This window comes from Brassica napus, chromosome A1, assembly GCF_020379485.1.
Source record: "Brassica napus cultivar Da-Ae chromosome A1, Da-Ae, whole genome shotgun sequence".
NCBI classification, from domain to species: Eukaryota; Viridiplantae; Streptophyta; class Magnoliopsida; order Brassicales; family Brassicaceae; genus Brassica; species Brassica napus.
In genome coordinates this window covers 6,552,937-6,772,489 of record NC_063434.1, presented here as the reverse complement: position 1 = coordinate 6,772,489, position 219,553 = coordinate 6,552,937, and the positions used below count along the sequence as shown (strand labels likewise).

The 219,553-nt window shown below is 34.7% G+C and overlaps 37 protein-coding genes, 1 long non-coding RNA gene and 2 pseudogenes across 48 annotated transcripts; 23 read left to right on the top strand and 17 right to left on the bottom strand.

The window, feature by feature from the left end:
• Positions 1 to 5,608: 5,608 nt before the first annotated feature.
• On the top strand, positions 5,609 to 11,395 carry LOC111198962 (annotated as a pseudogene).
• A 2,378-nt stretch (positions 11,396 to 13,773) lies between these two features.
• LOC106375969 (potassium channel AKT2/3) lies at positions 13,774 to 17,842 on the top strand. Of its 3 annotated transcripts, none has more exons than XM_013816002.3 (11): positions 13,774 to 13,918; positions 14,048 to 14,272; positions 14,498 to 14,716; positions 14,968 to 15,126; positions 15,216 to 15,273; positions 15,356 to 15,667; positions 15,933 to 16,172; positions 16,249 to 16,764; positions 16,846 to 16,921; positions 17,005 to 17,454; positions 17,546 to 17,842. In XM_013816002.3, the coding sequence occupies exons 2-11, from the start codon at positions 14,058 to 14,060 to the stop codon at positions 17,668 to 17,670; spliced, it is 2,370 nt and encodes a 789-aa protein (XP_013671456.2). In that variant the 5' UTR covers positions 13,774 to 13,918; positions 14,048 to 14,057; the 3' UTR covers positions 17,671 to 17,842. The 3 variants fall into 3 exon arrangements, with proteins under 3 accessions (XP_013671456.2, XP_048596630.1, XP_048596628.1); XM_048740673.1 differs by having other exon boundaries at positions 13,883 to 13,923; XM_048740671.1 differs by lacking the exon at positions 13,774 to 13,918 and having other exon boundaries at positions 14,002 to 14,272.
• A 5,431-nt stretch (positions 17,843 to 23,273) lies between these two features.
• Positions 23,274 to 24,633, top strand: LOC106375970 (annotated as a pseudogene).
• Positions 24,634 to 25,488: 855 nt separating this feature from the next.
• LOC111208172 (putative F-box protein At4g22170) lies at positions 25,489 to 27,580 on the bottom strand. Its single transcript, XM_022706946.2, has one exon. The coding sequence runs from the start codon at positions 26,844 to 26,846 to the stop codon at positions 25,665 to 25,667; it is 1,182 nt and encodes a 393-aa protein (XP_022562667.2). The 5' UTR covers positions 26,847 to 27,580; the 3' UTR covers positions 25,489 to 25,664.
• Positions 27,581 to 28,038: 458 nt separating this feature from the next.
• On the bottom strand, positions 28,039 to 33,728 carry LOC106363059 (putative cysteine-rich receptor-like protein kinase 20). The gene is made up of 7 exons (XM_048735495.1): positions 32,928 to 33,728; positions 32,691 to 32,825; positions 32,468 to 32,589; positions 28,993 to 29,203; positions 28,672 to 28,909; positions 28,438 to 28,591; positions 28,039 to 28,356 (listed from the first exon to the last, which is right to left on the bottom strand). The coding sequence occupies exons 1-7, from the start codon at positions 33,685 to 33,687 to the stop codon at positions 28,039 to 28,041; spliced, it is 1,938 nt and encodes a 645-aa protein (XP_048591452.1). The 5' UTR covers positions 33,688 to 33,728.
• A 2,776-nt stretch (positions 33,729 to 36,504) lies between these two features.
• Positions 36,505 to 37,761, bottom strand: LOC106364517 (putative F-box protein At4g22180). Its single transcript, XM_013804069.3, has one exon. The coding sequence runs from the start codon at positions 37,675 to 37,677 to the stop codon at positions 36,544 to 36,546; it is 1,134 nt and encodes a 377-aa protein (XP_013659523.2). The 5' UTR covers positions 37,678 to 37,761; the 3' UTR covers positions 36,505 to 36,543.
• Positions 37,762 to 40,585: 2,824 nt separating this feature from the next.
• On the bottom strand, positions 40,586 to 46,395 carry LOC106374444 (uncharacterized protein At4g22160-like). Of its 2 annotated transcripts, none has more exons than XM_013814467.3 (3): positions 45,909 to 46,395; positions 40,996 to 41,023; positions 40,586 to 40,901 (listed from the first exon to the last, which is right to left on the bottom strand). In XM_013814467.3, the coding sequence occupies exons 1-3, from the start codon at positions 46,291 to 46,293 to the stop codon at positions 40,835 to 40,837; spliced, it is 480 nt and encodes a 159-aa protein (XP_013669921.2). In that variant the 5' UTR covers positions 46,294 to 46,395; the 3' UTR covers positions 40,586 to 40,834. The 2 variants fall into 2 exon arrangements, with proteins under 2 accessions (XP_013669921.2, XP_048596610.1); XM_048740653.1 differs by having other exon boundaries at positions 40,996 to 41,017; positions 45,903 to 46,386.
• Positions 46,396 to 46,651: 256 nt separating this feature from the next.
• Positions 46,652 to 48,153, top strand: LOC106366981 (plant UBX domain-containing protein 3). The gene is made up of 4 exons (XM_013806658.3): positions 46,652 to 46,908; positions 47,076 to 47,361; positions 47,448 to 47,543; positions 47,633 to 48,153. The coding sequence occupies exons 1-4, from the start codon at positions 46,760 to 46,762 to the stop codon at positions 48,008 to 48,010; spliced, it is 909 nt and encodes a 302-aa protein (XP_013662112.2). The 5' UTR covers positions 46,652 to 46,759; the 3' UTR covers positions 48,011 to 48,153.
• Positions 48,154 to 49,662: 1,509 nt separating this feature from the next.
• LOC106366983 (chromatin remodeling protein EBS-like) lies at positions 49,663 to 52,188 on the top strand. Its single transcript, XM_013806660.3, has 5 exons — positions 49,663 to 49,980; positions 50,552 to 50,894; positions 50,987 to 51,055; positions 51,183 to 51,321; positions 51,809 to 52,188. Exons 1-5 carry the CDS (start codon positions 49,884 to 49,886, stop codon positions 51,833 to 51,835), a joined length of 675 nt encoding a protein of 224 aa, XP_013662114.1. The 5' UTR covers positions 49,663 to 49,883; the 3' UTR covers positions 51,836 to 52,188.
• Positions 52,189 to 52,252: 64 nt separating this feature from the next.
• LOC106366982 (protein STRUBBELIG-RECEPTOR FAMILY 8) lies at positions 52,253 to 56,466 on the bottom strand. Its single transcript, XM_013806659.3, has 13 exons — positions 56,104 to 56,466; positions 55,658 to 55,790; positions 55,480 to 55,551; positions 55,331 to 55,396; positions 55,178 to 55,249; positions 55,029 to 55,100; positions 54,877 to 54,948; positions 54,726 to 54,791; positions 54,243 to 54,308; positions 53,331 to 54,155; positions 52,987 to 53,262; positions 52,756 to 52,912; positions 52,253 to 52,671 (listed from the first exon to the last, which is right to left on the bottom strand). Exons 1-13 carry the CDS (start codon positions 56,192 to 56,194, stop codon positions 52,519 to 52,521), a joined length of 2,121 nt encoding a protein of 706 aa, XP_013662113.2. The 5' UTR covers positions 56,195 to 56,466; the 3' UTR covers positions 52,253 to 52,518.
• Positions 56,467 to 65,433: 8,967 nt separating this feature from the next.
• On the top strand, positions 65,434 to 68,940 carry LOC106366987 (calcium permeable stress-gated cation channel 1). Its single transcript, XM_013806664.3, has 8 exons — positions 65,434 to 65,684; positions 65,838 to 66,179; positions 66,266 to 66,424; positions 66,515 to 66,650; positions 66,723 to 66,824; positions 66,905 to 67,024; positions 67,093 to 67,514; positions 67,591 to 68,940. The coding sequence occupies exons 2-8, from the start codon at positions 65,866 to 65,868 to the stop codon at positions 68,642 to 68,644; spliced, it is 2,307 nt and encodes a 768-aa protein (XP_013662118.2). The 5' UTR covers positions 65,434 to 65,684; positions 65,838 to 65,865; the 3' UTR covers positions 68,645 to 68,940.
• A 3,539-nt stretch (positions 68,941 to 72,479) lies between these two features.
• Positions 72,480 to 73,581, bottom strand: LOC125578268. The gene is made up of 3 exons (XR_007316361.1): positions 72,960 to 73,581; positions 72,676 to 72,758; positions 72,480 to 72,511 (listed from the first exon to the last, which is right to left on the bottom strand). It is a non-coding gene; the product is annotated as an uncharacterized LOC125578268 (long non-coding RNA).
• Positions 73,582 to 75,537: 1,956 nt separating this feature from the next.
• On the top strand, positions 75,538 to 78,592 carry LOC106373131 (putative defensin-like protein 234). Its single transcript, XM_048740632.1, has 5 exons — positions 75,538 to 75,691; positions 75,824 to 75,919; positions 76,044 to 76,202; positions 76,299 to 77,342; positions 77,531 to 78,592. The coding sequence occupies exons 4-5, from the start codon at positions 77,276 to 77,278 to the stop codon at positions 77,725 to 77,727; spliced, it is 264 nt and encodes an 87-aa protein (XP_048596589.1). The 5' UTR covers positions 75,538 to 75,691; positions 75,824 to 75,919; positions 76,044 to 76,202; positions 76,299 to 77,275; the 3' UTR covers positions 77,728 to 78,592.
• A 1,129-nt stretch (positions 78,593 to 79,721) lies between these two features.
• On the top strand, positions 79,722 to 83,604 carry LOC106375976 (probable pectate lyase 16). Its single transcript, XM_013816008.3, has 4 exons — positions 79,722 to 80,650; positions 80,751 to 80,854; positions 80,955 to 81,093; positions 82,756 to 83,604. Exons 1-4 carry the CDS (start codon positions 79,934 to 79,936, stop codon positions 82,975 to 82,977), a joined length of 1,182 nt encoding a protein of 393 aa, XP_013671462.1. The 5' UTR covers positions 79,722 to 79,933; the 3' UTR covers positions 82,978 to 83,604.
• A 2,411-nt stretch (positions 83,605 to 86,015) lies between these two features.
• On the top strand, positions 86,016 to 89,543 carry LOC106375978 (probable WRKY transcription factor 31). The gene is made up of 7 exons (XM_048740618.1): positions 86,016 to 86,077; positions 86,194 to 86,560; positions 86,820 to 86,918; positions 87,170 to 87,331; positions 87,785 to 88,177; positions 88,511 to 88,624; positions 88,726 to 89,543. Exons 2-7 carry the CDS (start codon positions 86,327 to 86,329, stop codon positions 89,338 to 89,340), a joined length of 1,617 nt encoding a protein of 538 aa, XP_048596575.1. The 5' UTR covers positions 86,016 to 86,077; positions 86,194 to 86,326; the 3' UTR covers positions 89,341 to 89,543.
• A 1,995-nt stretch (positions 89,544 to 91,538) lies between these two features.
• Positions 91,539 to 93,454, bottom strand: LOC106373134 (glycine-rich cell wall structural protein 1-like). The gene has a single exon (XM_013813350.2). It carries the CDS (start codon positions 93,345 to 93,347, stop codon positions 91,704 to 91,706), a length of 1,644 nt encoding a protein of 547 aa, XP_013668804.2. The 5' UTR covers positions 93,348 to 93,454; the 3' UTR covers positions 91,539 to 91,703.
• A 7,096-nt stretch (positions 93,455 to 100,550) lies between these two features.
• LOC106429293 (L-ascorbate oxidase homolog) lies at positions 100,551 to 104,434 on the bottom strand. The gene is made up of 6 exons (XM_048740615.1): positions 104,181 to 104,434; positions 103,984 to 104,093; positions 102,762 to 103,032; positions 101,890 to 102,338; positions 101,420 to 101,788; positions 100,551 to 101,129 (listed from the first exon to the last, which is right to left on the bottom strand). Exons 1-6 carry the CDS (start codon positions 104,313 to 104,315, stop codon positions 100,838 to 100,840), a joined length of 1,626 nt encoding a protein of 541 aa, XP_048596572.1. The 5' UTR covers positions 104,316 to 104,434; the 3' UTR covers positions 100,551 to 100,837.
• A 6,635-nt stretch (positions 104,435 to 111,069) lies between these two features.
• LOC125576118 lies at positions 111,070 to 111,664 on the top strand. The gene is made up of 2 exons (XM_048735491.1): positions 111,070 to 111,081; positions 111,140 to 111,664. The coding sequence occupies exons 1-2, from the start codon at positions 111,070 to 111,072 to the stop codon at positions 111,662 to 111,664; spliced, it is 537 nt and encodes a 178-aa protein (XP_048591448.1).
• A 1,306-nt stretch (positions 111,665 to 112,970) lies between these two features.
• On the top strand, positions 112,971 to 114,270 carry BNAA01G11860D. Of its 2 annotated transcripts, none has more exons than XM_013787490.3 (2): positions 112,971 to 113,137; positions 113,587 to 114,270. In XM_013787490.3, exon 2 carries the CDS (start codon positions 113,597 to 113,599, stop codon positions 113,987 to 113,989), a length of 393 nt encoding a protein of 130 aa, XP_013642944.1. In that variant the 5' UTR covers positions 112,971 to 113,137; positions 113,587 to 113,596; the 3' UTR covers positions 113,990 to 114,270. The 2 variants fall into 2 exon arrangements, with proteins under 2 accessions (XP_013642944.1, XP_013642945.1); XM_013787491.3 differs by having other exon boundaries at positions 112,997 to 113,137; positions 113,592 to 114,270.
• Positions 114,271 to 116,190: 1,920 nt separating this feature from the next.
• LOC106347879 (5'-adenylylsulfate reductase 3, chloroplastic) lies at positions 116,191 to 118,060 on the top strand. 2 transcript variants are annotated; one of them, XM_048740597.1, is made up of 3 exons: positions 116,191 to 116,391; positions 116,469 to 116,636; positions 116,714 to 118,060. In XM_048740597.1, the coding sequence occupies exons 1-3, from the start codon at positions 116,313 to 116,315 to the stop codon at positions 117,877 to 117,879; spliced, it is 1,413 nt and encodes a 470-aa protein (XP_048596554.1). In that variant the 5' UTR covers positions 116,191 to 116,312; the 3' UTR covers positions 117,880 to 118,060. The 2 variants fall into 2 exon arrangements, with proteins under 2 accessions (XP_048596554.1, XP_013642946.2); XM_013787492.3 differs by having other exon boundaries at positions 116,209 to 116,391; positions 116,475 to 116,636.
• A 61-nt stretch (positions 118,061 to 118,121) lies between these two features.
• Positions 118,122 to 119,309, bottom strand: LOC106347880 (autophagy-related protein 8a). Its single transcript, XM_013787493.3, has 6 exons — positions 119,165 to 119,309; positions 119,002 to 119,055; positions 118,782 to 118,837; positions 118,656 to 118,708; positions 118,453 to 118,571; positions 118,122 to 118,370 (listed from the first exon to the last, which is right to left on the bottom strand). Exons 2-6 carry the CDS (start codon positions 119,036 to 119,038, stop codon positions 118,267 to 118,269), a joined length of 369 nt encoding a protein of 122 aa, XP_013642947.1. The 5' UTR covers positions 119,039 to 119,055; positions 119,165 to 119,309; the 3' UTR covers positions 118,122 to 118,266.
• A 4,626-nt stretch (positions 119,310 to 123,935) lies between these two features.
• BNAA01G11820D lies at positions 123,936 to 125,124 on the bottom strand. Its single transcript, XM_013791586.3, has 2 exons — positions 124,941 to 125,124; positions 123,936 to 124,849 (listed from the first exon to the last, which is right to left on the bottom strand). Exon 2 carries the CDS (start codon positions 124,780 to 124,782, stop codon positions 124,321 to 124,323), a length of 462 nt encoding a protein of 153 aa, XP_013647040.1. The 5' UTR covers positions 124,783 to 124,849; positions 124,941 to 125,124; the 3' UTR covers positions 123,936 to 124,320.
• A 5,165-nt stretch (positions 125,125 to 130,289) lies between these two features.
• On the top strand, positions 130,290 to 132,585 carry LOC106347881 (peroxidase 42). Its single transcript, XM_048740584.1, has 4 exons — positions 130,290 to 130,712; positions 130,877 to 131,065; positions 131,170 to 131,335; positions 131,811 to 132,585. Exons 1-4 carry the CDS (start codon positions 130,482 to 130,484, stop codon positions 132,218 to 132,220), a joined length of 996 nt encoding a protein of 331 aa, XP_048596541.1. The 5' UTR covers positions 130,290 to 130,481; the 3' UTR covers positions 132,221 to 132,585.
• Positions 132,586 to 138,091: 5,506 nt separating this feature from the next.
• LOC106347882 (calcium-dependent protein kinase 15) lies at positions 138,092 to 140,661 on the bottom strand. Its single transcript, XM_013787495.3, has 8 exons — positions 139,801 to 140,661; positions 139,454 to 139,597; positions 139,222 to 139,374; positions 139,036 to 139,148; positions 138,788 to 138,955; positions 138,577 to 138,704; positions 138,402 to 138,501; positions 138,092 to 138,321 (listed from the first exon to the last, which is right to left on the bottom strand). Exons 1-8 carry the CDS (start codon positions 140,618 to 140,620, stop codon positions 138,223 to 138,225), a joined length of 1,725 nt encoding a protein of 574 aa, XP_013642949.1. The 5' UTR covers positions 140,621 to 140,661; the 3' UTR covers positions 138,092 to 138,222.
• Positions 140,662 to 140,778: 117 nt separating this feature from the next.
• BNAA01G11770D lies at positions 140,779 to 141,716 on the bottom strand. Its single transcript, XM_013787496.3, has one exon. It carries the CDS (start codon positions 141,421 to 141,423, stop codon positions 140,902 to 140,904), a length of 522 nt encoding a protein of 173 aa, XP_013642950.1. The 5' UTR covers positions 141,424 to 141,716; the 3' UTR covers positions 140,779 to 140,901.
• Positions 141,717 to 157,604: 15,888 nt separating this feature from the next.
• Positions 157,605 to 160,481, top strand: LOC125576115. Its single transcript, XM_048735489.1, has one exon. The coding sequence runs from the start codon at positions 157,605 to 157,607 to the stop codon at positions 160,479 to 160,481; it is 2,877 nt and encodes a 958-aa protein (XP_048591446.1).
• A 3,278-nt stretch (positions 160,482 to 163,759) lies between these two features.
• LOC106350397 lies at positions 163,760 to 165,080 on the top strand. Its single transcript, XM_022688433.2, has 2 exons — positions 163,760 to 164,918; positions 165,001 to 165,080. Exons 1-2 carry the CDS (start codon positions 163,760 to 163,762, stop codon positions 165,078 to 165,080), a joined length of 1,239 nt encoding a protein of 412 aa, XP_022544154.2.
• An 891-nt stretch (positions 165,081 to 165,971) lies between these two features.
• LOC106347885 (protein DETOXIFICATION 39-like) lies at positions 165,972 to 169,717 on the top strand. Its single transcript, XM_013787497.3, has 7 exons — positions 165,972 to 166,376; positions 167,870 to 168,501; positions 168,706 to 168,762; positions 168,850 to 169,088; positions 169,189 to 169,307; positions 169,395 to 169,481; positions 169,561 to 169,717. Exons 1-7 carry the CDS (start codon positions 166,062 to 166,064, stop codon positions 169,627 to 169,629), a joined length of 1,518 nt encoding a protein of 505 aa, XP_013642951.1. The 5' UTR covers positions 165,972 to 166,061; the 3' UTR covers positions 169,630 to 169,717.
• A 2,015-nt stretch (positions 169,718 to 171,732) lies between these two features.
• Positions 171,733 to 172,277, bottom strand: LOC106347887. Its single transcript, XM_013787502.3, has one exon. It carries the CDS (start codon positions 172,275 to 172,277, stop codon positions 171,924 to 171,926), a length of 354 nt encoding a protein of 117 aa, XP_013642956.2. The 3' UTR covers positions 171,733 to 171,923.
• LOC106347886 (proteinaceous RNase P 3-like) lies at positions 172,112 to 176,536 on the top strand. 2 transcript variants are annotated; one of them, XM_013787499.3, is made up of 7 exons: positions 172,112 to 172,329; positions 174,282 to 175,350; positions 175,430 to 175,531; positions 175,620 to 175,798; positions 175,879 to 175,999; positions 176,092 to 176,160; positions 176,283 to 176,536. In XM_013787499.3, the coding sequence occupies exons 2-7, from the start codon at positions 174,367 to 174,369 to the stop codon at positions 176,373 to 176,375; spliced, it is 1,548 nt and encodes a 515-aa protein (XP_013642953.2). In that variant the 5' UTR covers positions 172,112 to 172,329; positions 174,282 to 174,366; the 3' UTR covers positions 176,376 to 176,536. The 2 variants fall into 2 exon arrangements, with proteins under 2 accessions (XP_013642953.2, XP_013642952.2); XM_013787498.3 differs by having other exon boundaries at positions 172,304 to 173,886.
• Positions 176,537 to 178,168: 1,632 nt separating this feature from the next.
• On the top strand, positions 178,169 to 179,654 carry LOC106347888. Its single transcript, XM_013787503.3, has 2 exons — positions 178,169 to 178,294; positions 178,692 to 179,654. The coding sequence occupies exon 2, from the start codon at positions 178,694 to 178,696 to the stop codon at positions 179,492 to 179,494; it is 801 nt and encodes a 266-aa protein (XP_013642957.2). The 5' UTR covers positions 178,169 to 178,294; positions 178,692 to 178,693; the 3' UTR covers positions 179,495 to 179,654.
• Positions 179,655 to 184,566: 4,912 nt separating this feature from the next.
• Positions 184,567 to 185,992, top strand: LOC106347889. 2 transcript variants are annotated; one of them, XM_013787504.3, is made up of 2 exons: positions 184,567 to 184,659; positions 185,024 to 185,992. In XM_013787504.3, exon 2 carries the CDS (start codon positions 185,026 to 185,028, stop codon positions 185,839 to 185,841), a length of 816 nt encoding a protein of 271 aa, XP_013642958.2. In that variant the 5' UTR covers positions 184,567 to 184,659; positions 185,024 to 185,025; the 3' UTR covers positions 185,842 to 185,992. The 2 variants fall into 2 exon arrangements, with proteins under 2 accessions (XP_013642958.2, XP_022543243.2); XM_022687522.2 differs by lacking the exon at positions 184,567 to 184,659 and adding an exon at positions 184,713 to 184,946.
• Positions 185,993 to 186,281: 289 nt separating this feature from the next.
• LOC106347891 (zinc finger MYND domain-containing protein 15-like) lies at positions 186,282 to 188,696 on the top strand. Its single transcript, XM_013787507.3, has one exon. It carries the CDS (start codon positions 186,660 to 186,662, stop codon positions 188,547 to 188,549), a length of 1,890 nt encoding a protein of 629 aa, XP_013642961.2. The 5' UTR covers positions 186,282 to 186,659; the 3' UTR covers positions 188,550 to 188,696.
• Positions 188,569 to 193,190, bottom strand: LOC106403870 (pentatricopeptide repeat-containing protein At4g21880, mitochondrial-like). Of its 2 annotated transcripts, none has more exons than XM_013844654.3 (17): positions 192,947 to 193,190; positions 192,794 to 192,877; positions 192,672 to 192,725; positions 191,978 to 192,589; positions 191,717 to 191,896; positions 191,545 to 191,606; positions 191,017 to 191,124; positions 190,821 to 190,934; positions 190,634 to 190,729; positions 190,405 to 190,503; positions 190,206 to 190,325; positions 190,028 to 190,132; positions 189,773 to 189,937; positions 189,540 to 189,667; positions 189,375 to 189,453; positions 188,963 to 189,180; positions 188,569 to 188,841 (listed from the first exon to the last, which is right to left on the bottom strand). In XM_013844654.3, exons 1-17 carry the CDS (start codon positions 193,086 to 193,088, stop codon positions 188,658 to 188,660), a joined length of 2,550 nt encoding a protein of 849 aa, XP_013700108.1. In that variant the 5' UTR covers positions 193,089 to 193,190; the 3' UTR covers positions 188,569 to 188,657. The 2 variants fall into 2 exon arrangements, with proteins under 2 accessions (XP_013700108.1, XP_013700112.1); XM_013844658.3 differs by having other exon boundaries at positions 192,794 to 192,871.
• A 5,570-nt stretch (positions 193,191 to 198,760) lies between these two features.
• LOC106347892 (15.4 kDa class V heat shock protein-like) lies at positions 198,761 to 199,673 on the top strand. Its single transcript, XM_013787508.3, has 2 exons — positions 198,761 to 199,067; positions 199,177 to 199,673. The coding sequence occupies exons 1-2, from the start codon at positions 198,926 to 198,928 to the stop codon at positions 199,449 to 199,451; spliced, it is 417 nt and encodes a 138-aa protein (XP_013642962.1). The 5' UTR covers positions 198,761 to 198,925; the 3' UTR covers positions 199,452 to 199,673.
• Positions 199,674 to 200,324: 651 nt separating this feature from the next.
• LOC106347895 (peptide methionine sulfoxide reductase B5) lies at positions 200,325 to 201,389 on the top strand. 2 transcript variants are annotated; one of them, XM_013787511.3, is made up of 3 exons: positions 200,325 to 200,716; positions 200,835 to 200,991; positions 201,083 to 201,389. In XM_013787511.3, exons 1-3 carry the CDS (start codon positions 200,394 to 200,396, stop codon positions 201,239 to 201,241), a joined length of 639 nt encoding a protein of 212 aa, XP_013642965.2. In that variant the 5' UTR covers positions 200,325 to 200,393; the 3' UTR covers positions 201,242 to 201,389. The 2 variants fall into 2 exon arrangements, with proteins under 2 accessions (XP_013642965.2, XP_013642967.2); XM_013787513.3 differs by having other exon boundaries at positions 200,335 to 200,716; positions 201,093 to 201,197.
• Positions 201,390 to 201,502: 113 nt separating this feature from the next.
• LOC106347894 (abnormal spindle-like microcephaly-associated protein homolog) lies at positions 201,503 to 208,392 on the bottom strand. Of its 2 annotated transcripts, none has more exons than XM_013787509.3 (21): positions 207,480 to 208,392; positions 206,928 to 207,396; positions 206,750 to 206,835; positions 206,537 to 206,650; positions 206,257 to 206,445; positions 206,098 to 206,163; positions 205,872 to 205,925; positions 205,619 to 205,744; positions 205,381 to 205,497; positions 205,110 to 205,217; positions 204,904 to 205,030; positions 204,496 to 204,636; positions 204,144 to 204,317; positions 203,782 to 204,062; positions 203,463 to 203,606; positions 203,037 to 203,214; positions 202,716 to 202,945; positions 202,445 to 202,634; positions 202,147 to 202,372; positions 201,903 to 202,058; positions 201,503 to 201,772 (listed from the first exon to the last, which is right to left on the bottom strand). In XM_013787509.3, the coding sequence occupies exons 1-21, from the start codon at positions 208,170 to 208,172 to the stop codon at positions 201,685 to 201,687; spliced, it is 3,957 nt and encodes a 1,318-aa protein (XP_013642963.2). In that variant the 5' UTR covers positions 208,173 to 208,392; the 3' UTR covers positions 201,503 to 201,684. The 2 variants fall into 2 exon arrangements, with proteins under 2 accessions (XP_013642963.2, XP_013642964.2); XM_013787510.3 differs by having other exon boundaries at positions 204,505 to 204,636; positions 207,480 to 208,389.
• Positions 208,393 to 209,942: 1,550 nt separating this feature from the next.
• Positions 209,943 to 211,945, top strand: LOC106347898 (derlin-2.1). Its single transcript, XM_013787516.2, has 6 exons — positions 209,943 to 210,218; positions 210,734 to 210,833; positions 210,918 to 211,132; positions 211,216 to 211,299; positions 211,391 to 211,444; positions 211,524 to 211,945. The coding sequence occupies exons 1-6, from the start codon at positions 210,120 to 210,122 to the stop codon at positions 211,704 to 211,706; spliced, it is 735 nt and encodes a 244-aa protein (XP_013642970.1). The 5' UTR covers positions 209,943 to 210,119; the 3' UTR covers positions 211,707 to 211,945.
• On the bottom strand, positions 211,909 to 214,234 carry LOC106347896 (GPN-loop GTPase QQT2). The gene is made up of 7 exons (XM_022687527.2): positions 214,066 to 214,234; positions 213,670 to 213,736; positions 213,450 to 213,570; positions 213,129 to 213,355; positions 212,748 to 213,038; positions 212,435 to 212,640; positions 211,909 to 212,342 (listed from the first exon to the last, which is right to left on the bottom strand). The coding sequence occupies exons 2-7, from the start codon at positions 213,700 to 213,702 to the stop codon at positions 212,081 to 212,083; spliced, it is 1,140 nt and encodes a 379-aa protein (XP_022543248.1). The 5' UTR covers positions 213,703 to 213,736; positions 214,066 to 214,234; the 3' UTR covers positions 211,909 to 212,080.
• On the bottom strand, positions 214,208 to 217,052 carry LOC106347897 (tobamovirus multiplication protein 1). The gene is made up of 11 exons (XM_013787515.3): positions 216,573 to 217,052; positions 216,156 to 216,246; positions 216,008 to 216,060; positions 215,725 to 215,817; positions 215,548 to 215,619; positions 215,309 to 215,381; positions 215,145 to 215,190; positions 214,974 to 215,037; positions 214,798 to 214,851; positions 214,637 to 214,714; positions 214,208 to 214,535 (listed from the first exon to the last, which is right to left on the bottom strand). The coding sequence occupies exons 1-11, from the start codon at positions 216,729 to 216,731 to the stop codon at positions 214,443 to 214,445; spliced, it is 876 nt and encodes a 291-aa protein (XP_013642969.1). The 5' UTR covers positions 216,732 to 217,052; the 3' UTR covers positions 214,208 to 214,442.
• Between the last annotated feature and the right edge of the window lie 2,501 nt (positions 217,053 to 219,553).

Genomic DNA, 219,553 nt, shown 5'->3' with positions numbered 1-219,553 from the left:
GTGGTCCCATTTTATTTTTTTGTACTAACCAGATTTTTTTTCCAATTTTTTTAGCAAATTTCCTTATTTAAGAATATTAATGATCAATATAGCTAAAAATATAGGAATTTTTTTTTTTCAATTCAGTTTTCTGTTTACCTAAAAAATATATTTTTATAAATAATAAAATAAGAAAAATATTATTTTTAATAATATATTTTAATCAACAATTTCAAAAATAAACTTAATAAAATATTTCTGTAAAATATTTTTCTAAACTAAAATTTTTAATATATTTTGTATAAACCTTTTCAAATTTAAAATAAGATAGTTCATATTTCAATAAACAATTAATTGCAAAAATATTTATCAAAGTTATTTCAGTAATATTAAAAAATAAAAAAAACAATAAAATGTGTATTTCAATAATATTTTAATAAAAAATTAATATTAAAAATATATAATAAAATATTTACATAATTTTGGATATATAAAAATATTTCAAAAATACAAATTTAATATAGCATGCATTTCAATAATGTTTTAATCAACAGTTAATTTTAAAAATAAATTTAATAAAATATTTATATAAATTATTTTCCTTAATTAATCAATATGCTTTGATTCTATAAATAAATTTATTTGTCTTAAAAGCTTTTGCTTAAATAGATGTAGTTGTTAAAAACATGAATGCATTTAAATTATTTTTAATCTACATTTTTCATTAAACAGAAGGATATATAAAATTGAAGACTTAATATTATATTTATGGGTTATTAGTAATTTAAACCTCCAACTATTTTGAAATCGAATGAAAAACCTCCAACTAAAATTTTATGTATTGTGGACTACTAGTAGTACTCAGACTACCTTGAATTACCTTGGATTACCTTGTACTACTATGTTTATGCATATTTCTAAGAACTTTATATTTTTGGCTTATTATATATTTTTGGCAGATATAACTTATATATTTTGAAGTTATATGTCCATATATCTGTTTAAATCAAATTAGTCGTGAAATCTTTAAAATTTCTTAAGTTGTTAGAAAACTTATCATTTCCACAAAAAACCTTCCTTATCTTCCTTACTTAGTGTCTAGATGGTGATGCCATAATAAGGTGAATTATACAAATTGCATATTTTCTGATTTTTTTTTCTATGCAAGTGTTATATATGATCTAAAACTGTCTAAATGCATTGGTTTTACTAAAATTTCTTTATTTTTTACGTAGTATTACTAATAAATGTTGAAATTTGCAAAAGTATTACTATGAATAAGATAGTATTACTACTACCTTGGGTACTACTAAGTGTAAATATAATAATAGTGTTTTTAAAATATTTGGCATGCACACATTTAAAATGAGTGAAATTTTAATTATATATTAATAACATGGGTTAAATATGTTATAGACGATCTAAATATGTATGAAGCTTTTTTTATTTATCTTAGTAATACCTAGTAAAACTAGTAGTTCAAAGTTTTTCTTGCAGTCAGTATTTTATTTTTAATTTTACTTTATTTAGTTGTACATATAATACCAGTGTATGATATATATATATATATATATGTTTTAAATGTATAATTTAATATTAAAAAAATTCTAAGCAGATGTTAAATACAAATTCTTGAAAAAGAGATTTGTATATGATCTATACGACCAACAAAAGAAATTTTTATTGCTAGTATTTCATTCGAATCCTAGCAAATGATAAAAATCGATTAGCTTTTGATTTGTTTGAAAATTTGCTAGGAGTTATACGCATATTCGGGTGGGTCTAAAGCTTAGTGAAAAACTGAATTTTTGGGGATTAATCGAAGATCAATTTTGGGGTTTTATTTTACTTTCAAAATAAATGTATATATTTGCAAAAAATAAATAAATGTATATCTACTGTAGTTATGTAAATTAAAGCTGGATATCACGTGGTCTGGTGGTAGTGTTCTTTGATTGTTTGTTTTGCGTATTTTATTTTAAACAGAATACATACAAAATCTAGTGTATGGAAATATACAATGGAGTGACATGTGGTCTGGTGGTGCCGTGCTTGTTTCTTAACCAGCCAACCCCGTGTTCGACCACGGGTTTCTTTTTTTTTTTTTCTTTTTAATGAGTGGCAGTTTAGTAATTATCTCTTCGTTTTCCTATTAGGGCTTTGGCGATTTTGCAAATTTCTTCTGCGGCCGCCATGGATTTTCTTCAAAGAATCTTAAGTTTTTATGGGTTTTACTTGTTGTTTGTACATCAAAACTATAGATTAATCGATACTCATTGATTTGGAATTTCAAAATCGCGAAAAACAAAACATTTTTGTTTTAATACACCTAAATATCAGATGGACAGAAATTGCCATGGACATGAGCTGAACTCGCCGGAAAGTTGGGCATCTTCCCCGCGTTTTAGAGAGAGAGAGAGAGAGAGAGAGAGAGAGAGGTCTTTGTCGACAGAGTAAGGGGGGAAAGGAAAACCTTCGGGATAGGTAAGAGGGTTAGCTTAGGTTGGATTGTAATTTACATAATTCATTAAGGCTATTATAGTATTTAGCCATGTTTCTGTAATTAAAAGAAAATAAAAATAAATAATTTATTAAGATGGGACAAAATAGAAGAAAGCTTGTAGTAACTAGGGCAAATTAGAATAAAGTCCTTGCAATGTTTGGTTTTCAAAATTGCAACTATTAGTCTTTTATATAAGACACATATATTGAGAAAAAAGAATGTGTGACATTTTATTGCACAAAGATCCCTTAAAGTTACAATGCAATCATATTTTCGAGAATACATGTATTCTTACATAGCTTCAAAAAATAATTAATGTTCTACATGTCGTTATAAATTATCTTATTAAGTAAATGATTAGATTTAAATGTGTTTGTTTGTTTTAATTAGTTTCAAAATATCAAGTCTTGTTCAGAATTTTAGAATAAGTTGCGTATAATAGATATATTTTTATTGGTATTGATATATTTATATATTAGTTATTATTCAAATTATAAAACAAATACACATTCTGTGTTACAAAAAAAACACATTCTTAGTAAAAGTAAACAGGAATATTGACACATGCAATTTAAGTTTTGAGAAGTGCACTTTCTTACAAACAAAAATAGACAACTTTTATATAAAATAAAAATTATAAACTGTAATATATTTATTTTTATAAAATGAGTTCCCACGCGATATCGCGGGGGTTCCTTACCTAGTTTTTAATAAAATCAGTTCACTATAATAACTTAAAAATGCGTAGATACTTTAATGTGTGTGTCTTTACTAATTGGTATTGACATATTTTTAATTTTATTACAACTAACTAATAAAAAATATAACTGCATGTAAGTTTTTTTATAACACATGTATTTCTTCAAAACAATTATATAAAATGTGGCATATTCTTTTTTTTTTTGCAAAATGAGTCCCGTGCGATATCGCACGGGTTCTTTACCTAGTATGGTCAAAGAAAAATGGAAATGTTTTATGTGTTTCAAAAAAAAATGGAAAAGTTTCTAGTTTTATTTTTTATTTTCTTAAAGATGTAGAGACCGCTTGATATCAATATTCCATGTAATCTATCAATTTTTTGAAATTTGTTAGTTATGCTGATTTAATTCAAACTAGAACTCTATCTGCACGCCCGTATGGGTGTTAAAATTTACTTTAAAATGTTTTTAGAGTATTCGGTTTTAAATTTATAGTAAATATTTTAAATATTGTTTATCGTTCAATGTTATATATCCAAAATATATTAAATTAAAAAAAAATATGTTGTCGGATATTGAGCATAAGAACCTGTGGGAGAATGAAGGAGGAAGGATAGAAGAAGGTGTTAAGCTGGATGAGATTCTAACCTAAAACCAATTAATGATAAGTGGAGTGGTCTATCTATTTTATATATTACTAAGGATTCTTTTCAACATCCGATGTGAAACACTTTGTGTCTAATACGCTCCCTCAAGATGATGGCTCTTTGAGCATCAATCTCAGAATGCTCAGACAAAGATCAATGGGCCAACTTTGGGTTAGATCGATATGGATCGGATTGGACTGCGTGGATCGGGATCTGATACCATGTTAAGTTGGATGGGCTTCCAACCTAAAATCAATTGGTGATAAGTGGAGTCATCCATCTATCTTATATATTACTAAAGATCTTTTCCAACATCCGATGTGAGACACTTTGTGACTAATAGAAAGAATGTAACATCAACCGTGGTAAATCTCAAGCTATCCATCTCTGTTATCTATCTTCTTGATATCTAATTTGATGTTTGCTCTCGTTTTAGAGTGTATTTAACATAGAGGGAGGGAAGAGGCTGAGATTGACAGGTATGTGCAACCTTACTTAACAACATTAAACTACTCTCTGATCAAGCTGATGGTAAGCATGTTGGTATTATTTTAAAACAATACTTAAGCATGGCTAATTATTTTTCTTTTCCGGCCAATGACTAGTTTTATATATGGTCAAACAAAAATGAAAACGTTTCTAATATTATATATGTAGTGACTACTAAATGGTACTCGCACATTATTTTTCATAACACTTAATATTAATTTTAGATAGTGTAAAAAAGAAAAAAAATAGATAGTGTACGTAACGCAGAGGGAGAGAAGAGGCTGAGATTGACATAGAAAATATAAATATAACGCCAAAAAGAATAATTGAACCAATCTAAATCGTACTCAAAACTGCATATCGAATCAAAATAACAGCATAAATGAAATTTTACATAATCTCCATTTTTTTTTTCATACATATAAATTAAAAATAATTTAAAATTAAATAAAAGTCAAATTAATATATTAAATAATTACAGTTTAATTATTTTGTAAGTGATTGAATCTATGCATAAATACGAAAAAGTCACCTAGTAATAAAATATATACTAAATCATGCAGAACAATGAAAAGTAAGAAACCGTAATCAGCTTTATTATATGAAAAGTGATATTCCTCTATCCCTTTTATTCTTTATTATTTTGCACTATCTTCCTTCTAAGTCCATTTAGCGGTCGGTAATACTCTTACACCATTTTCAATGATTTTATCTATTTTTCACTCTACCCGTTTCTCAGGTTCCCTCTCCGGAATCAAACCCTAATTCTCCGTCACCCGTTACCACCATGGTAGGCCACTATCCTACCATCGAAAGTTGATAGGGCAGAAATTTGAATGATGCGTCGCCGGAGAGGGAGCCTGATGAACAAAAAGTAAACAATTTACTATATATATATATATATATATATATATAATAAACTTATTTTTACATTATTATAGAATGAAAATAGAACATAATTTAATTATTTTTACTCTAAATAGTAAATTTTATATTAAAATGATAAATAGAATGAAGTTGGAGATGTCATGAACCAGATGGTTCCATTTGAAAGTTTATTGAACCCAGTGTTAAAAATAAGCTTTATTATATGAAACTTGATCACCATAAAACAAACAGAACACAAATCAAAGGTATAACAAAGTAGAATACAAAACACTTAACATAAGTGATTCTTTCACTAACAAAGTCTCTATCAAAAGAGCTCCGTGTGTTAAACGATGAGCGGCGAGACTAGGGTTTTGGCGAGAAACGACACTAGGGCTTTGACTTCGGAGGATCAGGATGCAACCATGATGGATGTGGGGGAGAGATCGAGACCGCCAGGAGACCCGCCTGATAGGGTGACCACATGGGCAGCGAAGGCGGCGGGTACGACGGCAGGAGGTATGCCGGTTCCAGAGGCTTTGATTGATGATGTGTTTGTGTCGAGAAGGCTCAGAGTAGATTTTCCGAATGGAGAAGATGGAGAACCATCGATCACGATTGAGAACGAGGTACTTGAAGCAATGAACGGGATGTGGAAGCAGTGTATGATTGTTAGGGTTTTGGGAAGGAATGTTCCGATCTCTGCCTTGAGTAGGAAGCTAAGGGAATTATGGAGTCCGAAGGGATCGATGTATGTGATGGACCTACCTCGACAGTTCTTCATGGTCCGGTTTGAAAAGGAGGATGAATATCTGGAGGCGTTAACAGGAGGACCATGGAGGGCTTTCGGAAGTTATCTCATGGTGAGAGCCTGGTCACCGGAGTTTGATCCGTTAAGAGACGATATCGTTACAACACCAGTCTGGATCAGATTAACAAATATTCCAGTGAATTTTTACCACCGATCGATCCTTATGGGAATTGCTAAGGGGTTGGGCAAGCCGATTCGTGTGGATCAAACTACATTGAACTTCGAAAGGGCTCGTTTTGCGAGAATTTGTGTGGAGGTTAATCTAGCAAAACCTTTGAAAGGAACAGTGTTGATTAATGGTGAGAGATACTTTGTAGCGTATGAGGGACTATCGGAGATCTGTTCAAAGTGTGGTATCTATGGACACTTGGTACATAGCTGCCCAAAAACGATTGCGGAGCGAGCGGCAGCTCTACTAATACAGAAGGAGAGGTCAGTACCTGTTGAGGTCGCGTCCAAACAAGGACTACCAGAGCAGGAGGAGGGTTTCATTAAGGCAAGGGGATCGAGAAGAGTAGCTCCTCCGTTACCTCGGCCGGCGACTGCCAGGACAAGGGAACTACATGAGGAGGTTGATAGAAATGGCCGAGGAACAGAACAGATTAAGGAACCGGAGCATCTTGTGTTATCAAACAAGTACGGAAGTCTTGGTACGGATACGAATACGGGGGAACCGAGTGAGGAATTGATCGCTGGTGAGGGAGATAAGGAGAATCAGGAGGTCAACATTCAGAACGCTAAGGGTAAGGGAACCTTACAAGAGAAGAAATCCTTAGTTTTCGGTAGTAATGGAGGTATTAATTTGAATGGAGGAAACAAAGAGGGAGGGAATGGGAATAAAAAAATAATGGAGGGAGTAAAAGGAAGGCCCAAAAAATCGACTAACAGGCCGGTTCGAGGATTGGTTTTTGGGCCGACCAAGGGAGAGACTAACCTGTCGACATCAGGAAAACGACTGAGAGTGGAGAATAGCGATGCAGGGAGACCTGGTGGCGTTTTCAGAGATAGTGTGGAGGTCAGGGTTATGCCTAAACTTCTTCAGCTGCGAGATGAGGGGTTAGAGAATCCGATGGAGATTATTAGAAGTGAGACAGAGAAGCAAATGGTGGAAGAACTGACGACGGTGCAGGTGGAGGAGGTAGTGGGATCCCTAGCATAACAGGGTGCCCCGGGAATTCTATCGGAGATTTTTATAATTATGATGATGAATTGTTTATTCTGGAATTGCCGGGGGGCAAATAAACCTAATTTCAGACGGTCTATTAGGTATATTCTGAAGAAGCATCAAACTGATTTTCTGGCATTGTTCGAAACTCATGCGAGTGGAGACAAAGCGATGAAGATTTGCCAGAACCTGGGGTTTGACAACTCTTTTCGTGTAGATGCCGTTGGTCAAAGTGGTGGCATTTGGATTTTATGGAGAGATCAAGTAGGAATGATTACGGTGCTGGAATCATCGGATCAGTTTGTTCATGCGAGGGTGACAATGGGGACTGAGACTATACATATTATTGCTGTCTATGCGGCTCCTACGGTTAGTCGAAGGAGTGGTCTGTGGGGTCAGTTGAAGCGGGTGTTAGAGAGTATTGATGAACCGGTTATGGTGGGTGGTGATTTTAACACCATTTTAAGATTGGATGAGCGATCTGGAGGAAATGGTAGACTTTCACCAGACTCTCTGGCGTTTGGGGATTGGATTAATGATTTAGCTCTGGTGGATATGGGATTCAGAGGAAATACTTTTACTTGGAGGAGAGGTAAAGATACGCAGCACTTTGTGGCGAAGCGACTTGATAGAGTTTTGTGTAGTGCGCAGACTCGCGTGAGATGGCAGGAGGCAGTGGTCACGCATCTTCCTTTTTTAGCTTCAGACCATGCACCAATGTATGTACAAATGGAGCCAGAGCGGAAAGGAGATCCGAAAAGGAGACCGTTTAGATTCGAAGCTGCGTGGCTTAAGCATGATGGTTTTAAGGAGCTCCTATCAACATCTTGGAATAGTGAGATGAGTACTCCAGAAGCACTGGTGTCTTTGAAGGAGAAACTCAAGAAATGGAACAAAGAGATATTTGGAGACGTGATCAAACGAAAAGAGAAACTGCTCGGGGATATAAAAGAAGTTCAGGAGGAATTGGAGAGAAACCCATCAGATCGTCTGCTGGCAAGGGAGGAGACATTACAAAAAGAGTTTGATGTTGTCCTTGAACAGGAGGAGGTGCTCTGGTACCAAAAATCACGAGAGAAATGGATAGTTCTTGGTGATAGAAACACAACGTACTATCACACGAGTACCATTGTGAGGAGAAAGAGGAATAGAATAGAGATGCTGAAGGGTGATGATGGCCACTGGATTGACCAGTCAGAACAGTTGGAGCAACTAGCAATGAACTACTATAAGAGACTGTATTCAACTGAAGATATATCTCTCGATACAGAGAAGCTATCCCAGGTTGGCTTTACTGACTTTACGCGTGATGAACTGGAGAGCTTAAACAAGCCTTTCTCGGCAGTGGATATGGAGGCTTCGGTGAGATCGATGGGGAATTATAAGGCACCAGGGCCAGATGGATTTCAACCTGTCTTCTACCAAGAATCATGGGATGTGGTGGGAGAATCAGTAACTCGATGTGGGCTAGGTTTCTTTGAATCCGGTGTCCTTCAGGAGGGCATGAATGATGCAATGGTGGTTCTCATACCAAAGGTTCTCAAACCAGAAAGAATTATGCAGTTTCGGCCTATTAGTTTATGTAATGTCTTGTTCAAGACGATAACAAAGGCAATGGTGATGCGACTGAAGACACTAATGCCAAAACTAATAGGTCCAGCACAAGCTAGTTTTATTCCGGGAAGACTCAGCACAGATAACATTGTGGTAGTACAGGAAGCGGTTCACTCAATGAGAAGGAAAAAAGGGAAAAAAGGCTGGATGTTACTTAAGCTGGATCTTGAAAAAGCTTATGATCGTATCAGATGGGACTTTTTAGAGGATACTCTGAATGCAGCGAAGTTACCACATATATGGATCAAATGGATATTGGAGTGTGTTATGAATCCAGGTATGAGTCTACTGTGGAATGGGGAGAGAACAGAAGCGTTTACACCTCAACGTGGCCTTAGACAGGGAGATCCCTTGTCTCCATATCTCTTTGTGTTATGTATGGAGAGACTATGCCACCAAATTGAATTCTCTGTCGCAAATAAGGAGTGGAAACCAATCAAGTTATCTAGAGGTGGCCCAGCCTTATCACATATTTGCTTTGCGGACGATCTGATCTTGTTTGCAGAAGCTTCAGTATCACAGATCCGAGTTATACGAAAGGTGCTGGAGAGGTTTTGTGGAGCATCAGGACAGAAAGTTAGCTTGGAGAAATCTCTAATTTTCTTTTCTGAGAATGTTCATCGAGATTTAGCTAATTTGATCAGTGATGAAAGCGGAATCAAAGGCACGAAGGAGTTGGGAAAGTATTTGGGCATGCCGGTCTTGCAGAAGAGAATTAATAAAGAGACTTTTGGGACAGTCATTGAGAGGGTTTCATCTAAATTGGCTGGTTGGAAGAGGAGATTTTTGAGCTTAGCTGGAAGGATAACTCTCACTAAATCTGTTCTCTCATCAATTCCCGTCCACACGATGAGCTCGATAGCATTGCCGGTGTCGACTTTGATCCAACTGGATAAAATTGCTCGGTCTTTTATCTGGGGGAGTGGTGAAGGGATCAGAAAACAACACTTGGTGTCTTGGGAGAGAATCTGTAAACCAAAGAGAGAGGGGGGACTTGGCATAAGATCAGCGAAAGAAATGAACATTTCTCTCTTAGCTAAACTCGGCTGGAGACTGTTGAACACACAAGATGGACTATGGGTGCAAATCTTACGTAAGAAGTTTCGTGTAGGTGAGATACATGAATCAGCATGGTTGGTGCCTCAGGGGAGCTGGTCGGCGACGTGGAGGAGCTTGGTGTTGGGAATTCGAGCAGTTGTGATTCCAGGAGCTTCCTGGATATTAGGAGATGGTCACCGAGTACGGTTTTGGAAGGATAATTGGTTGTTGCATGAACCCTTACATGGCTTGAGTTTGGTGGAGATTCCGGAAGCACTGTTGGAGGCAAAAGCTTGTGACCTATGGCAGACTGGGATAGGTTGGTTAGCACAACAAATTGAACCGTACATATCAATGGAGAACCGATTACGTTTAGCTTCGGTGGTGATCGATGATGTCACAGGGGCTAAGGATAGGATGTCTTGGGGAGGAAGTAAGAATGGTCTCTTCTCTGTGAAATCAGCGTATGCACTCTTGACAATAGACGAGTCACCGAGACCAAATATGGAGGCTTTCTACAGTCGGGTTTGGCGGGTTATGGTACCAGAAAGAGTTAGAGTTTTTTTATGGTTGGTTGCGCACCAAGTTATCATGACGAACATGGAGAGGAAGCGGAGACACTTAAGTGATAATGGAATGTGCCAACTGTGCAAGAATGGAGATGAGACAATCATTCATGTCCTTCGAGATTGCCCTGCTGCAATGGGACTATGGAGAAAAATTGTGATCCTAAGAAAACAACAGCGGTTCTTCAATCAACCACTTTTAGAATGGCTGTATGAGAATCTCACAAACGATACGTCGGCTAATGGAGATCAATGGCCCATAATGTTTGCGTTGACTGTGTGGTGGTGTTGGAAATGGAGGTGTGGGTATGTCTTTGGTGAAACTGGAAAGTGTCGAGATAGGGTGCAGTTTGTTAAAGATAAGACTCAGGAGGTGGTACTAGCAAATAAGAAAATGCGACCCTGCTCGACCATTAGTACGCGTGTGGAGAGACAGATCGCATGGTGCAAACCGGGTAATGGCTGGTGTAAATTGAATACTGACGGGTCCTCTAAAGGGAATCCGGGACTGGCTACAGCAGGTGGGGCCATGCGGGATGAATATGGAGAGTGGAGAGGAGGCTTTGCGATCAATATTGGTATTTGCTCAGCCCCATTGGCGGAGTTATGGGGTGTTTATTACGGCTTATGTATAGCATGGGATAAGGGGATCCGACGACTAGAGGTGGAGGTTGATTCCGAGAGTGTGGTGGGTTTTCTTACGACAGGTATCCAGGATTCTCATCCTCTGTCATTCCTAGTACGTTTGTGCTATGGCTTCATATCAAGAGACTGGTTAGTCAAGATTTCGCACGTGTATAGGGAGGCTAATTGTCTAGCAGATGGATTAGCTAACTATGCTTTTTCTTTATCGTACGGTTTACATTACTTTGAGTTTGCTCCGGAGCATGTTGCTTCTATCTTGTCAGATGATATTCATGGGTTTGCTAGAGCTAGACAGATTTTCTTGTAACGCAAGTTTGATTTTGAATAAAAAGTAGGAGACTATCGTCTCCTGCCATCTACCAAAAAAAAAAAACACTTAACATAAGTATCAAACTGCAACACCTCCACACACACTCACACAAAGTGACGTCGTTCTCTATCTTTTGAAATCTGATCATACTTTCCTTTTTAAACGCCGAAATCATAGCAGCACATACAATACCCCGGATTAGTGATGCACTTGCCGCCTTCCGTATGTATTCTCTTCGACTTCAGGCATCTCTCATTGCATGTTTCACCGGGGGGATCCGCTGGTTTACATTGACCGTATGGAATGATACACTGTACGGAAGACGGACTAGCTGCAACTGCTTCCCGATAAGAAGAATTTGAATTAATGTAATTCACAAGGGTACTAAGGATTAACAATATGTTATAAGATCTTTGAAAACCATCATTTAAGATACAGAAAAAAATGAAAAATATTTGAGTCAATTCAATATGTATACATCTGACCAATGTGGTAACTAGTTAATTGGATTATAACATTACAGAAGATATAAGCATTTTCTTACTGTCGTTAATGAATTCTCTAACCAAATATTTAGTGTGGGTTGACGTACGAACCTCTAGTGGATTGCAGAATGGAGAGACAAACAAAAACTGCAGCGAGAACAGCTATGCTCAATCTCAAGCTCCTCATTGCTCTTCTTTCTTTCTTTCTTTGTGATATATTTAGCCAAAAGGAGGTTTTGATTTATAGGCGATGCAGAGCGCAGAAAAAGTTCAAAATTACAAGCGATCACATGCTTTCTTGTACATAACAATGTTTTGTAATTTGTAACATGACTGCCTTCGACGTTATATTAGATTAAGGTATAATTTTATCGATTATTCTACGCGGTCCGTATTAAAATTGAATTTAATTTAAGGGTCTACACGGGATTCAATCGTCTATTGTTCTAATTTTCTAGACAAAAATCAAACATTAGTTATCTTGTCATTCTTCTGTATTCATTTTCTTGTACCACGGGATATGTCTTGATCTCCCATCCATGAATAAAAAGGAAAATGAAGTTGTCTTCACCGGAAAGATTGTGGAGGTGTCAGAAAGTGAGAAGTTGTATAATATCAAGTTGTACATACACGTTTTCCTAATGCTATATTCTATTCTATATTCTATTCTAATACCGACTCGTTTATCGTTTATTGATATGTTAATATCCCCTAATAGAAAGCATGTGGCATTCATCGACTTATTACCGTATAGATTTTAAGTTGTGGAGGTGTCACAGAGCTTCTAGAACTGAAACCGGACTTGGTTGACCTCCTTCCTTTGAACTTTTAAAAGGCTGTGACTGAGGAACCAAAGAATGATTTACATCTTCAGTTGGTATCCTTGAGATATCCTATAGCATCAGCAAACAAATAGATATGGGTTATAACAAACATGTATATTACATTCTTGTTCAACTAGCAAAATGTAAAGTGATTCTCTACAGCACAAATTCATCATCTTAGAACATAATGCTCACTCACAGGATCAATCAAAAAAGTGACAGTTGACAAATCTGAAGCTTCAGAAGACATTGCCTTCCTTTGCCTAGACATTATTTTTGAAAAAGTCTCCCCGGAATCTCTAGAGCTCTGTCTTGAAAGGCGTATACGGGATACCTTCATACCGTTTCTGCCTAGGTACCATGATTGCTGGTGCATGGAAGCCTACGATCTGCTCTGGACTCATCGGAAGAAGAGCTTGTCCGATGCAAAAGTTCTACTAGCATAGCGTGGCTCACCTAACAGGTTTCTGAAAAAAAAACAATCTTGTTTGGCTCCCACGTGTCCCTCACTGGTGAATGCATTTTAGGGATTCGTCAAGTCTATTGTGAGATTAACTAGGGTTTATGTATGTGAATTCGAAAACCCAAAGTTAGGCAACATGGTGAAGGAGCAAAGTAGGCAGTGTGATTCTTCCGTACGGGATCTTAATGACATTTATCCTACAACAAAGTACAATCATATCGGTTATAATTGCCTTTCACTTTGTTTTGCCTTTTCGTAAGCTAACCATGTGAGTGCCTCAAAAGCCAAGTTAAGAATATATGAGCAATCTAGATGAATACTATACCGAAGATGACTACACGAATAGGGAAATATATCGTCTTTTCCGCCTAAATAAAAAACTGGTCCCATGCATTTCTCAACTGGAATCTAATTCCCTTTTTATCTCATAATTTTTCTTCTGCTTCATATACCCGCTAGTCAATGTGCTTAAGTACACACAACATTCTCTTTAACTATGCAGGAAACGTAGCATTACAACGTCCTCTTAATCGCTGCTAGATTCTCAATATAGAGTTTAAAAGTTGCTAATGATAAACATTGGGACCCTCAAAGAGTCTAAAAAGCCACGTTTTGCATCATTCTCAGACTCAGCCATTACCTATCTCTCATTTGTGGCCCCCATCAATCACACTTCACACCTTATCTTCCAAAACATTTAATCAACTAATTTTCTTCCCTTATTTATTGTGACTCGTCCTCCAAAAATAAAAGCTTTGTTCCCCACAAAAGCTTCCCAATCTCACTTGTTTGACAATAGGACCACCACCACCACGTACGGTTTGCACCATACACACCACAAACTCCCTCTTCGTTGCAATAATTACACCATCCACCAAAACGTCTCTCTTTCTTTCTATCTATCTTTTTATGTTAGTTTACCAAAACAATTTTGTTTCTTCAGGGTGAATATAATGGACCTCAAGTACTCAGCATCTCATTGCAACTTATCTCCAGACGTGATGAAGCACCATCGAGGAAAAGAAAGAGATGAAGAGTATGATGCTTCTTCTCTCAGCTTGAACAACTTGTCAAAGCTTATTCTCCCTCCACTTGGTGTTGCAAGCTATAACCAGAATCAGATCATTTCTAGTGGATGGGTCATCTCACCCATGGACTCAAGATACAGGTACAACCGACATATTCTTCTTATGGACTGTCTCTGTGAAACAGAGCAACATAGGGTACCTGAAAAAAACGTACTCTTTATATATTTTTTTGCGTAACACAACATATCTACTGAGTTCACGATGCAAATGGTCTTGTAATAAGAAAGTTATCAGAGACTCTTGTTTATCTTGAAAGGTAACGTAAAGAAGTAAACTAATGATTCATGTGTGGTTGGTTAATTCAGGTGGTGGGAATCATTTATGGTGCTTTTGGTTGCATACTCTGCGTGGGTTTACCCATTTGAAGTCGCGTTTCTGAACTCCTCACCAAAGAGAAACCTTTGTATCGCAGACAACATAGTAGACATGTTCTTTGCTGTTGACATTGTCTTGACGTTCTTCGTTGCCTACATAGACCGAAGAACACAGCTTCTTGTCCGTGAACCCAAACAGATTGCAGTGAGGTCAGTCTCTGTTGTTCATGGTTTTTTTGTGTCACCGTTTGATTAGTTTGTGGAAGACGACAAAGTTTAGGTGACTCTTGTGCCCACACCATGTGATTCTTTATTTTTACCCATCAGCAATTAGACAAAATTACTGATTATGGAAAGTACAGAAAGATTCCATTTTATAAATATTCCGTGAACAGAAAGCTTTTTAATAATTGTGTAGGTAGGTACTAACTTAAAAATGATATTTTAATCTTTCATTAAAGGTACCTTTCTACGTGGTTCTTGATGGATGTTGCATCAACTATACCATTTGATGCAATCGGATATTTAGTCACCGGCACAGGCAAGTTGAATCTCACTTGTAATATCTTGGGACTGCTCAGGTTTTGGAGACTCCGACGCGTCAAACACCTCTTCACTAGGTACACATAAGGCTCCTTGTCATGTGTGTAATCAAAACCCTTTTAGGAGAAACTAACAAAAACATCACATGTTTCACGTGTTGTTTCAGACTAGAGAAGGACATAAGATTCAGCTACTTCTGTATCCGCTGCATTCGACTTCTATGCGTGAGTAATGAAACTATAAGTTGTAGTAAACAAAACCGTTGTTGTATTTTCAGAAACATAATGGGGTTTGAATATTATACAGGTGACGTTGTTTCTAGTGCATTGTGCTGGATGCATTTATTACCTACTAGCAGACAGGTATCCACATGGAAAGACATGGATCGATGCAATCCCTAGCATCAGAGATAAGAGTCTGTCCATCAAGTACATTGCAGCCATTTATTGGTCTATCACAACAATGACCACTGTGGGATATGGAGATCTACATGCTAGCAACACTACTGAGATGGTGTTTATCACAGTCTATATGTTATTCAATCTCGGCCTCACTGCTTATCTTATTGGTAACATGACTAACTTGGTCGTGGAAGGGACTCGTCGTACCATGGAATTTGTGAGTCTGATCAAGCTCTCACTCTTTGGTTACACATAAGTTTTTTCTTTGTAACCATTCGCTCAACTGTAAAGGAACTGACCATTGTGTGTTAGACATTCCTTACTCTCCGAGTGAAAGCTGGAAAGAAACTAATATTACATGTTGTGGTTTTTATTTGGGGGTTTACGGGTTTCGGCCCGAACCTCCTAATATTCAAAATAAAATATTTCTCTTTGTATTGTTTTTTCTTAGGGAACTTCTTGTTGTTGTTGTGGTGGTGCAGAGAAATAGCATTCAAGCAGCGTCAAACTTTGTTAACAGAAACAGATTGCCTCCAAGACTGAAAGACCAGATACTAGCTTACATGTGTTTGAGGTTTAAAGCAGAGAGCTTGAATCAGCAACATGTTATTGATCAGCTCCCAAAATCCATCCACAAGAGCATTTGTCAACATCTTTTTCTTCCATCAGTTGAAAAAGTTTATCTCTTCAAAGGCGTCTCAAGAGAGATACTTCTTCTCCTGGTGAGTTACTAACTAGGGTTTGTGGATCATGGATGAGTTCTCTAAACCTAGTTTGTTGTGTTTATATGTGTATTAGGTTTCCAAAATGAAGGCTGAGTACATACCACCAAGAGAGGATGTCATCATGCAAAACGAGGCACCAGATGATGTTTACATAATTGTATCGGGAGAAGTTGAGATCATTGACTCAGAGATGGAGAGAGATAGCGTGTTGGGCACGCTAAGATGCGGAGACATATTTGGAGAAGTTGGAGCACTTTGTTGCAGACCTCAGAGCTACACTTTTCAAACAAAGTCTCTTTCACAGCTTCTCAGGCTCAAAACATCTTTCCTTATTGAGACAATGCAGATTAAACAACAAGACAATGCCGTGATGCTCAAGAACTTCTTGCAGCATCACAAGAAGCTGAGTGATTTAGATGTTGGTGATCTAAAGGCACAACAACAAAATGGAGAAGACGATGATGGTTCACCCAACATTGCCTCAAATCTTATCACCGTTGTATCTACAGGCAATGCAGCTCTTCTTGATGAGATACTCAAGGCTAAGTTAAGCCCTGACATTACAGATTCCAAAGGAAAAACTCCACTGGTAACGTTATGCTTTCCACCAAAAACCTAATTAAACATTACTCATCATCAGTCATTAATTTGTCTTATATTATTGTTTCAGCATATAGCAGCCTCTAAAGGATATGAAGACTGTGTTCTAGTACTTCTAAAACACGGATGCAACATTCACATAAGAGGTGAACACATCATAATCAAGAAGTGTATTACATTTTATTCTAAAGAAATATTTTTACTTAAGATATTGATTAAAAACTTGCAGATGTGAGTGGTAACACGGCTCTTTGGGAAGCAATATCAAAGAAGCACCACTCGATATTCAGAATCCTTTATCATTTCGCAGCCATATCGGATCCACACGTAGCTGGAGATCTTCTCTGTGAAGCTGTGAGACAGAACAATGTAGAAGTGATAAAGGATCTTCTGAACCAGGGGATTAATGTTGACACAAAGGACCACCATGGTTTCACAGCTTTGAAGGTGGCTTTGTCCGAGAACCAAATGGATATGGTTAATCTCCTGAATACGAACGGTGCAGATATGGTTACAAATGAGCTCACATCATTGGAGAAGTTAAGCGTTGTGGAAAAAGAAAAAGAAAGAGTGAGTATTTTCAGAGGACATCCACTGGAGAGAAAAGAAAGAAGTAGTTATGAAGCTGGGATGCTTATTTTGCTTCCTCCTTCACTGGATGATCTCAAGAAAATTGCAGGTCTTAGAGGGTTTGGTTTAGTGTGCTAACTAACCGGGTTCGGTTTGTTTTTCTTTTTAACACGGTTTGTTTTGTTGTATGCATGAAACAGAGGAAAAGCTTGGGTTTGACGGAAGTGAGATGATGGTGACGAATGAAGATGGAGCTGAGATTGACAGTATTGAAGTGATTAGAGACAATGACAAGCTTTACTTTGTGGAAAAGATAATAATTTAGAAAACGAAATTTAAAAACAAAAAAAATGTATGAGATAAGATTATTAGCGTGTAAAAAATGAATTTGAAGTAAAAAAAAAGAAAAAGAAGCGAAGATATATATATATTAATATTATTGGATGTAAAATGTATTATTGCTGGAGTAAGAAAATGTAAGAGATCATATACTCCTACGAACGTGTGAATCTGAGAATGGTAGTACAAAATTTACCAAGTAAAAAGGAAACTGAAATTGAGTTAAAAATAATTAAACGTAATATAAAAAAAAAATTATAAAACGTAATAATGTTACTAACTTTTCAACATTAACGTTTAGTTTCTTTCATATATGAAAATGTGACGTGACTGTCCGTAGTACCAGTATCACATGCTATGGCTACGATTCGAATTATTGAGTTTTATTTATATTTCGAAACATCATTCTGAGGTTGTACACGTTATTTTGTTTGGTATTATGGAATATAGTCGTTGAATTGAAGAGAATGATCACGTGATCATCACGTCAGTTTATGATACTTCTTTGTCAATGAATCCATACAATAATACGACTTTTTGCTCCACTCGAAGTTTGGACACATACTCCAAAACCCTACCTTACATTTATAGTAAATCAGCTTAAGTGATACAAATGTTGATAAACAACTAAACAGCAAAAGTTTAATGCATCTTCGATTTTTCCTAATCACGATGAACATTACATAAAGTTCTTTATTGTTAAATTTCGAAGTTATAAACAACTAACTTATGCAAACATGTTTTATTGACCTGGGTTTTCTTTCTTTCTGAATTAGATATGCATGTAATACGGGGCACTGAAGTATTGTTCAGAATATAGAGTATAAAAGGCCAATAACATATAACCAAAATAACGTTCAAACTATACCTTTAGATTTGTGATTAGTTTGAAAAATACAACTAGCTGACAATAAAATCAAACAAAAAATACACGAGCATGCTGTGTAAGGACCTACAAAGAAAAGCCTTCTCCGTTTATACATACGGCCCCGACGCTCACCAAACTTGAAACTTTAGTTCCGTTTAGCATTATTACCTAAATACGAATATTTACATTTATGTTAAGTTATAAGAAAATGTCCTTTTAAAGCTGTGATTAAATAAATAAATAAAAACTTTGGGGTAGACAACTTTTAAAGATTGATCTGAAGTCGTAACATGGTGGCAGTGTACGGATGCTGAAATGGGGAAAACCTCAGATACCAAATCCATGTAACGTCGAAGCTACGTGCAGAGGAGTGTTAAGGGTATTTATGACATTGAGTAAGCAGAGACCCCACGTCATTAAATGAGTGTGAGATAATGTTATCCATCACATGGCCTTACATTATCTTATGTCTGTTTCCAAACATAAACGAACCAACAAAATCTCTTCGCTATTATTTCTATCCTTTTTTTCTTTGCCAGCCAATTTTATATATTAATGCTCAACTATTACGCTGATTTTCAAATCATGAATGATTTATTGCTGAAAATATGTTAATTTGATAGATATTTTTTATTTAATGTATAAACATAGTGATAGACTGATAGTTTTATGATCAAGTTTCCTTCACAGCTATTGGTAATGCTCCACCAGAAAAAAAGCTGAACTATACAGTATGCGCTAAAAGCGTTTAATACGTGTGGGTCCCATTAATCACGTCCAGTTCTTAATTATTTGTTTCCATCTATTAATGGGCCTCGTTTTGGCCCGTTTCCTTCTCCTGGTTGCTCTTTTATCGCTAATATTTTGTAGTTTTTCATAATACTCTGTGGCTTGTATTTAATTTCCTTATTGCCGACAAAAAAAATCTTTATTTCATATATTGGTGTTGTAAATATAACATAACATAACTTGTCAAGGTTGACAAAAGAAAAATAAATACAGGAGTTGGCAAGACAAAAGAACATAACCAAACAAAAGAATAAAAATTATTCGTGAGCTACAAGAAGAATATCAAACATAATCAGAAACTTATTTAAAAAATTGGTGGAAGGTAAAATCAATTTATTAAATTTATACACTGTATTAATAGAATATATCAATTTTGACAACGCAAGAAAGGAAAGGTTTGTAGGTTTTTTGTACATACGTATAGGAATAGGAATGTGTAGTCTGCATATACGCTAGTAACTTGGTGGTTGAATATACAGTTGACAAAAACTCTTAAGTAGTTTTTATGTTAAAGTATACCCTAAGTATTTTGCTATTTATTTTCCATGAAATGCGGTCGAGGAATGTGATTTGTTCTTCTAATTATTTTTTAGTCAAATTAGAGAAAGGATTGAAAATCTTATGATGTATAAAATAATTAAAATTTTGAAAATTTGAAACTTGGTATCACCAACATCACAATGACATCATATTTTAATTAATAACTTTGGTGTAAGAAGAAAACAAAATAAGACGAAATGTAAAATGAAATGACTTCCGGGTTTCAGGGTAATGATAATCGCAGAAGATTTTAAACATGAAAAGGGTCAACTTCAGTTTGCAAATTTCATTCTTGTAATCCATAAAGTTTAACTTTCGTTTGCTATTTTCTCGGAAATCATTAATCATGAAACGAAAAAATATCAAGTTCCGAGGGGTCCAGGACTAAATTTTAGTGGGATTAATATTCTCCTTATTTTTATGCCTTCCACATATATGTTCATGTTTATATAATATGAGAAGCAATACAAAGGATGTGTTAACAAATAAAACAACAACACCAATACGGAGGATATAGACATATATGTGCATGTCTAAATAAGTTGAAAATTATAAGAGAAGCGAAATGCAATAGAAACTAGAAAGGATAGCTAGGTTAAGAAATAAAACAACAGTTGACAAAAAGAAAGAAAGACATAAAACAACAACAATTCGAAGGATATAGTATTTGTTTTGAAGTATAGCGTTTGTTTTGGAGAAGTGTAAATAAAACTACGATATAATTTATTTTTATTAATTGAGAGGTGTATAGACTTACCCAAATAATTCACTTAAACCAAAAGCAGCAATTGCTAATACCAAAACATAAACATAATGTAAATTCCATTCCCAACTGGAATCGAACGAGACATAGACTTCATATAAGTTTTTACATATACTTATGTATTTATACGTTTTTGTTGCTACACTACAGTTGTTCCAAATGTTAACATTTAGATATGTATTAAAATTAATTCCAAACATTAAACAACTAGCCTAATGCACTGTTAATATAAATTGATAATATTCATCACAAAAAAGTTTCTAATAACCAATTGCAGTTTAGGATAAGTTATATACTTGAAGAGTCTTATCATGAGCTGGATTTTGAATATGAATTTGGCAATCTACATAGGAAAACCTATAGTTTGGTTAGCTTGTCTCTTGAAATATAGAAGTGATTCATATGATATATATCTGCTTAAAATCAAGTTAGGTGAAAATAGTTAATGAGTTGGGTCGTATATACATGCAGAGAATGCTTCACGGTGCTGAGGATTAAGTATTAATGGTGATCTAGTAATATAACGTAAAGAAACAATGCTGCAAAAGAAAAAAAAAACAGGACAATGAAAAAAGTCTGTATGACGATTTCTTTGATAATACACATACATAATATTATACCGTGAGATTTATATACAAAACAATCCATTCATGTGATATTATTACAAACTATATAGTTTAAATTAAGGGTGTGACGGAGCTGATATTCAGAATTTTAAGGATATTCGTGATCTGTTCCGGAAGTAAATTGATTTTCGGATTTGATTCGGGGGAAATTACAAGTTTACCACTTTTATTGTACCACTTTTCATTTTTACCACCACTAATGAGACATTTTCAAAAATCCATCTTTCATTAAGTGGCAAAAAACTCTTATGTCTTTGTTATTTATATATATAATAAATCATTATTTAAATTAAAAAAAAATATAAAAAAATGTAAACTTTTTTTTTATGTTTTCGAATTATACTTTTTCAAATTCAAACTTTTTTATAAACTTTTTTTTTTGAATTTTTTTTTTGAATTTTTATTTTATTTTTTTTAGTTTCTTTTTGGAAAACGAAACTTATGTTTGAAACTATTTTTAAAATTTTTTATATATTTTTAAGTTTTTATATATTTATTAGAATCATAAATTTCACATTCCAAAACCCTACCCTACCCCTCAACTCTAAACCCTAAGTCTAGATTAGTTAACCCTAACGGTATAATTGTATTTTATCATTTATTAAAAGTGAGGGTAAAAGTGGTTAGTGTAAACATGAAAAATGGTACTATGAATGTGGTATTTGTGGCAATTTCCCTTTGATTCGATAGGTAACTTTTTGGATATTCGGCGTTCTAGATATCCAAAAAAATCTGGATAATTTACTGGATATCTGATTCGATCTGTTTATTTTATTTTAATTTTAAAAATAAAAAATGATATAAATAACAATATTTAATTACAAAATTATAAAAGCTACATACTTTTAAAAAAATCAATAACTAAATAATTAATTTAGTGAATTAAAATATCATAAAACTTATATAGAGATATATATTATATATGTATATAACAGATCGGATCGGATATCCATTTAAAAGAATATTAATATTTGTGATTTGTTTCGTCTTTGACGGATCTTAAACTTTTGAATTTGTTTCGATTTGTAAAGTCACTAATATCTAGATTTTTCGGATCAAATTGAAAAGAATAACAGATCGAATCAAAATTTTCAGATATTTTACCCACCCTTAGTTTAAATGGCCACTATCCCAACTATCACATAATCTACGCAACAAAAATATTTTACTTTTTGGTGAGATTTTGTTTGAAATTTATCACTCCCATTTTTGTGTCAAAATAAAAAATAAGTTTACTACTCTGTTTACTAAGAGTATCTCCAACTCATTGCTATTTTCACCTCTATAATAGCATTTAGAGGTGAAATTGCTTCAACTCACCTCTATTTCTTCCTCTATAATAGAGATATCTATTTTTTTCTCTATTTAGAGCATCTCCAATGTACACCTCTATAATTTCCTCTAAAATAGAGATCTCTATTATAGAGGTGAAAATGCTCCAATGTATGCCTCTATAATAGAGTTCCTCTATTTTAGAGGAAAATATAGAGGAAAGTTACTTTTTGCCTCTATATTTAGAGGTGAAAATAACATATCTTTATATTTTCCCCTATAAATAGAGAAATTCTATTATACAGGCATACATTGGAGCATTTTCACCTCTATAATAGAGTTTCTCTATTTTAGGAGAAAATATAGAGATAGAAATAAGGGTGGGTTGGAGATGGTCTTATAGAGGAAGAAATAGCATTCCTCTATTTTTTTACTCTATATTTTAGAGATTGCTATTTTAGGGAAATACATTGGAGCATATCTCACCTCTATTATAGAGTTTCCTTATTTTAGAGGTGAAAATAGCAAAATACATTGGAGATGGTCTAACTATTAACGAAAAATAAGGTCGCTTAAATCTTGTCTGGTATTTCATGTTCAATATTGTATACTTCTAATATCGGAAAGAAATATAAAATTAAATAAATTAGAGATATTTTCCAGTTATAAACAGATTCCATCTATTATTAATTCAAATCAGATTCCATCTATTTTTAATTTAAATATTACAGAAGCAATCTAAAATAATGGAAAAATGTTTGATTTGGTACATAATTTTCCGTCATTTGTGTACTCTGCATATAAGCTCACATTGCACCTGCTCATGTTTATCTCTCTTTCTCTCTATATATTTCATTAATATCATCCTCAACCTCGCAAGTCTCTCTCTCTCTCTCTCTCTCTCAGCGACATGGATAGTCCAACGAGCATACGCGGTAAACCTCCACCGGAGACTCTCTCCCCGTGCGGTAGCCAAAGACGGAGGAGCAGCTGCGACTCCAACTCACCGGAATTCGAGTTCTGGCGTCTAACAAACTCTTCATTCCTTCAAACCGAGTCAGATCTTCTCTCCGCCGACGAGCTTTTCCACGACGGCGTTCTTCTCCCTCTTCACCTCCTCTCCATCAAATCCGAGCCTCAACCCGACCCGAATGTCTCGGAGTGCGAACCGGATCCATCTCCTTCGACCGATGCTTTGATCACAGAGCAGAAAACCGAACCGGAACCGGAGTTAGGATCCGAGTTGACCCGTGAACCGACGGTTTCGAAGCGGTGGAGAGATATATTCAAGAAGACCGAACATAAACCTGTCGGGAAGAAAGAGAAGGTTAAAGATAACAAGAAGAAAGAGAAGAAGTCCGGTTCGGGTCCAGGTTCAGGTTCGGGCTCAGGAGCGGAGCTGAATATCAACATTTGGCCGTTTTCAAGAAGCAGATCCGCTGGTAACAACGTGACCCGACCAAGAATGTCGTTCGGAGCTCCGACGACCCGGAAAGTCAGCAGCGCGCCGTGTTCCCGTAGCAACTCCACCGGTGAGTCAAAGTCAAGGAAATGGCCGAGCAGTCCCGGTCGTAACGGCGTGCATCTTGGTCGGAACAGTCCGGTTTGGCAAGTCCGACGTGGAAGTGGAGCTCCGACAGGGAAAACGATATCCGAGTCGGTGGGTCGGGTTTCGGGTAAAAGGGAAGTTCCCGAGGCGCGTAGGGGTAAAACTGGAATCGAGAGCAATAAAGCAAAAGTCATAAACTTGAACGTGCCTATGTGCATCGGTTATCGGAGCCGGTTAAGCTGCAGAAACGACCAGAGTGGAAGTAATAACATTGGGAGTGATGATAATATCGCCAATGTTAATAATCCCAATCCTAATGGTTTATTTGGCTTTCGTAATCTTTTCGTTAAGAAGGTTCATTGACTTTTGTATTATAGTAAAAGCCCTATCAATAGTCTCAAAGGGTCTATTTTTATTTTTTAATTTGCTACTTTTGCTGTTAGTACGATGTGTGGATTTGGGCAAATATTCGTGTTTGCTTATTATCATGTAAATTAAGAAGATAAAGCTTTCTAATATAAAATGTTAATCTAAGTGTGTAACTAATTTTCTCAATTTTTATGGGTTAGTTTCATGACAAAGTTTGTCCAAAAAAAAAAAAAGTTTCATGACAAAGTAAACTAGTTTAAGTGTAGATGTAATTTTCTTCTTTTTTTTTTTTTTTTTGTTCAAAATGTAGATGTAATTTTCTATCTGCTACAAAACTACTAATCTACTGGAGGTAAATGGTCTTTGCTAAAACTTCAATCGTATAAGGAGGAAACAAATTACTAATTTATGATGGGACGATTTGTAATTTTAAGTTCACTGTCCAAGAAAGGTATTGTGTAACACCAGCCTTATAATTTCAATCAAAAACTACTGGATGACAAAAAAAAAAAGGTTTTGGGTTTGGTTGAAAGTTCACCATCAGTCCATCAACATACCCAAACTGTTTATTCCCAGTCTGTTTTTTCGGGAGAAATTGCATTAATACAAAAGTCTAACAATAACTACCCAACTACACAAACACGGTTGATCAATGTCGAATATTGTCCGTCTCTCCAATTTTATTGTTGCACAAACATCAAACAGTTTGTTACAATAAACCATGAATGAATCCCATGTCAGAACTGAATATATTCAAAGCATATTGATACGATTCAATGAGTTAGGTTCGCTCTCAACCAAATTGGATGGTCCTCTTCAAGTCTTGATTTTTTTGAACAAAAAATCCTCTTCAAGTCTTATGTTCATACTAAAACAAATATGTAAGTTAAAACATACAAATTGTGTTTCAAAAAAAAAAAAAAAAGTTAAAACATACAATAACTAAGTTACTGTGTCAAGACAATTTGTTATAAAATCACCACTTGTACTGGGTCCTTGGTAATGTTTGGACAACAAATATAAGAAAATATAAGGATATACATCAAATATAAGAAAAGGAAAATACATTTTCTTCCCCTACTATAAGCGAAATTAGGGTATATCATCAATTTATTTTTGATGTTATAAAGTTAACTTTCAATCAGAGTTTTTCTTTATCCTATAAAACACTTAATTTTCCTCAACATAACGTAGTTGAGGTAAATCATGTAATTTGGGTAAAACTTGGTAAGAACCAACGAGCTCTAGAGAATTGAGCTACAGAACAATCAAAGTTGTGCAGCGGCACCGTCTTCTTTGTCCTGAGATTAAAAACAAAGATAGAACTTGTGTTATCTCTTTTAACACTGAAATAGATGGAATCTCTAATGAATCCCTCATTGCCGAGCACAGTGATGCCTTGATCCAAAAGCATTGACTCGTCTCCCAAAGAAGTAACCAGTTTGTGATTCGTCAGGAATCCTGGTGAACAAATCTTGATAACCCGGAAAGACCAGGTTTCAGACCTCGACCTCCACCTTTTTTCAGCCTTGAAGACTTCTCCTGTTACCGTGACTACAAGTTTTGTCGGAACAACAAGACCTAAACGTAGTCTTTCCACAGTAACAGCACACTGAAAGATTTGTTGTGGAGTCTCTCCAGACAAATCAAAGATTAAGAAACAACCAGACAAGCTTAAGAAGTAAAGCTTGGATTCCTTGTAAACCACGTCAACACAGCCTGAGGTTTTGGGAAGTTGAGTCCAGACCGTATCTCTCTTTTTGGAATAAACTACACACAAGTCTCGAAGTCCCCATAGAACAACATAATCATTGGTTCTCTCATCAATCCAAAACACAGGGGTTCGTATACTAATACCTTTGTAGACCTTTTCGTTGGGACTTGTAGTGCGCAACTCATAACCACCTAGGGTTCTCTCTACCTTTACCATTCCAACCTGTGACTCCACGGAAGGTAGATTGATTCTCTCGTCGGTAAAGAGATTCACAACGTAGAGACTACGTAGAGGGTATAGCATCAAGAGCCAGCTTCCATAGGTCGATATACAAAAACTCTTTGCAAATTCCAAACCAAGATCTTGTGTCTTGTAACGTTTGTCTCTTTCCTCTGGATTGAACAACGTGCATGGATAATTGTTGTTGTTGTTTTCGTCGTCTTCAGGGAAGAGAATCATCCAATGGATCTGACTTTTGGGGATGTGGACGCATTGTCTCGAAGAGGCGTGCCAAGACGAACATACGGCTTTAACTCGTTGGAAATTAGCAAAGTTGAGACGTTCGAAGAGAGATATCAAGAGATCTTGAGGAAGGTCTGACCATGATTCGGGTGTGTCTTTTCCTCTGAGATGGTCATGAGAATCAGGTTTCTGCTTCTCCTCCATCTCCATGACAGAAAAAGAGAGATGTTATCAATCAGATCGAAGCAATTAAATGTCGTTTTGCCTCTCTAACAACCTAAACTATAGGAATACATTGGTTTTCTAAAATTTATTTATCTTACCGACCTATGAGATATTTTGAACAGCCCAATTCATATGAAATTTTTAAATGCATAGAGTTTATAAATTTAATGACTATCGCGTAATTTATAGAATTTCTATGGTAACTACTAACTAGAAACGCTAGCATGTAATCATATCAATAATAAGACTATAAGAGTGAAACAGCATATTGAAGAGGAAAACTTAACTGAGATCAATCATGCCTTGGTGAAACTTGGTAAAAACCATCCATCACTGGAGAGTTGAAGAGACGAGCAATCAAATTTGTGTAGTTGCTCCATCTTCCGCCTCTCAAGATTGAAGAGAAAGATATCATTTGTGTTCTTGTCACTACTACTACTGAAATAGATACAATTCTTGTTGATCCCCTCATCGGCCAGTACAGTGATACCTAAATCCAAAAGCAATATTGCCTCGTCTTCCAAGGAATAAACTCGTTCATATTTCTTAAACAACCCTAATGAGTAAACTTGTAGAGACGAAATAACCAGGTTCTAGACATACGTCGACTTCTTATAAACATCTCAACCTTGAGGTGCCGGTGGTAGTGGTGGTGGAGCAGGAGAAACTGGATCCAGCTGCGGTTGACGTGTCCTAACTTCTTGACCATTCAGTGAGCATTACTTACTATCAAGACCTTTTCCAAAAGGATCGATGACTTAAGTATTTTATGTTTCCCACAAAAATTCAGATTTGTGAATTTCTCACTGATGTGCATGGCTATTGACATAGAAAATTCAACTCGATCCTGATTTAGTCCACAAATCACATCTTCGGTATAAAAGGGATGGATCTCTAAGCTATGCTAGTACTAGCTCCCCGTACAGCCTTCCATACAAATATGTAAGTTATGCTTATTATAGCGAACAAACAATATCGCTTAGATCACTAATATGAATCACATAGAAGGAAACCAAGCTATAAAACATAGAGTATCATTAACTTACTTGCCGAGCGCATAAAAAAATATGGAAAATGGAAACAGTTTAGCTTAGAAGAATCTTTGTTCATTGTCGATGCATACAACAATAATAGTCCTGAATCATATCTTATTTACGTTGATGTGTTGTTTTTGTCTTCAACGAGGATCTACCCTAGTAATGGACGCATTATCATCTGAACAAAGAGCAGACATATCAATAGATGGACCTGCTCTCCCTACTTGTTCATGCCTGCTTCGGAAGAAAAATCCAGGTGGTCGAGGTACGGCAAGAGAAATCGAACTAGTGGTGAGCATCTGGACGATTGCTGACATAGTTGGACGATCTTCAGCTTCTTCTTGAACACACAATAAAGCGATATGGATACACCTGGTAATTTCGTTTGTTTCATAGTTATCTTGAAAGGACGGATCCATCAGCTCTAACCGTGATCCATTGCTCCAGAGTCTCCAAGCCTATTGAACAGATTAATAATTTACAACTTTAGCCATCATGAAGAAAACATAAAAAGGGAAGTCTAAAGGCTCTATACTCACATATGTAACCAAATTGCCAGCAGTACCATCCATTTGAAAGAGGCTACTGTTCCTCTTGCCGCTTATAATCTCAAGAACTAAAACCCCAAAACTATACACATCTGATTTCATAGAGAATTGGCCATACATGGCATATTCTGGAGACATGTAACCACTGCCACAATACTTGAATGTTGAGTCAACATAAACATATAGCAGTCTAGAGAAGCAATAAGGGGAAGACCAAAAACTTACTAGGTTCCAACTACTCTTCTTGTATTGGCTTCTGTTTGGTCTATTCCAAAAATTCTTGCCATTCCAAAATCTGCAACTTTGGGGTTCATATCGGCATCCAAGAGGATGTTACCCGCTTTGAGGTCACGATGTATGATTGTGAGTCGTGAATCTTGATGAAGATATAGAATCCCTCTAGCGATTCCTCCAATGATTTTATATCTTTTTGTCCAATCTAGCTGGCTTTGCATCGTAGAGTCTACTCATGCATGTTTAAAATAGTCAAGCAATTAAAGAATGCAATTTGAAAATATTTTAGGCTAATTATTGAACTTAACTGACCAAAAAGGAAGTAATCAAGGCTTTTGTTGGGCACAAACTCATATACAAGTATCTTTTCTTCTGCTTCCAAACAAAACCCAAACAGCCTTACCAAATTTCTATGCTGAAGCTTTGCCACAACAACAACTTCGTTTTCGAACTCTCTTTCACCTTGTCCTGATATCTTTGATAGCCTCTTCACCGCAACTTGTACTCCACTAGGAAATGTTCCCTACAAGAGTACATCTATACTATACTAAAAAGGGGATATAAGCCATGGAGAGAGTGTCCACATAGGATAGAAAAATCAACCAATCAGAGAATCCGAAATTGCCATGTCATCTCATTTATTTTTCGTAAAAAATAAAAAAACAATGCGAAAGTGAGAATCGAACCCGGGTTAGTATGATATATATATATAGGACAGTTACCACTAAGCCATTGAAACTTTCTTGGACACATATACAAGAACCACTAAGTATATAATCACAAATTCTTATGTACATTTACAATAATATGAATTCAACTTTCAAGACTCCGATACTTTGTTTTGTAAAAAAAAATAAGTAAGTGACTAAGCTAATATATTCTTAGAAAGTGTGAGAACGTTGACAAATATGAAAAAACATAGATTTTTGTTTTCGTGACAAAGTTAAGAATTTTGTAAAAGTAAGTTTAACATATAAATTTTTGTGACAAATATGAAAAAACATAGATTTTTGTAAAATTTTGACAAAACAACTCATAACATACTTCTCTAATATCTTAATAAAATATTATTTAAGGGTGCAATAATTAAATATATTAATTCAATAAATTTTGTAATTTATAGACAAAACAATAACACAACAAATTTTGAAACATTTGTTTAACCTATCAATTTTTTTTTCATGAGAATCCAACTAAACAAGATAAAAATAATAATTAGATTTAACAAATATTTAATTACCATTTTATTCAATTTTGATTAATTTCAAATTATCATAATGTATCTTTTTGAAGTTACAAATATGAAAAAGCATAGATTTTTGTACAATTTCACAAAACAACTCAAAACATATTTTTATAATGTCTTAATAAAATATTATTTAAGGATGCAATAATTAAATATATTAATTCAATAAATTTTATAATTTATAGACAAAACAATACCACAACAAATTTTGAAACATTTGTTTAACCAATCGATTTTTTTTTCATGAGAATCCAACTAAACAATTAGATTTACAAATATCTAATTACCATTTTATTCAATTTTGATTCATTTTAAATTGTAATAATGTATATTTTTGAAGTTACAAAAAAATAATGTTCTTTCTTTATTACACTAGCATTATATATAGATTCTATATACACAAAATAAATATAATATAACAACATAAACTTGCTTTCCCCGATTCATATGAAAACTTTTTAAGTTATCCACCAAAGCAAATTAATTAAATCAATGAAATTGTTAAAATACAGCAAATTAATATATAATTTTATTTTAAATTAAATTATTTAAAAAGTGTATTTTCGTTAAAACAAAATAATAAATAAGTAAAACTGATTTGATGGTAATTTTTATGATATATATATATATATATATATATCAATTCTGTGAAAGAAATAGAAGCTTAATATGGAAAAAAATCTTAAATACAAAAACCTCTAAAAATTAACAAAAAAACTAATAAATTAAACTATGATATCACTTAAAAGCTTCTTTGACCATATTAATAAAATATTTAAGCGATAATTAGACAAATTTGATTTTTTTTCCAGCAACAAGTTTATTATTAATTAGCATCAGTTATTTCAAGATGTTTAAGAAATGGTGGACAAAAAAATAGGATGGACATTAATGATATATGAACTATGAATAGTACTTTGTGAAGCAGACTTAGATAACATATCTGCACATCCATTTTCAGTCTTTTTTTATGCCTAAATTCAATTTCTTCAGAGTAGTTATTCCACAAATAGATCGTATGAGATATTGTTTTGATATGTAGATTTGTTTTTTCAATGTTAAGAAGATTGATAACTGTAAAAATGTCTCCTTCGTATATGATATGTCTATAACCGAGTCTCCAACATGAGACAAGTTTGTTTAAAAAGTAAATAATTTTATTTTTCTTATATTATATAATCAATATATATTATTTACTGATAATAAATATATAGTTATTCATCTATCACAAATATCTATGCAAATATGTGAATCAAGTACAACAATCAAACAACATAATGATTTCCACAAAGAAAATTTAAAAAATATATTTATGTTATGTAGTCATATTTTATATTTTTTAAATAATGTAATACAATATTATACATTATTTTTTTAGAATTGAGAAATACATATATCACTTAGACAAATTAAGCGATAATTAAACAAATTTGATTTTTATTTTGTGAGCAAAAAGTTTATTATTAATTAGCATTACTTATTTCAAGATGTTTAAGAAATGATGGACAAAAAAATATGATGGACATAAATGATATATGAACTATAAATAGTTTTTTGTAAAGCTGACTTAGATAACCCATATGCATATCCATTTCCAGTCCTTTTTGATGCATAAATTCAATTTCTTCAAAGCAGTTATTCCACAAAGAGATCGTATGAGATATTGTTTTAATATTCAGATTTGTTTATTGATTGTTAAGAACATTGATAAGTGTAAAAATGTTTCATTCGAATATGATATGTCTATAACCGAGTCCCCAACATGAGACAAGTTTATTAAAAAGTAAATAATTTCATTTTTCTTATATTATATAATAAATATATATTATTTACTGATAATAAAAATATAGTTATTCATCTATCACAAATATCTATGCAAATATGTGAATTAAGTACAACAATCAAACAACATAATGATTTCCACAAAGAAAATATAAAAAATATATTTATGTTATGTAGTCTTATTTTCTATTCTTTAAATAATATAATACAATATTATACATTATTTTTTAGAATTGAGAAATACATATAATATCTTATCCGCGCGTAGCGCGGTTAAAAAATCTAGTTATTTTAAAATTAAAAGAACTCTCTGTCAAATTAATCATGAAAATGAAGTACTCAAATGCAACTCATAAATTTTAGAATTCGTTACACAATAAATATTTAGGGATTCAATATGTATCCATGGTATATTCATAGTTGGATTTATTGGTTAAAAGTTTAGAAGGATTTTTAGTAATAAGCACACCAACTAAAGATGGATCTAAGAAAATCCATCAACTATTTTTTAAACGAAGAAACTCTTCTAACTTAATATCTGTAAATGTCACCCATTCTGACTAAAATGTCGTCAAAGATAAATGAAGACCGTTAAATGAAAATATTTCAACTAACAATGAGTTGTAAGAAAACCCATAAAATATTTTTCAAAGATTTTTTTAGTTGATGAGTTTTATTATTCAAAACCTGTAAAGAACTCATGTTTCAATAACACAATAACTTTTTAAAAATTATAATTAGGCATATATGGAGGAATACCTTGTAGACTTGGCCAAAACCACCTTGACCGAGTTTGTTGCCTTCGGAAAAATTATCCGTTGCTGCCTCGATTGCCTTAAAATCAAACTGAAGTGAGCCTGCAGTTGTAATATCGTCCCTATCTGTCGAAACAACTTCATCAGCTTAGTTAAGGAAAAAAACACAGAAAAATATTCATTGGAACTGAGACGACAGATTATCACTGGACTACTGGAGCCTTTACCAGCCAGTGGTTCAGTCTCATAAACCATCCCTTTTCTCTTTGCCCGGAAACTGAAAACAGCTACTAGAAGCAGAAAAATAACAGTGATTGGAACAACAACAGCGATGATTATGACAGAGGAGTTTCCGCCTTCTCCTGTATCGACAAAAAAAATGGGAACCATTGTTCTAGCAAATCTTTAAAAAAAAGTTGCGCTTAACATATATGTAATTAAAGGAATAGAAAAAATGATCAGACCCGGCCTAGGTGGAGGAGGTGTTGGAACGTCGGTTTCATCGTAAAACTTGTAAGGCTCGAATCTTGAATTACAGCTCGGCACAAGAACTCTTCCCCCGACGCTGTCAATGGGCAATCGATTGATGGTCCAATTTAGACAGTGGAAACATTCTTGGCTCGTCAGATCAGGAGTGCACTGAACCAGTCCGAACAGAGTCTGGGAATTGGCGAAGGCATTTACAGTATCGAATTTTCGAGAACTGTTCGATGCAAAGGTGGCGGCTTGGTTCATCGTGGATAAGAGCAAGTCTCTGAACCCAGTTTGGTTCGATGTAATACGCTCGCCGTTAGACATGTTACGTTCTCCACTGGTGTTCAGGGTCGAGAGTATATTCCCGTTAGAGTATCTGAGCATACACTTTTCGTAATAGAGCGTCACTTCTCTCTCGTTCGGACACCTCTTTAACGTGTCGTTGACGGCAAAAGAGATGCATCTACGGCAAACTTCTTGCATGACATCTCCGCGGCAGAGGAAAAGTCCGGTGACTCCGTCGGGGGCTTGCCCGGTGGTGGCGTTTTGGAAACCGGTGGAGTAAGAGGCGTTGGGAGAAGAGAGAGAAGACAAAAGGGTTCTGAGATTGGTGTAGTAAGTGCTGTTTCTGGTGAAAGTTGTGGTGTTTGGACAGACATGGTATGTATAAGTGGGATCTTGAGCAGAAGCTCTGAAGCTTGTGAGAAAGGAGAAAAGGAAGAGGAACACGAAAGTGGAACAAGAAGACATGATCACCTGCGAATCTATACGATATATATATAGTCTATGACAGATTAACGTGAACCAGAGGATGGTTCTTTTGACGAGTGACGAACAAAAGTCTCCTCCAGAATAAGCGATCTTGTAAATGTAAGACGCTTCTTGTTGTTGTTGTGTAGGAGAGAACTCAAGGTTGCGAGGAAGGTGAAAAGGAAGAGAGAAGAACCAAAGATAAACTTTGTTCAAAAAAAAGAACTCAAGGTTATGACTTCTGATCCATCTGAAGACATACTGGTCGACCAAGCGATTATTATAACTCAAATAATACCATTTTGATATACTAGTCAAATATAATTTTTTTTGAGGAAGTCAAGTACTTACTTTTCTAAATTTTACAATCTGATACTGAATCATTCTTGAAAAATTAGCATTATTTTCAAAATTTTCTTTGTTTGGACTTTGTCATAGATTTAGGTTAGTCCAATTAGTAATTAATTATACCGAGAGTAGACGTGCATGAACCGGAGTTTTAGCAGTGCAGAAAATCCTAGAGAGAAAACGATTTGTCTTCATTTAAATCCAAAACACTATTATATCTTTAGCGTATGTAAGTCATAATTTTTCATTTAACATTGGCCGAAAATACTAAAGAATAAAGATCTATTAACGTCCATTTGCCGAAAATAGTAAAAGATCTCCATGCTTTTTTTTTTGACAAAGGATTTTCTTGAATTAATAAAAAGTCAACACAAATATTATAAAGAAGGAGAAAGTTTAAGGGAGAAGAGATTAATGTTTGATTTAATCTAATGAAAGCTTTTAAAAACTTAAAAGCTGAGAGAGATGAAGAAGGATGACAAAAGGAAACAATGTCTCAGCCATGGCCAACCTGAGTCCTGCATTTTTTGAGAAGGTTTTATTGGTTTACCTCACTGGGATTTTGGCGGTGATGCGTTCCACTCTTCACCGATGAAAACCCCATTTTTATCAAACAGATCACCAAAAACACTTGGCTTGGTAACAGTTGTCACTTCTGTACTAAAGTTCGGTTGAGGTGAAAGAGTGTCATCACGATATATGGAGAGAGTTGTTTTCCATGGTATCATTACCTTCCAAGGGAGAGGAGGAGGGAGAAGACTCAAATTCTTTAGCCTTTGATGGAGAGACAGAGGTCTTTACTGGAGTCTCAAACTGAACAACATAAGGAGCTGAAAGCCGATCTGGAAAAGAGTACAATCTCTTCAGCGATCTTCTCAGTTGTAGTAGTATCTAAGTTAACAGGGTCAACTTCTTGGAGAGAATCATTTCTTGAAGAGATTTATTGGTAGCACTTTTCTCCAAAACATCAGTCTCGGTAGGGGCAATAATTATTTCAGGAGTAGAGGTTGTTACCTTTTGGGGCTCCGCTATCAACGGACCAGTGGTATGAACCTGGGATTCTTCCAACGAAACTGAGATGTTACCATTACCTTGCACTTTGTCGCTGGGAGAGTGATTGATCGTTTCACAAGCAGATTCACGATGACCAAACAATACGACAATGAGAACAAACACGAGGTAATCTGAGATGAGACCTTTAGATTAACAAGAAAGATAGAACTTGTGTTATCTCTTTTAACACTGAAATAGATGGAATCTCTAATGAATCCGTCATTGCCGAGCACAGTGATGCTTTGATCCAAAAGCATTGACTCGTCTCCCAAAGAAGTAACCAGTTGGTGATTCCTCATCCTCAGGAATCCTGGTGAACAAACCTTGATAACCCTGAAGGACCAGGTTTCAGACCTCGACCTCCACCATTTTTCAACCTTGAAGACTTCTCCTGTCACCGTGACTACAAGTTTTGTCGGAACAACAAGACCTAAACGCAGTCTTTCCACAATAACACCGCACTGAAAGATTTGTTGTGGAGTCTCTCCAGACAAATCAAAGATTAATAAACAACCAGATACGCTTAAGAAGTAAAGCTTGGATTCCTTGTAAACCACGTCAACACAGCCTGCGGTTTTGGGAAGTTGAGTCCAGGAGGTGTCTCTCTTTTTGGAATAAACAACACACAAGTCTCGAAGTCCCCATAGAACAACATAATCATTGGTTCTCTCATCAATCCAAAACACTGGGGTTCATATACTCATAACCATATCATCTAGGGTTCGCTCTACCTTTACCATTCCAAGCTGTGACTCCACGGAAGGTAGATTGATTCTCTCATTGGTAAAGAGATTCACAACGTAGAGACTACGTAGAGGGTATCGCATCAAGAGCCAGCTTCCATAGGCATATCACACTTTGCCAGCTTGTCTGCAACTTTGTTACTCTAATTAGCTACTCTTTATAGGAGGACTATACAAGTGCTTTTCCCTCTTATTAATCGTTGTTAGGCATATATGAGTTACTAGTTACAATATCCCTTGTCATTCCATCTATGTTTTGACCCAACTTTTATGTAATCTGTTCTTCGACTTTCTCAAACTTTTGCATCAAACAATCATATATGATGGACAAAGGATAACTTATTAGGTGAAATATTAAAAATTTAAATTAGTGAAAGACTTATATAAGTAAAATCTTTTATTCAAAATAAGGACCATTAATAAGTGAAGAACAAACATGTTATTGTGAACAAACGCGAATTAACTCGGAAAAAAAAAGTAAAAGAGAGCAAAAACGTATTGAGGCAAATATCCGTTTAGGGTTTCTTATTATTATGCGAATGAATAATCTTACAAACCCTTAAACCCGTATTTATAGCATCTTCAAAACCCGATTTTATTTTCCCTATAAGAATACATACTTATTTAGAAAAAGTAAATTTTCTAAACAGACACATCAAGATGCAAAACATGTTTATTCTAGTTAGAAAAACATTGTATTGACATCACAATATCATGCATGTGTAAAACTTGGTAAGAACCATTGAGCTCTAGAGAACTGAAATTTAGAACAATCAAATTTGTGCATCAGCTCCGTCTTGTGTGTCTGAAGATTAAAAAGAAAGAGATCATTTCTGTCTTTTTTATCATCACAGCCGCTGAAATAGATGGAATTTGCAATGAATCCATAAGTCTCATTGGCGAGCACAGTGATGCCTTGATCAAAAAGCATCGACTCATTGCCCAAAGAATTAACCAGTTGGTGTTCCTTCAGGTTCCCTGAAGAATAAGAATAAACCTTGATAACCAGGAATGACCATGTCATAGGTATAGATCTCCATATTTTTTGAACCAAGAGGACGTTTCCTGTTACTGTGGCTACAAGCTTTGTCGCAACAATGCGCAACCGACTACTTATTTTACGACTATGGACGCTTTCCACTTTCAGTTCTCGTTGAAAGGTTTGCTGTGGAGTCTCTCCATAAAAATCAAAGATACAGAAATCACCGTAGTAATTTAAAAAGTAAAGCTTGTGATCCTTGTAAACCATGCCAAGACATTCAGAAGTTTCAGGGATTTGCTTCCAAGAGTTATTTACTTTCTTGGAGTAGACCACAGGCAAGTTATCTAGGCTGCATACAACAACATAGTCTTTGGTTTTCTCGTCAATCCAAAACAGACAGGATAGTATCCTATTCTTTGGTTTGGTTCGCCTCTCCTTTGTCAACCCAAGCTGTGACTCCAGAGAAGGTAGAATTATTCTCTCGTTGGTAAAGATATTCACAATGTGGAGATTATAACAAAGATCATGCATCAAGAGCCAACTTCCATAGGATGCTTCACAAACACTCTTTGAAAAATCCAAACCAGTGTCTTGTGTTTTGTAAAGTCTTTCTTTTTCCTCGGGATTGAACAACTTGCAGTAACTGTTGTTTTGCTCTTCGGGGAAGAGAATCAGCCAAGGGGTGTGATTCTTTTTGGGTACTGATTGTCTCGAAGAAGAGAGCCAAGACGAACACACGGATTTAGCTCGTTGGAAATCAACAAAGCCAAGCCGCTTGAACACCATATTCAAGAGATCAAGTGGAAGCTCCGACCATGAGTTGCACTCGTGAGAATTAGGGTTTCGCTTCTTATTATCCTCCATGGCAAATACTGAGAGCCGCAAGAGGGAGTCTCTCAAAGAGTATTTAAATCCAAACGATTGAAAGAATCTTGTATTTTAAATAGGTGATTATTAGTATAATAAAATCTTTTAGGAAAGAGTCCGTACGAGCTTTATCACGAGTCATATATTCATCCGAATTTATAACAGAAATCATACTGAAAGCGTGTTGTCAAAAAAAAAAAAAAATCATATTGAAAGTGTGAAAAGGAAAAAAAAATCATATTGAAAGTGTGAAAAGGAAAGAAAAATCATATTAAAAACTATAAATCTCACCTTCCTTTGATTCTTTTACCATCTTCTCTTTCTCTCAAAAGTCAAAACCTATGGGATCCATCTCTTTACGTTTCCAGCATTGATCATCATCATCCACAATCTGATGGGAAGGTTCACGCGAATCCATACAACAACAATGTCTTCCAAGCGCCTCCACATACTTCCTTCAACCATCCTCCTTACTTCCAAGTAAAACTCTCATCTTAAGCTACTAACTTAGAAAAAGATCATGTATATATTCCCTATCTAAATATATGTATGGATGGGTAGATGATAAGCATGGCGATTGCGGCGTCAAACGAACGGGACGGTTTAAGCAAAGAGGCAATTTCGAGGTATATTCAGAAAAACTACACCGGGTTGCATCCTGATCATGATGCTTTGCTGACACGCCATCTCAAGACCTTGAAGAACAGTCGTATTGTTGATGTGAAGAAAACCTACAAAGTTCGCTGCTTCTCCTGATGCATGTCTGGAAGTTCCTAGGTCTAGGATTCTTACCACCACCAACAACGACCAACATACTCCTGATCTAGCAGGTGTTTCAGCTTCTCAGCCTCAAAAGCATGCAGGCCGCCGTGGTGGAGCTAGTAACCTGGATGATATGCGACCCCCCGGTCGTCCCACAAAGAACAGAGCTGCCACAATGGTTCCGGCTTTGGTACTGGCTGGCTCTAGCAGCACCGTTTGCCAACAACGAGTAGAAACCATCTAAGATCGCTGGACTAAGAAAGGTATATATGTTTATTAAGATTTCACTCTCTTTATTTACAGTTAGTTGAAGTGTGAACTATGATCTCAATTCTGAGTTTGTCTTTGGTAAGGGATAACTAAAAGTCGCAGTCTAAGATTAACATTATGCATATCTATGTTCACTCAATTTTCAGATTTTTTTTTTAATTATATTGGTATCACACTTTTGGCATATCCTTCTTTTAGGTGAAAGAGGACACTGTTATTTCTTTGAGCAGCGATTCTTCTGAATCTGATGATGACGAAAGTGACGTTTCTTTCACTTTGAATCATAAGAAGAAAGGTAAAACATATAAATATTTCATCACAGGTGCATCATTTAGCACCATGCTTACAATATTATATCTAAAACTAATTTATCTGGAGATTTTTCAGGAAGACTAGTAGAAGATGACGAGGCAATGGTCACTAACACCAGTTGTTCTGTGAAAAGAAGGAAATGTAGACACATTTTTGCTTAATTTTCATCTCTTATTTATTTATTTTTTGTGAGTTGCTTATATACTAACATGCATGTTTTTCTATTTCTTGAGAATTTTACAGTAGTTCCCAAAATAAAAAATCCAGAGAAATACCTGGAAAATCCAGAGAATATATATTTTGAGAGTGAACTAAAGAATAGACCATATGAGCTGGTAAGAGAAAACATTGTTGATGTTACATATATGTACAACTACTTCAATTGTCTAATTTTTTTGTGTTTCCTCTGTGTATTTCCACTACAGTTGATTGATGCAAAAGTGGTGAAAACCTATGTTGCACCGGGACGGATACGGGAACAGAAGCGGGGACGGAAAACGGCAAAATTTAAAAATTATGGATACGGGGACGGCATATATATACTAGTCAAAAATATAAAATATTTATAAAATAACAAAATTATATAGTGAATCTAACATAATTATATATAATTTACTATAATATGTCTATTTTGCCAACTAAAAATAAATAAAAGACTATATAAAATAAGCTTTAGTTTATTTCTAAGGAGAAAGAGGGCAAGGCGTTGATGGCCACGAGGCTTCCAAGCCAAAGCTTGTTCCTTCGGCTCCTGCTATAAGTGTTTTGGCTCAAGTTTATTTTACTTCAATCAAGCAGCATAACAGTGACAGTTAAAACACAATTACACAAGCATTAGGTCCCGTGAAAACTAGACCTATTCAACAACAAAGTTCTCTAACCATCCCCAAGCCGTACCAGTGATGTCCCCGTGAAGAATCCGTCCCCGAAACGTTTCTGGTACCGGTACGGCACCTAAACAGACGTCCCCGTGCTTCATAGGTGAAAACCCATTGCTTAAAGTTTAAGGAATGCATTCACTACATTGACAGTGTTGGAAAAGTACAATCAGAGACGATGAAAACAAAAGATCGTGTTTGTATCCGATATTGGAACCGCATATGCGACAGGAACAAACTGAAGAAAGAAGACCGTGTTTTATGTGAACTCTTGCGTGAGGGCGATACGGTTTATGCAATCAACGTCCATGTAGTCCGTGCTAAAGATTTGTAGATGATATCATTCAAGCTTGTGGTTGTATAACTATACTAAAATTAAAGATAAACAAAAGAGTTCTTTCCCCCTTACGCGTTGCTAATGGATATATTGTAGGAGAACTTTTGAGTGTTAATTCACTACTCTCTCCGTTTTATATTCAGTGTCGTTGTAGAGAAATTTTTTCGTTACAAAATAAGTGTCATTTTCCATTTTCAATACAAAATTTATTAATTTTATACAGTAATTTATTTTCTATTAGTTAAAATATGGTTAGGTATATAGGTAATTGTGTTTTTATATATGAAATACACAAAATTAATTGTTTCCTTAATCTGTGTGTACAAAGTCAAAATAACACTTAATATGAAACAGAGGGAGTAAAACTATTTATTGGAAATTGAAGAAGGGACTAAACGACACATCTCATATTTGTTTCTGACTAAAATCATAGCCTGTAGATTGTAAAATCTTATTCATTAGAGACTTTGGAAGAAAAGGGTAAACATCTAACTAATAGTATAGTAAACACACACATAACATAAGAATAATATGACAGTTTCTGAGCGTGACATCATCATCCAGTTGATCTTTGACTTTGACACTTAACATTTTCTCAGGTCAATGAGTTCGAGAAGATTAGGTTAACTTGGAGTAAGCGCAATAAAGCTAAACTCTTTTCCCTACATTCATCACAGAACCTCTGTTGTTAGATTCTTAATGTTTCTCTAATTAATGCGACTTTAATGGTAAGAATAATGAAAAAGGATATCTGACCTTGTGGTGGATGACTCGTCTTCTATAATATTAGGGAATAGAATATTCCCATTCTTGAGATTAGGATAACTTCCATTATATTGAGATAATTCCAATTCCGTTAAGGAATATCTTGTCTTTGGAGTTGTATATATACGATGTATTGTCAAACTTGTTCAATAAGAAAGTCTATTCAGAATATCGTTTCCTATCTTTACATGGTATCAGAGCAGAAATTTTCTGTGACCTAGAATTTTTTTTTTTTTTTTTCTGTTTAAAGTTCTTCGAAGTTCGGAGGCTTGTGTTGTTGTTACTGGTTCTCTGTGAGATTCAGCAAAGATGGTTGAAGGTGATGAATCATCGGCTATCAAGAGTGGAACATCGGATAACGTCGGTGACGTTGGCAACAAGATTGCGACGCCTTACTCTCTCCATGCGTCCGATAATCCGGGTGCTATGATCACGTCTGTGACGTTGACAGGAGAGAATTATAATGAGTGGTCTAGTGAAATGACCAATGCTCTTCGTGCCAAACGGAAGCTTGGGTTCATCGATGGATCTATTACGAAACCATCCGCAACCGATTCTAACTTGGAGCTTTGGCTTTCGGTTAACTCGATGATTGTGGGTTGGATTCGAACGTCTATAGAACCGCGTGTGCGGTCTACGGTTACGTTTGTTCAAGATTCTCATAAACTGTGGGAAAATTTGCGCAAACGATTCTCTGTGGAAAATAAGGTGCGAGTGCATCATCTGAAGGAGCAGCTGGCTTCGTGTCGACAAGACGGTCAGCCTGTGATTGAGTTCTTTGGGCGTTTGTCCAAGCTATGGGAGGAGTTGGACATGTATTCACCGCTTCCAAGTTGTACTTGTGCAGCAGCTTCGGAGATTGAGAAAGCTAGAGAAGCTGAGAAGATGCATCAGTTCGTAATGGGCTTAGATGAGGCTCGTTTTGGAGGAATTTGTCAGTCGATCATCTCGTCAGATTCAGATTTGGATATTGGAGAGATATATGCTAAAGTTGTCCGAGAAGAACAACGTCTTAATTCAGCTAAAGAACGGGAGTCTCAGCAGAATGCTATTGGGTTCTTGGCTAAAACCGAAGCAGAGCAAACTACCCCTAGTGCTAACTCCACCGGTTCAGGAAAACGATCACAGTGTGCTCACTGCGGGAGAACTGGTCATGATAAAACAAACTGTTGGCAATTGGTCGGCTTTCCTGACTGGTGGGAAGAACGTTCGTCGGCCAACAGAGGTGGTAATGGAGGAAATAGAGGTGGTTCTCGCGGTGGTCGTGGGCGTGGCTCATCAAATTCTTCGCGTAACACAGGAGCTCGTGTCAACAATGCTCATGCCACTACCTCCAATTCCTCATCCTTCCCAGGTTTCACAGAAGAACAATGGACAGCTCTTACCCAGATGATCCACGAACGAACACGTCCATCTTCTTCTGATAAGCTTTCTGGTAAGAAGAGACATGGTGACCTTATATTGGACACGGGTGCGTCCCATCATATGACGGGCGATTTCTCTCTACTGATTAATGTGTCTGTCATACCACCGTGTCCTGTTGGGTTTGCGGACGGGAACAGAACGTTTGCAACTCACGTTGGCAGTTTGCCATTAACAGATCAAGTCACATTGGAGAAAGCACTATTTGTGCCGAACCTAAATTGTTCTTTGATTTCTGTTTCGAAATTTTTGAGACAGACAAATTGCTTTGCTCTTCTTACTGATACAGTGTGTGTCTTGCAGGACCGTTTTACGAGGACGCTGATTGGAGCCGGTAAAGAGCGAGATGGGGTATACTACTTTCAGGATGTCATGGCTGCAAGGGTTCATCGTGTGACTAGTCCAGTGGTTAGTTCTGCTGATCAGTTCATGTGGCACCAACGGCTAGGGCATCCGTCGTTTTCAGTGTTATCGTCTTTACCTATGTTTTCTACCAATAAAACAGCTTCCCCTAGTCCATGTGACACTTGTTTTAGGGCAAAGCAAACCCGAGAAGTTTTCTTTAACAGTTCAAATAAATCTAAAGAGTGTTTTGATATGATTCATTGTGACGTATGGGGACCATATCGTACTCGTTCCTCCAGTGGAGCAGTTTATTTTTTAACTATTGTTGATGATCACTCAAGGGCTGTATGGACATATCTCCTTCTTGAAAAATCAGAGGTTAAAACCGTACTCCAAAACTTCTGTGCAATGACGTCTAGACAGTTTGGAAAACCAGTGAAGATTGTTCGTTCAGATAATGGGACAGAATTTACTTGTCTTACACGATATTTTCGAGAACAAGGTGTGTTACATCAGACGTCGTGTGTTGCAACGCCTCAGCAGAATGGGCGTGTTGAGAGGAAACACCGACACATTTTGAATGTGTCTCGGGCATTGCTGTTTCAAAGCAAGCTACCAGTTAAGTTTTGGGGTGAAGCCGTCATGACAGCATCCCACTTGATTAACAGAACGCCTACTGAAGTTCTCAAAGGACGTTCTCCTTATGAAATATTGTATGGGATCAAACCGCAGTATGATCACCTTCGTGTCTTTGGAAGCTTGTGTTATACACATCGCCGGTCTCGTGACAAAGATAAGTTTGGGCCAAGAAGCAGGCGATGTATCTTCCTTGGTTATCCGTTTGGTCAGAAAGGTTGGAAGGTTTATGACTTGGATAAGAAGGAATTTCTTATCAGTCGGGATGTTGTTTTCTACGAGAATGAGTTCCCAATGGCCTCTGTTCAAGTTTCCCCACCTGCGCCTGATCCATCTTCGACGATCGTTTCTGATGAGGATTGGTTGCTACAAGCAGAAACGAATTTAGACGAAAGGGGGAGCAGTGATATACCCCCTGCGATCGAACAAGAAACAGAGATGTCTGATCCAGCTCATCTCCCCACCGCAACAGAACACGTTGAGGAACTTCAGGTTTCTTCACCTATAGTATCTGATACTCTTAATACAAGTCCAGAGTCTTCCACTCCAGAAGATCAGCTAGGACGTGGTCAGCGGGTTCGTGTGCCTCCAGCTAAGTTTCAAGATTATATTGCTTACAACACAGTCACCATAAAGAATACCCCTCTCGCTCCTCTTTCTGCTCAATCACTGTCCTCAGATTCGGTTCCTGGTAAGACACCGTATCCCCTGGTTGAATACCTTTCTGATGTTTCCTTCTCACCTGCGCATCAAGTGTTTCTCGCAGCAATAACTGCAGGTATAATACCGAAAAGCTATTCTGAGGCTGTAAAAGAGAAAGTATGGCGAGTTGCTGTTAAAGATGAGGTAGTTGCACTTGAAGACCAGGGCACATGGGATGTGACTTCGCTTCCACCAGGCAAGGTAGCTCTTGGTTGTCATTGGGTCTTTACGATCAAATATAACTCTGATGGGACCATTCGGCGTCACAAAGCACGTCTTGTCGTTCGAGGAAATCACCAAATAGAGGGGGAAGATTTCAATGAAACTTTTGCGCCAGTGGTTAAGATGACCACGGTTCGTGCGCTCCTTCGCATTGCGGCTGCTAAAAAGTGGGAGGTTCATCAGATGGACGTTCATAACGCCTTTCTTCATGGTGATCTCGAAGAAGAAGTTTATATGAGGTTTCCTCCAGGTTTTTCACATTCTGATCCTACAAAAGTGTGTAGGTTACGCAAGTCGTTATATGGGTTACGCCAAGCACCGCGTTGCTGGTTTGCGAAACTTTCTCAGGCTCTTACAAAGTTTGGTTTTGAGCAGTCCTATGAGGATGCCTCTTTGTTTATCTACATCAAAGGTGAAGTTGAGATAAGGGTTCTGATCTACGTTGATGATTTAGTCATTGCGAGCAATTGTTTGGAGCGGCTTGAGAAGTTTAAAACATACTTGGGTACTTGTTTTCATATGAAAGATTTGGGACGATTAAAATACTTCTTAGGCATTGAAGTTGCTAGATCAGATGAGGGTATTTTTTTATCTCAACGGAAGTATGTTCTTGACATCGTTGGTGAAACCGGTTTACTTGGATCAAAACCTGCAGGCACACCTATGGAACAAAACCATAAACTCGCATCTGATGATGGTCCTCTGTTCTCGGATCCCGGTCAGTATCGACGTCTGATAGGCCGACTAGTCTACCTCGCTATCTCTCGTCCAGAGTTGTCATACTCCATTCATCTCTTGTCTCAGTTCATGCAGACACCTCGCCAAGCTCACTGGGATGCTGCCTTGCGAGTCGTTCGTTATCTAAAGGGGTCACCTGGTCAGGGGATTCTTTTGCGTGCAGATACCAATCTAGAGTTGTCTATATACTGTGACGCAGATTGGCAATCATGTCCTCTCACTCGTCGCTCTCTCAGCTCGTTTGTAGTGATGATGGGAGGGTCTCCCATTGCTTGGAAAACAAAGAAACAAGATACTGTGTCTCACTCCTCAGCTGAAGCGGAATATAGGGCGATGGCATGTGCGGTTAAAGAAATGAAGTGGATCGTACCTCTTGTCAAAGATCTTGGAGTTATAGCTTCTACACCTGTCTCTTTTTATTGTGATAGCCAAGCGGCTATCCACATTGCTTCAAATCCGGTTTTTCATGAAAGAACAAAACATATTGAGAGGGATTGTCACTGTGTTCGTGATGCTGCTCGTGCTGGTCTAATCTCAATGCGTCATGTTCGTACAAAGGATCAACTGGCGGACATTCTTACAAAGGCCCTCGGTCGACCTCAGTTTGATTTTTTGCTGTCCAAGTTGGGAGTTCAAGATCTTCACTCTCCAACTTGAGGGGGAGTATTAGGGAATAGAATATTCCCATTCTTGAGATTAGGATAACTTCCATTATATTGAGATAATTCCAATTCCGTTAAGGAATATCTTGTCTTTGGAGTTGTATATATACGATGTATTGTCAAACTTGTTCAATAAGAAAGTCTATTCAGAATATCGTTTCCTATCTTTACATATAACTTCTGATCTCTTCCTTTTCCTTTGTGACGGAACAATCTCCTGTTCTTCGACAAGTAACGACGTTGTTACCTGTAAATGAGTCTGAAGCACCATTCGAGTCAACTCAACTTCCATTTCCATCCTTCTCTTCTCAGCTTCCCACCTCGCTGCCTCGCGAGCCTTCATCATCTCCATCTCCGCCAGTTCCGTTCTCAGTAGAGAATCAGACAAGACCCGTATGATCGTTGACAGTCCCGTTGAGGCTGTTAAGTCAGAGCTTCGGTTAGACTCGGTCCCGGAGTCGGAGCTTAGAGGGCCATCATGGGACCCATCTTTGGTCATATTATACTCTGACGATGATTCGACCGAGCTTAGTCTCCGGTGGAGGCTCACCGACTCATCCATGAAGTGTGGTGAGTGATCGTTTTGTAAAGTGGGGAGAGAGACAGTGGAACATGGGTCTTCTTGTTTGGTTTGATTCTTTCGACTTTTAAAAGTGATTTAGACTAAAGTGGTTCCACTTCCGATTCAAAGTAACTTTTTTTCACTTTGAACTTCAGTAACAACATGTTAGAGCGAAAATAATACAAACAATTTATCAGAAACGAAATACAAATAATTGATTCCATGATTAGTAGGTGAACTCATCGTGTTAATCAATCTTTTTTATTCCTATGTCTTTCCACACGCGCACATACGAACACGCGTCACCACTTAACAAGTCTCAAGCTAGCGAGTATATTACACTCGCTCTATTTTCGCGTAGTAACTTTTAGCGTGTCAACCGGTTAATCTCTCTTCCTCTCAACTTCGTGTTTTTTTCTTCTTCTAATTTTCTCGATCAAGCCGGAGAAAAAGCATAATCAGAGAGATGTCTTCAAAGGACAAGAAACCGTCGAAGCCCTCTGGTGGTCGGACCAGTGGTATCCGTACACTTTCCGATCTGAACCGGAGATCAGAACCAGACTCCGACAGTGACTCCGATGGACCTCAAGAGTACTACACCGGCGGAGAGAAAAGGTTAATTTTTTTTTTCTGAAATTTCAGATTCTTTTATATCTAAACTCATTATCTCAGTTTTTTTTTTTTTTTTTTATTATTATCTCAGTTCTATGATTGGTAAATCTGAAAGGTTGAAACTTGATTGGATCTTTGTTCTGTCTTTATGTTTTTTTTTTTTTTTGCAGTGGTATGCTTGTTCAGGATCCTTCGAAAGAACCGAAACACGACGATGTTGATGAGATATTCAACCAAGCAAGGCAACTAGGAGCGGTGGAAGGACCTCTTGAGCGTCCTTCAAGTTCCAGAAGCTTCACTGGAACCGGGAGATTGCTTTCAGGAGAAAGTGTGCCGACAGCTCTTCAACAGCCCGAGCCTGTGATTCACAATATCGTTTTCTGGTCTAACGGATTCACTGTTGATGATGGACCTTTGAGGAAGTTGGATGATCCAGAGAACGCGCCTTTTCTCGACGTAAAAAGAAAAAAATATGGTTTCATGTTTGGCTAATAATGATCTTCCCATGTTGAAACCGTTGTTTGTTTATTTATTTATTGCAGAGCATACGAAAGTCTGAGTGTCCGAAAGAGCTTGAGCCTGCTGATAAAAGAGCTCCCGTACATGTTAATCTTATGAGAAGAGACGAGAAATGCCCCGTGAGTCTTCTCTCTTCTCTCCTTTTATGAATGATAGTAACCAAAGTATAAAACCTAATCTAACATGTTACATTTTTTTATTTTTGTAGGAACGTGAGAAACCTAAGGTTGCATTTCAAGGAGTGGGAAGGACTCTAGGCGGTGCTAGCTCATCAACCCCTCCAAACCTAAGCAATCCAACCGATCTAGCAGCGGTTCCATCGCCGTCACAGAGTCTTGTAGTAGATGAAACTCTACCATCCACATCAATCCAGCTTAGACTCGCGGATGGGACACGCATGGTGGTTAAGTTCAACAGCCATCACACTGTCAATGACATTCGAGCTTTCATTGACTTTTCTCGACCTGGGAACCCAATCAACTACAGCCTTCAGGTCATGGGGTTCCCACCAAAGCTGCTTACTGATCCTTTTCAGACCATTGATCAAGCCGGTCTAGCAAACTCTGTAGTCATTCAGAAATTCTAGAAACTTTTTGTTTCTTTTTGTTCTTAAAAGAGAGTATTATTACACTCCAAGATATCCAAAAAATGTTGTGATTTGTAAGAAAAAGTGCAGAATCGGCTTATTATGGCAAGAAGGGGAAAAACATCATATATGGTTTCTATGTTCTTCGTTTGAGTATGTGTGTGTTTTGGGGTTCTTACATATTACAAAAGTGGAAAGTTTGGTTACTAAGTGATTTTTAATTATGTTTTAATGTTTCAAGTTTTCACCTAAAAATAATCTAATTAGTAATTACAATGATTTAATTGGTGATTTTTAGCATGGTGCAAATAATATATAATCGCCTTATAATACTTTTTATAATCTGTAACAGCATAAATCTTCGTTAAAAATGATTTTGTGTTTATTAGAAGTTCAAAATCTAAACAGTTATGACATGGCTACAAAAAGATGTTTGTATCTAATCAATTATTAATGATCGTTAAAATATTTTTTCTTCTAATTATTCATTCTGTTGGTATGCCCAGCTGGCTGATTTTGGACATGCTAGACGCACTGATTAATTTGTAGTTTTGTTTCACCTAAAACAATTTTTAGGTTTCATCACATACCAAATCTGATGATTATTGGATAGTTATATTGAACAATTAGTAATTTTATTTACCGAAAGATGATCACGCGTGGTACCATTCTTGATTTAAATACTAACATTGATCCTGTCACTGACAGTTATGATAACATAAAAAACATGAACGACCATGCAAAAGAAAAATAAATTCATTTATCTAGTTCTACCTTTTCCTTGCAATAATATTTTCCATCAAAATCTCACACGAGAGTAAACAATTTTAAAATCGAGCCTTTTTCCATTTCCGGCAAATGTCTCTTGCAGGAAAAAAAGTAAACATAATTCCAAAATTTGACAAAATATAAAAAAGGGGAAGTAAAAACAGAAAGAAAATGGCAAAATGTCTGAAATTTATTTTGGAAAGCCATGTTTAAACCAGTTTATCAATAAGTTTTTTCTTCGGAATGTGTAAATTGGCTCAAGTTCCTTGTGGTTCTGTCCCTTCAAGTGGTGGTAATATAATGATTCTACGATATCCTTTTGATATTGTGGTAAGGTGTTTGTCTTCCACCATTTTGTTCCTGAGTTATATTTCTTTTCTTTTGCTCTCTAGTAGGTTGAGTGATCTCATTATTGTATTAGTTGTAACATTTGTGATTTGGTTTATGGTGCTTTGGAGTTTCAAATAAAACCTAAGTTTATATATCAAACAAATGAGTTTAATGATAGAGATTATTAACTTATGAATTATATAAACCAGCTAAATTTATTTAACGCGTGATTAAGATGATTTAAATTTAAGTTTAAGTTTGTATATCAATCTTTGAATAATAAATAAACCGAATTAAATTAAATTATGAAAACATTAAATATACTTATGAATTAAGTTGAATTGAACGAGTTAATTCATTTACCAAAATCTCTGTTATTTTTGGATTTTATATGGGGCTTGGACTCTGATATCGTATTTGATAGTCGGTTACTCGGTTATATTCCATCATTGCATTTCACCTCCAGATCTCATTTTTAAGAAAAACCATAAAAAGGCAATAAATATTTGTTGTTTGGTCAAAAAAAACATAAAAGGGAAATATAATAAATTGTCTACACATTATATGAACAGTAAAACTCTTTAAAATCACAAATGACTCATCTTCTCCACCAAGAGAGAATCTAGGGTTCCAGATTTACTCTTTTCTCTTCCTCTCCCACCCTTCGATCTACACACATCCTCCTTATCTTCCTAAACCCCCCCAATTCTCTGTAAGGTACAGAGACCGAACACAAACCTTAGCTTCATCCCCCCGCTTTACCTGTCTACCTTCCATGGCGAAAACTCGACCTGGCGTCCCTTCCAAAATCAAAACCGGAAGGAAGGAACTCGACTCTTATACCATCAAAGGCACCAACAAAATCGTGAGAGGTAAGTCTCATATCATCTTCTATCTCCACTTGTTGAATTATACATTCTTCTTCATGTTTTTTGAGCATTTTTCGCAGTGTGTGTATGTAAATACAAAGGAAGAGATTGCTCCAATGTCTATTTTTTTTGTAATATTCACCATTGTCTCTTAGTCTTCTTCGTAGCTACACTTTAGAAGGTGTTTGGTTTATGTAATGGCGCAAAGTGTGATCCTTTGTAGCTTACCTTGTTTCACTATGTGAATTGTTTTGAATTTTCTTACCTTTTTGGTCTGTTTAGAAGAACTTTTCTTTTAGTTGGTTAACTGTGAAATATAAACCATTTCTTTACTTACATTATATCGTTTTATTGCATCTGCGTTGTTAAAATGTTTGCTTTCACATGTGAAAGATCTTTCATTTACTTACCGTGTAAACAAGAGTGATGCTATACTTAATATTTGCAACCCATACTCTGACGTTTTTGTTCATTTGAAGCTTCTTATGGTGTTTGTTGTACTATAGAATGTCAGTTAGATATAATCCCTGTGATGAGCTGTGAGGTAATCTTTTGATGTTTGTTTTTTCTGCAGCTGGAGAGTGTGTGTTGATGCGCCCATCTGATGCTGGCAAGCCACCATACGTGGCTCGTGTTGAGAAGATCGAAGCTGATGCCAGGAACAATGTGAAGGTGCATTGTCGGTGGTATTACCGCCCCGAGGAGTCCCTTGGTGGTAGGAGGCAGTTCCATGGAGCTAAGGAACTTTTCTTGTCTGACCATTTCGACGTTCAGAGCGGACACACCATCGAGGGAAAATGCATTGTTCACACCTTCAAGAACTACACCAGGCTTGAAAACGTTGGAGCGGAGGATTATTATTGTAGGTTCGAGTACAAGGCTGCTACTGGCGCCTTCACCCCTGACCGAGTTGCTGTGTAAGTAGTAGATAAGTTGTAATCAGTTCTTAAATACCCTGCAGTTTCAGTGGTTTTTATATTAATGATGTGGATTGTGTTTGGTTCTGAAGGTACTGCAAGTGTGAGATGCCTTATAATCCAGACGATCTCATGGTGCAGTGTGAAGGCTGCAAAGACTGGTAAATGTTTTATGAACTTCCTTACTTGTGTTTTCAATACATAAGAACTATTACATCTGTTTTGAAACTTAGTGGTATCCTTTTCTGACGGATTATTGATGGTAGGAGTTGCAATTTGATGTTGTAGGTACCATCCTGGGTGTGTTGGTATGACGATTGAAGAAGCGAAGAAGCTTGATCACTTTGTGTGTGCTGAATGCAGTTCTGATGACGATGTCAAGAAGTCGCAGAACGGGTTTACTGCGTCTCCAGCTGATGATGTCAAGGTTCGTTTCTCTCTATTTAGTCATCTCATGTATAGATGTTTTATTACTCTGATAACCTTAGCCTGTACCGCTCTGTGTGCACCCTTACCATGTCATTGACTTTCAATTTGAAATCTGAGAAAAAAATATACAAAACCGAAAATATGTATTGGCTTGATATGCTTTGATTGTGCTTTGCTGAGTGGGGAATGGCTAGAAAGATACAGTTTGTGGTTCTTGGTCTTGTCTGGATCTAATCCATGTCGAAACAATCTGTTTGTTAAGGTTATCAAAGATCAATTATGTATCGCTTCTACGTCCACTAACTTAAAGCATACTATTAGATATTGGAGTTGCCAGGGAGAATATGATTTCATAAAGCTTTTATTCCCCAATTGTTAGCTTCGAAAATGTTTGGCATTTATAGGAAACGGCTCATCTTTTCTTTCCTTTTGTTTTGTGTACGAAAGCTTGTGGCTGATATTAACAATGTCATTGTTTTCTTCAGGTGGAAACAAAGCGCAGAAAAAGATAATTCGCCAGGTTCTCATGAGGAAAAGCGGCGAAGGGGTTGGCAAGTTGTAACTTGTAAGCTCTTTGGTGCATATTTAAGTAAGTTAGGATTTTCTTTACCTGTGTCAGTCTTTGTTGTGATGATGCCTGTATGTTGCGTTCCAAAACTCAAGAGAAAATGTGAAAAAGTTGAGAGAGATGATGAAGACAAGTTATGGTGGCAGAGTCTGTTGTATAGACTTTTCCGTGGGGTCTTTTAAGTTAACTTTTAGGTCGTCTGTTTATTGTGGGTAATGTTGTTTTTGTGTCTGATGAGAACATGAAGAGCGCTTTTGACTTTGGGTCATCTCAACAAAAACTAACTTCTTATCTGTCTTCTATCTTCCATTTTCTTAATCATATTTAGCTTATCTTTAAATAATAAAAGAGAGCATTGGAATGCTAAACTCAAAACTTTTAGAAGTCTCAGATACATTGATTATTCAACAAAAAGAAGAAAAAAGATGATTGCAAAAGATGATGAGACTCTTCTTATATACTCTAATATATTCCTCACAGAAATACACAGTTTTATACTTGTGAGGTCTGAACCAGGATGCGTTCTTTACCTCTCCGTTACCAAGCAAAACTCTCTCCCTCTGGGAGTATAAGACCTGCTTCGAGTGAACAGAAGACTGGAATGGAGCTTGGAGTAGTTGTATTAACTCAGAAAGAGATATCCATGTGCTCATGTTCAGGTGTCCTGTAAGAAAATCCAGTGTCATCACTTGATCTTCTTTTGACTACACTTGCTCGTTGAACCAACCTCACTAGCTGTTGCACCACCTCTGACATTGGAGGCCTGAACTCTGGTTCCGGCTAAAAAAAAAGAGAAGATGGTTTGGTTACTTTAATGCAATGCTTTTGGGCTTAACGCATTTTCCTTAGGGATGGTTAATGTACCTGAATACAGAGAGCAATGATATCCGCAAAACGAGAGAGTGACTTAGCTGGATACATTCCATTGAGAGAAGGATCAACCATTTTAGACAAGGCATCTATATCGTGAAGCTGCGGTGTTGCCCATCTCACTAGTGACTGCTCTGCTCTCGTCCTCGAGCTATCAAACACACATAAATAAAGAAAACGTAGAACTGAATGGCTTTTGTTGGCTAACATTAGATGAAAACAAACCTGTCCAGAGGCTTCCGACCAGTTAAGAGCTCAAGCATGACCACACCAAAAGTGTACACATCACTTTTCACAGTATAGATCCCTGACAATGCAAACTCTGGAGCACTGTATCCAAATGAACCCACCACTTGAGTTGAAACCTGTCTCTCAGTGTTTGGGTTCAAAGCAGCTAAACCACAGTCTGATAAGTGAGGATTAAGCTCTTCATCTAGCAATATATTCGCCGACTTGAAGTTCCTATGTACTATTGAAGGCAAGCAAACCTCGTGCAAGTACCTGTTTAAAACCAAACTCAGGTTAGAGAATTAGACATAACCATAAACAAATGTAAACACATCACATACTCTAAAGCCTTGGCTGTGCCAAGCGCCACTTTAACACGTGCGTTCCAAGTCAAAGCCATGCTTCTATCATCATTCAAGTGAAGCATATCATCTAGATTCCCATTCCCAACGTACTCATACACCAGCAGACGCTGACCATGCTCGGTGCAGTATCCACCCAACGGAACGATGTTCGGATGCCTCAAACGCGACATGTTCGAAACCGCTTCCAAGAAACAATCTTCCTCTTGCAACGAAAGCGCTGCGTTATCGATCTTCTTAACCGCCATCACCTTCCCGTTGGGGAACTCTGCTCTGTAGACGCGGCCTAGAGAGCCTTCCCCGATGATGTTCTCTTGGCTAAAGCTGTTTGTCGCTACTTGGAGAGACGAAACGGTGTACTGCGAAGCTGTGATGGGAGAACGCATTCTAGTTAGAGACCCGTTTTTCATAACGTTGTCTACGGTTACTTTGTCTGGAGGCGATGATGATGACTTCATGTCTGCTACGGTTTTGACTCTCTGCTCTTGCACTTCAGGTATGACACTAAGTGGAAGACTTGTTCTGTGAGAAGCTCTTGTTGTGCTTTCTCCAACTTTTCTTTTCTTCTTGTGAAGGCATAGGTAAAGAACAAGTGCTATGATGCCAGCAACGAACAAGGAACCGAAGACTATGCCGGTTACTACTCCACCGGATAAACCACCCTTGTCTGAAGATTCAGAAGACTTGTCTTTAGCGTCAGGGGTGTTTTTGGGTTTCTTGGAACCAGAAGAAGGTTTACTCTTTTTGTCAGGTCTTTCTGGTTGAGGAGATGCAGGTGCGTTATCAAAGGAGTTTCCATCATATCTGTTTCAGTTTTGGATACAATTCAAAGGCATAAAGTGAATTAAAACTCCAAGTAAAGAAGTGAATAGATTGTTATTGAAAACTTACATTAAGGTCTTGATAGAGCTAAGCTCCTTAGGTATGGATCCATTGAAGTGGTTGTTTGCAACATTTCTGCCAAGAAAACATAGTGTTAAATATTCAAGAAATATATAGGCGGTAACTAGGCGTTTTGTATACGACTAGGCGGATTATTCAGGTCATAGACGTTAATGAACTATTGATATATTATAATATATATTTAACGTTTGGATAAGATATTTTACTTTTTGGATTAATTATAAAATTATTTTGGTGAATTATCAGAGATAAGATATACAAAAAAAGAAATTAGATAAATTTGTGAATTTGCAATAACATTCTTACTAATCTAACAGATTTAAACTGAATTAAACAGATTCAAACTGATTTAAATCGATTTAACAAATTTGTGTCAGCTAGGCACAGCCTAAACCAAATTTTAGAACCTTGGGTAAATGTGATGGGTATTAACACAGCGGTTGCTTTTTTCTATCTGAAAATGAAACTTACAGAGTTGTCAAAGGCAAACCGGAGAGCACATCGATAGTACCTGTCAACTGATTGTTCTGAACGTAACTGTCACAAATGAAGATATCATCATCATTTAGTAACTTCTTAATGGCACTTCTCAATGCAACAGAGAAAGTTTAAAAGGACTCACAGAACGGAAAGTTGAGACAGTGTACTCAAGGAACTCGGAAGATCGCCACTGAAGTTATTATGAGAAAGGTCCCTGGATACATCAACAGTGGAAGATAAATGGAAGCTGGCAATGATATGAATGCGATATACGGAGAGGAAAGAGATATTTACAATGTCGAAAGTGACTTAAGACCGGCAAATATATCTCCTACAGACATGGAAAGTGAATTACCACTTACGTTCCTGGACAACAACATTTTCAAACTTTAATGCACAAGAAGGATAATGCTAAATCACATAATCTAAAATGTTAAACTAACATGTAAGAAAGAGATCCCATAGCAGATATGGAGTACGGAAGGTTGCCACTTAGGTTGTTTCTCGCCAAGTTTCTGCATTACATTTTATTTTCAACTGTTAGTTTCAAACTGAACACTGAAGATAAATACTAAAAAGACATTGCTAAGCATTACAGGCTTGTGAGATTCGGTGGCAACTGATATGGAAGTGTGTCATGGATGCTGTTTCCACTAACATCCCTGTAACCAAGTGAAAGGGAGTAAAGTTACTGAATGAAAATCCTCAAAAGCACAAAGATAAAACAAACAGGAAAAATAATTACAATTTTCTGAGTGACATTAGGTCTGAGAGCAAGTATCCAAGAGTGCCAGAGACTCCTAAATCCGATATATCTCTGTTACAAATCACAACAACAAAACAAGAACATTAAAAACACTCAACAATCAATCAATCAATGTTAAGTGGAAAGAAACAAAAAATCAAGAGTCTGATTCTTTTACATAGAGACAACTGCTGAGCCCTCACAAGTGATCCCTTTCCATGACTCTCCACATGGATCACCACCTCCATTTTTCCAATTGGTTAGCTGTGAAGGACTATTTAGTGAAGAATACAAAACTTGAAGGGCTTGAACTGCAATAGACCAATGAGAAGAGAACACCTCAGAGAGCGAGAAACCAATCAAAGATCTATCAGTAAAATCTTTCATAAAGCTTACAGCTTTCCTTTTCTGAGCTAAAAAGTAAGTAAAAACATTCTAAAAATCATTAAAACAAACATTAATGCAAAACAGATTCTAACAAAAAGGGTTTATGTTTTGAATCTAAAGTTTAATACTTTAAGGGAGTAACAAAGAAACCCAGAAAACCTCATGTTTCACTCAAAAAAGGATCTCAAAAGAGACGATCACAATGATGTAAAAGCAAGAAAAGCTAAAACACTTTACCATCAGATGGATCAGTAACACAACGAACAACAGAGATCGTAGTGAAGAGTACAAGCAAAACCAGAAGCATAGCTCTATCTCCAGTAGCCATTACGTGTGTCGGTGATCACATGCGGTGACTTACATTACATTACAGAGAAACATACTCCATGGATGCTCCAAACGGTAAAAACAAGAGTACAGAGATGATAAAGAGTGACAGAGAAAAAGAAGAAGAATAGTTACAGTGGGTGTTGTGTTGGGGATAGTGGTTAGAAGCATCGCCATTAAAGAAAAGCATAGAGAGAGAGAAAGAGTTATGAAGAGAGAGAGAACTTTATGATTATTATTTTAATTAATTCAGGTTTCTTTTCCTTGGAGTATTAAAAACCTCTGTTTCTTCTTCGTAGATTCATGCAACATCAACTGATTAAAAAACTGATTTAAAGACTTCAATTAAACTCATAAGGCAAGATTCTTAATTGTGCTGATTTAATGATTATAGTATTAATAAAATAGTAGTATTATTTTATTATTTTTGACAAACGTATGATTGAGATGAAATTCTTGAGCAGTTGATAATCGAAAAATCTGACTATTGACTGGTGTTAGTGTCGGTGGGAGTTTGGAATTTGCTATTCATTTTTCCCGTCCACATATATTTTTTAAAGTTTTATACTGTTTAAGTTTATTAAGCATTTTTAAAATATTTAAACAATAGGAATTATAATAGTTTAGTTTTGGGGGAGTGAAAAGAATAGTTAAAGCAAACATTTGACTCGCGTTCTTTTTGGGCTATTTGGCTTTCGCTCTCAGTTTCGTTTTCGCTTTTTCCAAAGCTCATTTTTCTGTGATCCTCTACGTGTGTCCCTTCCTTTCTTATAGTACACTTTTATGTTTCTGTGCCACTACCACGTCAATGAGTTACTTCCACCCATTTCGTCACCAATTATTTGGTACATCTCTGTCTCTCATTTATACTACGTGATAGTATTTTTATAAGTTTTGAGTACTTATCATTTATGTTTTCATTAGCAGTCGTATTCGCTTGCCAACCAATATACGACGATAAAATAAATACAATTTTTACGACATTGTGCAAGAGTTTCTTTTTATCTAACACGTGAAGGTATTTGCAAGTTTCTTCTTTTTCCTATAATTTTAAGAGAATTTTGAAGAAATTATAATGGCATCAAATAGGAAAACGACGTATGTCTTTGGACAAAAGAAATGTGGGATTCTTGAAAACGACTAAAAATAGAATAAATAGTGTAAAAGTATTGCCCACTCATGAAAACACGAATATTGTGTTACCTTTTGGCCTTTTCTCATGTTGTATTATTTTTGTACTTTTTACGAAAATATTATTTCCTCTCAATACATATTTTAATTCATCAATGAGTACATGTAGAGATCAAAGAAGCTGAAAGTAAAATTATGTGTGTATCCACTCTGGCTAGTAGCTTATAAACTTGTTCACCTGTTCTTGACAGAGAAGAGAACACCAATTTTAATAAATTAAACTTTTCCTCATATTTTTTTTATCTTTTCATTACAGTGAAATTTGAATGACTGATAAGAGTCATACTCTCTTTGTTTCTAAATATAAAATGTTTAAGGTAGAAACACACATATTAAAAAAACTATTTTTTATCTAAAAAATATCATTAAAACTATAAATTAATGATATTTAATCAATTACAAGATAAATTATTAAAATATAATTGAATACACAGTTTTTAATAAAATAAAAGTTATCTAGAAAAATGAAAACATCCTATACTCCCTCTGTATTTTTATACAAGATGTTTTACATTTTTTCACACAAAACAAGAAAGTTACACAATTCTTTTACTATTCTCATTCACTAATTAATGCAAAGAATAGACTAGTTAAATTTACAGTGGAAGCACCGTAGCATATTGGTTAAGGTTTAAAGGTTTCTACACCCATGTCTGGGGTTCGAATCCCAGACTATGTAATTTATTGTAGATTACAGGAAATCCAGGTTTTAAGTCTTGGAGAGAGCGGTTTATTAAACAATTATGCAGACTACAGAGGAAAGAATTGCAAGAGATCTTCAACATGGTGTAAGTAAATCTGGCCATGCGTGGATCTTCATAGGACAGCTCAAGTGATGCAGTTAGGCGTAGGTCTTCATAAGTCATGTAGTATTGTCGGTTGTCAAATCGTCTATGTAATTTTTCCTATATCATAATTGTAAGATCGTAATAAATCAGCGTTAAAAAAAAGACTAGTTAAATTTGTTAATTAAGGAAATAATATAAAGGGTAAATAAAGTCATTGTAACTAAATTTTACCTAGTATTTTGGAAAGCGTTAGATATATTAGAACAAAAGAATAGTTCTAAAGCGTCATTTAATTCAGAATGGAGGGAGTATATTGAAACATTAAAATTTTGTAAAACATCATATTTTTATGAACATATGGAATATAATTTGTCTAGTTAATACGCTCTTATCTAGAGATTAATGTCGTTGGAATTTGGACACCCTGAAACACTAATGAATTCATATCACTGTAGTTTGTGTTATTTTGTAATATTTATATATTTTTTGAAAAACCTTAATTTTTAGAGAATTTGCACTACATAACCTAAAAAAGTATTTTAATTAGGTATATGGAAATCCACTGTCCATTTTTTGTAAATCCCAAATACATCCCTATAAAATGGAAGGCAGCTAAATAATAAAGGCCAATAATAAATAATCTTTAGGTTTTTCCATAAAATATCCTTAGACATCTAAATCATCTCCTTCTTCAACCACCTGAATATCAAGAGCCTGCAATTTCAATAATTAGATGTCGACAGATTCCATCCTTGTGGTAAGACTTCCTCATCACTGTCGTGATACCATAAGTCTCATGCACCTCTGCCTCCACTGCCATCATCGTTGTGTTTCCGTTTACCTCCCTCCGTCTTCACCGTTGCGGTTGTCGTGTTCCCATAAAACGAACATGAAATCCAAATTCTGACTGGTTTTACTTGTCAGGTTCTCATCTATAAAGTTTATAGCTTTTTTGTTGGAAGATTGAAACTTTTCCTTGGATCCTTGTGTTTTATGCTGAATTTTAGTGATGATACTTGTTTCTTTTGGTTGAAATCTGATAATAGTATTATTATACATGGTAAATTTCGTACCATGATACCGGATTCAACACACATATATTAGGCCCGTAGTAAAAAAAATTGAGTTATTTCCCTTTACAAAATATCAACACAATCTATCCGTTGATTTGGTTTCTAACATTTCTTTTACCTCAAAAATTATGTAAATTTGATTTACAGAGAGAATAGCTCTTCGGCTCAAACGTACGGGATAGAAGAGTCACTACAGCCTCAACAAATAACCATATTCGCAAATACTTTTGAAATCTGCATGATTACCTAATTACTGTCTACTTTTTGTATATTCACCTAAATGAGCCATGATTAATTATCGTCTAAGTGAAAAGAAATACAGTACTTCGTACTGTCTTGTGTATTGTGTTGGTGAACTGAAAAAGTACATGAACTTGCAGGGTAATTCGAAGAATCAAGATTGCTTGTTTAATGTCTCGAAGGAGAGACTTTATTCCATGGAATGAAATCCGTGACCTTGTCTTGGATTCTTCCAACGTAAATATATTAAAATACCATTATATATGTCATAATTGAGAAATTAAAAGCTACGAAGTGTTACTATTGTATCGTTACTGTTTCTGCATATATTTTTTCATGAAATCTTAACTTATTTGGAACAAAACTTTTTTTTTTGAAAACTGGCCTTAAATGGAACAAAACTTCAGATGATTATAATCACATTTGGATCAAGACTTCAATATGATCACGTTTCGAACAGAACTTAAGGAAAATAATATAGATGATGAGTAGTTGAGTCAATCATGTAGCAAAAATACTTTAAATTCACATTGCACGTTTCATATTTAAACCTTCTAATGACTATTTTTGTTTGTTTGTTTGATGCTTCAAAATCATTGATAGTGAAGGACATACTACTTGGTAAAAGATGTGTTAGGAACTTTATACATTTTTTAGCATCTCCAATGTACATCTTTATACTTTATTATAGAGGTGGATTTGCTCAAATGTATACATTTATAATAAAATTCTTCTATTTTAGAAAAAAATATAAAAAATCTTATTTTTGTCTTTATATTTGGATATAAAAATTGCAATTCTCTATATTTTATACTATAAATAGAAGAATTTATATTATAGAGATATATATTAAAACTAATTCATCTCTATAATAGAACTTTTATATTTTAGAGAAAAATATAAAGATAGGTTGGAAATGGTTATAACGAAAATGAATATTCCAAATCTCTAATGTCTCCAAATAAATTCTATACCTGGAATCACATTTTTATGTTTGTGTTTTACACAAAATAAAGCTACAACTCTTCTCTTTTACGCATAGAAAAAACCTCTTTTTTTTACAACAAAGTTGTAATTTTTGACATAAAGAAACAACTTAAAATCTCTAATGTATATGAAATCGTAAGGGAAGTGGAAACAAGTAATTTTATTTATTTATTTTCAGGCTTAACGGGATAACACTAAATGTAATTTTATTTTCTCATAAAAGAATTGAAAGAAACAAAAGTCACAGAACTCACAGGATATTCGTGATTTAGAACATGCCAAAGTTATTGTCGATGAAACGAAAATGAGATTGTAGAAATCAGTGGAAAAAAAATCAAAACAAAACAAATGGAATGAGCTTAAGACAGGTGTGCGGTTGAATCATGTTCTAATCCAAATTGATCCGTCCATCCGGATCAACTAAAATTAAAGAAAAACAAAACAAGTGTTATAAAAGTTAAAAACCTCAGACCGACTTATTGCTTCGAAGCGTATGAGAATTTATTAATCATGGTCCGTCAATCAAGCTAATTGGGAAGGGCCTTATTGGACTCCGGCCCAAACATTTATGGTTTGGTTACTATATATGTCCGGGAAATTTGAAGCGCCGCATAAAACTTTTGTTTTTTCAAATATTAATTTTTTTATTTGACTCGAGAATCAAGAATAAGTTCGATTACAAACACGATTTGCACAAAATAACCCAAGTAAAACAATTTTTTTCTTTTTTATAAAACAAGTAAAACAATTTCTAACTAGATGTTTTGCCCGCATAATCATTTTACAAATATATATTAGTTTATATTTTATTAATTCAAAAATCAGCACGATAATTTATTATTTATGTTATTATATATGACGTAAATTTAAATAAAATATATATGTTTATTATTGTGCTGAAATTTTAAAAGAAAACATTCACATATCAAAAATGTTTTAGTAAATATATTTATACAAATTTAGTTGATTAATATTTAATTATAAATTGTTTATTTGTTATTTTCTAACTTTTATAACTGAAAAAATAAATTTTAAGATAAAACACAATATATAAGAATTATCTTTTAAAAAAAATAATATTATTAATAAAAATATGTTCAGTAAAAATATATATTTTAAGATAACAACACAATGTAAAAATTATATTTTTGAAAAAAAAATATTATTAATAAAAATTTGTTTTTGATTATATAGTTAATTATAGATAAATTCATTAAGGATAGTATAGATATTAACCGTTCTAACTTTTAACGTGAAAGCTCGATTTCAAAATTTTACTTCGCAAATAATAGTATAGATTAGTTTCGTTCGGCTTAACGCTCTCTGTATGTTTTGCTAGCTCAAATTATAAATCCCTGGGAATTGAATAATGTTCTTAACCTTCAACCCGAATCACGAAAAATGTGAGATTCACCTCGTTGCTTTAGACGTCGAGACTTCCCACCGCATCTTCGGAGTAGCTAGTATCCAATGATCTCTTCGATATTTATTTGTAATCGAAACATCACTTAAGCGCCGATGAATTGAAGGATAAGGCCAAAAACACTAACTTAGAGAGAGTGTGCCTTGTAAAACCCAACTGCACAAACACCTCAAATCGTACTAAGAGACCGTAGAAACCTTTCGACAAGCACGAATGAACAAGAAAACGAGACAGAGTCAACCACAGCAACTCGAACCAGTTTAAGCTATGTGACCTGCAAAAAAAAAAGTAATAGCAGGGTGCACTACCATGAACAAATCAAAGAAAAGCCCATGGCATTGTGATTCGCATCCACACTGAAAAGTATCACCGAAGATCAAGAGAACCCCGCAGACAAACTCAAACCTCTCAAACCAACTTCTATTGTTTCTTCAAAATATGCGAAAATTTATATGACTTTCCCGTAATTTGTGAAGTCAGGATCAATATTTTAACAAATATTGAACATTGATTCTTATTAACGTATGTTTGGCTGTAAATTGTAATATTCGAATAGTTTGATATCACTTGCTATATATATTTTTCGAATCAGTCTTTTTAAATTTTCATCATATAGTGGGCTCCATAACCGAATCCAAAATATACATGAAAACGTATTATGGGGTCGTGGCCAGCCATGTACTCTTAGAAAATGAATTTGTAGCTATTTGATAGTCTAATTCCAACAAAAAGATTCAACTATTCAACAAATTGTATTTATCTAGTGGACTGCGAAAGAACATGTCACCTTGCATGATTTTCAGCATAAAGTTTTCACTTTAGGCCAAAATACTCATTTAAGTATGGTGTTTAAAGTTTTAGTAACCACTCACACGCTCCAAGCATGCCCTAATTATAACACATATGTGTGTCCCACGTAAAGCGCATGTCTTACCGAATCTCTGCCCTCTAGTCAGTCGCTTAATTACGCATGATTCCAATTTCCAAACACAAACATTTTCCGCCCGTTACAAAAGTCCTTGCTCAACTAACCGTTAGTCTTTTACAAAACTTTAAGCTACCACTCAATAAATGCTCTTTCTGAACAAAAATGCTCATTAAATAAAATATAAAAACATCAACGGTCGGAAATCGCCAAAACAATTGTTCACATACTAAAGAAAGGACTATTTAAACAATGAATAACATAAGTTAATAACACTTGTATCATTTAGAGGATCTCCAAAGGATACTCTATAACTTCAAATATGAAGTTTTTTGCTCTTCAAAAATGAACTTCAAAACTTCAAATTTGAAGTTTTGAAGAGTGAAACTCTATATTTGAAGTTTCACTACTCAAAACCTCAAATTTAAAGTTTCATAATTTTATTTGCATTTTGGTTCCTACAATCACACATTAGCTTTATGATTCATAAATACTTTTTTCGTTTATTGTTTTAATCCTTTAAAAATTATATCTCATAAATTTTTTAAATTTTGTTTACAAAGTTTAAGTTTTACACATAAAATTAAATAAAATTTTAAAACAAGATTAAAAATATTTTAAACTAGATTTAGACAACAATAATATACAAAAGAAACTTAACAAAAAAGATTTATAAAAATTACATAAAGACATAACTATTACACAAATTTAAATATTACAACAACACTAATAGTCAGATAAGTTTGATCCAAAACCTTCAAAATTTTCAAATATTGTTCAACTTTTTTTTTGTAACTGAAGATGGTTGTTGTTGTTGTTTTGACGTTTTTTCGTACAATTCTTTCTTGTTCATATCGAATATATTCACGAGTATTAATATCATCGAAATGAAATTAGTGTTTTAGCAATATTTTATGTTTTTTTTACTTTATTGTTCTAATCTAATGTATTTATAAGTATTAATATTACTTGATTTCAATAGCTTGTAATCTACAAAGTAAAAATAAGGAGAGCCATTTTTACTCCAAAATGCACTATTAGAAAATCATTTTATGGAATAATATAGTATTTTTTAAAAGTTTAATATTAATCAAGTTATTTTTATTAAAATTCTATATTAAATTTTATATTTTATTAATTAAATATTGTTTACATATGTGCTAGTTATTTATAATTTTTTTTATGAATTCAAATTTGGTATGGCAAATATAAGGACCATATTATAAAATACAAATAGTAATAAAGTTAAATTTGAAGTTTTGTTTTTTGAGAAAAACACATTTAAATTTCAAATATAGAATTTTAAAAATTTCAAAATAGAGTTTCTTTTTGGAGATGCACTTAGCGAACAAAATGTGTTTTTTTTTATCAACAATGTTCAAAGTGGATTATTTGCGAAAAAATGTTCTAAGTGGATTAAAATCACTATACAATGTGAAGTAGCTTTATTCACAGAGGAGGTGCAATGCGAGAACATAAATTATTCGAATTTTAATATTTTAGTTTCAAATTTTAATATCAGGTTTTGAAGCTTTAATTATAAGAAGTTCGTATTTTGGAGGAGAAAAGAGATAGTATCATGAAACCATATTTCAACAAGTTCTTTTGGATCATTTGGTATTTTTTAATAGAAATATTCTTCACCGGTTAACACATTTCAACTTGGTAATCTCGAAGAAAGGGTAACATAATAGAGGAGGAGGTCGGGATGAACGCCGGTTCATGGTGTTAATGAAACTCCTCTTTAATACCTCAAATTATGACTTGCCAAATCTACGCATCATGGTGTCTTAAGGGTCAAAATGGATAGCTTAGTTAGTGGCTTGAGTTGTTTCAAAAAAAAAAAAAAAAAAAAGTTAGTGGCTTGAGATGGAGTCTTAAGGGTCAAAATAGATGCTCAGTAGTTTGGAAGCCAAAGATGTTGTAAAATCCTATCGATTCTACATGCCGAAATGGAAAAGATTATTTACAAAAAAGAGAGCAAAATATCGATTGGAGAAATAGTAACTTTCAAAGGTAAATGGATGACATTATTCTACTTAAACATATTGTTTTATATGTAACGATCTACAATTAGCAGCCTGATCAAATAAACAATACAAATACACATGTTGTCGGTTGCGTCAAAGATCATCACACTTTGTTTAAGCAAAGCTAAAAAAAACAAAGGAAGATTCGGAAAACAACTTTAGAAATTGTTTAATCGACCGTCTCTTAATTTGTTTTTAGTTAATTAGGTGAAATGAACGTAGTAGCCTTTCACAATAATGAATAATCCAACGGCACTATAGAATTAAAAAAATATGAAAAATATTTTATAATTGATACTTTTGGTAAGCCAGTGAGCATCACGACAAAAACCCTGGCCGTCTTCTTCTTCTTCTTCCACGCGAGTGTAACCGATCTCTTTCATCTCTCACTCCCTTACTCTTACCCCTACGTAACTGCATTGTCTCGAAACAGTATTATACAAATATAATATACATTTCCTGAAAAAAAAAACAATTCTATAAATCTCCTCTATATACTTTTTTTCAGAGGGTTTGGTTTGTGTGTTTGTGTTTGTGTTTGCGTGTGAGTAAGTCACTGAAGAGAAGAGGGTAGAGAGAAAAAAAGAAAGTTCTTAGCTTTGGATGAAACACTGTCTTATTCCACTCCTCTTCTCTTGGGTTTCTCTCTCTTCTTCCTTCTTTCTTTTGTATTTACTCTATCTCTGGATCTCATTGCCTCTGTGGAGTAAACTTGAGGGATAACTAACAAAAAGCAAACCTTTTTTTGATTCGATTCCCTGAGCTGTTGTGCATTGTCCCTTTCAAAGGTTCTGTTGAAAAGATTCCAACTGTTTTTGGAACTTTGTTTCTGAGGTTTGCTCCCAAAGACTTGTCCTTTTCTGGGTTTATAATTAGCATTTCCCCTTAGATTCAGATCTAATGCATTCCAGTTTCTGAAGTCCCCCCAAGATTCAATCTTTTAACTTTGGCAATAACAAGTTTGCTGCTTCTTTGTATTGTTCACAGGTTGAGTCCTTAGGCAATACTATAATAAATGGCGACACTTTCGGATATTGGTGTATCAGCTGGGATAAACATCCTAAGTGCGTTCATTTTCTTCATAATCTTTGCGGTTCTGAGGCTCCAGCCCTTTAACGACAGAGTCTACTTCTCCAAATGGTACCTCAAGGGGCTGAGAAGCAGCCCTTCTCGCGGTGGCGCCTTTGTGCAGCGCTTTGTCAACCTTGACTTCAGGGCGTACTTGAAGTTCTTGAACTGGATGCCTGAGGCTCTCAAGATGCCTGAGCCTGAGTTGATTGATCACGCTGGTTTGGATTCTGTTGTGTATCTCAGGATTTACTGGCTCGGGTAAAGGGCTTGAACCTTTGTGGTTTTAGTACTTAAGTTTCTCCTCCTCTTCTTGAATCTGTTGTGTTGTTGATTTGTGTGTGTAGGCTTAAGATCTTTGTTCCAATAGCAGTGCTTGCGTGGGCGGTTCTTGTGCCGGTTAACTGGACTAACAACACGTTGGAGTTGGCTAGGCAGCTTAGGAATGTAACGTCTAGTGATATTGATAAACTGTCTGTTTCGAATATCCCAGAGTATTCAATGAGGTGGGTTCAGAACCTTTACCATCTGTTTAAAAATGTTTTAGTTTTGGGATACATTGTATTGACTTTTTGTTGTTGTTTTTTTTTTTCCAGGTTTTGGACACATATAGTGATGGCATATGCATTTACCATCTGGACTTGTTATGTGTTGATGAAAGAATATGAGACGATTGCTAACATGAGGCTTCAGTTTGTTGCATCTGAAGCTCGCCGACCTGACCAGTTCACTGTAAACACTCTTTTCTTTCCCCCCTTGGTTTAAACTTGAATCACTAAACTTGAATCTTGGGATTTATGATAGGTTCTTGTCAGAAATGTACCTCCGGATGCAGATGAGTCTGTTAGTGAACTTGTGGAGCATTTCTTTCTTGTCAATCACCCTGATCACTACCTGACTAATCAGGTAAATCTCTCAGAAGTTTGTAATTTGAATCTGTTAAGTACCTTCATGGGTTCTTACCTTTTGTGGAAAACAATATGTAGGTTGTATGCAATGCAAACAAGCTAGCAGATTTGGTGAAAAAGAAGAAAAAGATGCAGAACTGGCTTGACTATTACCAGCTCAAATACGCTAGAAACAACTCTCAGAGACTTATGGTGAAGGTACTTGAAATGAAAATCTCATTTTTAGTTTCTGATTCCTTTAAATCTGATCCTTTACATCAAACCAGCTTGGCTTCCTTGGGCTTTGGGGACAAAAAGTGGATGCAATCGAACACTACATAGCCGAAGTTGACAAAATATCAAAAGAGATAGCTAAAGAAAGAGAGGAAGTGGTGAAAGACCCCAAGTCCATCATGCCAGCATCTTTCGTCTCCTTCAAAACTCGTTGGGCTGCTGCTGTCTGCGCTCAGACCCAACAGACCAGAAACCCCACCCAATGGCTAACCGAATGGGCTCCAGAGCCTCGTGATGTCTACTGGCCCAACCTCGCTATCCCATACGTTTCTCTGACCGTTAGAAGACTGTTAATGCACGTTGCCTTCTTCTTCCTAACCTTCTTCTTCATCATCCCAATCGCCTTTGTTCAGTCTCTTGCTACCATCGAAGGGATTGTCAAAGCTGCACCGTTCTTGAAGGTTATTGTAGAAGAGTGAGTCTCTCTTCTTGACTTCATATGAACTGAAAACATTCCTCAACTGACTTTGCTTTTGATTCTTATTGTGCAGTAAGTTCATGAAGTCAGTGATACAAGGCTTTCTACCTGGTATAGCGCTGAAGCTCTTCCTCATCTTCCTCCCATCCATCCTCATGATCATGTCCAAGTTCGAAGGCTTCACATCTATCTCTTCCTTAGAGAGACGTTCGGCGTCTAGGTACTACATCTTCAACTTCGTCAACGTCTTTCTCGCCAGCGTCATCACCGGAGCTGCGTTTGAACAGCTCAGCGCTTTCCTCAACCAGTCCCCAAACCAAATCCCCAAAACCATCGGTGTGGCTATACCGATGAAGGCAACTTTCTTCATCACTTACATAATGGTTGACGGTTGGGCAGGTGTAGCTGGAGAGATCCTAATGCTGAAACCTCTGATCATGTTCCATCTCAAGAACACGTTCTTGGTCAAGACTGAGAAAGACAGAGAGGAGGCGATGGATCCAGGGAGCATTGGGTTTAACACTGGAGAGCCGAGGATACAGCTTTACTTCCTTCTTGGTCTTGTCTACGCTCCTGTGACGCCTATGCTTCTTCCTTTCATCCTGGTTTTCTTCGCTCTTGCTTACATTGTGTACCGTCATCAGATCATAAACGTGTACAATCAAGAATACGAGAGCGCTGCTGCGTTTTGGCCAGACGTTCATGGACGAGTCATAGCTGCGTTGATAATATCTCAGCTGCTTCTTATGGGTTTACTGGGAACGAAGCACGCTGCGTTAGCTGCACCGTTTCTCATCGCTTTGCCTGTGCTTACCATTGGGTTCAACCACTTCTGCAAAGGTCGTTACGAGCCGGCTTTCGTCAGGTACCCTTTGCAGGAAGCTAAGATGAAAGATACGTTGGAAAGCGCGAGAGAGCCGAATTTGAACCTTAGGGGCTACTTGCAGAGTGCTTACGTTCATCCAGTGTTTAGAGGCGATGAAGATGAGGATGACTATGATGATGATAAGCTCGGGAAGTTTGAGGAGGAAGGCATTATTGTTCCAACAAAACGTCAGTCGAGGAGGAATACTCCTGCTCATAGCAGGATCAGCGGAGAATCTCCACCCTTTAGTGGTAAAGTCTAGAGAAACATTTTTCAACAAGAGATGTTTTGACAAGTACATATACATATGGTACTTTTCTATATGTACATAAGACAAAAAGAGAACGGATACTAGCTCAATGATGTACTAAAATGGGGATTGGCCTAAGCTTTGGTTCAGAAAAGATTTGTGTTGTGGAGAGACGTCGAGTGTTTTTTTTATCAGTGGATTCCAAAGTTTCAAGGTTCTTGTTTATTACAACCTTATAATCTTTGTAGTCGTTAGACAACATACTTGTATTACCGTTAGATGAATGTATTTGGAAACAGTTACCATCATCATGTGTTCAATGCTCATGCAAAAGAGGAATTTTGATAGAAAGAGTTGTAATCCTCTTTTTTTTTATCAACAAAGAGTTGTAATCCAAAAGATGAATTCTCAAGTAATAATATAATAATAATATAAAAAGACTTTTGAACTCAAATATATCACATAAACTTCATAGTTTCCACATAGTGTGGGAAGATGAGAACAGTTGCACCTTCCTCAAACTCTTCAAAGCCCTCAATATTAACTCTAGTGAAAGTCTTGACCAAATTGTAGAAGTAAATGTAGTAAGGGTGTGATAGATCGTAAGGCGCAAACACAATTTCAGTTGTACCAGTCATTCCAGCTAAGTACATGAACCTGTCCTTGTCGTTGATGAAATTAGGTACTGGCCATTCATATTAGACCCAATTTTGTATTTGCTTGCTTACTTTATATGCAAGATCCTAAAGTGGGCTTTAGTAGACCCAGATGACAATGATCCTAAACGAGTGACAAAGATGACAAATGCATCCACCGTGGCATCATCATCCGGTCGCCGGATATCTTCAGCCGCCTCCGCCTCCCGTAGCTTGTGGAAAAAAAACATTTCGATTTGCACACAAGACAACAACTTCGTTGATTGATATCCAGACATATAGACTTACACTCGTTTAGAAAAATAAGTAAATTTCTGGTCAATGAATTGATCTTATATTCTGAGAAATTTATTTATCATTGTTTTTTTTTTACAAATCTTACATTAGTGGACAGAAATAATTTACAAAAAGGTTTTGATCCATAGACATGAACTCTTGAAGACGTTAGCGTATAAAATATTAATTGCTGGTTGAAACTAAAAACCTAAAAAAAACAATTTCATCTAAACTTTAGCTGCCAATTAATAACGATCTTTTGATGGATCTTCACTGTCTTGGAGCAATATTTTAACACTTTACAGTCTTTTGTAAAATGAAAGTTCGTATCAGATTCTTGACTCGGAGTTGGGGACGAAATTAAAGACTTCGTATCAGATTGATTATATGGTCCAGCCAAAAACCACGTGAATGTTGCCATCTCAAATGCATTTCTTTATACAAAATCATTTGTAAAAGAACCACGTTCATCGCACAAAACTAATTTTAACTCTCTTTTGTTTTTGCTCAAATTTAAACTATCTTATTATCTGGCTTTTAGCCTTTTGTATTTTATACCACACAATATATTTGCTATCTAGCTTTTAGACTTTTGTATTATTCGCCAACAACCATGTCGAGAATTATTACCCACGAATCCGCCAAAGTTTTATTCATTTTCTTGTGTGTTTAAATATCTTTATTTCCTTCGATTCATTTTGAAATAAGACTAAAAGACAAAACAATAAATAATTAGCAGTCCCGACTCTCCTTTTCATATAGAGACGACCGAACTTAATCATGAACTGCCACTAAATAAGAAAATATCATAAAACTGGGTGTTATTGGTTTATTGGTTTATGTATTTGAGTGGATTTGAAAATTCAAGTCTAATTCAGTGTTATTGCTTATATGATTTTAAAATCCATACACAAATCTAGTGTTATTAGTTATATCATTTTAAAATAGTGTGTTATTCAATGGCATACATTTCTTTAAAGATTTGATTTGGAATTAGATTTGAGTGGATTTATAAATGTTTTTAGGGCAAAAATACAAAGGAACAAATATTGACTTCAACCTTGTTATTTTTATTGGATTTGTAATACAGTTTTTTCAGTTTTTTCACGTTAAACAAATTTTCAAATATTAGTGCTGGTTTGATTTTCTACGATAAACACATATGTTTTCTACTTCCCAATATCTGAAATTATTTATTTGGTAAATATCTCATATCATGTTCATCATTACCTCTCTCTCTGGGTAACAAATAAATTTTCACCTATAGCCACCGGCGATATTTCAAAGTTTTGAGGTTTACTTGAATTAACCAGTTTTGGACCTTCCTAACTATTACCTTGCTACCTTCCCACACCAACCAATGAACAATTTCTCTAAACCCAGACATTTTCTCACATAAACTCGTAAAGTCAGTGTTTATGTCTAATTACAAATCCATTTGTTTGATTTATAAAAATTCACCTATTTTGATTTTGAAACTCTTACAAATTATTTTTAAATCCACTTGTTTGATTTAAAAATCATGGATTTATCAAAGATTCCTAAGATTTGTAAATCCATTAAAATATCAAAACCAATAACCCCCACTAAGGTATTCATAAATAAAAAGACTATATATGGAGTTGCATTAGAAGAGAAATATATATCAAGAAGAGCAAGATAGGAAGAGCATTTTTACCAAAAAAAAAAAGATAGGAAGAGCATTGACTCTCTCGTTCTCATATCCATGGACAAGACATCATCATTCTCTAGCCACGAAGGAAAGCCCATTCGATGCAAAGCAGCAATATGTAGAAAAGCAGGAGAAGCATTGGTGATCGAAGAGATCCACGTTTATCCACCTCAAGCTTACGAAGTTAGGATTAAGATCATATGCACAACTCTTTGTCACACCGATCTTGCTTTCTCGAAATATAACAGTGTAAGATATACATTTTTATTTAACCAAAACAAGAACGATATACTACTTTTTGCATGGGGATAGTCCATACATATAAATATATAATCTATCATCCTCACCAAATCTTTTGAATTTTCCAGGGACCAGTCGTAAGGTTTCCTAGAATTCTAGGACACGAAGCAGTCGGGTAAACCTTCTTTCTAAATTTCAAAAGGTATTGAACTTTTCTTTCAAGAATTTGCTTAAGTAATTACTTTTATTGTAATCCAGTGTGGTCGAGAGCATAGGTGAACATGTGGATGGATTCAAACAAGGCGACGTGGTATTGCCAGTATTTCACCCTCACTGTGAAGAATGTAGAGACTGCAAATCTTCAAAGGGCAACTGGTGCACAAGATTTGCCGAAGATATCGTGTCAGAACTTTTAGAAAATACACAACCCTTTACACTTCTTTTTCAAAAGACACAACCTTTCAACATAAGTGGACTCACAACTTTTAGAATTAATTGGAAAAGACACAACCTTCCAACATAGAACTTTTAGAAAAGACACAACCATTTACACTTCTTTTTCAAAAGACACAACCTTTCAACATAAGTGGACTCACAACCTTTAGAATTAATTGGGATTGCTATTATTAGTAGATAATAATTTATTATTAAATGATTAACTTTTGTTATTGTTTTCATCATGGATAAGATATAATACACTATATAGTTTTTAAACATGTAGTGATCAATGGAAATCAACATCTATATAATGGAAGAGGACGAATAAACTATTGCATTTGGAGTTAGTAATAAGGACAAATAAATAGTGCCAAAGTCAACGTGGTCAGAATAAGCCAAATGAAAATAATAAATAATATAAAATGGAAAGAAAATAATATTTATTTTTAATATATCACAATTTTTTTTGAAAAAAGGGAAATATAACACAACTTTAAAAAAAATATATAACACAGCTTTACCTAACGCGAATTTATCAGGATTGATATCAATACCGATGATTTGTGCTGCCCCCCGCAGCCTGGCTCCTTCTCCAACCTTATACCATATCATTAATCTTTGATATAGCAAATGAATTATTAATGTGTATCAAATTAACAAGAGAGGGGGGAGGGGGGTGGGGAATTATAAACAAATTGTGAAAGTAATATAGTTTTCTTTATAGAGGAAAAAGTTTTATATTAATAAAAGAAAAGGGATACCGCTAGTCCAACAGCACCAAGGCCAAAAACTGCAACGGTGGAGCCTTCTTCAATGTCAGCCGTTTTCCAAGCTGCTCCAATTCCTGACCCATGTATATAACGTGACAAATCATCAGTGATTAGCCCCATCTTTTCAAGTTATTGTATCTATCTAACTTCCTAAAAACAACCACAACACCCCTGCTGGTTTCTATTTCTATCTACGTTTTCACCAGTAATATTTGGAATATAGATCTCTACTACGAACACTAAGACAACAAATATTGAAGAAGAAAATATGGAACCTGTGGAGACACCGCAGCTGAGCAAAACCGCTCTATCAACGGGAATTCAGGAGAGATTTTAACGAGATGAGCGATATCAACGACGGTATATTCAGAAAAACTTGAGACAAAGAAAAAATGGTGAATATCTTCTCCCATGGAGTCCTTGAACCTCGAAGCCATTCCGTATCGTCGCGTGTTGGAAGGTTGTGTCTTTTCCAATTAATTTTTAAGGTTGTGAATCCACTTATGTTGAAAGGTTGTGTCTTTTGAAAAAGTAGTGTAAAGGGTTGTGTCTTTTCTAAAAGTTCTATGTTGTAAGGTTGTGTCTTTTCTAATTAATTTCTAAGGTTGTGAATTTCAATTATGTTGAAAGGTTGTGTCTTTTGAAAAATATGTGTAGAGGGTTGTGTCTTTTCTAAAAGTTATATGTTGTAAGGTTGTGTCCTTCTAAAAATAGTCTAAAAGTTGTGACTATTCACTAGTATCTTTTAAAAAGTGAGAAGTTGTGAGTATTAGAAGAATGTGACTACTCATATTGAAGGGTTGTGACTATTCAAATAAGCTTTAAAAAATCTATAAATAGTCTCTCCCATGCATTTTTCAAATCAAATTTTCACTAATCTACTAATAATAAAATGGTGAAAAAAATAGTGTCAAAGTTGCAACATTTCATCTAAACAAGGTGTCTTTTCATCTCAAAGTGGGATTACTTTAAAAAATATTGGTTTTATTTATGTAATGTGTTAGTTTATATAATAAGTATTGGTATTTTATAATAACTCTCCCAAAAATTAAAAAAAAATATTATAAATGACACGGATCATATTAACGTAAATCAACATATATTTATTACAATATTAAATTTTCTGAATATTCATTTTCAATAAATAAAGCAGGTAGATAAATATACAAAATAACAATTACCAACATATAAATTATAATTGTTTAAAATTATAAACTAATAATTTTAATATTATGTTTTAAATAGGAAAAAAAATTATATATCATGCAAAAAAAAATTGAATTTTGTTCAAAAAGTGGTTGAAGATAACTATCATGTGAAAAAAATGTATGAAAAAACTTAAAAAGGATGAAGACACAATTGTATACAATATGTGTTTTGATAAAAAATTAAAGGGAACATAAAGGTTTATAAAATATATATATACTAGTGTTATTTCCCGTACTACGTACGGGCACTAATATGTAAAAAATATTTTTAGATATAATATGGAGAGTTTACAGGTAAACTAAATGTTATTTTTGAATATAAACCTAAGAAATTTTGTTTTTGAGGTTTATCAGTGATAAACTTAAAACAAAATAAAAACTTTGGTTTATATTTACCATTTTTCAATATAGACGCAAGATAATTGTATCGAGTCAAAAAAAAAAGACGCTAGATAATTGTAAAATATTGAATTTTTTTTTTAAAAACCAGCAAATAAATTATTAGATATAAGAATTCAGAGAAAACATATATCTTGGAAAAACAGTAAAAATATTAACCTTATTTTCTAAATAATTGTGTCAGTATCACTTGTTATCTTTTATTTCTTCTCCATGTATATAAGAAAAGATAAGGAACAATATATAAGAAAAATAAAAATAGAATGTGTAGGTTATTTCTTAAGCAAACAAAAATAATATTCTATAAAATTGTAAAAGCATCTATAAACTAAGGATAATCATCCTGAGATTAGATATGAGAGTCTTTCTTTCTTGTCTTTCTTAAACCCCGATTTTTTGTCTTTCTAATAGCAAAACAAAAGAAGAAAAGTTATAAATAGGTTGGAAGAGAGCTCAGTTCATGAAAAAAAAATTGAGCATGGAGATTATAGACATTTTTAGTTTCACTAACCCGGACTATAACCTTCGTTTTTCCAACTTTGCATGGTAAGCCTATCAATCCACAACATGTTTATATTCCCTTTTTTTTTCTCTTTTCATTGAAAAAAATATCTTTGGAAGACTATTAATTCTTGTGCTACTGTTTGGCCAGAACTGTTTCGGTATGGATTTAGTAAGAATTGTAAATTTGGCAAGAAGAAATGAATTTAGATTTAGGACATCGTGAGTTAATTTTATCCAGTGAAAAATGCACAGTTTCAAAAATAGTGGGATCATGGGTGTAGTGGGAGAAATATTAGCATTTTTATTTTACATAGAAAAAAATCAGTTACTATACAAAACTGTTTTTTTGTCACGAAATACAAAACTGTTTTTCTTTTTAAGCATTTACAGTTTTTCTTTTTTTTTGGCATTTTTCTATATTTATATTAATATTTTCCACATGTCAAAAATTTATTTGTTGAGTGACTTGTGCTTTAGTATATAAGGGATATATATATACATATATATATATATATATATATATATATATATATATATATTTGAATACTTTGTAAATCATATTTTAATCATCAAAATTAAATTTAATTATTTATATGATTTAATTTTTTTATCAGGCATATAAAATTATAAATTATAGATTATAATATATTCTTTATAAAATGAGTTCCCGTGCGATATCGTACGGGCTCTTTGCCTAGTTTGAAACAATGAAACACCATTTAAAATAGAACAAAAGATTTCATATTAAACGTTATTTACTTTTGTGCCAAAAAAAAGCGTTATTTACTTAATTATATAGGTCAGAAAATAATTATTAACCTTGCATAATAGGTAAAGAATTTGGCTTCACGGATTTCGTCAATCCTACCTTGTGTGGAGATAAAAAGATTAGCGAGGTATGTTAGTAAACAGACCATTTCTATAGATTTGACATCATAGTTAAATAAAGCTGATCAGTATCGTATCTGAATTAATTTATTCAAGAAAAAATAGAAATAACTTATTGTCTTTGGGATAATCATGAAAAGGTGATTAAAAAAATAGCTGGCGGAGGAGTTGACTACAGTTTTGAATGTGTTGGTATAACTTCTGTATTGAGCGAGGCTTTCATTAGCACCCGCACGGTATGTGTATATCGGATCATGCATTTTCTTATCCAGTTCAAATCAATATCATTCCAGTGGTTAAAAACAACATTGATTTATTATGTATTTAACTATTATAAATACAATAAATTAAATGAAACAGGGTACAGGAAAAACGGTAGCGTTGGGGATAAATCCTGCAGCTCCGACAGAATTGCATAGTTTTGATCTTTTCAGAGGAAAACATGTTTGTGGAAGTTTGTTTGGTGGTCTAAAACCCAAGCTAGATATTCCCGTTCTCGTGGATCGATACTTAAAGAAGGTGTATTATTTATTTGCTTACAGTTTCGTTAATGCATACAAGTTGTACTTTATTTCCAACTTACATGTTATGATTTCATGGGATTAACACTTGCAGGAGCTTAATCTGGATAGTTTTATTACACATGAACTGAAATTTGAAGACATCAACAAGGCTTTCGACTTATTAGAGAAAGGAAAGTCTCTCCGGTGCATTCTGTGGATGGATAAGAAATAAATATCTTATGTTAGAAGACGAAAAAAAATATTTTATGTAAAAAGGTTATGGACTAAGTCTTCTCTGTTTTTTTTTGTTTTTCTTTTCTCATTTTAATAAATTATTACAAATATCCTTCTGTTTAATATTAAGGTGAATGATGAAAATTATGAACTATGTGATTGATTGGAAGGAAAACAATGGACATCTATTTTTGTGTGCAGCTTTATTCTAGCTTTATTCTGAACTAATCATGTTTGAGCTTTAAAAATAAATCAACATCTAAAACATTATAAGAGGAAATAAGTTGGCTTTCAAATTTTTTTTTTTTAAAAATAGATTTATTTGGTAATTTGAATGTCTTTAAAATAACTCTATAGCAAAATAAAAATCAAAGTCATAGCCAAAAAACCTATAACTCCAATTGTAAAGCAAAGGAAAACTAAACTACTGCTTCAACAAATCAAACTCTAATATCTATTCAAGATTTTAAAATCATCAAGTCTCTAGATGTAGGTCTCTATATATTCAAGTTTGAATCATATTAATTGATTTATTTTGACCAAAATACCTTTTCCAACAATAAATATGCTAATCAAAACACGATTCGGAAACCACTACAATTACATTTACGGAAAAATAAATTAAAGATTACCTTCCAGAACTAGCTAAGATATACCCATTAATTGGTTTTAGATTTGGTATTTGAATACATACGTTCAAATCAGGTTCATAAGACATTAATGGTCACAAAAGCATTTGTTGAATGTATAAATACATACCCAACACATCAAAGTCAATAGTACGATATAGAGAAAATTAGCATTTTTTACTTGCACAAAAGAGGCAAAATATAAAATTAACACATTGAAAGAATCATGAGATCTGCTACTGTTTTTATGGTTTCTTGTATTCTCATGTTTTTTGTTCTGATCCATGTCAAAGGTAACACATATACTTTCTCTTTGTTTTTATTAGTTTTACGTAAAAGTAAACAACTCTAACTTTGCGAAGTACGCTGTTTCCCTGGAAAAAGTGGTAGACCATGTTCTAATTTCAAGTTTGTTGAGTTATCACTAACTATAATCTTTTGTTATAAATTTATCTATTTTGTGGTTTATATGAACTAATAGATGTAGAAGCTGGACTGACTCCAATGGGTAGCCTATGCGGCCAGAAGGATATATTTATCGGGAAATGCGGCCGTGATGGAAGCGAAACGTGCATAAACGACTTTGTTAAGAAAGGAGGTGATGGCAATAGGCCATATAGTTGCAAGTGTGATAACTTTGGCAAAAAACGTATATGCAGATGTAAAGTTCCTTGTTAGCGTTCGTTACAACAATAAATAGAAGAAACTAGTTTTATTGTGGTGTGCATCTTAAATCGCTTTGGACGTTAGAGGAAACGCAAAGAAGAAAAGAGTCACAAAAACTAATAGACCTTTTAAACCCTGGTTTTGTTCAGATTCTGAAAATTTTGTACAGAACTGAATTTTGGGAAAAAAATGAATGAAAATAAGTAACTACAATACCAAGTAATTTTGTTTTAGAAAACTGAATTTTGGGAAAAATTGAATGAAAATAAGTAATTACAATACCACGTAATTTTGTGGTTTCTAAGAAGAAACAAGATTCAACGATTGAATCATGATCAGGTGTGCGAGGCTGTTCATGATCCGAGGCTCCAAAACGATAATTTGCGACTTTGCGTGTGTTGACCTAGATTTGAGCTTCAACCATAGGCATGGATCACACGAGAGGCTTCTGTCTACGGTCATTGATGGACTCTTACGAGTTTTTGAACGGATACAAGTTTAGTATTGGATTGCACTATGTGAGTTTTGGCGATCCTCATCCCATCTTTCAAAATTTTATGCCCATTGCATTTCTTAATTGGGAAAAACTGACTCTCCTGGCTCCGGATACATCAAGCAACTGCAGAACAATTCTGATAATGTTGCATTTGTATATTCTGATGAATTCATTCTGTTTATAATAACTGTAGGATTTATAAAAGGGTGTCACAGTAAATTTATTGGGTTAATACCATCTACCTATATTATTAAAACTGAAGTATATTTTAGAACTGTTTGAAAACATAGACAACAGTATCAATAAAAATTGTTTGAAAACATAAATAGCATTATAAAAAAGAAGTATACTGTGTTTACCAAAAAAAAAGTATAATGTCATTTTATTAATTTCATTAATATTATTACATTAATTGTCTTTCTATATTTTACTAAATTTAACAATTTTATTAATTATATTACCTTAACAATACATCACATAATCAATTATATTATCTTAATAATAATAGTGGAGATTTTATTAATTATATTGTCTTATCAACATTAACTTTGTGCCAATTATATAATCAAAAATGTAAAATAACTAAGTTTTGCATATGTTTAAACGTTTGGTTTAATTTGTTTTACCAATTTTTTTATTTATTTTAGTTTCAATCGGTGGAAAATTACGTAGCCAAAAACATAATTCAAACAATGTTTTTGTGAATAAAATAATAACTTAAATCAAAATAATAAAAATGTATTACATTTATTGTCATTTAATTTTTACTCCGTATAATTATTTTACTAAATAAAAAATCTTTCTATTTCATTTTATTTAGCCAAACACATAGAAAGAGTCTTTTTTATTAGTTTATAAATCAGTTAGGCATGAACATTGACTATCCAGTTAGATACGTGTTGTTCTTTTCGGATATCGTTTTTTTTGTTTTAAAATTAGGCATCGCTTGAATATTTTAAATTTATGTGTGAATTTTGAATTGAGTCCGTTTGGATTTGGATGAGTTTGGTTCTAATATATAGAAACCTAAAAAATATCTAAATAACAAATATATCTCAAACGAGTTCGGATATTTGTACTAAAAATAATCATATTATCCGATTTGGTTCAACTTTTTTGAATACAATTAGTTATATTATGATCCATCTAAAATATATAACACTACTTACGAAAAAAATAAATATTAATGTATAAAAATATAAAAACCAATATCCGCTATCTCTAATTATCATTAAAGTTCAAAAAAAAGACCATTATCATTACATTTATATTTTTGATGAATCTGGTTCGGTTATGAAAGTTGTACCGAATGAAATCTTCTAGCGAAAAACACCCTCCTATATCATCATGAAACAAGTATGAGTAGTCGATTGGTACAGGTACATATAAAAAGCCGACCAAATAAACATTACACTAATCACCTAGTAATATAATAATTATCAAACAAATATAACTATTCGAAACTGGATTTTCCATCCAAGCAAATTGGTTAGAGAAATGTTCGTGGGGAAGCACGTAGGTGTGATCTTGACATCTTGTACAACAACACCAAAGTCTCACCAATACAACTTTTATCTTTAGGCCAAAATTAGACAAGATCGTGTTTACCACACTGTCTGATCTTTCCGACATAATCCCTCATCTAACACTCCCCTTAAGTACTTGTCCATCTTTTCTCTTTTCTTAATCTCCCTTCTCAAACCCTAAACCCCGTACCGGACCATGACGCCTTTCTTCATTTTGTGTCTCTCCGTGATACTATTCTTATGTCAGTCCTTGGTTGGAGCCGTTAACAAAGGCTATTACGGGTATAACTCGGTGGCCAGCTACCTACCCGAGAAACCTCAGAACATCATGAATCCGGTGGACTCGTGTTGGCGGCTCAAGTCTGACTGGACGGCCAACCGCAAAGATTTAGCCGATTGTGCGGTTGGGTTTGGTTCATCTGCCTTGGGCGGCAAGAAAGGCAGTATATATGTTGTCACCAACCCTAATGATAATGCAGCGAACCCTCAACCCGGTTCTCTGCGATACGGTGTGATCCAAGACAAGCCGCTGTGGATCACTTTCGCTAAGGATATGGTCTTAACCTTAGAGAATGAGCTCATGGTCAATAGCTACAAGACCATCGATGGGAGAGGGGCAAAAGTGGAAATTGCGTACGGACCTTGCATTACGATACAAGAAGTGACGAACGTAATTGTGCACGGGATCAGTATCCACCACTGCAAACCGGGTAAGTACGGAATGGTGAGGAGTAGCACAACGCACGTAGGTCATCGAAAGGGATCGGACGGTGATGCTATCGCGATTTCCGGTTCGTCTAATATTTGGATCGACCATTGTTACCTAGCGAGTTGTACGGACGGTCTTATCGATGTGATTCATGCTTCCACGGGAATAACTATTTCCAACAACTATTTTACTCAGCATGATAAAGTCAGTTCATTTCAATTTTATATTCATTTTGAAATCATTAGTATAGAGCTCGAGCAACTAATATCACATTTTGATGATTTTGGCTGGTATTTGTTTATAGGTGATGTTGCTTGGACACAACGATGATTTCGTGCAAGATGTGAAAATGAAAGTGACCGTTGCATTCAATCATTTTGGACCAGGACTTGTGGAGAGAATGCCAAGGTAATTAGTCTTTTTGTTTGCTAAATCACTAATTACTACATAGATGTAAATTTAATGCAGAGTTAGAGATATAATAATCTATAAAATGTGGTGGCTGCAGGGTACGACGAGGGTACGCTCATGTGGCAAACAATAGATACGATAAATGGATAATGTATGCAATTGGTGGTAGCGCCGATCCAACCATTTTCAGTGAAGGCAACTATTTCATTGCTTCTGATAATTCTAACAGCAAAGAGGTATTTTTTACTGTGTCCTCCTAGTGATATACTTATACCATACCCGTATAAATCAGGAACCAAATCTGACACTAAATGCTATTTTTAGAATGACCGGAAGTTTTTTTGTGGAAATTTCTTTTCAATACTTTTTCGGTCCGCTCGACCTAAGATCATCTTTAGGTGGTTCAAAAAGAATATTTAAGCTATTACCGGTACGTTTAAGATTTTTTTTGTAGTTGGGGACTAGCATCAATGTATCATCATTGTGTTAGTATTTCCATGTTTGTTCTCTTATAGGGCACTATTGAAAAAGTACAATAAACACAACACAAGTAAGATTACTCTAATTAATCTGAATTAGGCTGAGTTGGACCGATTGAATTTATGTACTTCATATACTAGACATTAGTTGAACGTTTGGAACACTTATTAGTAACGAGTAAAAACTCTATAAATTAATATTCGATAAATTAATAAATATTAAAAATTAATAATTTTTTTTGGTTCTGAGTTGAACCAATTCAAAATATGACATAAATCAATAAGATAATAAAATATTATCTTTTCAAAGAATTCTATGTAAATTTGTAGTCTCATTAAAATCATAAATTAATAATATATATACATTTTATAGAAGTACAACTAAAACATTGTATTGTTTGTTTTATATTGATAATAAAGTTATCTCTATTTTCTTAAGTCTTCGATATATTTTGATAATATTTAATAAAATTATATCTAAAACCACATTTAAACTTTAAAGCACACTTCATATACACCAGATAATTTAATAAAACAATATTAAAGTCAAATTTATAAAATCTGGATTCCTTTTTTTATCAAAGCCTCTGCTTTCTAAATTTTTTAATTAGTGTGTATATGGAAAATCAACTATTTTCTTATTTTATAAAAAATATTTAAAAATTCAAAAAAACTTTTTATAAATTAACAACTCTATAAATTAATAAAGACTATGTTATTAATTTATATATATATATATATATTACTGTATATATAAACTTTTGTTAGTATTACTCCATCGGTTCACGAAAATATCATTTTGACAATTTTCGCATAAATTTTAAAAGTTTTTGAAAAGTTTGTCTCCATCATCAATATATTTAAAAAGCTTTCCAACTAATATATTAGGATAATAAGTTAAAACTGAAATATTATTTATAAATTTGCATTAAAAATGTAAAATAACATTTTTGTAAAACAAACTAAAATTTTAAAATGGCATTTTATAAAAAGAAAAAACAATAATTAGTTGACCACGATTATTGGACCACCCAAAATTTTCCGCTGGTTTTTAAGTGACGGCAAATTACCATTGGACGTTTACACGGCTGACTAATATCTAGACGTCCTGTTTGAGTTAAGTATAATGATCATCAAGATAAACACATACTCCATATGGATACAAATGTTTGATGTTTTGACTATAATAAATAAACTATTTTGTCTATCACTTTTTGGATTTACCAAAGTTTCACAACTAATATTTTTACATTTTATTTAATGTTTTAGTTTTAAAGACAAGCACATTACCTATATTCTAAAACATCAATCTTTCTAAAACATCGTATCATTCGTATACGAACGGATGAGTATTATAAACTATACCTATGGTAAATGCATGGAAATAGAATGCTAAGCCTAAATTAATTTAATAAACAGGTGACAAAGAGAGAAGTGAAAGGAGGGTGGAACAATTGGAGATGGAGAACTTCAAAAGACGTTTTCAAGAACGGCGCTTACTTCGTTCCTTCTGGTTACGGCAGCGTTGCGCTTCCATATAGTTCTGCTCAGCGATTTCCAGTCGCTCCAGGGAACTTGGTTCCTTCTCTAACCGTAGGCGCTGGCCCTCTTAACTGCTATCCCAACCGCCCATGTTATTAGTATTGAAGAGCTAAGCGTAAATGCAATGGAAAATGTCACATGTGTGTGTATACATACTCTTTTCGATGTATCTTATTTTTGGTATATCCCATTATTTTCTTAGTTTATACTTTATACCGTTTAATATGTTTCGGTCTGCTGCGCGCTTTTACTACATCATATGTGGTTATGAACGATGAGATACATTAAGAGTTTGTTGCACCAAATGCATATATTGATTGATTATTTATGTGTATACATTTATAATTGGAAAGTTTTTCTTATAGCCAAGATTACATTTTTTTCTTAGCAAAGAAAAGAAAGATACACATATCAAATTAGTTTAGTAACGTTATTTAGTTTTTCTTATTATATTCGAGTCTTGTTAGTTTGGTAACGTTATTTAGTTTTGAAACAACCAACATTAGTATTAATTGGTCAGCCTGGTTTATATCATCATTTCTCTTTTTCTTTATACTAAAAAATTGTAATATTATAAGATTCGGCAGCAGATCCAAGAAAAAGAAGCAAAACAAGGATCGGCGGATCAAATAAAATAAACCAAGAAAACAGATTTTATAACCAAATTTTGTCAGATGAGCAGAAAGCCATGGGACCGGTCCGCGAAATTCCATAAATCGGAGACCTATGGAATTTATGAAGAATCGGATCAAATGAAAATCCAGACGAATCCTATTTCATTGCGAAGAATCGGATCTTAATTACTTTGAATGTCAGGAAATAAATTCACTAGAATGTGTTAGAAAAGCTTGTTAGGTTGTATATGGGGTGTTACTTTTGCTTGTCATTATAGTCCCTTATATATATAGTTCTGATATTGATAGGCGGACTTTTGTGATGATCCATTAGGTATTGACTATTGACTTCACAAACAAAAACTGAAGACTTTTAAAAATCGTTAACTTTATCTAAACGCAAGCTCATTCCAACCGCCTTTTATGTTTCCATCTAATTTTCCACGTGTTTGTACAACCAGATAATTTCTTACATATATTAGCATTGAGTGAATGGATTGTTTTTGATCAATATAAACTCAAAATTAACATCAAAAGAAATTGGTACGACATTATTGTAAGATAGCTATACATACAATGATGCAATTAACTACAAAAACTCGTGACATTGTATAGCAGCAAAAGAAGACTTGGAACATCGGATGTCGGCGAGATATGCTAGAGGTCGTATGAACATATTTTTTTAAAGTCAGTGTTAGTAATTAACTTTGTAATTATTCATTTGACTATAAAAAGCTGTACACATTGAAACTATTTGAAAGATGAAAACTAAGAACTAAGCTACACGCACATTGATTGAAACAATTGCTTAAGTTGCTTAGTGTTTGATTGTTTACTTTATTTATCTTCTTTATTTCTTGCGGTTTGCATGCATGTTTTCTTGCTCGATTTTATTTGTCTGACTTTTCCTTTGTTTACGCTTAATTCTAGAACTTATTTTAATGATAAATCATAATCTATGTTCGATTAATAATGCCTCATGGCTCATGTGAGTCACTAGATCTAGTTATTAACCACGAGCTCGATAGGTAGATAGTCTGAAGATCAAAGAGATGAGAGAAGAATACACTGTATCTGTCTTAAATGTACGTTATCTTTTTTTAAAGTAGTCATTAGTCTATGTATATGTAGTATATGTATATATGTTTACTCGTATGTTTAGACCAAAAAAAATGTTTACAGTTATGTTCTTTCTGTTAAACAAAATTCCAAAGAGTTGAAATGGAGAGAACTCGATACAAACAAAACAAAAAGTCAAAGGAAGTGAGCGGGTCCCACGGTAATATTTGTCAACACATGAACCGGCAACAACGTAAGTTAACTCTCGGACTACTACATGGGACCCATTCGGAAAGCCGGTCGAGCCGACCCAATCCCGTCAAACTTTTTTTTTGGGGTTAATTTGACCATATTTTAGTATTTATTACAAAAAAATGCGTGTTAAAGACTTATGGCAAAAAGTCCTTTAAAATGTTCATTTTCTGGCCGGAAAGATATATGAAAGGATGAATTCTATTTCTAAACTCCACATAAACCTACTTTTAGATTCGACCCAACTTGCATTTGGACCTATATCACAAGTTCGATTTAGGTCTAATGCTAAAATTTACTAATTACAAATCCGACAAATTCTAAAATACGCAGGAAAAAGTGTACTGTGCGAATCATTCGAATCGCAACAAAATTAAACTACAAACTGTATCTAACAATTTGCCGGAGAATAAAATGTTTGCAAGAATATTAGTCTGCCAAAAAAAATCCAATCACGTGAAAAATGCCGATTTATTTGCTAGCGGTGTTTTTTTTTTCTTCTTCTTCTATCATTTGCTCTAATATTTTGATTATCTGAAATAGTCAAAAAGATTTCTGAAATGAGGAAAGAATAAACAAACATTTAAATCAAAACTGATTTTTAATTTGACGAAAATAGCTGTTCATACAAATCACCTGCTTTTCGCCGCATTCAATATCTTTGGGTGATTTAAAAAAAAAATCATATTGAAATTCTGAAAATCTAAAATAGATCATTTTTAAAACAGACAAGTTTGACATTATCGAGATATCTTAAAATAGTAGATTTGATTCATCTAAACCACGGATCGAACACGTCTGAGAGTACCGTACTAATATAGCCAAAACTAGTGTATAATTTCAAACAAACAGCATGGTGTTGAAATATACAGAATGGAGCCAAGCTTCTGTGCAGCTAGTAATCATAATTGAAACAACACGTAGTCCACACCATTTCCCAGATCAGAAAAAAATGACAAAAGAATAAGTAAACGTGTTAAGTGTGAGGTCTATTAGTTGGACATTTCTTGTCTGGTTGAAGTATAGGACTCACGTCTCTCTTTAAGTGTCAGGTGGCAGACAAATGACGCACACCCTGACGCTTTTGAGCTAAACTAGAAATCTCCAAGAAATTTCTATAAAGAATATAATAATATATTAAAAAAAACTCAATATACACAAGTACACAAACATAGATACATTCATATAATCTATATATAACTAAAACTGAAATAATAAGATATTATCTCTCAGTCGACGTCAAAACCCTTTTTGTAGGCGAAGCATCTGGACCGGTAAGACACTCTCTCATCAATCATAGCCACATACCAAACTATCTTTCTCTCTCTAATATATCTTTCTTTGCTCTTTTATCTTCTTGATCTTCCTATATATGGAGAAACACCAAAAGGGTACAACGATACTGTACGGATCCAACAAACTGGATTGATTACCCACAAGTACTTATTCTTTTTGCTCCTAGCGTTTCGGAGAATCCGATCAAGAACAAAGTAAACCATATTATAAGTATTATATAGACTTAGATGTTCCGGTTTCCGGTGAGTCTAGGAGGTTCACGTGACGAAACCCGTCACGATCAGATCACACCGTTGGACGAGCGTCGTGTAGTGGTTGGTGAGGTTGACTTCTTCTCGGATAAGAGAGATAGGGTTTCACGTGAGAACATCAACGACGACGAAGACGACGAAGCCAGTAAGGTTCACGTCAAAATGGAGAGTTCACGAGTTGAAGACAACGATCGTTCTAGAGATGTAAATGTAAGTGCAATTGATTCTTTTCTTTGCTTTTGGTTATCTATATTTAAAGGTTTATTTTTTTCGTTGTATTTTTGTTGAAATTTTGTTTCTTGGCTTGCTGAGATGAGAATGCTCATAACACTAGTCTTTTTTTTTTGCTAAACCTCATAACACTAGTCTAGTAACAATTGTTTTTTCACAGAGTTGAGTTGTTATTAACATAGGCAGATGAGTTGAATATGGTTTATGAGTTAAGATGGTGTGGATATATTAACTACAGATCGGGCTGAATCTTCTGACGGCGAATACGGGAAGCGATGAATCAACAGTGGATGATGGACTGTCTATGGATATGGAAGATAAACGTGCAAAGTTTGAGGTACATATTAATCATAAAACGTTGATCGTATATTTTCATTTTCGTTTCCTAATTAGTTCCACAAACAAAATTAATCATATCTTCTTCAGCATTTAATGTGATTTCGTAGACAGCAATAAAAGTAAAAATAAAACTAAACGAGTAGTATTTTACTAGCTTTTTCTCTAAAATTTACATTTTTCGATGAAGAATTTTTATTTTTTTGAGGAAAAGGTTTTAATATATCTTGTGTTGCAATAAATGAAACGAAGAACGCACAATTGCAAGAGGAGCTGAAGAAGATGAAAATAGAGAACCAAAGGCTAAGGGAAATGTTGAGCCAAGCGACCAACAACTTCAATTCCTTACAAATGCAACTTGTTGCCGTCATGAGGCAACAAGAACAACGCAACTCCTCCCAAGATCATCTGTTGGTAATTTTACATCTCCCTTTTAAGCTTTTGGAGTTTTACGTGATTGATCTCAATCTGTTCTCTCTAATATATATATTTGAGGAATCTAGTTATTCATTAAATCATGTCAATAACAACTAACAAGTAAACCATGTGGATAACCGCATGTTTGTATAGTTGGTCAATCGTTTTTTTGTTGTCGTTTATGTAAATTTCAATCGCACCAACTCTTTTACATTTGGTCGTTATGACGGATATACATTTGAGGATAAACTTTAATTGTACATAACGTCGGCACATGGGGCTTAAATACGAAAAACGACTCTCTAATTGTTATTATTTCTATAATTATAACACAAGCACAAAATTCATGTTCTAAGTATTTATTCATCTTCTTGAAAGTATAATTCCTCAGCTAATTAATAGTTATAAAAACGCAAAATTAAAGTTATAAGATTTCTTTAATATATATAGGCTACGGAAGGTAACGCAGAAGGAGGTAAACGGCAAGAAGTGCAAACCATGGTGCCAAGGCAGTTCATGGACCTCGGGCCGTCTTCTGGCGCGGCCGAGCAGGATGCTGAAGTGTCATCTGAAGAGAGGACAATGCTGCGCTCAGGATCTCCTCCTTTGCTTCTGGAGAATTCAAATCCCCGAGAGAGCGGGAAGAGGTTACTTGCGAGAGAAGAAAGCCCGGAATCCGAGTCTAACGCTTGGGGAAACCCTAACAAAGTCTCCAAACACAATCCACCCTCCGGAAGCAACAACAACAACAACGGAAATAGAAACCTTATTGATCAGTCCGCTGCGGAAGCCACCATGCGAAAAGCCCGTGTCTCAGTTCGCGCCCGGTCTGAAGCAACTATGGTAACGCTAACTCATATACTCCCTCGATGATTTTTATAAATATCTGAAAAAGATAACATTTTTATATTTTAATGCAATTTTAAGGTAATAATATAAGTTTCAAAAAGTTATATTTGTTGAATTTCTATCGAATTAAGATTATGGAAAAGAGTTTATTCACAACATATTATATTTATAATCAAAATTTAATATGTTTTCCAGTTACCAAAAAATAATATGTTTTTTAAATATATGTGAAAATACAAAACATATATTTTAGAAACGGAGAGGACATTAAAATAGCTATATAAGGTTATTTTTATAAAAGCTTGTAATAATGCTGATATATGACAGATAACCGATGGATGTCAATGGAGAAAGTACGGACAAAAAATGGCTAAAGGAAACCCTTGTCCGCGAGCTTATTATCGCTGCACGATGGCCGGTGGATGTCCTGTTCGTAAGCAAGTACGTTTGCTCTTACATCTACAGTCGCCAATAAACTTACATAAACATATATATAAGCTGCGCTTGAAACAAAGGAAACCTTAACCAATGATGTTTAACAGGTGCAACGTTGCGCAGAAGACAGATCTATTCTCATAACCACTTACGAAGGAAACCACAACCATCCTCTTCCACCAGCCGCAATGGCCATGGCCTCAACAACCACTGCAGCAGCAAGCATGCTCCTCTCAGGCTCAGTGTCTAGCCAAGACAATTTAATGAACCCAACAAACCTCCTAGCTCGAGCCATCTTGCCTTGCTCCTCAAGCATGGCCACAATCTCAGCCTCCGCGCCGTTCCCAACCATCACACTGGACCTCACCAATTCACCCAACGGTAACAACCCGAACATGACCACTAATAACCCGTTGATGCAGTTCGCTCAAAGACCCGGTTTCAACCCGGGGGTGTTGCCTCAAGTGGTTGGTCAAGGTTTGTATTATAACCAACAACAATCCAAATTTTCTGGTTTACAGTTACCGGCTCAGCCGCTGCAGATGGCTGCAACTTCTTCGATGGCCGAGAGCGTTAGTGCCGCTAGTGCCGCGATTGCGTCCGATCCAAACTTTGCGGCGGCTTTAGCGGCAGCAATTACGTCCATTATTAACGGCTCCAGTCATCAGAATAATAACAGCAATAATACCAATCTGGCTACTAGCAACGGTGACAATATATAGGCAGTAAGAGTCTTGGTTTTGATGCTCGATTTTATTTTATTGGTACTTTGTTTTTGAGTTTTGGATGTGTAATTATTCGTATCCTTGGTTTTGCTTTTGTTCGTAAACAAGAACGGTCTTTGAGAACATGTTTTTCCTCTTGTTCTTCGTGTAAGATCAACGTTTTTGTCGGTACTTGAATTGAATTTCAATCAAAATAATTTTTCCTTAAATTTGGACGAGATTACGCTCTCACTAACGCACAGAAGACCAACTTGGTGCCTACTTTGAAATTATTCTCATACATTATTTAATATCTTCTATGGCCCCTTGCTGCTCTTTCAAGTTTCTTGTGAACCTGTATAGCTTGCTACAATTTTATTTCATCTAAAGTTTACATGATTAACCAACCACAAGTGGTGGTCTAATAGTAGACGGCAGCAATCCAAATTCAAATATTCGAATTCGAATGCATCTCATTACACTTTCACCTTGTGGTCACGCGGATATGAAATTATTTTTTGGGTTTCATTTAAATACACTAAGAGAAAGTCCATCCGTTAACTGAACTTCTCCATGTGGATTACATGATTAGTCTAGACCCTTCCATAAATCCAGGATACCCCAAGATTAATCTGAAAAAAAGTTTACATATTACTTTCTTAAAGCTTATAAAATTATCTTTGTAATATTTAGAATTACCTTTTGTTAAAAGATGAAGATAATTTCAGGAGGAATCAGTTCTGGTGATTCGTCTAAAGAAAGCCATAGTTTTTGTAACCTCCAATCAGTGGATTTTTACCAAAATTATGGGATAGAGAACAACTCATGAGCATACATGTCTGATGTCCCCCAAACTTCCCAAAATATCATTATTGATACTTTTGCACAAAGTGATTTATATTGGAGGAAATCAAAATTTTGGGTTTGAAAAAAAGTTTTCAGACTCCCAAATTTGACAATTCATATATATTAGTATTTGATCATCTAGCTTCAAAAGTTTGAAGGGACAACATAACATTCTTTTTACTTCATTCGGTCTTAACTGGATGGTCTTGCTTTTACTACTAAAAATTTTCTATATGCACTTTTGTTCTAAACGTCTAAACTCACATACTTTGATCTTGCTATTGATTAACTAAACATTGGTTCCACGAAGTACGAACAAACTGGCTAGCACTAAAGAAAGTTTGTTTATGTTGTTTGGCTAAATATTACAACGGTAGTATCTCTGTAAGAATTAATGTGGTCGAATATTTTTATTTCGAAGTTTTGTGTTCAAACACAAAAGCTTGAGAATTATGGAGAGTGTGAACTCAACAAATAAGATTGAATCATTGATAGCAGGTGAGATCATGGAGATATACAAGAAGCTCAAAACTACTCGCTTGCTATGATTTAGCAATTGAAAATCTCTAATTAGACATTATAGGATGTAGTAAGTATCTTGAGTAATGTATAGCCTTGAGAGACTTAGATGCCAATTGTCTACTGTATGTTATTAAATGTTTGGTTAGATTTAACATTGTTTTGTTCCAGTAGCTATTTAAGCGCTCTTAAACAACGTGTTTAAAATTTACTTGGAAACTATGATAAGGCAAAATTGAAAGGCATTACTCAAAAGTTGTGTGCGGACGGAGATCCGTATGCTCAAGCAATTAAAATTGGGGTCAAGGTGAGTCTTTCCAGTCTTCCAGCCATTATCTAAGGACAAAAACAAGTCATCCACGACATACCTAACATTTTGATAACTTTAGATGATCGAGTCTACATGATTTCTAGGGCACAGTTAAAAATAATAATATTGATAACTACAATAATAAACATCTACAATATAAGTAATCGATATTTCCAAAATATATAAATTATGTTCCTATGTTAAGTTTATGATATAGTACTAATTTAATACTCAATATACAATTGTAACAAAAAATTATCAGTATAACATTAATTTATTTAATATATATGTGGTGCTACAACAAAATTTTCTTAATTAATTCCAATCGACTAGTCTATTTAGTCATGTAAAATATCACAATGTTGTAAATCAATCAATAAAAAAAAATCTACACCACACGGTGCTCTAGTTAATTGTCCACATTTTCCAAATCGTGATCTTTATATTATGTATGGTTGTGCCTAAAAACATTATATTGAACGGTTTTGTCAATACACAAATGTATAACTTCCCCTGCATGGCGTACGTACGTTTTACCTAGTTAAAACAAAGTCCTGTAATTTTATTATGTGGGAAAATGAATTCATCGTACTTGATTTTATCGATGAGATTTATAACATAAAATAACTAAAAATCAAAAATTAAAACGAAAATCCTTATCAAATGGAGTTGACAGTGAGATAGATATCTATCGCCTCCATATTCCTTAAGGAGAATTTTTCTCTCCGTTGATATTGGTTTGATAAGTGGCACCACCACCACTTCCTCCTCCAATGCCAATACCAAAGCCAATACCCATTCCAAACCCTACTCCTACTCCTCCTCCATTGCTTATACCGGTTCCTCCTCCCGTCCCATATCCTTCTCCTCTTCCACTTCCACTTCCACTTCCACTTCCACTTCCACTTCCTCCACCGCTACCCCCACCACCACCGCCACCTCCACCGCCACCGCCACCTCCTCCACTACCACTACCTTTACCCATACCAAAACCAGCACCATAACCACTACCGTAACCATATCCATTGCCGGAACCAGCACCTCCTCCTCCTCCACCTCCTCCACCACCACCTCCACCTGCTCCACCTGCTGCTCCAACACCAGCACCAGCACCGGATCCGCTTCCGTGACCAGAACCTCCGTTGGCAGCACCACCTTCTCCACCACCACCACCACCACCTCCACCTCCTCCTGCTCCTCCAACTCCAACACCAGCACCAGCCCCTGATCCACTTCCATGACCGGATCCTCCATTGGCACCACCGCCTTCTCCGCCACCACCTCCTCCACCTCCACCCCCTGCTCCACCAACTCCAACACCAGCACCAGCACCAGCACCGGATCCGCTTCCATGACCAGAACCTCCATTGGTACCACCACCTTCTCCACCCCCACCCCCTCCACCTCCTCCTGCTCCACCCGCTGCTCCACCAACTCCGCCACCAGCACCCGCGCCTGATCCGCTTCCATGACCCGATCCTCCATTGGCACCAACACCTTCTCCACCCCCGCCTCCTCCACCTCCTCCTGCACCACCCGATATTCCACCAACTGCAACACCAGCACCAGCGCCGGATCCGCTTCCATGACCTGATCCTCCCTTGGCAGCACCACCACCACCACCTTCACCGCCGCCGCCTCCTCCACCTCCTCCTGCTCCCCCAACTCCAACACCAGCACCAGCACCCGCGCCGGATCCACTTCCATGACCCGATCCTCCATTTGCACCACCGCCTTCTCCTCCCCCGCCTCCTCCACCTCCTCCTGCTCCACCCCCTGCTTTACTAACACCAACACCAGCACCTGCGCCAGATCCGCTTCCATGACCTGATCCTCCATTGGAACCACCACCTTCTCCACCCCCGCCGCCTCCACCTCCTCCTGCTCCACCAACACCAACACCAGCACCCGCGCCGGATCCACTTCCACGACCTGATCCTCCATTGGAACCACCACCTTCTCCACCACCGCCGCCTCCACCTCCTCCTGCTCCACCTGCTGCTCCACCAACTCCAACACCAGCACCCGCGCCGGATCCACTTCCATGACCTGATCCTCCATTGGCACCACCACCTTCTCCGCCGCCACCACCACCACCATAGCCACCACCATAACCATTCATACCAGCTCCATACCTTTCTCCATGGCCATACCTTTCACCACCATATCCAGCACCATATGTTTTGGAAGGTTGTCTATAAAAACTGCCGCATCCACGCCAACTCCACGAAGAACAATCATCATCCTCATTTTTATTCTCCACATTATCTCCAGAACTCTCCGCAATCAATGCAAAAACAATGCATGAAAGAAGAAGAAGCACGTATAAAAATCTTGAGTGAGTAGCCATTGAAGTTCTCTTGTTGGTTTTCAACGAACTAGAAAGCAACTTTGGTTTGGTTGTTCCATTTGTGCTTGGTTCTGCTCTATATTTATAGTGCGAATCAGAGGAAGATCGATTTTTTTCCTTTTTAATATATCAGTTCAATAGTCAGACCAGTGTTGGTCCATATGCATTTACACTTGCTGAGTTTCCAAGGTACGTGACCTATAAGGCGCGAAATATTTTAAAACAAATATATATATTGAGTAGTGAGAAAAAGAGATTTAACTAAGTCAATGAAAAAGTCCTACAAAGTCAAAAGTCAGCTGTTCATAGACAAACAAACCAAAACATGCGTTTTTTTTTTCTTTTCGAAGGAAGATATATTGTTTAATATAGTTTATAATTACCAAATAGCTATGTTTTTACTTATATATGTACATATCGATAAACATTTTAAATTATACTCTTTTATTTTTATGATTCAAATAAACATGGTGCGTTTTTCCGGCTAATGATACCCTTTGAATTAGTCATCAACTAATGTTATAAACTGTATAAATAAATTAACAAATTGTCAACCTGGATTGGGTGAGTTATCACTAATCAAAATTTCTAATAATATAATTTCACAGCGTTGGATTTGCCACTGTTTTCTGATAAATAGTTGAAAACTCTAACCTCCTCCAAAAATATGACTCAATCGTTTCTTATTGGTAATTTTAGTCTACCGATCAGTACTGACCATCATGCATATAAAATGAATCAAATTTTACATAATAAATATGATGGCTGATTATTATTCCACAGTTATTGTAGTTATTTCACAATTATTATTTCTAATTAAAATATAATATTATCTCAAAGTATCTGATTTACTAGAATGTAAAAGCGATAGCAATAATGCATTTAAAAACCAGGGTACAACTCTCTTTTTTTTATTAAAAAAAAACAGTTTTTTGGAACGCAGTTACACAGGGTTTCAGAAAGAAAGAAAAAAACAGGGTAAGATTCTATTTGTTAAAATGTGTTAATACTAAATATAGTTCTCCAATAGAATTAAATTTTAGGCGTTAGACAGATAACTAGTTACGTTGTTAAATAAACCAACCCATACTTGTATATGGATAGTATTCGACACTTATATTATTTAACCAACTCTTCGAACATCCTCATCAATCAGAAACTCACATTTAGAAAAACAGGTGTATTAAAAATCATATAAATTGTATTAATCGTCTAAAAGATGATATGTATATAAACAAAAACTGGCTGATATGTTAGGAATCAATAAACAATTTAGTAAAAAAATTATGATATAAAAATTCCAAGTTTATGTATATTAATTTTTGAAATTTTTGAAAGCTGTATATTAATAGTCCGAATTTGATTCTCTTGTTGCGGAAACTAAGTTACATTGTTCTTATCACCACAGCTGTAAATTTATCCGTATGAATATCTGGGAGAAGACCTATCGTGTACTGCACCTTCCATCCAGGACTTAGAACTGGTTCTCTAATAGACCTTGATATAACCCTTTATTTTTACAATTTACAAATAAAGTTGTACATTAATGTTTCAAATAGGACAAGCCATGCCAACATGTATAAATAAATTCTCATCATTTGCTAGAATCTTTTTAGGAGAAACTCTTTCATTTTCTTTCTTTCTTTTTAGTTTTTTATATCTTTTTATTTTGTAAGAAATTTACAGACAAATCATTGATGATAATAACATTATTCACTATGTTTTCATAACATTTATCCAAAAAAATATTTTATCTTTGTTACCATATTGAAATTTTGAGTTTTGAAACCTTTAACTTCAAATTGTGTGATCAACATGTTGACTTGATGTCATAATTTTAGGTGAGGAACTATGGCCTATACATACACGAATATGTATATATATATATATATATATTTTTCTGAGGTTCATAGGAAATAGTAAAGTCTCATCCGGCCATCCCATGTGACTTAAAGAAGCTTTGGGACATAAGGATTTGGTGTTTGGTATATGTAGAATTTTAGATGCATATCAGTAGTTAGCATATTGCGTGAAACTAACATTTGTTCAAGAAATTAAATTCTTTTATCATTGTAAGTTGTAACCATATTGAAAATTTGAGTTTTGAAACCTTTAACTTCAAATAGTGCGATTAACATGTTGACTTGATGTCATAATTTGATTTGAGGAACTTTGGCCTATACATACATGAATATGTGTATATATATTCCTAAGGTTCATATGAAATTGTTAAGTCACATTCATCCCATGCGACTTAAAAAAGCTTTGGGACATAAGGATTTGGTGTTTGGTATATTTTGATGCATAGGAGTAGTTAGGACCTATGTGTTTGTTTTTGTGACGATTTCAGATTATACATTAACCAATTAATGAACAATATTTTTTATATTTGGTTCTATATTTATAGTTATCTGATTTCTGCGATACCATGTATATGTTAGGTATATTGCGTGAGACTAACAATATCCAGCCAATTGTATTAGGTTAGAAATAATAATTAAATTAAATGGAAATGAGCACCACCATCGACATGCGACCCCTTAGGTAACACCATATCCGAAACATTTTAGTAGCTGTTATTTTGTTTCTGATTAAGATTTAGCCTTCATATTCTTCTTGGATCATAACTCTTTATTTGCTATATTCAATGCACAGTCATGAATTCATATTCCATCCATTATTTTCGTTAATCACTCGTAAAATGCATATTATATTGAGGAAAAATAACAACTCCACTTAATTAGACTTATATGAGCCGTTTCAAATGTTTGAAAAATCAACACAACTAGATATATAATTTTCTTACTGATATTGTGGAAATTGGCTGGATGTTCAAATGAAATAATTAATCCGCATGAATTGATGATGCTTCCCTTCAAAGAAAGACATTTCTAATATGGATACCTTGTTTTTGTGCAACTTCTAATATGGATACCACGCATTCAAAAATATGTAAATGTAATATAGGCTTTGATTGGTAACATGTAAATACTTTTGAGTTAGACATACAACTAACAAATGTTACCAACTTTGAATTTTTGAAATTGTCTTTGAGTTGTGATGGATTATTGTTGAGTTACAATTTTGTGTTATAACCTTTATAAAATTGACCACTCAAATGTTAAATCAAGATAAAAAAAATCTCATGTATTAAAATTTGAATTGGAAAAATGGGTTTCATAATAATTGCTCACGTCCATATTTTATTTTAACAAATTAAACAATTTACAAAACATGATCATATAGTTTAGTACGTTTAGGTATATTGACTAATGCCATATATTTAATATTTTAATATAGCTATCTACTTGTTAGCCAAAAATTTATTAGGAAAATTATTTTCACTATAATTAGTTAATCAAAATTATTTTTATTTCTTAATTGTTAATTTTGTTTGGTAACTAAAAACTTATGTACATAAATTATTATATATATGGAATATTCTTATATATATATATGAATATACTTAGTTAATATATTTTATTTTTCTCTAAATATTTTTATTAAATGTGTATTTAATATTATTTTTATTATTTTATATTTTAAGATTAATACATACTACCATTTTGTACATAGTAAAGGTTACCAATCAATTATGTTACAAAAATAGTAACTCATATTTTTACAGCAAACTCACCACATAAATCTACAGTTTCTACCACTTAGTTTTTACCGCAAGTTACACCAAATCATATTACCAAAAAACATAAATCTACAGTTTCTACCACTTAATTTTTACCGCAAGTTACACCAATCATATTACCAAAAAGAATTAACAATTAAGAAACTAAGAACAATCTAAGTTACGTCAAACCATATTAGAAATAATTTTAACTATGTTTAAAGTAGAATTTAATTTTAATGTGCTAACAACTAATGCCAAAACTATTACATTTCCCAACATATATATATCTATACTATTATTTATGAAGTGATTTTGCTGATTTATCACTTTCTCCATGATTTTAGCAAATTTTGCTTGTTTGTCATATTATTATTAGTTTGTAGATTAAATCATCAATTTATTAAATTAGATAATATAAATATTTCAAACTTTCTAATTTATTTATTAATTTAAATTATTCAAATAATTAGAAATTTCTAATTGGAATTATGATTATAATTAATTTAACTTTCACAAGATTCTTATTAGTTTTTAGCTTAAATAATTAATTTATTAATTTAAATAATATAAATATTTCAAACTTTTGAATTGGAATTATAACTATAATTATTTTAAACAAGTTAGGACCAACTCTTATTTTCATATGATGTAAGATGTTTTAAACTCTATAATTTCATTTTCTCATTCGTTTCAAGTTGTCTCGATTATAGTTTCTGACATCTATATTTATGTACTTCTGATATTTGTTTTTTTAGTTCGAGCAAATCGGTTTTGTTACATGGAGTTTGGAATTATGAATTAGGTATTCTGAATTATTTTGGTAGTTATTTCACGTGTATGTTTTATTACTGTTTAATCTATAATAAAAATATGTTTGATATTAAGTTTAGAGAATTGTCTATGTAATTATGTTATGAACATGTGTTTAATAGTTTAGTTTCTAAAACAGCTAAAGTATATATATTTTTTAATGAATAATTATATTTATCATTAAATAATTAACCATAAATTAAGTTTAATAATAAAACTATCATATTATCTATTTTTCTTTTATTAAAAGTAAATTTATGGTAAGTCAATGTATATACTGATCAGGTAAACCAATGAAATATTGTCATTATTTCAATTTTTTTTTTTAGTTTTCTTCTAAATTATCATCAAACTTTATTTTTTATTTATTTTTTATTTTATTTTTTTCTTACTTGGATTTTGTGTGTTTTAGTGTTTTTTCGTAATTTAATACATGTTTCTGGTTAAAAAATACAAAGTAGATTAAGAGAGACTAAAAGTTCACATTCTTACTTTATTTTATTATGTGGAATATTTGATATGTAATTATGTTCTTATGGTCTCATAGTGTTATAGTCTTTCTTTGTGTTAAGGAGACGTAGACCGAAATAAAAATCAAAGCAAACTAAAATGACATTAATAACTATTAGCAAAACAATTATGTCCGCATCTGCGGGCAAAACACCTAGTATGTAGTATTGTAAAAATACTTTATAGCTTTGGATGAGTATGAATTAACATTTACAATACGTATAAAGAATTTGGGAGAGCTTAGCGTTGAAGAAAGTCGTAGATGGGAGAAGTCTAGTCTTAGATTGGTACTCGGTAGTTTTAGTGGAAGCAGCTATAGTGGAAGCAGCTAGAGAACTAGCATAAAGTTTAAACTATGTGTGAACGCATGACCAAATATGGAATACTTCGCTGTAATATATGGCAGCGTTCACTGCATTTTAAATCATCCAACAGGCGGCGACTTTAGGTTTGTCAATCTCGATCAAATCTTTAGTATGCTTCGTCTGACATTTTGAGGCATTTTCACTCTATGTAATGTTTCGGGCCTATAATCGTGACCAATCTTGACCCCTAAAAGAAATGGGACTAATCTTGACCCCTAAAACAGACTAATCTTGATTCTTGACCCCTAAAGAAGTTCATGCCAAATTCTCCTGTCTTTTTCGTTTTAAAGATATTTTTCGCAAATTCTTTAAACCAGTTGATCTCAAATTTTGTAGGTTCTTATGGGATGACAGATATTGACCAGTATAAAAGACTTACCGCTTACGGTCACATAACAAATCGTTTCTGACCCTTTGACAAAAAACAAACAATATCTGGATTCTGGAGTTGTTAGTTTTACTGGTAAAACATTTTTTTAAGGTAGATGTGCCAAGTTCGAGTCTCAATACTCATGGGAAGGTGATTTAACAACCGGTTTTTATTTATGGCCCAAGAAAATTCTGAATTTCAGCCATAATTTTTTTTTAAAACAATCTGGTACTTTAATTTAAATTTTTTTTTGTTGAAATTTTAAATTGATTATCAAAAAAAAAAAGTTACAGACAGAGTTTTTTTTTCACGTCTGATAATATTAATTCAAAAGAGTAATACGAAGTTCGGTACAATAGCTTAACCACAGCAACAAGAGCCCATGAACAGGCAACTGGAGTTGATCCTTTCAAAATAAAAATAAAACATATAGAAACAAGGCCGAGTCGAGACTCAAGAGTGGATGGTTCTGCTGAGCCAACATTGCATCATGGCACTATAGAAGGCCGGGTTTTTCCTTCTCAATGAGAAGATCTGGGTTTTTTAACTTAAAGTTAGATCATGAAAGCAACAATTCATTCATCATTAAGGTAGCGAGATCATGAAAGCAACAAGGATTTTAACTTAAAGTTAGATCATGAAAGCAAGAAGTTTAGTTGAAAGCTCAAGCCAAGCTTCATTTATTTCTGCTTCTAATCCTTTTCGTTTAGTGAAGAAATCCACGAAGCTCACATCTTTTTGCCACCCTCTCGTGACAATACTAAACATATGAAACCATCCCTTCTGACTATAGAAAGGACACCGTTGAAATGTCCTGTCCCATATGCGTTCCAGAACCGCCTTGTATAGCTCTGCCTCTAGCTTGCCTGCACGTATTAGATTTTTTTTTATTTTAAGAACAAACACGAACCAAACTCGAATAAATCAGAAAACTAGTGCAAAACTTGATAGAAACAAATATTTTAGAGGTTGTATATTAATTATGTTAATGTTTAATTTTTACAATCCAATAAATCTGTATTTGTACAGTTTCAAAATTTTCCAATATTCTTTTTTTCAGGAAACTTTATTAAAAACGAATTTTTGATTTTCTAAAAAAAAATATCGTACCAGTTAATCCGGCGCAACAATTATTATCTATTGAAATTTAAGTCATTTTTAAAATCAATAAATTTCTCACTGACGAAAATATGATACGACTCTTTATCTCATTAATCTTTTATGAGAATTTCTTGGCTTCTAGCATTAGCGGATAATTGAATATCATAGATCGATGATACTCGTGTACACGAAGTGTAACCTTGGTCATAGAATTGCTGCCCTAAAACATACGAATATGACCCCTAAAAGTGAGGTCCAAATTTTTTTTTTCTTTTTATGGTCAAAAGGTCCAATTTTTGTTATTTGTCATAAGTTTGTAAGAAATTATCCTCTCTTGCTGTCGTTGTTTAAGTTATTTTATGCAAAATCTTTTTAATCAGCTAACTTGAGTTTTGCTGGTTCTTGTGGAATGACAATACAGATAAATAAGTCTTGTGGTCACGTAATACAATAACTTTAGAGTTCGAAAAACAAGTAATGCAAAAAGTTTTAAAAGATTTAAAAACAAGAACACTACATTTGATTTCATCATTCAAATTAAATTGAAAGCTCAAGTCAAGCTCCAAATTGTTTTCGTAACTTTCATGCCGTAGTGAACAAAATCCACGAAGCTCACATTTGTTGCCACCCTCTCGTGACAATACTAAACATTTCAGATCATCCAATCATAAATAAAAAAAAGTTGAGCCGTTGGATTTTGATATTCGTTCTAGAACGGCCTAGTGTGACGGCCTCTAGCTCGTCCGCACATAAGAGCGTTCTTTGGTGGCGGATACTCGTCTCGGTACGAAGTAGAGGACGTGTAAACTCTGAGATAGAATTGTTGCCCTAAGTATTGTCGTGCCCAATTCTCCGACCGTATGTTCCACATCCCAACATTGTCTAAAGCTATGTAGATAGCTGTCCATGCCCTCGGGTAAACCTGAACAGTGGATCGTGAAACTGCGTCCCGGAGGTTGTACTTTGATCGGCTCCCCTGCGTCCATTGGCCTCCGTCCATTCTGTTATCCAAGAAGATATGGAACACATCAAACATAACTCTAAGATCAAAGTGTAATGGATCTACACATCCTAAATGGAAAGAGACTCAGACCACATGAATCTCTCACCAATTATATTAATATTTTGATAGAAAATTCTCAGTAAAAATCTATCCTCGCATAACTCTCTTAAGTTTTTGAGAAACTTTCTATTTAAATACTAATATAATTGATGAGAGATTTTTAATGTGAACGCCCTTATAAATAAAACCAAAACAAAACTGAATCGTTAATAAAATTGACTTTCTTACCCGACGACGAAGAAAGAGTAACCGGAGATGTGCCAAGACTGGACTGAGTTTTCCCAGTTCTGGAAAACAATCTCGATGAACTCTCTGAAGTTAGCACCCATAACAGATGTTGTAAGGTAACCTCCGTTCCCACCAGGGGGATTTGTTGGGATGCTTCCGAGGTTAAAAACACCAGGGATCTTGAAGTAATCGGCGAGCTTCAACGGCGTGTCAGGAGCAACAAAAGAGGCACCGTTCACGGCGTATCTTTGCTTGCCATTAATCCAAGGAGCTGAGTTGGCGAGCATGATGGTACGGGCTGGTTTGATCAAACCGTAATGATACGAGCCTTGCGGGTTTGGTCTCGGACCACTCGCGGTTAGATTCCTCCTGTTTATCACAACAAACACACATCATCAGAAAAAAAGAACACCCGGAACAAATCCCTTATCTATAGCAGTTACTTGTGCACCAAGAAACGTGTTTCTTACTTGATAGTTCGAGCTTGGAAGAGCGAAGAGGCAATGTTCAAAGTGGGTCCAGACGGAGCAGGACCAGAGACGCCTCTTCTCGAGTTACTGTAATGGAGAATCGAAGTCGTGGTGAGGACTTTCCGCGTGAACCTTGAGGAGACGACAATGTAATAGTCTTGAGGCGCTTGGTTAGCGGTAACGAGAACAGAGTAAGACTGTCCCAAATGAACGTCAAGTGAAGTGTAGACGTTTTGAATAGTGTGGGAGCCTTCCACTTCAACGAGCTTCATCGTGTGGCCTTGAATCCTGAAGTTTAATGTAGTCGCGGTCCCAACGTTTGATATTCTGAATCGGTAGGTCTTGCCGGGTTGAACCGTGAAGGTATTGCCTCCCCAGCCACGGCCATTGATAAGAACTCCATCAGGGAATGGTACATTCCTTCCAGCTTCCAAAAGACGTCTCAAAACCTAATTCAACGGAAGCAATGAGATTTGTTTGCTAAAACTGAACTAACCCAAACAGAGTCGGTTCAATAGTTTTATTGGCTCTAGAAAAACCCAATTTAAGCCATTGAAACTAATATTTATTTTAAAATTTTAATAAATATTTTTTAAAAAGATACAAATAATAGTTTGATAAAATTTCTGATGAAAAAGGGGCCTTAAACCGAAAACAAGGTTGAGACAGCGAAACCAATTAAATGTAACCGGAACTAAACCAAATCATAAAATGGCTTTATTTGCTTTGTTTTTAGTAAACCGCTAAAACCAAGCACCCTAGAAACCGAACCGAAATCAAACTCTAAAAAATTAATTAGAAAAAAGGGGGGGCAACCGTGTAATCCAACTCTTTCTTGCGATAAAAGTAATAGAAATAAAGAGTGCACTTACATAGTGATTGGTTTTGTACCAATCTCCAGCGAGAAGCCAGAAGTCACCGTCAGGAGAAGGGAACGGGACGGGGATGCGAGGACGGCTCCAGACACGGATGGCTCCGAATGCACCAGCGGCTTTGTGGAAGGCAAGAGAAGGGAAGTAGTAGAAGCTACCTATTTGATCTTTAACTTGAATTATGTAAGTGAAGTTTTTGCCTGGTGGGATCGGACATGTTGTCCCTATGACTCCATCTTGATATGAGTTCTTCCTCTGTTGGACACCGTTCCTAAAATGAAACAGTCTTCGAAGATTAGGTATATGGTTTAACAAATTATGAGTTTGGGGTTTCAATTTGGATACTTTAATAGATCAGGGACTTTAAAACTAATCACAATGCGGTTCTAGTGTTTCCTACTGACTCTTATTTAAACTTCACATGTGGCATCGCATGTGACTTAGTTGCATGGATCTAGTGGAATATTGTAACTTTCTGATGGCATCTTTATTTTATTATATATAGAAAAGATAAAACCTACTATATTTTATCTTTGGGTCTTGTGGACAGCCAATCATGTCGGGTGTAGGAAGAGCTTTTAAGGCTCAAAAAGAAAAGAAATTAACATGTTCAAAAGAACTAAAACAAGAAAATAATTTCGGATTTATTTAATTAAACTACTACACTGCTACATTTTCCTGATTGAAGTGAACAATCCCTCTTGAGACTTTATGGTTTTATTTAAGACATTGTGGTTATAATTTGCATATACTCCTTTAATGAGCTAACATAAAACAATACTACATTAAACAAGTACTTTTTTACTTAATGTATATATACCTTTTTAATAGCATTAATTTTTTGGTAAAAAAAAAAAGAATAACCGAATTTTTTCTATTCATTACAAGTATCTTTCATTGCAATAGATCTATCTTTTTTTCTTTTTTTTTTGTCACAGGCAATAGATCTATCTTATACTGTATTTTTCTTGTAGGCAAATACATAGATATATAGACACATCACAATTCACACATGTATATGTAAGCATTAATAATGTGCGAGATCAGATGTTTTCAATACACATTTTCCAAAAGCTGCATTTAATGGGACAACAACAACAAAAATAAAGATGCCGTAAATCAAAAGTTAAGATCTTATCCTACTTTTCAACCGTTCAGAATATTCAATTTTCTTGGCAATCGACAAAGCATATTTTCTAGGGAAAGAATCAAAAGAACTTACCAAGAAATAAGGAAAGGCTCTCTCAAGTAATTGAAAACACTGATGATGATATTATCATTTGTGACTGCGTCAATGTGAGGTCCAGGAAACTGCCCGTTTATCAATATTCCCTGCATTTCGTAGATGACAATGGAGGAAATGTTATCACCAGATTTTCAAAACCAAAGAAATGTGAAGAAATGAAACAGTAAAAATACCTGTTGTTTGACACCAAGGGGATAAATGTCACCATACGTTATTTTCCATGTGAAGAATCTATAAGGGTTATCTCCAAAGACACCATTGATAAGAACCAGAAGAAGAACTATAGAGACTTTGCAAGAGTCTCTCATTTTTCTCTCTTCTTCTGTTTATTTTTGGGAGGGGGAGGGGGTTTGAGTTATTGATTTGAGTCTGAGACTGTGAAGAGGTGTAGATCCATATACAAAGGATTTTGGAGAATTTATTAAAGATGCTCTCTTAAATTTTATTGGCAGTGGCACCGACGTAATTAATGTATTTTGGTTTTGTAAATGATTTTTAATTTGGACATTGTAACCTTTTTTTAAAACAGAACAAAGTAACTTAATCTCTTCCAATGTTATCAAAGTGATTTTTTTTTTTTTTTTGCACTATTAACAATTGATTTGTATTTAATATGGATACCGGGTTCAAGTAAAGAGACTTTTATGTTTGTTCGACATCATTTTGTAGTATTTGTCCACTACACGATTTTTTGTAAAATATAAATATATATTCGTATGTTGTAAATATATTAAAACATCACAATTCATTTTTTGTCTTATAAAAAGCACTCTTAATAATTCCGTTAGAATCAGTAAGCCTAGTATTACCAGGTGTTGTAACTGGTTGTAAAACAAATATTTTGTAAAATAAAGTTAGTTATAACCAACGGGTTCATATACCATTAAAATATTAGATTTGTCTTAAGATTCTCTGCCTTTTCCCTCTTTTAGATCTCACTTTTCTAAATTTAAATTAATTTTTTAAAATGTTGTCTTTTTTGGGTCGAGAGTACATCATCGACCATCGCTCCGTATTGTCCGCAAGCGAGGTGTTTTGAAACGCGGCGTGTGAGCTGTCTGGATGTAGACATCACGTGTGTTTTAAAATGTTGAAATGAATCTAATTGGTCGTTGGATTTTAGCAATAGCTGAAGTCAATGCAATGTAGACGGTGTAGATTATAGATCAGGTTTAATAGCGGTGAGGGTGTACGGTGGATATGAAGCGGACGAAACAAGTTCTGCGCTTTCACGTGCTTGAGTACCACTCTGCACCATAAGCATAGATTGAATAAAAATACAGACAAAAACAATGCTGTTATTTGAAATAGTTTACATAATCATAATGGAACTGGTGCACAAAAAAAATAAAATAATAATCACTATGGAACTGGAAGAGCATGGTTATGTCATCACTTGAGCTTTTTTTTTGTTTAACTTACAGTATAAACTTACGTTCATGTTTGTTGAATTATTTCGAGAAGATTGGCATATATGCCTCTAATCAGTGGTCTAATTAGTGCATTACACATGAATTGACATAATTAATTTCATTCCTGAAATAATCCTATCGAAGCTGTGACGAACTCATGCATAGCAGTGTCAGTTCGCCTCTGGGCTTGTTGGAAAACCCCCTGAGACAAGCAACCAAGAAGAAAACGAAGAGACGTAAGAGCATGTGTATTGTAGGTTTCTTAGGTTAGGTTACTTAGATTAATATAAAATACGGTCTATTAGTTTTTAACTAAAAAAGCTAAGAGACATCTCTTAAATAAGAAATATGAGAGACGTTTCTTAGCTTTTTTAGTTAAAAGATAAAAGACTGTATCTTATATTACGATAAGAGATCCAACCTAAAAGACTTGCAATAAACATACTCTAATATCTTGTTCTTTATTCTCTACATATCATATGTAAAATTTTTATTTTTAAAAACAGTAATGTAATAAAAACTCCTTGACATCCGCGAAAAGCATCTCTTTAATCAACCAAACCACAAACTATTACTAGCCGAACTAGATGACCCATCCTAAAACCTAGGAGAACCGTTACACTGAAAAAAGCAACTTTATACACACATTCTTTGTAATAAAAAGTGAAATTTAAGATTATTAGCACTGTAGATAAATACTATCTCACTCGGTTTATGCAACTCACATGAATTCAGAAGGAAAACAAGCTCCTATCAATTGAGTTTCTTTGATTCAAACTCGATTTCAGAGCTTTCGTTCTTTCTCTGTTTCTTCTTTAACTATTTCTCAAACTGCTAACTTTCTCTATTCGATATATATATTTGAATGCATGTATTGCTCCGATAGTTCCTACCATACAACTTCTCGGTGTGGTTTAGGTAATAGCGCCTATACTGTTATGCACGAGTAACTGTATAAGATGAACGGCTCAGATTTCATATACATGCTCTCTTACTCTGTACCCCTCGACAAACTGTACCTGCAGTAGTTTCTTTCGACGTCAGACATCTCTGAAACGGGAGCGCCAAAGTTCTCTCCATCGAAAGGGCACCACCGTAAATCCACCTCTTCAATTATGTGGATTAAACTGGATGTGTCCTATTATGGGTGAACCCCAAATATGGACTCTAATATGGATATTTGACTAATTCTCCCAATTAGTTCCAACATCAAATTTTTGAAATAACAAATGTATAGTCTAATGCAGCCTTTACGCTCACAAATCAATGAACTGGTATTTAAACAATGATATGTTTCATCTTTCCGACTGCAGGGCTATGTTCTTTCCATTTGAAAATGTAAACTGTTAAGAGAATTTTTTTTATTTTAAGAAGATATAAAATATTTTCATATTCTAAATAAATTTTTATTTTGTTACGAACTATATAACTGGGTGGTATAATTGACTGAATTTTTAATTTTTTTAAATAACCTTTTTGAAAAGGAAAATTTTTAATAAATTTTAAAATATTTTTTTAGATAAACGTAATTTTAATAAATTTTTAAAATATATATTTTATAACAGAGAGAGGTATCATTTTTTTGTTCACGCGGAGATTCCTCATAGTTGAATGTATTATGTATACATATACTGCCATGCCCCGTGTAATTATTACGACGGAGTCCACCGTCTCTCCGTCACCAATAATGTGTTAATAAACTAAATGCATTTCCGATCGCCTCATTTAATGCTATTAGTTGAGTGTTTTTTTTTATGTTTTCAACAAAATGCATTCAGATAAAATTATAGTCTATTTATTGGAAAAAAAGATGTGTTTTTTTTTTGAAAGAATGTTAAATTTATTCAAATCAAAAAAACTTTTTTACAACTTGTGTGTTTCTGTTTTTGTTTTTATAAAGATCTAATCTGTGTAATGAAAAAAACTTTTAAGAAATAAAGAAGATTTTCACAGCTTCACTTCTACTCCCTTGCAGCAAACCATGACGTCATTGCCGTTGTATAACGTCGACTTCCACCAACACACAGCGAGGAAATACGATTCCTTACTCCTTTGTCAATGAACTTTAGCAGGATTTCTGATGTTTGATGCTTCTCACCATGTTTCCTCCCATTTCTCTCCCTCCATATGGTATGAACAGAGCATTGAAATACATATCTTAGAAGAAACATATAGTAGCTCTGATTTGCACTACTAATTTACTACACATGAAAACTTGAAAAACCATACGGAATATAATACCTGAAGTTAAAGGTTTTGAAGTATCTGAAAACTCGCGAAATAGGTTGACTTTTTTGTTTGTAATGAATAAATTTTCAGAATGGTGGGGTTATTTAGCAAACTCGTGATTTCACCCAAGAGGAAAAAGGATTTTTTTTTGATAAAACATGTAAGAATCGCTAAATCTTGTTAGAGCGTAATGCTGAGACTTGAGTCACTTGACATTGAGTTCATTCAAGTATCGTATTAACAAAACATTTAATTTGGAGTGGGCCAATTGCAATATAATAATGGATCGGGTAAGAATTCACTATGTGACTATAAGAGCATGATTATCCCATGATCCTAAAGTGAGATCCTTAATGATTATTTAATAGTTTAATTGTACTTAAGTGGGGTTAAGGATTCTAATTAAGAAACTCCCATTTTGAGCGGTCCAATGAGAGTTTCTTAATTAGGGTCCTTAAAAAAAAATTAGATAAAATTTATTTATTAAATAAAACATATTAAAAGATAACATTTAAAACATTGATATTAAAAAAAAACATAAAAATAAAGCTTAGTACAATAACTGAGAATAATTTGAAAGAAACACACGAACTCAGTTGTTGTCTTCATCACGTCCAAACTTACTCCACAAATGTTCAACCAAATCAGCTTTGAGTTGTTGATGCATTTGTCTATCACGAATTCTAGTTCGAACACCCATCATATTGGTGATATTTGAAGGAATATCTGTAGAATACGTGAGATCGACATGTGAAGTTCCAGTGTCTTCTCCTTCTTGGAACTCTGAAAGATTAAGAAGAGTATATCCATTTCGTTCATCTTCTACAATCATATTATGGAGTACGATACATGCTTTCATAATGTTCCCAATTTTCTCATTATCCCAAAAAAGTGCTGGATTTTTGACAATGGCAAATCGAGCTTGCAAGACTCCAAAAGCACGCTCGACATCTTTTCGGACAGCTTCTTGATGTTGAGCAAACAAAGTCGCTTTCGGACCTTGTGGTATTGGAATAGATTGGATAAAAGTTGCCCATTTCGGATAAATACCATCGGTGAGATAGTAAGCCAAATGATATTCTCTTCCATTGACAGAGAAAGTAACTTGCGGAGCTTGACCTTTTATTATGTCATCAAAAACAGGTGAGCGATCAAGAACATTGATATCATTTAAAGTACCTGGAGGTCCAAAAAACGCATGCCATATCCATAAATCATACGAAGCAACCGCCTCTAACACTATTGTGGGTTTACCCGAACCACGTGAATATTGACCTTTCCAAGCGGTGGGACAATTCTTCCACTCCCAATGCATACAATCGATGCTCCCTATCATCCCGGGAAAGCCACGTTGCTCACCAATATAAAGTAGACGTTGAAGATCAGCTGGTGTTGGTTTTCTTAAGTACTCATCGCCGAATAAATATATTATTCCTTCTACAAAGTGTTCCACACATAACCGAACTGTCGTGCCACCGAGTCGGAGGTATTCGTCAACAGCATCAGCCGCAGAACCATAGGCCAAGACACGAATGGCTGCCGTACACTTCTGAAGTGGAGAGAGACTAAGCCTTCCGAGAGCATCTTTCTTTTGTCGAAAGTATTCAACTTCATTGGAAAGTCGATCAACAATACGCATGAACAATGACTTGTTCATTCTAAATCTTCGTCGGAATAGATTTTCAGGATATGTTGGAGTTTCACTGAAATAATCATTCCACAAACGTTGATCGCCTTCTTCACGATTTCTTTCGATGTGAACTCGTTTTTTTCTTTTTTTTCTTTCGTATTCTTAATCACCATAGTTAATGGCCAAATTTTCGAATGTTTGATCAAACTGTTGATCAAAATATTGAAGAATAGATTAGCCGTAAACTAACTTAAGAAGAAGAAGACCTGAGATTCATTGAAGTACCTGAGATTCATTGAAGTACCCAACTAACTAATGATAGATATTGCTTCCTGCTCAATCTGAGAAAGTCCACAACTTGCGTAAACCCTAATTTCACAAGAACCAAAGATAATAAGAACAAGGAAGGTGTTTCATTCTAATACAGTGTTAGAGAAAATATACTAACCGCTTCTATCAAACGTTTCGTAGTCCATCACAAAGCTTTCATCCCCAATTCTTCAGAGAGTAGTTTCAGAGATGAAGATAGAATCAAGAGAAAGCACACACCAATTCGAGTTCAAGAGGAAGACGGAGGAGATGCGGTGATCGGTCTTCTGACGGATGACTCGAGAGAAGACGGAGGAGATGCGGTGAGGAGAACGCGAGTCGTCCTCCGTGGTGGTTTCCGATCAATCTTCTGGCGGAGAAAACGGACGAGACGTCGACGGGACCGACGGAGTCGTCGTCTTTCGTTGGTTTCGATCTTCTCTTTCTCGTCTCTCGGAGAAAACAAGAATGAAACGAAAATGCAAAAAGCCAAGAAAGAAAGAGAAAAGATATGTAAAAACAAAAGAAGATAAATTGTGGTGCTGCCACGTGTTTTAAAAACCACCATAAAACCGATTCCCAAAACCCTCCATTAAGGATCGGTAATCTTGATTTTTCTTTTCTTTGGATTTAATTAATTCACCAATAAACACTAAGAAACCCTTTAGGTTCTGCGATAAACATGGTTTAAGGCCCAAGTATCCAAATCTAAAAAGCCTAAGTATCCAATACAAACCCTTGGCATGTCCAGTTACCTATACAGTATGTATATTATTATTATTATTATTATTTTGATATACCATATCGGTGATCCGGTCGGCTCCTGAAAAAACGTATTTAGTACTGGACTGGACTGCTAGGACACAGTCTGGCTGGAATATTTTTCCGACTAATGCACGTGGACGCAGATACCTATACTATATAGTTTGGTTGGGTACATGTGAAGACTTATTTAAGAGTTGCTGCAGGCCCAAATTGGATGTACCAGTTGAATGTACGAGTAAGAGCTTAATGCAATTCGAATTTTATAGACTCACACGTCACACCTAGCTCATGTATTATAAGTTCTTGATGATAGCAAAAGAATTGTAGGGCTGTTAAATATTTCTTATCTTAGCAACTAATCAGAGAGAAAAACAAGTTGTAAACACAAAAGAAGTTTTTTTATTCTGAATTAATTTTACATTCTATTAGAGAAAAAACAATGACCTGAATTAAAAGCTTACGTTAAAATATCCGATAGCAAAGCTTTATTCAAAATTATTAATAATGACAAATTACTAATAATCTTCCGTGTGTATACTAAATCAAATTCCTTAACATGTATCTTCAGAATTCGGAACAACTGATTTGTTGTTACAAAAAAATAGAAAGCAAAATAAACATGTGAATATGTGATGATAGTTTGGATTCTTTAGAAAGCAAAAATAGAAAGCAAAATAATCTACCACCATCAGGTCTTAATGAAACAGCCCTATACCCATGGATTCTTTGGTACCTGTGGATTGCTCGAAACAGACTTGTATTTGAGAACCGGGAGGGGTCTGAGCAGGAATTGGTGACTCTAGCGTTGAAAGAAGCAAGGATTTGGCAGTCAGCACAAAGAGAGAAAGGGAAGCAGCAGACGCCACAGAAAGGACGTCAGGCACCACCTACTTGCCATCGTGGTATGGAGACTCAGTGTTTTGTAGATGCAGCATGGAATGCTGGCACCAGTGGCGGAGGATTTGGTTGCATCTTTAAAGACACCACCGGTAGGACTCTCCAACAATGTTCATCAAACCGCAGCAATGTCAGCTCTGCCTTGGTTGCAGAAGCACTAGCGGTTAAAGCTGGCCTGAAGGCAGCAAGGCTATTGGGTTTGCGCAAACTGGCTATTCGGTCAGATTCCAAGTCCCTTATTAAGGCCATCAATACTAATGAGAAGATCGTGGAAGCCCAAGGAGTTCTATTTGATATTTATCAACTATGTACCTCTTTCACTTCTGTTTCTTTTGATTTTATTTCCCGAGACTTCAATGAGGATGCAGATGCTTTAGCTAAGGCCGCACTGCAGAACCTCTCAAACTCTGTTTAAGTTTTCAATTTAAGAAAGGAAGGTTTGTTCAAAAAAAAAGTTTAAATGTTGGCACATGCATTAGAATGCCCAGTTAGGTGAAGCACGTAGTAGAATACATTAAGTTGGTAAACCGTTTCCACGATCGCTTTTGGATTAAATGAGTCCATAACTCCATATTGTGCCGCCTACTCGGATGAACATCAAATCGACATCCAAAAAAGTATTCAGATCTTCAGTACCTTTTCATTAATGTTTTAGTGCTCCACTAGCTAGTGATCTTTTTAAAATTTAACGATTTAATATCTTATCATTGTCGGTCCGAAAATTTTACTTTCATTTTTTTTATGGTAACATTCCAAATTTATACTTTAAGGATATGAAAATATAGTAGTTTTCTCAATAATACATACACAATGAACATGTCCATGTTTTTTTATAACTGGCATCAGTAGCGGCCCTGATGGGAAGCACAACAAGCACCAGCTTCCAGCCCACCAATTTTTTTAAAAATAATCAGCCTTTTTTAGAACAAATCATTGATATATATATGTTACTTTAGTTGCATATAGTACAGCATAGGCCAAGTTTTTGAAAAATTGCTTATGGTCTTTGCCATGTCAGGACCGGCACTGACTGGCATTAACATGTCTATGTTGTTGAGTTTGCAAAAGTTAAAACCTTTTGCTCTAAGAAGACATGCGAGTATAAGTTGTCATAAACAATTTTAAAAGTTTGAGATGTAAAGGCCAAGACATGCCTGTGACTGAAGTTTCGTTAAAAATGTGGTAAGAAAATTGTCTGATTTCAACCAAAAGTGAGGTAAGATAAAGAGCAATAAACTTCTAAGTCCGGTATTCAATTCATGCGAGTAAGAAATTGTCACTTTGGCTATATATGTGACACATAACTATATCTTAAGCCTAATTTAAAAATGTAGAGTTAGGCTATTCACTGGTATCAGTTTTATGAAAGAGTATTTACGTTTTGATCCAAACACCCACAATTATAAAAGAAAATCGACTGATTTATATAAAAGAAAATTTTAATTTTTAAAAATTTGAACCTATCTCCAAAACTCAACCTCTTAACTCTAAACTTAAGTCTTAGATTATTTAACCATAAAGATATAAATGCATATTTACCCTTCAATAAAAAAAAATTGGTCATTTTCTTTCTTGTGAATCTATTTTTGTGAAAATAAACTAAAAATGACTATCTAAGAGAATTTCTCTAGAATGTATCTTGGATTTTATTTCTACACAGAATAATACACATGTATAGGATACCTATATCAGAAGAAATAATAAGTCTGTTAAATTCTTAATTAAAAAAAAAGTTATAAAACATTTCCGGGGGAAAAAGAAGGAAAAGGACTAGTGGGCTTTGCTACAAAGCCCAATGCTAAACCCTGAGTGTGTTCTTCCTCCACGCCGCTTTCTCACTCTTTGTTGGTTCCTTCTCCGACCTGACTCGCGTGGTTTCGTCTTCGATGTAAGTTTTTCCTCTCATTCCCTTGCTCGTGTCGATCTCAAAGTAGATCGCTTTAGTTATGAATCAAGCGAAAGAGATGAGCTAAGCCTAGCTGTTCCATTTCTATTGCACTATCATGACCTATGTTACTCGAGAGGGATTCGATCCCAGATTCTTTAGATTTGTAATCGAAATTGATTGTGAATGTTTAGGTTGCGTCGAGTTTTCACGGTCTCTATTATGATGTTCTATTCATTACCACCGAACATCTCTCAGTGTCTTCAAAGTTTTGTTCTTTGCTTCAATGCATCATATCATCGTAACATACAATCTTTAAATTGGTTTTATCGGCTTTTAATTTACAAGAAAATGTTTTAAGTTTATATCTTTCTTAACAAGGCTTGATCTAATTGTGTCACAATTCTTGCTGTGTGATGTGTTTAAATAATTGTGCTTCTCTTTGCTATTACTGCAGAAGCAATGGCTGGCAAAGCTGCAGAAGCCGTGGCAAAGACCGTGACGGCGTTTCAGCATCCATGGAGAGCAAAGCTTGATAAGTACAGAACCGAGCTGACCAAAGGAGTGTGGGGTTACTGGGAGATGGGAGCGTGGAAGCCTCTAGGGATAAGCGCACGCAGGAGGGCGATGCTGAGGAAAGAAGTGTTGACTGCTGGTGAGGATTGGCCTTATGATCCAGAGAGGAAAGCGATGAGGACGAAGAGGAAAGGGCACAAGTGCGATAGAATCTCAGCTGAGAAAAGAGAGAACACGGCCAAGCTGATGCTGAAGATGCCTCAGATGCTTCTTGATTACAAGAAGAGAAGGTGGGAGAAGAAGATGAAGGAAGAGGAGAAAGCTAAAGAAGACAAGTGATGTTGTTGTGTCACTTTAGTCTTTGGATGTGAAACAAAAAAGTCTGGTTGAGTAGTAATAATCCGGTCTTTGGATCGTATGAAATCTGGAATTTGATGTTCCATAGATGGTGGAATGCTTTTGCCTTATGTGTTTTTTTTTTTTGCTTTTTTGTTGTCCTATTTTGAGCTAAAACCAAACGTTGTTGAGGTTAGGATTGAATTTGTTGGATTGAAGCTCAGACTAATCTTGACTGTAAAAATTGGTTAATGAGCTAATACATTTGCAATTTCTTGGAGAAATTAGTAGGCCAAGAAATTATGTTTTTTGTGAGTTTTAGAAAAAAACTCTGGTTAGTGTGTGATACTAAATGATAAAACCGAAAAGTAGGAAAAACATATAAGATCATAAACTATTTAGTGCTCTGTTTTTTAGAAATATATACATTTAAATGCTTTTACTTTTCTTTGGTTAATAACACGTTTCTAATTAAATTTAGCTAAAGTTTATTAGTATAATTTCTTAATAAGATTTCTAGAATATACTTATTTCTAGAATAAAAAATAAAAAACCTAAGGTTATGAATGGGGTTTGCGGGACGGGACGTAATTGATACAGTACAAGTGCGATTTTCAAAATGTTACCAATCAGCAATTACAAAACTAAAAAGGCGGTTTTGTTTAAATACCGCACTCAGCAAAAAAATGTTTTTGTTTGTTCTATCACGTAAAATAACGCACTTGTTTTATAGCATCTTCGATTTTGGTGTGGTTGAAGTGCGTTTTTAACTGTAACACTTACGTACTATCATCATTCAATTAATAATATTCACCTGTTACATGAAAACCTTACGTACTAATTGAAGTATTTTAATATATATTTGTTACAAAAATAATTGGTCAACCAAAACTTTAAAATAATATTTCATGTTTTCATGAAAAATGTCATTTGAAGATTTTTTTTTATTTTTTCTGCGGTTTATAATATATATACATTTATGTAACTATTTTAATATATATAAAAATATATTAAAAATATATACATTTTTCATTTACACATCTGTTTAGCTATTTTAATATATATATATATATATATATATATATATGCTACAAAAATAATTGGTTATCCAAACCGTTAAAAATAATAGTACGTAATTATATTTCTAAAATTCTAAAATCTTACCCTAAACCCAAAACTATACCCTAAAAACCTGAATCTGAAAAAAAAAATACATGTAATACCAGAAATACACCATACACTCAAATATACTTAATATATACTACTCCCTTTGTTTCATATTAAGTGTCATTTTGACCTTGTGCACACAGATTAAAAAATAATTAATTTTGTATATTTTCTATATAAAAACACAATTACATATACACCTAACCATATTTCAACCAATAAAAAAATAAATTACTACATAAAATTAATAAATTTTGCATTTAAAATCGAAAATGACACTTATTTTGTAACGAAAAAATTTCTCTACAACGATACTTAATATGAAACATAGGGAGTATGATTCTTGGGTCTACTCAAACTTGAACCGAGATTCACGGATCCAAAAAAATTATATCCAATAAGTAGTTTAGTCTAGCTCCAGACCCTGATCCGAACTTGTATGTTTGGGTTGGTTCTGGTTCGGGTAAAATACCAAACCCTACTAAATTTTAGAATATAGATTATAAACATACATGAAAATAATTTTTTAATATATATATATATATATATCAAAAATTTGTTTGAGATGAATTTTGGTATTTAAATTTTTCTAAATAATAAAGAAAATTTAATATCCATAACACTAAATAAACAATTTTCATTTTAATTATATTAAATATATTGATATATCTATTTTACATTATTTAAATTTTTCTTAACTGTTTAATTCTGCACTATAGATTTTCACCAATCAACACAATTCCGCACCGCTAATTTTATCAAAACCGCACTTGTCCCGCAAAACGCACGAACCGCAGTTGAACCGTCCCGCACCTAAATTCCGTCCCGCTTATTTTACTAAATCCGCGGTCACCATTCGGACCCTAAGAATAGAACATTTAAAACATTTTGGTATTAAATCAGTTAGTTATTAGAGAAAAGAGTTGTTGGGCCAATGTTGACTGACGTTTCTTTACCACCCACGATCAAAAGTGACGCAAGCAATGATACCAAGAAAAAGCCGCCACCTAAAATTGGAAAAAGCTGTCCAGGTTCAATGAACCTAGTTTCACCTGTTTCTTTTATAATCCCCACGTTCTTTCAGACACATCTCTCATACAAACAAAACAAAACAAAACACACATTTGGTTAATAGAAATCTGTTTTTTCTTTGCTTGAAATGGCACTAGCGATCAACGTTTCCTCATCTTCTTCTTCTGCGATCTCAACCTCTAGCTTCCCTTCCTCAGAGCTCAAAGGTAATTTAAAAAAATTGCTTGATGGATCTTTGTGAATTGGTTCAAAATTCGAAACTAATTCGAACCCGGTTTTGTGTTTTCAGCTCCACGGATCGGTTCGCTGAGGTTATCGGATCGTGTTAATGTCTCAACGGCGTCTCTGAGTCTATCCGGGAAACGATCATCATCGGTGAAGCCTCTGAATGTTCAGTCATTTACAAAGGAGTCGTTTGTTCCTTCTCAAGCAGCGTCCGTGGTTGCTTCTGGTAAGTTCTGTTTAATTAGGATCTTTGTTGGCTAACATAAAGTTGATGCTAATGATCTCGTTGCCTTTACAAAACAGAGGTTACAGAGAAACTAGATGTGGTGGAAGTTGAAGACTTGGAGGAGCTAGCAAAGAGTCTAGAGACCGCTTCTCCTCTTGAGATCATGGACAAGGCTCTTGAGAAGTTCGGAAACGACATCGCAATCGCATTTAGTGGAGCAGAAGACGTTGCTCTCATTGAGTACGCTCACTTAACCGGAAGACCCTTCAGGGTGTTCAGTTTAGACACGGGAAGATTGAACCCCGAAACATACAGACTCTTCGACACCGTGGAGAAGCACTACGGTATTCGAATCGAGTACATGTTTCCCGACGCTGTTGAGGTCCAAGCTCTGGTTAGAAACAAAGGTTTGTTCTCTTTCTACGAAGACGGTCACCAGGAGTGTTGCCGCATCAGAAAGGTTAGACCACTGAGGCGTGCGTTGAAGGGCTTACGCGCTTGGATCACTGGACAAAGGAAAGATCAGTCACCAGGGACGAGATCAGAGATCCCCGTTGTTCAAGTTGATCCGGTGTTTGAAGGGTTAGACGGTGGAGCTGGTAGTTTGGTGAAGTGGAATCCGGTTGCGAACGTCGAGGGGAACGATGTTTGGAACTTCTTGAGGACTATGGATGTTCCCGTGAACACGCTTCACGCTGCGGGGTATGTTTCAATCGGGTGTGAGCCGTGCACGAGAGCGGTTTTGCCTGGGCAGCACGAGAGAGAAGGGAGATGGTGGTGGGAAGACGCTAAGGCTAAAGAGTGTGGACTTCACAAAGGGAACATCAAGGAGAACAGCAACGGAAACGCTAATGCTAATGTCAATGGGACGTCATCCACGGTTGCTGATATCTTCAAGAGCGAGAACGTTGTGAGCTTGAGCAGGCAAGGGATTGAGAATCTGATGAAGCTGGAGAATCGTAAAGAGGCTTGGATCGTTGTGCTTTACGCGCCTTGGTGCCCGTTTTGTCAGGCGATGGAAGGTTCTTTTGATGAGTTGGCGGATAAGTTGGGTGGGAGTGGCGTGAAGGTGGCGAAGTTTAGAGCTGATGGTGACCAGAAGGAGTTTGCTAAAAGGGAGTTGCAGCTTGGGAGCTTCCCGACGATACTCGTGTTCCCGAAGAACTCTTCACGACCAATCAAGTATCCGTCAGAGAAGAGGGATGTTGATTCTTTGACATCGTTCTTGAATCTTGTTCGGTAGAAAGTGCAAAAAATCAGTCGACTTTGCAAAACAAAATCATTCAGTCTAGTTCTAGAGTGCTAGAACAGATGAAGTAAGAGCTTGAGATTCTCTATTTGAAAGCTTTTGACTTTTGTATAGTTGTGGTCTATCCTTTTGTAAAACATTTGCCTTTGTGATGATATGAGCAAGTTTTCAAACATCGATTACTCTGATATAGAATTGATTCAGTAGCATAATTAGAAAATGCAAAAGAGGGTATATAAGGAAAGGCTTCTGAAGATTATAAAACCCAAATGTCAAAGATTCAAAACATGAAAAGCAAAAGCCAGAGAGAGGACAAGGAAGGAAGGAATGTACATCTTATCTTCCTCCTTTATCTATGTACATTCATGGAAATTTATTTATTCAGGCAACGATGAAAGAACCAAAAGTGTTCTCTCCGCTGTAAGTCATGTAGAGGAACCCATCTTCATCTTTGTGTTCCTCATAGATTGCAGACATCAATGCAGCTATTACATAAACAAAACAAAACAAAAAAAGACAAGTGAGACCAAGTTTTTAGTGTAAAAAATGAAACTTTAACGCCCTTACCAGTTGGAGGCAATGTGTCCTTGACAAAGACGAAGATAGCTTTCTCAGCTCCAAGCTTGATTCTTTTGCGGACCACGTACACAAACTGACCAACGGTTAGATCAGCTGGGACGAGATACCTAAAACAAAGTGGAGAAAACATTAGTATGTGATCAAGCACAATGTTCACAAAAAAAAAAGAGAAGACTCAAATCACAACTCACTTCTTCTTGTCAATGTCAGGAACATCACTTTGTCCAGCCTTCTCCACAATCACCTAAACGTTTCAGATTCTAAATTAGAACACAATGCTCAACTTAAAGTTAAATCAAGAGAGTGATTTCACGTACAGGGACTCTGTCAGGGTACTTCTCTCTGATTCGAGTCGCTTCATTCATCCTTGTCTCTGATAATCATCAACAAACCAAAACAACATCAATCAACATCATGATCATCTCAAGGATTAAGACATTAATTAAACTTGGTTAAGTGTATAAGAATCAAGATCATAAGAATCCTACAAGATCTGAAGCTATGATGATCAGCTAAGAGAGGATCTAAGAAACTAACCAAGCGGATTAGAAAGCTGGAATGAGCTCTTAGCCATGGCGATTCGATCCGACTCTGCAAATTACAAGCACGCGAAGATCGTGATTTCGAAACTACAAGCACGATCGGTGAATCAATTCGAAACAGAAGAACCCTAGATACTCGAATTGAGAAGAAAACGTACCCGAAGAAGAAAGTGTACGCGATTCGTCGAAGCTAGGGTTTTGCTGGGGGAAAAAAAGAATCGATTTTGATGGAAACTGGAGAAGGAAAGAGAGAGAAGAAGTCAATATCGAGTATTTAAATTAAATAATACCTCGGTAACCACTTGGATTGATTAATATTCGTTGATTGGGTCACAAGAAATCTATTTCGAGCCTTTGGGCTGATATGGGCCCGTCTTGTAGATTAATGGCCCAATTGTTCAGAAAAGATTTCTAAGTTTCCAAAAGAAATAAAATTGTAAATCATCATGTATTAGGTATTGGGGGTAAATACTGATGTAAAAGTTTTCTCTCTCTTCTCCGTTCTCTATCAAAAATCCTTCACGGAGAAGATGATGAGAAAGCTCAATCTCTCTTTTGTTTTTCAGAATAACATGATTAGTTTCTTTCAAAGAGAGAACAAGAGAGTTTCATCCTTTATCTCACCGGTTTCTAATTCCGGTGAAGGTTTCCCGAAGTTCGGGCTTTGGTTCCGGCATATACTGGTTCCCACGATAGAGATGGCTGGCTTGTTGATTCCGGCGACTCACTTTCACTCTGGTGATGTCGGCTGGTACCGGGGTTGTGGTTTTGAATGGTTTACGGTTCAGATCCGAAGGGGTAGAAGTTTCGGTCTTGTGCTCGGTGGTTCAGCTCCTAGATGAGATCTCGATTTAGGTCGATTGAAGCTCTTTAAAAAACGAGCACAAGGATTTGTGTTGGAGACGATGGATTTACCCTATCTTCCAACATTGTCGTTGGAGGTTTTCTTTCGTCGTGGTGGTCCCAGGTGATTCTGGTGGTTTCGAGGAGAAGTTTAGTTTGGTCGATGAAGACATAAGCTGCATGTGTTTCCCGGCGAAATTCCGGCGAAACGTTTCGTGTTTCTCCGGTGGTGGAAAAGACGATGGGAGATGATGACGCGTGTTGGCCTCGTTGTTGAGGTTCTAACACGTGTTTTTCGACGTGTTTGAGTGAATCGGTGGTGGGCTTTCGTTTTTGGGCTTTGCCCTTTATGTTTTTCTTTTGTTTGTTAGTTTTTTTCGGTTGGGCCTTGGATTTGTTCCATTGGTTTTTGTATGGGCTTTGCTTTGTGGACTTTGTCCATTAAATAATAATTCACAGAGAAAAAAAAAAGGTATTGGGGGTAAATCTTTTATCGACATCGAGAGTAATCCCATAGAAAACTTAGATAATCTTATTACTTCAAAAAATTTACAGTGGCCGAATGAATCTCTATCTTTTAAAGATGTTAAGACATTTTTCACCCTAAATCCACACGGCAAACCCATCTTTTACTTCACGTAACCACGTCGCTGATTGCTACTTGCTAGTAAAGCTGAATGAAAATCTATACTATACTAAAAGGGGGATATAAGCCATGGAGAGGGTGTCCACATAGGATAGAAAAATCAACCAATCAGAGAACCCGAAATTGCCATGTCATCTCATTTATTTTTCGTAAAAAACAAAAAAAACAATGCGAAGGTGAGAATCGAACCCGGGTTGGTATGATATATATATAGAACAGTTACCACTAAGCCATTGACACTTTCTTGGACACATATAAAGAACCACTAAGTATATAATCACAATCTTTTATGTACATTTACAATAATATGAATTCAACTTTCAAGACTCCGATACTTTGTTTTGTAAAAAAAAAAAAAGTAAGTGGCTAAGTTAATATATTCTTAGAAAGTGTGAGAACGTTGACAAATATGAAAAAGCATAGATTTTTGTTTTCGTGACAAAGTTAAGAATTTTGTAAAAGTAAGTTTAACATATAAATTTTCGTGACAAATATGAAAAAGCATAGATTTTTGTAAAATTTTGACAAAACAACTCAAAACATACTTCTCTAATGTCTTAATAAAATATTATTTAAGGGTGTAATAATTAAATATATTAATTCAATAAATTTTGTAATTTATAGACAAAACAATAACACAACAAATTTTGAAACATTTGTTTAACCTATCGATTTTTTTTCATGAGAATCCAACTAAACAAGATAAAAAAAAATTAGATTTACAAATATTTAATTACCATTTTATTCAATTTTGATTAATTTCAAATTGTCATAATGTATCTTTTTGAAGTTACAAATATGAAAAAGCATAGATTTTTGTACAATTTGACAAAACAACTCAAAACATATTTTTCTAATGTCTTAATAAAATATTATTTAAGGATGCAATAATTAAATATATTAATTCAATAAATTTTATAATTTATAGACAAAACAATACCACAACAAATTTTGAAACATTTGTTTAACCAATCGATTTTTTTTTTCATGAGAATCCAACTAAACAATTAGATTTACAAATATTTAATTACCATTTTATTCAATTTTGATTCATTTCAAATTGTAATAATGTATCTTTTTGAAGTTACAAAAAAATAATGTTCTTTCTTTATTACACTAGCATTGTATATAGATTCTATATACACAAAATAAATATAATATAACAACATAAGCTTGCTTTCCCCGATTCATATGAAAACTTTTTAAGTTATCCACCAAAGCAAATTAATTAAATCAATGAAATTGTTAAAATACAGCAAATTAATATATAATTTTATTTTAAATTAAATTATTTAAAAAGTGTATTTTCGTTAAAACAAAATAATAAATAAGTAAAACTGATTTGATGGTAATTTTTATGATATATATATATATATATATATATATATATCAATTCTGTGAAAGAAATAGAAGCTTAATATGGAAAAAAATCTTAAATACAAAAACCTCTAAAAATTAACAAAAAAAACTAATAAATTAAACTATGATATCACTTAAAAGCTTCTTAGACCATATTAATAAAATATTTAAGCGATAATTAGACAAATTTGATTTTTTTCCAGCAAAAAATTTATTATTAATTAGCATCAGTTATTTCAAGATGTTTAAGAAATGGTAGACAAAAAAATAAGATGGACATTAATGATATATGAACTATGAATAGTACTTTATGAAGCAGACTTAGATAACATATCTGCACATCCATTTCCAGTCCTTTTTGATGCTTAAATTCAATTTCTTCAGTTTAGTTATTCCACAAATAGATCGTATGAGATATTGTTTTGATATGTAGATTTGTTTTTTCAATGTTAAGAAGATTGATAACTGTAAAAATGTCTCTTTCGAATATGATATGTCTATAACTGAGTCCCCAACATGAGACAAGTTTGTTTAAAAAGTAAATAATTTTATTTTTCTTATATTATATAATCAATATATATTATTTACTGATAATAAAAATATAGTTATTCATCTATCACAAATATCTATGCAATATGTGAATCAAGTACAACAATCAAACAACATAATGATTTCCACAAAGAAAATTTAAAAAATATATTTATGTTATGAAGTCATATTTTATATTCTTTAAATAATGTAATACAATATTATACATTATTTTTTAGAATTGAGAAATACATATATCAGTTAGACAAATTAAGCGATAATTAGACAAATTTGTTTTTTATTTTGTGAGTAAAAAGTTTATTATTAATTAGCATTACTTATTTCAAGATGTTTAAGAAATGATGGACAAAAAAATAGGATGGACATAAATGATATATGAACTATAAATAGTTTTTTGTAAAGCTGACTTAGATAACACATATGCACATCCATTTCCAGTCCTTTTTGATGCATAAATTCAATTTCTTCAGAGCAGTTATTCCACAAAGAGATCGTATGAGATATTGTTTTGATATTCAGATTTGTTTCTTGATTGTTAAGAAGATTGATAAGTGTAAAAATGTTTCATTCGAATATGATATGTCTATAACCGAGTCCCCAACATGAGACAAGTTTGTTAAAAAGTAAATAATTCCATTTTTCTTATATTATATAATAAATATATATTATTTACTGATAATAAAAATATAGTTATTCATCTATCACAAATATCTATGCAAATATGTGAATTAAGTACAACAATCAAACAACATAATGATTTTCACAAAGAAAATATAAAAAATATATTTATATTATGTGGTCTTATTTTATATTCTTTAAATAATATAATACAATATTATACAATATTTTTTAGAATTGAGAAATACATATAATATCTTATCCGCGCGTAGCGCGGTTAAAAAATCTAGTATGGATATAATAGAAGTAAGTGCAGAAACTTTTTGATGAAAATTGAACATTTACATATATTGTTTATAATAATCAACGTTACGTTTATAAATTGAACAAACTAAACCAAAAGCTAACCATACTCGAATTTATTACAGCTGATCGTTTAGTACCGAGCTGAACTAATTGAAATTATATAAAAAAACTATTGCTACTTATATAGTTTGAAAAAAAAACTTATGTATATCTAGTAAACTTGTCATATGTTGTTTAAAAAATTTAGTATGTATTGAAACTAATAACAAAAAGGAACCGAACAATCTGAATTGATTTTTTCAAACTAAACAGATTCAAACAAAACAAAATGAATTTCAGTTGCAAACTAGTTTCTAAAGAAAAGAAAAATCATGACTATACACCGAATTGGGTAAAAGATGCCCATTCCCTAGCAGCACCATCTCTAGTTGCTAGGAACTTCTAAAACATTGAAAAGTGAAAGCTAATGAACAATATGACACGAGCCCTTAATCTTATGTCGGACCAAAAATGTTAGTAGTATTCACAACATTTTCTCTTGATCGAGCCCAAAATGGCGAGTGGATCGAGGGGTTCTCATAATTCACAATCAAAGGTTCCAAAAGATATGCCATTTTTAAAAAAATATTATAAAATTTTAAGCTCATTACTAAAGAGTTAAACAAAAGACCATTGAGAACTACAAATTAAAGACAACATAAGAAAAATGATATGGGTCCCATGCATGGGCTTGACAAGTCATCCTCATCGTCATACTTATCTAAAACATCCAAAAACCTAACAAACAACAAAAAATAAAGATAACTCAACCATATTGGTATAGTGTCATGATGCTTCCCAACATGATGAAAACGACAATAACATTGGATAGTTAAAACAAATCATGTGGATACCATAAATTTTAGGTTTTAATTCATGATAATGATACGGTATGGAATAGTAGTGGTTAAGGGAGTTTATGAGATATTGAGCATGCTCCATACCATGACATAACTATGGTTGTGGTGATGTGGATGTGACGTTCGATTCCAAGAAACCTGTTTTGGTTAAGACATCATTTCTTGTCTTGCTGAGATCTCTTCCTTTGAGTGTTCTTCCTACTCCTTCGCACATGGAGAAAGATGAGATCTGCGTTCTTGCAAGCATTTTTGCTACCAACTCGTGTGGAGGAACCATTGAATGTTCATCGTCATCTTCATCATGAGTGGTCCACGAATGCAAATGGTTGCTTCTTGTGTTCCCATAAATCTTGGACCAGTCAGGTACATTCATTGGAGCAGATGACTGTTTGGCTTTAGAGACCTCTTTGCCCTTAGGAATGTACCTTGCAGAAGATGAAGTAGCAGCTGAGAAGAGATTGTTACTTTTGGACATTTTCATTTCAGGACCTGGAGTTTCGTTTTCTCTCAAAACTGACCACACTTCTTCTTCTTGAAACTCTTCTGCCCCTTCCATTGTCACTCAAGAAAACCCTTCTCCTGAATATGTCTTCTTCTGCTGCAACTAAGTGGTATTCTTCCTCCTGAATCCATGAAAGTACCCCCATCATTGTATCTTATAACCAAACAGAAAGAAGAGAGAGAAAGAGAAGAGGAAGGGAGATAATTAATTACCTGAGAGAAGCAGAGGAAGATTCAGTGAAATGTGATGTATAAAAATGTGAAGCATAAACAACATTAAACAATCTCTCTTTGCTGGCAAATGAGAGACAGAGAGGTCATTGATTGCTTCAAAGGAATCAAAAGCCTCCACAATAGGCAGAGGTTTCATAAAGATCCAAAAGCTGTAATAATTTTGTACTTTTTTGGGGGGTGCCATAACTATGAAGTAAAAATAATAATAATTAAAAAGGGTTAGATAGATGAGTGATAGCCTTTGGTACTATTTCTACTAAAGACCTGCCAAAATTATTGATAAGAGTCTGATTCATGCAAGAAGACAAAAACAAAATGTACTATAGGAAAAGACTTGCTTTTATCTCAAACTTTAATTAATTTGCTAAAGCCATCTTCAAGGAGGGAAGATGTAAATTCACTCCAAAGAGCTTGTGATATTATTATCTTTCATGAGAATCATGTTTAAGCATTTCTTTTGAACAATATAATTATATGATTCTTGTTTTTCTACTGCTATGCAATTATGCATATATGCATAGCTATTGAGTTACAACGAATATATAATCTAGTTTCATTATGATAAAAAGTAACTTTGTATTTTGTCACACCAAAAATCTGAACCGCGTGTCCGGACACATATAAATACATCAGTCTTTTTGGTGGGGTAAGAATCGAATCGATTTGTAATCTCTGAAAAATCAAATTGTTAGGCTATCCAATCCAACGCTTCGTGGGTCTCCTCGCAAGAGCTGTTATGCCAAACCACGATGCATTAAAAAGTATAGTTTTCAGATAAGGCCTCTAAATTTTTAAAGTTTGTTACTGAACCCCTCTGATTTGATAAACTACAGATATATACCCTAAATTATAAAAAAACCAGAGTCCAACTTAAGAAGAAACCTTGAGAACATATTGTTGTAAGAAAACATATTATGCATAATATACTGTTAACTGTACAACATGAACCTGGAGTTGAAGATGTTTTGAAGAAAAAGAAAAAAGAAAAAAAAAAGAAGATGTTTTGAAGAAAGTGTATGCTAGGGACTAGGGTTAGGAGAAATATTTAAAAGAAACATGAGTTGTTTAATTTTAATTTGTTAGCAAGTCGAGTTTACTCATCACTGGACCAACCGTACGTATGATATGTATTAAAATCGATTTTGATCTACCTTGTGAAATTAAAAAAAAGTCATTTAATTAAGAAGTTGTCTTCGTTTCCAGTCATATTATGATTGAGTTTAGTGTGAAACTATCACATGATATTTCTATTAAAAAAGTTTGAGGCTTGAGTGTTGATTCTTGGATTTTTTTTTTTGGAACAAATTCGTGCATTAGTTCAAAAATAAAGTAGCAAAAGTGGTGATAATCTTAGCTTGGATCCTTCAATAGCGAGAATCTAAGCTTGAAACTTGCCTCTACCTGACACTTGAGTCTAAAGACAATTGAGCATCGAGATATGAACATGGTTTTGAGCGAGTGATGTTTCTCTTTCACGTTTCAAGTGTTCATTAACCTAAGCAATTTGTCTTCAGTAACTTTCATTAATGTCGCAGATCTCTCCTTGTACGAGAGAGAGAAAGTAACGTGTGAATCATGAATCAGGGTATCGGATTTAGTCCGAAGACACAAACATGTAATTCATGGATTGATGCATGGGCTAAATTGGGCCTAAAAGGCCTTATTTTTTTTACGTTTCAAAACCTTTTTCTAGGGTACGATCAACTTTTGCAAAAAGGGTAACTATAGACCAATGAGCCATTAGGGTGCTCAATTTAGGATGTAGAGCAACACAGAAGCTCACGGTTTCATAGAGTGTGCAAAGTTCACTGTTGCTATTGCCAATGGGAAAATGGTGCAAGTGGTTGCTGCATTTTTTTTAATACATCGTATTATAGATATAGTGCAAATCATGGTCTTTCGTAGATTTAAGTCTTGGATTTCACATGGCACAGATGTAAAAGTAATTAATACATCTTTGTAGATAATTTCTTTACGAAAAAGTCTTTAAACGATAAATTGACCGTTTGCAAGGCGCCATGTAAACAAAAATCATGTGCTGCCTTCAACTTTATCCGTTGTTGCCTGTTGGTAAACTTATTGGACGTGTTAGTGTCATATAACCTTTAATTAGTATTCCTTGATTTGTATCCAAAAATATCACAATATATATAGAAAGGTTTCACCTTTTGAGTGAATCGAGCGATTCAGCCTGTGCAATAGATAAAACATTCCTACAGCGAAATTGACGTAGTTTGGTGCCTTTGTGGGATTAGTTAAACATGTTCAAAAGGACGAGTATGTGTATGTTGCTCAAATATTTTATTAGGATGTTAAAATGTCTCGAACTTCCAACGTGGGACATTTTAACACTCTAATGTCTTTCAATGTGACTCGAAAGTTATCACAGTTGAGGAATCTCTATTAACGAGACCTGGCCACATTTTTTGGTGTTGCTAGGAGAAAACTTATTGCGGGGATTTCCCATATATCTAGTGTGAGTGAGACCAAGGTAATCAATATGGTGTTCTTCTTTTATCATGTTCTCATATCTGGTTATGTGATGCTCATAATCATAGAGGTAAACTCTTTAGAGAATTTATGGTTTTTGGTAAATTGACACACCAATATTGGCACTTTGAATCTATTGAACAGAAGCTTTTCTAACTCCTGTCTGTTGTCATTTGTGAGTGCTATAATAAGTCACGCCTATCCTTTGTATCGCTTACTAGAAGTCATAGCTTTTGTTTGTTTTTCTTTATTAACCTTCAAACCCCTCCCCCAAAAGGATATATATTGAACGGTGCTAGGAAACTAAGCTATGTTTAACGAGTTTTCAAATCAGCCATACGAAGGATGAAATTCAAGAGACCTAGCAACTACATTAGGGTCCATATTCTTCACTATTTCTGGGAACTCAGAATATGATCCGTAATTTGCTTTTTAAAACTTTGGTGAGAAAAATAACTATTATTAACGCTTTCACCCCTTTGTCTTGTATTGAATCTTTGAGGTCCCCATGGTCGATGTAACGTCAACGGCACGGATGAGTACAGTAAAAAGTGTCAGTTCATATACTGAAATTAGATTCACATACTTAAACCGGTAATTTAATCATTATTACCGGTTATGAAACTGTTCTGTTTTTGATCCAAAAAAAAACTGTTCTGTTCAACATGTACACATCTTACACAAATTACACCAATTGTTTGTTTGTTAGAACTTGTTTATCAGTGCTTAGCACACATGTGAAATGGAGCCCACTGAGCTAGAGAGCGACTATACAGGGGGGCCCTCCACTGTGCCATTTGGCGAACACTTGGATATAGGAGCAAAAGCGTCGGTGACAAAAAAGTTCAAATATATGTAGGTAAATTCTGAATTTTCGGTTACAATAATGTGATCTTGGTAAAGCACCGATACTTCTCCTAGTATAATAAATTTTTTTTTGAAATGTAGTATATGAATTTCCTTAGATAGGTGTACTTACCTTCAAGTTTTATCTACTTTTCAACTTCTTTTGTATTTCCAAAGCTGGTTAGTTTTAACTTTTAAATCATTCTGATCTAAATGAGTTCTGTATGTACTGTCAGAACTCAAAATGGAAAAAATATATTATAGTTCACAAACAATAATTGAGGAGCCTTTAGCTTTTGACACATAATAATATCGTCAAGTTGAATATTTTCTTATATAGTTTAACTGTAAACCTTCGCCCTTTAATTTAAACAAAGTGATACTCCTAATTATACGCAACATTATTCTAAACGTCTATGCAGTAGTAACCTAAATCAAGTTTAAGCCAACATGATTAAACACACAAAAATAAGGGAGCACCCGAGAGATTGCAACGTGGAAGCTTTGGCTAGCTAGTCTCATCTTCTTCTATACCAATTTGCTAGAGATTCAGTTTTGTTTGACTTTCTTACTATCAGTTTCTCTTCTCATACCTTGTCTAAGAGTATGGTAAATCACTTTCTTACCCGTTTAAACTATGCAAATCATTTAAGAGACAGCTTGTAATCGGTTATAGATTTGATTATTTTTCTTAAAAAAAATGAAAGAAAAAAGTCAAGAGTAAGGAGTGGTGAACGTGTATTAATAGCTCATCCCGAGGATCAAGATGCAATCAATATTTAAAGACTTTACAATGGATGAACATATTAAATCTAATAGTCTATAGTCTTTACTGACAATTATTACATTTAGTAAACTAGTCGTAAATATAAATAATTTCAGAGAAGAAGTATACAACTGGAATCTTTAAGAGCATCTCTATTAGTAACTCCTCTTCAAATTTATAATTTTTTATTATTAATTTTTTTGTTTGATTTAAAAAAAAAACTAAACAATCGCGGGTCACAACGTGTCGTGCAGTCCGCGAAACAGTGATAAACTCGCAAGACACAAATTCACTGGAGAAAGTTGGAGGAGGCAAATTCATCACTATACATTATTTTAATATTTTTTTTTTTGGAATCTGTGTGAACCTCATAAATTCAGTAATGGAGATGCTCTAAGTTACATTAAATAACAGAGGTTGCAAAATAAATAAGAATCCACATTGACTTCATCGAAATGAAAGATTCTCTGATCTAGAGGAGCGGTATATTTCGGATAATTGCAAATCAACCCGTTAACTTTTTTTATTTCAGCTATTACACCCCTTATATTACATTTGTTACAGCCGCCCCCTTTGTATTGACAAAAGAAGTAGATATTTTTTCTGTCACAGGGTCCAGTGATCCTACCAGTACCAGTGATGCACTCAGTGAGACCAAAATCCAAAACTTATTGGTTTAGCTAACCAAAACACCCTTTTAAATTATACAAATTATCCAAAATGCCATCCACTTTAAAATCTCCAACAAACTTATGTATTTTCTCATAGGTACTGTCACTGTGTACTACGTAGCCAACTAGCATTAATAATACAAAATGGTTTTAAATTTCTTACCCAGTTTAATTTTTCCATAAAAATGTATGTTTATAAACCGTAAGGTAATTTCAAGTAAATTTCCACGAAGTAGGTTATAAGACAACAGTTAAGAACTTAACATCAACGTTCATACATAAATATTTGCTTAAGAAACTAATATTATTAATTGTTTCTTTGAAATTTAAACTTACACTAATTCAGTTGTCCCGTCAATAAAGAATGCAAAATTCTTTTTTTTTTGTTGTATAAAGTGCATACAAATTTTTCGTAGTAGTAAGTGTACGCAATACAATATTCTTAATAACTATTGTAGTCTTATGATAATAATTTGATTTCTAAAAGTTAAACACGAATAATTCAGAAAGTAGAGCTTAATGGTCTATTAGTATCAGGATGATCATCAATGACATAAATAGATTCGTGGAAACGTGAAAACCTAACCTACTTGCCTTAGTTTACTATAACCTCCAAATTAATAAAATATTTTTTTGTTTGAAAAATAAAGAAGAAAACACTATTTTCCTTTATTTAAGGACGCTGCATTGCTTGCTCATCCACTCAACTCAAGAGTGTAGTGAGAGAGAAGACGAAAGAGAGAAAAAATGGGAGGAAAAGGTGCGATGATGGTGGCGATGCTTTGCCTTTGGGCACTCTCTGCAACAACTGAAGCAGTTGTAATGGAGGAGGAGCCAGGCTTGATGATGAACTTCTACAAGGACACGTGTCCTCAGGCTGAAGACATCATCCGTGAACAAGTCAAACTCCTCTACAAACGCCACAAGAACACCGCTTTCTCTTGGCTCCGTAACATCTTCCACGACTGCGCCGTCGAGGTCCGTACTCTCTCTATCTCTCTTTGCATGGTGGAGTTTCGTATATTTTTTGGGATAATTTTAGTGGATAAGTACTGATCTCTGTGTTAAAATATAGCTATAGGTTTGCTTTTTTAACTGAAACAGAGCTTAAGATTTACTATGTTTTGTTTTGTTGCATATAGTCATGTGATGCGTCGCTTTTGCTGGATTCAACAAGAAGAGAGCTAGGAGAGAAAGAACACGACAGGAGCTTCGGTCTGAGAAACTTTAGATACATTGAGGAGATTAAAGAAGCTCTCGAGAGGGAGTGCCCTGGTGTTGTCTCATGTTCCGACATCCTCGTCTTGTCCGCAAGAGAAGGCATCGAAGCAGTGAGTTAAATTTCATGCCGTTTATTTCTCTGATTACGAAACTGCATGTTGTTTTTTGGTGAATCTTATGTAAAGTGTGTGTGTGTGTGTGTGATTTTGAGTAGGTGGGAGGACCACATATTCCCTTGAAAACAGGAAGGAGAGATGGACGTAAGAGCAGGACTGATATGCTTGAGTCTTACCTTCCCGACCACAACGAGAGTATCTCCGTCGTTCTTGAGAAGTTCAAGTCCATCGGTATCGACACTCCCGGCCTTGTAGCCCTCCTCGGTACCATTACCTTTCCTCTTCCTTGATTATTTACTCACCTAGTGTCTGCCAAAAATATAACGCTCGAAAGTCAAAAAAGTCTATCACCATCCAATGAAATAGTCTTGCTCATATGCCCTAGTTCAAGAAACTTACTCATGCACGAAAGTATGAAACATTCTTAAAAATTAGGAATATCAATTAACCACTTGAACTAGTCTCCTCGGATCTCATCGAAATATGCGATCTGAGTTGGAAAACTGAAAATAATCCTTATCCGATATCTCCTGGTAAAAACGGATCGGTCCAAAGTCAAAACTAACTCCCAAAGACTATAATACCCTTTGCTAAGTCCTGGTCCATTGACCATAGCACAAGGTTATTTTGGTCAAGAAAATTAAAAATAGTATAGGAGTACACCAATAAAAATTTATTTAGGTCTTTTATTAAGTTGGATACTGTACGATTTTGACATTTTGTTATATCACGTGTGTAGGATCACACAGCGTCGGAAGAACTCACTGTGTGAAGCTGGTGCACCGTTTGTACCCTGAGGTGGACCCATCCTTGAACCCGGACCACGTCCCTCACATGCTCCACAAGTGTCCCGACTCGATCCCTGACCCAAAGGCAGTCCAGTATGTGCGTAATGACCGCGGTACACCTATGGTACTAGACAACAACTACTACCGTAACATCCTAGACAACAAGGGTTTGCTCCTTGTGGACCACCAGCTCGCACACGACAAACGAACCAGACCAATTGTTAAGAAGATGGCTAAGGACCAGGCTTACTTCTTCAAGGAGTTCACTAGAGCCATCCAGATCTTGTCCGAGAACAACCCTTTGACTGGTTCCAAGGGTGAGATCAGGAAGCAGTGCAATCTGGCAAACAAGATTCACTGAGATTGCAAAGGGTGTGAGAGAGAGAGCCTCTTTGTGTTTGGGGTTCTCTCTGTACTTTCTTGGCATCGAACCAAGATGAATAAAATTATATTTTAAGAAGTTAAAATGAAATGAAGGGTGATGATGATGATGTATGCAGCATCATAGTGGTGACCACATATGCACTCTTCTTTTTGTGTGTTGTTTTAGCCTTAATGCTTTAATTATGTGGTAGTGGTCTTTTGAGTTAATTAATGTTAATGTTGTTTCTTTGTTGATTTTGGGTTTGTGGTGGGGTTGATGATGGAATGGATGTATGATATGATAGAGTGTGTGTAATGTAATGATTAGTAAATGGTGAAATCGTACCTTAATCTCTGTTTTAATTTCATGGAATGATATACATTCATATGTTAAACCAATGAAATAGCTATAACTCAAGTTGTTCAACATGCATGAATCATGATACCATACGTTACAATACCGTGTATGATGATAACGATATATTTTACTGATCTCACTAAAGAGTTTTTGGAAGCAAATGACATATGCTATGAATACGATTAGACTCATTAAAAAGATTCCAACGAAAAAGTTCAAAATAAAAGAAACGGGGCCCATGCATAGAATAAAGTCGAAAGTCGCAAGAAATAAATAAAACATAAAGATGGCGTTACAGAGTAATAAATATTGAATCACATGACCCACAATGAATTATTAAGGACAAAGACGTTCTTAAAATATAGTAGATAATATCTAACGGACGACATTTTATGAGGTTCTGATTTTAATATACACTTGTAAGCTTTTTAAGCTATTACGGCAAATAATTTTAGTTAAATTATAGAACGTTAGGTAGACTGTAACTTTTAATTTAATGCGTAAACGAGAGAGACAATAATGGTGGTGGCGTGTAGACAACAAGGGCAGTGGTGTGTAGTTAAAGATTAAAGACGTTAACACTTTTAATTAGATGAAAATCACTTGATTTATTCTTGGATTCAAACCTCTAAATTCAGTAACCAATAGTATTGTGTTATTTCATATTCGATATTTTTTAAAAAAGTAAAAAAAATATTGTCAAATTATATTATATTTTTAAAATAAAAAAATAATAAATAAAAATAGTATTAGTTAAATAAAAAATACTTTAAAAAATGTTTTTAAAGTTGTCAGAAAAACACCAAATCCTAAACTCTAACCCTTGGTTAAACCTTAAAACTTTGGATAAATTCTAAATTCTAAATAAAAACACTAAACACTAAAACAACTAAAGGTTTAAGATTTAGAGTTTAGTGTTTTAGTGTTTAGTGTTTTTAATTTATAATTTAGGATTTATCCAAAAGTTTATGATTTACTCAAAAGTTTAAGATTCAAGATTTAGGGTTTAGTGTTTTGCTAACGACGTTAAAATATAATTTTTTTTTAAAAAAAATCTGTAACTACTATTATTTTTATTTATTTATTTTTACGTTTTTATTTTAAAAATATAATATAACTTGACAATATCTTTTTTTTTTAATATCGAATATGAAATAACACGATTTTATTGGTTAATGAACTTGGTTGAACCGAACTCGATTTACTAAACCGTACACAGTGACATAGACCTTGGTCTACGTTATAAAGAAACTTATGATCCTACATAATTAAGATAAATAATGATACGTGGCACACTACTTGTTAGCTTCTGTATCAAAATCTGTTTTCTACCTATCAATTCGAATCCATTTTAATGGTCAGCACGATTCCAGTCGACTACGACTTCGGTTGGACCCACCGTAATTAACCATTCTAGTCGATTCTTCACTCTTTTAACGTTAAACCAATTAGCGTTAAACCAACTAATTGGTTTGTATAAAAACCAACAAACTAAAAATTTAACTCGAAAAACTTTCAACTAATTTTATTTAAGAAATTAAACTTTCTATCTATGGTATCGATACAATAAACTATTGTTAGATAAATTATATTTTAAATATTTTTATCCAAACCAACTTAATTAAAGGATTTTAACATTTAAAATCTTAATTACAATAAAAGTATGTTAAGTTTTAATATTATCATTTCAAAAAATTATGTAAAGAAATAAATTATTATTTTTCTATAAAATCTATACTATATACGACATAATCCATGCCAACAACTTTGTTGACTTTTGTTTTAAAATAATGGACAAACCAAATATAACTTAATTCATCACTTGTAAAATTCTTTTTCATTATGTGGAAATTTACACTTTCATCTCTTTTTTTTGATATGATATTCTGACTATACAAATGCTAATGTTATAATCTATACTTTTTGATAAACTATATTATATTGTTGATCATACAACATTCATATACTAGACAAATTGTACTATATTTGAGCATTTTCTTAAATGTACAAGGCTCATAGTATATTTTTTCAATAAATTGTACTATATTATTTCCAAGAGTGTCTTCAATTCTTTGTTTGGTGGGTATCTAATGATAAATTAATATATGCTACAATTTTATGAGTTTTAAAATTTATTTTAAAATTTAGAGGTAACAAAATAAGCAAAATATAAAAACAAATGGAAAAAACACAACTCTAATTTCCTAAAACAAATGTGATGTATTTACCATCCACATTAACAAAGCTCTTCAAGAAGTTAATCTCATGTATACTCGGACTCTGACAAGAATGATATTTGAAAGAGAAAGATTTTTCAGTAGAGTATTTTCTCATTTGAAATGAATTCACTCGGTCACTCAGATTTCAACATTGTTCTAAGTGGCCTCCAAAAGATAACAGACTTATAATTGTACCTGGCATGGTAAAAGAAAACACGAAAACAATTAGATATTGTTGATTCAATTCATGTATGTCACATGTTTGATAAGGGAGCCGGGAAATCTTTTTAAAAAATGTACTCGTCATCTAAAATAATAAATACTAGGTGATAATCCGCGGCCTGCACAGAACGAATAGATTTAAAAGTATTATAACTTTTAATATGTAAACATAATAAAAATTAAAATCATAATAAAAAAATATATGTAAGAAAGTACGTGTTATAGTTAAGAATTTTAGTATATAATATAAATTTATATGCGATGCACTTTAAAATTAAATTGTATATTTGTTTGCATTAAGGTAAATTATAAATATAAGATTAAATGAAACATAAGCAATAGTCTAATAAAATATAAAAGGAACAATGTATCAGAAAACAAAAGAAAATGAAAAATAGAGACAAAATAACTGTTGTCAATAATGTCTTCAGAAATCTTCGTTTGCAATCATATTATGAGCAATAGCAAAGAGATCATCTTGAAAAATTAAAAATATTATTTAACAAAATATGTGAATGCATGTATTACCTCAATCGTAAAACATCAATTTCTTGAACACCAATGGGGTCGAAGATAATTTTGGAAAACCCATCAATGTTAGTAACCTTCTTAAGTCGGCCTTATTATGAAAGATGAAGTTCTGGTTACGCAAACTTAATTTCACAAATATTTACATGTGATCTTAGTAATCTTCTTAAGTCGGCCTTATTATGAACGTCAAATAGGTAACAAAATGAAGTTATGGTCACACAAACTTAATTTCACAAATATTCTCCGATTGATTAAGGTAAGTATTTCAATTCTAAGAATTTTGTTTCCTTGAATACGTTAACATTCTCATTTTGTTTTTCTATAATGTATTCGATCCCGTGATCAAGTCAATTGTGTTTCCTTTAAAATTTGAAGCATTAAGTTTTGGAAATAAAAAAGGGATTTTCGTTGACTTGAATCTAAAAGATCATAAAACGATTTGAAGCTCATATTAGTTTTTCAAAACATTATGATAAACATGGTTAATTTGTTGCAGGATTAGATATGAACTGTAATAGTGGTTATGATATTTTCATACAAATCGGCATATCAAGCTAAAAGAACCAATTCAAACCGTAAAGAATAGATTATAAAGAAGTTTAAAGAACCAATTATTTACTCAAGCGTAAATGATTATAAACACACATATATTTTATTGTCTTATTTAAATGAACCAATTCCAAGTTTTCGAACAAACAATAAAGTCTCTCTTTGAATGGTAATATTATGTTGCCTTATTTAAATATTCATTTTTTTTAAATCCGTATGTAATGTAATGTTGATCGAAAATCTTATACTATAATGTAATGACCAGTGGCATTTGTTTGTAATTAGTCTAGTTGAGAAAGGGCTTTTAAAAAAATGAAGTAAGAATGCATGTGGTGATGACACCTAGGAAATGACACACATGTAATAAACACATGAAGCCAAAGTTATTTTTTATGAAAGCTCCTCAAATAATAAAAAAAGTATTACATGGAATGATTTATGTATATTAGGTATGTTTGGGTATTTCATATATGTTTTCGACATTACCAATATTTTTAAGTTTCTGGTTCGGGTTTTTGGTTATAGTTTGGGGTTATGGGTAAAATTTCAATTTTAGAAAAATATATTTTGGGTTGGTAAAATTTTGGGTGTTTTCGGTTCTTTGGATTAGGTTTACGGGTAAAATTTTGGATCTTTTGAGTATATGAATATTTTTCAGTTATTTGTTTGAATTTCAGGTATTTTTGTGTTTCAAGTTTTTTTTTTGTGTTTAGGTACTTTGTATTTTTTTAATTCTAATACTCAAACCAATCTGAACCTGTTGTGTAGTTAAAAATTAAATTTATTTTACAGATATTTGAATTATGAGTCCGAACCAATCTGAAACAAAAAAAAACGACCATAACTTAAACTATCGATCTTAAAATATTTAGTTATGCCAAACATTTAAGATCCGAAGAACTCAGACTCGCGAATCCAAACATAAACCTATGTTTCAAATTTTTTTATCTCTTTTGATATAATGTAAAAATATTAAAATATGTTGGTATAACTAAACTAACATATAAAACATCTGATATATTTTTAATCAAATTTTCAAAAATCAAGAATTTAAATTAAATGTTTTAAAAGTCAAGATATCTTGTACATTCGTGTGATTGAAATAATGTGGGTTGCTAAAATGTAAAAGGATAACAGTTGTCGTTATAATAATTGTTGGAAATCATGGGTTATATATTAAAATGTAATAAGTTTTAAGTTGTTGTTATAATAAATGCATGTTATGATATTTATTTTATATTATAGGTTGGACCAAAAAATGAAAAAAATCAAACAACTTTCATAGGTAGATTTTTTAAGACTTGTTCTTTTTTAATAGTATTGATTGATACAACCACATGAGATTGGTTTAGTTAATTGATTTGGTGATTAAAAAACAATATACATATATATATATATATATATATGTCAAAAAAAAAAAAAAATATATATATATATATATATTCATACATTGTATCATAAATTTAGTTTAAAATCTGTAATATATACGACATGAAGTGATATTATCCATATCCTTTCTAGTACAAACCTTACCGCTCCAAAACCATTTCTTCTTTGATGTACATTCTACGCAACAATCACATGGAGAAGAGAAATTCAGGTGGGATGGTGAGAATCCTCTAGATCCGACTGGTCTTCTCAAATTTGTGAATAAGAACATACAAAGCAGATTTCTTTCAGTTCAAGTATATCAACGAAAGTTTGGTTACTTGGTTCGGGACAAGAACTCAACATTCAACAATAACCATCCAAGCTGAAGATCATACTGAATTCAATTATTGGTTTCTTAGTTTCATTCTATATATGCACCTGATGTACCACTTTGATTGAATAACCTTTTATTCTTTCAAATAAAAACACAACAACGTGTTGCTCTTCTTGATAAGCAGATTGTTTGTTACGTTTTTCTCGATGATTCACATGAATAAAAAAGTTGTTCCCAAGCCAGATTATTCTGCAACTTGTATGAAATCTATCTCAAGTCAAATGATTGAATATTCTAAAAACATAAACTACTTTTTTCTAAAACTTTTCATCGGTTTAGGACTGGAACACTTTACGCAAATGAATCTAAGACAAATGTTGGGAATCAATACTAATGTTATATTCCTCCTTTTTCGACTAATCAGTCAATGGAATGGAAGAAGTCTTCCCTTGTTGTGGCTGTGTGGTACCACTTCTCATCATCGCGCAGAATTCTTCATAGTTTATTCTTCCATCCTGCACAAGAGACCCGTTAATATGAATTTTGGCTCAGAACTTCTTTAGTTGGTTTCTATGTAGAGGGAAACAGAACTTACATTATCTGTATCTACTTCTGCTATAACTTCTTTTATGCTAGTTTCATCTCCCATACCATACTCTTTCATCGCTGACTCTAACTCATCCATTGTGATAAACCTGTGTAAGCCAAACCCATCTTAGTATCTCACAATAGTTCTAACTTCTAAGTCTATATTTTCTCCATGAACGTACCCGCTATTGTCTTTGTCGAAGTATTGGAAAGCTTTGAATAAGTGCTCATCTCGGTCCAATCTGTATCTATGCATCGTTGCTGAGATAAATTCAATGTAGTCGATTGTTCCATTGCCATCTACATCAGCCTGAAAACATATTATTTAAAAAGACTTATCTTCTCAGGTTCTGTCTTTTCAAGAGAAGAATGTGAGAGAATAGAAGTACTAACAGCTTCCATGAGTTGTTTAACTTCAGCTTCAGAGAGTTTAGAACCGAGTCTAGCCAGCCCGGTTTTGAGTTCTTCGTAAGTGATAGTGCCACTTTGATCAGTATCCATATTCGCAAACATGGTTTTAAGACCTTTGATTTCTTCTTCTGATAGACTTTCAGCAATAACCTGCAAGAAACACAACCAATGATCATGCAAAACAGAAGAGACGGATTACTTCTATAAGAGAAGTTTGTAGTTTCTTTAACCTTTAGAGCTAGCTTCTTAAGCTTGTTCATTGCTCGGAACTGCTTCATCCTAGATAACACAGCACTATCAATAGGATTATCCGGTGCTTCTCCGCCTCTGATCCAAGGATGCTCTATGAAAACATTACACAACCGCACTTAATATTTTGTTTAGCAGCTAATCATTGATTAAGTGGACATTATTACCAAGAGCTTGTGCCGCAGAGATTCGCTTCCTAGGGTCCATAGTGAGCAACTTCCTCACAAGGTCTTTAGCACTCTCAGATATAGATGGCCATGGTTGGCTCTCAAAATCAATTTCTCCTTTTATTATCTCCTCAAATATCCCCTTCTCAGTTTCTACGTAAAATGTGACAACCACAACAACATAACTAAATGGACAAACAAACTCAAAACAACTTCTCAGCTTTTATATTACCTGCCCAAAAAGGAGGCACACCACAGAGCAAGATGTAAAGAATAATCCCTGCACTCCAAATATCGATCTCTTTGCCATAACTTCGTCTTAATACTTCAGGAGCAACATAGTACGCACTCCCTACTATATCTCTGTACACTTTCCCTGTAGATTAAATGAATTCAAGATTATCAACTAACTGAAATGGCATAACTTGAAGCTTAGCAATATGTACTATAACAAAATGAGCTAAGATTCTTTAAGTAATAGTCTATTCTATACCCACACCATAACTCAAACATTCATCAAAGTCTTAAGAAATTTAAAACAATAAGCAAATAAGAAGAGGATTTGGTTACACATCTCACCTTCTTCAATGAACACAGACAATCCAAAGTCAGTAGCCTTAAGCATAGCGTCCTCATCTTTACTACTAAGCAAGAAATTCTCAGGCTTGAGATCACGATGCATCACACCCATGAAATGACATATCTGCACAACATTCAGCACCGATCTAATAACACCAGCAGCTGCTCTTTCCGAGTAATGACCCTGAGCTATGATCCTATCGAACAACTCACCCCCACCGCACAGCTCCATCACAAGATGTATCGACTGTCTATCCTCGTAAGCGCCTCTGATCTCGACGATGTTCTGTTGCCCTGACAAATGCTGCATGATCTGAATCTCTTTCTTGACGTCGTCTCTGTCTTGCTTCCTCGTTAGCTTTCGTTTGAGTATGGACTTGCACGCGTACGTGTTTCCCGTTGAGTTCTCCTTGCAAGTGTAGGTTATACCGAATTGCCCTCGGCCTATCTCGTGACCTAACGTGTAGAGTCTCTTGATCTGTTCGAAGGGTTTGCCTAGGATCGTCTCTGTTTCTAGGAGAGCGATGGGTTTCAATGGTTTGAAAACCTGATACTCTTCGATTATCTGCTGATTGACGGGTTTGGATTCTTGTTGTTCTTGTGGATTATGATGATGATGATTCTGAGTCCTTGTCGGAATTTGAGGCTCGGTGACGTCACGAGAGACATGAGTTTGCGATTGATTTGTCGGAATTGAGCTATGTGCGGTGACGTCACGAGGGACATGAGTTTGTGATTGGTTTGTCGGAATTGACCGATGTACGTTTCCATTGACGACGTCACTCTGTGTTCTTCGATGTTTGCTGCTGAAGCAACCCATATTAGGTTTTTTATTTATTTTTTCTGAATATCTTGTGTTCTAGGTTAGAGGAAGAAGAAGCACGATGGGGACAATGTGGTTTGCTCGATCTCACAAGTTTTGTTTGTGTAAGAAAAATATTTGTTTTTTGTTTTCTGCCGTCATTAACGGTTTTGATCTTTCCACGGAAAATAATCCATTTTTTTAACATGATAATGACATTATATTGTATGGTGCTTAATTACTCCAAGTCTATGTACAAATTGTATTTATATATATTCGTAATTAAATTAAGTACCTACTTAACCATCAAACCCGGTCTGGCTCCACACGGCGTCTCTAACGCGTCTCATGTCTCTTCCTTTTAACGTCCTCCCCACGCCTAAAAACATTGATGAGCTACCGTCACCGTTACGGCTACGCGCCACGTATTCATGAGGCGGCACCATCTCACCATCACCCACGTCAGAAGTATTGTCGTTATGTAATGACTCGATAGACTCCTCTTCCTTTGAGATCTTGCTCCACTCAGGCACTTTCACCGGCGCAGAACTCGCCACGTGTTTCTTCCTCCGTCCATCATTGTTATCGGCCAGGCCACCCATGCCGCCTCCGTTGTGTCTCCGTTCACCGCCCGTCGTTTTGGGGGAGCGTATGGTCCATGCGTTTGGTTGTTCATGAGCCTCCATCGCCGACCAGACATCCTCTTCCATGAGCTCCATCTCGACGGCGGCTTCTCCATCCATGTGACGGTCACTGGACTTATGATGATCCCATAGAAACCGCTCGCTCCGGCTAATCGTTAATCTGCGACCTTTGCGCATATTTATCTTAATGTTAAAAGGAAAATGTATAGATGCTTCTATTTTTGTGCTAAGTATCTCTATGAACCTACTACAAGTCAAAAATTAAAACATGTTGCGAAAGTTGCAATATGTTTCAAGATCTCTTCTTGATTTGTCTTATGGCTCTTATGACTGAAAGATCGAAAAATGATGATGAGCATGTGTGAGTATATAAATTAGATGTGAAGAGTACTGTTTGCATTTAGTTCACGTCAAATCACCAATACAGTAACTAATATATTGTAATTTTGATAAGTTTGACTTTACTTTCCTAAAAGTTTTTTTCTTTCTAATATTTTCCTCAGAACACACGAATCGTTTAAAATAACCGGTTCGAAACAAACTATGAATAGTAACATCAATCTATACTATTATTTGAAAAGTGAATTTGCTTAGTTGTTATCTTCTCAATGATTTTAAGAAATTTTAATTATTTATCATGCTTTAGTAATTTTTATTTGAGAAGTGAATTAGCTTAGTTGTCATATTCTCCATGATTTTAAGGAATTTTGATTATTTATCATGTTTTAGTAATTTTTAGCTGAATCAGTAGTTCATTAATTTGGATAATATTATTATTTTAAATTAAGTATTAGTAAGTGTTAGGATATAATCTATACTATAAATCAAGATAATCTCTATTTTTGAGTATTTTTTTTATATTACAGTTAAATAATAATATAAATAGAATATGTAAGTGATATTTATCGTAATCTATCTTATATTATAACAATATGCAAATGCTAATACATAAAAGATATAGTTAACTAATATTATATATAATTAATATTTGTTATAATCTATTTTATCTACATTATTATTTGCAAGTGATTTTTCGCATTCGATCTCTCACGTTAAAAATTAGAACGATCGTTGTACCCTTAATAAATAATTAGCTTAGACATTAGTTAATCATAAAATATTTACAGTAAAAATAAAAATTAACCAAAAAAAGAAACATATTATAAAAAATATATATAATTAGTGTATATCTCAATGTTCCCGTTGATGCAATAGTGTTATACATATTTTAATGGTTTATTTTATGAATTTATATTATCAAGATAAACATGTTGTTACAGTTTCTATTTTCAATATGTTCTCACGTACATCATTTTTTATTCCTTCTTTTATTAGGTTTAAAAAACAAAGATGTGTAGTTATATATTAATGAAAAATAAAATTTTGTAAATAATTCATTATATAATTAATTAAAACGAATTTTATATAAGTAATATTAGATTTTTAAGTTATATTAGGTAATTTGTTATAAATTATATAATAAATTTTCAAAATAAAATATATTTTTAAAAATAAGTTAATTATTATATATTATGTTTTCATCTGGAAATAATATTTTAAAAATTATGATTAAAAAATATAATTAAAATTAATTGAGAAAAAAACATTTGAATAAGGATATTTTATAAAATATTTTTAATATGTGAGTGTTTTAAAAATTTAATACAATAATAAATATATATATATACATGTATATATATATATATATATGAAATTTCATATATTATCATACTGGTTTTTGAATTAATAAATTATAAACTAATAAGTATTCGTAAAAAATTATCCCCGCATGTGCGGACAAAAAATCTAATTTATCATGAATAGTTTAAATACGGGATACATATAATATATTTATATTTTACAAACAAAAAAAATAATGATACTAAATTCATTTTTAAAATATATATTTTAATAAAAAAATATTTTATATATCTGAAATATGAAATTTTATACGCCATTACTGAGATTTTATATGCCATTATTGAAATTTTATAGTCAGTAGCTTATTTTATATAAAAATTATAATTGCGCTAGTTGTCTTTAAAAATAATAATTTAAGTTTTTATTTAAAACTAAAAACAACATCAGTATCAAAATTTTCTACTGAATCTTTATTATTATGTAATCTTATAAATAATATTATAATTGATTTTTTATCATAAATAATAAAAAAATTGGGTAATTTTGAGAGAGTTTTTTTGAAAAAAATGATTTACATAAACCATATTGACCACACCGTTATACAAACATATTGACCTACTTTAACAAGCCTGTAAAGTAATATTTTGTTTTGTTTATTATTTTATTTTTCTCTTTATCCAAGAAAACAAAATCAGCATTGCGGACAGATACGTCCAGCTAGAGAATGCCTTCAACGTTCGTAAGGGTATCTCCAACCCTACTCCATTTTCAACTCCAAACATCATTATGGAGTAAAATCTTCCCCAACCCCGCTCCATTTTCAATTCTAAAATAGAGTATGGCTAGGGTTACTCCATTTATAGAGTAATCTTACTCATTACTCCATTTTGGAGTTGAACTTTTTTTATTTATAAAATGATCCTTTGAATCTTTAATATTTTTATTTCTTACTTAAATAATATTTAAAATGATAAAATATCATGAAAATAGTATATTCCACAAAGGTTTATTTAATAATTTTAAATAAATGCATAAAATAACAGAAAACATAAATAATTAAAATAAAAATAACATAAAATAAGTAATTTAATAATCTGGAAAATCTATTCTGGATCCGCTAAGGTCGGTGAAATATTTTCCAAACGGAGAAGTCTGAGAAAGAGCTTGTTGATCTTGTGATTCAACATTTCGCTTTGATATTATTTGTATTTGTTGAGCTTGAATATACGCACGAACATTTGGATCTTGTATGGATGAGCGTGAACTCAATGCACCAATTGAATTTGGAAGAGAAGCTCCACCTCCGGGTATCGAAATTACAGAAGATGAAAATGTCCGATTTCAAAATTTTCTTGCTCGATTTATGAATATCAAAGATAAAGAAGCTCATTTTTCATTACAAAATGCATTAGTTGATCATTTGTGGAAAAAATATTCTAATGCTCATTGTTGAACCCACATATATGTTGTCTTTTTAATGATTTCTTGTACTTTTTAATAAAAAATATTTAATTCAAATAATTTATATTTTAATTATTTATCGTAAACATAAAATAGTTAGGGTTAATTGGTAAATTTTTATAAATATAAGATTTTATTTGCAATTATTAATAAAATAAAAATAAAATCATTTAAGAAATATTATTTTGGAGTAGAAAATGAAGTAACACATTGGAGTAAAACCATACTCCATTTTGGTGTTGCACTATTTTAAAGTAAAAAATGGGGTAATACATTGAAGATGCTCTAACGATATAAGAACTATCCATCCGAAAGATTTCAACCATAACTATAGTTTTAGGTGCCGACGTTTTTCGTGCGTTCTAAACTTTATATAAAAAATGAGAGGTAAATAAATGTAGGTAGCTCCTCTATTGAATGTATTCTCTAATATAAGGACAATTCAAACAATAGAATAGACTATATGTCAAGTTAATAGTACAATGTATATTTGGCTTATTTTATTGGGGTTTTTGCAAAATTGACCTACAACTTAAAGTCAAACACAAAACTAACCTCTTTTTTTTTTGAAAATTGGTTTTGCCCTATTCACCCCACAAGTTCATATAATTTACGAAAATGCCATCAATTTTTTTTTTCCGAAAATGACATTTTTACTCTCTCACCCTCATCATCTTCAAGTAATTACAAGATTGCCATTGTCATCAATACCACAACCACCATGAACAACCAATTTGAAGCTCTTAATGCTCCCAAAATCGATTTACGCTTCTTCTTTTTCCATTCTTGTGAACTAAACACAATATATCTCTCACTTTCTCTCAACAATGAACTAAAAAACCCAAGATTTTGATTCTAAAATTTTTATGGTTCATAGAGTCATAGAAGCTAACGATTATGGGTGGGTGACTTTCGTTTGTGATTATGTGTGCTTGGAGAAGCCTTATGTATGCTAAGGAACTTATCTCACCAATTTAAGGTATGACATCGAGTTTTTTTCCAGATCTGTTCGTCAGACGACTTACTTGGGAAGTCGTCTGGCTGTAGACGACTTACCTGGAAGTCGTCTGGCTGTAGACGACTTACCTGGAAGTCGTCTGGTCAACGCAGAGGTTATTTTTGCAATTGACTTTGAAATCTGTAACCTGAGACGACTGAAAGTTAAGTCGTCTACTATTGTTTGGTTTCAAAAAAAATTCCAAAGAACCTAGACGACTTACATTTCAGTCGTCATAGGATAGTTTTGCATTTGACTAGGTAATTTTAGAAGTTTGACTTCCCCAGACGACTTACATTTTAGTCGTCTGGCGAAAATTAAAATAATAATATTTTTTTAAAAGTAAACGACTTACAATTAAGTAGTCATAGGTTAGTTTTGCAATTGAAAAAAAAACTTCAAGATTTAATTATACACAGACGACTTATAATTCAGTCGTCCACCAGACGACTTAATTGTAAGTCGTCCAAGATTTTTTTCCGAGATTCTGGTCAAACCTCGTAAATCCTGGACGACTTACACTTCAGTCATCTCGTGGACGACTGAATTATAAGTCGTCTGTATATAATTAAATCTTGAAGTTTTTTTTTTCAATTGCAAAACTAACCTATGACGACTTAACTGTAAGTCGTCTACTTTTAAAAAAATATTATTATTTCAATTTTCACTAGACGACTGAAATGTAAGTCGTCCAAAAAGTCAAACTTCTGAAATAATCCAGTCAAATGCAAAACTAACCTCTGACGACTGAAATGTAAGTCGTCTAGCTTTTTTGGAGTTTTTTTTAACCAAACAATAGTAGACGACTTAACTTTCAGTCGTCCGAAATAACAGATTTCAAAGTCAATTGCAAAAATAACCTCTGCGTTGACCAGACGACATATAGTTTAGTCGTCTAGACAACTTAGATTGAAGTCGTCCGCGTCTTCTCCACTAGTTTTTAAGTCTTCTACGTTAGTTTTTGAATAACTTGTATTTTTAAGAGTGATAAGTAACTTCAAGATATGTAAAACTCATATTTACAAAATATGTTCTCTCCCTTAGTTTTACTAAATTTGACTAAGTTTTTCAATGCAAACTTATAAAAAATATGATATGCCTTGACTAGTTACTATTGTTTGTTTCCATCTCTTAAGTATTATTGTTATAGACAATAATGATGACTATTGTTATGAGTTGGAAGAAGGGTTAAAATGATTCTTAAAATGTTGTATCAATATGAAGATACCAACATTCTTGTTTATTATGATGAGAAAAAGGCAATTGGAGTTTATTATTGCATATGAGAGATCCAAAGATAAGAAAAAAGGTACTGAAATCTATTATTTCATTGATTTGTAAATGTGTAAACACATTGTTAGCACATTTAATACATCTTGAAAAACATTATTATTGATTTTACAAAAAATTCACAACTAAAAGAGTAGACATGCAATTCACAAAACAGACCACAAACAAAACTATTATAGATCATTCCTCTACAAAGACAAGCTTGGATTCCACTTGATATGGAAGAAAACTTTGTCAGAAGACTTCCAGGAAGTCCATACGACTTTTAAGAAGTTCAGACGACTTTCAGGAAGTTCAGACGACTTTGTCAGAAGACTTTTAGGAAGTTCAGACGACTTCCAGACGACTTTACAGGAAGTCCAGACGACTTTTAGGAAGTCCAGACGACTTTTAGGAAGTCCAGACGACTTCCAGGAAGTCCAGACGACTTCCAGGAAGTCCAGACGACTTTGTCAGAAGATTTCCAAGAAGTCCAGACGACTTCCAGACGACTTCCAGACGACTAACAGGTAAGTCGTCCCAGAAGTCTTCCAGATCTGAAAAACCCGCATATCCAAAAACGTTCAAATGGTTTAAAAAAATAGATTAGTAAGAAAGACATGAGACAAAACTGAAAAATTCATATAAAGTTTGGTGTTTTTAAGTCAAAGAGATTAGAGTGGGTTTGGAGAGTTTTAGTTTGGGAAAAAAGTAAGAACTTTATACAACAAGAAGTTACCAAATGAAGAAAAATCAGACATAAGAACTTACCAAAACACTCAGATCTATTATGAAAGGGAGACTTCGTCAGAAGACTTCCATGAAATCCAGATGACTTCCAGGAAGTCAAGACGACTTCCTGGAAGTCCAGACGACTTCCTGGAAGTCCAGACGACTTCCTGGAAGTCCAGACGACTTCCTGGAAGTCCAGACGACTTTGTCAGAAGACTTCCAAGAAGTCCAGACGACTTCCAGACGACTTCCAGACGACTAACAGGTAAGTCGTCCCAGAAGTCTTCCAGATCTGAAAAACCTGCATATCAAATCCAGATCTGAAAAACCTGCATATCCAAAAACGTTCAAATGACTTAAAAATAGAGAAAACGAGTGGAAGATTAGATAAATCTACATTTATAGAACACACAAAAATACATATCTAAAATTAATATATCTACCTTTAAATTAGTGGAAGATGAGTACCATTTGATTAAAAACCTGCAAAAGAGATAGATTAGTAAGAAATACATGAGACAAAACTGAAAAATTCATATAAAGTTTGGTGTTTTCAAGTCAAAGAGATTAGAGAGAGGTTGGAGAGTTTTAGAATGATGAACATTACATTTTTGTTGCAGCCATTTGAGAGGAGGAGAGAGAATGTGTAAATTTTCCTTTATATAAGGAGACAGAAAATCCAATTAGGTTAAATATTTTTGACTCAGACGACTTCCTGGACGACTTACATTTCAGTCGTCTGGTGAAGAAATTAAAACAGACGACTTACATGTAAGTCGTCCAGAAGAGTTTAATATTTTTAGCGGGAAATTAAATATTTTTAGCGGGAAACTAAAATAGAAGACTTTCCAGACGACTTACAAGTAAGTCGTCTGGTTTAAATTATTTTAGCGGGAAAATATTTTTTTTAAAAAATTTTAGGCGGGAATTTTTGGACGACTTACATGTAAGTCGTCTGTTTTAATTTCTTCACCAGACGACTGAAATGTAAGTCGTCTAGACCCTAAACATAACCTCTAAACTAGCTTTTATATGTCCGGTAAATGATCCGGTTAGGTTAAAACATACATTGGTAAAATTAAAGGTTCGGTACGATGTGGACGACTGAAATATACGTCGTCCGAGTAAATTATTCAACAGACGACTGAAATATAAGTCGTCTACACCCTAAACATAACCCCTAAACTCAATTATCTAATTAAACACTTCATAAAATCAAATCAAACTTGAAAAGTGTTTACTATACACAGAAATAAACACATATAGGTGAAAACTAATTTTTGAAAAAAACATTTTAGTTTTCCAAAATCTAACCCTAACAATACATATAATACTACAACATATGTTTGCCAAACTCCTAAACCAAAGTATTTCATGATTCACTACTTCCACTCATCTATCTTCAAAACAAATCAATTTTATCATATCTTAATTTATATCACTTAAAACTGTTTATAATTACTTGATTTTTATTTTTCACGCATTAAAATATTTTTTTACGAGATTTATAAATTATTTTTAAAATAAACTGGTACCAGACGACTTACACTTTAGTCGTCCAGACGACTTCCAACATCTCAGACGACTCAGACGATTTACTGGGGCTATATTCGTAAAAATAGCTTCTGTTTTTTTGTTTGGTCACAAAGGGCTGAGCTGTAATTTCACTAAGCTTTTAGATTAGTTTTGCATTTGATTCAAGTTTGAGTATAGGTTTGAGGTTAAAATCAAGTTGTGGGTTAGTTTTGGCAAAAACTCCTATTTTATTTCAGTGTGTATAACTGTAGTGGGGGATACATCAAACATCTCCGTATGGGTAAGCACATGAGACATGTCGCAATTCATTTGTGCGACACGTTTGCACTCATTGCAAGCGGTCCAACTATCTTGTCTACTAAAACCGACACGTGGCCTAATCTGGACCCAACAATACTTGTCAGATTAAGACCGAACTCGACGAGTTTGTTGCTGGATTAGAGAGTGAATGGCTGAAGCGTGACGATGGAGACCCACGAACTAAAGTACCAAAATCTGCATGTGGTGCCTCATTGTTTTGTCTTTTCTTTCCTTTTTTATGTTGCCTCAATTATTTGCGTTCTTATTAAAATTAATTTTATTAATCAAATTCTATCGTTTTCATTTTTATATTTTCAGTTGATTAAACTGAACATGTGCTTTGATGTGATTGATAAATAATAATTAAGCCATAAACTAATAATGAACTTTTCTTCTTCGTTTTAGCCATGAATCCAACGAAATATGTATGATCACCCTCCATCTGCCTGACTGATGTGGTATTAGTATATAATTGATTGGATATAATAAGAAGAGCAATAATTTAGTTTGCCACACCTTAAACTTTTGTGTTACAAAACCGTATAACCATGCTTACAATGACCTCTATATGGATAAGAAAAGAAAACAACCAATATGAAATAATAATCTAATTGAACTGTTCGATTTATATATATACATACGCGTTCTCATGTATATAGGACTGAAGTACAAATCGATGATCGATGCTTGTGAGGAGCGAAATCGAGTATAAAGATAACACAAAAGTCTAACCGAATGAAATAATATAAAGAGAATGTTAGACCATACTTAGGTGGATTGTTTTCGACTCTATTTATATTTGTTAGATTATATAAAAACGTATTGAGGTTTGTGTTCACTTTCCCGTATAGCCAATTCTTTAGTTCTTGTTTCTCGTTTGAAATGAAACCATCAAAAACAAAACAGGATATCCTCGTTCCGTGACCAAAACCCCATCGTCGCGAGTAAAATACTTCAGACTTGGTATCAGCCTGCTTGAAAGTGATAGAAAACTTTGTTACGGAATGGCGTTATTGGGTTACTGTGCTTGGACCACTTGGTTTCATCAATTAGGACATTGGTCTTAGGCATTAGGCCTACTTCAAGTTAGATAATTTGGGTATGGGCCGCTAAGGCATATTTCAAACTTGGTTTATTATGGTTTTTTTTTTCTTTTTTTTGTCGACGTCCATCTTCTAAGATCAAGTGGTAGTCACGCTTGAGTCGTTCCGAAAAGACGTTTTGTCAGGCTGGATCTGATCTATATGGGAAAAAAGAACACCGGTACATCTTGCCTCTTTGGCGAGAGAATTTGCAAGAGAATTTCTAGTCCTCGGTATATGACCGATGCTGAACTCCAAAAAACCGGCTCGTAGAAGTCGGAAGGAAAGTAACTCGGAAGCAAAGGCCGGCTAGTCAGTAAGGTTAGCAATCATATCCACCAGATCGAAACAGTCCGTCTCGATATAAATCACGGTGTACTGTAACTCTCGTAAACAGGACAACGCTCATATGAGTCCTTCCATCTCTGCATGGAAGGCTGATAGGCTTTTCCTGCAACCTTGTAGTCCAAATCTTTCGACTCCCATTTGATCTTTGTAGAACCACCATAAGCCACTGACCGTGCTATTATCGATCTATGACGCATCGATTTGGCAGGCCGGACGTTGGGGAACCACATGAAGAATCAAAACCAGCAACGAAGCAAGATGTTGCTCCTCTTCTTCTCCCTCCTCCAGTAAATTTGCTTTCCTCCAACATTCAGCTTCGAGGAAAGCTAGCTGGAGGGTATCCAAAGGGGAGATATTCTTACCATTGAAAAATTTATCATTCCGAGTCTTTCATAAGATCTATGAAAAAGTCTCAATAAGTGGTTCCATAGAGGCCACGTTTCTCTTCTTTCAAAATAAAAAGTTCATGTTTTGATAAACAGAGGTACTCGGGAAGTAACCCGGAAGGGACGAATAGTCCGATAAAGCCCACACCTGGAGGGCCGGGAGTATTCAAAGAGGAGGTGATTAATGGTTTCCTCAGGGTCACCGCATCTAGGACAGTTCCTATCGGAGCCCAAGTGTTTATAGGCGAGTCTTTCGGTTGTCGCAAAACATCCTATCGGTGCTCAAGTGTCATTATGGTTTTATAACTTCTATTTGTGTCTTTAGATCTATCTGCAAAGTTGTATAGTGACCTTGTTACGATTCATTTAATACAACATTATTGAAATTTATTTACCATATAAATAAAATAATTATTTTGTTTTACCTACAAAAAAAAGATTGTCAATAAATAAGAGATATTATTTTGATTTATGTGATTACTCTAATTTAATTATGTACCTTATACGTAAATGAACACAAATTTTGTTTTAATATGTAAAAATCATTTATATATATAATCTCATCCCGCATGTGTGCGGATCTTAACCTAGTGTCGTATATTACCAGATTACTAGACAATCTGCATGGGTCGAAGCTCAAGCTTACACTTTCTGTATAACTATGATTTTTATTTCAAAGTAAAGTCAGACTTGAGAAGAAACATTTTAGCATATTATCATATCTCATATACCCTTTTGTTGATTATGTTTGCGATATTCCTTCAGAACATTTACTTATGTTAAAATTGTTAATAGATTAAAAATGTATTCAATCTAAGATTATAATGATTTATTTTAAAATGTTTTATTGGAATTATTATTATTATTTTGGAAACATAATGTTATAAAATCTGTAATTATAAAACATATTTTTAAATTGTTATTATTTAGTAAATTGTTATTATTTAGTAAATGTAATTGGATATTTACAAAACAATTTTGGTGATTATGAAAAATGTAATTGGAAATTTTAATATATTCATATTTTAGATTTGGAAAGAGTAATTTTAATACATATTTCAAAAATAAATATTTATATTTATTTTATTTATTAACCCGTATTATAATGCAATATAATAACTTAGAAAACAATATTTTACTTTTAATAAAATAATTTTTTTAGTGTAAAATAACGCAAAACAAAATCAAACCAAATACCAAATAGTCAAATACCCTATATTAAAATACTGTAAAACTCTATAAATTAATAATGCTGAGGCTATGACATGTTATTAATTTATATATTTATTAATTTTTAAAAATAATTCCTTTTCTGGAATTTTTATTTTAGAAATTTGTTTAATAAACTAAAAAAATAGTTGATTTTACCATATATACATTAAATAAAATTTTGAAATTCAACTTTCACGTAATTGTTATTATTTTATTTCGTGTATTAAAATATATTTATAAAATTTATTTGTGGTTTAGATATAACTGTACTACATATTAGTAGAATATATTGAAGTATTGAGAAAATATAGAGATAATTCTGTTGTGAAATAAAACAAATAATACAACTATTTGTTTGTACATATATAAATGTATATATATATAGGGGAAATTACATGTTTACCACTTTTATGGTACCACTTTTCATTTTTACCACCACTAATGAGACATTTTCAAAAATGCCTTCTTCATTAAGTGACGAAAGACTCTTATGCCCTTGTTATTTATATATATAATAAACCATTATTTAAATAAAAAAAATTAAAAATAAAAAATTAAAAAAATTAAAAAAATTAAAAAAATTTATGTTTTCGAATTATAATTTTTAAAATTCGAACTTTTTTTTAAAAAAAAATTTTAATTTTTTTTTCGAATTTTTTTTTTTTTGTTTTTAAATTTTTGTTTGAAAAACGAAAATTATGTTTGAAACTATTTTTAAAAAAATTTTATATATTTTTTAAGTATTTATATATTTATTAGAATCATAAATTTCACATTCCAAAAACCCTACCCACCCCTCAACTCTAAACCCTAAGTCTAGATTAGTTAACCCTAAGGGTATAATTGTATTTTACCCTTCATTAAAAGTGAGGGTAAAAGTGGTTAGTGTAAACATGAAAAGTAGTACTATGAATGTGGTATTTGTGGCAATTTCCCATATATATATATATAAATTATCAATTTATGATTTTAATGAGACCATATATTTACATGAAATTTTCTAAAATATTATTATCTTATTATTTTATCGATTTATATCATATTTTGAACCAACTAAATTCAGAATCAGATAAATTTATAATGTTTATTTATATCAAGTATTAATTTATAGAGTATTAATTTATAGAGTTTATACGGTAAGAAGTAATTACTTTGTGCACCTACTAGTTGGAGTGATCATCTTCGTGACCATCAATAAATTTGCATTAGATACATTTTTTTTGTCAACCGCATTAGATACAATATCTCGTGAAAATAAATTATTGTAATTAAATTCATGTGTTTTGACAAAGCAAAACACCGTACACAATGCAAAGAACACATATCACGTCAACCTCTTTTTCTTTTTGAGAATAGCACAACCAAAGGATAACAAGCAGAGCCCAAAGAAGAAGAAAACATAAACTATAGTAGTAATCAACATCTTTGTCACGTGTTTTTCTTGGGATAAGTTTTCGTTATTTTTTTCTTTCTACTTCTTTTTCTTCTTAGAACAGTAAGTAAAGAAAACACACAAGTGTGATCGAAATGGCACAGTAGATTTAGAATGGTACTAAAATTCCATATTCAAAATTTACCAAACTTAGATTTATTTGTTTGTATAGTCAGATAACATATATATCTAATTTCATTACAAGCAATTTGGTTTGTCTAATGTCATAGACATAGTTCAAAAGACTAGTCAATTAAAATTTGACCCGCAAAATATATCTAGATTACTAGAAAATATGATGAATGAAAAATATGAAGCAATAAATAAAAATTATGTTTGAAAAAATACTTTTATTAAAACCCAAAACACTTATTCAAAAATTATAATTTATAAGAAAAAAGAAGAAAAATAAATATGCAGAAATAAATGATAAAAAAATCAAACAAAGTTTATGTATGAAGTGATTGTTTTGAAAGCATGATAAGTTTTTTTAAAATATCTTAAGTATAAATATTTTAAAATAATATTCATTAGTTCTTTTACTTATTGATATAAAATTTGTCTATCACAATTCAACGTATATAAAAAAAGAAAATATATAGAAAAATATTACCTTTTCTAGATAACTAAAAGAAATTATATTTAACGGCTTTGATTGGTGACCGAGTTATCATTGATTAAGTTTGAGTTATAAGGATAACTAACAAATGTTACCAATGATGGATTATTTATTTTTATTTTTGAGTTACTATGTGAGTTATAAAGTGTTATGCTTGAGTTACATTTTTGAGTTATTACTTTAATAAAATTGATAAATCAAGGGGTAACTCAACATTAAAAGAAATTACGGCTTCGACTGGTGACACGTAGTATTAGAGTTGAGTTACAATAAAATGTACGATTTGATGTAACTTGCAGTAAAAACTATGTGGTAGAAACTGTTGATTTATGTGGTGAGTTTGCAGTAAAAATATGAGTTATTATTTTATCAATATTATTTGATTGGTAACATTTTTGATGGATAAATTGCAGTATATATTATTTTAAAATATAAATAATATTTTAATAATAAAATTTGAAAAAACAAAATGCATAAATCAAAATTAACTAAGGATGTTGAAATTTTATGTACATAAAATTTTAATTACCAAACAATATTAAAAAATAAAAATTAATAGAAAAAATTAATTGACTATTTAATTGGAACTTATATAAATATTTTATTTACATAACTTTTTAATCACCAAAGAAAATTAACAACTAAAATTATAGATTTTTTAACTAATTAAAATGAAAATGTGATTTTAGAAAAGCTTTTTGGTATAATTTAGAGAAAAACTTTGGCTAACTAGTATATAACCATAATAAATTGTTAAGTATATTGTATTAAATAATATAAACTAAACGTAAAGGCTATACGTGGTTATGTATTGTAGTTGTTTTAAATTGTTAATATTCAAAAGGTAGTGGGTAGTTAATTGACAAACCCAAACTTTTCTTTAACTCAAATCTTAATACATGAGTTTTTTGTTGATGTAGATTTTAGATTTGAGTTATCATTTTTACAAAGGCTATAACTCAAAATTGTAACTCAATTATAATCAATTATAACTCAAACACAACTTCAAAATCTTAAAACTAATTCATGATTGGTAACATTTTTGATTTATATGCTTAATTCAACTTAAATCAAGTGTACTATATGTTACCAATCAAAGCCTACATGTGTTAAGATTTGAGTTAGTATTTTGTTTTGGTTTTCAACTTAAACCCCACGTTCACTTCTGAACAAATTATATTTAATTTTTTTTCTAATTTCATTTTATAGTTGTCTACGTTTATCTATGCAATTATTGAAACACTTTATATAATTTTAATTATTAATCTTATTTGGTGACTTTTTTTATAACATTAAATTATTTATTTATATGGGTGCTTTTTATTATATAGAATACATAGATTCAAATATCTTAGTTAAATTTAAATTAATATTTATTTATTTTACTGAGAATTGCATCAAATTATAACTTTTTCCTTAATTCAATTTAGTAATTCCAAGATCTCTTAATAATATGCAAAGGATTCGATTCTATTACTCATGTTCTTCCAAATGCATTCTGTATCATTTCCCCTAGTATTTGACATTTGTGGTGTGGTCCGGACTAAGGGTGTACCAAGATAGTCGCATTTGTTATCGCAAATGTGTTAAAGACACGTGCCAATATTCGAAGTTAGTTAAAAGTAAACTACATACCAAACTACACGTGGAGGAAGACAACAATAAAGTCCAACAAGAACAAACTATTTTGAGAAATTGCAACGCACACACAAGAAAGATGTGTCCAACATTGTTGTTATTACTGACTAAATCTTTTTTCTTTTGAACACATACTGACTAAATCAACCACATTGTAAATTGATACTAGAATAGATAAGCCTTTTGATATTAAAAAGAAAGTAAATTGATATTATTACCCACTTATTGGCCAGTGTTATGGATGGAAGCGACTAATTTAATTATCTGATTATACAAATTAGTTATAATTTATTGTATCGATCGATTATCTGACCTATCTTCTAACGAGTGATTTATTTTTAATAGTGTTAGATTCAAAAGTTAGACACCTCCATATTTTCAGTATCCGTGGAAAACAATGTTTTAAAAACCGGATCAAACATTGACTCGGCATTGTAACTGGAATAATGGTCATACCGGTCCAACCAAATTTAAATTTAAATTTTATTTTATATTAAGTAATTATATTATATATATGTATAACTATAAAAAATTATAAAAATTTATATCATTGTTAGAGTCTAAAAATGATATAAAAATAAAACTAATTTAAAAATAAAATATTTAAAAAATATTTAAAGAGATATTTAGAAACCAATATGATTTTTTATTAAATATTTTAAAAATTTGCAATTTTCTTAAAAAAATACTTGAATTTGGAAAATCATGTTTTAATATGGAACCGGATCATCAGTTTAAGCGAGTTTCACCGATTTTTGATCGAATTTACTAATTTAACTCAAATCCAGTTTTTGATATAATCCGGAACTGATTAGATAGCCGAGTCAGAGTCTGACTGGCCAGTCTGGTCCGGTTTTCTAAACACTAGCAGTAAGTCTTGGGTCCTGGCTCTGCTGTACTAATGGTCCCATTTATTGAAATCTGAAATCTCAAAAATACAATTAAAAACAATAAATATATGCCTGGTCTCATAATAGATTACCGTAACAATTTCGTTCGAGTACCCTTTTCTGTGTCCACTGCTATTATTTATATGAAAGTGTAAATGCTCGTACTCGTACCCGGATATTTAGTATGCCTATCGACAAGACCAATTTTAAATTCTGGAAGGAATAAATATAATATTTGTAAGCTCAAGAAAAGGAGCTTGTCGGATTGAGAGACGGAGGATGTGCTATGCACAATATAGGAAGTGTAACTTGCTGTTACAAGTCGGTTATGAGACGATGACGTGTCAATGTCTCATTGGTTCCAAGATGTTACTTTGGCGAGAAGTAAAGAAGATTTGGAAGATTTGGGCTTATCACAATATTTAGGCAACTAGGGTATTGTGTTAAGGGTATTTAACCTGATTACTTTGTGTGTATCGAGGTTAGCCGTTTTATTGATTGAAAAGCTAGAGCAAGAGGTTTGTTCTTGAGAGCTTAAGAAAGACGAGTACTCGAAGGTGTAGCTCATACTTTCTGTTTTGATAGATTAAGAATTGGTCCGTCTCTAGTCGTGTGTGACTGAGAGTAATTCGGATTAAACAGATCTAGGAAGATTGTTTAACAAATTTCTAATATACAAGAAAGCGTTCCTGGTATCTTGTGTTTTAGTTCCTATATCTGGTAGTCCCTGAACTTTCATTTGGTATCAGAGCGGGAAACCTCTGTGGTATCATACACTACTAACAGGTTGAGATCCTGCGGATTTCATGGACACCATGAAGGAACTATTTGGAATTCATAAACCCATTATGCTGGACAGCTGCAACTTTGGTCATTGGAAGGCAAGGATGCGACAGTTGATCAGAGGAATTGACGAGGATGCGTGGACTGCAGTAGAAGAAGGGTGGTCGGTGCCTACGATGATGACTGACGACAAAACTCTTGCTCCAAAACCAAAGAATCAGTGGACTGATCCTGAAAAGGCAGCATCCAAATTCAACTCTAAAGCTCTTACCGCAATCTTCTCTTCAGTAGATCTGGATCAGTTCAAGATCATCCAGGGATGTGAGCCTGCTAAGGAAGCTTGGGATATTTTGACCAACCACTTTGAAGGAAATACTAGCGTGCGAAGAACAAGGATCGATCACTTAGCTTCAAAGTTTGAAAATCTCCGCATGACTGATGATGAACCAATTGATGGATTCATATCCAAGATCAGTGAACTTGCCAGTGAAGCTTCGGTTCTTGGAAAGAAATATTATGAGAAGGATTTGGTGAAAAAGCTGTTAAGATGTCTGCCTCCACGGTTTGAAGCTTACAAGGCAGTACTGGATATAGCCGTCAACACAGATGAAATGAAGTTTGATCAATTGTCTGGTATCTTGAAGGTCCATGACCTGGAGAAATCCAATCGAACTACAAACTCTCAAAAGAGCATCGCCTTTGTATCTGACTCAAACGAACAGGACCGAGTCACAAAGATAGAAGAGAACTTGGGGCTTATGGCTCGAAACTTCAACAAATTCTTTAAGCGAATGGATAAAGGAGGAAACAGATCAAACTCACGATTTCAGAGGAACGACTCAGATCGAAGCAGCTCTCAAAACACCAGGCAAGACTCGAAGAACTCTAAGAAGAAGGAGTTACAATGTCATGAGTGTGAGGGGTATGGACACTTTCGCAATGAGTGTCCACTAGCTAAACGCAAAGAGCTCAAGTGTATTGACTGCAAGGGATTTGGACACACTCGAAGTGAATGTCCTAACAATCTGAAAAAGGACAAGTCACTTATGTGTTTCAGTGATACAGAGTCGGAGAGTGACAGCGACAGAGATGAGCTTCATTTAAACTTTATGGCACTTGTCAGCAAGGAAGAAGAACCAAAACTAGATTCAGGCATGGAAGAGGATGAAGATGATCTCAACAACGATCTTGAATCAGAATACAAGTCTCTTTTCGACAAGTTTGCTGAACTCAGTCATGAGAATCTACAACTACTAAAAGATAAGGCAATGCTGAAAGCTCAGGTGAATATTCTGGAATTGGAGAAACCCTCTGAACAAGCTACTGAGTTGTCTATACTCAAGAACTCAGACCAAGAACTGCTATCATTGAAACGAGCGATGACTGAACAAGAGAGGGTTCAAAAGCAGGTTGAGCTGAAGATGAATTGTCTGAATGAGCTACTAACCAAGGAGATGGACAAGAGCAAATTACTTGAGAATCAACTAGCTGACAATCTCAAGAAAGTAAGAATGCTCACGACTGGTACAACAACTCTAGATCATCTTCTCACCATTGGTCAGTGTCCTAGCAGTAACTGGGGATTAGGTTTTCAAGGAGCTACTTCCAAATCTGCGGAAGAAACAGTGTTCGTGAAAGGGAGTTCGAATGAAAAAGAAATTCAAACCACGACAAAGGTACAGATTAATAATCAAAAAGGAGAGAACCTAAAGATGACTGCTGTTACACGACGAGGAAACGGGTGCCATTTCTGTGGAAAGCGTGGTCATAATGTCAGATATTGTTTCTTTCGAAAAAGTCAGTATCAACGTGCATGGAGGATGAATCTTTGTTTTATGGAACCATCACTGTATGGTCATGTGTGGATAGCTAAGAAAGATCTGTACCCAAACTATAAGCAGAAAGCCTTGACTGTTGCACACAGTGAGAAGTCTGAAACACGCACTGATGTAAAGCAACCTATCATCTGCAACTTCGCGAACCTATCCACTGGAACTGAGCTGGTAAGCAACGTTGCGTACACAAGCTCTGATTCTAACTCACAGTTTGATACCCCCTGGTACTTCGACAGTGGCTGCTCAAAACATATGACTGGAAATCAGGATTTCTTTGAGAAACTTGAGTTTATCAAAGGAGGCAAAGTGACCTTTGGTGATGGAGGACAAGGAAAGATACGAGGAGTTGGAGAACTGGACAGGTCTGTCTTACCTAAGCTTGTTAATGTCTTCTATGTGGATGGTCTTAAAGCAAATCTCATCAGTGTCAGTCAATTGTGTGATGAGGGGTTAGAAGTTATCTTCAACAGCAAAGAATGTCGAGCTGTTGATGCTAAAGGGAACATTGTTCTATGTGGAGTAAGGTCAGGAAACAACTGTTACATGTGGAAGCCGTCACATCTATGCTACTCAGCTAAGGAGTCTAAATTGGATCTATGGCACAGGAAGCTGGGACATATGAATACTAATGGTCTGACCCGACTAATCAACGCTGAGGTTGTTAGGGGAATTCCAGAACTTGAGAAACAGACCGATACAGTGTGTGGAGGGTGCTGTCAAGGTAAACAAGTGAAGGTCCAGCACAAACAGATTTCAGAGATTAGATCCAAGGGAATACTCGAGTTAGTACACATGGATCTCATGGGACCAATTACTCCAGACAGCATTGCAGGGAAAAAGTACATCTTTGTCCTAGTAGATGACTTTTCTAGATATACGTGGGTGGACTTCCTGAGAAATAAGTCGGACGCGTTGGAGAGCTTCCGTATTTTGGCCTTGCAACTTAAACATGAAAAGGGTGGCATTGTGCAGATCAAGAGTGATCACGGAGGTGAATTTCAGAATGAGGAGTTTGATAAATTCTGTCACAGTCAAGGAATCAAGCATCTATATGCAGCTCCTAGAACCCCTTAACAAAATGGAGTAGTTGAAAGGAAGAACAGAACTCTACAGGAGATGGCAAGAGCGATGCTATGTGGGAACAGTGTGCCATCCGGGTTTTGGGCAGAAGCTATAGCCACTGCATGCTATGTCATAAATCGAGTGTATGTCAAACCTAACACAAAGACTACTCCGTATGAAGTTTTCAGAAGGAAGACTCCGAACCTCAGTCATATGCATGTCTTCGGGTGCCTAGTCTACATACTCAATGACAAAGATCATCTTGGTAAGTTTGATGCAAAAAGTGATGTAGGTATGTTCCTCGGATACTCAACTAACAGCTCGGCATATAGAGTGTTCAATCAACGTACCAAATTCATTGGAGACAAAGTAAATGTCGTGTTTGACGACAGTATTGGTTTCTATCAAGCTCGAGTCACTCAGAAGATTGAGTGTGTTACACCACCAGCTGAAGCATCCTCTGACGTAAGGGTCAAAGAAGAGTCAGAAGAAGATGACGAACAGTCTGAGGATCAACAAGTGGATCTGAACCAAACCAAAGTGCATAAGAATCATTCCTCAGCTGATGTGATTGGTGAAGTGTTTGGTGAAAGAGTCACACGAAAGAAACAGATTTATTTTCAGCAAATGGTCAAGCTTGCGTGCTTCACTGCTGAGATGAACGAGCTAGAGTGTTTTGTCTCGTTGATTGAACCAAAGACGCTTCAAGAAGCACTGAACGATGAGTTTTGGACAGTCTATGCACTTGGAGCTTGAACAGTTTGATCGCTTACAAGTTTGGGAACTGGTACCACGACCTGATGGTGTGAATATCATTGGCACTAAGTGGATTCACAAGAATAAGACCGATGAGAAAGGAAACGTGATCAGGAACAAATCCAGATTAGTGGGACAGGGTTACACTCAAATCGAAGGTGTGGATTTTGACGAGACTTTCGCGCCAGTTGCTCGACTAGAGTCAATCAGACTGTTGTTTGGAATGGCTTGTAATCTGAAGATCAAACTTTATCAGATAGATGTGAAAAGTGCATTTCTGAATGGTTTACTACAAGAAGAAGTCTACGTCACACAGCCTAAAGGTTTTGAGGATCCTCACTTTCCAGATCATGTTTACAAACTCAAGAAGGCATTGTATGGACTTAAACAGGCTCCTCGAGCATGGTATGATCGTCTGACGGTGTTCCTTACTCAGGCTGGATTTCAAAGAGGAGGAGTTGATAAAACCCTGTTCATTGGAGAGAATGGAAGAGATATCCTCATCATTCAAGTATATGTCGATGATATAATATTTGGAGGAACATCTCAGTCAATGGTTGATGAGTTCGTAAAGACGATGACTTCTGAATTTGAAATGAGCATGGTGAGAGAACTGAGTTACTTTCTTGGACTACAAGTCAAGCAGTTAGACGATGGAATCACAGTCTCACAAAGCACATATGCAAAGAATCTCATCAAAAGATTCGGGATGCAGACGAGCAAGACAGCCAACACTCCGATGAGCACAACAACAAAGCTGTCGCGAGATGAGGATGGGAAACCAGTTGATGAGAAACTGTATAGAGCTATGATAGGGAGCTTGCTGTATCTTACCGCGAGTCGACCTGACTTGTGTCTAAGCGTCGGCATTTGTGCTCGATACCAGGCTAATCCAAAAGAGTCACATATGAATGCAGTAAAACGGGTTATCAAATATGTGAAAGGTACATTGGATTTTGGTCTTCATTACACCTTTGAAACTAACGAGAATCTTGCAGGATTTTGTGATGCTGATTGGACAGGGTGTCTGGATGATCGTCATAGTACTTCTGGCGGATGTTTCTTTCTTGGGAACAACTTGGTGGCATGGCACAGCAAGAAACAAAATTGCGTCTCTCTCTCAACTGCTGAGGCTGAGTATATTGCTCTCGGAAGCTGTTGCACTCAGTTACTTTGGATGCGCCAAATGCTCGTTGATTATGGTATCATCTCTGACCCTATGCTTGTTCACTGTGATAATATGAGTGCCATAAACTTGTCTAAAAATCCGGTTCAACATTCACGCACCAAACATGTTGACATTCGACATCACTTTGTGAAAGAGTTAGTTGAGATGAAAATCGTGATTTTGGAGCATGTATCTACTGAAAGGCAACTGGCTGATCTATTCACCAAACCTCTAGACTACAACACGTTCCTAGGTCTTCGAAAGACCTTGGGAATTGTGAATCTCTGAATAAGTCATGTCAGAAGAGGAGAGCATGGCTGTTGTATATATGTGTTACTGCTTGTCAATATGCCACCACAATCACAAAACTCTGAGTCAACAAGTTCGATTGTGCAGCTTATTTCACCTGCCTCCTTAACAGTAAAGTCATTTGATTCACTGGTGAAAGACACTCATCTTGGATCAAGATGCTGCAACATTTTCGATCTGAGCATTGATCACTGTCTGGATTGAATGAGGAAACACAGCAGAGACTGAGTGGAGTTTGGGTAAGAAGAGTGTCCTGGATTACTCAACAGAAAAGAAAAAACAAAAGGCCCTGAATGATGGACACTCGTAATGGAGCTGGAAGACACAACTTTCAGACTCTAATTTCGATCACTGTCTGGATGGGGCAGGGTTGATGTCAACTCTGATTGGTAAAATAAAATAAAAAAAATAAAAAATTGTTTTCTGTGACAGCTACTCGGCTGAGAAATAGCTACAGATCAAGGTTACAATAACTGTCGAGTTGGAGAGACAGACACACAAGATGTCTACACTGTGTTTCCAGACCATACAAATGACTGTGCTGCAGAAGTTCAGGTGTGAGTGAGTTGTATGATAGGATCATGTCTGTGACAGCTACTCGGCTGAGAAACAGCTACAGATGTGGGTTGGTCTCACTGATTCTTTATCAAAAAACTTCTTGGTGGCTGAGTACAAGTGGGAAGCAATCTCCGTCTCTCTCCTCTGGACGCTAAAAGACATTCTTGAGTATGTCTTCTGGCAAGGTGCTTTTCTTGCTGTTCCTGTTTGTGTGCTGCATCGCTTGCAAGGACATGATTATCAATCTCACAAATTCTCTCTCTCACAAACTGAGGTGCTGTCGATATTTTGTTTAAAAAAATATGGCTGTGTTTATTGTACGTTTTCAACATTTTGGGTCTAATGTCTTGGGCCCATTGCTATTGTGTCTAACGGGCTTGGTGAGTATGATTAGGGTTATTTTTGAGAAGTGTATGATGCAGCTGTCTTCAAGTGTTACATCACTCTCTCTCTCTCTCTCTCTCTCTCACCGGCGCAATCGATCTCTCTCACTAGCAACATGCAACCAACAAGGAGAAGCTCGCGGCTCATGAAACTGAAGAATGTCGAGGCTACTCCGATGAACCCGTTTGATCTCTCTTCTGGGTCATCCTCGCGCAAGAGGAGTCGCCGTCGTGTCTCAGCTGGTGACACTGCGTCTCTACCCAAGAACTCTGAGCTTGAAGTTGAGTCTCTCTCGGATGGGGAATCCTCAGATGACCACTCTGACGAAGCTCCGATGGCAGCAGACACTCCTCCAAACCGCTCCAAAGAACAGAGATTTGAGGAGAGTCGGAATGTGTATCAAACTAAAGCTCAGTTCTATCCAGAGCTTATGCGCCCTACAAGGATGCCGATGACTGAACGGTTCTTCTCAATCGAGGCGACTGAGCGTTTCAGAGAGCTCCGAGGGTGGAACTTCATTCCTCAGCAGTCTATCTCACTCACGGACGAGAATCTCTCTGATGTCAGAAGAATTATGATCGGGGCAGGCCTGATTCATACCCTCACTGATCTCGACCCTTATCAGCCCAATGTAATCCGCGAATTCCTCGCTAATCTTCCGGAAGCTGAGGAACGAGATGATGGTGTAGCGGTGTATGTTAGAGGATCTCTTGTTGATTTCTCTCCGAGTCTGATTAATTCAATGTATTGCATTCCGGGGTTTGAAGAAGATCCTAACTGGATGGATGAACGTCTTGATGAAGTTTGTGGTTTTCTCACTGATGGACGAATAAAACGAGGTGAGAACATGAGTTCGAAGTATCTCACAGCTACGAATCAGGTTCTGTATAAGCTCGTCTGTTCGAATTGGATTCCCACCAGGAACTACACCTCAATGAACCAAAGGCGACTCAGGTTCGTCTACATGCTTCATCATCATGATGGATTTGACTTCGGGAAACTCGTCTATGATCAGATCATAGCAATGGCAGCGAACACTCAGACAGAGAAGACTCGGTGCATCATGTTCCCTAACTTGATTCAGCAGGTCATCCACTTTCAGCGAACTATAACTCCTGACTTGCTTCATGATGAGTTCACTGGGACACCGAAGCTTGTTGTCAAGGATATTAAGGCTGGTCGTGGGTCTGGAGCAGACTCAAGTGCTGCCAGCCTTGAGGACGACATCGATCGCGCCATTGCGGGACTCAAAGCCATTCGAGTTCGCCTGAGGAGTAAGGGAGATGCACAGTGTTTTGTCTTACTGTCTACTCTATGTCTAACGAATGATTTTTCTCTAAATGTGCACCTATGCAGGGGGAGAATATGAGCAACATGTTCCTCATCCAAGGTTTGAAGAAAACGACGAGCAGGATGAAGATGAGGAAGACGCGTAGGATGATCATGTCTTGTTGCTTAATGTCATTTTTAAGTTTTAATCCAGCTTGTACTATTTAAGACTCAGACTATGTGTTTCGACTGTGCTTTTATCTATTCCTTGTGCAACTTATTTAAAAAATGTGTTTTCAGTTGATGATCACTGGTTGAGTAGTTTCTTTGTATTGGATATGTGTGCTGCGTGGATGTTTACATTGCAGGTTGCATAGGTTGTCACATTCAGATAAAAAGGGGGAGAATGTAAGCTCAAGAAAAGGAGCTTGTCGGATTGAGAAACGGAGGATGTGCTATGCACAATATAGGAAGTGTAACTTGCTGTTACAAGTCGGTTATGAGACCATGACGTGTCAATGTCTCATTGGTTCCAAGATGTTACTTTGGCGAGAAGCAAAGAAGATTTGGAAGATTTGGGCTTATCACAATATTTAGGCAACTAGGGTATTGTGTTAAGGGTATTTAACCTGATTACTTTGTGTGTATCGAGGTTAGCCGTTTTATTGATTGAAAAGCTAGAGCAAGAGGTTTGTTCTTGAGAGCTTAAGAAAGACGAGTACTCGAAGGTGTAGCTCATACTTTCTGTTTTGATAGATTAGGAATTGGTCCGTCTCTAGTCGTGTGGGACTGAGAGTAATTCGGATTAAACAGATCTAGGAAGATTGTTTAACAAATTTCTAATATACAAGAAAGCGTTCTTGGTATCTTGTGTTTTAGTTCCTATATCTGGTAGTCCCTGAACTTTCAATATTTATTTTAGATCCTTAAAGATTTTAATATCATATTATTATACTTTTGAAAATCAACAAAGCCATCTAAATCATTTTCAACAATATAAACTATAATGAATCCAATGCCTATTTATACACACACAAAGGCTTTGTTTCTCTTTATCTTCATTTTTCTTATTTCAGAAGCCTCGCATTTCCTTTCACTCTATACAACCAAACGCTTTATTTGTTTCTACTTTTGTTGTTAGAAACGTTATGGATGCGTCATATGAGACGACGGAGAGAACAGATCTACTGCAACCGTTGGTGGATCAAAAACCTCCATCGGACGACGTCGGACTCGAGAGTGTTTTAACGGAGAGTAGCCTTCCATACCGGAGGCGCGTGTACTTAGGCGCTTGTATAGAAATGAAACTACTTTTCCGCTTAGCACTTCCGGCGATACTTGTCTATATAGTCAATAGCGGAATGAATATCTCTGCACGAATCTTTGCCGGACATATTGGCGGTAAAGAACTCGCTGCCGCTTCCATCGGAAACAGCTGCTTCAGTCTCGCCTATGGCCTCATGGTACGTTGAGTTTTATGTATGGAGTCGTTGGGGACATGGTGATATTATTAAATCATTAGCAGTAATTGTTTTTCCTTAAACTGTTATTAGTGGTAAGGGTGCAAATTTCTAGAAGAGAAATTGGTGATGTATCAATTTAGATATAGATGTGATTAACCTCGTTTAATGTGTTAATACTAAATTTTTATGTGTAAAGTGTCTCCATATGGTTAGGGATTTCAGGCCTCTAACTTTAATGGTACTTTTATCATCTATCCTTTTCTGGTATTAATATCCATATTTTCCCTTCGTTTTCTATTTACCATTTATTCAATGATTTTGTACTTCTTTCTTTCTTTTTCTCAAAGATAACTTTTATTAATGTACGTCTTTCTATTTTTATTTTAAATTCATTTCTCAACAAATCTTGGAACAATGCTTACAAAATAACTACAGTAAAAACTTTATAAATTAATAATGTTGGAACTATAGTATTTTATTAATTTATAGAGTTATTAATTTACAAATTTTTTTATACATTTTTTCTATTTTTATTTATAAAATAAGAAAATATTTCATTTTACCGTATATATATTAACTAAATTTTAGAAATTAGACTTTCAAATTGTTGTATTCTATTATTTGGTTTATATTTTCATGTTTGATATAATTTAAATGTGGTTTTAGATATAATTTTACTAAATATTATCAAAGTATTTTGAAATTTTAAGAAAAATAGAGACAATATCATTGTGAATTTAAAACCAACAATATAATTTTTAACTTGTACTTATATAAAGATAGATTATTAATTTATGATTTAGTGGGACCATATATTTACTTAGAACTTTCTAAAAATTATTATCTTATTATTTTATCGATTTGTATCATATTTTGAGCCGGTTTAATTCGGGATCGGTATTGTTTATTAATTCATTGAGTATTAATTTATAAAGTTTATACTGTATATGACCATAAAAACTAAAAAATATATAAATTGTCACCATATAATGATTTTGAGCCATTGTTTACGGATTACAGCCTGTGATGATGCTATTTATCCTATATATTTTATGTTATATCTTTTTACCATCTAAAGATACAGTACAATATACTCAGTGCTATTTGTATAAAAAAATTCAAAAGCAAGTTTTGCTTCATTTTGTTTTTTTTTTCATGTTTCAATTTGTATAATTTGCTATATATGATTATTTATATTTTGGAGGTCCTGGAACATAGAGAAAAGATAGTATAAACTTCCTTCATTTTCCAATAAATCTAGAATAATAATTTCTTAAATAAATATTTGACCAGAAAAACACAAGTTGTGAAATCGAATTATTATTAGTATGTTACGATATTGAATTATAATTCTTAATTAGAAAGGAAAGTCAAAGACGACACGTTTTTTTTTCTTTTATGGTTGATGCTATCAATTTTGTCATTATGCTGAATAATTTTCCGTTTGATGAAGCTTGGGAAACATAGTTACCATTTTAACTTCGTTTTTACAGTTAGGTATGGGAAGTGCAGTGGAGACTTTATGTGGACAAGCACATGGAGCACACCGTTATGATATGCTTGGGATATATCTCCAGAGAGCAACGATCGTCCTCGCTCTGGTTGGTTTGCCTTTGACACTACTATACACTTTTTCGTACCCGATTCTAGTCCTCTTAGGCGAGCCCAAAAGTGTCTCGTACATGGCTTCCATGTACATTGCTGCACTTATTCCTCAGATCTTCGCTTACGCCGTTAACTTCACGGCCCAAAAGTTCCTCCAGGCCCAAAGCGTGGTGACACCCAGTGCGTACATCTCAGCCGCTGCATTTCTCCTCCAGACCGTGCTAACGTGGGTCACCGTTTACGTGATGGGCTTAGGTCTTATGGGCATCGCTTATGTTCTGACTATCTCTTGGTGGCTTATAGTTGTGGCCCAGACTTTGTATATTACAAGTAGTCAAAGATTTAGACATACATGGACTGGTCTTAGCTGGAGATCGTTCCAAGGTCTTTGGAGCTTCTTTAAACTCTCTGCTGGTTCTGCTGTGATGATTTGTCTGGAAATGTGGTATTCGCAAATTCTGGTTCTTCTCGCTGGTCTGCTTAAAGATCCTGCTCTATCTCTAGACTCTCTCTCCATCTGGTAAGTCCATTATAATTATCTTTATTTTGTCATTTTTTTAATTTTATGTGTTTGGATCGTTGTAATCGTCAAACCCGTATAATGATTAAGGATGAAGATAAAGTCAGTATTTTATAGCTGTGTATACACCTGGAAACTTTTCAACCTAATGATGTTGAGAGATATGACTTTATTTATTTAGTTTTGTCAATTTTGTTTTTGTAGTATGTCAATTTCAGCATTATCCTTTATGGTCTCTGTAGGCTTCAATGCGGCTGCAAGGTTTGTATTTATATTTCAAATTTAGTTCAAATGTTAACCAACATTTTTGAAACTAAATCATAAATTGAAAAAAAAAAACAATGGCAGTGTACGGACAAGTAATGAACTTGGAGCAGGAAATCCAAAATCAGCTTTGTTCTCTACATGGATGGCGACTTTTGTTTCCTTCGTGATCTCCGTGGTGGAGGCACTCGCGGTGATGGTGTCACGTGAATACGTCAGCTACATTTTCACGGCGGACGATGAGGTGGCTAAAGCCGTCTCTGACCTCTGCCCGTTTCTCGCCGTCACCATAATCCTCAATGGAATCCAGCCCGTCCTGAGCGGTATATACTTGCAATTATTTTTAACTTAAACCGGAGAAAACCAGTGTACGTTAACCAAACCGGCTAAATAGTACTCGGTTTTTGGTATTTGTGATTGCAGGAGTGGCCGTGGGCTGTGGATGGCAAACATTCGTGGCATATGTCAATGTTGGTTGTTACTATATTGTTGGTATTCCTGTTGGGTGTCTTCTAGGGTTCACTTTCAATTTTCAAGCCAAGGTTCGTCTTTTTACAGTATTTCTGTATAGTATATGCTTTATATTTCTATATAGTAAAATTAATTTTATGTGATTTTGGTGGTGATAGGGAATATGGACTGGTATGATTGGAGGTACCCTCATGCAAACCCTCATCTTACTTTACGTCACGTACCGAACAGATTGGGATAAAGAGGTTAGTGTTACGTGATACCAAGTCATATCATATTGCGTGTCAAAATTATTAAGGTGATTATTGTTATACAATGATTCAGGTGGAAAAAGCGAATAAGCGATTGGATATGTGGGACGGGACGATAAGAAGTAGCCTCTTCAATATGTGAATATATAATTGATGTTTTAACATTCACTTAAAATATATTGCTTTGCTAAGACTTTTTGATTTTTTTTTTTTTTTTTGTAAACTGCTTTCATTACTTTTTGATTTTGCCAATAAAATTTCATCATTCATATTTTATATTAAAAATTTTAAAGACAAATGCATTAATTATACTCTGCAACATCAATCTTTCAAAATACAAAAACAAAATCTAAAACATCAATCACTTATATCCACCAAATCTTGCAGAAACGATTTTGGCCATCTAATTAATGGATGATTTATTCAATTAATATTCAATTAATCCTGGAATCTTTTGATGTAATACTAAATTAACCTGAACATCAATGCACTTCCATGCAATCTTTAAACTACTCTAAGCCACACTAGACCAAATACTATTTCGCTATTACATGCATGCATTAAACAGATATAGTTGGTTCATAGAATACCAAATTCCTAGGAGTAAAGAAAAATCTTACAGTAACTTGTTTTTCTGCTTCTAATAAATATACCATGTTGTATTGGTCAACTTTTCTTAAATCTTATACTTTTGCTTATCTAGAGAGAGAATTCAGCTTGTTTTCCACTTGCTGTGTATTATTTTCTCCAATATAAAACAAGGTTACGGTACGACAATCATATTAAAAGATATCTAATGCAACTATTTGAAGTAATCTAACTTGACCATTTGAATCGATAAATTCGAGTTTTAAACCCAAAATTAAAACCACAAGTACATTTCTAAGTTATGTTTGTAGCATATTCGGTTGAATCCACTATGATCAAATTGTTCAATGCTATCAAATTTGGGTTTATCATGTGTTTTTTATCGGTACATCTCGAACCAAATCTTATTTTAAGACTGGTAATTTTGGGGCTTAACCGATCAACAAACAAAACTTTGATACCATGTCAATTTTTTTTTATAAACTAGTGTTGTTCCTTTTTAATTTTCGATGTGAAATCTCAACACGTTCTTTCGAGATAATGATTCTTATCTACACATCTCAAACTGAATCTCACTTTAGGATTTATATTAATCCTTTAGGTCTATTTTATTTGAATCAACAAACTAAGTTTTGATATCATATCAAATTTGATTTTATCATAAACTTACAAATTAAACTAATTGGAGAAAATGAATTGAACTTATAATTTTATATCTTAGTTTTGTTCTTTTAAATTTGTGATGTGGGATCTCAACAAATACCCCAAAAGTCTAAACAAACACATAATGCCTCGTAGATAGTTATACGGTTTCTCTTACTTTAAATTTATGATTAATCTTGATTAACTGGTTTGGATTCTGATCTAGTTCAGTAATGTACTAGTTTGGTTATCTACAAAAACAGTATTCCATCAAGGAGACAATTGTGTTGGCGATCGTGCGGATCGCCTTTTCTGTCAGACCTAAATGCCTGAAGCTAGTAGACAAACGCAGTTACAAATTGCATTCGTTTTTTTGCTGTTGTCACAACGCAGTTAAGCGGATCCCAAGACAAATTGTGAGTGACTATTAATAACAACAGCGAAGGTCAGAGATCTAATTAATGATTGTACTAACTAAATATGCATTTCGTAATGAAGCTATAGTATACTCTAGTCAACTTTCTACGCAATCAAAAATAAAATTAGTCAACGGGACGAAATAAAGCGCTGCGTAAAGCGATAAAGCATCACCGACTTTAATTAATTTAGAGGAAAGGTTCAACGTATTGGGGCCATGTTCACTAGTATTTCACACAACCATTTTCCTTTTCTCATAAAGTCATATGTATTTCTGTCGTGAGACTCTTGCCATTGCTTGGTTAGTACAAACATATATGTATGAAAACATTCCAAGTGCTATATTTTGGTGGTCTAGTCAATGATAGCTTATATTAATCTCCCACAACTAATTTATATGGATTGTAGTAGTCTAAATTGTGCAAGAGATTGAAGAGTAGGTTAGTCTCCGACTCAAGGAATATAGTTAGAAAATATACGAGTGACCGAGAAAAATCTCTAAGTTAAATAGTTATCCAATCAAATTTTAATTTGTGTACAAAACCGATTGGATCTTTATGGACCATTAACTCATATTCATAGGTTAAACTACTAAACCATGTCACAATATGACAATCAAGATCCTTATATTTGATAATAATTCTGTCTGTAAACTTTTATAGAATCCACACGATTCATATAGTTATGACCCCAGAGAAAAAGTGATAAGACACCACTGATGAGGTTTTATTCAATATATATATGACATGGTATGATAGGAAAAATAAAATATAGTCCTGATAAAAACATTCAAACGTGGATGGCAAAGAGAGGAGGAAGATCAGAGACGTTCCGAGAAGATGAACATAAGAAATAACGCCTAAGAGATTTAAGGAAACGTGGCATAAGATCACTATATTTATTCGCCACTACACAACTCTTCCGTAGCTTCCTAAGCTTCTTACCAATCTTCACTCTCATTCCCACCACTCTAAACGAAGACGTTCTGATCAATATACTTCTTTTCTGTTGCCGTCTTAATGTCTCTGTGTCGGCTCGTTGGAGAATCTTTTGGATCAGAAACTGAGCTCTCCTGTGGATCATCTCACTAGGATCTTCTTTCTCTAGCTTTGCGTATTCGTTTGGCATCTTCATCATCGCCATTTTTTTTTTGTTTTGGAGCTGAAGCTTTGCTTTTTGTGTGGACTAAGTTAAGGTAATACAATCAGGATCGTTGTACATTATATAGGCACATACTGTATGTGTGGATTTTATATTGTTTGACTATATGAACATTACATGTGGACTATTCATTATTCCAGTTGGTCCATGCACATGTCTTACATGCAAGTTTATATAACTAGGTGTTTAATAAAAAAAAGAAAATTGAAAATGTACGTTTCATATATTAACAAAAAAAACTGGACAATTCAAAAGTTTGTTTTTTTATAAAGGGCTTGACAATGTAAAAGTTATAACTAGTAAAAGTCTATTAAACATATATTTTCTCATATTTACCATTTCAAAGCACAAATTTGTTTATCCATCGAAAGTTCCAAGAATTTTAATTTTCTTAGACTTGAAATCAAAATTTAGCTTTAATTTACAAGCTGACTTTTTCCAGTAGGTTATTAAAAAGCTAAATTCTGTAAACAATTAACTACTTGATGTAAGCCAATTTTAATGTACAAGTTGCCTGTTTTTCAATTAGTTATTTTAAATAGAAAAATTAGTAAGCAATTACTGATGCATGTGAAAACACAGGATATCATTTTATCTTATTTAAGTTTCAGGAAAGTTTCTAAAATTTTAGAAATCAACTCGAAATACACGGATATGTTCTTGAATCAATTATTTAAATGTAGTATATTTGAAAATAACTCATTAAAATGTGACATTATGTAATATATCACATGTATGGTAATATTGGGTCATAATTTGTAACATTTTTATTGTTCAAAAAAATAAAATAATTTGTAACATTTAATCTCACGACGTATCTTTTAGCGATAATTGATACTAGTAGTGTGTGCTGGGATGGTTTTTGGCTACTAGAGAACAAGACAATGCATGTCACCTTGTAATCAAATGTAGTTCCCGTGATTCGTTTTTGATGAGCCTAAGTCGACTGTCACACTATTACCATCGCAAAGACACGTTCATTTTTTTTTTTGCCACTATCTCCCAAAATAATTGTGGCTCTTTGCAAATTGCAAGTCCGGATTGGTTGAGGTCTCTGAATAGTGATTTTGCTTGTTGTGTCGGTTGTTTCTAGAATAGATCGAGTTGGTGTTTGAAACCATTTTTTTGTTGTTTTTCGTTGTCACTGTACTTCTGTCAAAAATTTTAAAATTTAGTAATAATATCTTTACATTTTTATCAAAAAATTTTAAAAATATTTTTTTGCCACCCAACATGCTCTAAACAGACAAAAAGCAATGTTCATCCTTTTTTCCAAAAAAATATTTTGTTTTGAACAGGACTAATATACATCGTAACTTTTATAGCAAAAAGAAAAAAAATGAGATTTTCCAATTCATTTTTTGAAAACAATAAACGTATATATTTTTGTATTAAACCAAAAATAATTTTTGTTTGGGGGAACGATAGAAAATAATAATATCTTTGATCTAATATACACACACATCCAAAACTCGAAAACTATGAAATTAAATAAACCCCCGCTGCTTTGTTGTTCTTCTTCTTCCTTGCTCTGCGCCGCGCCTCGTTCTCTCTGTGAAACTCTCTCACCCTATAGCCTCATTCCTCGCAGGTTAGCTTCTTAATAAACCAATATACTCTTCACTTATTCCCTGTGGTTGCATCTCTCTAAGGGTCTGTGTCAATCTTAGCAGTACTGTGATTCATAAACCCCCTTTAACCTAGATTCCTCTGAAATCAATCGAAACTAGCTCTGAGTGTTGAGGAGTCGGAATCTCCAGTTGCTTGTTCCTTAAACCATCTAGAGTACATACCCTCTCTGAGCCTGATCTTCTTAGAGTCAATCTCTGTGTAAAGGTTGATACTTTGTTTGTCTATGTTTAAAGTTTGATACTTTGTTTCTTTCAAAAAAAAAAGAAAGATTGATACTTTGTTTGTCTATGTGTAAAGGTTGATACTTTTGTTTGTTTCTGCTCACTCAAAGTTGAGATCTTTTGTTCTTGTCAGGGTAAAAGTTTCATCCTCCACTTTGGCCAATGCAAAGCTTGTAACTTTGAAGTCTTGTGCAGCTAAGTTTCACCTGTGTTCTTCCATGGCCACCTCTGATCATCCCCGCTCTCGCCACCACCGAGACGAATCCCCTACAAAACCAAACAAGAAGAAGAAGGCAAGCCACAACCAAGAAAAGAACCTCCTTGTCAATCTCCATTCATGTTCAAAGTCCAAAAACCTCTCAGCTGCGTTGTCTCTTTACGACGCAGCCATCGCTTCCGGCGACGTCAGACTCAGCCAGCAACACTTTCAGTCCCTTCTTTACCTCTGCTCAGCTTCCCTTGGTGACCCATCTCTTCAAACCCTTGCCATCGACCGTGGCTTCCAGGTTTTTGAACGTATGGTTGGCTCAGGGATAAGTCCTAACGAAGCATCTGTTACTTCAATGGCTAGACTAGCTGCTGCCAAGGGGGACGGTGATTATGCATTCAAGGTTGTGAAAGACATTGTTGCTGTTGGCGGCGTGTCTGTCCCACGTCTGAGGACTTATGCTCCAGCTTTGCTCTGTTACTGCGAGAGGTTGGAGGCTGAGAAGGGTTACGAAGTTGAAGAGCACATGGAGGCTTCAGGCATCGTCTTGGAGGAGGTGGAGATCTCGGCTTTGCTTAAAGTAAGCGCTGCCACGGGAAGAGAGAACAAGGTTTATAGGTATTTGCATAAGTTAAGGGAATATGTTGGCTTTGTTAGTGAAGAAACCTCAAAAGTTATTGAGGAATGGTTCTGTAGTGAGAAAGCTAGCGAGGTTGTTAGGATTGGTTCTGATGTTGAGTTGCTTAGAGCAGCTGCTTTGAAGAATGGGGGTGGGTGGCATGGTCTTGGCTGGGTTGGGGAAGGCAAATGGGTTGTGAAGAAAGGTAACGTTAGCGCTGATGGAGAATGTTTGAGCTGCGGTGAGCATTTGGCTTGTGTAGATACCAATGAGGTAGAGACTGAGAATTTTGTGAACTCTTTGGTGGCTTTGGCTGTGGAGAGGAAGGCGAAGATGAATTCATCTGAGCCAATGGAGGACTTCAGCGAGTTTCAGGTTAGAGAGAGACTAAAAGTTATCTATCTTTTATTGAAACAAGAATATGTACTTATCTTGAACATCTTACATTTGGCAGGAGTGGCTTGAGAAGCATGGAGACTATGAAGCTATACTAGATGGAGCTAACATTGGGCTCTACCAACAAAATTTTGCAGATGGTGGTTTTAGTCTACCACAGGTCTCATCAAAGTTTCTTCCTTTGCATATTTATTTTTTAATACATTCTGGTGAATACTGACACAATGCACAATGGTGGAAAAGAGCAGCTTGAGGCTGTAGTGAAGGAGCTTTACAGTAAAAGTGGTAACAAAAAATGGCCGCTGATTCTCTTGCACAAGAAACGGGTCAATGCGCTTTTAGAAAACCATAATCATCGGAATGTGGTGGAAGAGTGGATTAGTAATGATGTTTTATACACGACTCCACCAGGTTCTAATGATGATTGGTATGTACTTGGCTTAAGCTTCTTTTACTCTCATCCTTTGGTTACTCGATCTTTGATTCTTATTTATAAATTTGTTTCAGGTATTGGCTTTATGCTGCTGCTAAATTCAAGTGTTTGCTTGTGACTAATGATGAGATGAGAGATCACATTTTTGAGCTACTAAGTACCAGTTTTTTCCAAAAATGGAAACTAAGGCATCAGGTAACTATAGAATTTGAAGGTATATGTTTTGATGTTTTCTAGAAATTAAACCGATATTGAAAAGGTAAGTTTGGGTTTATGATTTGGTTCAGGTTCGGTATACATTTGTGAAAGGAAGTCTAAAGCTCGAAATGCCACCTCCTTTTTCGGTTGTGATCCAGGTTTGTTTTTGCAATCTCAAGTCAGATTTGTGTTTTCTTGTTTTGTATGAAATGGGTTCTTGATTTTGTTGATAGACCTGATGAGTCTATGTATGATTATTTTTGGATATTTTTTTATTCAGGAATCGGAGAAAGGTTCATGGCACGTTCCGATCACGTGCCAAGACGGTGAGGAGTCTTTAAGAAACTGGATGTGCGTTACGAGACAGAGTTGATAGAGAGATTCACTCGATGTTGTTGTATTTTTTGCTATATTTGTATACGTCAGCATCATTTTTGACCATGCAAACAATCAGAACCTTTGTCTTATTCTTAAAAGTTGTTTTATGTGCTTCAAACTTGCGAACCAAAACGAAACTGGTGCAAGTTTTTAATTTTCGAGTCTGGAAAAACCGGGGAAAATGCCAATTTCACCATAAATTTGTTTTTTCTTGTCTTTGTACACAAACTTTTGAATCAAGTTTAAATCACAACGAACTAAATTTTACGTGGCTTTATGTGGCACACACGTGCTTTAATTGTTTGGTCGATTAAAATCATTGATTTTTTTTAAAAGGCACCTAGAGATGATGTCGTTTTGTCATATTTAGCAACATAGAACTGGAAGAATATTATAATCAGGTTTCGTCGGCCTTTAACAGAACAAAACGAAAAGCACGAAGAAGAAGAGAGAAAAGACGATATGGAAAATATGGAAAATAGAAGAAGGAGTTTTCCGACTCACTGGAACTAAGTCATGAAAATATGGCAAACACGCCATACTGCTAACTTGAAATACTGCAACTAAGTCATGGAGATGTTGAAATTACAATTTTTTTTCTTTTTAAATCATCGTTTAGCTAAAAATTAACTAGAAACTTAAATTCGGGTTGTTTCACTACTAACATTTTTTGAAGTAACAGATTAAAATTATTAAAGGTCAAAAAATAAAACTAACACTTTAGTAATAAAACAAACTATATAATAAATCAAACTACAGTAGTTTTTTAAAAAAAATTATGGTTTAGTCAAATAGTTTGGCTTGTTTCACTAATAACACATCTTCGTAAGTAACAGATTAAAATTATTTTAAATCAAAAACTAAAAATAATTCAATAGTAATAAAAAATACCAAATTATAAATCGAAGTACAATTTATTTTCTAAAAACAAATTTTGTCGTTTAGTCAAAGTTAACTTGAAGCTTAAATTAGGCTTGTTTCACTACTAACACATTTTATTGAAGTAACGATTAAAATTATTAAAATTCAAAATCTAAAAATAACTCTTTAGTAATAAAATAAACCGAATTTATATCGATATCAAGTCCATTGTTTCGAAATTTGTGATATTTCTATAAAGAATTGATATTTTATAGTCAGTCCATATTTTGGCATTATATTAAAGATTTTTTTTTGCATTTATGATTTTGCCAACCGGATAAGTGGTTAAAACAGTTTTGGAATGTTGTTGAAATAACAGTTTTTTGTTTTCTTACAAATTTATCATTTAGTCAAAACTAGTTAGAAACTTAACTTGTTTCACTACTAACACATATTTTGAAGTAACAGATTAAAATTATAAATAAGTAAAGTAATGCTTTAGTAATAAAATAAATTATAAATAAAATTACACTTAAAAAAAAGAATTATCGCTTAGTCAAAATTAACTAAAACTTAAATTCGGGTTGTTTCAATGACATATTTTTTTAAATAACAAATTTAAATTATTAAAAGTCAAAAAGCAAAAAAATAACATTTTAGTAATAAAATAAACCAAATTTATATCGATATCAGTCAATTTTTACGAAACAATAAATTTGTGATATTTCTAAAAAGAATTGATGAATTCTACTCGGTACATATTTTGGCATTCTTTGCCAACCTGTTAGGTGGTCAAAAAGATTTTTGGAATGTTATTCAGACAAAAATTCTGACTATTAGTAAACAAATTTAAGTAAAATACTTTTTGAGCATTAAAGTAATTAATCAAGTGTAGGAAAAAAATTCAGTACTAATGAAAAAGCCTATTACAAGCCCATAATTGATGGCTTATAAATCAGAAGGATAAGATATAATTAACCAAACACCACAAGAGAGAAAAACTCGAAGAAAATATTTCGATCCTTATCAACATTTCCGAACCAAAATTTTCTGGTATTTCTCTTGTTTAACCATACAAAAGCTTATCTGTTTTTTTTTTATAAACTATAATTGTCTCTGTTTAGTGTTTCTAATCTTCATTTCATTTTTATATTTTGTTATCCTGATTTTTTTTGTTGATATACCCTATCGGCTTAGATCCGGTCGATCTCGGGAGAGAAATTGTTATTCTGATTAAAGTGCATAGATCTATTGATTCCTAGGTTTCTGCTATATTTCTGATATGCTTTTAAATCAGTTCCATGATGAATATATAACAATTAGATTTAGATTGAATCAGTGTGAAACCCTATAGAATGTTTTGTAGATTTGCCATGAAAACAATCCACACTTGTCTTTGTGCAATAGAACTTTGTGTTTGTTCTATTTATCTATATGTTGTTCTCTGTAGAAATGAATCCGTTGAATCTAGCCACCACAAGCTCACCACCTCCAGTTGCTAATGATCTCTTGGCGAAGCGAAAGAGAGGTCGTCCACGCAAAGATGAAACCACAACACAGCCTCAACAAGAAAACGTTAACCTGGTTGGTAAGACGGTTACTGCTGTGATCGCAGGATCTTTCGACAAGGGGCACATCGTCAATGTCAAGGTGAACGACAGTGACACGGAACTGATAGGTTTCGTGTTCAAGAAGGGAAAAGTCACTCCGGTAGCTCCTGAAAACGACGTGGCTCCTCATGTTAAAATGTTCGCGAAAGAAGGAATCAAGAACCAAACTGATCTCCCTCCTAATGATCAACCAGTGAAAGATGTGGAGATCTGTGAATCTGCTCGACCGTTGTCTTTAGTGCCGTATCAGAGCGATGACGAAGAACCCAAGGAAGCTGTGGTGGAGGAGAGAGATGGAGTTATGGAAGAAGGAGAAGCTGCGACTCCTTTGCTGGAGATTTTTCCAACTCCGGAGGCGACCGTGGTGGCTTCTCAACAGAATCTTGCCTTGGCACAGAAAGAAGAGGCTACAGGTGAGGCTCGTGGGTTTGGTGTTGAGGAACCTGTTGGTCCGCTAGAGAAAGTGCCGCAGGAGCTTAGGCTAGAGCTTGGGAACAAGATGATAATGAGTGGAGACAACAAAAATGGAACAGATTCTAACACATCTGTGTCCAAGAGTGGCTTCATAGCGAATTTGTTTGAAGGAGAAGGCAAGAAGGTTGACTGTGCCATGGAGGAAGAAGCAGCTCCATCAGTTCCTTAGTTAACAAAATGAACACCGTTCTGTTATTTTATATTTTCAGACTCTCCATTGCCTATTCTGTTTTTCTCTTGTTTAAGTTGTTTGTTTAAAACATTTGTGTTCAGTGTTTGTTGTAAAACTATTTCTTCGTCTGGTTATTCAAGCATTTGTTTCCTTTAAATTCTAACAAGGATACAACAAAGTAACTAAATAGCATTTTAGCCCGTCTCTCTCTTTTATTGGACCATGTGTAAATTTATAAAAATAACACATGCATTCTGTAAAAATGAGCTCTATTATTTTCGTAAAGGGCTCCAAACTCTAACTAAAGTTTGCAAAAAAAAATTTCGGGGGGGCCCTATGTATATGTGCTTTAAGCACATGCATAGAGACGAGCTTTTAGGATACGTAGATAAATTAGCTGCACTAGCAAAGGAAGCTAAAACCAAAGACGTTTTATTTTCATATGTAAAGCAGACATAAGTGGGATGGAGTTGTTCTTTGGAATAACTTCTCTTTCGTTCAGAATTTGGTTTAATTACATGAGCTATTGACAAAAAAATTAGTTGCATATATTGGTAAAATAGTGGAAGCTTTGCAATGCATTTGTTTTGATTGTGTTCGTTAGTACTTCTGCATTAGCAGGTGTTCAAATTCCAGAAAATACGATTTCTGTTTCTAAATAAGTGTCATTTTCACATTTTTCACATAAATTAAAAAAGTAAATGAATTATAATTAAGTTTCTATTAATTACACATATCTGAGCAATAGTATTTGAGATAAATAGAATTATTTATAAGATCAATGCACTTTGAAATTAATTTTAGGGTAATTTTCTTTGTAGAACGGGTCGTATTACTTGAAACTGTGTAGTGTTTTTTAAATTTCAGGAAGGATTCGTGTAGTTTTTCCAGAAAATTTGATGTTAACAAATTTAAAAAAAAAAATTTCTTGGTCTCTTTTTGTTTGGCTTATGCATTTTTATATCTTTGGTAGGCTCGTGAATTTGCTAATGACATTGTTAGTCTATTTCTTCTGCTTGTGCTTGTGAAATTGTGTAGTGCTTTTTAAATTTCAAGAAAGATTTGTGTAGTTTCAGAAAAGCTTTATAGAAAATTCGATGTTAACAAATTTGAAAAACTTTTGCTTGGTGTCTTCTTGTTTGGCTTACGCATGTTGATATCTTTGGTAGGCTCGTAAATTTGCTAATGATATTGTTAATATGCTTGTGCTTGTGAAATCGTGTAGTGTTTTTTTTAATTTCAGGAAAGATTTGTGTCGTTTCAGAAAAGCTTTCCAGAAAATTTGATGTTAAATCTGGAAGGCTATACTGATTATATACAAAAGCTTCCAAAAAGTTTTGGTATATGCTCGCTCATGCACATATTTCTTTTTGCACATCTCCATCCAACATAAGAGCCACATTTAACAAAGTAAATATCGACAACATTGTGAAGTCTGGTCATCATCATCCTATCTTCTTTCTTCCCAGCATATACACTGTCTCTGTCAACAAAAACCCCAAAGGAATACTAGCAATAACTAGTCCTATTCAGCTTTGACCATGAAATAAGGTCATGTTCAATCAGGAGGACGAAAAAACTCAAATAAAACTTGAAAGTAGATTGACCTACACTTTACTGAAGAGAAAAGCTTTCCCATGGCGTGATTGAAAATACTGTAAAAACCAAGCAAACAATACATGTTGTCGGTATCTTCTATAGACAAATAAAACGCAAAGAAATTTTTAAATCTTTAAAGAGTCCTATAATGTGTGAAGTGTGAACCATAAACACTTAAATGAATTTAAAGATTGCATTTTTAGCTTCAAACCCCGCAACCAAATCCACATAACTTAGGTACCAATGGTTATATGTGACTGAAGATCCAGTATAGTCTCAAGATGAAGTAACCATAGAAAGAGTAACAATGACTGAATCATATATTGATCTAATTATTTCAGAAAAACAGAGATGCCAATGACTGTGTTAAGATGAAGTAATACCCAATTCTCCTCATTAAACATGATAAATGAATCCAATATTGAAGATTTCTGAGTTTTTACCATTGAGATTCAATACAATGCAAGCAACAATATGATGATTCTCAACAATCAAATTAAACAGATTGCAATACTAGTGAGAAGAAACGCTACACATGAGTCATTTGAGCAGAGAAAAAATTGCATATTGAGATTTAGCAGCATCAAAGAAATGAAAAGACGAGGACGGATCGGAGACAATGCAGAGGCGATGCGCAGATGAGGACTGATCAGAGACGATACAGAGGTGATGCGCAGACGACAACGGAGACGAGAGACGAAGCGGAGGTGATGCGCAGACGACAACGGAGATGATGCACAGACGATGACGGAGATGATGCGGAGGCGATACACGGACGACTGTCCGCGACGGAGACGACGAACAACTTGGTTTGGGACTATCTAAGGCCATTTATCTCAGTTTTAAGCTGAAAGTAAATAAAATTAGCATTGAAATTCTAAAGTGACAGCCAGGGGCGGATCCAGCAACTTAATGAGTATGGGGCACACATTATAAAGAATATATACATTAAAGGCATTTAGATAAATTATAAGCTAATTACTGAAGAAAATACAAAATTTTGTGTGGGGCAAGTGCCACACCCAAGTCCTCTCTGCGTCCGTCCCTGGTGACAGCCTTTGTGTAACAAGAAAAAAATGTTAAAATGATACTTAGTATGAAACATAGGAGGTATTATTTAACAGTTATGCAAAAATTAATTGAAAATAAGTAACATAAAATATTTAGCATAAACACAATTTTGTAAAACTGTTTGGGATGGTGCAAAAAATAATTGTCGGCTGTAAAGTAACAATTCTCAAAAAAGAATTTTGATGAAATAGTGGTAGAAGCCTCTTTAGTCCGGTGGTTTGACTAGAGATTAATTAATGTATCTATACCAGGAAGTCCATGTTTCAATTCCTGGAGAATAGTGATTTATTAAACAATTAGACATAAGCTACAAGGAAAGATTTACAAGGGATCTTCAACATGGTGCAAGTAAACCCGGCCAAATGTGGATTTTATAGGACGACTCAAGTGATGCATTTAGACGTAGATCCTCATAAAATAGGTAGTATTGTCGGTTGTCCAATCGTCTAAATAATCTTTCTCATAATTATAATATAATAATAAATCAGTGCTAAAAAAACATCATATGTCAATTAACCATTAAGTATACACTTTATTGTATGAAAAATCTATTGTATAACACCTTTTATCTTTCTTTTTTTAAATATGCATAGATAATGCTTTTTACTTTCGTTTTGTTGGTTGAGGCAATGACCAGTGGCGGAGGCAAGAAAGAAATTTAGGAGGGTCAATCCATAATTAATATACATTATAAGGTTAATTAACAAAATTTTATAGGGGTCAATTAGCCATTTTTTGCAATTTTTTCCAGCTTTTTACAGACATATACATGTAATTTTTTTTTAAATCAGAAATTCACCAGGGTCAGTTGACCCCCTTGCCAACACACTGGCTCCGCCACTGGCAATGACCGTTCTAACTGCCCAAAACTAGAGTTTGCCTTCTTCTAGAATTCAAATTCATCTGAAAGTTTTGTTTTTCTCTTCTTTGCTTATAGAAACTGAACAAACAGATTTCTTCACTCAGATTTGACTACTCTTTTGAAGAAAGTTTGAAGAATGTATTTTCATTTGAAGAACTTATTTGGTAATATTCAAAATAAGAATTAGTTCGTGGTGATTTATAAGTTTTGATTCAAAAATGTGTATATAAAGACAAAGGAAGAGTCAAGTTTAATTTTTTTAATTGTTGTAAGAAAAATATTTTCTAATAATTATTGTTTTATATTTTAATAAGTAACTCCATAAGTTATATTACTTTCTATTGTTTACTCAAAATTACAGTTTTATTTTTATTTTACAAATTTATCATTTTGCCAAAATTAACTAGAAACTTAAATTCGGGTTGTTTCACTACTAACACATTCTTTTGAAGTAGCAGATTAAAATCATTAAACGTCAAAAAGTAAAACTAACACTTTAGTAATAAAATAAACCAGACAATAAATCAAACTACAGTTTTAGAAAATATAAATATATAGTTTAGTCAAAATTAGAAAGTTTGGTTGTTTCACTACTAGCACATTTTAAGAAACATATTAAAATTATTAAAAATCAAAAAGTAAAAAAAAAATCTTAGTAATAAGTATACCAAATTATAAATTGAAGTGCAGTTTTAGTTTTTAAATATATTTTGTCGTTTAGTCAAAATTAACTAGAAACTTAAATTAGGCTTGTTTCTTTACTAACACATTTTTTTGAAGTAACCAACTAGAATTATCAAAAGTCAAAAACTGAAAATAACTCTTTAGTAATAAAATAAACTGAATTAATATTGATATCAAGTCAATTTTCTTACGCAAAAACAAATTTGTGATATTCCTTAAAAAAATTGATGTTTTCTAGTCAGTCCATATTTTTGGCATTATTTTTTTTTGAATTTATGATTTTGCCAACCTGTTAAGTGGTGAAATGTTTTCCGTAATTTTATTCAAATTACAATTTTATTTTTATTTACAGTTTTATTATCTATTCAAAATTAAATAGAAACTTAAATTTGGTTTGTTTTACAATAAACACATTTTTTGAAGTAACATATTAAAATTACTAAAAATTAAAGTAAAAATAACGCTTTAGTAATAAAAAAAAATACATATAAAATTAGAGTTATTTACAAATTTATCGTGTAGTCAAAATTGACTAAAACTTAAATTCAGGTTTTTTTACTACTGTCAATTTTTACGAAACAATACATTTGTGAATTTCTAAAAAGAATTGATGAATTCTAGTCGGTCCATATTTTTGGCACTATTTTAAAAGATTTTTGTATTCATGATTTTGCCAACCTGTTTAGTGGTTAAAAATATTTTTGGAATGTTATTCAAAAAAATAAATAAGACTATTGGTAATAAAAGTTAAGTAAGATATTTTTTGAGCACTGAAGTCATTTAACTAAGTATGGACAAAATTCAGTACTAATGAAAAAGCCTATTACGAGCCCAAAATAAGTTGCTTATAAATCAAAAAGAGAACGTATAACCAAACACCACAAGAGAGAACAACTCAAAGAAAATATTTAGATCCTTATCTACATTTCTTGACCAAACTTTTCTGGTATTTATCTTGTTTGATCATACACAAGTTGATCTGTTTTTGTTTTAAATATAAATTTCTTTGTTTAATGTTTCTGATCTTCATTCATTTTTTACGGTTTGTTATCCTGATTTTTTTTTGTTATACCTTATCGGCTGATCCGGTCGATTTCGGGAGAAAATGTTATTCTGATTAGATGCATGAGATCTATTGATTCTTAGATTTCTACTATATTTCTGATATGGTCTTAAATCAGTTCCATGATGAATCAGTGTGAAACCCTATAGAATGTTATGTAGATTTGCCATGTAAATAATCCACACACTTGTCTTTATGCAATAGAACTTTGTGTTTGTTTTATTTATCTATTTGTTGTTCTTTGTAGAAATGAATCCGTTGAATCTAGCCACCACAAGCTCACCACCTCCAGTTGCTAATGATCTCTTGGCGAAGCGAAAGAGAGGTCGTCCACGCAAAGATGAAACCACAACACAGCCTCAACAAGAAAACATTAACCTGGTTGGTAAGACGTTTTCAGGTGCGGCCACAGGATCTTTCGACGCGGGGTACCTCCTCAATGTCAAGATGAACGACAGTGACACGAAGCTGAGAGGTCTCGTGTTCAAGAAGGGGAAAGTCACTCCCGTAACTCCTGAGAACGACGTGGCTCCCCATGTTAAAATGTTCGCAAAAGAAGGAATCAAGAACCAAACTGATCTCCCTCCTAATGATCAGCCAACGGAAGATGTGGAGATCTGTGAATCTGCTCGACCGTTGTCTTTAGTGCCGTATCAGAGCGATGACGAAGAGCCCGAGGAAGCTGTGATGGAGGAGAAAGAGAAAGATGGAGTCATGGAAGAAGGAGAAGCTGCCACTCCTCTGCTGGAGTTTTTTCCAACTCCGGAGACAACGATGGTGACTCCTCAACATTGTCTTGTCCTGGCGCAGCAAGAGACTACAGAGAAACAGAAACCTCCTGGTGAGGCTTGTGGGTTTGGTGTTGAGGAACCTGTTGGTCCGGTGGAGAAAGTGCCGCAGGAGCTTAGGCTAGAGCTTGGGAACAAGATGATAATGAGTGGAGACAAAGAGACAGATCCTAAAAGCTCTGTGTCCAAGAGTGGCTTCATAGCGAATTTGCTTGAAGGAGAAGGCAAGAAGGTTGACTGTGCCATGGAGGAAGAAGCAGCTCCATCAGTTCCTTAGTTAACAAAATGAACACCGTTCTGTTATTTTATATTTTCAGACTCTCCATTGCATATTATGTTTTTCTCTTGTTTGTTTAAAACATTTGTGTTCAGTGTTTGTTGTAAAACTATTTCTTCTTCTGGTTATTCAAGCATTTGTTTCCTTTAAATTCTAACAAGGATACCACAAAGTAACTTAATAGCATTTTAGGATATCTAGATAAATTAGTTGTATGTATTGATGAAATAGTGGAAACTTTGTAGTGCAGTTGTTTAGATTAAGTTATCATTTACACTTCTACATTACTAGCATTAGCAGGTATAGTGTTCTTTTTTTTTTTTGAACAACAGCAGGTATAGTGTTCAACTTCCAGAAAAAAATGATTTAATAACAATTATGCACAAACTAATTGAAAAAAACTAAGATAAAATATTTAGTATAAAATGAAAATTTTGTAAAATGATATGGTATGGTGCAAATATTATTGTCGGCTGTAAAGTAATAATTCTAAAAAAAAAAAGAATTGATGAAATAGCATCAGATGTCAATTACCCATTAAGTATACACTTCATTGTAGGAACTCTATGATATAACACCTCTAAACTCTTTTTTCTTGAAATTTTCAAATATATATGTACACTACTTTTTAACTTTTGTTTTGTCGGTTGAGGCATGACCGTTTTAACTGCACAAAACCATAGTTTGCCTTCTTCCAGAATTCAAATTCATCTGAAGTTTTGTTTTTCTCTGCTTTGCTTTTAGAAACTGAAACAATCTTCTGGACAGAGCTCCTTTTCACTCAGATCTGACTACTCTTTTGGGGGAAAGCTTGAAGAATGGATTTGCATTTGAAGAACTTGTTTGGTAGATTCCAGGATCAGTTCGGGTCAGGTCCTGGTCTTGGACCTGGATCAGGTGTTTGCCTCATGAAAGTTGAAGGTATATCTCCCAACATGATCCATTCCATTTTCAGAGCTTCAGCATCTTTATACAGAAGTGAGCCATGGAAGAGGCTCAGACCAGGTCACTTGTTTGGTGTCCGGGTGGGAAAAGACTCTGATTGGTCAGGAAAGAGACAGCCTTTTCAGTGTGTTCAGTTCATAGGAGGAGATGGTGGTGATATAGCAATCTATATGTATAGATCCATGAGCTATGCACTGAAGATGAGTGATGATGATTCAAGGGAAATGGCTAGAGTTCCTAATGTTGAGGTTTTAAGAGTTACTTATGAGGTTGAGGCACTGATGCTTCCTTGTAACAAGAGAATGGTTAAGTCTTTGTGTTTAGAAGTTTCTGGAACTGATCGGTTTCCGGTTATCGATGTTGCCCGGTGCATGACCTCTGGTGAGCTGCAGTTTAGAAACCCAACACTTGAAGAGCTTAGGCTTGTGTTTGCTGTAATGAAAGCTCTTTCTTTGGTTCATCCATTGCTTCTTCAAGAGGAGAAGCAAGTCAAGGGGTTGCCAAGGATGATTAAGTTTTCGCCTTTTATAGAGACTGTTGATGTTCAGTGGCCACCAGAGATGTTTAAAGGAAATGACTTTGTTGCTGTCACGGTTTCGCATCCGCCTGGTCAATCATATGAGCAGGAGTGGAATAAAACTGCGGTAATGACACGCGATGATGATGAGCTGGAGCTAGCTTCAGGCATGACCAAAGGTACAGAAGTGGGTTTAAGACGGTGCACAATGTGTGACAAAGCTGTTCATAGAGATGAGTCTGTTTGTTGTAGTCATTGCCGTGCAACCATCTACTGTGGTTCAGAATGTGAGAAACGGCACTGGAGAGAGATGCACAGGAGCGTTTGTAATCTCTATGAAGCTATGATGGGTAGAGAAGAAGAGATCAAGATGAACATCTTCACATTCTCGTGCTATGCTGAAAACCCATGTGAATGGCTTGAATCTTTGGGTGTTCACAAAAAGGGAATGTGGAGAAGACAATGCAGTTGCTATTCTCAGCGTCCTTTTGGGCTCTTACAAGACTCTTCCTCAGATGCTGAATCATGGGGAGGGCTTCAGGAAGGTGAGTATCCACAGGATTTACCAATTCAGAATCCGAAAGAGCATTCACAGGGTATGATCTTCTTGTCAGATTGGTCAGATTACTATGATGTTCGGTGTTTACCACCATCAAGCCCTGTTTCTGATATTCTCTCATACCCTTTAACGCTTTACCACATATTAACAACACTAAGCACCCATTCCAAGAACCTGTTGCTCAAAGGGAAAGAAGTGACTGTACATTACTTAGGTCCAGAACGAGAACTCGACTGGATTAAAGCATTTGCAGAGATCAGTTACTTACTTAATGGTACAGGAACCGTGCAGATCATAATGGTCGGACCTGAAGTTCCATCCGACTTATCTGGTAAAATAGCAACAAACAACAGCAGAGTCAAGGTGAGTTTTGTGAAAGGCTTGTACCAAGAGGAGGTAACATACCTGACACCACCAGACATCGTTGTAGCCTTGAACTGTGACCTGGACAGGTACTCAAGCTGGTCAGGAGCAGTTGAGGCAGTGAACAATCTGCGCATCCCTGGTTTCTTCACTGATAAGACAGAAGATGCTTGCGGCAATGCAAAGGCGGTTTTGCGTAATGCAGGGCTGAATATCTCTCACCCGGTTGCTCCTAACCCTTTCCGCTCACCTGTGAGGACTTTAGCAGAGTCCAGCAATCTTCCCTGTTACAGTAACGGCTTCATCCTTGGGGTGAATACATAAAAGACTGCAAGTGTTGCAATTAAAAAAAAAACTCAGCCATTCTAGTGGCAAAATTGTGTTCATTCCTGTACAACATCTCATACAATTGGGGTAGCTGATGATCTGATCCTACTTTGCTTGGCAAGATAAAGATAATCGTTTCTTTTTCGACGTTTTCTTTTTCGGTTTTGGAGTAAATACAACACGGCTTTCTTTGATTATACATTTAACATCTCTATCATCCTTAGGAATCTTGGATGCTATTTCCTTTGCACTTTTTGAATCTCCTGCAGCCACTAGCACCTGATACATCCTGTAAGACCATAAAACCAAGAACACATTACTCTTCTACCAAGAATAAAACCACTCTCTTAGATAATTGTGATTTTCAAATGGACAAGGATTATTATAAGAAGAGATAAAAGAGCACTTGCCTTAGATAGTTGAGGACATTGTAAGGGAGTTCTGCAAACTGGTACTCTTTCCATACCACTAGAGCGGTCTGCTTATCCTTGGCATTAACACAAGCATGTAGAAGAAAATCTAGACATTTTCTGGAAGGACATAACCCAAGCTCTTCCTTCATAAAGCCCAACAAGTCCAGCCCTAGCTTCACATCACTTGGCTCTGTTTCTGCTATTGACCTAAACACCTGGTTTCAACAATAAGATGCATAGACTTATTCAGGATTTTCGGTGGGTATAGTATACTAAGAACAAGTGAAGAGCTTGCAAAGTTTATTAAAACGTAAGAGAGAAATAGTATTATAGTATACTAGTTAACAATAAGAACAAGAGAAGAACTTGCAACGTTTTTTTAACACGTGTGAGAGAAATAGATTCGGACCTCTTCCAACCAATATTCCAGAGCGATGTCATCCTTGGACAAGTCGTTTTTCGTCTCCTTCAACAAATCAAGAATAGAGCTACACCAAAAAAAACTTTGGATGAAGCATACAATAATAACAATGATGGGAGTACAGTAATATAGAGCACGCATAATCCACTGTACCACGACTTATTGTTGCGGACAGCAAACAGGACAATTTTGAAGAGACCATCTATCCAGTATTTAGAATCATTCAGCTCATGAGCGAGTTGAGCCAACGTTGCCAACTCTTCGTTTGAATCAGCGTGATCCTACAGAAAAATAACTCGAGTTCATTGCAATACGTAATGGTATATCTGGTTCACCATTACTCGGCTAACTTATGAGTAAAACATAAGATTAAAGTAAAAACTTACTATAAGAGTTATAATAGTTTTTGGGTCTACGTGGCAACCAGCTTCCTTCATTTCTTCATAAATACTCAAGGCATCTGTTATATTTCCATTTGATGCCAGAGCATGTATAAGAACACTTTTCAGCTCATTGTGATCCTTTGTCGGTACGTCTTGGTCCATGAGCACCTAATGTAAGAACAAAGATTGCGCTCTTACACTAATTTATGAATATAATCATTTGGAGATTTTAGAAGAGCATATAACACGCATGCCTACCTGTTTTGCCTTCTCAAATTGTTTGCATGATGCATATGCTTTTATGAGGGACATGTAAATGTGCTTACTAGCTTGAACTCCTGCTTCCTTCATCTCCTTGTAATACTTTGAACAAGAATAAAAAAGAAACAGATTATATATATTCCTCATTGTTCAGTACTATATATAATTTGATTACCTCCGCAATAGCCTCCTCTTGGTCGCAATAGTTTATCAGATAGCTAAACGTCACAGAATCAGGTTTAACGTCAGCTTCTTTCATTTCCTTGAGGACCATTAATGCCTTGTTCACATTTTTCTTCAAAACCATACAGAATCCTCCTGTCAAAAACGACTCAAAGGAGAATAATTGAAAAGAGAGCATAGTATATAATTACCTCCCGAAAATATCCTGCCATTATAGAATTGTACATGCTAGAGTTCGGAGCCAAATTAAAATTCTTCAAATTACCAAGCATATTATATGCACCTTCAAACTGCACAAAACCGAGAGGTTCAGCAAACATTGCATCTGTGAGAAACATCACATTCATACTCATTTTCTAGCGATGAAGTTCACTAGGGATAGCAACTGAAGCTGATAAAGTTAGAAACGAAGTTACTTACATCTTTGATTCTTATGCACAAACTTATCGATCTCCTGAAAGTCTCACTGTTTGGCTTGACACACTTGTTGCTCATGATTGAATGGATTCTTTGTACCTGCGAACATGAGGTAATGAAGCTGGTATAAGAAAAAAAAAATTTAAAACGAAACCCAAGGAACATGCTTCGAAAGAAAGGAGGTATGTACCAAATCAAACTCAAGAATCTGGGCAATGGCATCTAATAATGAATGTAGGATGTTTTCCGATATTTCGAGACCTTCTTCACACATATTTTCAACTACATCAAGAGCAGTGGCCACCTATGACACAGAAGACTTATCATTAGTTAACTATAAAGAGTACCGGAAATGGAAATTCAAATTAATAGAAGCGTGCAAATACCTCATTCGAGCCACAAAGATGATTAACGAGCTTCTCATAGGATGAAGATGAAGGCACAATATCTAGTTCTTCATGCAAATTGTTAAACTTCAATATGGCATCATCTACCTATAGCCACCAAAATATGGATGGTTAGGAGTCACAAGCTATCTTCAAAAGAACCTTTAACGACTTAGTGCTACTTGAGAGAGGTGAGCAAAATTTATCTCAGTTTCTGTGAATGGAGTCTGCTACCATTTCCAAACAATAATAATGATAAGTTACTGAATAACTCTGCTTTAATTTACATTCAAAATGGCATAGATATTCAACACAAATATTGGATCGTCTCAAGAACACTGGCTAAATTTGTAGCATACCCAACATGAAAAGCATGTTGAGACCTAACAAAGTGATATGTATTTCAGTACTAGTTAAGATCTAAGACGAGACTTGGGTGCAAGGAACATTGTAAATTAACAAAAATCGCCATACTAGTGTTAAACCAGATGCAAGTATGCTAGAAACAAAACAAAGAAAAGACCTCACCGTGGAGTTTGGGATGCAGGAGGCATAGCTAAATATGAGATTTGAAACCGTCTCCACTTCACCTGGAAACGTTAAGAAACCATGTTGGAATGCTATAAAATGCTCGCAAGAGATTTAACATGTCACCACTATAAAATGATTGTTTCAATTGATTTATTATATCCACATTTACCAGAGTCTCTTAGTTCCAAAAGTAACTTCATTGCAACAGCCTCCAATAGCGAGTTTCCAAGGTATTCAAACACGCTTTTCAGTACTTCCGGCGAAGAAACTTTAGTTATGTCGACAATCTCCAAAAGCTTCTGAAGATCTTCCTTTCTGTCTTTCTCACACAGTGCAACCAAATGATATTCTGTTTACCAAAACCAAAAAAGTTACTTTCAGAGTAAAGCAACATAAATACTTATATCAATCAACACTGCGTATGGCATACCTTGTAGGGTTGATAAACTTATCCTCCCACCATAATCAACCGTATTACAAAGTTCGCGTATCTTCTCCTCATCATTCACTTGAATCCAAAGAAGCATCTCATAGTAAACAAGCCTCTCAACAGACTCAGGACTCGCCTCCCTAATAAACTCTTTAAAAATCTGAAACTCCTCCACCATCTCCATATCAACCAAGTACCTAAAAAACGGCCCGTAAGTCCCTTCCTTTATAGAGAACCCTCCTTGCCTCATCTCTTTCAAATACTCAATAGCTTTCCCAACTTGATCAAGCACATACTCCGCGTCATTGCTTCTCCTCGCGTTCTCCACACAAACCTGAATCCTCGCGTTGTACTCTCTCTCCCCCGCTTCTTTCCCCATTTTAAACAACACCTCGAACGTAGTCTCCTGCCCCAGCTTCCGAGCGCATCCTTTAGAGAGCTTCTTCATAAGCTGCGACTGGTTCTTCTTGAACGTCTCGAACTGTAACCTTCCACGCGCCACGTGTTGTTTCTTTGTCGATGGAGGGAGTTTCCCAGATAAGAAAGCTGACAACTCCAACGTCTTCTTCTTGGAAGAAAAATCGTTATCGTCTTTTCTTTTCCGAGGTTTAACTGAAACCATTTCAAAAAGGTATCAACTTGACTAACACACAATCAATGAAACGCAAGAGAAGGGTACGTACACACTACATACCACCAAAGCCAGAAGAGACTAGACCAGCGAGTGACGACGTTCCACCAGAGGAATCTACAGAAACACTGATGATTTGATTAAACAAATCATTTACAAAAAAAACATCACTAGAGTGTTGTTACCTCCTTGTTGTACAGTGTTGGATGGATCTGTGAAAGACTTAAGCGGCGAGAGAATGTCCGGAAACGAACCCCATGACTCTGTTCCTATTAAAGAACACATTTTTATTTCTAAAGAAGAGATTTTTAAACCGGAGATTAAAAAAAAGGAGGCACCTTGACCATTAAAGTCCATCTCGGGATACTCTCCGGCGACGGCTTCGGCGGTGTTAGCGGCGTCTGGAGGTTTTCTCCCGGCGTTTCTCATCGCTACGCGGAAGATGGCGCTCAGTTTGTGTTTCGCTTTCCTTAAACCCATTTCTTCAAGCGTAGCGAAGATCTAGAGGAGAAGATGATTCATTCGAAGAGTGTGATTAGAAAAACCCTTTTGATAAACCCTCTCCAATGTTTCGTTCGTGTCCGAGAGTGGGGGCATTTATGTAATTAATTGTTTAAACTGAGGGTAGCTTTGAGTTAAGATTTACACTAACAGGGGTCCTGTAATTTTCCTCTTTTTCTTACCGTCCTCTAAAATTTCCTCTTTGAAAATTTTGAATATCTTTTATTCGGTAAAATATCAAGTGGTGGTATATATATATCTGCAACTTGAGGGGTCGAAGCAAATGAGTGGATGGAAATATTTGTATAAGGATATAATTATTTTATTATTTTTGAAAGTTACATTTAGGATTTAGCCATACCTACAATATTTTTAAAAAAAAATTGTATGTCAACAATCTGTTGCACTAAATTTTTATACCTTTTAACCAAAAAAAAAAATATAAATTTTATTGTTTCGTGAGCTTTAAGCTAGGATCAGTTTGGTGACAATATTGAACACAGTTTAGATCTTTTTATTTGCAGGGAACCATGGTTTTATTTAGTGGTCGGTCATCAGTGACAGTGACAATATCAAGAGAACCAAAGTCTCTTACCATCAAACTTTAAAGTACAATCATTTTAGCAAAGTATTTCTTCATCCACAGTATCGAGAACCCCACGTTGCACAAAAAAAAAGGTATCAAGAACCCCCACATTTCACTCGACAAGATTGCTGTTTTTTTCAGTTTAATAAATTATGGGCTAATTGGCGAAATAGCCATTTTTTGATGATAAATTAAGGAAGTAGTGATAATTTTGACATAATTCATTGTCAGGCTTTTGTGCTTCTTCTCACCCGGTTATGCCCTTTAAAGTAATAGGTCACAGGTTTCATATTACAAAGTAAACGACGTGGTGGATTTGCGTCGCACCGTAACAATCACAAAAACATACGGAGCGCGTGACAGAGATGTATTCAACACATTATGAAAGGGGATGCAGATATATGAGTAGATAAAGATCGTAAGTGTACCAAAAACAAACGGCGAATTGACGACAATGAAACAAGTGTATTCTATACCAATTATAGAAGGTCCATACTACGTAGTATAAGGCGAATAGTATCCTTATAAATGTAGTTCCAATTGAAAGAGCATATAAATACTTTGGGTACAGTTGAAATGTGTATAACGCAAGGAAAGAACGTAGTACTTTACCCAAATGAAAGCCAAATACTCATTTTGCCAGCTTCAGATAGGCAAAATCAACAGTTACTATTTAGAACCGAACTATTCCATATGGTATACAACAATATCATAGCTAGAGTTGTGTGGGAGTTAGAAAGTACCGTACATGGGGTTGGATGAAGAGACGGGTACATATAGCGTGGGATACGTCTAATATAACAACATGGACGTGAGGCTTGGCCCTGGTCAACCAAAACCCTTTGAATGCAACAACATGATACAAACCATCAAATTTATATGAGTGTATGTTTCATGCCACATGAACAATATATAATATAAACTTGGGAATGTAATTTACCAATATAATCACTTACAAAGACAATGACTTCTACGGTTGGGGAGAGATGGTGACATAATTAATGACAATGGCTTACAGCTACTCCATATTAAAGAGTAGGAGGAAGCCACGTAAACATGTGGAGTTAGTAAAGATATTTTTACTGTGTGGAGTTAAACAAATGGTGTAAATTAGTAGTTGTATTAATAAATGTTGTATTCCATCTTCTTATCAATGCAAGTCAATCTGAAGAAACTCAAAGCAATGAGGTTGAGAATTTATAAACCCTAATCCAATATCAATCCCAATCTTTCGTAAACTAAACTCAAATTTCGAAATACAAGTAATATTCATTTCTATTCTACATGTACATATAGAATAGAAAATGTGACAAACGATATAACAAATACAAATATATTGTTCAAATTTTGAAGTGTTTGTGATTGCAAGGAATGTGGTAATGCTTACACTAAACTCAAATGTTGATATGGCTATGCCTTCATGGAAGGTGGTAATGCTTGCCCCAATGTCAATTCCAATCGTACATAAACTAAACCCTATCAACTAATCACTAAACCCTACACGGAAATATAAACCCTAATTCAATGTCAACTCCAATCTTTCATAAACTAAACCCTCGCCACTAATACTAAATCCTACATGGAAATATAAACCCTAATCTAATGCCCCAACTCTAATGTCAACCCCAATCTTTCATAAATTAAATCCAAATTTCGAAATACAAGTAACATGCATTTCCATTCTACATGAGCATATAAAATAGAAAAGGTGAATATATAGTTGCTATCTAAAGATCATCTTAATATATTTCTCAAATGTTGATATGGATATATCTTCATGAAAAATGGTAATGTTTGCCCCAATGTAATTGTACATAAACTAAACCATATCAACTAATCCCAGAAATATAAACCCTAATCCAAAGTTAACCCCAATCTTTCATAAACGAAACTCTAACCACTAATTACTAAACCCTACATGGAAATATAAACTCTAATCTAATATGAACCCCAATCTTTCATAAACTAAACCCAAATTTCAAAATTTTATCATATAGAATAGAAAAGGTAAAAATCAATATAGCATAGTGCATATATATTATTCAAATTTTGAAGTGTCTATGATTAATTGGAATGGGCTAATGCTTACACCAAATTTCGATTGACTGTAGCGAAAAAAGAAATGAAGATTGACGGTATTAGAGAAAAGAGATGCAAGAGACAACATCATATAAATATCATTCAACATCACATTGTATTCTTTTTAATTTGATGTCATAATAAATTCTATTCCATTTAAATTCAATACATTATTTCTCTTTACAAAATCATATACAGACTAATATAAAACATATGTATACACCAATTCAGAAATCATATCAATAGAACATGAAACAACAACGAACAAGATGAAACCTCTCTTTCAAGCATCAAATGAAATATAACTTACTAAATAATACATTATATATTAATAAAAATGGCAAATAAGAGAAAAACCAAATTTGAAGGAAAGACAATCTATTCCATTTCATAAAGTAGTATATAAATACTATTACCCTTCCAACTCATCCATGACAAACCTGAAGAACAAAATAAAAATGAAGACACACGTTCGTTTACAAGTTGGAAGGAAATAATAGCATATGAGATAGGCTACAAGTATATGAATTACTTTATGCTTAGGTTATATGTTTAGTTGTGTCAATCTCAAATAGCCTATGCGAGTAAAGAAGTAACATATGCATTTAGAATTGTAACATCTGATATAATATAGAATTTATATATATGGAATGAAACATATGGTCAGATGGAATGAAAAGCGAATAGTATATTAGTTCTGATATGATTCTTCAGAAATAGCAGAGGAATGGAATGACAGGTAGCCAATCTTTAAAACTAAGATTTCCCATTTCAAATAGCACAAGATCCATAAGATATTCCATTTCACAGAGAAGTAAACTTATTTATCGTAAAGGAGACTTTTCATTCCATAATTACTATCCTCCCTTCGCAGTAAACATATGAGTACGACGAACCAAAAAATTTCAACCTTAAATCAATTTGTTTACCTCAGATTACCAGATCAGATATGCAACAGAAACGCTGAGTTAGATTTATCAACTTAGAATAGACTAGGGCTGAATCTATTCCAAATAGGGGAAATGAAATTGAAACAATTGAATATACGTTAGAAAACAGAAAAGTTACAATATTACAACAGATCTCAACCTAATCGCCGATATGAAAGAGATGAGGTTCTGGTGATCGTTCACGCCGATCACACTTACGAACTCTTCTCGCAACCAATTTAATTGTACATAAACTAAACCATATCAACTAATCCCAGAAATATAAACCCTAATCCAAAGTTAACCCCAATCTTTCATAAACGAAACTCTAACCACTAATTACTAAACCCTACATGGAAATATAAACTCTAATCTAATATGAACCCCAATCTTTCATAAACTAAACCCAAATTTCAAAATTTTATCATATAGAATAGAAAAGGTAAAAATCAATATAGCATAGTGCATATATATTATTCAAATTTTGAAGTGTCTATGATTAATTGGAATGGGCTAATGCTTACACCAAATTTCGATTGACTGTAGCGAAAAGAAATGAAGATTGACGGTATTAGAGAAAAGAGGTGCAAGAGACAACATCATATAAATATCATTCAACATCACATTGTATTCTTTTTAATTTGATGTCATAATAAATTCTATTCCATTTAAATTCAATATATTATTTCTCTTTACAAAATCATATACAGACTAATATAAAACATATGTATACACCAATTCAGAACTCATATCAATAGAACATGAAACAACAACGAACAAGATGAAACTCTCTTTCAAGCATCAAATGAAATATAACTTACTAAATAATACATTATATATTAATAAAAATGGCAAATAAGAGAAAAACTAAATTTGAAGGAAAGACAATCTATTCCATTTCATAAAGTAGTATATAAATACTATTACCCTTCCAATTCATCCATGACAAACCTGAAGAACAAAATAAAAATGAAGACACACGTTCGTTTACAAGTTGGAAGGAAATAATAGCATATGAGATAGGCTACAAGTATATGAATTACTTTATGCTTAGGTTATATGTTTAGTTGTGTCAATCTCAAATAGCCTATGCGAGTAAAGAAGTAACATATGCATTTAGAATTGTACCATCTGATATAATATAGAATTTATATATATGGAATGAAACATATGGTCAGATGGAATGAAAAGCGAATAGTATATTAGTTCTGATATGATTCTTCAGAAATAGCAGAGGAATGGAATGACAGGTAGCCAATCTTTAAAACCAAGATTTCCCATTTCAAATAGCACAAGATCCATAAGATATTCCATTTCACAGAGAAGTAAACTTATTTATCGTAAAAGAGACTTTTCATTCCATAATTACTATCCTCCCTTCGCAGTAAACATATGAGTACGATGAACCAAAAAATTTCAACCTTAAATCAATTTGTTTACCTCAGATTACCAGATCAGATATGCAACAGAAACGCTGAGTTAGATTTATCAACTTAGAATAGACTAGGGCTGAATCTATTCCAAATAGGGGAAATGAAATTGAAACAATTGAATATACGTTAGAAAACAGAAAAGTTACAATATTACAACAGATCTCAACCTAATCGCCAATATGAAAGAGATGAGGTTCTGGTGATCGTTCACGCTGATCACACTTACGAACTCTTCTCGCAACCAATTTCACAAGCACATACGATTTCCCCTTTACAACACACTTCTTGGAGTCGAAGAAACACAGAGGAGGCCGACAGTGATGATTGTGGAGAGAAAATCGGTGGTTTGGAAGAAGGCCAACAGTGGCAATTGTGAAAAGGGAAGATGTGAAGTCGAGTAAGCCACGATTTACCTTTGTAGAGTTAATAATTAATTTTTGTTTTATTTTTTTTAGCAGGTTACGCCGGTTGAGGATAAGGGTATTACAGTATTAATATGTATATGTAACAGCGTGTATATGTCTGTTAGGGGAAATAGTTACTCGGTGAATTATGCTTTTTTTCATAGCTATAGAGCCCAATTACCCTAAAATTATATCGATTTTTAAAGTGTTTTTTTAACAAAAGTGTTTTTTTAAATCTTCTTTCATTAATGATTGAGTTTTCAAGGTAGACAACAAGTTGCTCAAATGGATCAAGTTTAGTTCAAGTGGGTGGCATCTGTTTAATTACTATAAATAGGAACCATAATCCAAAAACAATCCACAAGAAAAAAAAGAGAGAGAAAAAATGGATTTTCAGAGGATTCAATTGACACCATGGGAATATCTTCTATCATCACGAGCTCTTAATGGCTACCAAGTTTCTCAAGAGAATCATATTCGTTGGTCTCAGACTCCAGATTCTCACATTTTCTCTGTTGATCTTCCTGGTAAATAAAATAATATAACTAACTAATCCCTCAATTATATATTCACTACCACACATTTTTTTTAAGATCATCTTTATGTTTTTTGTTTTTTTTTTAATTCTTGAATCAGGTTTGAGGAAAGAAGAAATAAAAGTGGAGATCGAAGATTCTATATACTTAAACATACGCACGGAGACAACAGAGAGGTCACCGGATCCACCGGTCAGGAGTTTCAAGAGGAAGTTCCGGTTACCAGAATCGATAGATATAACCGGAATATCAGCTGGTTATGAAGACGGTGTGTTGACTGTGAGTGTACCAAAGGTGGTTTTGGGAAGGAGGAGTTTCTTCATTGATCCTTCTGATGTTCCTGAAAGTCTTCAAGTTCTTGCAAGAGCTGCTTAAACAAGTCGCTTTTGTTTCTTTATTCCTTTTGTCAAGACTAGTTTGATCTTTGCTTTTTAAAAAGTCTGGTTTCTAATCTTTTATTGGTACTTAACTGCTTATATATTAATCCAAATCCTAAGTTTGTGCCTTCAAAAGGAAAGGTAAAAAAAAATGGTTCCATGAGAATTGTTTGATCTTTTACTCATTATATGGTTTTAAAATTTTTATTGGTCATGTAAACGCAAACGCAAAAATTGATTTTGAAACAATTGAGGCCCAGGATAATGTTGGTGAACCAATGGCCTAAGCTTGTTAGGGCAGTTAAGGAAGTCAACTTGGAAAAGATTTGGAGGAACAAACCCAACCTCCATTTCATTACTCTTTTACCTATTTGAGGCTTAACACTGAACTTTGATAAGAGCAGTGCCCACCTATGCTATAAAGGAATGATCATCGGTCAGCTGCCGAGAATGGACTGGAGAGTTAACCAGAAATTAAAAAATCAACAGAAGAGAGTCCCAACAATAAGTAATAAGCTTCTCATAGCATGTAGATGAAGGCATAGTAGTAATAAGTTCTTGGTGCAACTTGTTGAACTGCAAAACATCATCAACTAGCTCAACTTAATCATTGTGCATATTTTAATATATCATAGTGTTTGAAGTGTTAATCTAATTATTTTCGTTTTTACTTCCACAGAAACAAACCAGTTTCATTTCATGAAAGGTCTTCTTGCAAAAGAAGGATTCTTCACATTTTTAAAAGAGGAGCCTTTGTTAAAGAGGACCATCTCACACTCTCCACTTAAACTCTGCTGGCCTTGGCATGAGTGGAGTCTACTAGCCTTATGGGCTTTATAAATTAGGCCCATACTAATGAAGATTCCAGACAAAACTTAAAAAAAAAATAGAAACACATACAAAGCTCTGTCCGAAGAACGAAAGAGATAAAAGAGCAACAATGGCGTTGAACGTCATCTCATCATCATCTTCAGCCACTTCCATTTCCATGACCTTTGCTTCCACCATCAGAGCCTTCGTTAGACCTTCTCTCTCCCTCAGAACCACTCCATTTGCTCGCTCTCCGTCGAAGCTTAACCTCCTTCCTCTCCCCGCCTCTCCTTCATCATTTCCTCCGCTCCGTCTTCGTAGCCGAGGCTTCCACGGTGGTCGTGTCACAGCAATGTCTTCTCCTGCTCCCGGATCGGTGAATAAGCCAGAGGAAGAATGGCGTGCGATTCTGTCTCCTGAGCAATTCAGGATCCTGAGGCAGAAAGGCACCGAGTAAGAGGAATCTCTATTTTTGAGTGTGTTTGTTAATTGCATGTGTTTGCTAGATTATAAATGTGGTTTCACACAGTTTGTTTCTATGTTGTTAATGGATACGACATTTAAAATGTAGATATCCAGGAACAGGAGAATACAACAAACTATTCGAAGACGGCATCTATTCATGTGCAGGATGTGGGACTCCTCTTTACAAATCCGCCACCAAATTCGACTCCGGTTGTGGCTGGCCAGCTTTCTTTGACGGCCTTCCCGGTGCTATAAACCGAACTGTAAGATTATCAAATCAAGAAATCATTATCAGACTTCATTGTTTTGATAAACTAAACTGTTGAAAACATCTTTATTACATGTTAATCTCAGCCTGATCCAGATGGGAGAAGAATCGAGATCACTTGTGCGGCTTGTGGGGGACATCTCGGCCATGTTTTCAAAGGAGAAGGTTTCCCTACACCTACCGATGAGCGACACTGTGTGAACAGTGTTTCTCTCAAGTTCGCACCAGGGAATCAAGACTTGTAATAATGTTCTTGGTGTTGTGTAATGCTTCTGTCTATGTCTTGTGTGTCCTGCTCGTTATAACCAGTGTTTAGTTCCATTAATGTCGTTGAATCAAAAGTCTTGAGACTCTTGGTATTGTCATAATCATACATACATTAGATTTTTCACAGACTGGCGAAAAAAGTAACTTCACTTCTTTGTAGATAACTTCTCTGACTTATCTCAAGAGCTCAGGATTTGACGACATAAATTTTGTGAATTCAGTTGATGTGTGTGTCATTCTAACACGAATCAAGAGGCTGTGACAATAGACAGAAGAAATGGTGCAGAAGCAGTTTGATTACAGAAAACCTAACAAAGTCTAGTTGTGGGAGTGCACTGATCAATGCACTTCAAACAAAACTAAACCCAGAAACACAACAGAGTTTGAAACACAACAGAGTTTGAAACACAAACTAACAAAGTCATCTGCTGGTTATGAGCTTCAGAAGCTCAACAGCCTCCTTTAATCTTCTCTCGCTCTTTTCTTTTCCACCCTGACCCTTAACATTCCTGAAATCACACCAAAATATTAAAACATGTTTGATTCATACTTTCTTATTTTAATGAGTATAAACTGATGTTTCTAGATTAAACATTCAACCAAATGCAGACATTAAAACAGGAAAGAAAAAACACTAACCTCTTCTCCATGTTTGCCTTACGAGTTAGCTCCTCAACTAAGGCGTGTAATCGCTTAACCAAAGCAGGAAGCTTTCGAACTGCTTCTACGCCTTTTTGGCTTTTGCATATCTTCTTCAGAACATCTGATGCTATGAAATATGCTTCTTCTTTGTTCCTGAAAAAAGAGAAAAAAACAAGAACATAAGAATGACAAAAGATTAAACCTCAATCTTAAATAGTAGAATCTTTAAGTAAATGAAGACCTGAGTAGTTCCCAGAAAATTGTCTGGATAGATCCTTTCGTGTCTATTAACTCATCTGCCATTTGTGGGTAACGAGCCAGGTGTCTCAAAGTTGAAAGTGCATGTTTTGAAACTTCTTGATCAGGTATGCTTCTGCTTGCAGACCGGATCAGTGTTAGCAACTTGTCTATAGCTCCAGCTGCCACAAGCTCTTCACAGCATTTGTCAGAGTACTTTGTCGCCGAATCTGTAGAGGGAACATATTATAGTCTGTTTGTTCACGTTGTTCTGTAAATAAAGGAAGCTGGGGAGCGCTTACCCAGAGTTTCACAAATGTGAAGAATGTTGTGGACCTTTTTCATGCTGAGTAGTTCCGAAAGCGCAGAGAGAAGCTTGTTTATCAAGCGTTTCTTGTCATCTATGTTTGCTGCAGAAGTTTGCATTCTTACTCTCAGATCCAGAACTTGAGCCTTTGCAGCTTTGCGTGTGAGGTAGCCTCTCCAGTGTGACTGACAGGTTCAAGTAATGAAACGTAATTATTAAAGTGAACAAGGACAAAAGATGAAAAGTAGCTTTTGGTCATTTCTTACTTGAATCATGACAATGTAACGTCTTTCCATTGAAGTTCTTTGCCTGGCAAATACACCTCGAATATGCCGCTGTATCAAGACTGCTGATTTTCTTCTTACATTCTGTGAATGGAGAAACCTCCACCAACGCTGCAGTTTAATGACGGAATGTAGCTGTGTTGTCATCTCAACGCTGTGTTGTGGAAGTCTGGAAACGCCTTCGTCAAGTTTTGAATTGAGATAAGAAGCTCCTGAGAAAATTCAATTTGGATAACCATCTCTATGTTAAAAATCAATATGTAATCAGCTTAAAAATAAGGTACCAGAGAAACTGCTTAATACCTTGAAGCCTGCTTCGAACAATTTGTCCTCTAACGAGCCGTTGAAGCTCTGTGGCTGCATGCTTGTAGCCATGAAACGACATAATGCAGTTAAATTTTCGGATAGCACTCTGAATGCATATTGTTGCTTTTCTCTGAAGATAAAACTTCCTTCTCGCCAGCCAACCACGGCAATATCTCTGCAGTTTGTTGCAGAAAGTTAACAAGTCAGAGACGTAGATTCTAAATGTGGGTTTATGTAAGAACATATAAATATCCAGAGAATTCCCAGTAAAAAAGAAAGGGTAATCAGACAGGAAGAAGAAATATCAAAGGCAATTAAAAGAAGTGACAAACAGGAAGAGAAAACTGGATGATGAAACAAATTGGGACAAGCAGAGGGTAACATTATTAACGACCAAATCAACTGAGACCTGAGTATACTTACTTGAATGAGTACGGAAGACAACTTGTATTTGCGATTCATTCTACGTGTGTTCCATCCACGAACATAAGATTGGATGGTGATAGAGGAGATAACTTGTGCTTTCATCTCATGATGAAGGTTCCACTGATGCTTCCTTACAGCTCTCTGAATGACCAAAACAGATACTTTGTTTAACAATGAATTTGACACAACTTGCTACAGGTTTTAAGCTTGGACAAGCAGAGGGTAACATAGAGCAGTTGACTTAACGACCAAACCAACTGAGAACTGAGTAATGGACAGTGCATAAGCAAAACACAGAAGAACTGAATATACTTACTTGAATGAGTACGGAACACAATTTGTAATTGATATACATTCTCCGTGTGATCCATCCACGAACATAAGATTGGATAGTGATAGAAGAGATAACTTTGTCTTTATAACTCCTCCAAGCTTGCTGAATTTTGAGTGCTGCTTTCAGCTCATGATGAAGGTTTCGCTGATGCCGCCTTACAGCTTTCTGAATGACCAAAACAGATTTCCTCAACTTGAGGAAGCGACTCCGTTCAACAATGTACTTGACATATCTCGCTACAGATTTTAAGTTGGCCGATCTTTCTGCAGGGATAACAAAACTTTCAACAGAGAATAACTTGTTGATCTGTCAATTGTAATAAATACTCACAAACAGATAATTACCTGATAACTGTAAAGTAACTTCCTCAACAGTGAATATTTCAAGAACTTTTATATGTTTCACTGACAACCATGTCCGAATAGCAGCTTGTAAGAAGCAGACTTCTTTCAATTTCTTCCTAAACTTGCGGCGTGCATGAAGTCCCCTGAAATTCGATTGTATGACTACTGCTGCTTCTGTAAGAAAGAGGCAAGAGATATGCTATCAAAGATAGATTCAATACTCTATCTACCAAGAAATGAAAAGTAGATAAATAATCACCCAATAAAGTACAATGGTACGATCATAAAAAGGTGATGGATATCGAAAGCAAGTTTATGATATATAAAAAGTTGAGAAGAGTAGACAGAATACTTGAATCACCTCGTTCGAAATCCATAGTGATTTTCCTAGACAAGGAACCCTGCGGGGTACGGCTACTAACTTCTCCAACAGAATTTTGGTAGGCCATTTCCTGCCACCAGGCTTTGATTGCCTGGAAAGTTTTAGTAGCATCTACAGGTAGGTAGCATCACACTTTTGACAATCAAGACAGGGATACGTGTATATTATTTATCACCAAGTATGCTTGCTTCATTCAACCAATTGTAAGAAGCTGAGAACTCAACTAACAACTAGGGTGGCAACTATGAGAAACAAATAAAGGTAACAAAAAGACTGAAAACCACTGATAAGACTTGCAGGCATCTAAATGAACAGGTGCGATTCCTCAATTTTAAGATCATATACTTTATGTTAAGTCAGAAAGAGATGAATGGGAACCTTCTCCGTTTTCTCTGTCCGGTTCCTCATTTCTAACTGCTTCAGAGATGCTGCAACTGATGCGCGAATATCTCTTCTCTTGATCTTGACAGCTAGAGCACAGCAACTTATGAAAGTTCAGTTTCTCCTGCAAAAAGAAGGAATTTTTAAAATAACTTGTCAATGAAAAATCCTAATTCCCATCCAGAAAATTAATAAAGCAATACCATATTCTCCTTGACGATCAGCTTTGATGATAAGAAAGCCAACAGTATAATCACACTTTGATTGCTAACAACTGCATTATGTTCCAGTAGGTCCCCAATCTGTAGAACCTATAGAGATCAACATTGTACGTCAATGGAAGCAGACCATCGATTGCAAAAGAAACAACGGGCGGGAGCCTTACTGTAATTCAGTTTTGATATCTCTAATAATCTACTTTCTTCAGGATAAACTTAGGACGAACTAAGACATTCACAGACTAAATAATATTACCTCAGGAAAACTTCCCAAAAGTGCTGTCAACTTTTGCGACAGAATGAAGTTCTGAACTGCATCATGATAATCGGTATTGGACATTACTGATCGAGGGCCTTGTTGACCACCAGGATCCTGGATGTAAATATTTATTCAGAAAAATGTAACACGAGATGTACTTATAAGATATGTGAAGAGAAATGCCTACGTAAAACTCAATGCACTGAAACTGATTCAAGTTAAGAACATTTCATACCTCTTCGTGAAGACAAGGACAGCAAACTTCTCGCCGAAAATAGTAGTCAAGCAAGAACCATATTCCCTTTCCATCAACCAATGATGCAAAGTTTTCTACCTTGAAGTCATTCTTCTTGGTAATTGACTGAGGAAAGAATAAGGCGTGCATATATTATACAAGATTAGACATTCAGAACATAGGCAAAGAAAACACCCACAACTTGGGAAAAAAAAATGTTTTAAGAACAGCATAGTAAGATATAATAAGGTACCTGGATCCAGTTCAAGAGCATTTCCAGAGGAGTAGCCATGATAATTTGATTATTCTGTAAAGAAACCCAAAAAGAATAATTGAAGAGAGAAGAATAATATAACTAGAGAAGTATCACCATTAAAGATCTGTTTGAGAGTCGTCTAGTTGAAACTAATTTGAAATAACTAACAATGGCTAGCAATTGGAAAGAAATATAGGAACCAAGGATATCAAGTGAGCCTTACCTGTTCCAGCCCCTGGACTTTGTAGATTTCCTCTGTCAAGAGTTTCCCATTGATCAGAAGAGGTAGCTGCCCATTTCACAGAGAATACATAATCATTAACCAATGAAAAACGTGCAGAAAGCCGCCATAAATTGGACAAAAGAAACAAGAGGCACTCACCTGCAAATGTACAAAAATGTTCCATAGCAGTGAAATAGAGAGCTCTCTGTCACCATCTGCAACATCTTCTATAGTTATCATCATTCCTTCGTCATCTTTCAATGAAACACCAGCATCCTTCAGATACTGAAGTGCAACTCTACAGTTGGCCAACTTCTTCTTTCGATTGTCGGATGGAACTACCATTTTCTGTTTAATCAAAAGCCTCATACGATTAAAAAGTCACTCCTTAAACAAGAAAACAGTGGACGTTTTTAATTAAAATCAACTTTTGACAAACCGTGAGAATGGATGGATCATGAAGAAGTAGTTGAATGGCTCTGCAGAGCCGCACGCCATCTTGGAGGTCACCAAACAAGTCTCTCACTCTAAATTCATATTCAGCTATAGGAGACTGCAAGAGCCACCCCAATTATTGAAGTGAGCAAACCACATATATATTAGCAATCTAGATCTAATATACGACACTGCATTAACTCTTAACTATAATTACCTGCTGATAAGGTATTTTGTACCCTATAATCACTAGATGCGCTAGGAGATTCCCTTCTCCATGCATTACATCAGAGGGCAGGAGTTCTATATTCAAAGCCGAATATGGAATATTAGCCGCTGTAAACATGACAAAGGCAAGCAACTGACACACTAAGTATCAAAATCTAAGAGCTTACCACTTAGAAGTTGATGGCTAGACTTTAAGCTAGATTTCTCTGAAAACAAGAGGGGAGAGCCACCATCTATCCCATCAATCCCATACTTGAGTGAAATACAGCTTTGAGATTTAGCTCTATCTAATATAAGGACAAGCAACAGAATCCTCTTCAAAATCACGGTTCCAAGGGCTTCATAGTACCCTGGTCTGTATAAACCCTCAACCATCTTGTTATAGGCAAAGGCTCTAGCAAGGCCGTCATGGGAGAAAAACTGCTTGTTGATTACCATCTTCAAGAATGCCGTTTCTTGATCTGAGTTAACTTCGCTGTCACACAAAAAGGAATCACCGCCAAAGATGATATACAACCCTAGACGAAGCCAAACTTGGTTGTAACACATCAGTGCCTTGACGGCCTTCTCCTTCAGTCCAAAATCAGTTACAAGAAGGCATTGTGGTTTCATCTTTATCCTCCCTTCATCGATATTCTGAAACAAGAACAATAAGATTGAAATGAAAATAGCAAAAAGACACAGTCTTTGATATGATACACAAGGAAGGATACTCTTACCTTGGTAACACGGGTCATCACATCGAAAATCTCCTTGCAACTTCCCAAACTCAAGTGAAACTGCATCCTCTGCTTCAAATCATCTAAGCTACACACTTCTTTCAAAGACTCCCTCAGCGTTGAATACTTGGAGCCACTCAAGGATGATCCTTTCTCACCAGACCAGCCTAAAGTCCTCGACTTTTTGGGGCTACGCCACATGGTATCCACACCCACTGAGTTACCGCCTCGTAAAGCTTCGCAACTATCTCTCTTCGCATGTCCAACTCTACCAACAGAAACGCCATTCTCTAACGGATCGCAACCGCAACTTTCAGGGTTTTCAAAGAGGAAGTTAAGCCACACGGTAAGTGATTTAGCGAGAGATCTGAGGCTCTTCTCTTTATTCAACTCAGCCTTGCGAGAAGACTGCGATTGCTGAAGCTCGAATGCCCTAAGCCGCCTCGAGGAAGCTGCGACCTTGGAGCGAGACGCGTGAGAAGGAAGGAGCGAGGGACGGCGGAAGGTGGAGGACATAGATTTGGGAGTTTGCTTAGATGCGGTGAAGAATTGAGGAGTGTTGCCGAGATTTGATTTGATAACGGAAGGACGCCGCGGAGTTTTGAAATTGGATATGTCGGTGAAGTGTGATGACTGAGGATTACGCGGCCGCGGCGCTGGTGTAGCGCACGTTGGTTCGTTTTCTTCATTCATCGGATCAGAGGTTCGTTAGGGTGTGAGAGTGAGAACGAGTGAGAGAGAGAGAGAGAGAGACGTTGTTTAAGATCTCTCGAGAGTTTTTTGAATTTTGAAAATTCGAAGACGATGGAATTAAATTTAAAACGGTAAACACTATTGCAACTGTTCCCAAAATATTGGAAACCGCGCCGCTTTGCTTTATTCGGCCTCGAAATCATGCCGTTTGCAGAGGATAAAACGGCAAGGCGTGTTTTGCTTCTGGCATAATTAGCTTTTTGTTATTTATTTTTTTTTGGTAGGAATTAGCTTTTTGTTATTGGTACTGAATAACCGAACCGAATCCGATCCGGAAAAGTAGTAACGTAGTTGAACCAAAATAGTTCAACTATCCAAACATGTTCAAAATTTTCATAACTAAACAACTAGAACCGAACCACACCCAAACCAAATATTTTGAGTACTTGAATGTATCCAAAATAGATTTATATATCTGAATATTAATTATTTTCATATTTAACATATAAAAATATCTAAAACATATAAAGTACTTTAAAAATTTCTAAAAAATATATAAATAGTCAAAAGTAAATGTTTGAAATAACTAAAAAAAATACTCAAATCACAAATATCTATTTATTCAAAATCATAAGTAATAAATTATTAGATTTTGAAAATTTTAAAGTATATAATAAAGTTTAGTTTTTTAAAAATAATTTAAACTGATTATCCGAATTTGAGCCGAACCCGTAAAGATCTCAATCGAACCTGAACCAAAATTTATAAATACCTAAATGAGACTGAAATTTGTAATCTCAAAAACTCAAACCCGAATAGATCTGAACCGAACCGAATGGAGATCGTTAACGTCCACTCCTTTATCGAACTATTGGTTAAATCGTGCCGCTTTACTTTATTCGGTAAGGAGATCATGCCGTTTCATAAAAGATAAAAACGGCGGGACGTTGTTTTGCTTCGTAGAGACTAGGGATGTTGTCATGGGCAAAAAAACCCGGCCCGGCCCGAACCCAAACTAAACCCGCCCAGAAAATACCCTAAACTATAAAACCCGAAAAAAACCCGGTACTATTAGGGTAACCCGCGAAAAACCCTAGAACTTTAGGGTTACCCAAGGGTACCCGAAAAAACCCTTTTTTGAGTTTTGTGGTTTTTTAGTTAAAGTTTTATAGTTTTAACTTAAATTTATATGTATTGAATATTTAATTTTAATCATGTTTTGTATTAAATTTGATTAATTTTCAATTATCAAATTTATTTTCTGTATAAAGTAACAAATAAAATTTTCATCATTCATAATTTTCAATTTGCAAATTTATACTATATCCATAATGTAAGTAAATAAATAAGTTATAGAGAGTGCAAAATTTAATAGTGGGCATTGTATGTTTTGATTTATACATCTAATTTTTGATTTCAATCATTTAAATCCTTAAAAATTAGGGTAAAAGTCGTCCTTTCAATTATATTTTTTTTTTTAAAAACCCATAGGGTACCCGAAACCCGATAGGGTAAAACCCGAACGGGTAATTTATAAATCAAGACCCGCCCAAAATAAACCCGCGAATTTTGAAAACTGAATATACGGGTTTTGGTTTTTAAATTCCAACCGGGTTTAGGGTACCCTATGGGTAAAAACCCATTGTTAACATCCCTAGTAGAGACGCTGGTGTGAGCAGCCTCTTTGTTATTGGTAGGTGCGACCCACGCGCTATATCATTCGTTGAAACTATTATATTTTTAAAATGCGGAAAGAATATTATCTAGACAAACAAAAAAAAAGAGAGGCAAATCTCAGAACCATCTTTATATCAGTCGCTTTCGTTAATTCAAAGCTGCTTCATATCCATTTCAACGTTGAAGCTTCTAGAGATTCGATTAGGTTTTGAATTTAAAGAATCTCTAGGTTCAATTGCTCTTTGTGATCGGGGTTGAATTCGATTGGGTATGGCTCAAGCTGTAGAAGATTGGTACAAACAGATGCCGATTATAACCCGGTCGTACTTGACGGCGGCTGTTGTCACCACCGTCGGATGTTCCCTCGAGGTATTGTATGCTTCCTCTTTCTCCGGTATCGATTTGATTCCTTGCTTAAGAGAATGTGGATTGACATGGACGTGTTTAGAATTATGTTTTTGAATTGTTGAGAAAAATTGAATCTTTGTTTATAGTTTCTGTACGTATGTGTTTGTGGATGGTAAAGGTCTTTCTTTTTGAATGTGGGTGTGGCTAATGAGCTAAAGTGTTGTGGTTTCATGGCTCATGTTGTTCTTTTTTGTGTAGCTCAAGTGTTTTGGTTTCATGTCTTATGTTCTGTGGAACGTTTTTGCAGACTATATCTCCTTATGATCGATTTGGAATCCTTGCTTAGGGAATGTAGATTGATTGACATGGATGTGTTTAGAATTATGTTTTTGAGTTGTTGGACAATTGAAGCTTGGTTTCTACTTTCTGTGCGTATGTGTGTGTTTTAGTGATAAAGGTCTTCTTTTTGAATGAGCTCAAGTGTTTTTGTTTCATGGCTTATGTTTCTCTTCTTCTGTTGTGGAATGTTTTTGCAGATTATATCTCCTTATAACCTATACCTAAACCCTACTCTTGTGGTGAAGCAATACCAGTTCTGGCGCCTCGTTACTAACTTCCTTTATTTCCGTAACATGGGTACTCCTCTCAGATGGATACATTCATTATTACTATCCTGAGATACTTGTGTAGAAATTTACTTGCTTTCTTTTGTTTCTGCAGATTTGGACTTCTTGTTCCATATGTTCTTTCTAGCTAGATACTGCAAACTTCTTGAAGAAAACTCCTTCAGGGGAAAGACTGCTGATTTCCTTTACATGCTTTTATTCGGGGCAACTGTTCTCACCGGTATCGTTCTCATTGGTGGGATGATACCGTACTTGTCTGTCTCTTTCTCAAAAATCATCTTCCTCAGCAACTCTTTGACTTTCATGATGGTAACACCTTTTCTACCTATCGATATTGCAGCTTTAGACCATTTCTTTAGTATCATCTTAACATCCTTCCTCTCTTCCTTCAGGTCTATGTATGGAGCAAGCAAAATCCTTATATCCACATGAGTTTCCTTGGCCTTTTCACTTTTACAGCAGCTTATTTACCATGGGTGAGTTGCATTTTTATCATTTTCTTCTTGGAGTTTGCTAACTCGAGCGGTAGCTCAAATCATGATCTTTCTGAAAATTGTGAGACTGCAGGTGCTTCTTGGCTTCTCTGTCCTTGTTGGTGCAAGTCCCTGGGGGGATTTACTGGTACACACTCTCTCTTTATTCCATTTAGCCTTCCCTTCTTTACCCTCATCATTATCCTTAAGCTGTATCCATTATGCAGGGAATGATAGCAGGTCACGCTTACTACTTCTTGGCATTTGTGTATCCACGAATGACTGATCGACGACCCTTGAAAACTCCATCTTTCCTCAAAGCCCTATTCGCTGATGAGCCTGTCATTGTTGCACGGCCAGAAGATGTGAGGTTCGCTCATGCGCCCTTTGATGAAATCCACCAAGACTGAATCTTGATCGGTCCACAAGAAAACCAGCCACACAAACAAACAGTTAAAGTGTGTTCAGATAATGTTCAGAGGGCAGATGATGTACTCATTCATTGGCTCTTGATCTATTGTGGAAGTTTTTGTTAGTTTTTTTTCTCCATGTCTGACGTACGTATGTGTGTTTACCTCATTGTGCATATATGAAGGCAAATTGTGTACAAAGTCTCCCAACATTCTAGTTTATAATAGTCATTAGATCATTAGACAATGTCTCACAAAGAGATTCAATTCCATGGTTTTAACTACACAACAGGGGAAAACAAGGCAAGGACACAAACAAAACCAGTTGAAGCAACTTGATAAAGGTCTGAAAGATTTGGTTTTAAAGTTTTAACTTATACGTAGAAACGATTCATCTCTTCATCTTCTTCATCCTCATCAATGGCATCATCACTGTCTTCTTCAATCTTAAAGTCCTCATCATCCTCCTCCTCTACCATCATCTTCTCCGCTGCATCTTTATCTTTCAAACCAGTGTTTAAAACCACAGTCCCTCCCTGAGAACTCTCCATATCCTTTCTCAGTTTCTCCATTTCCTTTTCCCTTCGCTCTTCTTCCAACTGCTCCTTCTCCGCCTTTCTCTTGTCAAGATCAGCCCTGAAGAAAAAAAATACACAAATCATAAGCATGGAACTTGCAGAGAAATCTTGCAAAGAAGGTTCATATAGGAGATAAGAGTGTATCATTACTTGTAGGTTTCCATGTATTCATCAGAACTTGCTTCAATGGCTTTAAAGAAGTCATCCATTCCAGAACCAGTGATTGCAGAAACGCCAACAGATCTTATATTCCGGTAAAACTCGTAGAGTGAGAGGGAGAGGCTGTTAGCTAAGGTCGATGTGTATGAGTTATCAGACTGTATTGCTGCTTGAAACACCTCAAAATCTTCCATCCACTGCATAAAACCCATATCAATACCAAAGGATTAAGAGAATAGTACAAGAAACAAAGAATAATGATCGGTGATGATCAATAGATCCAACACTAATAGACAGAGATAACCTCTAAAGCAAACTTGTGATCTGCCACATCAGTTTTGTTGAAAGCCAAGACAAGAGGAAGCCGGGTCTTGTAGAGGATACTACAAGCGTAGAGCATGTTGCTCATAAAGGTGATCGGGCTTGTGGAACGTGGAGTATCAACCACATAGGTGACAACAGTTGGGAAGGTTGACGCAAAAGCTTCAGTGATTATAGCACCAGAAGCAGACCAGGTGAAGATTTCAATCTGACCAGGAGTATCCACAAGGACATAGTCAAGCTGGTCTGCACGTTTCTCTATCACAGAGACAACCTACAACAAGTGACAAACAAACACAGAACAATCAAGAAGAGAAAAAAACGAGAGAATGGTAGCCCTTATACTGCTTCGGTGCATATTTACCTCGTCGAATTTAGTAGCAAACAAGTTGAGAGAAGTCATGATACCACCATTAGGCCCCAAATTATACTGCTTCATAACTTCCTTGTACTTGACAGTGTCCCTTATGTCGATGTTGGCACCGAAAGGTAGAGACATAACAGCAGGGTCAAGGTTCAACACATACCCACGCTTGTTCGAATCAAAGGTATGGCAGACCAAACGATGAAGGAAACTAGTTTTTCCACTGCCTAAATATAACATAAGAAGAAAAAAAAGCTCACATCAGACTATTGATGATGATATCCCTCAACACTAAAACCTACAACACAGTGTGTTACTTACCAGCCATTCCAACAACAATGATAATGACAGGCTTCTTCTTGAAATTGGAGGAAGAGCTCGCAGCACTGACACTAAGCTTGTCCAATGAATCAACCAGCTTATGACTCTCTTCCACAATGTTCTTCACAAGACATAAAACAGCAATAACTTCCAGTAAATAACTTAGGCTAGTATGTAACCTATAAACCATTGAATGTATAAGAAGATAAACACTATTTACCTCTTCAGCAGAGGAGTCCATGGGATGGTCCATCAGTGACAAATTGATTTTCTTGTAAGATTATTAACTGCCAATAAATCCAACACACATATTCAGTTACAGAAAGCTTATATCACATTTAGCTATAGTTCATGCTCAAAATAATTCCAGAAAGTTTTGTTTTTTTTTCTTTTTCAAATAGTTCTTCCAGAAAACATGAATTTGAAAGGGTATTCTTTTTTTTCTTGGGTGATGAACTGAGACTGGATGGTTCGATAAGAAAGGGACTCAAGGCAAGCGTGACATAATGATATAGAATCGAAGCATGCGAACTTATACGAAAGTTCCGTTCTTTTGACAGACTAAACTCCAGAACAAGGAAAACGAAGAAGGAGACGAGAGAGAGAGAGAGTGGACCTTGACGCGGAGGAAACCAAAGTTAGGTCTTTTGATTTTGTCACTCTGTAAATCACATACAATTTCTGATCTTCTTTATACGGAAGAAAAACAGAGATATGGGCTTATTTGATCGGCCCAAGGCCTGTTATTTTGATACCAATGCTCTCAATTCGGTTTATTATGGTCAGAACAGTGTACCATTTGCTACCAAAAAACCAAAAAGAGTTGGCAATTAATTGGTTGTGTTATTATTTTCAACCAAACATAACATAACAATCAAACATCCGCCAGCAAATCTTGACCACATTTTCTTAACTGACTCTTTACTCTCTATCTCTTGCAACATCATCATCAGAGTCACCGTGTGATGGCTTCAGGTAAAAAAAAAAACGAGTCTACTGGATCGGATGGTACTGAGCTGATACTCTCTTTGGAGGTAGCTTACGGAGAATGAAGAGGACTAGTGCCGATGGAAGTACTTCAACCACCTGCGCAGTTTAGTTTTTTTTTTTTTTTATTCTCAGTTAGTGAAGCAAACAGATACATGTATTAAGATACAAGAGAATTAATGAAGGTTTGTGTTACTCACCATATAGTAGATTAAGTTCAGAACTGGGTGATCAAGAACATCCAGCGTTAAATCCCTGTCAAATGCTGACACACCCACCTGAAACGTTGTGCAAGAAAGAAACATTATAAAAAACACTCATGATAGATTTCATTCTTTAGATTCTATATCTCAGAGCTTACCACAATGCATCTTATGAGGAAGCAAGTGAAGCATATGGCTGTCACAGATCCAACCTGCAATTGAATTGAATACCATTTCTATCACAAAGGCTACTCGATGAAACACAGCGAATTCGAAAGCAAATATGTCTTGTGTACGGAACTCTAAAACAAAGGTGCACAAGCACAATGACTACCTCATGGAGCTTCTTCCTTCTCCCTTTTGACTCAATGGGGAACCTTCTTAGCATAATAAACAATCTATGTAACAAAACACAAGCGAAAAGACGACCTATTTAAGCCATTGAAGAACTTCCACACATTTTTGATTTATGAGACAAAAACATAAAGAAACAAAGAACACATACCTTCCTCCGTAAAGCAAGAAGCCTAACGCAGCGATGAAAGACACAACTATAACAAAAAGAAGAAAAAAATCCCAAAAGTTAATACAGAGTTTAGAGAAGAGAAAATTTAAAGATCGAGCAGTAAGGGGTTTAGCAAGTTTGCTTCACTAGACAAGGAACCTAACCTGCCATAAATATCTTTCCAACTAACTCCACCGTGCTGTTATCATTTACCCAGATGCATACCCAGATTACAACCTGATACAGACATCAATCACATGTCAAGCATATTAGTCTTTTGATTCACCTAAAATTTTCTACAAAAGTGAGAAAGGTTCACATAGATTCTTTCTAGCAAAGAACAACTACAAAATTACAAGACAAGGACGAGAGAAAAAAAAAACAATAGGAATTAGACATGAACCTGAGCCAAATAGACAGCCACATTGACTGAGATATAGGTTATCCGCAGCTTATCAGTTGGTAAGCTTCTCGCCTGCTCATTGGTGGAAACAACATGTATATTTAGAATTTGTTTGGTTGGTTAAACAGAGAGTCTACACACGCATATAAAAAAGAAACATTCTATATAGGTACTTGCCTGGTGATATATTTCTGCCCAGAACAGAACGAGCAGTGTGTATGCCGAGAAAAAGAGGAGGCCCGGAAGATCCAATAATATCCAGCAAAGAGCCTGCATTACCTCAAGTCAACAACAACGTTAGATACTTAAAAAGATGTAGTATCCAAACTCGAGCAGAGATATAAAATGCACAGAAACATGCTATCATATTTGTATCTCAAAGTGAATTTGCTCTCAAAAAAACAAACCAACGCATACGATTTTAGTGTCACCAGAACATCACTCGAGCAGACTATCTCACCTTGGGATGCACGAGAAAGACTTGATGGTGAAATCCAAATAGAACCGCACGAACTGCACAAAGAAAAAAAAATAAAATCAAAGCTATAACACACACACACACACACAATCCTCTCGTTTGTCAACAGGAAAACAAAGATGATCAGCACCTCCATTGACGACAAAGTTCATAAGATGAAACACCTTCTGAGTGGTCCAGCCATATTCAGGCACTCTCATTTGGATCCTCACCAATTGAACCTTCCAACCACAACACAACACAATTCAAACAAAAGTCAAAAACTGCAACACATCCACAATCTACCGGAACACGAAGTGTAGAGCTTTCTCAATCATTCAGCATTACTAAAAGTTCCATAACTTACACAGAAAACGATGTTTCATCAAATCAAACAAACAAACACAATAACAAAGAAAGACTGCCACTAGATTATATGTTCAAAGACATCTTCTTTTTAACAAAAGAGGAAATACAGTTTAAGCACGTAACACATTTGACCTAGACACACCCCTCAAATCAAGACACTTAAATAAAACGTATTTGTTAGAAAGAGAGAGAATCGTACAAGAGCGATGGCTGAGACAAGAGCATAAGCTCCACAGAGAGAGAAGAAGATCCCATCTTGCCACTGAGTTGACTCGTTAACCTCCTCCCACCAATTCTTCATCCCCGTCGCGAAGATTCGCGCCATCTCCACAGGCATCATCACGCTCGAATCCCTCATTATCCTCCTCCTCCTTTCTCTGCTAGCTTTTCAGGGTGAGGATGGATTGATTGCACACTTCGGATTCGACAATCCGCTGAAATCGAGAGAAAGGTACGATTTTTCGATTGAAATCGAGAAACCCTAATCAGCTCTTGAGAATCGGAGAGAGAGAGGCGAGGAAAAGAGGGGTGAGTTGTTTGAATATCTGCAAACCCACAGGTCAGATGGCAGAGAGAGAGAGAGGAAGAAGAAGAAGGAGGGATGAAATGAAGATCCAACGGTTGGAGACGTTTTGATCTTTTTCGATACTGTGTAGGTTGCCTGTAGCTTCTCGCTTGTTCCTTCACACTATTTTATGACTTTTATAACCGATAATTAAAATAAAAATGGAATTTCTAACCCCAAAATACAAAAACACATTTTTTACAAAGTAAGTAAAAAAATTTATAAATGGTTCTTTTGAACAAAAAAAAAGTTATTTCGCATCGTCAGGGAGTGAAGACCGAGACATGGCAACACGTGACTAGTCTAGAACTATACAGAAAAAATCAACACAAAATAAACCAAATAACTTTTTTTTTTTTAATTATACAGAGATATCGATTTTTCCAATTAATACGATAGTTTTAGTCATTGGGTTTACTATTTGCCCAAAAGAAAAAGGGGGAAAAAGTCATTGGGTTTACTTTAGTTTTTTTCTTGAATGTTGAATGATAAGATAAAGTTCACCTTTTTTCCTATTTTGCATTAGGAATTGTTGAATCTTATATCTATATATTTATTACTAAGAAATGTTAACACAAGACAAGTTTCAATCAATACTATAAAAGGGAATGAGTTTTAATAAATCTACTTTAAAAAGTTATTTGGATTCTTTTCTTTTTTATTTTTTTGGACTTCTCCCATATATTATAACAATATGTGACAAGATATTTTACCTATATATAAGCGATTTTTACTCTAACTATCAAACTGGATACATTATTATTTATTCTTAATCATTTAAATCATCGATTGCTAAACCACTCTACCCAAACAAAATAAATTACATGAACCAAAACCAAAGCACAACCTATTATAACATAACTTTATCGAAATATTCATTCTCCCACTTATAAAAACATTGAAATATCTGTTTCACCCACAAGGAACATAGTACCATCGACTACACAATTAATTTCTAACACAGATAAACTCCAAATTAATAAGACCAAAAATTTAAACATAATTAAATTGAAACCCACATTAAATTTAAAATAGAATAAAGCCCAAATACTTAAGAACATAACTTACAAAAATATATGTGAATAAAACATTCTTTTTAAAATCTAACTTTTAATAATGGAACATATATCTCTGAGACTCTTATAAAATAGTAAATTTTAGTTTAGATTTACATTATAGATACTTTTATATAAAAAAATTAAAAATATTCTAATACTTGGTTGGGGAAATTTTACTTCTACACTTTCTTTAGTACCACATTTCAAGTATACCACTAGTATGGAGACATTTTCACAAATACACTTTTCATTAATGACCAAAAGACCATATTAGCCCTAACTTTATCTCTCTCTCTCTCGCGATCCTCTTTTCTTCCTCTCTCTTTCTCTTGATCTTTTTTCTTCTTCTCTGTCTCCGATTCACCGGAGATCCACCGTCTCTCCTCCTTCTCCTCCGTCCCTAACCAAGGCTTGGATATCGCGTCTCTCCTCCTTCTCCTCTTACTTCCTCCGATTCTGCGATCTCGGATTGCTTCGCAACCACACCAAAGCTCTCTGCCTCTCCGCCGGCGCCGGACACGCTCCGATGGCGATGGCCCAGATCGAGTTATCTGACGTTACCGCCGTGGAGTTGGTGGATTCGCTTCCTCTCGAGAGAAGAGCTGATCCTCATAACCTTCATTTTTCGACGGTGCGTTTGATTTCGCGTTTACTGCGCATCTTGATGATGCTCTATTTCCGTGGAGGGTCGTGGAGGAGATGGAGAGGACGGTGAGGCGAGGCGCAGTTGATTATTTAACAAACTTTATAAACTGTCTTATAAGCCTTTCTAAATTGTCTTTTAGTTGATTGTGTTACTTAACACATCGTTTTCTGCAGCTGAGGTGGAGCCTTCACTTGCGTTATATCATACTTTTTATCGCTGCTAAAAGAAACAGACTCTGCAATCTAAAACACAAGAAGAAACTAAAAAATGTCAATAGTTGGTCAATAAGACTTTAGAAAAAAAAACAATAGACAATGATGAATTTGATGATTAACATTGTAGATCAAAGAAAATGTGTGATGGCAGAGTTGTGGCTCTCATATAAGCTTGAACATATGCTTCTTTTATGAGTGTCAGGAACTGAACATGTCAATTACATTACTAAATAACTTCGATTTATAAAGAGTTATAAATTTTCAAAAACTCAATGTTCACTATTAGAAATCTTTCTCTTAGATCAGAATATTAATGGATAACTCTTTCTCTTAGATCAAAACAACAAAATCCGAAAAAATACTTACAGGTTGTGATTCTTGCTGAGGATTCAACATTTGAAGTTATAAGACAATTTATAAAGTTTGTTAAATAATTTATAAGGTTTATAAATTCTGCATAATTTTGAAGTTAACTACGAGGTATTGTGATACTTCAACAGAGCTACCAGACAAGCCAAAACTGATCATCCAACGTTCAAATATGAATTATGTTGAAAATGATTTTTTGTATTTTAGGTAAGGAGGAATTTAGTGAAATTGAGAATTCACACCTTTCGGAAGTGTTGTAGAAGTAGCTAGAAAGAATAACATTCAATTTTCAGGAGAACCTTATGCAAATAAGATTATTGATGAATG

Bases quoted from the DNA above. Each gene is read 5' to 3' on its own strand.
- LOC106347882 (XM_013787495.3), bottom strand. From the start codon at position 140,620: ATGGGTTGCTTCAGCAGCAAACATCGAAGAACACAGAGTGACGTCGTC. The intron at 138,705-138,787 runs GTTAGTACTTCT...ATATGTTTTCAG, and splicing joins TTAAACAACTCATGGAAGCT to GCTGATGTAGATGGCAATGG. The intron at 138,502-138,576 runs GTACGTTCATGG...TGGCTTACACAG, and splicing joins TTCGACAAAGACAATAGCGG to GTTTATCACAATGGATGAGT.
- LOC106347885 (XM_013787497.3), top strand. From the start codon at position 166,062: ATGGATGCGTCATATGAGACGACGGAGAGAACAGATCTACTGCAACCG. The intron at 168,502-168,705 runs GTAAGTCCATTA...TTGTTTTTGTAG, and splicing joins CTAGACTCTCTCTCCATCTG to TATGTCAATTTCAGCATTAT. The intron at 169,089-169,188 runs GTATATACTTGC...TTGTGATTGCAG, and splicing joins AATCCAGCCCGTCCTGAGCG to GAGTGGCCGTGGGCTGTGGA.
- LOC106375976 (XM_013816008.3), top strand. From the start codon at position 79,934: ATGACGCCTTTCTTCATTTTGTGTCTCTCCGTGATACTATTCTTATGT. The intron at 80,651-80,750 runs GTCAGTTCATTT...ATTTGTTTATAG, and splicing joins ATTTTACTCAGCATGATAAA to GTGATGTTGCTTGGACACAA. The intron at 80,855-80,954 runs GTAATTAGTCTT...TGGTGGCTGCAG, and splicing joins CTTGTGGAGAGAATGCCAAG to GGTACGACGAGGGTACGCTC.
- LOC106375978 (XM_048740618.1), top strand. From the start codon at position 86,327: ATGTTCCGGTTTCCGGTGAGTCTAGGAGGTTCACGTGACGAAACCCGT. The intron at 88,178-88,510 runs GTAACGCTAACT...GATATATGACAG, and splicing joins CCCGGTCTGAAGCAACTATG to ATAACCGATGGATGTCAATG. The intron at 88,625-88,725 runs GTACGTTTGCTC...GATGTTTAACAG, and splicing joins GATGTCCTGTTCGTAAGCAA to GTGCAACGTTGCGCAGAAGA.
- LOC106366987 (XM_013806664.3), top strand. From the start codon at position 65,866: ATGGCGACACTTTCGGATATTGGTGTATCAGCTGGGATAAACATCCTA. The intron at 66,180-66,265 runs GTAAAGGGCTTG...TTGTGTGTGTAG, and splicing joins CTCAGGATTTACTGGCTCGG to GCTTAAGATCTTTGTTCCAA. The intron at 66,825-66,904 runs GTAAATCTCTCA...AACAATATGTAG, and splicing joins ATCACTACCTGACTAATCAG to GTTGTATGCAATGCAAACAA.
- LOC106366983 (XM_013806660.3), top strand. From the start codon at position 49,884: ATGGCGAAAACTCGACCTGGCGTCCCTTCCAAAATCAAAACCGGAAGG. The intron at 49,981-50,551 runs GTAAGTCTCATA...TTTTTTCTGCAG, and splicing joins CACCAACAAAATCGTGAGAG to CTGGAGAGTGTGTGTTGATG. The intron at 51,322-51,808 runs GTTCGTTTCTCT...TGTTTTCTTCAG, and splicing joins CTCCAGCTGATGATGTCAAG to GTGGAAACAAAGCGCAGAAA.
- LOC106373134 (XM_013813350.2), bottom strand. From the start codon at position 93,347: ATGGCTACTCACTCAAGATTTTTATACGTGCTTCTTCTTCTTTCATGC.
- LOC106347897 (XM_013787515.3), bottom strand. From the start codon at position 216,731: ATGAGGGATTCGAGCGTGATGATGCCTGTGGAGATGGCGCGAATCTTC. The intron at 216,061-216,155 runs GTGCTGATCATC...TTCTTTGTGCAG, and splicing joins GAACTTTGTCGTCAATGGAG to TTCGTGCGGTTCTATTTGGA. The intron at 215,818-216,007 runs GTGAGATAGTCT...GAGGTAATGCAG, and splicing joins TCTTTCTCGTGCATCCCAAG to GCTCTTTGCTGGATATTATT.
- BNAA01G11820D (XM_013791586.3), bottom strand. From the start codon at position 124,782: ATGGAAGGGGCAGAAGAGTTTCAAGAAGAAGAAGTGTGGTCAGTTTTG.
- LOC106429293 (XM_048740615.1), bottom strand. From the start codon at position 104,315: ATGAGAGACTCTTGCAAAGTCTCTATAGTTCTTCTTCTGGTTCTTATC. The intron at 104,094-104,180 runs GTATTTTTACTG...TACGAAATGCAG, and splicing joins CCCTTGGTGTCAAACAACAG to GGAATATTGATAAACGGGCA. The intron at 103,033-103,983 runs GTAAGTTCTTTT...GTTTCATTTTAG, and splicing joins GAGCCTTTCCTTATTTCTTG to GAACGGTGTCCAACAGAGGA.
- LOC106347879 (XM_048740597.1), top strand. From the start codon at position 116,313: ATGGCACTAGCGATCAACGTTTCCTCATCTTCTTCTTCTGCGATCTCA. The intron at 116,392-116,468 runs GTAATTTAAAAA...CCGGTTTTGTGT, and splicing joins CCCTTCCTCAGAGCTCAAAG to TTTCAGCTCCACGGATCGGT. The intron at 116,637-116,713 runs GTAAGTTCTGTT...TTTACAAAACAG, and splicing joins AGCGTCCGTGGTTGCTTCTG to AGGTTACAGAGAAACTAGAT.
- LOC106350397 (XM_022688433.2), top strand. From the start codon at position 163,760: ATGCAACCAACAAGGAGAAGCTCGCGGCTCATGAAACTGAAGAATGTC. The intron at 164,919-165,000 runs GTAAGGGAGATG...GCACCTATGCAG, and splicing joins CATTCGAGTTCGCCTGAGGA to GGGGAGAATATGAGCAACAT.
- LOC106347891 (XM_013787507.3), top strand. From the start codon at position 186,660: ATGGATTTGCATTTGAAGAACTTGTTTGGTAGATTCCAGGATCAGTTC.
- LOC106374444 (XM_013814467.3), bottom strand. From the start codon at position 46,293: ATGGATGAGTCGGTGAGCCTCCACCGGAGACTAAGCTCGGTCGAATCA. The intron at 41,024-45,908 runs TTATATGTAAAG...TATTCCCTAATA, and splicing joins GAAAAGGAAGAGATCAGAAG to TTATAGAAGACGAGTCATCC. The intron at 40,902-40,995 runs GTCAGATATCCT...TGATGAATGTAG, and splicing joins GACGAGTCATCCACCACAAG to GGAAAAGAGTTTAGCTTTAT.
- LOC106347896 (XM_022687527.2), bottom strand. From the start codon at position 213,702: ATGGACCATCCCATGGACTCCTCTGCTGAAGAG. The intron at 213,356-213,449 runs GTAAGTAACACA...TGTTATATTTAG, and splicing joins CATTGTTGTTGGAATGGCTG to GCAGTGGAAAAACTAGTTTC. The intron at 212,343-212,434 runs GTAATGATACAC...TTTTTTCTTCAG, and splicing joins GAATACATGGAAACCTACAA to GGCTGATCTTGACAAGAGAA.
- LOC106347887 (XM_013787502.3), bottom strand. From the start codon at position 172,277: ATGGCGATGATGAAGATGCCAAACGAATACGCAAAGCTAGAGAAAGAA.
- LOC106364517 (XM_013804069.3), bottom strand. From the start codon at position 37,677: ATGGAGGATAATAAGAAGCGAAACCCTAATTCTCACGAGTGCAACTCA.
- LOC106403870 (XM_013844654.3), bottom strand. From the start codon at position 193,088: ATGGGTTTAAGGAAAGCGAAACACAAACTGAGCGCCATCTTCCGCGTA. The intron at 190,730-190,820 runs GTACATACCTCC...TCATGTTCGCAG, and splicing joins AGATTCTTGAGTTTGATTTG to GTACAAAGAATCCATTCAAT. The intron at 189,454-189,539 runs GTACAGTGGATT...TTTTTGGTGTAG, and splicing joins GTCCGCAACAATAAGTCGTG to CTCTATTCTTGATTTGTTGA.
- LOC106347894 (XM_013787509.3), bottom strand. From the start codon at position 208,172: ATGAATGAAGAAAACGAACCAACGTGCGCTACACCAGCGCCGCGGCCG. The intron at 205,031-205,109 runs GTATTGCTTTAT...TTCTTTTTGCAG, and splicing joins TGATCGTCAAGGAGAATATG to GAGAAACTGAACTTTCATAA. The intron at 202,373-202,444 runs GTAAGCGCTCCC...TTCCCTCTACAG, and splicing joins TCACATTTGTGAAACTCTGG to ATTCGGCGACAAAGTACTCT.
- LOC106347886 (XM_013787498.3), top strand. From the start codon at position 173,777: ATGAAATTAAATAAACCCCCGCTGCTTTGTTGTTCTTCTTCTTCCTTG. The intron at 175,351-175,429 runs GTTAGAGAGAGA...TACATTTGGCAG, and splicing joins AGGACTTCAGCGAGTTTCAG to GAGTGGCTTGAGAAGCATGG. The intron at 176,161-176,282 runs GTTTGTTTTTGC...TTTTTTATTCAG, and splicing joins CTTTTTCGGTTGTGATCCAG to GAATCGGAGAAAGGTTCATG.
- LOC106373131 (XM_048740632.1), top strand. From the start codon at position 77,276: ATGAGATCTGCTACTGTTTTTATGGTTTCTTGTATTCTCATGTTTTTT. The intron at 77,343-77,530 runs GTAACACATATA...ATGAACTAATAG, and splicing joins TGTTCTGATCCATGTCAAAG to ATGTAGAAGCTGGACTGACT.
- LOC106347889 (XM_013787504.3), top strand. From the start codon at position 185,026: ATGAATCCGTTGAATCTAGCCACCACAAGCTCACCACCTCCAGTTGCT.
- LOC106366982 (XM_013806659.3), bottom strand. From the start codon at position 56,194: ATGGCTACTGGAGATAGAGCTATGCTTCTGGTTTTGCTTGTACTCTTC. The intron at 54,792-54,876 runs GTGAGTCCTTTT...CATTTGTGACAG, and splicing joins CTGTCTCAACTTTCCGTTCT to TTACGTTCAGAACAATCAGT. The intron at 52,913-52,986 runs GTTTGTTTTCAT...TGTGTTTGATAG, and splicing joins GGTCGGAAGCCTCTGGACAG to CTCGAGGACGAGAGCAGAGC.
- LOC106347888 (XM_013787503.3), top strand. From the start codon at position 178,694: ATGAATCCGTTGAATCTAGCCACCACAAGCTCACCACCTCCAGTTGCT.
- LOC106363059 (XM_048735495.1), bottom strand. From the start codon at position 33,687: ATGTCTTCTTGTTCCACTTTCGTGTTCCTCTTCCTTTTCTCCTTTCTC. The intron at 28,592-28,671 runs GTAAGTTTTTGG...GTATTGTGGCAG, and splicing joins AGAAGAGTAGTTGGAACCTA to TGGTTACATGTCTCCAGAAT. The intron at 28,357-28,437 runs GTGAGTATAGAG...TCTGTTCAATAG, and splicing joins CTGGCAATTTGGTTACATAT to GCTTGGAGACTCTGGAGCAA.
- LOC106347892 (XM_013787508.3), top strand. From the start codon at position 198,926: ATGGATTTTCAGAGGATTCAATTGACACCATGGGAATATCTTCTATCA. The intron at 199,068-199,176 runs GTAAATAAAATA...TTCTTGAATCAG, and splicing joins TTTCTCTGTTGATCTTCCTG to GTTTGAGGAAAGAAGAAATA.
- LOC111208172 (XM_022706946.2), bottom strand. From the start codon at position 26,846: ATGGAGATGGAGGAGAAGCAGAAACCTGATTCTCATGACCATCTCAGA.
- LOC106375969 (XM_013816002.3), top strand. From the start codon at position 14,058: ATGGACCTCAAGTACTCAGCATCTCATTGCAACTTATCTCCAGACGTG. The intron at 14,717-14,967 runs GTCAGTCTCTGT...CTTTCATTAAAG, and splicing joins CCCAAACAGATTGCAGTGAG to GTACCTTTCTACGTGGTTCT. The intron at 16,765-16,845 runs GTAACGTTATGC...TTATTGTTTCAG, and splicing joins CCAAAGGAAAAACTCCACTG to CATATAGCAGCCTCTAAAGG.
- LOC106347880 (XM_013787493.3), bottom strand. From the start codon at position 119,038: ATGGCTAAGAGCTCATTCCAGCTTTCTAATCCGCTTG. The intron at 118,572-118,655 runs GTGAGTTGTGAT...ACTTTGTTTTAG, and splicing joins CCTGACATTGACAAGAAGAA to GTATCTCGTCCCAGCTGATC. The intron at 118,371-118,452 runs GTAAGGGCGTTA...TTTATGTAATAG, and splicing joins GGACACATTGCCTCCAACTG to CTGCATTGATGTCTGCAATC.
- BNAA01G11770D (XM_013787496.3), bottom strand. From the start codon at position 141,423: ATGCGCAAAGGTCGCAGATTAACGATTAGCCGGAGCGAGCGGTTTCTA.
- LOC125576115 (XM_048735489.1), top strand. From the start codon at position 157,605: ATGAAGGAACTATTTGGAATTCATAAACCCATTATGCTGGACAGCTGC.
- LOC106347881 (XM_048740584.1), top strand. From the start codon at position 130,482: ATGGGAGGAAAAGGTGCGATGATGGTGGCGATGCTTTGCCTTTGGGCA. The intron at 130,713-130,876 runs GTCCGTACTCTC...TGTTGCATATAG, and splicing joins TCCACGACTGCGCCGTCGAG to TCATGTGATGCGTCGCTTTT. The intron at 131,066-131,169 runs GTGAGTTAAATT...GATTTTGAGTAG, and splicing joins CAAGAGAAGGCATCGAAGCA to GTGGGAGGACCACATATTCC.
- LOC106347898 (XM_013787516.2), top strand. From the start codon at position 210,120: ATGGCTCAAGCTGTAGAAGATTGGTACAAACAGATGCCGATTATAACC. The intron at 211,300-211,390 runs GTGAGTTGCATT...GTGAGACTGCAG, and splicing joins CAGCAGCTTATTTACCATGG to GTGCTTCTTGGCTTCTCTGT. The intron at 211,445-211,523 runs GTACACACTCTC...TCCATTATGCAG, and splicing joins GTCCCTGGGGGGATTTACTG to GGAATGATAGCAGGTCACGC.
- BNAA01G11860D (XM_013787490.3), top strand. From the start codon at position 113,597: ATGGCTGGCAAAGCTGCAGAAGCCGTGGCAAAGACCGTGACGGCGTTT.
- LOC106347895 (XM_013787511.3), top strand. From the start codon at position 200,394: ATGGCGTTGAACGTCATCTCATCATCATCTTCAGCCACTTCCATTTCC. The intron at 200,717-200,834 runs GTAAGAGGAATC...TTTAAAATGTAG, and splicing joins CTGAGGCAGAAAGGCACCGA to ATATCCAGGAACAGGAGAAT. The intron at 200,992-201,082 runs GTAAGATTATCA...TGTTAATCTCAG, and splicing joins CCGGTGCTATAAACCGAACT to CCTGATCCAGATGGGAGAAG.
- LOC106366981 (XM_013806658.3), top strand. From the start codon at position 46,760: ATGTCTTCAAAGGACAAGAAACCGTCGAAGCCCTCTGGTGGTCGGACC. The intron at 46,909-47,075 runs GTTAATTTTTTT...TTTTTTTTGCAG, and splicing joins TACACCGGCGGAGAGAAAAG to TGGTATGCTTGTTCAGGATC. The intron at 47,362-47,447 runs GTAAAAAGAAAA...TATTTATTGCAG, and splicing joins AGAACGCGCCTTTTCTCGAC to AGCATACGAAAGTCTGAGTG.